Source organism: Pseudophryne corroboree, chromosome 4, assembly GCF_028390025.1.
Source record: "Pseudophryne corroboree isolate aPseCor3 chromosome 4, aPseCor3.hap2, whole genome shotgun sequence".
NCBI lineage: Eukaryota > Metazoa > Chordata > Amphibia > Anura > Myobatrachidae > Pseudophryne > Pseudophryne corroboree.
The window spans coordinates 906,403,469-906,691,826 of NC_086447.1; the positions used below are offsets into that span (position 1 = coordinate 906,403,469).

General features: G+C 46.7%; 1 protein-coding gene across 3 annotated transcripts; it reads right to left on the bottom strand.

The window, feature by feature from the left end:
* Nucleotides 1-43,058: 43,058 nt before the first annotated feature.
* Nucleotides 43,059-200,255, bottom strand: LOC134910652 (calpain-13-like). 3 transcript variants are annotated; one of them, XM_063918941.1, is made up of 26 exons: nucleotides 200,074-200,255; nucleotides 180,699-180,933; nucleotides 166,459-166,528; nucleotides 165,744-165,862; nucleotides 164,634-164,767; nucleotides 162,932-163,112; nucleotides 159,859-159,900; nucleotides 153,927-153,974; nucleotides 152,315-152,356; nucleotides 150,674-150,748; nucleotides 146,915-147,000; nucleotides 120,555-120,629; nucleotides 119,997-120,157; nucleotides 118,342-118,496; nucleotides 115,001-115,012; nucleotides 111,997-112,199; nucleotides 101,449-101,476; nucleotides 99,801-99,851; nucleotides 93,505-93,562; nucleotides 92,734-92,801; nucleotides 91,170-91,238; nucleotides 89,241-89,319; nucleotides 80,293-80,409; nucleotides 79,165-79,220; nucleotides 78,235-78,291; nucleotides 43,059-43,529 (listed from the first exon to the last, which is right to left on the bottom strand). In XM_063918941.1, the coding sequence occupies exons 2-25, from the start codon at nucleotides 180,927-180,929 to the stop codon at nucleotides 78,271-78,273; spliced, it is 2,181 nt and encodes a 726-aa protein (XP_063775011.1). In that variant the 5' UTR covers nucleotides 180,930-180,933; nucleotides 200,074-200,255; the 3' UTR covers nucleotides 43,059-43,529; nucleotides 78,235-78,270. The 3 variants fall into 3 exon arrangements, with proteins under 3 accessions (XP_063775011.1, XP_063775009.1, XP_063775012.1); XM_063918939.1 differs by having other exon boundaries at nucleotides 180,699-180,936; XM_063918942.1 differs by lacking the exon at nucleotides 153,927-153,974 and having other exon boundaries at nucleotides 180,699-180,936.
* Between the last annotated feature and the right edge of the window lie 88,103 nt (nucleotides 200,256-288,358).

The window sequence follows — 288,358 nt, forward strand, 5'->3', positions numbered from 1 at the left end:
AGAGGTCCAGAATCAGCGGCAGAAGACTCCTCAGTCTTCTTAAGGTAGCGCACAGCACTGCAGCTGTGCGCCATTTTCCTCTCAGCACACTTCACACGGCAGTCACTGAGGGTGCAGGGCGCTGGGAGGGGGGCGCCCTGGGAGGCAAATGAAAACCTTTTTTGGCTAAAAATACCTCACATATAGCCTCCGGGGGCTATATGGAGATATTTAACCCCTGCCAGAATCCGTTAAGAGCGGGAGACGAGGCTGCCGAAAAAGGGGCGGGGCCTATCTCCTCAGCACACAGCGCCATTTTCCCTCACAGAAAGGCTGGAGGGAAGGCTCCCAGGCTCTCCCCTGCACTGCACTACAGAAACAGGGTTAAAACAGAGAGGGGGGGCACTAATTTGGCGTTAGAAATATATAAAAAAGATGCTATAAGGGAAAACACTTATATAAGGTTGTCCCTATATAATTATAGCGTTTTTGGTGTGTGCTGGCAAACTCTCCCTCTGTCTCTCCAAAGGGCTAGTGGGTCCTGTCCTCTATCAGAGCATTCCCTGTGTGTGTGCTGTGTGTCGGTACGTGTGTGTCGACATGTATGAGGACGATGTTGGTGAGGAGGCGGAGCAATTGCCTGTAATGGTGATGTCACTCTCTAGGGAGTCGACACCGGAATGGATGGCTTATTTAGGGAATTACGTGATAATGTCAACACGCGCCAAGGTCGGTTGACGACATGAGACGGCCGACAAACAATTAGTACCGGTCCAGACGTCTCAAAAACACCGTCAGGGGTTTTAAAACGCCCGTTTACTTTAGTCGGTCGACACAGACACAGACAGGGACACTGAATCCAGTGTCGACGGTGAATAAACAAACGTATTCCTTATTAGGGCCACACGGTAAGGGCAATGAAGGAGGTGTTACATATTTCTGATACTACAAGTACCACAAAAGAGGGTATTATGTGGGATGTGAAAAAACTACCGTAGTTTTTCCTGAATCAGATAAATTAAATGAAGTGTGTGATGATGCGTGGGTTCCCCCCGATAGAAAATATGGGCGGTATACCCTTTCCCGCCAGAAGTTAGGGCGCGTTGGGAAACACCCCTTAGGGTGGATAAGGCGCTCACACGCTTATCAGAACAAGTGGCGGTACCGTCTATAGATAGGGCCGTCCTCAAGGAGCCAGCTGACAGGAGGCTGGAAAAATATCATAAAAAGTATATACACACATACTGGTGTTATACTGCGACCAGCGATCGCCTCAGCCTGGATGTGCAGAGCTGGGGTGGCTTGGTCGGATTCCCTGACTAAAAATATTGATACCCTTGACAGGGACAGTATTTTATTGACTATAGAGCATTTAAAGGATGTATTTCTATATATGCGAGATGCACAGAGGGATATTTGCACTCTGGCATCAAGAGTAAGTGCGATGTCCATATCTGCCAGAAGATGTTTATGGACACGACAGTGGTCAGGTGATGCAGATTCCAAACGGCACAAAGGTGTATTGCCGTATAAAGGAAGAGGAGTTATTTGGGGTCGGTCCATCGGACCTGGTGGCCACGGCAACTGCTGGAAAATCCACCGTTTTTACCCTAAGTCACATCTCTGCAGAAAAAGACACCGTCTTTTCAGCTTCAGTCCTTTCGTCCCTATAAGAGTCATATCTGCCCAGGGATAGAGGAAAGGGAAGAAGACTGCAGCAGGCAGCCCATTCCCAGGAACAGAAGCGTTCCACCGCTTCTGACAAGCTCTCAGCATGACGCTGAGACCGTACAGGACCCCTGGATCCTACAAGTAGTATCCCAGGGGTACAGTTTGGAATGTCGAGACGTTTCCCCTGCGCAGGCTCCTGAAGTCTGCTTTACCAAGGTCTCCCTCCGACAAGGAGGCAGTATGGGAAAAAATTCACGAGCTGTATTCCCAGCAGGTGATAATTAAATTACCCCTCCTACAACAAGAAAAGGGGTATTATTCCACACTATATTGTGGTACTGAAGCCAGAAGGCTAGGTGAGACCTATTCTAAATCTAAAAAAATTTGAACACTTACAAAGGTTCAAATCAAGATGGAGTCACTCAGAGCAGTGATAACGAACCGGGAAGAAGGGGACTATCTGGTGTCCCGAGACATCAGGGATGCTTACCTCCATGTCCCAAATTTGCCCTTATCACTAAGGGTACCTCAGGTTCGTGGTACAGAACTGTCACTATCAGTTTCAGACGCTGCCGTTTGGATTGTCTACGGCACCCCGGGTCTTTACCAAGGTAATGGCTGAAATGATGGTTCTTCTTCGAAGAAAAGGCGTCTTAATTATCCCTTACTTGGACGATCTCCTGATAAGGGCAAAGTCCAGGGAACAGTTGGAGGTCGGAGTAGCACTATCTCGGATACTGTTACAACAGCAGGGGTGGATTCTAAATATTCCAAAATCGCAGCTGATCCCGACAACAAGTCTCCTGTGCTTAGGGATGATTCTGGACACAGTCCAGAAAAAGGTGTTTCTCCCGGAAGAGAAAGCCAGGGAGTTATCCGAGCTAGTCAGGAACCTCCTAAAATCAGTGCATCATTGCACAAGGGCCATGGTAAAAAAAATGGTGACTTCCTTCGAAGAAATTCCAGTCGGCAGATTTCATGCAAGAACTTTTCAGTGGGATCTGCTGGACAAATGGTCCGGATCGCATCTTCAGATGCATCAGCGGATAACCCTATATCCAAGGACAAGGGTGTCTCTCCTGTGGTGGTTACAGAGTGCTCATCTTCTAGAGGGCCGCAGATTCTGCATTCAGTTTTGGATGTTGGTGACCACGGAGGCCAGCCCGAGAGGCTGGGGAGCAGTCACACAAGGAAAAAATTTCCAGGGAGTGTGATCAAGTCTGGAGATTTTTCTCCACATAAATATAGCTAAGGGTAAATTTATAATGCTCTAAGCTTAGCAAGACCTCTGCTTCAAGGTCAGCCGGTATTGATCCAGTGGGATAAAACATCACGGCAGTCGCCCACGTAAATAGACAGGGCGGCACAAGAAGCAGGAGGGCAGTGGCAAAAACTGCAAGGACTTTTCGCTGGGCGGAAAATCATGTGATAGCACTGTCAGCAGTGTTTCATTCCGGGAATGGAAACTGGGAAGCAGACTTCCTCAGTAGGCACGACCTCCACCCGGCAGAGTGGGAACTTCATGGGGAAGTTTTCCACATAATTGTAAACCGTTGGGAATTACCAAAGGTGGACATGATGGCGTCCCGTCTGAACAAAAAACGGGACAGGTATTGCGCCAGGTTAAGAGACCCTCAGGCAATAGCTGTGGACGTTCTGGTAACACCGTGGGTGTACCAGTCGGTGTATGTGTTCCATCCTCTGCTTTTCATACCTAAGGTACTGAGAATTATAAGACGTAGAGGAGTAAGAACTATACTCATGGCTCCGGATTGGCCAAGAAGGACTTGGTACCCGGAACTTCAAGAGATGCTCACAGAGGACTTATGGCCTCTGCCGCTAAGAAGGGACTTGTTTCAGCAAGTACCATGTCTGTTCCAAGACTTACCGCAGCTGCGTTTGACGGCATGGCGGTGGAACGCCGGATCCTAAGGGAAAAGGCATTCAGGAAGAGGTCATTCCTACCCTGGTCAAAGCCAGAAAGGAGGTGACCGCACAACATTATCACCACATGTGGCGAAAATATGTTGCGTGGTGTGAGGCCAGGAAGGCCCCACGAAGAAATTTCAACTCGGTCGATTCTTGCATTCTTGCAAACAGGAGTGTCTATGGGCCTCAAATTGGGGTCCATTAAGGTTCAAATTTCGGCCCTGTCAATTTTTCTTCCAGAAAGAATTGGCTTCAGTTCCTGAAGTCCAGAAGTTTGTCAAGGGAGTATTGCATATACAACCCCCTTTTGTGCCTCCAGTGGCACTGTGGGATCTCAACGTAGTTCTGGGATTCCTCAAAACACATTGGTTTAAAACCAGTCAAATCTGTGGATTTGAAGCATCTCACATGAAAAGTGAACATGCTCTTGGACCTGGCCTGGACCAGGCGAGTGTCAAATTGGTGGTTTTTTTCTCAAAAAAGCCCATATCTGTTTGTCCATTCGGACAGGGCAGAGCTGCGGACTCGTCCCCAGTTCTCTCCCTAAGGTGGTGTCAGTGTTTCACCTGAACCAGCTTATTGTGGTGTCTTGCGCCTACTAGGGACTTGGAGGACTCCAAGTTGCTAGATGTGGTCAGGGCCCTGAAAATATAGGTTCCAGGACGGCTGGAGTCAGGAAAACTGACTTGCTGTTATCCTGTATGCACCCAACAAACTGGGTGCTCTTGCTTTTAAGCAGACTTTTGCTAGTTGGATGTGTAATACAATTCAGCTTGCACATTCTGTGGCAGGCCTGCCACAGCCAAAATATGTAAATGCCCATTCCACAAGGAAGGTGGGCTCATCTTGGGCGGCTGCCCGAGGGGTCTCGGCTTTACAACTTTGCCGAGCGGCTATTTAGTCAGGGGCAAACACGTTTGTAAAATCCTACAAATTTGATACCCTGGCTAAAGAGGACCTGGAGTTCTCTCATTCGGTGCTGCAGAGTCATCCGCACTCTCCCGCCCGTTTGGGAGCTTTGGTATAATCCCCATGGTCCTTTCAGGAACCCCAGCATCCACTAGGACGATAGAGAAAATAAGAATTTACTTACCGATAATTCTATTTCTCGGAGTCCGTAGTGGATGCTGGGCGCCCATCCCAAGTGCGGATTATCTGCATTACTTGTACATAGTTACAAAAATCGGGTTATTATTGTTGTGAGCCATCCTTTCAGAGGCTCCGCTGTTATCATACTGTTAACTGGGTTCAGATCACAGGTTGTACAGTGTGATTGGTGTGGCTGGTATGAGTCTTACCCGGGATTCATAAATCCTTCCTTATTGTGTACGCTCGTCCGGGCACAGTACCTAACTGAGGCTTGGAGGAGGGTCATAGGGGGAGGAGCCAGTGCACACCACCTGATCCTAAAGCTTTACTTTTTGTGCCCTGTCTCCTGCGGAGCCGCTATTCCCCATGGTCCTTTCAGGAACCCCAGCATCCACTACGGACTCCGAGAAATAGAATTATCGGTAAGTAAATTCTTATTTTTTAGTCCTAAAATTTGCACCTAGGTCGCTGGATGACTAAGCTAAGCGACCCTAGTGGCCGACACAAACACCGGGCCCATCTAGGAGTGTCACTGCAGTGTCACGCAGGATGTCCCTTCCAAAAAACCCTCCCCAAACAGCACATGACGCAAAGAAAAAAAGAGGCGCAATGAGGTAGCTGTGTGAGTTAGATAAGCGACCCTAGTGGCCGACACAAACACCGGGCCCATCTAGGAGTGTCACTGCAGTGTCACGCAGGATGTCCCTTCCAAAAAACCCTCCCCAAACAGCACATGACGCAAAGAAAAAAAGAGGCGCAATGAGGTAGCTGTGTGAGTAAGATAAGCGACCCTAGTGGCCGACACAAACACCGGGCCCATCTAGGAGTGTCACTGCAGTGTCACGCAGGATGTCCCTTCCAAAAAACCCTCCCCAAACAGCACATGACGCAAAGAAAAAAAGAGGCGCAATGAGGTAGCTGTGTGAGTAAGATAAGCGACCCTAGTGGCCGACACAAACACCGGGCCCATCTAGGAGTGTCACTGCAGTGTCACGCAGGATGTCCCTTCCAAAAAACCCTCCCCAAACAGCACATGACGCAAAGAAAAAAAGAGGCGCAATGAGGTAGCTGTGTGAGTAAGATAAGCGACCCTAGTGGCCGACACAAACACCGGGCCCATCTAGGAGTGTCACTGCAGTGTCACGCAGGATGTCCCTTCCAAAAAACCCTCCCCAAACAGCACATGACGCAAAGAAAAAAAGAGGCGCAATGAGGTAGCTGTGTGAGTAAGATAAGCGACCCTAGTGGCCGACACAAACACCGGGCCCATCTAGGAGTGGCACTGCAGTGTCACGCAGGATGTCCCTTCCAAAAAACCCTCCCCAAACAGCACATGACGCAAAGAAAAATTAAAGAAAAAAGAGGTGCAAGATGGAATTGTCCTTGGGCCCTCCCACCCACCCTTATGTTGTATAAACAGGACATGCACACTTTAACCAACCCATCATTTCAGTGACAGGGTCTGCCACACGACTGTGACTGAAATGACGGGTTGGTTTGGAGCCCCACCAAAAAAGAAGCAATTAATCTCTCCTTGCACAAACTGGCTCTACAGAGGCAAGATGTCCACCTCATCATCATCCTCCGATATATCACCGTGTACATCCCCCTCCTCACAGATTATCAATTCGTCCCCACTGGAATCCACCATCTCAGCTCCCTGTGTACTTTGTGGGGGCAATTGCTGCTGGTCAATGTCTCCACGGAGGAATTGATTATAATTCATTTTAATGAACATCATCTTATCCACATTTTCTGGATGTAACCTCGTACGCCGATTGCTGACAAGGTGAGCGGCGGCACTAAACACTCTTTCGGAGTACACACTTGTGGGAGGGCAACTTAGGTAGAATAAAGCCAGTTTGTGCAAGGGCCTCCAAATTGCCTCTTTTTCCTGCCAGTATAAGTACGGACTGTGTGACGTGCCTACTTGGATGCGGTCACTCATATAATCCTCCACCATTCTTTCAATGGTGAGAGAATCATATGCAGTGACAGTAGACGACATGTCCGTAATCGTTGTCAGGTCCTTCAGTCCGGACCAGATGTCAGCATCAGCAGTCGCTCCAGACTGCCCTGCATCACCGCCAGCGGGTGGGCTCGGAATTCTGAGCCTTTTCCTCGCACCCCCAGTTGCGGGAGAATGTGAAGGAGGAGATGTTGACAGGTCGCGTTCCGCTTGACTTGACAATTTTGTCACCAGCAGGTCTTTCAACCCCAGCAGACTTGTGTCTGCCGGAAAGAGAGATCCAAGGTAGGCTTTAAATCTAGGATCGAGCACGGTGGCCAAAATGTAGTGCTCTGATTTCAACAGATTGACCACCCGTGAATCCTTGTTAAGCGAATTAAGGGCTCCATCCACAAGTCCCACATGCCTAGCGGAATCGCTCCGTGTTAGCTCCTCCTTCAATGTCTCCAGCTTCTTCTGCAAAAGCCTGATGAGGGGAATGACCTGACTCAGGCTGGCAGTGTCTGAACTGACTTCACGTGTGGCAAGTTCAAAGGGCATCAGAACCTTGCACAACGTTGAAATCATTCTCCACTGCGCTTGAGACAGGTGCATTCCACCTCCTATATCGTGCTCAATTGTATAGGCTTGAATGGCCTTTTGCTGCTCCTCCAACCTCTGAAGCATATAGAGGGTTGAATTCCACCTCGTTACCACTTCTTGCTTCAGATGATGGCAGGGCAGGTTCAGTAGTTTTTGGTGGTGCTCCAGTCTTCTGTACGTGGTGCCTGTACGCCGAAAGTGTCCCGCAATTCTTCTGGCCACCGACAGCATCTCTTGCACGCCCCTGTCGTTTTTTAAAAAATTCTGCACCACCAAATTCAAGGTATGTGCAAAACATGGGACGTGCTGGAATTTGCCCATATTTAATGCACACACAATATTGCTGGCGTTGTCCGATGCCACAAATCCACAGGAGAGTCCAATTGGGGTAAGCCATTCCGCGATGATCTTCCTCAGTTGCCGTAAGAGGTTTTCAGCTGTGTGCGTATTCTGGAAAGCGGTGATACAAAGCGTAGCCTGCCTAGGAAAGAGTTGGCGTTTGCGAGATGCTGCTACTGGTGCCGCCGCTGCTGTTCTTGCAGCGGGAGTCCATACATCTACCCAGTGGGCTGTCACAGTCACATAGTCCTGACCCTGCCCTGCTCCACTTGTCCACATGTCCGTGGTTAAGTGGACATTGGGTACAACTGCATTTTTTAGGACACTGGTGAGTCTTTTTCTGACGTCCGTGTACATTCTCGGTATCGCCTGCCTAGAGAAGTGGAACCTAGATGGTATTTGGTAACGGGGGCACACTGCCTCAATAAATTGTCTAGTTCCCTGTGAACTAACGGCGGATACCGGACGCACGTCTAACACCAACATAGTTGTCAAGGCCTCAGTTATCCGCTTTGCAGCAGGATGACTGCTGTGATATTTCATCTTCCTCGCAAAGGACTGTTGGACAGTCAATTGCTTACTGGAAGTAGTACAAGTGGTCTTCCGACTTCCCCTCTGGGATGACGATCGACTCCCAGCAGCAACAACAGCAGCGCCAGCAGCAGTAGGCATTACACTCAAGGATGCATCGGAGGAATCCCAGGCAGGAGAGGACTCGTCAGAATTGCCAGTGACATGGCCTGCAGGACTATTGGCATTCCTGGGTAAGGAGGAAATTGACACTGAGGGAGTTGGTGGGGTGGTTTGCGTGAGCTTGGTTACAAGAGGAAGGGATTTACTGGTCAGTGGACTGCTTCCGCTGTCACCCAAAGTTTTTGAACTTGTCACTGACTTATTATGAATGCGCTGCAGGTGACGTATAAGGGAGGATGTTCCGAGGTGGTTAACGTCCTTACCCCTACTTATTACAGCTTGACAAAGGCAACACACGGCTTGACAAATGTTGTCCGCATTTCTGGTGAAATACTTCCACACCGAAGAGCTGATTTTTTTTGTATTTTGACCAGGCATGTCAATGGCCCTATTCCTCCCACGGACAACAGGTGTCTCCCCGGGTGCCTGACTTAAACAAACCACCTCACCATCAGAATCCTCCTGGTCAATTTCCTCCCCAGCGCCAGCAACACCCATATCCTCCTCATCCTGGTGTACTTCAACACTGACATCTTCAATCTGACTATCAGGAACTGGACTGCGGGTGCTCCTTACAGCACTTGCAGGGGGCGTGCAAATGGTGGAAGGCGCATGCTCTTCACGTCCAGTGTTGGGAAGGTCAGGCATCGCAACCGACACAATTGGACTCTCCTTGTGGATTTGGGATTTCAAAGAACGCACAGTTCTTTGCGGTGCTTTTGCCAGCTTGAGTCTTTTCAGTTTTCTAGCGAGAGGCTGAGTGCTTCCATCCTCATGTGAAGCTGAACCACTAGCCATGAACATAGGCCAGGGCCTCAGCCGTTCCTTGCCACTCCGTGTGGTAAATGGCATATTGGCAAGTTTACGCTTCTCCTCCGACAATTTTATTTTAGGTTTTGGAGTCCTTTTTTTACTGATATTTGGTGTTTTGGATTTGACATGCTCTGTACTATGACATTGGGCATCGGCCTTGGCAGACGACGTTGCTGGCATTTCATCATCTCGGCCATGACTAGTGGCAGCAGCTTCAGCACGAGGTGGAAGTGGATCTTGATCTTTCCCTAATTTTGGAACCTCAACATTTTTGTTCTCCATATTTTAATAGGCACAACTAAAAGGCACCTCAGGTAAACAATGGAGATGGATGGATACTAGTATACTTATGGATGGACTGCCGAGTGCCGACACAGAGGTAGCTACAGCCGTGGACTAACGTACTGTGTCTGCTGCTAATATAGACTGGATGATTGATAATGAGATGAAATCAATATATATATGTATGTATATATAATATCACTAGTACTGCAGCCGGACAGGTAGATAATATATTTATTAGGTAATGATGACTGATGACGGACCTGCTGGACACTGTCAGCTCAGCAGCACCGCAGACTGCTACAGTAAGCTACTATACTATAGTAGTATGTACAAAGAAGAAAGAAAAAAAAAACCACGGGTAGGTGGTATACAATTATGGATGGACTGCCGAGTGCCGACACAGAGGTAGCTACAGCCGTGGACTAACGTACTGTGTCTGCTGCTAATATAGACTGGATGATTGATAATGAGATGAAATCAATATATATATGTATGTATATATAATATCACTAGTACTGCAGCCGGACAGGTAGATAATATATTTATTAGGTAATGATGACTGATGGCGGACCTGCTGGACACTGTCAGCTCAGCAGCACAGCAGACTGCTACAGTAAGCTACTATACTATAGTAGTATGTACAAAGAAGAAAGAAAAAAAAAAACCACGGGTAGGTGGTATACAATTATGGATGGACTGCCGAGTGCCGACACAGAGGTAGCTACAGCCGTGGACTAACGTACTGTGTCTGCTGCTAATATAGACTGGATGATTGATAATGAGATGAAATCAATATATATATGTATGTATATATAATATCACTAGTACTGCAGCCGGACAGGTAGATAATATATTTATTAGGTAATGATGACTGATGACGGACCTGCTGGACACTGTCAGCTCAGCAGCACCGCAGACTGCTACAGTAAGCTACTATACTCTATAGTAGTATGTACAAAGAAGAAAGAAAGAAAAAAAAACCACGGGTAGGTGGTATACAATTATGGATGGACTGCCGAGTGCCGACACAGAGGTAGCTACAGCCGTGGACTAACGTACTGTGTCTGCTGCTAATATAGAGTCTAGACTGGATGATAAATTATTGATAATGAGATGAAATCAATATAATATCACTAGTACTGCAGCTGGACAGGTACTATATATATTTATTATGTAATGACTGATGACGGACCTGCTGGACACTGTCAGGTCAGCACAGCACCGCAGACTGCTACAGTAAGCTACTATAGTAGTATGTATAAAGAAGAATGAAAAAAAAAAACCACAGGTAGGTGGTATACAATATTATATATATATATATATATTATATACAATTATTTATATATATATATATATATATATATATTAAACTGGTGGTGATTGATTATTAAACTGGTGGTCACTTCAGGACAGGTCACGTTGCAACTTGCAACTAGTACTCCGAGGCCTAAGCAGACAATCACAAAATATATTATTATACTGGTGGTCAGTGTGGTCACAACAATGGCAGTGTGGCACTGACTCTGGCAGCAAAAGTGTGCACTGTACGTTATATGTACTCCTGAGTCCTGCTCTCAGACTCTAACTGCTCCCCACTGTCAGTGTCTCCCCCACAAGTCAGATAATACACTTACAGTCACACTATCTAATCTATAAATATCACTTCAGCAAGTAGTATAGTAGTATACAGTAGTACTCCTCCTAATAATGCTCCCCGAAAATACTGTGTCTCTCTCTTCTCTAAACGGAGAGGACGCCAGCCACGTCCTCTCCCTATGACTCTCAATGCACGTGTGAAAATGGCGGCGACGCGTGGCTCCTTATATAGAATCCGAGTCTCGCGATAGAATCCGAGCCTCGCGAGAATCCGACAGCGTGATGATGACGTTCGGGCGCGCTCGGGTTAGCCGAGCAAGGCGGGAAGATCCGAGCCTGCTCGGACCCGTGTAAAAACCCTGAAGTTCGGGCGGGTTCGGATTCAGAGGAACCGAACCCGCTCATCTCTAATATAGAATACGAATCTCGTGAGAATACGACTGCGGGATGATGACGTTCGGGCGCGTTCTGGTTAACCGAGCAAGGCGGGAAGATCCGAGGCTGCCTCGGAACCGTGTAAAATGGGTGAAGTTCGGGGGGGTTCGGATCCCGAGGAACCGAACCCGCTCATCTCTACAACATATACAAGGCTTGCACACTGAATAAATATACTTGTGCAACGAGACCATAAGATAACATCAGTGATTCTTCTGAGTGAATGGGATTTTGCTCATTGGCTGTAATGTACGTGGAGAGTTCAATAGTGATGCCAAAACCTCCAAGGAAATTATAAATTGTTTGCACGGCCACAATAAATGATTTTTTTGGAGTAGTCAGCAGCAGTGGTGTAAGTTCGTCCCAGTTGCCCAGAGGCAAGATAAATATTGGTGCCCCCTCCCCTATATATATACAGTGTGTGTGTGTGTGTGTGTGTGTGTGTGTGTGTGTATATATTGTAACACTGTAAGGGTGCAAGGTGCCGTTTCCTGGGGTATATGGCAGCACGCAGCAGCTGAGGAACAACACAAGTCCAGGTTCTGGTACAACTGGCCCCAGCCAGTTTTATTATACAGAAAATAAAACAAACACCAAAAGAAAATACCTTGCCTGTCCGGCACTAACTAAACACAAGATGTTCCTAACTATCACTAAACAAAAGCCCACAGAGTTCTCCAGTACACTGTATAGCTCACTTGTATCAGGAAGCGTGTTTCTCTCACAGAGATCCTGCAGTCTTCCCAGGCAGTCTGCACACCCTAATCAGGCCAGCAGCTCTATAACACTCCTACACAGCTGAAAGCCTGATTAGCCTTCTGTGAGGCCAAAGACCCGAACTGGGCCCAATGTCTGGAACTTGCCCCATCTCTCTTTCAGGGCCCTTACCCAGCTTTTCCAACAAACTGAAAAGGTTCTAACAAAACATATTCCTAGCAGTTTTCATTTTTCTAATACATGTAAGACAAGAACCTGGGACAAACATACCTGCCCTCAAACACTATCCCAGTGTTCTTGTCACATATCCCCCTCCCCTGTTTCGACCTAGGGGCCGGAACACTTGTAGCCCCCAAACAGAAGATGCGGGACAATGCATCTGCGTTGGCCAATTGTGTACCCGGTCTATGTTCGACAGTAAACTTAAAATCCTGCAACGCTAGAAACCATCTAGTTACATGAGCATTCTTGCCTCTATTTACATACATCAATTTTAAAGGGGCATGATCCGTCACTAGTCTGAATTGTCTACCCAAGAGGTAATATCTCAAGGTATCTAGTGCCCACTTAATGGCCAAAGCCTCCTTTTCCACAATGGCATACCTTTTTTCATGCTCATTGAGTTTCCTACTCAAATAAATGATAGGGTGTTCGTCCCCACCTCTGGTTTGGGACAGCACAGCGCCTATCCCTACCTCTGAGGCATTTGTCTGTACCACAAATTATTTTGAAAAATCTGGTGTTATCAATACCGGTTGTGAACACAAAGCCACTTTTAACGCTTGGAACGCTTTTTCTGCATCAGGGTTCCATTTCACCATATTTGACTGCTTCCCTTTGGTAAGGTCTGACAACGGCACCGCTGTGGTCGCAAAATTGGGAATAAACCGTCTATAGTACCCAGTTATTACCAAAAAAGCCCTTACCTGTTTTTTATTCACTGGACGAGGCCAGTTTTGAATAGCATCAATTTTATTCAATTGGGGCCTAATTAGACCTCTGCCTATGGTGAAGCCCAAGTATTTGACCTCCTCTATTGCGAGGCAGCACTTCTTTGGGTTAGCAGTTAACCCTGCCTTTCTGATTGAGTCCAGTACTGCTTGTACTTTAACCAAATGGGACCCCCAGTCTGTACTGTGAATTACCACATCATCCAAATAGGCAGCTGCATATTTTCTATGGGGCCTCAAAATTTTATCCATCGCCCGTTGAAAGGTTGCTGGAGCCCCATGCAACCCAAAGGGTAACATCTTATACTGGTACAGCCCCTCCGGAACCGAAAAGGCTGTTTTTTCTTTTGCGCTATCAGATAAAGGTATTTGCCAGTAACCTTTGGTCAGGTCCAATGTGGTGAGAAACCTGGCTGTTCCCAGCCTTTCTATAAGCTCATCCACACGGGGCATGGGGTACGCGTCAAACTTGGACACCTCATTTAACTTACGAAAGTCATTACAGAAGCGTAAGCTACCGTCGGGCTTTGGGATGGGAACTATGGGACTGGGCCACTCACTGTTAGATTCCTCTATGACTCCCAGTTCTAACATGGTTTTAACTTCTTTAGAAACAGCTTCTCGCTGAGCTTCAGGAATCCTATATGGCTTTAAATGAACCCTGACCCCTGGTTCTGTGACAATGTCATGTTTTATTATGGTCGTTCGGCCAGGGAGCTCTGAAAATATCTCCCTATTTTGGATGAGAAATTCTTTAACCTGATTGTTCTGATCAGCTGATAACGTCTCGGACACCTTTACTGCGGGAAGCAACCGAGGTGAAGACACCGAAGGGCAAGGCTCCGCTGACAGAGACAACCTATCTTTTCAGGGTTTGATTAAGTTAACATGGTAGATTTGTTCGGGTTTTCTCTTTCCTTGCTGGTATACTTTGTAATTAACCTCATTCACTTTTTCCCTAATCTCAAATGGACCCTGCCATTTAGCTAGGAATTTGCTTTCCACAGTGGGTACCAAAACAAGAACTCTATCTCCAGGAGCAAATTCCCGTATCTTGGCACTCCGGTTATATACCCTCTGTTGAGCACTTTGGGCCTGTTCCATGTGCTCTCTGACAATAGGTACCACGGCTGCAATCCTATCCTGCATTTGTGTTACATGTTCAATAACGCTTCTATAAGGAGTGGGCTGTCCTTCCCATGTCTCTTTGGCAATGTCCAACAACCCTCTGGGGTGTCTACCATACAACAAATCAAATGGATAAAACCCCGTAGAGGACTGAGGAACTTCTCTGACGGCAATTAACAAGTAGGGCAACAAACAATCCCAGTGTTTCCCATCTCTCTCAACAACCTTTTTTAACATACTTTTTAATGTTTTATTAAACCTTTCCACCAACCCGTCAGTTTGGGGATGGTAGATGGACGTCCTGAGGTGAGTGACCTTAAATAATTTGCACAATTCTTTCATGATCCTTGACATAAATGGAGTACCTTGGTCAGTCAAAATTTCTTTTGGCATTCCCACTCTACTAAAAACCTGCACCAGCTCCCTAGCTATCGCCTTGGTTGTGATAGTGCGTAAAGGGACAGCCTCAGGATATCGAGTGGCATAGTCCATAATTACCAGGATATACTGATGGCCCCGAGCAGACTTTAACAAGGGCCCCACGAGATCCATGGCTATTCTGTCAAACGGGACCTCTATAATAGGCATGGGAACTAGTGGGCTCCTGAAATGGGGTCTAGGGGCATGATACTGGCATTCAGGACAGGAAGAACAATATTCAGACACTTCTTTATAAACCCCTGGCCAAAAGAACCTTTGTAAAACTCTTTCAGTGGTTTTTTCTGCCCCTAAATGTCCTGCGGTAACGTGACTATGAGCTAAATCTAGTACCGTTCTCCGATAAGGCTGGGGAACTACCAGCTGTTCCACCACATCCTCACCCCTTTTGACAATGTGGTACAAGAGCTCATTACAGATGGCCATGTGGGGATACGTAACCCTGTCACCTGGTACCACAGGTCCTCCATTAACAACCTTAACATTCTCTCTAGCCTTTATTAAGGTAGAATCCTTTAACTGTTCAGACGCAAACAGATCCTTCTTTACCTCCAGGTCAGGCATGCTTTCAGTTCTAACTACTATGTCTCTGTTCCCGGCAAGAGGGTCTTCACTGGATTCCCATCTGTCCCTTCCCCAACCAAACTAGCAAAAGGCAAAGGGTCAGAAAGTTCCGAAGACACACGTACATCCATGAAATCACCGGTATTATCAACTGGCTCTTTACTTCTCACATCTGTTGATAAACGTGATTCCCACAGTTTCCAAAAATGAGGAAAATCCCTCCCTATTATGGCCTCATGCACCAAGGTGGGGACCAGTCCTACTTTAACAATTGCTGACCCACAACAAGTTTCTATATTCACTTCAGCAGTGACATAATGTTGGGTATCCCCATGTATGCAAGTTACCCCAATAGGTATTTGCTGGACCTTTAAGGGGTTCACTAACCCCGCTTTCAGGAGGGTAACTAAACTTCCTGAATCTAGCAAGGCCTCTACCCGGTTACCCTCTAAGAACACATCACACATTTGTTTTTCCAGCTCAGGTGAAGGTACCACAGTACAGGCTAACCTAGCAAAGAAAGACATTCTGCGACATTCAAAGGCAGCATCACATTGCATGGGTTCTTGCGTGACTGGGCAATTGGCAATAACATGACCTGGCATACCACACCTAAAACATTTAACCACACGATTATCAACCCGTTTGGGCAGCATAGACCGTTCTAGCCCCATTGGCCTGTCTTCAGGGCCAGTGTTTACAGTCTCTCCAGCCTTGCGTTCTCTTAACCGCCCAGCAACATTTTCCCACGGAACAGTCTTACCAGTCTTTACTGAAGGGCGCTGTCGAGGATTTATGGGTTTCTGGGTGGTCATCAGTAGTTCCTCTGCTGCCAAATACCTCTCTACCATGTCCACTAATTGGTCAGCAGTACCCGGGTCTCCATGGCTCAGCCACTTGCGCAGGACCATGGGCAAAGATCTCAAGTAGCGGTCCATGACGACTCTTTCAACCATCTGGGGACCAGTTAATGTCTCTGGCTGTAACCATTTTTTTGTTAGCTGAATAAGGTCGTGCATCTGGGAGCGAGGCGGCTTCTCCATGGCGTACACCCAACGGTGCACCCGTTGTGCTCGTACTGACAGCGTGACTTGCCAGGCGGGTCAGGATCTCAGTCTTTAGTTTATCATAGTCCCGAGCCTCAGCAGGGCTTAAATCAAAGTACGCTTTTTGTGGCTCACCTGACAGAAAAGGTGCCAGCAGGCTGGCCCAATGTGCTTTCGGCCAGTTCTCATGCTCGGCAGTCCTTTCAAAGGTAGGCCTCCACATCATCAGCCTCTGTCATTTTCTGCAGGTAGTGACTGGCCCGTATAGAACTAGAGCTGGTCGGAGCACTGACGGCCACATCTCCAATCCGGGCTGCAAGGCTCTGCACCACTTTTGTTAAGGCCTCTCTATCCTGACGCTGTTGCCTGTAAAGTTCGTCAACAGCTGCCTGCTGTTGTCTCCTATTTTCCTCTATTGCCACCTGCTGCTGTCTCCAATTTTCCTCCATTGCCACCTGCTGCTGTCTGTTGGCCTCCTGCTGAGCCGCTGTAGCTTGCAGCAAGGCTTTAAGCAGTTCCTCCATGTCGACAGATTTTTCAGGTGGCTTTGTAGCTGCTTTCACCCAGGACATATATCAAATCCTCAGGGCGAGTCTCAGTAACTTCACACTGGGCTGTATCTGCATAAACCACCGTTTTCTGCAGGCCTCACAAAGCTGCTGCTTTCACTTATGCGCAGAACGGGTTGCTCGCAGTCTCCACCAAGTTGTAACACTGTAAGGGTGCAAGGTGCCGTTTCCTGGGGTATATGGTAGCACGCAGCAGCTGAGGAACAACACAAGTCCAGGTTCTGGTACAACTGGCCCCAGCCAGTTTTATTATACAGAAAATAAAACAAACACCAAAAGAAAATACCTTGCCTGTCCGGCACTAACTAAACACAAGATGTTCCTAACTATCACTAAACAAAAGCACAGAGTTCTCCAGTAAACACTGTATAGCTCACTTGTATCAGGAAGCGTGTTTCTCTCACATATATATATATAGTGTGTGTGTGTGTGTGTGTGTGTGTGTGTGTGTGTGTATATATATATATATATATATATATATATATATACACTGTTCAAAAAAATAAAAGGAACACTAAAATAACACATCTTAGATCTGAATGAATGAAATATTCTTATTAAATACTTTGTTCTTTACATAGTTGAATGTGCTGACAACAAAATCACACAAAAATTATCAATGGAAATCAAATTTATTAACCCATGGAGGTCTGGATTTGGAGTCACACTCAAAATAAAAGTGGAAAAACACACTACAGGCTGATACAACTTTGATGTAATGTCCTTAAAACTAGTCAAAATGAGGCTCAGTAGTGTGTGTGGCCTCCACGTGCCTGTATGACCTCCCTACAACGCCTGGGCATGCTCCTGATGAGGTGGCGGATGGTCTCCTGAGGGATCTCCTCCCAGACCTGGACTAAAGCATCCGCCAACTCCTGGACAGTCTGTGGTGCAACGTGGCGTTGGTGGATGGAGCGAGACATGATGTCCCAGATGTGCTCAATTGGATTCAGGTCTGGGGAACGGGCGGGCCAGTCCATAGCATCAATGCCTTCGTCTTGCAGGAACTGCTGACACACTCCAGCCACATGAGGTCTAGCATAGTCTTGCATTAGGAGGAACCCAGGGCCAACCGCACTAGCTTATGGTCTCACAAGGGGTCTGAGGATCTCATCTCGGTACCTAATGGCAGTCAGGCTACCTCTGGCGAGCACATGGAGGGCTGTGCGGCCCCCCAAAGAAATGCCACCCCACACCATTACTGACCCACTGCCATACCGGTCATGCTGGAGGATGTTGCAGGCAGCAGAACGTTCTCCTTGGCGTCTCCAGACTCTGTCACGTCTGTCATATGTGCTCAGTGAGAACCTGCTTTCATCTGTGAAGAGCACAGGGCACCAGTGGCGAATTTGCCAATCTTGGTGTTCTCTGGCAAATGCCAAACGTCCTGCACGGTGTTGGGCTGTAAGCACAACCCCCACCTGTGAACGTCGGGCCGTCATACCACCCTCAGGGAGTCTGTTTCTGATCATTTGAGTAGACACATGCACATTTGTGGCTTGCTGGAGGTCATTTTGCAGGGCTCTGGCAGTGCTCCTCCTGTTCCTCCTTGCACAAAGGCAGAGGTAGCGGTCCTGCTGCTGGGTCGTTGCCCTCCTACGGCCTCCTCCACGTCTCCTGATGTACTGGCCTGTCTCCTGGTAGCGCCTCCATGCTCTGGACACTACGCTGACAGACACAGCAAACCTTCTTGCCACAGCTCGCATTGATGTGCCATCCTGGATGAGCTGCACTACCTGAGCCACTTGTGTGGGTTGTAGACTCCGTCTCATGCTACCACTAGAGTGAAAGCACCGCCAGGTTTCAAAAGTGACCAAAACATCAGCCAGAAAGCATAGGAGCTGAGAAGTGGTCTGTGGTCACCACCTGCAGAACAACTCCTTTATTGGGGGTGTCTTGCTAATTGCCTATAATTTCCACCTGTTGTCTATTCCATTTGCACAACAGCATGTGAAATTGATTGTCAATCAGTGTTGCTTCCTAAGTGGACAGTTTGATTTCACAGAAGTGTGATTGACTTGGAGTTACATTGTGCTGTTTAAGTGTTCCCTTTATTTTTTTGAGCAGTGTATATAGATGAACAGGACTGCATGTGGTGGGCAGATGGCTGAATATTCAGCCAGATCTGCATTCATCTCCAGCATGTGTGGGGCTACCTCCCGATGCGAACGGATCGGATCTAAGGTTGACCCCTGGCAGCACGGTCAGCTGTAATTTTTTTTCCGGAGTGGCAGCGCGTAACGTCACGCAGCCGCCTCGAAATTGGTCTCGGCCCACCCCCATTTTCATGGCACCGCCCCCGCAATGCCAAACCTTCAACCCTCAATAACACAGAACTACCAGAAAATGCGCTCATTCCTGTGTTTCATAACAGTGATCTCACCCCGCAAAAGGCAGTTTTTTTCCTGCACTGCTGTGATGCACATAATCTGTCTTTTACTAGGAAACCTTCTAGTCATTCCACCAACCTCCTCATCACTTCATCTCTGTTCGCCTGCTTTCTCTCCCATTTCCAAGATTTCTCTCGTGCTGTCCCTCTTCCCTGGAACTCACTCCCTCGCTCCATCAGTCACTCTGCCAGTCTCCACCAGCTGATACGTACAAGTTTATAGAATGCACTTTATAAATGTTACCTCAACACTGATTGGTTGCCTGGGGCAACTTCTCCTCTGGCTCACTTCTCCACTCTTTTCACTGCTTTATGAATAGCCCCCATAATGTCATCATATTCCGTACTTATGAATAAAGGACGCTTTCCCTTTAAGTAACAAAATATAAATGTGTAACTTTAAAGAACTGTCAAAGTCAGAAAAATATCACACTGCACGTTGCCATATATGCACCTCATGCGCGTGCCTGCTGCACGTGCACATTCTCTCCCGTGCGTGCGGATATACGCAGCCGCGTGATGGCGCCTCGGCCATGCGCTCGAGCGCGTGGTATGTGCATTTACGGTAGACTTTGTGTGCGTCTAGCGGGCGACTCAATCGTTTAATGATAGAATCAAATAGCATGTTTTATAGGTAATGTTCCCTTTAGTAATAACTGTAAGTTTGGTTAATGTAACTTGTTCACGGACTTGGGAATCCCTCTTTACGTGGTACAAAGGGTCTGATTGAGGTTGAACAGCTGTGTCTGGTACCTAACCGAAGAGTATTTTAATAGCAATAATCCGGTGATGGTTAGGTAAAGATTAATCGCTCCTGCGTGTAGTTATGACCATTAGTAGTTTCTGGACATATTCTATATTTGCAGTTCATTATCCATGCGGCGGGAATTCGGAGATTCCCACCCACCTGAGCTGGTTAAAATAGTCACAGCCCACCTGTTCAAACTAACCTATGACCTTTTGATATGATGCGAGGAAACATTCCTGTGTCCAATGAACAATGAGATTGTAGGGCCCTTTGAAGTACACTGTATGTTGTGTATATAAGGGTCATTGTCCCCAGACCGGCCAGTACTCTCTCTTCAACAGTTATCGCTGATAATTGGAGGACTGGATTCCGGTTGCGCCTGCGAGTGTTCCCCGTATGGTATGTTTCTCTGTTGCCACTTTGTTACCCGTGTAATGTTAGCCATTCATTCTTAGTCTATGTATTTGTATTTGCGATCGTTTACTATTTGCATATATTTCTGTCTAGATATCCTGTTAGAATTATATGTTAGCCTGTAGTGTATGACTTGTTATCTGTTTCTCTTTTCAATATATCTAAAAGCTTTTTAGTAAAGGTGTTGGATCCTTAGCACGGTATTGTGAGTTCATTACATTGCAGAGAGTAATAGGAGCGTCTCGATCGCTCAAACAGCTTTAGTGTTAACAAGGTTAAGCAGCGTTATATCGCTACAGTGTTTCAGTACAAGGTTTACAGTATAAGAATATCCTTTCTGTGTGTTACATTCAAGGTTTACTGATTGTCATCTTGTGAGCGTCTGCTCCGCTCGTGATCTCCTCGTGGTCTCGAGCGTCCGCTACGCTGATAGCGTAGCATTACGGTAGTCGCTCGCCTATAGTGTGCCCGATACCAACAGCGAATTCTCGCGAGCGTTTGTGTCGCTCGAGCGGCTCGCTCCCGATACAGCGTCCGCTACGCTAAGAGCGTACCCTTACGGTACCTCGTGCGCCAATTGCGTACTGTGTCTCTTAACCTTTTATAGTGTGTAATATAGTATAAATATTTAGCTTTAACAATTGGGGGCTCTTCCGCTCTTCACATATCTGCACTAGGTAACTTTAGCAGACATTATCGGTCAGCAAAGGGCGGGAAGGTGGTATCCCTCGTAGTGCTGACCAGATAAGCGTCCGCTTCGCTTAGTAAGGAGTGCTGAAGGAATCCGGAACCGGAGGTAAGAACAATACGCTATTGTCTTTTAAAACTGTTTATTTCTGTTTTTGCATACGCACACATGCACGCACACATCTACATTGTTGAAGCTCACTTTCTTGTTGCCATTAGAATTGATTATTAGACACGTGCTGAAGAAATCTGGTGCTATTTAGTTGAGATTAAATAGGATAATTTTTAAGGGAATAATTGTAAAGGACACGCACACAGCATAGCAAATACTGTGTGGTGTATGGTAAGCGATCATAGTTGAATATCGTTTACATTGATAGAAGCGTGTTGATTGTGTCGCTGTGGGAATATCTGCACTTTGTGCATACGTGTCTCGGACAACATGCGAGATCACGTACGTGACGCAAAGGCATACGCACGGGGCGTGTTTTACGCAATGGAGCGTACGGATACGCCCACTGAGACTCAAATCACACAATAACCTTGTTTAGGGTGGGCGGTATAGTACAGCCACCTGATAATAGCACACGGTTGTTCAGTTTTTCCAAAAAGTATTAGTTAAAAGAAAACCTTTTTCTACTGCAAAACCCAGGGATTAGACCCCTACCTGTATGAAAGGAATTTCTGTACAGAAAAAGATCAGTGTGTATATGAGTGAGTAGGAGTGAGTGTGGAACTTAAGGTATTATTTTTGTGAACCCACAAATCGGGATCCCGTCGGAGACCACATCAGGTGAGTGGACACTTGGTGGCGTGGGACTAGCTCACCCGCGTTAACATTGTATAAGGTAAAGGAGCAAGTAGTTTCCGCAGACAAAAGGACTGCGAGGTATTTAAGCGCAGCCCCGGGGGTTTGGCGTAGCACCCATATAGTCAAGTTAAAGCTCCGGCTGAAGGTTTCGCAGCCTAAACAATCGATTCCGCTGGTCGTAAGGCGGATAAGTAATAGTTACTTATACGCAGTGCGACTGTACCGCACGTAATTGTGTGCATTAGTTTGTTACCTTGATACCCATTAAAAATTTACTGTGGGATCATAAACGCTATTTGTACATTCTAACGTGATTTGTGTAGGTGTTTGTTATTTTAAGGGAGTTTCGCTGTTCACTCAGGAAATCTCTAACAACCAATACTTACTGGGGAGGGTAGCATACTCCCACGCGCCCCAGTAAATAGAGGTTACAGGACGGAAGTGAGTGAAGGCACTAGTTGAACTTTCACCGTCGCCTTACCGCGGGCAAGTTGGTCTGTTTGTAAGAATTAGCTAAGACAGCAATATCTACAAACGATGGGGGCCAGTTGTTCAAAGAAGGGACGTCCAACAAGGGTTCACGTTGGTAGTTGCTGGCCCAAAGGGTCCGCACGGTATATAATGTGTGAAAAATACGGATCACACACACAGGTATTATGCAAAGAATGGGAACGTATGACAGAGGATGATGGGGAACAGTTTCCCCGGGTAGGCAGTCTGAACCCTGATGTATTGCAGAATCTAAGAAAAAGGATAGGTCTAATAAAATCTGCAAAGCAGAGGATTAGACATTACGATTGTTTACAGATATGGCAACAGGAAAGTGAAATACAACAGGAATTAGCTCAGAAAGCAATTCCAAATCCTGGTAGAAATCTAGTAGCAACGGCACCACCACCATATATAGTAGGGGACAAAGTGGCTACAGAGAATGACATGCGGGTGTACGATAAGAGTGCACTTAATCAATGTAGTAGTGATAAGGTTAAGATAAAAGTAAATGCAAATGTTGATACTAACGCTAACCCATGCAAGTTGTATCCTATGTTTAACTTCCCCCAGGAATACGACCAAGAAGATGAGCCCACTACGATTTCAGCTCTCTCTCTAGTGGCCACCATAAGCGATACTTCAGTGGGCATCGCCCAACCAGTAAGATTGGCATCTAAAGCCCATAGCTCAGGGACAGGTGAGGTTGTGTCTACAGGTAAGTACGGCACTGTACAATATGCTGAAACTATTGCACCATACACTGAAGAATCAAACCAGAGTGAAGTAATTAATATTAACCCTGTTAGAGTATTAGCGGTCCCCAATGGTAAGACTGACACAAATGGAGCCACACCCATTAGGAATATTGCTATGCACTGTCCCTGGTCCCGAGCAGAATTAAGAACAATTTTGTCTGAATTTCCTGATCCCAAAAAAGATTTAGCCGCATGCCAGAGGTTCATTAAGGACCTAGGTAACTCCACTGAACCTAACAACAAAGATTGGTGGACACTACTGCGGGCATGTCTGCCCTCTAGTATTGACCCCATAAAGTTTATAGCCGACTGTAAATTAGATGAGGAGGTACCCCTTACGGATGAATATAATCAAGACAATGTAACCAGAATCAATCTGCAGTTGGGAATATACTTCCCAGCTGTAGTAAAATGGAACAAAATATTCTCCATTAAACAAATGGAAGGGGAAACTGCCCCTGACTATTTCCACAGGGCATTGGAGGAAATGGCTAAATATACTGGGATCATGGACATTGAGGCAAATATACACCATAGAGAGGTAGCGGTGTCCGTCTTGATGGACGGATTAAAGGAGGTATTAAGGAGTAGAATACAAACAACTAAACCTAACTGGAGAGGTATGTCGGTGGCCGCCTTAAGAGAGACTGCTGTTGGGCACGACAGGAACATCACAAGACGCAGGGAGTCACAAAGTGATAGACTGATGGCAATAAGTATCCAGGCCCTCACAACAAGGCCGCCTCAGTCCCGATCACAGACCCCTGGTGGTAAGCCGCATGTGGTAAAATGTTACAATTGTAACAGGGAAGGACATTTTGCACGTAACTGTACAAATAACTCACATAATGCACATAAAAACCCTAGACAACGACATGACATACGAAATTGGGATCAAGGACCGCAGAGACGGAGTTATGAGCCACACGCAGGGGAAACAAGAAGGTATCCCCCAAGAAGAGACTGGCAAGTCTCTGATAATACCCATTTACCCCCTTCACAGGTAATAGCTGCCACTGCAATGCAGGGAGGTCACCACGCACCATAGGGGTGTGGTCACACCTGTAATCTGCAGCCAGTGAAATTGATTGCGAGCCTTGGAAGTGAACCCGAGGTTACAATTGATGTAGCTGGTAAATCTCTAAATTTCCTTGTAGATACGGGGGCGGCCAAGTCAGTGATAAATTCGACCGTGGGCATGAGAACCACTGGTAAAACAATTCCAGCCATGGGAGTAACAGGAGTAGTACGACAATACCCTTTAAGCAAACCAACAGAGGTTACGATAGGGCCTTTGCATACCAAGCATTCTTTTCTGCTGGCTGCATCGGCTCCGACTAATCTCTTAGGGAGAGATTTACTGTGCAAAATGGGATGCGTCATATATTGTACTCCTTCTTGGACATACCCGAAAACCACGCTCAGGAAGCACAAGATATGTTAGACTCCCCAACAAGATTAATGTCACACACTGTTGTTGTAAATAGGTGTCCGTCCAAGGTAGAGGAAATGATTTCCCAGATACCGGAGTCACTTTGGACCAAAGATGGACAAGACACTGGATTGATGGCAAATGTAGCCCCAGTAGTTGTGCAAGTAAAAGATGGTAGGATAGCTCCAAAAATCACACAGTACCCTCTGAAGCCAGAGGTGGAGTTAGGAGTTTACCCTGTAATAGAGCGCTTGCTACAACAGGGCATTCTGGTTTGGACGTCCAGCACTGCCAATAGTCCCATCTTCCCTGTTAAAAAGAGTGGGGGGAGGGGTTACAGATTAGTGCAGGATCTAAGAGGGATCAACAAAATAGTTGAGTCAATTCCCAGTAGTGCCAAATCCAGCTGTCATTCTTATGCAAATCCCTCCCACTGCCAAATTTTTCACTGTAATTGACCTCTGCTCCGCTTTCTTCTCGGTACCTCTGCACACTGACAGTCAATACTTATTTGCATTCACATACAGAGGAGTCCAATATACATGGACTCGCTTACCACAAGGTTTCATAGACAGTCCAAGTATTTTCTCACAAGCCCTGCATGATTGTTTACAGTCTTTCCAACCAGAGAGTGGATCAGTATTGATCCAGTACGTGGACGATTTACTACTGTGTTCAGATTCACTGGAAGCGTCCCTGAGAGATACGAAACAGCTCCTGTTTCATCTTTCAGACACAGGATACAAGGTCTCCAAAGACAAGTTGCAATTATGCCAGACCCGTGTGAAGTATTTGGGACACTGTCTAACACAAGGACTGAGACACCTTACCGCTGATAGAATTCAAGCAATTCGTGACATGACCCTGCCACAAACCCAGCAACAGATTAGAACGTTTTTAGGAATGTGTGGGTATTGCCGTAACTGGATCCCAGGTTTTTCCATACTGGCCTTACCTTTGCAGGAGATGGTCTCATCAAGCAAACCTGATCGGATTTCGCACACAGACGAATCCGAGATGGCATTTGAGAGACTTAAACAGTGCCTAACGCAGGCGCTGGCATTGGGTATGCCAGACTATGGGAAACCCTTTGAGCTGTACGGAACAGAGAGTGCTGGGTGCGCAGCAGGTGTCCTAACCCAGAAGCATGGTGATGCCAGCAGGCCGGTAGCATACTACAGCGCTCAGCTAGACACGGTAGCGCGATCCCTCCCCACATGCTTGCGAAGTGTTGCTGCGATAGCATTGCTAGTAACAAAAAGCGAAGATGTAGTGCTAGGACACAACCTCACAATCCATACACCGCATGCAGTGTCAGCCTTGCTAAATTCGGCTCAAACCAGACATGTCTCATCAGCGCGGTTTACAAGATGGGAATTGGCACTGATGGCCCCCGTAAACATCACCATAAGGAGATGCAGCGCATTAAATCCTGCAACATATCTCCCAGGCAGGCACAAAGGGTGGAGGATGAGAGTAATGGTGAAGGAGGATTTAATACAGAGGATGACACACATGATTGTATGGAATATTTGACCCAAAATTTCACGGCAAGGCCTGACATCAGTGACAACCCACTGGAAGATGTAGATTTTACTTTCTACACTGAAGGTAGTTGTCACAGACAGACGGACTCGGGAGACTTGTGTACTGGATACGCAGTCGTAGATGACCAAGGTACCATAGAAGCAGAACCGCTAGGCCCACCTCACTCAGCCCAGGTTGCTGAACTGGTTGCCCTAACCAGAGCATGTGAATTGGCTAAGGGCAAATCAGCCAATATCTATACAGATTCTAGGTACGCATTCGGAGTAGTCCATGATTTCGGAGCCCTATGGCGCCTCAGAAATTTCATGACGGCAGCTGGTACACCGGTAGCGCATGCAGCTCACATCAAAAGGCTTCTAACAGCGATACAGGAACCCGACAGAGTGGCTGTTATCAAGTGTAAAGCACACACATATAGCCAAGACCCGGTATCACTTGGTAACAGCCGAGCAGACGAAGCTGCTAAGTTAGCAGCTGGTACCCCCAGACAGACAGACACCACACAACTGATGGTATTTAATACCGTCAACACACAGAAATTGTGTGAAATGCAAAATTTGTGTTCCCCACAGGAAAAGGCAGTTTGGAGGGCAAAAGGATGTGGCCAGGAGTCCTCAGGACTCTGGACAGATGGGCAGGGTAAACCAGTGGCACCCAGAGCATACCTTCCAAGTTTAGCGGAAGCAGCACATGGGCTGACTCATCTAGGCAAGGAAGGGATGTGCAAGTTGGTAAGAGCATATTGGTGCGCCCCAGGATTCTCTTCCCATGCGGGAAAAAGGGCAATGACATGCCTCACCTGCTTGAGGAAGAATATCGGAAAGGCAATACCAACAGAACCATCTCATATCCCACCTACAGGCGGCCCTTTTCAGGTAATACAGATTGATTTCATACATTACCCCCTTGTCGAAATTTGAAGTATGTTTTGGTCTGTATTGATGTGTTTTCAAATTGGGTCGAAGCATTTCCTGCGGCCACAAATACCGCTATGTTTACTGCTAAGAAAATTGTACAGGAATTTGTGTGTAGATACGGTATCCCTAGAATAATTGAAAGTGATAGGGGTACCCATTTTACAGGTGATGTCTTTCAAGGAATGTGTAAGTTGATGGGAATTAATAGTAAGCTGCACACTCCGTACCGCCCCCAGGCGAGTGCGAAGGTAGAAAGAGTGAACAGCACTATTAAAAATAAATTGAGCAAAGTTATGGCAGAAACAGGATTGACATGGCCAGAAGCTTTGCCCATTGTATTATACAGCATCAGAACCACTCCCAGGTCCCCTCTTAATCTGTCCCCCTTTGAAATTCTGTTTGGTCGACAACCGCATGTTATGATTAACCCTCAGGATGATTTGAAGTGTAACAATGAAGTGACTGTAAAATACCTGGTTAAGATGAGTAAACAGCTAAGGAATCAGAATGACAATTTGAAGTTGGTGATTCCTGATCTGCCAGATAGTAATTGTCATGACATTGAACCTGGGGATTATGTAATGATACGAAATTTTCTACGCTCAGGTTGCCTTATAGACAGATGGGAAGGACCATACCAAGTCTTATTGATTAGCACGACAGCATTGAAGGTTGCCGAGAGAGAGACTTGGGTTTATTCGTCCCATTGTAAGAAGGTTGCTGATCCAGAGAGGTCTCGTGATAAAGAACAGACGGTAGAGGAAGTTGTATCACTGGAGTGTTTGTTTCATGAAGAGTGAAACGGCACCTGAGCATTGAGAATAATAAGATCGGAGGCAGTTGTCGATCCCCTGTTCCCTTTTATTGTTTTTCTCCACTTCCCATCCCATCTCCCTCAATTATTTCTTTCCCCCTTCTCATTTTTCTCCATTTCCTCCTATAAGATGGACTTGCCCCAAGAGACTGTGATCCGGATTTTCCTGTTGACCATGATGTTGACCAGAGCAGTCTGTTCCGGCGAGAGTACCATGGAGGTCGAGAGAGGTTCTGGAATGGGTTCTGATGACAGAGATGGAGGCGTAGATTTCCAAGAACAACATAATTACCGAGTAAAGGCGAGAATCAGAAAAAGATCTGGTAGCATTGACCATAGAAGGAACTGTGAAGGATTGTTAGCTGAAGAAAATTGCATCTGTAGGCATTGTGATAACTTAGTTGAGGATGGGTGCATCAAGAAATGTCAGTCCAGTTTTAACATTAACATGGACCGGCATCCATTGGGTGACTATCACTCATTAGTGGGTAAGGTGTTAAACCAAACAGACTGCTGGGTATGCTCTCAAGTACCTCAAGGTCACAGCAAGTCAGGACTAGTACCATTTCCTTTAACGATAGGGGAGGTACTTGAGTTAAGTGGTGGGAGGCCGGTGGACAAGAGGTTTAATATAGCCGATAGTGGAAAATATTTCCGGTATAGGTACACCCTAGGAAGTAGAATCATGCGAGTTGGAGAAGTATCACCAGGATACTGTGCACAGATCGTACAAACTGATACGTGTACTAAACAGATGGGAGAATTAGGGTTAGGAGATTTCATATGGAAAATTTGTAATATGGTAATGTCCTACTCCGTCCCATATGTTCTCCCCGATGATGCATATTTCATATGCGGGAGGAAGGCGTATAAGTGGCTTGCCCCAAACTCAGAAGGGTTGTGTTATATTGGAAAAGTACTGCCTGAGGTAATGACTGTACCCCACACTAAAATGAAAGATATTCACCGCAGTGCCCAAGCTCCTTATACTCACACTCATTACGAGCACATCGTTAAACGGCACCTGATAGAAAGAACAGAGCATCCGGCCTCTGACCTGATCCATGAATCCACCGGGATTCAATTCCTAATCGCGTTAGATATCACTCGTACCGCCAGAGGAGTGATAAATTATAAATATATATCTGCGCTTGCAAATTTATTAGACAATATCACTGAAATGTATGATGACACATTCAGGTATACTGGGAGAGAGTTACAAGCCTACAAAACAGAACTGGTTCAGCATAGGATGATTCTCAATTATCTCACAGCTGTGACAGGCGGGTATTGTGTTACCCTAGCGACTCAGTATGGAATAAAGTGCTGCACGTATATTACAAACAGCACAGAGGACCCAGCCGAGGTCATAGACCAAAAGATGGATGACATTTTGCAATTAAAATGGGAGTTCCGAAGGAAACACAATCTCACCCTTGCCGCTGTGGGTAATGAGCTGACCGGTTGGGTGACATGGTTGAACCCACGAAATTGGTTCTCTGGTTTAGGAGAATGGACCCAAGGTATTATCATGGATGTAGGGAAATTTCTTTTGTGTATTCTGGGTGTCATCATATTGGTCGGTCTGATATTTAGATGCGTTCGGGTTTTAACAAAGTGTAAACGTAGCGCCCGAGTGATGAGTTTAAGAAGTGAAGATACTGTAATAACAACGACTGATTTGATTTACGACCCAACCATTGAGACAATGTTGTGATGAAAATGTGATTCCACGGTCCGTTTCTTTCACCCGTTTCTCCTTTGTTTTCCTCCAAGGTACAAAGACATCCGCTTGGAAGAAGAATTTGACAACCTTTTACACAGAAAATTGATGGACAATGCCATAGACCCCCAATATCCCTAGCAATTTTAAAATTTTACGATAGCCCAACACTTTTGTAAGTCTATGGACATTGAGAAAGCTTTTTGCTCGCATTTTGGCAAAAGCTCAAAGAGACTACAGTCAACATGTACATCGAGACAAGACATCAGACAAGACCTCAATCGGCAAATGTACATTAAACTCACATAGTTTACGACTGCATTTACCATAATTGCTTCTTATCTTCATCTCTACAACCTTCAGGTAATGACACACATAGTCGATAGGGAATATAGGCACAGATATCAGCACTCACATATCCCCCCCATTCATGTATCATCAACTAAAATGTGCTCCCCCATTTTGTTGCAACCAAAAGCCGAAAAGAGCTCGGTAAAGTTTGACAGCCCATCCACAGGCCCGTAATACGGGATAAGAAGGAATTCAAATGTATACTTCGCAATACCTCGAAGCTTGATTTAAAACACGTACGGCACGATGATACATGACCCCTCAAACATGGACTCATACATACATGCTTCTACTATCTCACTAGGTCATACCTTTTTCCCACCTTCTTCTCTTCTCCCTTACCCAATCATAGAAATGTATTATACATGACATATATTTTTCTCTTTTTTGAACTGTTTTTGGAAGTGGCAGTTATTGGTGACTGCCAAAGGGTGGACTGTCAAAGTCAGAAAAATATCACACTGCACGTTGCCATATATGCACCTCATGCGCGTGCCTGCTGCACGTGCACATTCTCTCCCGTGCGTGCGGATATACGCAGCCGCGTGATGGCGCCTCGGCCATGCGCTCGAGCGCGTGGTATGTGCATTTACGGTAGACTTTGTGTGCGTCTAGCGGGCGACTCAATTGTTTAATGATAGAATCAAATAGCATGTTTTATAGGTAATGTTCCCTTTAGTAATAACTGTAAGTTTGGTTAATGTAACTTGTTCACGGACTTGGGAATCCCTCTTTACGTGGTACAAAGGGTCTGATTGAGGTTGAACAGCTGTGTCTGGTACCTAACCGAAGAGTATTTTAATAGCAATAATCCGGTGATGGTTAGGTAAAGATTAATCGCTCCTGCGTGTAGTTATGACCATTAGTAGTTTCTGGACATATTCTATATTTGCAGTTCATTATCCATGCGGCGGGAATTCGGAGATTCCCACCCACCTGAGCTGGTTAAAATAGTCACAGCCCACCTGTTCAAACTAACCTATGACCTTTTGATATGATGCGAGGAGACATTCCTGTGTCCAATGAACAATGAGATTGTAGGGCCCTTTGAAGTACACTGTATGTTGTGTATATAAGGGTCATTGTCCCCAGACCGGCCAGTACTCTCTCTTCAACAGTTATCGCTGATAATTGGAGGACTGGATTCCGGTTGCGCCTGCAAGTGTTCCCCGTATGGTATGTTTCTCTGTTGCCACTTTGTTACCCGTGTAATGTTAGCCATTCATTCTTAGTCTATGTATTTGTATTTGCGATCGTTTACTATTTGCGTATATTTCTGTCTAGATATCCTGTTAGAATTATATGTTAGCCTGTAGTGTATGACTTGTTATCTGTTTCTCTTTTCAATATATCTAAAAGCTTTTTAGTAAAGGTGTTGGATCCTTAGCACGGTATTGTGAGTTCATTACATTGCAGAGAGTAATAGGAGCGTCTCGATCGCTCAAACAGCTTTAGTGTTAACAAGGTTAAGCAGCGTTATATCGCTACAGTGTTTCAGTACAAGGTTTACAGTATAAGAATATCCTGTGTGTTACATTCAAGGTTTACTGATTGTCATCTTGTGAGCGTCTGCGCCGCTCGTGATCTCCTCGTGGTCTCGAGCGTCCGCTACGCTGATAGCGTATCATTACGGTAGTCGCTCGCCTATAGTGTGCCCGATACCAACAGCGTATTCTCGCGAGCGTTTGTGTCGCTCGAGCGGCTCGCTCCCGATACAGCGTCCGCTACGCTAAGAGCGTACCCTTACGGTACCTCGTGCGCCAATTGCGTACTGTGTCTCTTAACCTTTTATAGTGTGTAATATAGTATAAATATTTAGCTTTAACAGAACAGAATTGATCCAGTTATGGAATAGAATTAGGCCGGCCCAGTCCTGAGTCCGGACATATCACCATGAAGATGAAGTCTGTATTCTCCTTGTAACTCAGGTTGTGCGTCGCCGCGCAGGATTAGTATTCTGATGCACGCCAAGCAGTCAGTGTTTCCAAAAGTAATGAGAATTGTGAAAACAGCAGGGGTGTAGTTTTAGGCATTTCACAATTATCATCAAGTTGTGAAAGTTAATGTCCCCTTGGATCCCGGAAAATTGCATTTGCATGATTAGAATACGAATGTTATTCATTGCGGTATCGTTGTGGATTTATCATACTCTTCCTGAAATATAATCTCATCGTTTCTGGTTACACAATGTTTTGTGTCTGTCCTGTGCCATGAACGTGAGAATGCACTTGTTTTTTTTGTTTTGTTTTTAATTAAGGTGCTGCATTGCTGCAAGAACCAACAGTCTGCTATATGCAGCATGTCATACAGCAGAAGTAACTGGTAAATGTAAACTCTAAAGGAATGTGAATAATAATTATAATAATAATAATAATAATAATTTTATTTATATAGTACTCTTTCTCCAACAGGACTCAAGGAGCTTTACAGATATCAAAAACAATGCACATGGGGGTAATTCAAAGTTGATCGCAGCAGGATTTTTGTTAGCAAATGGGCAAAACCATGTGCACTGCAGGGGAGGCAGATATAACGTGCAGAAAGAGTTAGATTTGGGAGGGTTATTTTGTTTCTGTGCAGGGTAAATACTGGCTGCTTTATTTTTACAATGCAAATTAAATTGCAGATTGAACACACCCCACCCAAATCTAACTCTCTCTGCACATGTTAAATCTGCCTCCCCTGCAATGCACATGATTTTGCCCATTTGCTAACAAAAATTCTGCTGCGATCAACTTGGAATTACCCTCATGATACAGAGGATTTGAGTAATACAGCAATAGATCAGCAACACCGACATAAAAGAAAACCTTTAGCACACAGAAAACATAATCCATGATTGGTGTAGGCATTTTGAGTAATAACTTCCAATGGTTGTGTATTCCACCCGCACAAGGTACCAGGTGCGGCAGCCATCTTGGGCGCACAGCGTAGGATTACCCAGGGTGGAATAGTCTACCCCTAGAAGAGATGACACAAAATGGGGAGACTGCAGAGTCCTACAGTTCAGAGTAGGGTTCCATCAAAACCATCAGGCCTATGTATTTTTCATCCCATCCACAAGTGTACCATATGGGGCAGCCGATGAGCACCGGAAATTTTTCGGGTTTTGTGTTTTGGTTTTGGGTTCGGTTCCGCGGCCGTGTTTTGGGTTCGAACGCGTTTTGGCAAAACCTCACCGAATTTTTTTTGTCGGATTCGGGTGTGTTTTGGATTCGTTTTTTTTTTTTTTTTTTCAAAAAACCCTAAAAAACAGCTTAAATCATAGAATTTGGGGGTCATTTTGATCCCAAAGTATTATTAACCTCAATAACCATTATTTCCACTCATTTTCAGTCTATTCTGAACACCTCACACCTCACAATATTATTTTTAGTCCTAAAATTTGCACCGAGGTCGCTGGATGACTAAGCTCAGCGACCCAAGTGGCCGACACAAACACCTGGCCCATCTAAGAGTGGCACTGCAGTGTCACGCAGGATGGCCCTTCCAAAAAACACTCCCCAAACAGCACATGACGCAAAGAAAAAAAGAGACGCAATGAGGTAGCTGTGTGAGTAAGATAAGCGACCCAAGTGGCCGACACAAACACCTAGCCCATCTAGGAGTGGCACTGCAGTGTCACGCAGGATGGCCCTTCCAAAAAACACTCCCCAAACAGCACATGATGCAAAGAAAAAAAGAGGCGCAATGAGGTAGCTGTGTGAGTAAGATAAGCGACCCAAGTGGCCGACACAAACACCTGGCCCATCTAGGAGTGGCACTGCAGTGTCACGCAGGATGGCCTTTTCAAAAAAACACTCCCCAAACAGCACATGACGCAAAGAAAAAAAGAGGCGCAATGAGGTAGCTGTGTGAGTAAGATAAGCGACCCAAGTGGCCGACACAAACACCTGGCCCATCTAGGAGTGGCACTGCAGTGTCACGCAGGATGGCCCTTCCAAAAAACACTCCCCAAACAGCACATGACGCAAAGAAAAAAAGAGGCACAATTAGGTAGCTGTGTGAGTAAGATAAGCGACCCAAGTGGCCGACACAAACACCTGGCCCATCTAGGAGTGGCACTGCAGTGTCACGCAGGATGGCCCTTCCAAAAAACACTCCCCAAACAGCACATGATGCAAAGAAAAAAAGAGGCGCAATGAGGTAGCTGTGTGAGTAAGATAAGCGACCCAAGTGGCCGACACAAACACCTGGCCCATCTAGGAGTGGCACTGCAGTGTCACGCAGGATGGCCCTTCAAAAAACTAGTCCCCAAACAGCACATGACGCAAAGAAGAAAAAAAAGAGGCGCAATGAGGTAGCTGTGTGACTAAGCTAAGCGACCCTAGTGGCCGACACAAACACCTGGCCCATCTAGGAGTGGCACTGCAGTGTCACGCAGGATGGCCCTTCCAAAAAACACCCCCCAAACAGCACATGACGCAAAGAAAAATTAAAGAAAAAAGAGGTGCAAGATGGAATTGTCCTTGGGCCCTCCCACCCACCCTTATGTTGTATAAACAGGACATGCACACTTTAACCAACCCATCATTTCAGTGACAGGGTCTGCCACACGACTGTGACTGAAATGACGGGTTGGTTTGGACCCCCACCAAAAAAGAAGCAATTAATCTCTCCTTGCACAAACTGGCTCTACAGAGGCAAGATGTCCACCTCATCATCATCCTCCGATATATCACCGTGTATATCCCCCTCCTCACAGATTATCAATTTGTCCCCACTGGAATCCACCATCTCAGCTCCCTGTGTACTTTGTGGAGGCAATTGCTGCTGGTGAATGTCTCCACGGAGGAATTGATTATAATTCATTTTAATGAACATCATCTTCTCCACATTTTCTGGATGTAACCTCGTACGCCGATTGCTGACAAGGTGAGCGGCGGCACTAAACACTCTTTCGGAGTACACACTTGTGGGAGGGCAACTTAGGTAGAATAAAGCCAATTTGTGCAAGGGCCTCCAAATTGCCTCTTTTTCCTGCCAGTATAAGTACGGACTGTCTGACGTGCCTACTTGGATGCGGTCACTCATATAATCCTCCACCATTCTTTCAATGGGGAGAGAATCATATGCAGTGACAGTAGACGACATGTCCGTAATCGTTGTCAGGTCCTTCAGTCCGGACCAGATGTCAGCATCAGCAGTCGCTCCAGACTGCCCTGCATCACCGCCAGCGGGTGGGCTCGGAATTCTGAGCCTTTTCCTCGCACCCCCAGTTGCGGGAGAATGTGAAGGAGGAGATGTTGACAGGTCGCGTTCCGCTTGACTTGACAATTTTGTCACCAGCAGTTCTTTGAACCCCAGCAGACTTGTGTCTGCCGGAAAGAGATATCCAAGGTAGGTTTTAAATCTAGGATCGAGCACGGTGGCCAAAATGTAGTGCTCTGATTTCAACAGATTGACCACCCGTGAATCCTTGTTAAGCGAATTAAGGGCTCCATCCACAAGTCCCACATGCCTAGCGGAATCGCTCCGTGTTAGCTCCTCCTTCAATGTCTCCAGCTTCTTCTGCAAAAGCCTGATGAGGGGAATGACCTGACTCAGGCTGGCAGTGTCTGAACTGACTTCACGTGTGGCAAGTTCAAAAGGTTGCAGAACCTTGCACAACGTTGAAATCATTCTCCACTTCGCTTGAGACAGGTGCATTCCACCTCCTATATCGTGCTCAGTTGTATAGGCTTGAATGGCCTTTTGCTGCTCCTCCAACCTCTGAAGCATATAGAGGGTTGAATTCCACCTCGTTACCACTTCTTGCTTCAGATGATGGCAGGGCAGGTTCAGGCGTTTTTGGTGGTGCTCCAGTCTTCTGTACGTGGTGCCTGTACGCCGAAAGTGTCCCGCAATTCTTCTGGCCACCGACAGCATCTCTTGCACGCCCCTGTCGTTTTTTAAATAATTCTGCACCACCAAATTCAAGGTATGTGCAAAACATGGGACGTGCTGGAATTTGCCCAGATTTAATGCACACACAATATTGCTGGCGTTGTCCGATGCCACAAATCCACAGGAGAGTCCAATTGGGGTAAGCCATTTTGCGATGATCTTCCTCAGTTGCCGTAAGAGGTTTTTAGCTGTGTGCGTATTCTGGAAAGCGGTGATACAAAGCGTAGCCTGCCTAGGAAAGAGTTGGCGTTTGCGAGATGCTGCTACTGGTGCCGCCGCTGCTGTTCTTGCGGCGGGAGTCCATACATCTACCCAGTGGGCTGTCACAGTCATATAGTCCTGAGCCTGCCCTGCTCCACTTGTCCACATGTCCGTGGTTAAGTGGACATTGGGTACAACTGCATTTTTTAGGACACTGGTGAGTCTTTTTCTGAGGTCTGTGTACATTTTCGGTATCGCCTGCCTAGAGAAATGGAACCTAGATGGTATTTGGTACCGGGGACACAGTACCTCCAACAAGTCTCTAGTTGGCTCTGCAGTAATGATGGATACCGGAACCACGTTTCTCACCGCCCAGGATGCCAAGGCCTCAGTTATCCGCTTTGCAGCAGGATGACTGCTGTGATATTTCATCTTCCTCGCAAAGGACTGTTGGACAGTCAATTGCTTGGTGGAAGTAGTAAAAGTGGTCTTACGAGTACGACTTCCCCTCTGGGATGACCATCGACTCCCAGCAGCAACAACAGCAGCGCCAGCAGCAGTAGGCGTTACACGCAAGGATGCATCGGAGGAATCCCAGGCAGGAGAGGACTCGTCAGAATTGCCAGTGACATGGCCTGCAGGACTATTGGCATTCCTGGGGAAGGAGGAAATTGACACTGAGGGAGTTGGTGGGGTGGTTTGCGTGAGCTTGGTTACAAGAGGAAGGGATTTACTGGTCAGTGGACTGCTTCCGCTGTCGCCCAAAGTTTTTGAACTTGTCACTGACTTATGATGAATGCGCTGCAGGTGACGTATAAGGGAGGATGTTCCGAGGTGGTTAACGTCCTTACCCCTACTTATTACAGCTTGACAAAGGCAACACACGGCTTGACAAATGTTGTCCGCATTTCTGTTGAAATACTTCCACACCGAAGAGCTGATTTTTTTGGTATTTTCACCAGGCATGTCAATGGCCCTATTCCTCCCACGGACAACAGGTGTCTCCCCGGGTGCCTGACTTAAACAAACCACCTCACCATCAGAATCCTCCTGGTCAATTTCCTCCCCAGCGCCAGCAACACCCATATCCTCCTCATCCTGGTGTACTTCAACACTGACATCTTCAATCTGACTATCAGGAACTGGACTGCGGGTGCTCCTTCCAGCACTTGCAGGGGGCGTGCAAATGGTGGAAGGCGCATGCTCTTCACGTCCAGTGTTGGGAAGGTCAGGCATCGCAAACGACACAATTGGACTCTCCTTGTGGATTTGTGATTTCGAAGAACGCACAGTTCTTTGCTGTGCTTTTGCCAGCTTGAGTCTTTTCATTTTTCTAGCGAGAGGCTGAGTGCTTCCATCCTCATGTGAAGCTGAACCACTAGCCATGAACATAGGCCAGGGCCTCAGCCGTTCCTTGCCACTCCGTGTGGTAAATGGCATATTGGCAAGTTTACGCTTCTCCTCCGACAATTTTATTTTAGATTTTTGAGTCCTTTTTTTACTGATATTTTGTCTTTTGGATTTTACATGCTCTGTACTATGACATTGGGCATCGGCCTTGGCAGACGACGTTGCTGGCATTTCATCGTCTCGGCCATGACTAGTGGCAGCAGCTTCAGCACGAGGTGGAAGTCGATCTTGATCTTTCCCTATTTTTGGAACCTCAACATTTTTGTTCTCCATATTTTAATAGGCACAACTAAAAGGCACCTCAGGTAAACAATGGAGATGGATGGATACTAGTATACTTATGGATGGACGAGCGACTGCCGACACAGAGGTAGCTACAGCCGTGGACTACCGTACTGCGTCTGCTGCTAATATAGACTGGATGATAATGATATAAAAAATATATATATATCACTACTGCAGCCTGACAGGTATATATTATATAATGATGGACCTGCTGGACACTGTCAGCACTGCATACTCCTAAAGTAAGCTACTAGTATCAAGAAGATAGAAAAAAAAACACAACAGGTAGGTGGTATACAATTATGGATGGACGAGCGACTGCCGACACAGAGGTAGCTACAGCCGTGGACTACCGTACTGCGTCTGCTGCTAATATAGACTGGATGATAATGATATAAAAAATATATATATATCACTACTGCAGCCGGACAGGTATATATTATATAATGACGGACCTGCTGGACACTGTCAGCAGCACTGCAGACTCCTAAAGTAAGCTACTAGTAGTATCAAGAAGATAGAAAAAAAAAAACACCACAGGTAGGTGGTATACAAATATGGATGGACGAGCGACTGCCGACACAGAGGTAGCTACAGCCGTGGACTACCGTACTGCGTCTGCTGCTAATATAGACTGGATGATAATGATATAAAAAATATATATATATCACTACTGCAGCCGGACAGGTATATATTATATAATGACGGACCTGCTGGACACTGTCAGCACTGCAGACTCCTAAAGTAAGCTACTAGTATCAAGAAGATAGAAAAAAAAAACACAACAGGTAGGTGGTATACAATTATGGATGGACGAGCGACTGCCGACACAGAGGTAGCTACAGCCGTGGACTACCGTACTGCGTCTGCTGCTAATATAGACTGGATGATAATGATATAAAAAATATATATATATCACTACTGCAGCCGGACAGGTATATATTATATAATGACGGACCTGCTGGACACTGTCAGCAGCACTGCAGACTCCTAAAGTAAGCTACTAGTAGTATCAAGAAGATAGAAAGAAAAAAAAAACACCACAGGTAGGTGGTATACAAATATGGATGGACGAGCGACTGCCGACACAGAGGTAGCTACAGCCGTGGACTACCGTACTGCGTCTGCTGCTAATATAGACTGGATGATAATGATATAAAAAATATATATATATCACTACTGCAGCCGGACAGGTATATATTATAATGACGGACCTGCTGGACACTGTCAGCACTGCAGACTCCTAAAGTAAGCTACTAGTATCAAGAAGATAGAAAAAAAAAAAAAAACACCACAGGTAGGTGGTATACAATTATGGATGGACGAGCGACTGCCGACACAGAGGTAGCTACAGCCGTGGACTACCGTACTGCGTCTGCTGCTAATATAGACTGGATGATAATGATATAAAAAATATATATATATCACTACTGCAGCCGGACAGGTATATATTATAATGACGGACCTGCTGGACACTGTCAGCACTGCAGACTCCTAAAGTAAGCTACTAGTATCAAGAAGATAGAAAAAAAAAAAAAACACCACAGGTAGGTGGTATACAATTATGGATGGACGAGCGACTGCCGACACAGAGGTAGCTACAGCCGTGGACTACCGTACTGCGTCTGCTGCTAATATAGACTGGATGATAATGATATAAAAAATATATATATATATCACTACTGCAGCCGGACAGGTATATATTATATAATTAATGACGGACCTGCTGGACACTGTCAGCAGAATGCGTTTATAGAATAAAAACACCACACGACGAGTGTTTAACTTTTTCAGGCAGACAATCACAATATACTGGTGGTCAGACAGTGGTCACTGGTCAGTCACACTGGCAGTGGCACTCTGGCAGCAAAAGTGTGCACTGTTAAATAATATGTACTCCTGCTACTGATCCCCAGTCTCCCCCACAATTAAGCTGTGTGAGCACTGAGCACTCAGCACAGTCAGATATACATAGATGATGCAGCACACTGAGGCTGAGCACAGATATGGTATACTGTTACTGTGTCACTGTGTATCGTTTTTTTTCAGGCAGAGAACGGATTATATTAAATAATAATATAATAAAACTGCACTGGTGGTCACTGGTCAGTCACTAGTAAACTCTGCACTCTCTGAGTACTCCTAAGCTCCAGTAAATCAAGTGTCTCACTCTCACTCTCTCTCTTCTAATCTAAATGGAGAGGACGCCAGCCACGTCCTCTCCCTATGAATCTCAATGCACGTGTGAAAATGGCGGCGACGCGCGGCTCCTTATATAGAATCCGAGTCTCGCGATAGAATCCGAGCCTCGCGAGAATCCGACAGCGGGATGATGACGTTCGGGCGCGCTCGGGTTAGCCGAGCAAGGCGGGAAGATCCGAGTCTGCCTCGGATCCGTGTAAAAAGGCTGAAGTTCGGGGGGGTTCGGATTCCGAGGAACCGAACCCGCTCATCACTAGCAGCAATGTTGGGCGCACTTCGAAGGTTACACTATGGGAGGTGAGCCATACAAGGGCCAAGTTCATACATGGGAAAACTGATGCTTATGTAGAAGTATGATGTACCCTGTATGTAGGGCGCAATGGCAGGGCGGGCAATCAGTGGAGGTAAACATAACAAGAAAAACACACGGTGGGGTGGAAGAGAGGAAGAATAAAAAAAAAGAAAAAGATAAAACGGGGTGGGGGGAATAAACAATAGCAGGAAACTAGTGGCAGAAGTAAAATTGGGATAACATTATTTTGAAGAAGAACTCTATTTTTTTAAAGTTATTATTATTATGCAAATTAACTCCCTTTACCGCTATGTGTGGCTGTAGAGAGCTATGGAATATAGTGATGAATGATATTAATGATGACAACCATAATACAATAATATTAAAATCTTCAGTATCTGCCGGAAGCTGTATGTTCTGTACAACTGGAATCAGATCAGGAGGTGCTGCCGCAAAACTTCACAGTACAACAAAACTCTGTACTAGCACTTGCCAGTGATGAAATATAACAGACGCTGGTTGTTTCCCAATTGCTGACGATTCCAAAGGGGAAGCCATACTGTAGGACACATTACCATGTGCTTGTTTTTACAGTGTGGCAGGAACTTCTAGACTCCCAATCACGTCTTTGTACATTCCTGTAAAGAGATAATGGCTCTGATTTATAAGTGGACGCTCTGCTGATGTTGGACGCAGTGGAGCGATTTTTTGCTAGCACGGATGCGTCTAATTCGCTCCGCGCATGGGTCCGTGTTGCGTTTGTGCAGAGTCGCAGTTGTGATTACAGGTGCACGCGCGGAGAAGTGCATTGAAAATATAGTGGGTGTTCCTGAGTATTGGCTTAGCGGGCGCACGTCTTATGGGCGTGTTATAGCAGTGTCGCTGGTATGTTGGTGATAGCGGTTATGTACACTCAACATAGGAGGCCACTCTCGGATGGAGAAACTGTTCCTGCCATAAGTTTCTGCTGTGTGACCAGTGGTGGCGTCTAAGGACCGAGCAATCGGTATTTCAGTGTCTGCGGACACTGCAAGGGGGAGTCTCAGTCCTTGCACATTTGTATGCACAGATGTACCCCAATGAAGGGCTTTGAGGTGGCTTTTGCATGAAGTCATAGACAGGCGACTGCAAAAAGATGGAGGCATGACAATGCTGCGTCCGTCTCAGAATGAGCCCCAATTATTGGCGCATCTACGATGGGTGCAGGGTGTGCGGAGCACATGGGTCCCTGGGTCCAGAGGCGGCCCACACCACACACCCTGCACTCATATAAATATACTTACCTCTCCGGAGTCCCTCGTTGGCCAGCTCTGCAGAGAGAAATCACTGGGAAAATAGTGTGGCGTTCATTTTCCCGGTGATTAGCACATGTGTGCTAGAGATGTCTCCAGGAACATAGCAAGGGCGCCATGTTCCCTGAGACCTGTGCAGTAGACTCTGGGACAAAGCCAAAGTCTACTACAATGCCAGAGAGGTGAGGGGCCGCGTGGAGCCTGCAGATGGGCCCTCCGGAGTCAATCAGATAGCTCTTAGGCCTGTTTGTAAATCCAATCATATGATAACAGCATTGGCATGTACGGTATCTGTAGTCATTGTGCCTGGGGGTGTCCTGCATTCAACCATTATACAAAGGGGTCTGTGCAATTTGGCACAAGTGAAGTGGCAAAAAGTCTTCCCCGGACCCAGGTGATCACTGATGGAGTTGGCTGCAGTGAACTGTGACACTACCATGCAATGTGCCCATATAATACACAGGGGCATGTATAATAAAGATTATATGTACCCACCACATACAGCCCTGTGCCCATATAACCATCTCATGCCCACCACATACAGCCCTGAGCCCATATTAACATCTCATGCCCCCACATACAGCCCTGTGCCCATATTAATGTCTCATGCCCCACATACAGCCCTGTGCCCATATTAACGTCTCATGCCCACCACATACAGCCCTATGCCCATATTAACGTCTCATGCCCCCACATACAGCCCTGTGCCCTTATTAACGTCTCATGCCCCCACGTGCAGCCCTGTGCCCATATTAACATCTCATGCCCACCACATACAGCCCTGTGCCCATATTAACATCTCATGCCCACCACATACAGCCCTGTGCCCATATTAATGTCTCATGCCCATCACATACAGCTCTGTGCCCATATTAACGTCTCATGCCCACCACATACAGCCCTATGCCCATATTAACGTCTCATGCCCCCACATACAGCCCTGTGCCCTTATTAACGTCTCATGCCCCCACGTGCAGCCCTGTGCCCATATTAACATCTCATGCCCACCACATACAGCCCTGTGCCCATATTAACATCTCATGCCCACCACATACAGCCCTGTGCCCATATTAATGTCTCATGCCCATCACATACAGCTCTGTGCCCATATTAACATCTCATGCCCACCACATACAGCCCTGTGTCCATATTAACGTCTCATGCCCACCACATACAGCCCTGTGCCCATATTAACATCTCATGCCCATCACATACAGCTCTGTGCCCATATTAACGTCTCATGCCCACCACATACAGCCCTGTGCCCATATTAACGTCTCATGCCCACCCATACAGCCCTGTGTGCTCTTATTAACATCTCATGCCCACCACATACAGCCCTGTGCCCTTATTAACATCTCATGCCCGCCACATACAGCCATGTGCCCATATTAATGTCTCATGCCCCCACATACAACCCTGTGCCCATATTAATGTCTCATGCCCACCACATACAGCCCTGTGCCCATATAACCATCTCATGCCCACCACATACAGCCCTGTGCCCATATAACCATCTCATGCCCACCACATACAGTCCTGTGCTAAAGAATATGTACTGTATCTACATTCATCCTGTAAGTAATATTTACATTAGACATATCACAGACATAAAAATATGTGAAAAGTCTGATTTATTTCTGTACACCAGGGGTTAGTTCATTCCTTGGAGAACGTTTGAGAATGTTTCCTGTGATCACTTGGCTTTCCTTCAGGTTATCCGATTTCCTTCTACTGCCCAGAAACAATCCGCTTGGTAAGTGTGACTAGCTGGTTTAGGGGTTACCCTGTGTAAAGGGTGGTACTGTGATGGAGCCTCACTTAGGGGATATATAATATACAGTATGCTATAACGTACAATAAAAAAAATAACATTACGTGTTATACGTCTATTTTGTGATTATTTCAATACACTTGTGTCATGGCTGAATTATTATTAGGCACAGTGGGCCTGTGCCTGAGGGTGGCAGGGGTGAGCAGCAGTCCTTTCCCTGTACAGCGTTCATGTCCAAGTTGTTTTCTTTCATCAGCAGAGATAAATGGACGCAGGGCAGGGAATAGTGCAGAGCAGTGCCGCTGTGTTCTGTTCTGTAACACAAATGGGGGTTACATGTGCAGCTAGTGTGTGCTCCGGAATCCTCAGCCATATATAAATCCAGCCCTATACTTAATATATGATACTTGGGGAGAGGTGACTCAAAGCTTCTAAAGAGATCAGTAGGAGAAGTTGCCCATATTAACCAATCAGCTGCTAGCTATCACTTTATACAATGTACTTGGTAAATTATCATTAGAAGCTGATTGGGCAGCACCCAAATTAGTCCTCTTTAAAAGGTTTAATACTGTATGCCTCTTTTGGGCAATCCTTCCTTACCATTAGCCTAATGATGGCACATACAGTATCAACCTCCAAATTATATATACTCTTCAGTGAAGTAATGGCCATCATTACTATAACTGCTGCCTCTATGTTCTTACTGTGGTGCCCATCATTACCCTGACTGCTGCCTCTATGTTCTTACCGTGGTGCCCATTATTACCCTGACTGCTGCCTCTATGTTCTTACCGTGGTGACCATCATTACCTTGACTGCTGCCTCTATGTTCTTACAGTGGTGTCCATCATTACCCTGACTGCTGCCTCTATGTTCTTACCGTGGTGCCCATCATTACCCTCACTGCTACCTCTATGTTCTTAGTGTAGTGCCCATCATTACCCTGACTGCTGTCTCTATGTTCTTATAATGGTGCACATCATTACCTTGACTGCTGCCTCTATGTTCTTACTGTGGTGCCCATCATTACCCTGACTGCTTTCTCTATGTTCTAACAGCGGTGCCCATTATTACCCTGACCATTTCTTCTATGTTCTTACAGCGGTGCCCAATATTTCCCTGACTGCTGCCTCTATGTTCTTACCGTGGTGCCCTTCATTACCCTGACTGCTGCCTCTATGTTCTTACAGTGGTGTCCATCATTACCCTGACTTCTGCCTCTATGTTCTTACCGTGGTGCCCATCATGACTCAGACTGCTGCCTCTATGTTCTTACCGTGGTGCCCATCATTACTCTGACTGCTGCCTGTATGTTCTTATCGTGGTGCCCATCATTACCCTGACTGCTGCCTCTATGTTCTTACCGTGGTGCCCATCATTACCCTGACTGCTGCCTCTATGTTTTTACAGTGGTGCCCATCATTACCCTGACTGCTGCCTCTATGTTCTTACCGTGGTGCCCCTCATGACTCTGACTGCTGCCTCTATGTTCATACCGTGGTGCCCATTATTACCCTGACTGCTGCCTCTATGTTCTTACCGTGGTGCCCATCATTACCCTGACTGCTGCCTCTATGTTCTTACCGTGGTGCCCCTCATGACTCTGACTGCTGCCTCTATGTTCATACCGTGGTGCCCATTATTACCCTGACTGCTGCCTCTATGTTCTTACCGTGGTGCCCATCATAACCCTGACTGCTGCCTCTATGTACTTACCGTGGTGCCCATCATTACCCTGACTGCTGCATCTATGTTCTTACCGTGATGCCCATCACTACCCTGACTGCTGTCTCTATGTTCTTATAATGGTGCCCATCATTACCTTGACTGCTGCCTCTATGTTCTTACAGTGGTGCCCATCATTACCCTGACTGCTGCCTCTATGTTCTTACCATGGTGCCCATCATTACCCTTACTGCTGCCCCTATGTTCTTACCGTGGTGCCCATCATTACCTTGACTGCTGCCTCTATGTTCTTACAGTGGTTCCCATCATTACCCTGACTGCTTACCGTGGTGCCCTTCATTACACTGACTGCTGTCTCTATGTTCTTATAGTGGTGCACATCATTACCCTGACTGCTGCCTTTATGTTCTTACCGTGGTGCCCATCATAACCCTGACTGCTGCCTCTATGTACTTACCGTGGTGCCCATCATTACCCTGACTGCTGCATCTATGTTCTTACCATGATGCCCATCACTACCCTGACTGCTGTCTCTATGTTCTTATAATGGTGCCCATCATTACCTTGACTGCTGCCTCTATGTTCTTACAGTGGTGCCCATCATTACCCTGACTGCTGCCTCTATGTTCTTACCATGGTGCCCATCATTACCCTTACTGCTGCCTCTATGTTCTTACCGTGGTGCCCATCATTACCTTGACTGCTGCCTCTATGTTCTTAGAGTGGTTCCCATCATTACCCTGACTGCTTACCGTGGTGCCCTTCATTACACTGACTGCTTTCTCTATATTCTTATAGCGGTACACATCATTACCCTGACTGCTGCCTTTATGTTCTTACAGCGGTGTCCATTATTACCCTAACTGCTGTCTCTATGTTCTTATAGTGGTGCCCATTATTACCCTGACTGCTTCTTCTATGTTCTTACAGCAGTGCCCATAATTACCCTGACTGCTGCCTCTATGTTCTTACAGCGGTTCCCATCATTACCCCGACTTCTGACTCTATGTTCTTAGAGTGGTGCCCATCATTACCCTGACTGCTGCCTCTATGTTCTAACAGCGGTGCCCATTATTACCCTGACCATTTCTTCTATGTTCTTATAGCGGTGCCCAATATTTCCCTGACTGCTGCCTCTATGTTCTTACCGTGGTGCCCTTCATTACCCTGACTGCTGCCTCTATGTTCTTACAGTGGTGTCCATCATTACCCTGACAGCTGCCTCTATGTTCTTACCGTGGTGCCCATCATGACTCAGACTGCTGCCTCTATGTTCTTACCGTGGTGCCCATCATTACTCTGACTGCTGCCTGTATGTTCTTATCGCGGTGCCCATCATTACCCTGACTGCTGCCTCTATGTTCTTACCGTGGTGCCCATCATTACCCTGACTGCTGCTTCTATATTCTTACCGTGGTGCCCATCATTACCCTGACTGCTGCCTCTATGTTCTTACCGTGGTGCCCATCATTACCCTGACTGCTGCCCCTATGTTCTTACCGTGGTGCCCATCATTACCCTGATTGCTGCCTCTATGTTCTTACCATGGTGCCCATCATTACCCTGACTGCTGCCTCTCTGTTCTTACCGTGGTGCCCATCATTACCCTAACTGCTGCCTCTATGTTCTTACAGTGGTGCCCATCATTACCCTGACTGCTGCCTCTATGTTCTTACCGTGGTGCCCCTCATGACTCTGACTGCTGCCTCTATGTTCTTACCGTGGTGCCCATTATTACCCTGACTGCTGCCTCTATGTTCTTACCGTGGTGACCATCATTACCTTGACTGCTGCCTCTATGTTCTTACCGTGGTGCCCATCATTACCCTCACTGCTGCCTCTATGTTCTTAGCGTAGTGCCCATCATTACCCTGACTGCTGTCTCTATGTTCTTATAATGGTGCACATCATTACCTTGACTGCTGCCTCTATGTTCTTACAGTGGTGCCCATCATTACCCTGATTGCTGCCTCTATGTTCTTACCATGGTGCCCATCATTACCCTGACTGCTGCCTCTATGTTCTTACCGTGGTGCCCATTATTACCCTGACTGCTGCCTGTATGTTTTTACAGTGGTGCCCATCATTACCATGACTGCTGCCTCTATGTTCTTACCGTGGTGCCCATTATTACCCTGACTGCTGCCTCTATGTTCTTACCGTGGTGCCCATTATTACCCTGACTGCTGCCTCTATGTTCTTACCGTGGTGCCCATTATTACCCTGACTGCTGCCTCTATGTTCTTACCGTGGTGACCATCATTACCTTGACTGCTGCCTCTATGTTCTTACAGTGGTGCCCATCATTACCCTGACTGCTGCCTCTATGTTCTTACCGTGGTGCCCATTATTACCCTGACTGCTGCCTCTATGTTCTTACCGTGGTGCCCATCATTACCCTGACTGCTGCCTCTATGTTCTTACCGTGGTGCCCATTATTACCCTGACTGCTGCCTCTATGTTCTTACCGTGGTAACCATAATTACCTTGACTGCTGCCTCTATGTTCTTACAGTGGTGCCCATCATTACCCTGACTGCTGCCTCTATGTTCTTACCGTGGTGCCCAATATTACCCTGACTGCTGCCTCTATGTTCTTACCGTGGTGCCCATCATTACCCTGACTGCTGCCTCTATGTTCTTACCGTGTTGCCCATTATTACCATGACTGCTGCCTCTATGTTCTTACCGTGGTGACCATCATTACCTTGACTGCTGCCTCTATGTTCTTACAGTGGTGCCCATCATTACCCTGACTGCTGCCTCTATGTTCTTACCGTGGTGCCCATCATAACCCTGACTGCTGCCTCTATGTACTTACCGTGGTGCCCATCATTACCCTGACTGCTGCATCTATGTTCTTACCGTGATGCCCATCACTACCCTGACTGCTGTCTCTATGTTCTTATAATGGTGCCCATCATTACCTTGACTGCTACCTCTATGTTCTTACCGTGGTGCCCATCATTACCCTTACTGCTGCCTCTATGTTCTTACCGTGGTGCCCATCATTACCTTGACTGCTGCCTCTATGTTCTTACAGTGGTTCCCATCATTACCCTGACTGCTTACCGTGGTGCCCTTCATTACACTGACTGCTGTCTCTATGTTCTTATAGTGGTGCACATCATTACCCTGACTGCTGCCTTTATGTTCTTACAGCGGTGTCCATTATTACCCTGACTGCTGTCTCTATGTTCTTATAGTGGTGCCCATTATTACCCTGACTGCTTCTTCTATGTTCTTACCATGGTGCCCATCATTACCCTTACTGCTGCCTCTATGTTCTTACCGTGGTGCCCATCATTACCTTGACTGCTGCCTCTATGTTCTTACAGTGGTTCCCATCATTACCCTGACTGCTTACCGTGGTGCCCTTCATTACACTGACTGCTGTCTCTATGTTCTTATAGTGGTGCACATCATTACCCTGACTGCTGCCTTTATGTTCTTACAGCGGTGTCCATTATTACCCTAACTGCTGTCTCTATGTTCTTATAGTGGTGCCCATTATTACCCTGACTGCTTCTTCTATGTTCTTACAGCAGTGCCCATAATTACCCTGACTGCTGCCTCTATGTTCTTACAGCGGTTCCCATCATTACCCCGACTTCTGACTCTATGTTCTTAGAGTGGTGCCCATCATTACCCTGACTGCTTTCTCTATGTTCTAACAGCGGTGCCCATTATTACCCTGACCATTTCTTCTATGTTCTTACAGCGGTGCCCAATATTTCCCTGACTGCTGCCTCTATGTTCTTACCGTGGTGCCCTTCATTACCCTGACTGCTGCCTCTATGTTCTTACAGTGGTGTCCATCATTACCCTGACAGCTGCCTCTATGTTCTTACCGTGGTGCCCATCATGACTCAGACTGCTGCCTCTATGTTCTTACCGTGGTGCCCATCAATACTCTGACTGCTGCCTGTATGTTCTTATCGTGGTGCCCATCATTACCCTGACTGCTGTCTCTATGTTCTTACCATGGTGCCCATCATTACCCTGACTGCTGCCTCTATGTTCTTACCGTGGTGCCCATCATTACCCTGACTGCTGCTTCTATATTCTTACCGTGGTGCCTATCATTACCCTGACTGCTGCCTCTATGTTCTTACCGTGGTGCCCATCATTACCCTGACTGCTGCCCCTATGTTCTTACCGTGGTGCCCATCATTACCCTGATTGCTGCCTCTATGTTCTTACCGTGGTGCCCATCATTACCCTGACTGCTGCCTCTCTGTTCTTACCGTGGTGCCCATCATTACCCTGACTGCTGCCTCTATGTTCTTACAGTGGTGCCCATCATTACCCTGACTGCTGCCTCTATGTTCTTACCGTGGTGCCCCTCATGACTCTGACTGCTGCCTCTATGTTCTTACCGTGGTGCCCATTATTACCCTGACTGCTGCCTCTATGTTCTTACCGTGGTGACCATCATTACTTTGACTGCTGCCTCTATGTTCTTACAGTGGTGTCCATTATTACCCTGACTGCTGCCTCTATGTTCTTACCGTGGTGCCCATCATTACCCTCACTGCTGCCTCTATGTTCTTAGCGTAGTGCCCATCATTACCCTGACTGCTGTCTCTATGTTCTTATAATGGTGCACATCATTACCTTGACTGCTGCCTCTATGTTCTTACAGTGGTGCCCATCATTACCCTGATTGCTGCCTCTATGTTCTTACCATGGTGCCCATCATTACCCTGACTGCTGCCTCTCTGTTCTTACCGTGGTGCCCATTATTACCCTGACTGCTGCCTGTATGTTTTTACAGTGGTGCCCATCATTACCATGACTGCTGCCTCTATGTTCTTACCGTGGTGCCCATTATTACCCTGACTGCTGCCTCTATGTTCTTACCGTGGTGCCCATTATTACCCTGACTGCTGCCTCTATGTTCTTACCGTGGTGCCCATTATTACCCTGACTGCTGCCTCTATGTTCTTACCGTGGTGACCATCATTACCTTGACTGCTGCCTCTATGTTCTTACAGTGGTGCCCATCATTACCCTGACTGCTGCCTCTATGTTCTTACCGTGGTGCCCATTATTACCCTGACTGCTGCCTCTATGTTCTTACCGTGGTGCCCATTATTACCCTGACTGCTGCCTCTATGTTCTTACCGTGGTGACCATCATTACCTTGACTGCTGCCTCTATGTTCTTACAGTGGTGCCCATCATTACCCTGACTGCTGCCTCTATGTTCTTACCGTGGTGCCCAATATTACCCTGACTGCTGCCTCTATGTTCTTACCGTGGTGCCCATCATTACCCTGACTGCTGCCTCTATGTTCTTACCGTGTTGCCCATTATTACCCTGACTGCTGCCTCTATGTTCTTACCGTGGTGACTATCATTACCTTGACTGCTGCCTCTATGTTCTTACAGTGGTGCCCATCATTACCCTGACTGCTGCCTCTATGTTCTTACCGTGGTGCCCATCATAACCCTGACTGCTGCCTCTATGTACTTACCGTGGTGCCCATCATTACCCTGACTGCTGCATCTATGTTCTTATCGTGATGCCCATCACTACCCTGACTGCTGTCTCTATGTTCTTATAATGGTGCCCATCATTACCTTGACTGCTACCTCTATGTTCTTACCGTGGTGCCCATCATTACCCTTACTGCTGCCTCTATGTTCTTACCGTGGTGCCCATCATTACCTTGACTGCTGCCTCTATGTTCTTACAGTGGTTCCCATCATTACCCTGACTGCTTACCGTGGTGCCCTTCATTACACTGACTGCTGTCTCTATGTTCTTATAGTGGTGCACATCATTACCCTGACTGCTGCCTTTATGTTCTTACAGCGGTGTCCATTATTACCCTGACTGCTGTCTCTATGTTCTTATAGTGGTGCCCATTATTACCCTGACTGCTTCTTCTATGTTCTTACAGCGGTGCCCATAATTACCCTGACTGCTGCCTCTATGTTCTTACAGCGGTTCCCATCATATCCCGACTTCTGACTCTATGTTCTTAGAGTGGTGCCCATCATTACCCTGACTGCTTTCTCTATGTTCTAACAGCGGTGCCCATTATTACCCTGACCATTTCTTCTATGTTCTTACAGCGGTGCCCAATATTTCCCTGACTGCTGCCTCTATGTTCTTACCGTGGTGCCCTTCATTACCCTGACTGCTGCCTCTATGTTCTTACAGTGGTGTCCATCATTACCCTGACTGCTGCCTCTATGTTCTTACCGTGGTGCCCATCATGACTCAGACTGCTGCCTCTATGTTCTTACCGTGGTGCCCATCATTACTCTGACTGCTGCCTGTATGTTCTTATCGTGGTGCCCATCATTACCCTGACTGCTGTCTCTATGTTCTTATAGTGGTGCCCATCATTACCCTGACTGCTGCCTCTATGTTCTTACAGTGGTGCCCATCATTACACTGACTGCTGCCTCTATGTTCTTACAGTGGTGCCCCTCCTTACCCGGACTGCTGCCTGTATGTTCTTACAATGGTGCCCATCATTACCCTGACTTCTACCTCTATGTTATTACAATGGTGCCCATTATTACCCTGACTGCTGTCTCTATGTTCTTACAGCGGTGCCCATCATTACCCTGACTGCTGTCTCTATGTTCTTACCGTGGTGCCCGTCATTACCCTGACTGCTGCCTCTATGTTCTTACCGTGGTGCCCTTCATTACACTGACTGCTATCTCTATGTTCTTATAGTGGTGCCCATCATTACCCTGACTGCTGCCTTTCTGTTCTTACAGCGGTGTCCATTATTAACCTGACTGCTGTCTCTATGTTCTTAAAGTGGTGCCCATTATTACCCTGACTGCTTCTTCTATGTTCTTACAGCGGTACCCATAATTACCCTAACTGATGTCTCTTTGTTCTTACCGTGGTACCCATCATTACCCTGACTGCTGCCTCTATGTTCTTACCGTGGTGCCCATCATTACCCTGACTGCTGCCTCTATGTTCTTACCGTGGTGCCCATCATTACCCTGACTGCTGCATCTATGTTCTTACAGCGGTGCCCATCATTACCCTGACTGCTGCCTCTATGTTCTTACAATGGTGCTCCTCATTACCCTGACTGCTGCCTGTATGTTCTTACAATGGTGCCCATTATTACCCTGACTGCTGTCTCTATGTTCTTACCATGGTGCCCATCATTACCCTGACTGCTGTCTCTATGTTCATATAGTGGTGCCCTTCATTACCTTGACTGCTGTCTCTATGTTCTTATAGTGGTGCCCATGATGACCCTGACTGCTGCCTCTATGTTATCACCGTGGTGCCCAGCATTACCCTGACTGCTGTCTCTATGTTCTTACACTGGTGCCCATCATTACCCTGACTGCTGCCTCTATGTACTTACAGCGGTGCCCATAATTACCCCGACTGCTGCCTCTATGTTCTTACAGCGGTGCCCATAATTACCCTGACTGCTGCCTCTATGTTCTTACAGCGGTTCCCATCATTACCCCGACTTCTGACTCTATGTTCTTAGAGTGGTGCCCATCATTACCCTGACTGCATTCTCTATGTTCTAACAGCGGTGCCCATTATTACCCTGACCATTTCTTCTATGTTCTTACAGCGGTGCCCAATATTTCCCTGACTGCTGCCTCTATGTTCTTACCGTGGTGCCCTTCATTACCCTGACTGCTGTCTCTATGTTCTTACCGTGGTGCCCATCATGACTCAGACTGCTGCCTCTATGTTCTTACCGTGGTGCCCATCAATACGCTGACTGCTGCCTGTATGTTCTTATCGTGGTGCCCATCATTACCCTGACTGCTGTCTCTATGTTCTTATAGTGGTGCCCATCATTACCCTGACTGCTGCCTCTATGTTCTTACAGTGGTGCCCATCATTACACTGACTGCTGCCTCCATGTTCTTACAGTGGTGCCCATCATTACCCTGACTGCTGCCCCTAGGTTCTTACAGCGGTGCCCATCATTACCTTGACTGCTGCCTCTATGTTCTTACAGCGGTGCCCATCATTACCCTGACTGCTGCCTGTATGTTCTTACCGTGGTGCCCATTATTACCCTGACTGCTGCCTCTATGTTTTTGTCGTGGTGCCCATCATTTCCCTGACTGCTGTCTCTACGTTTTCACAGCGGTGCCCATTATTACCCTGACTGCTGCATCTATGTTTTTACAGCGGTGCCCATTATTACCCTGACTGCTGTCTCTATGTTCTTAGAGTGGTGCCCATCATTACCCTGACTGCTGCCTCTATGTTCTTACCGTGGTGCCCATTATTACCCTGACTGCTGCCTCTATGTTCTTACCGTGGTGACCATCATTACCTTGACTGCTGCCTCTATGTTCTTACAGTGGTGTCCATCATTACCCTGACTGCTGCCTATATGTTCTTACCGTGGTGCCCATCATTACCCTCACTGCTACCTCTATGTTCTTAGTGTAGTGCCCATCATTACCCTGACTGCTGTCTCTATGTTCTTATAATGGTGCACATCATTACCTTGACTGCTGCCTCTATGTTCTTACCGTGGTGCCCATCATTACCCTGACTGCTTTCTCTATGTTATAACAGCGGTGCCCATTATTACCCTGACCATTTCTCCTATGTTCTTACAGCGGTGCCCAATATTTCCCTGACTGCTGCCTCTATGTTCTTACCGTGGTGCCCTTCATTACCCTGACTGCTGCCTCTATGTTCTTACAGTGGTGTCCATCATTACCCTGACTGCTGCCTCTATGTTCTTACCGTGGTGCCCATCATGACTCAGACTGCTGCCTCTATGTTCTTACCGTGGTGCCCATCATTACTCTGACTGCTGCCTGTATGTTCTTATCGTGGTGCCCATCATTACCCTGACTGCTGCCTCTATGTTCTTACCGTGGTGCCCATCATTACCCTGACTGCTGCCTCTATGTACTTACCGTGGTGCCCATCATTACCCTGACTGCTGCCTCTATGTTTTTACAGTGGTGCTCATCATTACCCTGACTGCTGCCTCTATGTTCTTACCGTGGTGCCCCTCATGACTCTGACTGCTGCCTCTATGTTCATACCGTGGTGCCCATTATTACCCTGACTGCTGCCTCTATGTTCTTACCGTGGTGCCCATCATTACCCTGACTGCTGCCTCTATGTTCTTACCGTGGTGCCCATCATAACCCTGACTGCTGCCTCTATGTACTTACCGTGGTGCCCATCATTACCCTGACTGCTGCATCTATGTTCTTACCGTGATGCCCATCACTACCCTGACTGCTGTCTCTATGTTCTTATAATGGTGCCCATCATTACCTTGACTGCTGCCTCTATGTTCTTACAGTGGTTCCCATCATTACCCTGACTGCTTACCGTGGTGCCCTTCATTACACTGACTGCTGTCTCTATGTTCTTATAGTGGTGCACATCATTACCCTGACTGCTGCCTTTATGTTCTTACAGCGGTGTCCATTATTACCCTGACTGCTGTCTCTATGTTCTTATAGTGGTGCCCATTATTACCCTGACTGCTGCCTCTATGTTCTTACCATGGTGCCCATCATTACCCTTACTGCTGCCTCTATGTTCTTACCGTGGTGCCCATCATTACCTTGACTGCTGCCTCTATGTTCTTACAGTGGTTCCCATCATTACCCTGACTGCTTACCGTGGTGCCCTTCATTACACTGACTGCTGTCTCTATGTTCTTATAGTGGTGCACATCATTACCCTGACTGCTGCCTTTAAGTTCTTACAGCGGTGTCCATTATTACCCTAACTGCTGTCTCTATGGCCCTCATTCCGAGTTGTTCGCTCGGTAAAAATCTTCGCATCGCAGCGATTTTCCGCTTAATGCGCATGCGCAATGTCCGCACTGCGACTGCGCCAAGTAAATTTGCTATGCACTTAGTAATTTTACTCACGGCTTTTTCATCGTTTTGGCGATCGTAATGTGATTGACAGGAAATGGGTGTTACTGGGCGGAAACAGGCCGTTTTATGGGCGTGTGGGAAAAAACGCTACCGTTTCCGGAAAAAACGCAGGAGTGGCCGGAGAAACGGGGGAGTGTCTGGGCGAACGCTGGGTGTGTTTGTGACGTCAAACCAGGGACGACAAGCACTGAACTGATCGCAGATGCCGAGTAAGTCTGAAGCTACTCAGAAACTGCTACGAGGTGTGTAATCGCAATATTGCGATTACTTCGTTCGCAATTTTAAGATGCTAAGATTCACTCCCAGTAGGCGGCGGCTTAGCGTGAGCAACTCTGCTAAAATCGCCTTGCGAGCGAACAACTCGGAATGAGGGCCTATGTTCTTATAGTGGTGCCCATTATTACCCTGACTGCTTCTTCTATGTTCTTACAGCAGTGCCCATAATTACCCTGACTGCTGCCTCTACGTACTTACAGCGGTTCCCATCATTACCCTGACTGCTGCCCCTAGGTTCTTACAGCGGTGCCCATCATTACCTTGACTGCTGCCTCTATGTTCTTACAGCGGTGCCCATCATTACCCTGACTGCTGCCTGTATGTTCTTACCGTGGTGCCCATTATTACCCTGACTGCTGCCTCTATGTTTTTGTCGTGGTGCCCATCATTTCCCTGACTGCTGTCTCTACGTTTTCACAGCGGTGCCCATTATTACCCTGACTGCTGCATCTATGTTTTTACAGCGGTGCCCATTATTACCCTGACTGCTGTCTCTATGTTCTTAGAGTGGTGCCCATCATTACCCTGACTGCTGCCTCTATGTTCTTACCGTGGTGCCCATCATTACCCTGACTGCTGCCTCTATGTTCTTACCGTGGTGCCCATCATAACCCTGACTGCTGCCTCTATGTACTTACCGTGGTGCCCATCATTACCCTGACTGCTGCATCTATGTTCTTACCGTGATGCCCATCACTACCCTGACTGCTGTCTCTATGTTCTTATAATGGTGCCCATCATTACCTTGACTGCTGCCTCTATGTTCTTACAGTGGTTCCCATCATTACCCTGACTGCTTACCGTGGTGCCCTTCATTACACTGACTGCTGTCTCTATGTTCTTATAGTGGTGCACATCATTACCCTGACTGCTGCCTTTATGTTCTTACAGCGGTGTCCATTATTACCCTAACTGCTGTCTCTATGTTCTTATAGTGGTGCCCATTATTACCCTGACTGCTTCTTCTATGTTCTTACAGCAGTGCCCATAATTACCCTGACTGCTGCCTCTATATTCTTACAGCGGTTCCCATCATTACCCCGACTTCTGACTCTATGGGGTATATTTACTAAGCTCCCGATTTTGACCGAGATGCCGTTTTTTCATCAAAGTGTCATCTCGGTCAATCTCGGTCATTTACTAAACACTAATCACGGCAGTGATGAGGGCATTCGTAATTTTTTGCTAGTTCAGGTAATAAATTACGAATGAATACACCATCGGTCAAATTACGCCTGTTTAGATACGAATCTCGGTCATTTACTAAGCAAAAAAACACAAAACACTGCCGTGAAAAATTACAATTCGCAAAAAAGTCCTAAAAAAAAACAGACCTGCTTTTTTTATTCGTGATTTGAGATGCATGCAGGGATCCATGAGATCCGTGCATGTATATCAATGGGAAGGGGTGGGAAAGTGTTTTTTGTTGTAAAAAAAAATTGCGTGGGGTCCCCCCTCCTAAGCATAACCAGCCTCGGGCTCTTTGAGCCGATCCTGGTTGCAGAAATATGGGGAAAAAAATGACAGGGGTTCCCCCATATTTAAGCAACCAGCATCGGGCTCTGCGCCTGGTCCTGGTCCCAAAAATACGGGGGACAAAAAGAGTAGGGGTCCCCCGTATTTTTAAAACCAGCACCGGGCTCCACTAGCTGGACAGATAATGCCACAGCCGGGGGTCACTTTTATACTGCGCCCTGCGGCCGTGGCATCAAAAATCCAACTAGTCACCCCTGGCCGGGGTACCCTGGGGGAGTGAGGACCCCTTCAATCAAGGGGTCCCCCCCCCCCCAGCCACCCAAGGGCCAGGGGTGAAGCCCGAGGCTGTCCCCCCCCATCCAATGGGCTGCGGATGGGAGGGCTGATAGCCTTTGTTGAAAAATAAAAGATATTGTTTTTAGTAGCAGTACTACAAGTCCCAGCAAGTCTCCCCCGCATGCTGGTACTTGGAGAACCACAAGTACCAGCATGCGGCGGAAAAACTGGCCCGCTGGTACCTGTAGTACTATTACTAAAAAAATACCAAAAAAAACACAAGACACACACACCGTGAAAGTATAATTTTATTACATACACACATACATACATACTTACCTTAAGTTCCCACGCAGGTCGGTCCTCTTGTCCAGTAGAATCCAAGGGGTACCTGTTGAAAAAATTATACTCACGAGATCCAGTGGTCCAGGCTCCTCGGCAAATCCAGGGTTAATCCACGTACTTGAATAAAATAAAAAAACGCTGTCACGACCACGAACTGAAAGGTGACCCATGTTTGCACATGGGTCACCTTGCCCCGAATGCCAGAAACCCACTTTGCCTTCTGGCTAAGTGGGTTTCTTCAGCCAATCAGGGAGTGCCACGTTGTAGCACTCTCCTGATCAGCTGTGTGCTCCTGTCTTCACTGACAGGCAGCACGCGGCAGTGTTACAATGTAGCGCCTATGCGCTACATTGTAACCAATGATGGGAACTTTCTGCTCAGCGGTGACGTCACTTTAGGTCAACCGCAGGGCAGAAAGTTCCCATCATTGGTTACAATGTAGCGCATAGGCGCTACATTGTAACACTGCCGTGTGCTGCCTGTCAGTGAAGACAGGAGCACACAGCTGATCAGGAGAGTGCTACAACGTGGCACTCCCTGATTGGCTGAAGAAACCCACTTAGCCAGAAGGCAAAGTGGGTTTCTGGCATTCGGGGCAAGGTGACCCATGTGCAAACATGGGTCACCTTTCAGTTCGTGGTCGTGACAGCGTTTTTTTATTTTATTCAAGTACGTGGATTAACCCTGGATTTGCCGAGGAGCCTGGACCACTGGATCTCGTGAGTATAATTTTTTCAACAGGTACCCCTTGGATTCTACTGGACAAGAGGACCGACCTGCGTGGGAACTTAAGGTAAGTATGTATGTATGTGTGTATGTATTTAATAAAATTATACTTTCACGGTGTGTGTGTCTTGTGTTTTTTTGGGTATTTTTTTAGTAATAGTACTACAGGTACCAGCGGGCCAGTTTTTCCGCCGCATGCTGGTACTTGTGGTTCTCCAAGTACCAGCATGCGGGGGAGGCTTGCTGGGACTTGTAGTACTGCTACTAAAAACAATATCTTTTATTTTACAACAAAGGCTATCAGCCCTCCCATCCGCAGCCCATTGGATGGGGGGGGACAGCCTCGGGCTTCACCCCTGGCCCTTGGGTGGCTGGGGGGGGGGACCCCTTGATTGAGGGGGTCCCCACTCCCCCAGGGTACCCCGGCCAGGGGTGACTAGTTGGATTTTTGATGCCACGGCCGCAGGGCACTATATAAAAGTGACCCCCGGCTGTGGCATTATCTGTCCAGCTAGTGGAGCCCGGTGCTGGTTTTAAAAATACGGGGGACCCCTACTCTTTTTGTCCCCCGTATTTTTGGGACCAGGACCAGGCGCAGAGCCCGATGCTGGTTGCTTAAATATGGGGGAACCCCTGTCATTTTTTTCCCCATAATTCTGCAACCAGGATCGGCTCAAAGAGCCCGAGGCTGGTTATGCTTAGGAGGGGGGACCCCACGCATTTTTTTTAAAAAAATTACATTGTTTACTTTTAAAAATAAAAAAATAAAAACCCAGCACGGATCACACAAATCCGGCCGAGATTGATTGTAAAAAAAAACGGCAGTGTTTTGCTAATCACTGCCGTTAAATTAGGTAAAAAAACACGAATGACATCGACATCGGAAGCAAAGAAAAACACGAATACGACAGCTTAGTAAATTAGTCGTAATCCATTCAAAAAGTTGCAGTTTTACACTGTCGATGTCATTCGTGATTGAACTTTGACCTTTTTTCGGAAATTACGAATCTTAGTAAATAAACCCCTATGTTCTTAGAGTGGTGCCCATCATTACCCTGACTGCTTTCTCTATGTTCTAACAGCGGTGCCCATTATTACCCTGACCATTTCTTCTATGTTCTTACAGCGGTGCCCAATATTTCCCTGACTGCTGCCTCTATGTTCTTACCGTGGTGCCCTTCATTACCCTGACTGCTGCCTCTATGTTCTTACAGTGGTGTCCATCATTACCCTGACAGCTGCCTCTATGTTCTTACCGTGGTGCCCATCATGACTCAGACTGCTGCCTCTATGTTCTTACCGTGGTGCCCATCATTACTCTGACTGCTGCCTGTATGTTCTTATCGTGGTGCCCATCATTACCCTGACTGCTGTCTCTATGTTCTTACCATGGTGCCCATCATTACCCTGACTGCTGCCTCTATGTTCTTACCGTGGTGCCCATCATTACCCTGACTGCTACTTCTATATTCTTACCGTGGTGCCCATCATTACCCTGACTGCTGCCCCTATGTTCTTACCGTGGTGCCCATCATTACCCTGATTGCTGCCTCTATGTTCTTACCATGGTGCCCATCATTACCCTAACTGCTGCCTCTATGTTCTTACAGTGGTGCCCATCATTACCCTGACTGCTGCCTCTATGTTCTTACCGTGGTGCCCCTCATGACTCTGACTGCTGCCTCTATGTTCTTACCGTGGTGCCCATTATTACCCTGACTGCTGCCTCTATGTTCTTACCGTGGTGACCATCATTACCTTGACTGCTGCCTCTATGTTCTTACAGTGGTGCCCATCATTACCCTGATTGCTGCCTCTATGTTCTTACCATGGTGCCCATCATTACCCTGACTGCTGCCTCTATGTTCTTACCGTGGTGCCCATTATTACCCTGACTGCTGCCTGTATATTTTTACAGTGGTGCCCATCATTACCATGACTGCTGCCTCTATGTTCTTACCGTGGTGCCCATTATTACCCTGACTGCTGCCTCTATGTTCTTACCGTGGTGCCCATTATTACCCTGACTGCTGCCTCTATGTTCTTACCGTGGTGCCGATTATTACCCTGACTGCTGCCTCTATGTTCTTACCGTGGTGACCATCATTACCTTGACTGCTGCCTCTATGTTCTTACAGTGGTGCCCATCATTACCCTGACTGCTGCCTCTATGTTCTTACCGTGGTGCCCATTATTACCCTGACTGCTGCCTCTATGTTCTTACCGTGGTGCCCATCATTACCCTGACTGCTGCCTCTATGTTCTTACCGTGGTGCCCATTATTACCCTGACTGCTGCCTCTATGTTCTTACCGTGGTGACCATCATTACCTTGACTGCTGCCTCTATGTTCTTACAGTGGTGCCCATCATTACCCTGACTGCTGCCTCTATGTTCTTACCGTGGTGCCCAATATTACCCTGACTGCTGCCTCTATGTTCTTACCGTGGTGCCCATCATTACCCTGACTGCTGCCTCTATGTTCTTACCGTGTTGCCCATTATTACCATGACTGCTGCCTCTATGTTCTTACCGTGGTGACCATCATTACCTTGACTGCTGCCTCTATGTTCTTACAGTGGTGCCCATCATTACCCTGATTGCTGCCTCTATGTTCTTACCGTGGTGCCCATCATAACCCTGACTGCTGCCTCTATGTACTTACCGTGGTGCCCATCATTACCCTGACTGCTGCATCTATGTTCTTACCGTGATGCCCATCACTACCCTGACTGCTGTCTCTATGTTCTTATAATGGTGCCCATCATTACCTTGACTACTACCTCTATGTTCTTACCGTGGTGCCCATCATTACCCTTACTGCTGCCTCTATGTTCTTACCGTGGTGCCCATCATAACCCTGACTGCTGCCTCTATGTACTTACCGTGGTGCCCATCATTACCCTGACTGCTGCATCTATGTTCTTACCGTGATGCCCATCACTACCCTGACTGCTGTCTCTATGTTCTTATAATGGTGCCCATCATTACCCTGACTGCTGCATCTATGTTCTTACAGTGGTGCCCATCACTACCCTGACTGCTGTCTCTATGTTCTTATAATGGTGCCCATCATTACCTTGACTGCTGCCTCTATGTTCTTACAGTGGTTCCCATCATTACCCTGACTGCTTACCGTGGTGCCCTTCATTACACTGACTGCTGTCTCTATGTTCTTATAGTGGTGCACATCATTACCCTGACTGCTGCCTTTATGTTCTTACAGCGGTGTCCATTATTACCCTGACTGCTGTCTCTATGTTCTTATAGTGGTGCCCATTATTACCCTGACTGCTGCCTCTATGTTCTTACCATGGTGCCCATCATTACCCTTACTGCTGCCTCTATGTTCTTACCGTGGTGCCCATCATTACCTTGACTGCTGCCTCTATGTTCTTACAGTGGTTCCCATCATTACCCTGACTGCTTACCGTGGTGCCCTTCATTACACTGACTGCTGTCTCTATGTTCTTATAGTGGTGCACATCATTACCCTGACTGCTGCCTTTAAGTTCTTACAGCGGTGTCCATTATTACCCTAACTGCTGTCTCTATGGCCCTCATTCCGAGTTGTTCGCTCGGTAAAAATCTTCGCATCGCAGCGATTTTCCGCTTAATGCGCATGCGCAATGTCCGCACTGCGACTGCGCCAAGTAAATTTGCTATGCACTTAGTAATTTTACTCACGGCTTTTTCATCGTTCTGGCGATCGTAATGTGATTGACAGGAAATGGGTGTTACTGGGCGGAAACAGGCCGTTTTATGGGCGTGTGGGAAAAAACGCTACCGTTTCCGGAAAAAACGCAGGAGTGGCCGGAGAAACGGGGGAGTGTCTGGGCGAACGCTGGGTGTGTTTGTGACGTCAAACCAGGGACGACAAGCACTGAACTGATCGCAGATGCCGAGTAAGTCTGAAGCTACTCAGAAACTGCTACGAGGTGTGTAATCGCAATATTGCGATTACTTCGTTCGCAATTTTAAGATGCTAAGATTCACTCCCAGTAGGCGGCGGCTTAGCGTGAGCAACTCTGCTAAAATCGCCTTGCGAGCGAACAACTCGGAATGAGGGCCTATGTTCTTATAGTGGTGCCCATTATTACCCTGACTGCTTCTTCTATGTTCTTACAGCAGTGCCCATAATTACCCTGACTGCTGCCTCTACGTACTTACAGCGGTTCCCATCATTACCCTGACTGCTGCCTCTATGTTTTTACAGTGGTGCCCATCATTACCCTGACTGCTGCCTCTATGTTCTTACCGTGGTGCCCCTCATGACTCTGACTGCTGCCTCTATGTTCTTACCGTGGTGCCCATTATTACCCTGACTGCTGCCTCTATGTTCTTACCGTGGTGACCATCATTACCTTGACTGCTGCCTCTATGTTCTTACAGTGGTGCCCATCATTACCCTGACTGCTGCCTCTATGTTCTTACCGTGGTGCCCATCATAACCCTGACTGCTGCCTCTATGTACTTACCGTGGTGCCCATCATTACCCTGACTGCTGCATCTATGTTCTTACCGTGATGCCCATCACTACCCTGACTGCTGTCTCTATGTTCTTATAATGGTGCCCATCATTACCTTGACTGCTGCCTCTATGTTCTTACAGTGGTGCCCATCATTACCCTGACTGCTGCCTCTATGTTCTTACCATGGTGCCCATCATTACCCTTACTGCTGCCTCTATGTTCTTACCGTGGTGCCAATCATTTCCTTGACTGCTGCCTCTATGTTCTTAGAGTGGTTCCCATCATTACCCTGACTGCTTACCGTGGTGCCCTTCATTACACTGACTGCTGTCTCTATGTTCTTATAGTGGTGCACATCATTACCCTGACTGCTGCCTTTATGTTCTTACAGCGGTGTCCATTATTACCCTAACTGCTGTCTCTATGTTCTTATAGTGGTGCCCATTATTACCCTGACTGCTTCTTCTATGTTCTTACAGCAGTGCCCATAATTACCCTGACTGCTGCCTCTATATTCTTACAGCGGTTCCCATCATTACTCCGACTTCTGACTCTATGGGGTATATTTACTAAGCTCCCGATTTTGACCGAGATGCCGTTTTTTCATCAAAGTGTCATCTCGGTCAATCTCGGTCATTTACTAAACACTAATCACGGCAGTGATGAGGGCATTCGTAATTTTTTGCTAGTTCAGGTAATAAATTACGAATGAATACACCATCGGTCAAATTACGCCTGTTTAGATACGAATCTCGGTCATTTACTAAGCAAAAAAACACAAAACACTGCCGTGAAAAATTACAATTCGCAAAAAAGTCCTAAAAAAAAACAGACCTGCTTTTTTTATTCGTGATTTGAGATGCATGCAGGGATCCATGAGATCCGTGCATGTATATCAATGGGAAGGGGTGGGAAAGTGTTTTTTGTTGTAAAAAAAAATTGCGTGGGGTCCCCCCTCCTAAGCATAACCAGCCTCGGGCTCTTTGAGCCGATCCTGGTTGCAGAAATATGGGGGGAAAAATGACAGGGGTTCCCCCATATTTAAGCAACCAGCATCGGGCTCTGCGCCTGGTCCTGGTCCCAAAAATACGGGGGACAAAAAGAGTAGGGGTCCCCCGTATTTTTAAAACCAGCACCGGGCTCCACTAGCTGGACAGATAATGCCACAGCCGGGGGTCACTTTTATACTGCGCCCTGCGGCCGTGGCATCAAAAATCCAACTAGTCACCCCTGGCCGGGGTACCCTGGGGGAGTGAGGACCCCTTCAATCAAGGGGTCCCCCCCCCCCAGCCACCCAAGGGCCAGGGGTGAAGCCCGAGGCTGTCCCCCCCCATCCAATGGGCTGCGGATGGGAGGGCTGATAGCCTTTGTTGAAAAATAAAAGATATTGTTTTTAGTAGCAGTACTACAAGTCCCAGCAAGTCTCCCCCGCATGCTGGTACTTGGAGAACCACAAGTACCAGCATGCGGCGGAAAAACTGGCCCGCTGGTACCTGTAGTACTATTACTAAAAAAATACCCAAAAAAACACAAGACACACACACCGTGAAAGTATAATTTTATTACATACACACATACATACATACTTACCTTAAGTTCCCACGCAGGTCGGTCCTCTTGTCCAGTAGAATCCAAGGGGTACCTGTTGAAAAAATTATACTCACGAGATCCAGTGGTCCAGGCTCCTCGGCAAATCCAGGGTTAATCCACGTACTTGAATAAAATAAAAAAACGCTGTCACGACCACGAACTGAAAGGTGACCCATGTTTGCACATGGGTCACCTTGCCCCGAATGCCAGAAACCCACTTTGCCTTCTGGCTAAGTGGGTTTCTTCAGCCAATCAGGGAGTGCCACGTTGTAGCACTCTCCTGATCAGCTGTGTGCTCCTGTCTTCACTGACAGGCAGCACGCGGCAGTGTTACAATGTAGCGCCTATGCGCTACATTGTAACCAATGATGGGAACTTTCTGCTCAGCGGTGACGTCACTTTAGGTCAACCGCAGGGCAGAAAGTTCCCATCATTGGTTACAATGTAGCGCATAGGCGCTACATTGTAACACTGCCGTGTGCTGCCTGTCAGTGAAGACAGGAGCACACAGCTGATCAGGAGAGTGCTACAACGTGGCACTCCCTGATTGGCTGAAGAAACCCACTTAGCCAGAAGGCAAAGTGGGTTTCTGGCATTCGGGGCAAGGTGACCCATGTGCAAACATGGGTCACCTTTCAGTTCGTGGTCGTGACAGCGTTTTTTTATTTTATTCAAGTACGTGGATTAACCCTGGATTTGCCGAGGAGCCTGGACCACTGGATCTCGTGAGTATAATTTTTTCAACAGGTACCCCTTGGATTCTACTGGACAAGAGGACCGACCTGCGTGGGAACTTAAGGTAAGTATGTATGTATGTGTGTATGTATTTAATAAAATTATACTTTCACGGTGTGTGTGTCTTGTGTTTTTTTGGGTATTTTTTTAGTAATAGTACTACAGGTACCAGCGGGCCAGTTTTTCCGCCGCATGCTGGTACTTGTGGTTCTCCAAGTACCAGCATGCGGGGGAGGCTTGCTGGGACTTGTAGTACTGCTACTAAAAACAATATCTTTTATTTTACAACAAAGGCTATCAGCCCTCCCATCCGCAGCCCATTGGATGGGGGGGGACAGCCTCGGGCTTCACCCCTGGCCCTTGGGTGGCTGGGGGGGGGGGACCCCTTGATTGAGGGGGTCCCCACTCCCCCAGGGTACCCCGGCCAGGGGTGACTAGTTGGATTTTTGATGCCACGGCCGCAGGGCACTATATAAAAGTGACCCCCGGCTGTGGCATTATCTGTCCAGCTAGTGGAGCCCGGTGCTGGTTTTAAAAATACGGGGGACCCCTACTCTTTTTGTCCCCCGTATTTTTGGGACCAGGACCAGGCGCAGAGCCCGATGCTGGTTGCTTAAATATGGGGGAACCCCTGTCATTTTTTTCCCCATATTTCTGCAACCAGGATCGGCTCAAAGAGCCCGAGGCTGGTTATGCTTAGGAGGGGGGACCCCACGCATTTTTTTAAAAAAAATTACATTGTTTACTTTAAAAAAAAAAAAAAAAAAAACCCAGCACGGATCACACAAATCCGGCCGAGATTGATTGTAAAAAAAAACGGCAGTGTTTTGCTAATCACTGCCGTTAAATTAGGTAAAAAAACACGAATGACATCGACATCGGAAGCAAAGAAAAACACGAATACGACAGCTTAGTAAATTAGTCGTAATCCATTCAAAAAGTTGCAGTTTTACACTGTCGATGTCATTCGTGATTGAACTTTGACCTTTTTTCGGAAATTACGAATCTTAGTAAATAAACCCCTATGTTCTTAGAGTGGTGCCCATCATTACCCTGACTGCTTTCTCTATGTTCTAACAGCGGTGCCCATTATTACCCTGACCATTTCTTCTATGTTCTTACAGCGGTGCCCAATATTTCCCTGACTGCTGCCTCTATGTTCTTACCGTGGTGCCCTTCATTACCCTGACTGCTGCCTCTATGTTCTTACAGTGGTGTCCATCATTACCCTGACAGCTGCCTCTATGTTCTTACCGTGGTGCCCATCATGACTCAGACTGCTGCCTCTATGTTCTTACCGTGGTGCCCATCATTACTCTGACTGCTGCCTGTATGTTCTTATCGTGGTGCCCATCATTACCCTGACTGCTGTCTCTATGTTCTTACCATGGTGCCCATCATTACCCTGACTGCTGCCTCTATGTTCTTACCGTGGTGCCCATCATTACCCTGACTGCTACTTCTATATTCTTACCGTGGTGCCCATCATTACCCTGACTGCTGCCCCTATGTTCTTACCGTGGTGCCCATCATTACCCTGATTGCTGCCTCTATGTTCTTACCATGGTGCCCATCTTTACCCTAACTGCTGCCTCTATGTTCTTACAGTGGTGCCCATCATTACCCTGACTGCTGCCTCTATGTTCTTACCGTGGTGCCCCTCATGACTCTGACTGCTGCCTCTATGTTCTTACCGTGGTGCCCATTATTACCCTGACTGCTGCCTCTATGTTCTTACCGTGGTGACCATCATTACCTTGACTGCTGCCTCTATGTTCTTACAGTGGTGCCCATCATTACCCTGATTGCTGCCTCTATGTTCTTACCATGGTGCCCATCATTACCCTGACTGCTGCCTCTATGTTCTTATCGTGGTGCCCATTATTACCCTGACTGCTGCCTGTATATTTTTACAGTGGTGCCCATCATTACCATGACTGCTGCCTCTATGTTCTTACCGTGGTGCCCATTATTACCCTGACTGCTGCCTCTATGTTCTTACCGTGGTGCCCATTATTACCCTGACTGCTGCCTCTATGTTCTTACCGTGGTGCCGATTATTACCCTGACTGCTGCCTCTATGTTCTTACCGTGGTGACCATCATTACCTTGACTGCTGCCTCTATGTTCTTACAGTGGTGCCCATCATTACCCTGACTGCTGCCTCTATGTTCTTACCGTGGTGCCCATTATTACCCTGACTGCTGCCTCTATGTTCTTACCGTGGTGCCCATCATTACCCTGACTGCTGCCTCTATGTTCTTACCGTGGTGCCCATTATTACCCTGACTGCTGCCTCTATGTTCTTACCGTGGTGACCATCATTACCTTGACTGCTGCCTCTATGTTCTTACAGTGGTGCCCATCATTACCCTGACTGCTGCCTCTATGTTCTTACCGTGGTGCCCAATATTACCCTGACTGCTGCCTCTATGTTCTTACCGTGGTGCCCATCATTACCCTGACTGCTGCCTCTATGTTCTTACCGTGTTGCCCATTATTACCATGACTGCTGCCTCTATGTTCTTACCGTGGTGACCATCATTACCTTGACTGCTGCCTCTATGTTCTTACAGTGGTGCCCATCATTACCCTGATTGCTGCCTCTATGTTCTTACCGTGGTGCCCATCATAACCCTGACTGCTGCCTCTATGTACTTACCGTGGTGCCCATCATTACCCTGACTGCTGCATCTATGTTCTTACCGTGATGCCCATCACTACCCTGACTGCTGTCTCTATGTTCTTATAATGGTGCCCATCATTACCTTGACTACTACCTCTATGTTCTTACCGTGGTGCCCATCATTACCCTTACTGCTGCCTCTATGTTCTTACCGTGGTGCCCATCATTACCTTGACTGCTGCCTCTATGTTCTTACAGTGGTTCCCATCATTACCCTGACTGCTTACCGTGGTGCCCTTCATTACACTGACTGCTGTCTCTATGTTCTTATAGTGGTGCACATCATTACCCTGACTGCTGCCTTTATGTTCTTACAGCGGTGTCCATTATTACCCTGACTGCTGTCTCTATGTTCTTATAGTGGTGCCCATTATTACCCTGACTGCTGCCTCTATGTTCTTACCATGGTGCCCATCATTACCCTTACTGCTGCCTCTATGTTCTTACCGTGGTGCCCATCATTACCTTGACTGCTGCCTCTATGTTCTTACAGTGGTTCCCATCATTACCCTGACTGCTTACCGTGGTGCCCTTCATTACACTGACTGCTGTCTCTATGTTCTTATAGTGGTGTACATCATTACCCTGACTGCTGCCTTTATGTTCTTACAGCGGTGTCCATTATTACCCTAACTGCTGTCTCTATGTTCTTATAGTGGTGCCCATTATTACCCTGACTGCTTCTTCTATGTTGTTACAGCAGTGCCCATAATTACCCTGACCATTTCTTCTATGTTCTTACAGCGGTGCCCAATATTTCCCTGACTGCTGCCTCTATGTTCTTACCGTGGTGCCCTTCATTACCCTGACTGCTGCCTCTATGTTCTTACAGTGGTGTCCATCATTACCCTGACAGCTGCCTCTATGTTCTTACCGTGGTGCCCATCATGACTCAGACTGCTGCCTCTATGTTCTTACCGTGGTGCCCATCATTACTCTGACTGCTGCCTTTATGTTCTTACAGCGGTGTCCATTATTACCCTAACTGCTGTCTCTATGTTCTTATAGTGGTGCCCATTATTACCCTGACTGCTTCTTCTATGTTCTTACAGCAGTGCCCATAATTACCCTGACTGCTGCCTCTATGTTCTTACAGCGGATCCCATCATTACCCCGTCTTCTGACTCTATGTTCTTAGAGTGGTGCCCATCATTACCCTGACTGTTTTCTCTATGTTCTAACAGCGGTGCCCATTATTACCCTGACCATTTCTTCTATGTTCTTACAGCGGTGCCCAATATTTCCCTGACTGCTGCCTCTATGTTCTTACCGTGGTGCCCTTCATTACCCTGACTGCTGCCTCTATGTTCTTACAGTGGTGTCTATCATTACCCTGACAGCTGCCTCTATGTTCTTACCGTGGTGCCCATCATGACTCAGACTGCTGCCTCTATGTTCTTACCGTGGTGCCCATCATTACTCTGACTGCTGCCTGTATGTTCTTATCGTGGTGCCCATCATTACCCTGACTGCTGTCTCTATGTTCTTACCATGGTGCCCATCATTACCCTGACTGCTGCCTCTATGTTCTTACCGTGGTGCCCTTCATTACCCTGACTGCTGCTTCTATATTCTTACCGTGGTGCCCATCATTACCCTGACTGCTGCCTCTATGTTCTTACCGTGGTGCCCATCATTACCCTGACTGCTGCCCCTATGTTCTTACCGTGGTGCCCATCATTACCCTGATTGCTGCCTCTATGTTCTTACCATGGTGCCCATCATTACCCTCACTGCTGCCTCTCTGTTCTTACCGTGGTGCCCATCATTACCCTGACTGCTGCCTCTATGTTCTTACAGTGGTGCCCATCATTACCCTGACTGCTGCCTCTATGTTCTTACCGTGGTGCCCCTCATGACTCTGACTGCTGCCTCTATGTTCTTACCGTGGTGCCCATTATTACCCTGACTGCTGCCTCTATGTTCTTACCGTGGTGCCCATTATTACCCTGACTGCTGCCTCTATGTTCTTACCGTGGTGGCCATCATTACCTTGACTGCTGCCTCTATGTTCTTACAGTGGTGTCCATTATTACCCTGACTGCTGCCTCTATGTTCTTACCGTGGTGCCCATCATTACCCTCACTGCTGCCTCTATGTTCTTAGCGTAGTGCCCATCATTACCCTGACTGCTGTCTCTATGTTCTTATAATGGTGCACATCATTACCTTGACTGCTGCCTCTATGTTCTTACAGTGGTGCCCATCATTACCCTGATTGCTGCCTCTATGTTCTTACCATGGTGCCCATCATTACCCTGACTGCTGCCTCTATGTTCTTACCGTGGTGCCCATTATTACCCTGACTGCTGCCTGTATGTTTTTACAGTGGTGCCCATCATTACCATGACTGCTGCCTCTATGTTCTTACCGTGGTGCCCATTATTACCCTGACTGCTGCCTCTATGTTCTTACCGTGGTGCCCATTATTACCCTGACTGCTGCCTCTATGTTCTTACCGTGGTGCCCATTATTACCCTGACTGCTGCCTCTATGTTCTTACCGTGGTGACCATCATTACCTTGACTGCTGCCTCTATGTTCTTACAGTGGTGCCCATCATTACCCTGACTGCTGCCTCTATGTTCTTACCGTGGTGCCCATTATTACCCTGACTGCTGCCTCTATGTTCTTACCGTGGTGCCCATCATTACCCTGACTGCTGCCTCTATGTTCTTACCGTGGTGCCCATTATTACCCTGACTGCTGCCTCTATGTTCTTACCGTGGTGACCATCATTACCTTGACTGCTGCCTCTATGTTCTTACAGTGGTGCCCATCATTACCCTGACTGCTGCCTCTATGTTCTTACCGTGGTGCCCAATATTACCCTGACTGCTGCCTCTATGTTCTTACCATGGTGCCCATCATTACCCTGACTGCTGCCTCTATGTTCTTACCGTGTTGCCCATTATTACCCTGACTGCTGCCTCTATGTTCTTACCGTGGTGACCATCATTACCTTGACTGCTGCCTCTATGTTCTTACAGTGGTGCCCATCATTACCCTGACTGCTGCCTCTATGTTCTTACCGTGGTGCCCATCATAACCCTGACTGCTGCCTCTATGTACTTACCGTGGAGCCCATCATTACCCTGACTGCTGCATCTATGTTCTTACCGTGATGCCCATCACTACCCTGACTGCTGTCTCTATGTTCTTATAATGGTGCCCATCATTACCTTGACTGCTACCTCTATGTTCTTACCGTGGTGCCCATCATTACCCTTACAGCTGCCTCTATATTCTTACCGTGGTGCCCATCATTACCTTGACTGCTGCCTCTATGTTCTTACAGTGGTTCCCATCATTACCCTGACTGCTTACCGTGGTGCCCTTCATTACACTGACTGCTGTCTCTATGTTCTTATAGTGGTGCACATCTTTACCCTGACTGCTGCCTTTATGTTCTTACAACGGTGTCCATTATTACCCTGACTGCTGTCTCTATGTTCTTATAGTGGTGCCCATTATTACCCTGACTGCTTCTTCTATGTTCTTACAGCGGTGCCCATAATTACCCTGACTGCTGCCTCTATGTTCTTACAGCGGTTCCCATCATTACCCCGACTTCTGACTCTATGTTCTTAGAGTGGTGCCCATCATTACCCTGACTGCTTTCTCTATGTTCTAACAGCGGTGCCCATTATTACCCTGACCATTTCTTCTATGTTCTTACAGCGGTGCCCAATATTTCCCTGACTGCTGCCTCTATGTTCTTACCGTGGTGCCCTTCATTACCCTGACTGCTGCCTCTATGTTCTTACAGTGGTGTCCATCATTACCCTGACTGCTGCCTCTATGTTCTTACCGTGGTGCCCATCATGACTCAGACTGCTGCCTCTATGTTCTTACCGTGGTGCCCATCATTACTCTGACTGCTGCCTGTATGTTCTTATCGTGGTGCCCATCATTACCCTGACTGCTGTCTCTATGTTCTTATAGTGGTGCCCATCATTACCCTGACTGCTGCCTCTATGTTCTTACAGTGGTGCCCATCATTACACTGACTGCTGCCTCTATGTTCTTACAGTGGTGCCCCTCCTTACCCGGACTGCTGCCTGTATGTTCTTACAATGGTGCCCATCATTACCCTGACTTCTACCTCTATGTTATTACAATGGTGCCCATTATTACCCTGACTGCTGTCTCTATGTTCTTACAGCGGTGCCCATCATTACCCTGACTGCTGTCTCTATGTTCTTACCGTGGTGCCCGTCATTACCCTGACTGCTGCCTCTATGTTCTTACCGTGGTGCCCTTCATTACACTGACTGCTATCTCTATGTTCTTATAGTGGTGCCCATCATTACCCTGACTGCTGCCTTTCTGTTCTTACAGCGGTGTCCATTATTAACCTGACTGCTGTCTCTATGTTCTTATAGTGGTGCCCATTATTACCCTGACTGCTTCTTCTATGTTCTTACAGCGGTACCCATAATTACCCTAACTGATGTCTCTTTGTTCTTACCGTGATCCCAACATTACCCTGACTGCTTCCTCTATGTTCTTACCGTGGTGCCCATCATTACCCTGACTGCTGCATCTATGTTCTTACAGCGGTGCCCATCATTACCCTGACTGCTGCCTCTATGTTCTTACAATGATGCTCCTCATTACCCTGACTGCTGCCTGTATGTTCTATCAATGGTGCCCATTATTACCCTGACTGCTGTCTCTTTGTTCTTACCATGGTGCACATCATTACCCTGACTGCTGTCTCTATGTTCATATAGTGGTGCCCTTCATTACCTTGACTGCTGTCTCTATGTTCTTATAGTGGTGCCCATCATGACCCTGACTGCTGCCTTTATGTTCTTAAAGCGGTGCCCATTATTACCCTGACTGCTGTCTCTATGTTCTTATAGTGGTGCCCATTATTACCCTGACTGCTGCCTCTATGTTATCACCGTGGTGCCCAGCATTACCCTGACTGCTGTCTCTATGTTCTTACACTGGTGCCCATCATTACCCTGACTGCTGCCTCTATGTACTTACAGCGGTGCCCATAATTACCCCGACTGCTGCCTCTATGTTCTTACAGCGGTGCCCATAATTACCCTGACTGCTGCCTCTATGTTCTTACAGCGGTTCCCATCATTACCCCGACTTCTGACTCTATGTTCTTAGAGTGGTGCCCATCATTACCCTGACTGCTTTCTCTATGTTCTAACAGCGGTGCCCATTATTACCCTGACCATTTCTTCTATGTTCTTACAGCGGTGCCCAATATTTCCCTGACTGCTGCCTCTATGTTCTTACCGTGGTGCCCTTCATTACCCTGACTGCTGTCTCTATGTTCTTACCGTGGTGCCCATCATGACTCAGACTGCTGCCTCTATGTTCTTACCGTGGTGCCCATCATTACGCTGCCTGCTGCCTGTGTGTTCTTATCGTGGTGCCCATCATTACCCTGACTGCTGTCTCTATGTTCTTATAGTGGTGCTCATCATTACCCTGACTGCTGCCTCTATGTTCTTACAGTGGTGCCCATCATTACACTGACTGCTGCCTCTATGTTCTTACAGTGGTGCCCATCATTACCCTGACTGCTGCCCCTATGTTCTTACAGCGGTGCCCATCATTACCTTGACTGCTGCCTCTATGTTCTTACAGCGGTGCCCATCATTACCCTGACTGCTGCCTGTATGTTCTTACCGTGGTGCCCATTATTACCCTGACTGCTGCCTCTATGTTTTTGTCGTGGTGCCCATCATTTCCCTGACTGCTGTCTCTACGTTTTCACAGCGGTGCCCATTATTACCCCTGACTGCTGCATTTATGTTTTTACAGCGGTGCCCATTATTACCCTGACTGCTGTCTCTATGTTCTTAGAGTGGTGCCCATCATTACCCTGACTGCTGCCTCTATGTTCTTACCGTGGTGCCCATCATTACTCTGACTGCTGCCTGTATGTTCTTATCGTGGTGCCCATCATTACCCTGACTGCTGCCTCTATGTTCTTACAGTGGTGCCCATCATTACACTGACTGCTGCCTCTATGTTCTTACAGTGGTGCCCATCATTACCCTGACTGCTGCCCCTATGTTCTTACAGCGGTGCCCATCATTACCTTGACTGCTGCCTCTATGTTCTTACAGCGGTGCCCATCATTACCCTGACTGCTGCCTGTATGTTCTTACCGTGGTGCCCATTATTACCCTGATTGCTGCCTCTATGTTTTTGTCGTGGTGCCCTTCATTTCCCTGACTGCTGTCTCTACGTTTTCACAGCGGTGCCCATTATTACCGTGACTGCTGCATCTATGTTTTTACAGCGGTGCCCATTATTACCCTGACTGCTGTCTCTATGTTCTTAGAGTGGTGCCCATCATTACCCTGACTGCTGCTACTATCTTCTTACAGTGGTGCCCATCATTACCCTGACTGCTGCCTCTATGTTCTTATAATGTTGCCCATCATTACCCTGACTGCTGCTTCTATGTTCTCACAGCGGCGCCCATCATTACCCTGACTGCTGTCTCTATGTTCTTATAGTGGTGCCCATTATTACCCTGACTGCTTCTTCTATGTTCTTACAGCGGTGCCCATAATTACCCTAACTGCTGTCTCTATGTTCTTACACTGGTGCATATCATTACCCTGACTGCTGCCTCTATATTCTTACCATGGTGCCCATCATTACCCTGACTGCTGCCTCTATATTCTTACAGCGGTGCCCATCATTACCCTGACTGCTGTCTCTATATTCTTACTGTGGTGCCCATCATTACCCTGACTGCTGCCTTAATGTTCTTACAGTGGTGCCCATCATTACCCTGACTGCTGCATCTATGTTCTTACAGTGGTGCCCATCATTACCCTGACTGCTGCATCTATGTTCTTACAGTGGTGTCCATCATTACCCTGACTGCTGCCCCTATGTTCTTACAGCGGTGCCCATCATTACCTTGACTGCTGCCTCTATGTTCTTACAGCGGTGCCCATCATTACCCTAACTGCTGCCTCTATGTTCTTACCGTGGTGCCCATTATTACCCTGACTGCTGCCTCTATGTTTTTACCGTGGTGCCCATCATAACCCTGACTGCTGCCTCTATGTACTTACCGTGGTGCCCATCATTACCCTGACTGCTGCATCTATGTTCTTACCGTGATGCCCATCACTACCCTGATTGCTGTCTCTATGTTCTTATAATGGTACCCATTCATTACCATGACTGCTGCCTCTATGTTCTTACAGTGGTGCCCATCATTACCCTGACTGCTGCCTCTATGTTCTTACAGTGGTGCCCATCATTACCCTGACTGCTGCATCTATGTTCTTACAGTGGTGTCCATCATTACCCTGACTGCTGTCTCTACGTTTTTACAGCGGTGCCCATTATTACCCTGACTGCTGCATCTATGTTTTTACAGCGGTTCCCATTATTACCCTGACTGCTGCCTCTATGTTCTTACAGTGGTGCCCATCATTACCATGACTGCTGCCTCTATGTTCTTACCGTGGTGCCCATCATAACCCTGACTGCTGCCTCTATGTACTTACCGTGGTGCCCATCATTACCCTGACTGCTGCATCTATGTTCTTACCGTGATGCCCATCACTACCCTGATTGCTGTCTCTATGTTCTTATAATGGTACCCATCATTACCATGACTGCTGCCTCTATGTTCTTACAGTGGTGCCCATCATTACCCTGACTGCTGCCTCTATGTTCTTACCGTGGTGCCCATCATTACCCTGACTGCTGCCTCTATGTTCTTACAGTGGTGTCCATCATTACCCTGACTGCTGCCTCTATGTTCTTACCGTGGTGCCCATCATGACTCAGACTGCTGCCTCTATGTTCTTACCGTGGTGCCCATCATTACCCTGACTGCTGCCTCTATGTTCTTACCGTGGTGCCCATCATTACCCTGACTGCTGCCTCTATGTTCTTACAGTGGTGCCCAGCATTACCCTGACTGCTGTCTCTATGTTCTTACCGTGGTGCCTGTCATTACCCTGACTGCTGCCTCTATGTTCTTACAGTGGTGCCCATCATTACACTGACTGCTGCCTCTATGTTCTTACAGTGGTGCCCCTCCTTACCCGGACTGCTGCCTGTATGTTCTTACAATGGTGCCCATCGTTACCCTGACTCATACCTCTATGTTCTTACAATGGTGCCCATTATTACCCTGACTGCTGTCTCTATGTTCTTACAGCGGTGCCCATCATTACCCTGACTGCTGTCTCTATGTTCTTACCGTGGTGCCCGTCATTACCCTGACTGCTGCCTCTATGTTCTTACCGTGGTGCCCTTCATTACACTGACTGCTGTCTCTATGTTCTTATAGTGGTGCCCATCATTACCCTGACTGCTGCCTTTATGTTCTTATAGTGGTGCCCATTATTACCCTGACTGCTTCTTCTATGTTCTTACAGCGGTGCCCATAATTACCCTAACTGCTGTCTCTATGTTCTTACCGTGGTGCCCATCATTACCCTGACTGCTGCATCTATGTTCTTACAGCGGTGCCCATCATTACCCTGACTGCTGCATCTATGTTCTTACCGTGGTGCCCATCATTCATTACCGTGACTGCTGCCTCTATGTTCTTACAGTGGTGCCCCTCATTACCCTGACTGCTGCCTGTATGTTCTTACAATGGTGCCCATTATTACCCTGACTGCTGTCTCTATGTTCTTACCATGGTGCCCATCATTACCCTGACTGCTGTCTCTATGTTCATATAGTGGTGCCCTTCATTACCTTGACTGCTGTCTCTATGTTCTTATAGTGGTGCCCATCATGACCCTGACTGCTGCCTTTATGTTCTTACAGCGGTGCCCATTATTACCCTGACTGCTGTCTCTATGTTCTTATAGTGGTGCCCAATATTACCCTGACTGCTGCCTCTATGTTATTACCGTAGTGCCCATCATTACCCTGACTGTTGTCTCTATGTTCTTACACTGGTGCCCATCATTACCCTGACTGCTGCATCTATGTACTTACAGCTGTGCCCATAATTACCCCGACTGCTGCCTCTATGTGCTTACAGCGGTGCCCATAATTACCCTGACTGCTGCCTCTATGTTCTTACAGCGGTTCCCATCATTACCCCGACTTCTGACTCTATGTTCTTAGAGTGGTGCCCATCATTACCCTGACTGCTGTCTCTATGTTCTAACAGCGGTGCCCATTATTACCCTGACCATTTCTTCTATGTTCTTACAGCGGTGCCCAATATTTCCCTGACTGCTGCCTCTATGTTCTTACCGTGGTGCCCTTCATTACCCTGACTGCTCTCTCTATGTTCTTATAGTGGTGCCCATCATTACCCTGACTGCTGCCTCTATGTTCTTACAGTGGTGCCCATCATTACCCTGACTGCTGCCTCTATGTTCTTACCGTGGTGCCCATCATTACCCTGACTGCTGCCTCTATTTTCTTATAATGGTGCCCATCATTACCCTGACTGCTGCCTCTATGTTCTTACAGCGGTGCCCATCATTACCCTGACTGCTGCCTCTATATTCTTACAGTGGTGCCCATCATTACCCTGACTGCTGTCTTTATGTTCTTACTATGGTGCCCATCATTACCCTGACTGCTGCCTCTATGTTCTTACAGTGGTGCCCATCATTACCCTGACTGCTGCCTCTATATTCTTATAGCAGTGCCCATCATTACCCTGACTGCTGTCTCTATGTTCTTACTGTGGTGCCCATCATTACCCTGACTGCTGCCTTTATGTTCTTACAGTGCTGCCCATCATTACCCTGACTGCTGCCTCTATGTTCTTACAGTGGTGCCCATCATTACCCTGACTGCTGCCTTTATGTTCTTACAGTGCTGCCCATCATTACCCTGACTGCTGCCTCTATGTTCTTACAGTGGTGCCCATCATTACCTTGACTGCTGCCTCTATGTTCTTACAGCGGTGCCCATTATTACCCTGACTGCTGCCTCTATGTTTTTGCCGTGGTGACCATCATTGCCCTAACTGCTGACTCTACGTTTTTACAGCGGTGCCCATCATTACCCTGACTGCTGCCTCTATGTTCTTAGAGTGGTGCCCATCATTACCCTGACTGCTGCCCCTATGTTCTTACAGCGGTGCCCATCATTACCCTGACTGCTGCCTCTATCTTCTTACAGCGGTGCCCATCATTACCCTGACTGCTGCCTCTATGTTCTTATAATGGTGCCCATCATTACCCTGACTGCTTCTTCTATGTTCTCACAGCGGCGCCCATCATTACCCTGACTGCTGCCTCTATGTTCTAACCGTGGTGCCCATCATTACCCTGACTGCTGCCTCTATGTTCTTACAGCGGTGCCCATCATTACCCTGACTGCTGCCTCTATGTTCTTATAATGGTGCCCATTATTACCCTGACTGCTGCCTCTATGTTCTTACCGTGGTGCCCATCATTACCCTGACTGCTGTCTCTATGTTCTTACAGCGGTGCCCATCATTACCCTGACTGCTGCCTCTATGTTCTTATAATAGTGCCCATCATTACCCTGACTGCTGCTTCTTTGTTCTTACAGTCGCGCCCATCATTACCTGACTGCTGCCTCTATGTTCTTATAATAGTGCCCATCATTAGCCTGACTGCTGCTTCTTTGTTCTTACAGTGGCGCCCATCATTACCCTGACTGCTGCCTCTGTGTTCTTACCGTGGTGCCCATTATTACCCTGACTGCTGCCTCTGTGTGCTTACAGTGGTTCCCATCATTACCCTGACTGCTGTCTCTATGTTCTTACCGTTATGCCCATCATTACCCTGACTGCTGCCTCTATGTTCTTACAATGGACACAAATGTGGGGACAGAATTCGGAAAGGAATTTATTCAAACATCGAAGAGTAAATGATGATTGTCTGACCCAGTAATATTATATATAGAATACTCACCAGCGACTGCAGAATTATCCTTTTTGTCCATTCCTTTTATATCATGAGTTGCATCCACTGTAACAACAGTTTTTGGTTTTGATCATTATTGCATTGAAAGGAAACATTTTATACTGAATGACACATCATAGTAGTAAGTATATACAGTATATCAGATGGTGCCACTGAACAAGTATAGGAAGAAGGGCGCCAAGGACCCATGGGCAGTGGTGTCGAGAGAGGGGGGGAGAAGGTACAAATTACCCGGGCCCAGGTCTGATGGAGGAGCCCAGTGAAGGTCCAGTAGGGGCCCAGGCCCCCTTCCCCTTACCTGGCGGCAGCAGCTGTTGCTCTTCTCCTCAGCCCAGCACACTCTGCTGTGTACTAGGCTGCAGTGTGGCCATGGAGGTGCTTAAAATACTATATTTTCAGTATTTTTTTCTAAGATTACATGAGCACACCTCCTCTGATTAGGCCACACCCATTGAAAAGTACCTGGGCCCAGCCAGGCTCTCGACTGCCCTGCCCATGGGTCCGTATGCACTCCACCCTGCACCCATGACAGATACGTCACTGCCGCTTTAAACCAGACCTTTCATCTTTGAGTTTTTTACTGTGACGCTCATCCCCTCCTAGCACCACTGTAATGACCAGACCCCCATTAGATTCCACGTCCTTGATGAGACATGAATAATGATACTAGCACAATGGTTCGTTACCCATTGTCCACAACATCTCCCAGTCCAGGAATCAAGGATTACTGTAGATTAAAGTTTATACAAGAGTACTACATCTATTACTCTTAAACTCAGAGTGTAAAGTAATCCAGTTATCCAAGGCAATAGCAAAAACAAACAAACAAAAAGAGACTGAAGTAGCTTGGAGTGTAGAGCTTAGCGTGTCTCGTCATGTTTCGTTACACATCATTGACACTCGACAATTAACACTTACCCTTTCTCGATTAATGGAAACACCTTTTCCATCACATGAGAGCATATTAAATGTTTCTGAAAATATTAAAGAAGAAAAAGTTCAATTCTGTACAAAGATATTTAATGCCAACAGAGGTCTACAAGAAATTCTAGCTAAGGTTTGGCCTACTTATACAATGACATACAGAACATGACTAGTGTCTTCCATGACTCCTCCAAGTATTTTTTTTTAAATATGGGAGCCATGGACATTTTACTTTAATATCTCCCCCCTTCCCCCATGTCCTTTTAACACAACCTCCATGGGAGGTCCTTTAGAGGGTCTTTCCGAGCTGATTGCGACCAGAGAAGTTGGACCTGAAACTAGAAGCACATTGCACTTGGATGCTGCTGCTTCTCCTCAAATTGGTGATGGCAGCTGGGGACACCCACTCATACCAGGAGGGGGTCATGTAGCCTGACACTTTATATTCACTGGTGGCAGTGGTTTTGTCACCTCACTGCTCAAGACGACATCAGAGCAGGGTTGCAGAAAACTGATGAGGGTCCAAGGGCTTAGCTATGAGCCACTGACCACCCACAAATGATACAGTTTTCAGATCGTATATGTGCCTCTGTGCGGATCTGTATGTGTTTGCAGTTGTGCAGATAGGCCCTTGCGGCACTTGGCCTACATTATCCCAGGATCATGCAAATGTTCATAAACATTTCTGAGCATGCACAGAACAATTTGCTGTAAGTTGTGCTAGGCATATTAGCATAGGTTTAACTCTGCATCAATCCCTAAGTACAGATATAGCCACGTTCATTGTGGCTGCGACTAGCTGCATGTTTAGTTTGTGCTCTCTTGAACAGAATCCAACAAACTGTTTACAGCTGCTAACATTACATTAACATGGACTGGCATGCACTGGCTTTAGAGCGCCATAGTTTCATCATCAGGAAATTCTATTCTAAGTCTCCCATCTAACGGTCTCTTTACATACACATCAGTGATTTTGCTGTCAACTTAGTGAATTTAATTAAACTATATTGGCCAGAAATGATGACAGATACTTATCTAACATCCGGCAATTGCAGAGGTCAATAAAAAAATCTTTGGCAACTTTCTATTGATTATGATGATATCGCACATTTTGCAACTTACTTGAAACTGATTTCACTCGTACCATACAGATCAGGTAGTCAACAAAGTTTAGTTTTTCTTCAGAGTCTCCGTATCGAGCAATCAGCTGTCTAAGGAGATCGCTGCTAACTTGAAGACCTAGGTAATAAAGGAAAAAACACTAATGCTTCATCATGAGTGCAACTGTCACCTAACAAGTAATGGGTTTAGTCTATATTTATAAGAATGTAGCACATTGCACATCATTGCAGTCACTAGTGTTTATTGAATTAATAGGCCACATTCTCTTATTCATAGTGGATGGACAGTCTGCATTCTCAAATGGGGTTAGCTCATAAAATATCAGTTTCGATAACAAGTATTTAAACAACAAATAAGCCACAGTTCCTTACTACTGGTTCTTACTTAGGTGGTCATTCCAAGTTGATCGCTAGCTGCATTTGTTCGCAGCGCAGCGATCAGGCTAAAAAACGGCAGTTCTGCGCATGCGTATGTGGCGCAATGCGCACGCGCGACGTACGGGCACAACGAATGATGCCGTTTTGCACAGGGTCTAGCGATGCATTTCAGTCGCACTGCTGGCCGCAGAGTGATTGACATGAAGTGGGCATTTCTGGGTGGCAACTGACCGTTTTCAGGGAGTGTTCATAAAAACGCAGGCGTGCCAGGGAAAACGCAGGCGTGGCTGGGCGAACGCTGGGCGGGTGTGTGACGTCAAATCCGGAACTGAACAGTCTGAAGTGATCGCAAGCGCTGAGTAGGATTTGAGCTACTCTGAAACTACACAAAAAATTTTTGCAGCCGCTCTGCGATAAAAACGTTTGCACTTCTGCTAAGCTAAAATACACTCCCAGTGGGCGGTGGCATAGCGTTTGCACGGCTGCTAAAAACTGCTAGCGAGCGATCAACTCGGAATGACCCCCTTAGTTAATAACGAATATGGACCACATTCAGGTTGGATCGCAACTAGCGATCTAACCGTAACAATTTCTAAGATGATGCGGGTGCATGCGGCGGGAGCTAGGGTGGCAACTCTCCGTTTCCTAGGTAGAAACAGAGCGTTGCGGGGGCGGCATCATGGAAATGGGGATGGCGGCAGTCGAACGGGGGGCATGGCATGGACGTGATCCGGGCGGCTACATGGCGTCACATGCAGCCACTCCGATTAGAACGACGGCGGCAGCCCTCCTGCCGTCGCAGCCAGGCTAGACAGGCAGGAGGCTACCCTACTTTCTGCGATCACGCTGAAATTGTGGTGCGACCGCAATTTCAGTGTGGTATCAGGGGGGAGGCGGCGGGTAGCATGCTGAGTGGCCTTGTCCTTCGATGGGCGGCACTGGCATGCGATCAAAAAGCAGAATTTGCAATCCTTACTGAATAGGGTCCAAGCGACCTAACCATCCCTAACCATCCTGTTTTTCCTGGGACAGTGCCAATTATGAAGAACTGCCCACAACTGGGGCATCAATCCAGATTCATACACATGGGGGGGGGGGGGTCATTCCGACCCGATCGCTCGCTGCAGTTTATCGCAGCGCAGCGATCGGGTAGGAATTGCGCATGCACCGGCGCCGCAGTGCCGAAGGCCGTCATGCAGTAGCGATCGCCTCTGCCTGATTGACAGGCAGAGGCGGTCGCAGGGCGGGAGGGGGCTGGACGTTAGGAGGCATGGTCCGGCCAATGCAGGCGTGGCCGGACCGTTGGGGGGGCGGGCCGCGGTGCTGCGTGATGTCTCACGCAGCCGCTGCGGCCAGTGGCAGCCACAGGATGCTGCATTAAAACTTTGAGTATCTTTAAAAAAAAATTCCTGCACCAACAATTCATCACATTCATGTCTCTCTGTGCCACAGTTGAGACTTGAGAATGTAGGGGGTAATTCCAAGTTGATCGCAGCAGGATTTTTGATAGCAACTGGGCAAAACCATGTGCACTACAGGGGAGGCTGATATAACATGTGCAGAGAGAGTTAGATTTGGGTGGGGTGTGTTCAGTCTGCAATCTAATTTGCAGTGTAAAAATAAAGCAGCCAGTATTTACCCTGCACAGAAACAAAATAACCCACCCAAATCTAACTCTTTCTGCACATGTTATATCTGCCTCCCCTGCAGTGCACATGGTTTTGCCCAGTTGCTATCAAAAATCCTGCTGCGATCAACTTGGAATTACCCCCGTAATGAGGTACGTTAAAAGTGGTTCTAAATTCTTTAAATACATTTTAACAAATAGATTTTAAAGTTAAAAATAATTTACATTTGTTTGTTTTTTTAAACTAGAAAGTAGTTAAAAAAAAAATGTTTTGTAGACAAAAGAAGATTCACATCTTTTCTATGCCAAATAAAGAACTTTGCATTTCATTTTTTGAGTTATGTTATTTTTTTTAAATATTTTGAATTGGCTTCTATTTTTGCTCATTTGCAGGCAATTTGGAGGTTTTGTTTGTTACATAACATATAATTAATTAGTTGACATTTAAGCCAAATTGTGTGCTTAGAGTAAACCACTTTTCTAGGTGCCTGTATGATTTAAAAATATAGGTCTATGTCTTATATGTAAACTTAATTGGCCTGTTTTTTTGGTTGTCTGTCCGGTTATGCATTCGGACACCTCTGCACTGATTGGGCTGAAACCAATGCGAGGTGGTCCAGTTGGATACTGGTCAGGTTTTAGGGGGGTTGGGGTCCTGGTCGGACTGCCCGTTGGCGTACACTTGGCAGAACTTTGACCTGGGGATAGTGTTCTGTGCCTTCCACTGGATGGCTTTGGGTTAAAACTTCACAGAGTGGTAACATTGGATCCCATAAGACGTTCTAGGGGGTTGAGGTACTGGTCGGACCTCCCGTTGGTGTATGCTGGGCAGAACTTTGACTCAGATAGCCTGTTCTGCGCCTTCCACTGGATGGATTTGGGTGAAAACTTCACAGAGTGGTAACATTGGATCCCAGAAGACATACTAGGACAGCCGTGGCCAACGCGTGGCTCTTGAGCCGCATGCGGCTCTTTCTTTATTCAAATGTGGCTCCCAACTCTCAAAGTCACCTGACTACAACAGATCCTGGAAACCGGTGCACTCCAGCCAGACACACGGTAGCACTACGGCGACTGAAAACTGAGGGAGCCAGATACTGGGCTGTAGTGACATATGAGGGTGGGCTGGAGTGACACAAGGGGGAGCTGGCTGGAGTGACACAGAAGGATCCTGGCAAGAGAGACATAATGGGGGAGCTGACTGGAGTGATAAAGGAGAATGTTGGCAGGAGTGACACATGGGGGAGCTGGCTGGAGTGACACATGGGGGAGCTGGCTGGAGTGACACATGGGGGAGCTGGATGGAGTGACACATGGGGGAGCTGGCTGAGTGACACATGGGGGAGCTGGCTGGAGTGACACATGGGGAAGCTGGCTGGAGTGACACATGGGGGAGCTGGCTGGAGTGACACAGGGGGGAGCTGGCAGGAGTGACACATGGGGGAGCTGGCTGGAGTGACACACGGGGAAGCTGGCTGGAGTGACACAGGAGGGTACTAGCAGGAGGGACACATTCACACATGGGCTGGCAGGAGTGACACAGGAGGGTGCTGGCAGGAGTGACACATGGGGGAGCTGGCTGGAGTGACACAGGAGGGTACTAGCAGGAGGGACACATTCACACATGGGCTGGCTGGAGTGACACAGGAGGGTGCTGACTGGAGTGACACATGGAGGAGCTGTATTATGTGAATATGGCTGTTTCAATATATATTATGTGGATCTGGATTTTTTAATTAATTTATGTGGAAGTGTCTTTTTCAATGTATTTTATGTTGGATCTGGCTTTAAAATTAATTTTATGTGGATCTGGCATTTTCATTGTATTTTATACCAGGGGTGTGGCCTAGCAGGTACAAGGCCACACCCCATTTTTGCACACGCGCCTTCGGCTTGATGTCGGCTCTTTGTTTGTACCTAACAAGATTTTTTGGCTCTTTGTCTCTGACTGGTTGGCCGCCCCTGTACTAGGGGGTTGAGGTACTGGTCAGACCAGAGCCGGATTAAGGGGGGGTCACAGGGGGTCAGTACCCCGGGCCCTCTAATCCTAGGGGGCCCCCAGCTGGAGCTGTTCTGCTTCTGACACTGCTGCCCCCTGCTTCCTGCACACTGCAGTCACGATGAGTGGCTGCACGAAGGGTTACACAGCTACTGTGTGTACAGCAGTAGCAGACAACGCCTCCTCCCAGCGTCTCTGATCCCGGAGAGACAGACCAAGCGCAGCGGACTAAAGCGGAGCCAGAGAAAGAACAGACGGACCTCTGACTGCAGCTGATAAAAAAGTGGTAAAGGTCAAGGCAGTTTGGACTTGGGAGAGGTGAGCGCCAACCCCACACGTTGACACACCAGTAGCATGTGCTTCAGTGTGCAGCAGTGGGCTGGGGGGGGGGAGAGCATATCATGAAGGCTATCTCCTCTTCTGTGTGATTGTATGTCATGAAGTGTGTATGTCAGTGTGTTTGTGTCAGTGTGTGTACATGTGTCAGTAAGTGTGTTTGTGTTAGTTTGTGTAGGGTGGCCAATCCAGGGATCAGGCTGCCCTTTGTTTTTTTTAAAGGCAGGCAGCGTTGAGCGTCCTCAGGACGCTCAGACGCTGCCCGGCTCTCAGCTCCCCCTGCATGATAGCTCTGCTGCTGGTGCGGACGCTAGAGGGCTGCGAAAAACTGATAAAGCTGTGGCCTATGGAGCCGCTGTCCTGGCTGATGGATAATCCCTGTGTTGTGGGTGTGTTCTGGCGGCGCCTATGGCTGTTGTACATGCAGTGCCGTAACTAGGCATTTTAGCGCTGTGTGCAAGAAACGACAGTGGTGCCCCCCCCATGCAAGACAGGGGCAGTGCGCGCCTTAGGCGCGCAAAAAAATTATAGGGGCGTGGCTTCATGGGGAAGGGGCGTGGCCACAAAATAATAGCAATTCATATTACGGTGCACAGTAGTCTACATTATTCAAATTACGCTGCACAGTAGCGCCACTACACCAGGTAGAGCCCCTTTTATACATTACAGCAGACAGCGTCCCCCTTTTTACACATTGTGGCAGCCAGTCCCCCTCTTTACACATTGCGGCAGCCAGGCCCCCTCTTTACACATTGCGGCAGACAACGTCCCCTTTTTTACACATTACAGCAGACAGTGTCCCCCTTTTTACACATTACAGCAGACAGTCTCCCTTTTAACACATTGCGGCAGCCAGTCACCCTCTTTACACATTGCGGCAGACAACGTCCCCTTTTTTACACATTACAGCAGACAGTGTCCCCTTTTTTAACATTACGGCAGACAGCGTCCCCTTTTTACACCTTACAGCAGACAGCGTCCCCGTTTTTACACATTATGGCAGACGGTGTCCCCCTTTATACACATTGCGGCAGCCAGTCCCCCTTTTTACACATTACGGCAGCCAGTCCCCCTTTTTACACGTTGCGGCAGCCAATCCCCTTTTTACACATTGCGGCAGCCAGTCCCCCTTTTTACACATTGCGGCAGCCAATCCCCTTTTTATACATTGCGGCAGCCAGGACCCCTTTTTACACATTGCGGCAGCCAGCCCCCTTTTTACACATTGCAGCAGCCAGGCCCCCTTTTTACACATTGCGGCAGCCAGGCCCCCTTTTTACACATTGCGGCAGCCAGGCCCCCTTTTTACACATTGCGGCAGCCAGTCCCCCTTTTTACACATTACGGCAGCCAGGCCCCCTTTTTACACATTGCGGCAGCCAGGACCCCTTTTTACACATTACGGCAGCCAGTCCCCCTTTTTACACATTGCGGCAGCCAGTCCCCCTTTTTACACATTGCGGCAGCCAGTCCCCCTTTTTACACATTGCGGCAGCCAGGACCCCTTTTTACACATTGCGGCAGACAGTCCCCCTTTTTACACATTGCGGCAGCCAGTCCCCCTTTTTACACATTGCGGCAGCCAGGACCCCTTTTTACACATTGCGGCAGCCAGGCCCCCTTTTTACACATTGCGGCAGACGGTGTCCCCCTAAGAGAGAGAGAGAGAGAGAGAGAGAGGGATATACTTGCCTTCTCCCCGCTGACAGGCTCCTCGTGCAGCTCCCTCTCTGTGCAGGCAGGTGAGAAGGAGGAGGAGGGAGGGGGAGCAGGGAGCCGCAGCAGCGCTATTTCATTGGTAGTAAGCGCCGCTGCAGCATCCCCCTCTCCTTCCGTATTGGCTGCCTGGCGCTGGGCAGCCAATACGGAAGGAGAGGGGGATGCTGCAGCGGCGCTTACTACCAATGAAATAGCGCTGCTGTGGCTCCCTGCTCCCCCTCCCTCCTCCTCCTTCTCTGCTGCCCGGCGCTGTAGCTGTCCTCACAGCGCGGCGGCCGGCGCACGGCGCAAACAGCAGAGGCATGTAATGAGTCAATTTGACTCATTACATGCCGCTGGCCGTGCGCCCTCAGGGCAACTGCGCTGTGTGCCAAGCCCACTTGGCACACACGTAGTTACGGCCCTGTGTACATGGATAATGCTTTTCCCGCTGCGGGTGTCTGGCTGTGCTCATGCGATGAAGCTTCCTCTCATAGACCACGCAGCAGCCGCTCAGAGAACTCCCAGCTCAGCAGCACTATGTAACTTTTCCTTTAGACAGGCAGGAGGATGACTTTCACCACAGATAGAAAAGCTGGAAAGAGCTCCCTCTGTTCCCCAATTCTGAATAGCTGTTTTATGTACAGATTTGTATTGGGTAGGCTGGCATACATTTGTAAGACTTACTGTATAATGTACACATTTTTTCACAATTGTAATGCTTTTCTTTCAATCATAAGTATTAAAAGAAAACAGATAAATATATGTATGTGTATTATGCAATGCTGCCTATTAAATGTTTGAAACAAACATTACCCAAAGTTCAGCGATTTATGGGTTTCCCCCTGTGCAGCGTGATGTACAGTGACAGGTCATGCTGCGCAGTCACCTGTCCGCCAAGTCAGGAGGATGTTTCCTAGCCTCCCAACCCCGTTGTATGGTGAATTATGTGTGCCGGGCGGGCGAGAGGGGCAGCCACATAGGGAAAAGCCAATCCCGGTTATCCCGGGATTGACCATTTTTCAATCCCGATACCCGGGATTGAAAAAATGGCCCGGGATTGGCTTCCCTAAGTGTGTGTGTGTCAGTAAGTGTGTATGTCAGTAAGGGGTATCGGTCAATAACTGGTGTCTGTGTTAGACTGTCAGTAAGCTGTCTCTGTGTAAATAAGTGTATTTGTGGTGTGTGTGATATTCAGTAAAGTTTATCTGTGTTAGTAAATTTTATCTGTGTCCGTAAGGTTTGTCTGTAAGTATGTATGATAATGTGCCAATAGTGTCAGTAAGTGATATCTGTCAGTAAGTGGAATCTGTGTCAATAAGTGTGTGTTTAGTAAGTGTTTGTGTCAGTAGGGCGTGTCAGTAAATGTTTGTATCAGTAACTTGTGTCTGTATCAGTAAGGGGTGGCTGTCAGTATGCATGTGCCAATAAGTGGTGTATGTGTCAGTAAGGCGTATCTGTCAGTAAGTGTTGTCTGTGTCAGTAAGGGTTTCTGTCAGTAATACCCCTTTTACACTCGCAGTAAAATCCCTGGATATTGCACGTGAACGCGCATCATCCCGGGATTTTTCTCAGTGTGAAAGGGTACAGGGACAATTTCCCGGGACGAGTATCCCGGGATTTCAACCCAGGTCTCGACCTGGGTTGAATCCGGGACCGTCCCGGGAAGCTGGCAGTGTAAACGGGTATACTGGGTCAAGGCGACCCGGCACCTGTTCTCTGCATAGGAGGAGGCGGTGCTCGGAGAAGATTATCTCCAAGCACCGCCTCCGGGAGACTCAGCGGTGACGTCACCGACCCGGCAATATGTCGGGTCGGCCCGCTAATGTGAAAGGGTCATTCCCGGCAATGTGTCGCGGCAAATATACCGGGACACATTCCCGGGAATGACCTTTCCTGCGAGTGTAAAAGAGGTATAAGTGTGTTTGTGTCAGTAAGAGGTGTCTGTGTAGTTAAGTGTGTGTCAGTAAGCGGTATATGTCATTAAGTGTGTGTGTGTCAGTGTTCCTATCTAAGATGTGTCTGTCAGTAAGTGGAATCTGTCAGTAAGAGGTATTCATGCTATTAAGAGGTGTCTGTGTCAGTAAGGCAGTGTGTGTGCAGCTATGGGGGCAGTGAGTGTGTGTGACCATGGGGGCAGTATATGTGTATTGCTATGGGGGCAGTGTGTGTGTGTGTGTGTGTGTGTGTGTGTGTGTGTGTGTGTGTGTGTGTGTGTGTGTGTGTGTGAAACTGCATGCTATTGGGGAAGGAGGGACCCAAACTGATGGTCTAAATCTGGCTCTGGATGTGGGTAAAGGAAATTGCTATTGCAGGGTGAGGAGGCACACACACATCAGACATAACTAGGAGGATGGTCCTGCCAAGAGGGCCCCTCTATCTTAAGTACCCCAGGCCCCCCGAAGGCTTAATCCGGCCCTGGGTCAGACCTCCCGTTGGTGTATGCTGGGCAGAACTTTGACTCAGGGAGCCTGTTCTGTGCCTTCCACTGGATGGATTTGGGGGGAAACTTCACAGAGTGGTAACATTGGATCCCAAAAGATGTTCTAGGGTATGAGGGCCTGGTCGAACCTCCCATTGGTGCATGCTGGGTAGAACTCTGACTCAGGGAGCCTGTTCTGGGGCTTCCACTGGATGTATTTGGATGAAAACTGTAATGAGCTATAACAACTGACAGAAATAACCATAAGTCAATGACCTGAAATCACTGACAGAGGTGAAGGTGGGAAGACAAAAAATGTTGTGTACCCAAAAACCTTGGAATAGCAACACTGATAGCAGAAGGAAAACGTTAAACCTATCTTGCAATGTAAAAGTGATTATAAAACTGAACAGAAAGGAAATCTGGGGATCAGGGCTACTGGTGACAATATAGTAGTATCATTGTTTTAACACCAGCATCCATACTCACCGGTTCGGCTCACCGCTTTGTTAAGATCAGGCAAACTGAAGTATCCACAACGACTGGTATCGATATCAGCAAATACATCCTTAAATATAAATTGTAATAAATGAGCACATTAGTATCACTGCAGTAATAGTCCCTGCTAGAAACCAGCAATCAGCCCATGGCAGGTGAGCTGCCCACTGTACATGTCACACGTAGTAGAAACTTGTATGGGCCTGTCACACACACCTCACTATAGGGGGAGATTTATCAAAGCTTAAAGAGAGATAAACTACAAAATATCAGACTTCTTACTCCCATGTTACAGGCTACATTTGAAAAATGACAGGAACTGATTTGTTGGTACTTTATCTCTCTCCACTCTCTCTCTCTCTCTCTACAAGCTTTGGCGCATATTCCCCATAGTCACCCCCCCCCCCCAATATTACAATTGTTACAAATTACTGCCACCGTTCACATACATGATACAGAGAGAAAGCATATATGTGCATATGTGATATGGGGAAAATGTAGGGGAAATATATGTGAGAAGGGGAGCGAAAGATGGACGTATACAGTATGATCCAAACGTCCCACTGCTTTGCCCTGATCTACATATGTGACAATGAGTCTGAGAAGCCATGTGTGGGTCATGTGTTATAAGGGAAGAATAGAAAGAGAACCTATGGGGCAAGGGAAACATAGAGAGAGGTTTTTTTTTGTCATTTGCCCTCCCAGTTCTATACTTATCACCATTCACCTTGTTACATATGCCTCAAACCTGATTAATAGGTCACTATTGATACATTCTCTGTTCAGCTGCTGGGCCCATGTACCCTATGTCCAGGATGCAGATGTTTTACATTTGAGAAAGTTGTGTGTTCCTGCCACACGCACCTCTCTCCAGGCTTCTGAGTCACAGTATACACCCCACATGCACTTGTTACATAGTATGTACCTGGGGGGGGAGGTAATGGAGCCTTCATCTCTTCCACTGCCCCGCACTAACTAATCTGTGACTCCACCCAGTGACTGATGTGCGATCGCATCGCTACCCGCCATTTGCCCTCTGCTGGTCGGCCCCAGCATGCGATTTAATCATTAGCAGTTTTGTAATCTTACCAAAACTGCTAATAAAGCTGAATGAGGTCCCTAATCCCTTAAGGAGGGGTTGAAGGGTTGCTTGGTTGTGGGGTTGCCCTCCCCCTTCCTCACCAGGCAGGGGTTTCTCCTGTACCCCTATGGGCCAGTCTGACCCTAGCTCCACCATTGACACACTCAGTTGAATTTCTGTTTCTCCTACTCACTATCACTGACCTACTCTCCAAACACCTCTACTCCCTTCTCTCCAGCCATCCATATCTCCTTCTACCATCAATGCTTCACCCTTGCTTTTCTGAACTATGAACCATGAACTGTTTGGTTCTCTACACCCTCCTCACTCTCTGGCTGTATGAGCAGAAACGTCCCTCACACCACAATTATCCCCCCATGTCATCTTACTAGCACTCCTCTTTCTTATTCAGGGCTGTATTAACCTTTAAGCAAAATAAGATCATGCTTAAGGCCTCACAGGGAAAATGGGCACCACAGAAATTTTCCATCTCCGGATTTACCATGGACCACATGGTGCAAAACTGCAAAAGGTGCAGCTGAACCGGTTCCACAAAACATTCCTAAGGGTTGGGTACAAAATCCCGGCAGCCGGGATCCCATTACATTGTCAACCTTGTATGACCCAATTTTATGTAATACAGAACCTGTTTTCTCCATTGTCAGGAACAACAGGAAACTGTGGTGACTCACAAATCAACTACAACAATAAAAGTAGCTCAATTTAAACCTGCCGTTATATTCTGTGTCCCCTTTTTAAAATGTAATATAGTGATGCTTCTGCAAATTATCATGTCTCCATTCATGGTGCCCACCCCTCACTATGGTGCTCACACTTACCTTAAACTTGGTAAGATAGCTCCACAAGAGACCAAAGTTTTGAGGGTCCAATATTCCTCTGCCGGCATACTGTGCTTATATTAAAGTGATAAACAAGACACATGTATAGTGCATTCTCCCCTCTCACACCAAGCACAAAATAGTGCTTAACATCCACCCAGTTCCCCAACCACCACCGTCTCTCTGCTAGCTTCAACTCACTTTGTAACATGAAACCCAACCCATCTTCTCCTCTACTCCCATACCAGTCTTTATTTCTTTCCTATTATTGAGGGTGAGCTCAAACTGTCCTCTTCTCCACATTTCTTCCCAACTCCCTAACTCCCCTCTCTACAAAACTCCCCTGCACCTACACATAAGAATGCACACTTGTACAGCGAAAATACACTCCCCCTGTAGGTAGGACAGCAAAAAATGCAGCCCAGCGATCAGATCTAAATTACCCCCTTTAACTATTAGCTGATTTCTCTCCTCTCCTTTGACTCCAAACTACTTGTGTACAACCCACTTTCTCTAATCTCACTCTCTTCTCAAACCTATACACCATCTTCATCAAGACTGTACTCACTGAAGAGATCAATGATCTGCTCATAGTAAGGGTGAAGTATCACTTCTCCCTATTCATCCCAATTGACTTCTTTGCTTCTTTCCATGCAACCACTTCTCTTGCACACCATTTGTTTTCTTGGTGTTTGTGGAACTTTTCTCTTCCGGGTCACTTCCCATCTTTCTAAATGCTCCTTGAGTCTTCTTTTGCCACCTTCTCCCCTCCACTCACTCTGTTTTTGTTGGTTACTTTCAAAGTTCTGTTCTTTCCCCTCAGTTTTTCTCTGTTTATACATCTTCTCATTGTATACTAATAGTCTCCTTTAGCCTCTATTGACTTGTCTATATAGACTCTCTCTCCTCCGCTAACATCTCTCCTTCTCATTTATTCTATGTATGCAACTGCCTTCTCTTTCATCCTTTTACCCCTTTTGCCTAATTGACTCACCATCATTTACCACTTGGATATATAAACACAACCTAAAATGCAACATAGTCAAATCTGACCTCATCATATTCTGTCCTCCTGGAGTCTCCCTCTTTAGTCTTCATCATTGTTGAGACCTTCACAATCTCCCTGGACTCTCAAACGTCATCCTTGACTTCGTCCACAGCTTTACTACATACCTCATACTGTACTTCAAAATTTCGACAACACCTCATCCTCATACATCTCTGACAGCTGTACTTTGCGTCTGTCTGTGACCTGTGCCTCACCTTCTCTTCATTAATACCCTTCACTCCGCTTACCGACTACACCTGGTCAGATGCTTTCACAACCTTCATCTGTTCCAGCTGTTTCTCAAACCTACATCTGTTTCTAGATTGTGGCAGGATCTTCTTAGAGCAGAAAGTGGATGTGTACTGCACTGTACTCTGAACTTAAGTAGATACATCATCTAGAATCATCAGTGAAAATCCAACGCGTTTTGCTGTATGTTTTATAAACTGCATCTAGATTAGGTCACTTACATAAAGAGTATTATTTATAATAATAAAAATAATAATAAAAGGATACATCCACTGAAGCCAGTAATGCTCTACTACCATCTATGTTAAACTTGACTCCATTTGGAAATGGGGATTCTAGAAAATAATATTTACAGTAATTTATTTAAAAAAAACAAAAAAATAGATAGATAGATAGATAGATAGATAGATAGATAGATAGATAGATAGATAGATAGATAGATAGATAGATAGATACCTGGAGCAAGAGATCTGTCTGAAATGGATATTTGTGTATGCAATTCTGATTACACGTACTTGACTTGACCTCCCTAAACTTAGCCTATGTTGCTGGCCAATTACGCCTAAATAGTCACAAGTGGAGGTACAACAGAGTTGCAAACTTCTCTGAATCGCTTATGCTGTAAATGAGTGCGTATTTCCAACGGAGCATTTTGCAATGCAGTGCTGAGAATTAAAGTATGCATGATGTATGGAGAGAAGCGGTTGCACTGAACTTCCCACCTGGATTGTGCACCCTCCTGGGCATATTTTTTTTCCGCATATTTTTTGTAGCAAGCGTGAAGAGAGGTCTCCAATTCTCCCCCCCCCCCCCCCCCCACCCAAGTAACAGGCCACATAGCTGCTCTCAACAACCCAATCCAGGCACCCTGCAAGCCCCATACACGAGTCTCTGGGCTGGGATGCTGCCGCCCCCAAGGGTCCTGTGTCTTGTGCAACAGCACCAGTCCCACCCCTTAACTATGGTCATGCCACCCATAGAATGGATTTTTCAAACAAGACTGGTACGAGCCCCCATGAATTGTTACAGCGCCTTTACCCTTTATAAACGCATCATTCAGAGATCTGTGCAAATCCCAAGCATTCATTTTGGATCCCTGCAAAAAAAAAAAAAAATTATAATGCACATTTCTTAAAATAATATTTAACTGAACTAGTTCTATGCCTAGATCCAACACAATGGCTGTCCTTTTTACTGTAGTTGTAGTTGCAGATTGCGGGTCGGATTCAGTGGTGATGTTGTAGTGGTGCGATAGAAGGTGTGTCTAAATACGCACAGTGCCACAAACGCACTGACTTAAGACGCTGCAGGTGGGCGTGTCAATAAGACGCATAAAGACGCAGACACGACTGCGGCACAAAACAAAGTCAGGCCCTTTTTACATATTTTTTTTATTAAGGAGGGATCAGGAGCACAGTATAATAATACAGACGTACTGCAGCCATCTATGGTAAGGTACAATGGAACATTTAACAGAATATGTGTCAAAATGAAATAATGGGCATAGTCATTGCAGGTATACAAATGGAAAATACTGTATAACAATCAGTGCCGTAACTACGTGTGTGCCAGGTGTGCCTGGCACACAGCGCAGTCACCCTGAGGGCGCAACGGCCCCCATTCCCTAAAGTCAGAGGCTTGTAATGAGTCAAATTGACTCATTACAAGCCGCCTGTGCCGGAGGAGGAGAGGAGCAGCTCCCGGGGCAGCAGAGCATTCACAGCGGCGGCGGCCAGCCAATGCGGAAGGAGAGGGACAGCTGCAGCGGCGCCGCCGGCAATTACAGTGCGCTGCTGCTGATCCTTCCTCCCCCTCCCTCCTCTTCCTTCTCTGCTGCCCCCGGAGCTGCCAGCACCGAGGAGCCTGACTTCCTGAGCCAGCGGAGAGATGGTAAGTATCATCTATTCTGTCTATCTATCTATCTATCTATCTATCTATCTATCTATCTATCTATCTATCTATCTATCTATCCTGTCTACCTAATGTGTAAAAGGGGGATGGGCTGCCATAATGTGTAAAAAGGGGACGCTGTCTGCCGTAATGTGTAAAAAGGAGATGCTGTCTGCCGTAATGTGTAAAAAGGGGGACTCTGTCTGCCATAATGGGTAAAAGGGGGGGCTCTGTCTGCCGTAATGTGTAAAAAGGGGGATGCTGTATGCCGTAATGTGTAAAAAGGGGGACTCTGTCTGCCATAATGTGTAAAAAGGGGGGCGCTGTCTGCCGTAATGTGTAAAAAGGGGGATGCTGTCTGCCGTAAATGTGTAAAAAGGGGGACGCTGTCTGCCGTAATGTGTAAAAAGGGGACGCTGTCTGCCGTAATGTGTAAAAAGGGGACGCTGTCTGCCGTAAATGTGTAAAAAGGGAGATGCTGTCTGCCGTAATGTGTAAAAAGGGGGACTCTGTCTGCCGTAATGTGTAAAAAGGGGGGCACTGTCTGCCGTAATGTGTAAAAAGGGGGATGCTGTCTGCCGTAAATGTGTAAAAAGGGGGACGCTGTCTGCCGTAATATGTAAAAAGGGGACGCTGTCTGCCATAATGTGTAAAAAGGGAGACGCTGTCTGCCGTAATGTGTAAAAAGGGGACGCTGTCTGCCGTAATGTGTAAACAGGCCACGCTGTCTGACCTAATGTGTAAAAAGGAGGCGCTGTCTGCCGTAATGTGTAAAAAGGGGGACGCTGTCTGCCGTAATCTGTAAAAAAGGGGATGCTGTCTGTCGTAATGTGTAAAAAGGGGACTCAGTCTGCTGTAATGTGTAAAAAGGAGACGCTGTCTGCCGTAATGTGTAAAAGGTGGACTCTGTCTGCTGTAATGTGTAAAAAGGGGAATCTGTCCGCCATAATGTGTAAAAGGGGCTCTACCTGGTGTAGTGGCGCTACTGTGCGGCGTAATTTGAATAATGGAGACTACTATAATATGTAATATGACTTGGTATTATTTTGTGGCCACACCACTTCCCGATGAAAAAAAAAATAAAGAAAAGAAAAAAGACAGCAATGGAGCAACGAAACAAACTACAGGTAGGTAGCTGAGAGCAAGATAATGGGAGCAACACCCAACAGTTGTCTGGTTTCGTACCATTGTGTTGAGTGAAAATATTTATGCCCTCCCAAATCTGGAAATAGTTTTCCGTACTCTGGGGTCTATTCATGTAGCAGTGAAAAGAGTGGAGAAGTGAGCCTGTGGAGAAGTTGCCCATGGCAACCAATCAGCTGCTCTGTATAATTTTAAAGTATGCAAACTATAAATGTTACTTCAATGCTGATTGGTTGCCGTGGGCAACTTCTCCACTGGTTCACTTCTCCACACTTATCACTGCTTCATGAATAAACCCCTCTCTTACTTATGAAGAGCAGCCTCCGTCCAGTCCATAGGGAGAGCATAGAACAACTTGGACTTAAATAGCTAAAGGAAGGGGGTCACTATTAATCTGCGTGTGCAAGACACATTTGTGGGCAACTAATAATGAGCAGTAACTTTTTGCTATCCTGTGACAGTCTGGTGGAGGGAGGGGTAATCCCCAGGATCACCCATTCCGCAGTCAAGGGCAAATAATTAAGAAAGTAGGTCATGGTAAATTAACAAACCTGTCTCCAGAAACGAGTACTTAGGGGTCATTCCCATATAAAATGTAAGAATGTGGCCTCCGAGGCCCCTCATTTTGGACATGAAAAGTATTATTTTTAAAATACAGGTTGAGTATCCCTTATCCAAAATTCTAAATTCCACATTTTTCGGTCCCCTACTGAGATAATGACATATATATATTATATATTATGTGTATATATACAGTGGGGATCGAAAGTTTGGGCACCCCAGGCAAAAAAATAATTTTAATGTGCAAAAAGAAGCCAAGGAAAGATGGAAAAATCTCCAAAAGGCATCAAATTACAGATTAGATATTCTTATAACATGTCAAAAAAAGTTTGATTTTATTTCCATCATTTACACTTTCAAAAGAACAGAAAACAAAAAATGGCGTCTGCAAAAGTTTGGGTACCCTGCAGAGTTAATACCTTGTACTGCCCCCTTTGGCAAGTATCACAGCTTGTAAACGCTTTTTGTAGCCAGCCAAGAGTCATTCACTTCTTGTTTGAGGTATCTTCGCCCATTCTTCCTTACAAAAGTCTTCCAGTTCTTTGAGATTCCTGGGCTGTCTGTGACGCACTGCTCTTTTAAGGTCTATCGACAGATTTTCAACTATGTTGAGGTCAGGAGATTGTGAAGGCCATGGCAAAACCTTCAGTTTACGCCTCTTGATGTAATCCACCGTGGATTTTGAGGTGTGTTTAGGATCATTATCCATTTGTAGAAGCCAGCCTCTCTTTAACTTCAGCTTTTTCACAGATGGCATCAAGTTAGCATCCAAAATTTGCTGGAATCTTATTGAATCCATTTTTCCTTCTACTCGTGAAATGTTCCCTGTGCCACTGGCTGCAATACAACCCCAAAGCATGATTGATCCACCCCCATGCTTAACAGTTGGACAGAGGTTCTTTTCATTAAATTCTGTGCCCTTCCTTCTCCAAACGTACCTTTGCTCATTCTGGCCAAAAAGTTCTATTTTAACCTCACCGGTCCACAGAACTTTATTCCAAAATGCCTCAGGCTTGTCTATGTGTTCATTTGCAAACTTCAAACGCTGATTTTTGTGGTGAGGACGTTGAAGAGGTTTTCTTCTGATGACTCTTCCATGAAGACCATATTTGTACAAGTATCTCTTTATAGTGGAATAGTGTACCACAACTCCAGTGTCTGCCAGATCTTCCTGGAGGGATCGTGCAGTCAAACGTGGATTTTGACTTGCTTTTCTCACAATCCTGCGAGCTGTTCTGTCTGATATTTTTCTTGGTCTTCCAGATCTTGCTTTAACTTCCACTGTTCCTGATGACTGCCATTTCTTAATTACATTCCGAACAGAGGATATGGGCATCTGATAACGCTTTGCTATCTTATAGCCTTCTCCTGCTTTGTGAGCGTCAACTATTCTCAGTTTCAGTGTTCTACACAACTGCTTAGAGGAACCCATGGTGCTGATTGTTGGAGCAAGGTCAGATGAGTCTGGGCTTTTAAAACCTTTGAGATTGACATCATCTGGTCTTTCCAGACGATGATTGAGAACAATCCATGACACTGCCAGGTCTCAGCTGTCCAAAGGGGGCAGTACAAGATATTAACTCTGCAGGGTGCCCAAACTTTTGCAGACGCCATCTTTTGTTTTCTGTTATTTTGATAGTGTAAATGATGGAAATAAAATCAAACTTTTTTTGACATGTTATAAGAATGTCTAATCTGTAATTTGATGCCTTTTGGAGATTTTTCCATCTTTCCTTGGCTTCTTTTTGCACATTAAAATGAATTTTTGCCTGGGGTGCCCAAACTTTCGATCCCCACTGTAGATATATAATATATATATATATATATATATATATATATATATATGTGTGTGTGTGTGTGTCATTATCTTAGTAGGGGAGCCAAAAATGTGTGATTATGAATTTTGGATAAGGGATACTCAACCTGTATATACTTTTTGTAAAGAAATCCAGTAAGATACATTGTACAATAAACTTTAATTCTCTTTGTTTTTAAATATTGTCAAGAACAGATGTTTCCTTATCAGTTAAATGTGTTTTGTTTTTGTCTTAACACATCTGTTATTGGGCCTAATTCAGAGTTAATCGCAGCAGCAAATTTGTTAGCAGTTGGGCAAAACCATGTGCACTGCAGGTGGGGCAGATGTAACATGTGCAGAGAGAGTTAGATTTGGGTGGGGTGTGTTCAAACTGAAATCTAAATTGCACTGTAAAAATAAAGCAGCCAGTATTTACCCTGCACAGAAACAAAATAACCCACCCAAATCTAATGGGCCCTACACATTGGCCGATCCGCCGCCGAGCTGCCCGACGGCGGATACGGCCGATGGGCGACCCGGCAGTGACGGGGGGAGTGAAGTTTCTTCACTCCCCCCGTCACCCGGCTGCATTGAAGTGCAGGCAAATATGGACGAGATCGTCCATATTGGCCTGCATGTACAGCCGACGGGGGACCAGCGATGAACGAGCGCGGGGCCGCGCATTATTCATAGCTGGAGCCTCCACACTCAAAGATATGAACGGTATCTCGTTCATTTATGAACGAGATTGTTCATATCTTTGACTGACGTCGGCCAGTGTGTAGGGCCTATAACTCTCGCTGCACATGTTACATCTACCCCTCCCCTGCAGTGCACATGGTTTTGTCCAACTGCTAACAAATTTGCTGCTGCGATCAACTCGGAATTACCCCCATTATCTGTTACAGTGTTGCAGTTTAGGTCGTACACTTGTCCTGTTTATGACTACTTTCAGGCACAAATCTCAGCGAGGCTTATTTAGAGTTTGATAATTTACGATGTGCAACTGCGCATTTTATGCACCAAATAACCTCTTTTAGAAGCATCTATTGAGGCTGCTGGAAGACTGGTGCGATAACATGCTATAAATGGTGACCAGCAGCGCTATCTAGTCTCTTCCTATGAGCTAATTGTGTAGTATTTAATTAGCGTGGCCGATACTGTATAGTATTCAAACCATCAGCCATCTATTTGCATTACTTAATTGCTGTTTCCATTTGGACTATTACTGGTTAGAATATTCCCATTTGATTTCAATGGGGTACACAACAGGTGGGGGTATGTCTGTGTTTAACACCTTCAAAGGTTTCTCAGTCCTGTCCTGAACCTATTTTTCCATGTTAGCGCCACATTCCAACATCAATATCACTTATATTTTTATGCAAATGATAATGCATTTTTGGGGGGTTTAATGTAGATCATTTAAGCTGTCTTGACTTAAATGCTAACATATTTTGGAATACTATGGCACAGTAGCCTAGCATTTTGACATATATACACCTGTACCTTATTCAGTACTAGTCTTTTAACTCTACATAGGCACATAAATATTTATATGTCTTTCCCGGGTGTAGTATGGTATGCCGGCGGCCGAGCTCCCGGCGACCAGCATACCGGCGCCGGGAGTCCGACCGCCGGCATACCGACAGTGTGGCGAGCGCAAATGAGCCCCTTGCGGGCTCACTGCACTCGCCACGCCGCGGGCACGGTGCTATTTTATTCTCACTCCAGGGGGGTCGTGGACCCCCATGAGGGAGAATATATGTCGGTATGCCGGGTGTCGGGATTCCGGCGCCGGTATACTGTGCGCCGGGAATCCCGACATTCGGCATACTGAAGACCACCCATCTTTCCCTACATATATTTGGCAAGCAAATGCATCCATCTCTGATACTGAGCCCCCTAGCGCGCATGTTGTGATGCAACCGAATTTGACTGTTACCTTTGCAGTGAACTTCCGGAAGATATTCTCATACGGTTGCACTTCACATGTCTAGAAAATAAAACACAACTTATAAAACAAAAAACTTTAAAGAAAAAATAAAAGCCAAATGTACAAAGGACAACAACAAAAATCTATAAGCGATTTTCAATTGCACACAGCTGAAGGAACAAAACACAAAGGTTTCACCGGAAAGCACCTACTACTAAAATTAAACTTTTATCGAATTGGAATTTGCGCCAAAACTGACCCTGTTATAGCCGCGCGGAACTGTGATAGGTCAGTAAGAGGAAGCCTGAGGTAACCTATAGGAAAGATACAGGCCTGACCTATTCATTCAGGGAGCAGAGCTTGGAGTTACAGTATTCAAAGCAGGGGTGTCTTATCGGTGTGGGGGCCCGTATGCAATCTTCAAATGGACACCACCCTGTTTCCTAGTAAATGGCTGAGGAACCATTCTCCCAGATGTTTCTACTGAGGTGGATGCAAGGTAAGTACATTCAATGGGAGCAAGGTGTGCAGAGTGGCCCACCCTGGACAGTATCCGGTCTTTAGGTCAACCGTCATTAGGTCGACCACTATTGGTCGACAGTCATTAGGTCAACATGGTTTCTAGGTCAACGTGGTCACTAGGCCGACAAAAGGTCAACATGAGTTTTCCACAATATTTTTCATTTTTTGACCTTTTTCATACTTAACGATTCACCTGGACTACAATTGGGAACAGTGGGGGTAATTCCAAGTTGATCGCAGCAGGACATTTTTTAGCAGTTGGGCAAAACCATGTTGCACTGCTGGGGAGGCAGATATAACATGTGCAGAGAGAGTTAGATTTGGGTGTGGTGAGTTCAATCTGAAATCTAAATTGCAGTGTAAAAATAAAGCAGCCAGTATTTACCCTGCACAGAAACAAAATAACCCACCCACATCTAACTCTCTCTGCACATGTTATATCTGATCCCCCCTGCAGTGCACATGGTTTTGCCCAACTGCTAAAAAATTTCCTGCTGCGATCAACTTGGAATTACCCCCAGTAACCTTGCCCGAAGCATGGCGAGCAAACAGGGTGCACTAATTGGGGTTCCCGGTCACTTTACGAAGAAAACGACACCAAAAAAAGTTAAAAAAAAACATGTTGACCTACTACACGTCAACCTATGACCATGTTGACCTAGAAACCATGTCGACCTAATGACCTGTCGACCAATAGTGGTCGACTTAATGACTGTCGACCTAAGTGTGTTCAACCCTAAGAACCACACCCTCCTGGACCTAGTCAACTTATAAATTAAGATCTTTGGTCCTTTGAAGTGGCGTCATCATTAAAATCCTGAGTTCACCTCTTGCTGAGCACAATCTGATCCCGACTATGTTGTTTTCTGCCTAAAACCAGCAACGATAACGACCAGATCTGGCCTCAAATGAAACAGTTGTGTAATAAGAGGTTTAGCACACCTGTAATTCACTTGGCACAAGTTACTAAAGAGTTCTCTTTCTTCTGATGATGCTGCTGAAACGTCAGCAGACAAGGAGTTAATTAACGCTTCTGCGCAATTTAAAATAAAACCTAAATTGTAATCTATTGCTGATGGATATAAATGCCGGCGGGAAGCTGCAATCACATGGTAATTGGCACAGTCTTACGCACCTTTCTCTCTTGTGGTACACCAAGCTCCCTAGAATAGAAATAAAATAAAAGACAAAATGAAAATCTCATATGAAAAACAGCACAAAGCAAACTGTAGGAAAAGAGTGGGGTTATAATAGTGAGACAGCCTACAGGTCCATCACCGGGCCTCACAGAAGAACGGACTCATTACACAGCACAGAACACTTTGGTTCTGCAGCAGGCGGCCAGCCCAGCGCACTCTACGGTGCGCACCTACAGTGTGCTCTCAGGTTGTGCCTCTGCATGCACAGGCACACGTCTACTTTGTGCAGGTGTCCAATTCTGGAGATCCGCACTGTGCACAAACAAACATGGAAGGTCATCCTGCTACAGCGTCATCCCTAGCCCTTTCCTTACATGAAACTATTCAGGGTTGCCCAATTCTGCTGCAATAGCGATCGCACTGATAATTGTATATATTCTGCAGCTGCACCCAGCAGCCATTGTCATCTGAACTGTGGTGGTCATTCCAAGTTGATCGCACTTAGCAACTTTTTGCTGCTCGTACGATCAACTAGACGCCGCCTATGGGGGAGTGTATTTCTGCACAGCAGGGCTGCGATTGCTTGTGCATCCCTGCTATGCTAAAAAAGTTTCCTGCAAAACAAGACCAGGGTCAGACTTACTTACCCTGTGCGACGGCTCCAGCGACGAAGGTCCCGGGATTGACGTCAGACATCCGCGCTCCAAACGCCTGGACACGCCTGTGTTCACCTCACCACGCCTGGAAAACGGTGAGTTGACGCCCTGGAACGCCTCCCGCCTGTCAGTCTTCTTGCCATCGCTGCTGCGATCACTTTTTCCGCTGGGCCTCTGCCCGCAATGACGCGCATGTGCAATGCGACCGCCGCGCATGCACATTTCCGACTCGTTTGCACCGCAGCGATGAACCGCTGCGTGCGAACGGATCGGAATGACCCCCTGTGCCTGGTGCAAGAAATCCATCTGAAAACAGACAATTCCCTGCATTTGCCCAGCTCAGCATAGCCCATCATTTCACTTACACTCCCCAACATGCCCTGACCAAACTTAGCCTACATCTGCTCTGCAAAAGTAGCATCCATGAGACTATTACTGAACATGCTGTGGAATAAATGCCCTCACCGCACCCATCTCCTCCCCGTTCAGCATCTGCAAACATGCTCTGTTTGAGGGGTCTATGTACTAACTACTAAGCCTTGTGGAGAAAGAAAAAGTACAAACCAATAAGCTCCCAACTGCCATGTTACAGGGTGTTTGAAAAATGACAATTAGGAGCTGATTGGTTGGTACTTTCTCTCTCTCCACTTTAATCTCTCTCCAATGCTTAGTAAATAATAGTAAATAGACTCATAAAACCTTTATCTTGTTCAGTAAATCCATGGTGGTCATTCCGAGTTGTTCGCTCGTTATATGTTTCTCGCAACGGAGCGATTAGTCGCTAATGCGCATGCGCAATGTCCACAGTGCGACTGCGCCAAGTAAATTTGCTATGCAGTTAGGTATTTTACTCACGGCATTACGAGGTTTTTTCTTCGTTCTGGTGATCGTAATGTGATTGACAGGAAGTGGGTGTTTCTGGGCGGAAACAGGCCGTTTTATGGGAGTGTGTGAAAAAACGCTACAGTTTCTGGGAAAAACGCGGGAGTGGCCGGAGAAATGGAGGAGTGTCTGGGCGAACGCTGGGTGTGTTTGTGACGTCAAACCAGGAACGACAAGCACTGAACTGATCGCACTGGAAGAGTAAGTCTCGAGCTACTCAGAAACTGCACAGAGAAGTCTTTTCGCAATATTGCGAATCTTTCGTTCGCAATTTTGATAAGCTAAGATTCACTCCCAGTAGGCGGCGGCTTATCGTGTGCAATGCTGCTAAAAGCAGCTTGCGAGCGAACAACTCGGAATGAGGGCCCATGTGCCTTGGTGGAAATTTGGGCTTATTTGTGCAAATCCATGTGTGCTGAAGAGCCCAAGCTGATATTCCTATGCAGATATTTTGTAAATAATCTCCATAGGGTTTGGGTAACCATAAAAATTCACAGGGGGGGTGGGGGTGTATTCAAGTCACTTGCGATGTGCCACCTAGACATCACCGTGGTAACCAGCTGCCATCTACAGTGCCTTGCTAAAGTATTCACCCCCCCCCCCCCCCCTTGGCTTTTTACCTATTTTGTTACATTACAACCTGTAATTTAAAAAAAAATAACTGAATTTTATATGATGTATCTGCACAAAATAGTCTAAGTTGGTGAAGTGAAATGAGAAATATTTATATTAAAATAATTTTTATAAATAAAAATTTGAAAATTGGCATGTGCATATGTATTCACCCCCTTTGCTATGAAGCCCCTCAAAAGTTCTGGTGCAACCAATTACCTTCAGAAGTCACATAATTAGTGAAATGAAGTCCACCTGTGTGTCACATGATCTGTCAGTATAAACACACCTTTTCAGAAAGGCCCCAGAGGCTGCAACACCACTAAGCAAGAGGCATCACACCATGAATACCAAGGAGCTCTCCAAACAAGTCAGGGACAAAAAAAATTTAAATGGAAAGAACATGGGGGCAGATGTATTAACCTGGAGAAGGCATAAGGAAGTGATAAACCAGTGATATGTGCAAGGTGATAAAGGCACCAGCCAATCAGCTCCAATATGTAAATTAACAGTTAGGATCTGATTGGCTGGAGCCTTAATCACCTTGCACATATCACTGGTTTATCACTTCCTTATGCCTTCTCCAGGTTAATACATCTGCCCCATGGTACCACAACATACCTGCCAAGAGAGGGCCGGCCACCAAAACTCACAGACCGGGCAAGGAGGGCATTAATCAGAGAGGCAGCACAGAGACCAAAGGTAACCCTGAAGGAGCTGCAGAGTTCCACAGCAGAGACTGGTGTATCTGCGCATGTGACCACAATAAGCCATACACTCCATATTGTTGGGCTTTATGGAAGAGTGGCTCGAAAAAAGCCATTACTTAGTGTTAAAAATAAGAAGGCACGTTTTGAGTTTGCCAAAAGGCATGTGGATGACTCCCCAAATGTATGGAGGAAGCTGGTCAGATGAGACTAAAATTGAACTTTTCATCCACCAAGGAAAACGCTATGTCTGGCGCAAACCTAACACATCCCATCACCCCAAGAACACCATCCCCACAGTGAAACATGGTGGTGGCAGCATCATGCTGTGGGGATGTTTTTCAGCAGCAGGGACTGGGAAACTGTTTTGAGTCAAGGGAAAGATGGATGGTGCTAAATACAGGGATATTCTTGAGCAAAACCTGTTTCAGTCTGCCTGTGATTTGAGACTGGGACGGAGGTTCACCTTCCAGCAGGACAATGACCCGAAGCATACTGCTAAAGCAACACTTGGAACTGGAATGGCCTAGTCAAAGCCCAGATCTCAATCCAATTGAGAATCTGTGGTCAGACTTGAAGATTGCTGTCTACAAGCGGAAACCATCCAACATGAAGGAGCTGGAGCAGTTTTGCCTTGAGGAATGAGCAAAAATCCCAGTGGCAAGAGGTGGCAAGCTCATAGAGACTTATCCAAAGTGACTTGCAGCTGTAATTGCCGCAAAAGGTGGCTCTACAAAGTACTGACTTTAGGGGGGTGAATAGTTATGCACGCCGAAGTTTTCTGTTATTTTGTCCTTTTTGTTGTTTGGTTCACAATTAAAAAAGTTGTAGGCATGTTCTGTGAATGAAATGATGCAAACCTTCAAACAATCCATTTTAATTCCAGGTTGTGAGGCAACAAAACATGAAAAATGCAAAGGGGGTGAATACTTTAGCAAGGCACTGTATTACAGTACTCTCACTAACCTATTACATCGCTCTTTCTATTGACACAATCCATAAAAATCAAGGAGCATCCTCCTTGGGCAGTCCTAATAATACAGATACTGTGATTCTTGCTCAGCAAAGTTTACAATCTATGTTTAGCTAATCACGGTGCAAGTATGCGGGTACGCTCGGGTACGGAGTACCCTTAAGAATTTGGCAGCGGGTACGCAGTACCACCTGCCACACACTTTGCCATTACCACAATTACAATGTGCCACAAAGCCACAAGACCACGGTGCTTGGCAGCATGACGGCTCCTCCCACTTTGTCATGGTTACTGGGAGTACGACAGTGGCTGTATTTTCCTGTTATAATGGAGGCATAACTATATATTGTTATTAAATTGGGGGCATTACTAAATATTTATATTATCCTGGAAGTATCACTATATATTTCTATTATACTGGAGGTATCACTATATATTTCTATTATACTGGAGGTATTACTATATATTTTTAGCCTTGCCTCTAAATTAAAAAAAAAAAGGGCTGTGTCGTGTGGCCACACCGCTGGTGTCATGTAGCCACTCCCACTAGCAGCATGTGGCCATGCCCCCTCAGCACACATGGCCACGCCCATTTTCCAGCACTCAGTACCACTAAGAAAATATTTCTACTTGCACTACTGGCTAATCTATCTCCAATGAAAACTGGTGTTTGAAGGTATGATTCCATGGGTCTCACCGAGGATGAATTGTACGTTAGGATATGGTGCGCTCTGTACCTGTCTCCTTCTGCGTATTAGTCTATGAGTGCATCCCCTAGTGTTAGACCTCTAGTGCCAGGAGTCACTCGGAGGCAAAGTCATATGATGTAAGTTCCTGTTCTTCCATGTGAGAGAGAGTGAGGATAGTGTGGCACACAGAGAGACTGAGAGACAGAGTCCTGGTATACAAGTGTGCAGAGCTGGGACTGGCAGCGGATCTCAGCTACAGAGACTCACAGTGTCCCAGTGCATGCACCCCAGCTTCAGAGCTGACGCTAAGCCGGGAACCGCATCATCCTCTCTACAGAGGGAGTCAGACTGCACGGCTGTGCAGTCCTCCATGCTTTACCACCACAGACATCTCCTGATAAGTACCGCTACCTCATGCTGTTACCTTGTGTGATATATGGGCTCCTGATTACCGCTATCAGTATTCGGGATCCGAACCCGCCCGAACGTCACCTTTTTTTTCACAGTTCTGAGCAACTCGGATCCTCCCGCCTTGCTCGGTTAACCCGAGCGCGCCCGAACGTCATCATCCCGCTGTCGGATTCTCGCGAGATTCGGATTCTATATAAGGAGCCGCGCGTCGCCGCCATTTTTCACTCGTGCATTGGAAATGATAGTGAGAGGACGTGGCTGGCGTCCTCTCACTTTGTTTGAGGGGGCTGCAAATATCTTTATTCTGGGGACCAGCAGTATTATAGGAGAAGTACAGTGCAGAGTTTTGCTAACCAGTGACCACCAGTATACGTTCTCTGCCTGAAAAACGCTCCATATCTGTGCTCAGTGTGCTGCATATATCTGTGCTCACACTGCTTTATTGTGGGTACTGGGGACCAGCAGTATTATATAGGAGGAGTACAGTGCAGAGTTTTGCTGACCAGTGACCACCAGTATTATACGTTCTCTGCCTGAAAAACGCTCCATATCTGTGCTCAGTGTGCTGCATATATCTGTGCTCACACTGCTTTATTGTGGGGACTGGGGACCACCAGTATTATATAGGAGGAGTACAGTGCAGAGTTTTGCTGACCAGTGACCACCAGTATTATACATTCTCTGCCTGAAAAACGCTCCATATCTGTGCTCAGTGTGCTGAATATATCTGTGCTCACACTGCTTTATTGTGGGGACTGGGGACCACCAGTATATTATATAGGAGGAGTACAGTGCAGAGTTTTGCTGACCAGTGACCACCAGTATTATACGTTCTCTGCCTGAGAAATGCTCCGTATCTGTGCTCAGTGTGCTGCATATATCTGTGCTCACACTGCTTTATTGTGGGGACTGGGGACCACCAGTATATTATATAGGAGGAGTACAGTGCAGAGTTTTGCTGACCAGTGACCACCAGTATTATACGTTCTCTACCTGAAAAACGCTCCATATCTGTGCTCAGTGTGCTGCATATATCTGTGCTCACACTGCTTTATTGTGGGGACTGGGGACCACTAGTATATTATATAGGAGGAGTACAGTGCAGAGTTTTGCTGACCAGTGACCACCAGTATTATACGTTCTCTGCCTGAAAAACGCTCCATATCTGTGCTCAGTGTGCTGCATATATCTGTGCTCACACTGCTTTATTGTGGGGACTGGGGACCACCAGTATATTATATAGGAGGAGTACAGTGCCGAGTTTTGCTGACCAGTGACCACCAGTATTATACGTTCTCTGCCTGAAAAAACGCCCATATCTGTGCTCAGTGTGATGCATATATGGTGTTTGTGTCAGCCACTTGGGTCGCTTAGCTTAGTCACACAGCTACCTCATTGCTCCTCTTTTTTTATTTGCATCATGTGCTGTTTGGGGACTATTTTTTTAATCTGTCATCCTGTCTGACACTGCAGTGCCACTCCTAGATGGGCCAGGTGTTTGTGTCGGCCACTTGGGTCACTTAGCTTAGTCACACAGCTACCTCATTGCGCCTCTTTTTTTCTTTGCATCATGTGCTGTTTGGGGACTATTTTTTTAATCTGCCATCCTGTCTGACACTGCAGTGCCACTCCTAGATGGGCCAGGTGTTTGTGTCGGCCACTTGGGTCGCTTAGCTTAGTCACACAGCTACCTCATTGCGCCTCTTTTTTTCTTTGCATCATGTGCTGTTTGGGGACAATTTTTTAAATCTGCCATCTTGTCTGACACTGCAGTGCCACTCCTAGATGGGCCAGGTGTTTGTGTCGGCCACTTGGGTCGCTTAGCTTAGTCACACAGCTACCTCATTGCACCTCTTTTTTTCTTTGAATCATGTGCTGTTTGGGGACTATTTTTTGGAAGTGCCATCCTGTCTGACACTACAGTGCCACTCCTAGATGGGCCAGGTGTTTGTGTCGGCCACTTGGGTCGCTTAGCTTAGTCATCCAGCGACCTTGGTGTAAATTTTAGGACTAAAAATAATAGTGTGAGGTGTGAGGTGTTCAGAATAGACTGGAAATGAGTGGAAATTATGGTTATTGAGGTTAATAATAATGTGGGATCAAAATGACTCCCAAATTCTATGATTTAAGCTGTTTTTGAGGTTTTTTTTGTAAAAAACACCCGAATCCAAAACACACCCAAATCCGACAAAAAATGTTCAGGGAGGTTTTGCCAAAAGGCTTCCAAATCCAAAACACGGCCGCGGAACCGAATCCAAAACCAAAACACAAAACACGAAAAATATCCTGTGCACATCACTACTATAGACCCGGGAGCAGGTCCAGACCCAGATGACGTAGACAGAGCCATCGGGACAATAGGTTTAGCTGTGGAGCAGCATGTCTATTCAATAGTCAGTGAGAGTGTGTCAGCTAAGGACATGTGGACAGCCCTGTAAATTGCATATGAAGACAAAGGTCTAATGAGAAGGATAAGTTTGAGACTACAGTATATGGAATGAAACTGAGTGCCTGCAAAGACATGAGCGATTATATTGATAAGTTATTGTCGATAGCTCAGCAGTTGGCATCTGTAGGGGCACAGGTGGACAAGGAAGAAGTCACAATGGCTATGTTACAGAATCTGATGCCAGATTTTGATTTTTTGGTAGTTGCGTTGGAGTCAAACAACACTAAACTGACAATGGAGATTGTAAGTGCCAAGTTGCTGCAGTTCCAATAACGTATTCCTGTCGAGACCATACCCAACCTGAGGGTTCTGCCTTGATCACAAAGGGCACAAAGTCTAAAAAGCACAAGTTCAAGTGTTTTGTATGTCACAAGACAGGACATAAAGCTTCATATTGTAGGATGAGAAATTCCAGTGGTGCGCAGAAGCAGCGTGACAAGCCAAACGAGTCAGCACTGAATGGTTGCTGGTACATGGACTCGGGGGCCACTAGGCGTTTCAGTTGCAATCAGCATTGGTTCAATTCTTTAACACTGTGTGTTCCCACTACAGATACAGGGACTGGAAATAAGGCCCTTACTGCATTACAAGTTGGGACAATCACAGTACGTTTAAGAATTGGAGGTGAGACAGTTGTTACAGACATCCAAGATGTGTTGTACGTGCCTGATTTAGTAAGAAATCTCATTGCTATCAGCGTCCTAGAGAAAAAAGGCTATAGAGTCCAATTTCAGAATTGCAAGTGTATGGTGCATAAAAAAAGAGGGACTGTTATTGCTTCAGCAACCCGGTGCAACGAACTATATGTCCTGGACACTGAGGAGTGTACTGCAATGATGGCTACTGAGGAAAAACAGTCAATAGAGCTGTGGCACAAACGCTTGGGTCATCTGGGATATGACAACGTGCAGAAACTGCTAGATGGAATGGTAACAGGGATCACCGTGAGCAACGCTGAAAGACCCATGTGTGAGAGTTGCATAAAAGGCAGGCAAACTCGCAACCCATTTCCAAAGTCAGTTATTAGAGCAGAGACATGTGTGGTCCAATAGAGGAAAAATCAGTCAGTGGCTACAGGCATTTCATGACTCTCATTGATGACGCCACAAGAATGATACACGTGTACTTCCTTAAAGAGAAGAGTGAAGTGGTCAACAAAATTGTGGAGTACAAAAACCTGGTTGAGAATCAGACAGGTTTGAAACTAAAGATCCTGAGATCAGACAATGGTGGAGAGTATGATAACAAAATCTTAGCCGCATTCCTTAGGAAATATGGCATAAAGCATCAGCTAACAATTGCCTACACACCAGAACAGAATGGCGTGAGTGAGCGGGCAAGCCGCACAATTTGTTGAGCGAGCACGGACAATGCTAAGTGATGCTGGCCTGTAAAATAATTTTTGGACAGAAACAGTATCTACTGCAGTATACCTAAAGATAAAGAATTGTGCACCTACAATGGCCGTCAAAAGTAAAATGCCACTGGAGTCGTGGTCCAAGAAAAAGCCAAGTATCAGTCATCTTCGTGTCTTGGGGAACAAAGCTTTTGCACATATACCAAAGGAGAAAAGGAGAAAGCTAGATACAAAATCCATAGAATATATAATGCTCAGATACGGCAATGAAAGCAAAGGATACAGACTTTAGGATGTTACAAGTAAACGACTTCTTAAATCCAGAAATGTGGTATTCTACGAGACAGCACCACTAACTGGAGCAGTGGAGCAACAACAAAATGTATTATTGGATATACAGGCAGCAGAAAGCGTGTCTGAATCTGAGAGTGTCAAAGCAGACAACAAGTTAGAGAACAGAAGTTCCACGAGGAGTAACAAAGGTATTCCAGTCAAGTGAGAAGTATGCAAACACAGCTTACTGTGAACCTCAAAGAATACAGGAAGCAAAGTCAAGCAGTGATTGGACAGAGTGGAAGTCTGTAATTGATACAGAACTGTCAACACTAACTGATAACAGTACATGGATAGCAAGTAGGAAACAACCCACAGTTGCTCTTTCTACAACAGAGGCAGAGTACATAGCACTCACAGAAACTTCAAAAGAAGCACTTTGGATAAGAGAGACTTTATGAGAATTATGTCTTCTTTACCACAGTGAGGTCATCAACATAAAGTGTGATAACAGGGGAGAAATTGATCTTTCTTCTAGCACAAAGCATCATGGACGGTCTAAGCACATTGCTATAAGACATCATTTCATTCGTGAGTTGGTGGAAAACAAGTCCGTCAATGTGGAATATGTTGGAAGTGAAGAAAATATTGCCGACATGTTGACAAAAGGACTGTCATCACACTTCCTACTTGCATTCTTGATGGAATGTGGACTAGAATATGGTTAATGTTGATTTATTCTTACTGTTTTTGCTTCACGTTATGTTTTTCGGTTACAGGAGTGACTTTATTGATTTGTTTGATAAAATGTCATGTTCTTTAAACTTGAGACCAGAGACAGTATTGAGCGAGGGGGAGTGTTAGGATATAGTATGCTCTGTACCTGTCTCCTTCTGAGTACCAGTCTATGGGTGCATCCCCTAGTATTAGACCTCTAGTGTCAGGAGTCACTGGGAGGTGGAGTTATATGATGTTGGTCCCTGTTCCTCCATCTCTCAGAGACAGTGAGGAGTGTGACACACAGAGAGACTGAGAGACAGAGTCCTGGTGTACAAGTGTGCAGAGCTGAGACTGCGAGTGGATCTCAGCTACAGAGACTCACAGTGTTCCAGTGCATGCACCCCAGCTCCAGAGCTGATGCTGAGCCGGGCACCGCATCATCCTCTCTACAGAGGGAGTCAGACTGCACGGCTGTGCAGTCCTCCATGCTTTACCACCACAGACATCTCCTGATAAGTACCGCTACCTAATGCTTTTACCTTGCGTGATATATGGGCTCCTGATTACCGCTATCAGTGTTACATCTGAGTCACCTGTGTACACTAAATAAACCTGCATTACTGTTTAAGTCTTTAAGTGTGTGGACTGACGTCACTGCACCAGATAGCCCAGTACACTCTGCCAACAAATTATCCCTGTCATTCTTTTAGTAATGGGAAAGCGATTATGTATATATCATCCCATCAAACAACGAATGATGGGGGCTATACATCCCTTAAGGGTAAAACAATGAAAACACATAATCAGATACATACGCTGTGCAGTATTTGCTCTTCAGGAACACTTGCAGGAGGAATGAAGACTCCTGTTCTCTCGCGGTGCTGTATGGAGCTATGACGTATCTCCCCGGCGACAGCTTGAAACTAACAGTAATATCCCGCCTCCTTTGTGCCAATAGGCCCGAGAGTTTCTCCGGGGTGAAAAATGAACTTGGAAGCTTCTCATGAGACTCCTGGACCTGGGAAATGAATAATGATGACAAGAATGAGGTTCAGGGTGGGGAGGAATCGTTCATTTGAAAACATAAAAATGCAATATTGTTAATAACTGTAACAATAATGTTTGTTACACGCCCACGTCTGGCTAACCACCCCCTTGTCACCTCCTAGGAACACCCACTGAAATTAACTCTCCCTGCAACCACATTTGTTCTGCATCGCCCAGCAGTAACCATCTGGATGGGGTGTGGTATGACTTGCCGGCGGCCGGGTTCCCGGCGGCCAGCATACCACGCTGCGCTCGCCACGCTGCGGGCACAGTGGCGCGCTACGCACAACGCTATTTATTCTCCCTCCCGGGGGGTAGTGGACCCCCAAGAGGGAGAATAGGTGTCGGTATGCCAGGTGTCGGGATTCTGGCGTCGGTATACTGTGCGCCGGTATCCCAACAGCCGACATACTGAATACCACCCATCTGGATGTATGCGCAGTGCCACTCAGATCCATGTGCAGACTAAAAACCTCTTCAGTCCAACATCGCCACTGAGACCACCATCAGGCTCTGAGCCGGCAACTGTATCCGCCTTGTTGTGCTAAAACATATACAGTGTCGGACTGGGGCATGACGGGCACGCAAGAGGAATGCAGTGGTAGGCGCTCATGCTTAAGGGATGTGGCCTGTTACCACAGAAGGTGATCAGCCCCCATAGAGGCTTGGCCAACCACTCGAGACTATGTAACTGACCCTCTGATAAGCTAACAATGTATAATATGACTGCACGGTCTGGAACATGACGTAAGAGGAGGGGGTGGTGCCCTCAGGCAGTTGGGCCCACTGGGGATTTCCCCTGGGGGCCAGTCCAACCCTGAACGTGTACATGTGTTGCACTGTTTTCTATGAAGAGAGCCAATCCTCAGCCAAATACAGCACTTCCCGTAAACTCGTTCCCACAGTGACATGTACAGTACAGTAGGTACCGTACTGTATATCAACTTACAAAAACACTGGAGAGAAAAATGACATTTCATTAAAGTTCTGCATTTCACTAATCATCTATAAATGTCATCGCTGATATATTTCATTTTTCATCACATTACTAAATGTCTCATTTTCATGAAACAACGGGTTTAGATAACAGGAACAGTTGGAGATTTATAGCGGTAATCATTACACACATGCTATCAGAATTGTTTTCTGTTATAATAATGTTAGGCCAGTAGAGTGACAGGACATATACAGGAAGGCTGCAACATGAAACGGATTCACAAGAAAATAGGGATAAATCCTATAAAAAAAAAAAATTTTTATTCCACATAATTAGTGACGCTAAATTTTCATAGGAAAAAAGTGATAAAAAAGAAACCTAAAATCCTAAATGGATAACACAACCAAGCTTTATAGATAGGTCGCAAAAGTGGCGATGCGTAGACGAAACAAAGTGACTTTGATTCGTGTTAGGTCTTGTTAGTACTTGCAAATATAACAAACATGGGTAGATTAAAAGCCTAATTCAGATCCGAACGCTGTGCTGCAAATTACACTGTCCTGCGATCAGATAGTCGCCGCCCAGGGGGAGTGAAAATTTGTCCCGTGCAAGTGTGCGATTGCATGTGTACGCTGTGCGAAAATTCCCATCAGTCAACGGACAGCTGCAAATCCATTCGCACCACACTCACCATCGAATGTTTTTCCTGTTCTGTGCAGTGTGTGCAGTCTGAGTGTAGCTCAATACTTACTCCTCCAGTGCGATGAGAAGGGGCTGATCGGGGCCGGAGCTGACGTCACACACCCTCCCTGGGAACGCCTGCGTTTTTCCTGACACTCCCTGAAAACGGCCATTTACCACCCACAAACGTCCTCTTCCTGTCAATCACCTTGCAAATGCCCGTGCAATTAAAATTATCGCACCATCCTGTCGCTGTTTGGTGACGCGTGTGCGCATTGCGGTGCATACGCATGCGCAGTAGTTCGATAATCGCCCGCTGTACAAAAACGCACAGCAGCGATCAGGTCTGAATCGGGCCCTAAGAGAGGAAGGGGCCCCGTGTACAGCATCTGTGCGGACTATCTCCTCTCTCCAGAGCGCAGGAGCGAGTAGTGTCTGGCACTGAGCCCGAGTCTACTGCACATGCCTGGGTAACTGGGAACATGGCGACATGCGCCATGTCCCCGTGTTTCTATGCTGCACATGCACAAATCTCCAGGAAAATGGCTGTCCGACCCAGAACACCAGAGAGGTCAATATATTAAATGGGTGCAGGGTGTACTATGTGGGTCCCTTGGACCCAAGGGCCACCGTAGACACTGCACCCATTAAAGATACGCCACTGACTGTAACTAGTAAGTAGGCAAATAATGGCAGTGTGCTTCTACACAGCAGAAATTATGAGGTACAATAATTCATAAATGGCCACCTTAAAACTCAAATCAATAAATCAGATACTTCTCACAATTATCGGCAGACCACGCATGAGACGTAGAAAACAAATGCATCTCACACTGTACACGGCCAGTTCTACCCCTACCCCCACCAACCCCCCCCCCCCAACTAGTCACCCCAGGCCGGAGAATAAGGCCCTTTGGGTAAAGCTGCAATGACGGTGTGAAAGCAAGATTACAGCCCTGCTGCCACTGTTTATTGTGCACTAGATGCGGCCGAGGGGTTTTCTGATTGGCGGAATGGGTTACTGTACTGTATGTGCACAGGTAAGTTACCAGCCCCCGGGACAGAAAATGTATTTTAGTATGAAGCCAGTAGTGTTACTGTTGTCTCCATTCTGTCTCGTTTATTTGCCCCTCATTTCTGTTTTCAGCTCGTACCTTGGAATCCACCTATAAGAAACGCAGACGTAACAATGTTACTATGCAGCAGATGAAATACTATACATTGTACAAGAGAATACACATTTTCAGAAAGAAGCTTATAAAGTGCAGTACATAGAATTATCTGGTTTCATAACACAATGAGGTTTACCGTCATTGCACATGTTGGTGTACCAGTGGTCACAGCAGTCACTTTTCTGGCCCATCCCCAGGGCCCCAGGAGATATTATGGGTTCTGGTAGATGGGGTGCATGGCTACATATACCTGGCATCATCTAGCCCCCACTGCACCCAGCCTTATACCCCGAACGGCCAAGCCCTCAACTCCAGGCAAATTAATGGTAGTCTCTAAATTTACATAGGAGCCTCTTCATCATCGGGGTCCATCTAGTATCCAACCCGCACAAGCAGCTGTCCTCGTAATCCAAATCACTGCTACAGAAGTAGCTATGATGGTTACTGGAGATGACCCGGCTGACTATATATGTATGACATGAGGTCACGCAGGTGCGCAGCCTAATATCGTGCAGTGCGGAGGTGGTGGACGGATCCACTTGGGTACAGCTTCGCAACACTGGACCTTCTTCCCATAGGAAGGAACATGGCTCAAGGAACCAGCACCATCTGAAGATGACGTTGGGTCATGCAATCACAATTTTCAGAGTTTGCTGAATACTAAGCTGTTCCATCAGGCCCCTAATAAGATTTTTCAAGCAGGACAAGTGGAGGTTATTGCTCATAGCAATAAGATTCTAGCCATCCTATATGTAATACATTCCATAAAATGATAGCTAGAACCTGATTGGTTGCTATACCTACACTTGTCCACTCTGTACATTCCTAAGGTTCAGTGTGATGCCTTGGGGTGGTTGGGTGTGCTGGCCTCGTGTCCCATGCTCTGGACTTGAACCTTATGAATGTTAGGGACCCACTTGATGAGGTCACCGGGTCACAGCTGGTGGGCACATATTTTTGGGCAAAATCATGCTAAGCACCTCAACTTTACTCCATGTTATTTAGCAGAGTTTACTATAATTATTCTGATTAGCAGTGCTAAGTAGTGTGCAGCTGCATTTTCTCTTTTTTTCTATGTGGAAATACAATTCTCAGCATGGCAGAACCTCTCATTATGTTTAGAATTAGAGCATGCAGTCCAAGCCCCCCATATATGGTACTTTATCTCTCTCCACTTTATCTCTCTCCAAGGCTTAGAAGAATCACATTGTGAAAAGAATGGAGAAATTGAGAAGTTGCCATAGCAACCAATGAGCAGTTATCTAGTGCATTCTATAAAATGATAAGTAGCCGATTGGTTGGTATCGGCAAATGGTTCACTCGTCCACTTGGCCAGTCTTTTCACTGCTTGATACAGCTCACCCTATGTCATGTTAGACTCTATTGTTGAAGACAGTTCTAACACACTTGTGCAAATGATAGAGAAGCCACGTCCTACAGTACTGCTACCCAGCTGCCCACAACCTTCATGCAATGAGACTGACTAGTATGTTGTACCAGTCATCCTGAAATACTGAATATGTTGCAGTAACATGAAGATTATTACGTCACTATACTGTCACCCCAAGGGCACTTTATTTCTGGCCAAGATCATACTGACACACAGGGGCGGATTGGGAACAAGAAGCGGCCTTGGAAAAATTTGTACTAGTGGCCCCACATGGGCAGCACCAGAGGTGTAGGGCCATGGCAGCAGTACCCTCCCCCCAAGACATTCCAGATAGTGGGCATGTCCAGCATCAAGGGGGAAGTTAAAAGGAGATAAAATTAAATATTATGAGCACATTATATGATACACCTTTAGAATTTAGGAACTATATCATTCTTTAGAAAGATATATTTTCTTGCTTATTACACCAACCGTGTATCCTTATCACTATTCACTCAATCTTATATGTCAGCCAAGCAGGCAGACAGAGCATACACTAGATCATCTACAATCACAGGCTAAGTGGCAAATAAATTTTCATATAAGCAAATTATTTTGGATCTTATTCATTATGTCTATAAAAAAGGACCACATGTCCTCAAACAAAACAGGCCCCGTGGGTGCGTCGGACCACCGGGGATCTTCCCTGTAAGCCCTATGGCCAATCCGCCTCTGCTGGCACAGTAAGTAAATAAGGAAGGTGTGTTCCTTCTCATTGCCTTAGGGTTAAGTTCCCCTATCATGAACTGTCCCACAATAGATTTTTTTGAAGGTCTGGAGAGCACTGGGGGACAATCTTGAGGACCACAGGCTAACCCCAGGTCTCCCGATGCGCCATATTGATAATTTTCCCTAGTCAGTCCCACCACACCTGATACCTCTTACTTAAGTATGAGATGGGCAATGGAACTTGTGATTTCAAAATTGTTATATTAAATGTCTAATGTAATAAGGCTCCGATGTGGTCTCAATGTTGAACAAGGAGTCCATAGTACCACCTGGAAGTTTGCTCAACATTACTTATAAACTAGAGCAAACTATTCATAAATGTCCTAATAATTCAAGGGTTTTACAAGACGAGAACTTAATGTCAAAGATTCATTTAAGATTTCAAGTGTAGAAACCAATACAGATGTAAAGAGAAGCAACAAAGAAATGGCTGTGTAAGTGAGAGAATCAAACTCATAGGCAAATGTGTGGGGGTGGGGGGTTTCCAGTTGCCCGAAAACCCCGTTCCCAACAGCCTGGCCAGCGGCCAATACATGCAGTGTAAAGGACGGAATGGAGCTGCTGCACATGCCCACTGGCAGCAGATGTTCCTACCAAGTCTGCTGTGGGAGTATGTGGTTCTGAGTGATCAATCACCTCACATAAGAGAATCTGGTAAGTGGCTTACCATGATCATTGGGCCTGCATACGTCTGATGTACTGTATTACATAGACTGCACTGTGTTTGGGGCTGACTATAGCTTTTTACATGGTAATTACTAATTATGCACCCTTCATGGGCTGGCAACAATCGCTCCAATACCACACATTTGGAAACCCCCCCTCCAGAAATCCTGTGGTAATATATTCTTTGTATATAATCTGATCCTGAACTAGTGTTCAGCTGCTTGCAAACACATTAGCAGAACGTGAAAAACAAATCACAGCTGAATAACTCGCAATAAATGTGGGCACTGAGCGCGATCAATATAATCCATTCAGCATTTAGCTGTACACGGGAATGCATTGTATTTCTCTGTTGATTGCAGCGTCAATTACCATATTGTTTAATCAGCATTATGTGTCTTCTGTCACAGCCAGTCCATTCCTCGCATTAATGCCGAGCAAGTCGTTTATCTTTAACGTCTTGCTATGTGCGGATCAGTTAACCGTAAGAGTCACGTACCGGAAGCAGCAAGAATCCTATCGGCAGCCAGTCGCCATCGAACTTCTGCCGATTCCTGGTGCTCTGCATGAGGGAGATGACGGCATTTAACCCTTTGTTCACCTCGTCAGACGGAGTCACTGTTATAATGTACTGAGGGTTCTTGTAAAAGCAGTCTGAAACGACAATATAATCTGCATGAACAGTGTGAAACATATATTAACCACTTGACGATTTTTCCCTTCAAAACCGTTTATGTACCGTTTATATACTCTCCGTCTCGCAAAATGAACTTTGGTGCGGCTGTACACACATATTTCCATCACCTCGCATGGGCTCACACTGCTGCAGGCAAGTGGGACCCTCTGCAGCCGGCGCCATGTTTCCAGGGATATCTTCAGAAAGATGGCGCCACACAGAGAAAGCAAAGTCTCTGTCACTCTGTAAACCGCTCTGAATTAGTGTGCAAAATTCATGGCTTACGGTGTCTGTCCCCAGGAATTTATTTCCATAACCTCCAGCCGTCATAGCTATGAAAATGATCTGAGCAAAGCTGTCTCTTTATTACGGATGGTGGTCATTAGGTCGACATACATTGGGTCGACCATATTTAGTCGACACGCATTAGGTCAACATGGTCATTAGGTGGACATGTACTAGGATGACATGGGAAAAAGTCGACATGAGTTTTTCACAATTTTTTAATTTTTTTTACCTTTTTCATACTCAGCGATCCACGTAGACTACAATTGGGAACGGTAACCTGTGCCGAGCGCAGCGAGGCACCGTGCCCGAAGAATGGCTCGCTTCGCTCGCCTTGCGAGGGGTCACGGGTGGTCATTCTGAGTTGATCGCTCGCTAGCGGTTTTTATCAGCCGTGCAAACGCTATGCCGCCGCCCACTGGGAGTGTATTATAGCTTAGCAGAAGTGCGAACGAGAGGATCGCAGAGCGGCTACAATTTTTTTTGTGCAGTTTCAGAGCAGCTCAAAACCTATTCAGCGCTTGCGATCACTTCAGACTGTTCAGTTCCTGTTTTGACGTCACAAACACGCCCTGCGTTCGCCCAGCCACGCCTGCGTTTTTCCTGGCACACCTGCGTTTTTTTCAACACTTCCTGAAAACGGTCAGTTGCCACCCAGAAACGCCCACTTCATGTCAATCACTCTGCGGCAATCAGTGCGACTGAAAAGCTTCGCTAGACCTTGTGTGAAACTACATCGTTCGTTGTAAAATTTCTTTGCGCGTGCACATTGCACCGCATACGCATGCGCAGAAGTGCCATTTTTTTTGCCTCATGCAGCTAGCGAACAACTCGGAATGACCACCGAAAGCAGCTAGCGATCACTTTACGTCTTACTCATCGCCAGGATGGGCACTTATTGGGAGCCTCTGTCCTGGAGACTGCATCCTGATACAAGGGGGGGGGGGAGGGGGGGGCATGGGGAGGGGGTGTTAGGTTTAGGCACTAAGGAGGGAGGGTTAGGGTTAGGCTGTGTAGCAGGATAATTATTTTAGCCAGACTTTCATTACTACACGTCACTTCTGTTTCGCTGGAAGCCCTTTGTCACGTTGCGCGCACTGTTCTGCAATACTGACTAGTATCAGCCCATCTATCATTTTGTTAGAGCCGGTCAGCTACATAGTCCGGCTCATCCTCTTATGTGGAGCGTTTACCTTTACTGAAGATGTTCCAGGAACTGTCCTCTCGGCTCCACTTGCTCCAGTACATGTCCTTGTACCATTTCTCAGGCTGATTTCCCCAGTCCAAAAATACTGGCATCCGATTGCAAACAATGAGCCTGGAAAACTCGCATAGAAAGTCGTCCCAAGACATCCTGGCGATGATAAGAGAGATACACATTAAGAGTAACGGAATAAAATCACTAGAGACTCAGTTATATGCAATCCATGTCGCCTGAGAAAAACGTTTTGGCAGACAGATATAGATTACAATTATTATGTTATCTGATTTATGCTCATTTAGAGGGTTTTAGATGACTTCATCCATGTGAATTTGTATGCAGGGCTGTTTGTGGAAATAGCAGGGAAATTGTGGGGTCTGCCACCACCACCACCACCACCACGGGTCTATGGTCCCTGCTCCCTTCAACCTCTTGAAAATGTCCCTCTCAAAATGGTCGCCGCCTCCTCTAGCATTTAAAATACAGTAACTGTCTCCTCTGAGGTGGGGCCCAAATACCCTGCTATAATAATCTACAAGATAAGAGATACCAGAACTCTCCATCGTTTCGGACCCTTTGCAGAGCCTTCCTGTCCTCTTCCTGCAGATCGTTCCATTGGGGACTTCTGAAAAACAAGTGGAGACGTTTATGTCACACATCTTATGTACAAACTGGTGAAATCACTACATGGTTAGGAAATGTCAAAATCTGCATATAGGCATGCACAACACCAACATTTATATCTTCCTTTTGTCATAAATATTACAGTAAATGTATCTTGCTTTCTGCAGCGATGCCAAAAAGGACATTAACCGCTCTGATTTATGTGTATTCCATTTCCAGCATTAATCGCAGAATGGGCCTTGCGGTGTTGTCCATAGTTTCCCGCTGCTGCTGCCTGTCGAAGTCGAAAATATTATAGTCACACGCATCACGTGCAAACACCACACAGATGGCCTCCGTGCGCGTACTTGTTCTGCCGTGCATGCGCATACTCGCACGTTGCGTATATTGGCTCACGAGGTCCTGCGTATAAGCGCGTGGTATGGGTAAATACGGTAGCATACGCATTCGCATGGAAAAGCCACAAAGACATATCTGATATTTAATCCTCATAGTGCACAATTTACACATACTGTAGCCTACACGCATCACACCAGCAAGTTACATTTGCTTCAAAGGTATAACAACAGGGGGATTCAACTTTACAGGATATGAGGGGACAGAATTAGGTTAGGAGGTGGTGTTTGGTATCCAGCTGTACAGTATTTCAAGGGCAATATTCCGATGGCAGTTTGCAGAAAGTAGCACGTTCCAGCACATAGATATGCGTGGTAGTACAATATTAATATTACACTGTATGTACTGTACTCTTGAGATTCGGCGGGAACCCAGTGGAGAACATCTGCAAGTGCACCTGGACCAGGCATCACCCACCTATTCAAACCAACCTATGACCCCTCCTGTACTGTAAAGGATCAGCCCTCTGACCTATAGGTGAAGAGATTACAGTTTCCATTGTTTCATGATTTGGACTACTGTATAAAAGCCAAGCCGCCAGGCCGGTCAGACATATTTTCTGAAGGTCATCTATCCAGATTGACTGAGGACCGGAAACGGGAGGCGCAGGCGAACAAACGTATGTATCCATTGATTGGACGCTTAGCGGTCTCTTATGTGATGGTATTTCTGTTGTACACCCTTTTGAGTAAATATTTGTTGCTGGGTTGGACCTCAACATTACATATACAATTGGTGTCGCATTTCCTTTCCTGTTAGGGGTTATAAAGTGTATTCCGCCGCACGTGTAGCTACTTTGTGCTGACAGCATGTCGGCGTGCTTACGCAACGTGTACGCATTTGAGAGGGGTTTCACACACACACACACGCTTAGCGGTCGCAGCGGCCTGAACATTTGTGTATTTACGGTATTGCTCTTTTCCTGAAAGTTAAACAAATTTAACATGCCTGATTGACAGGGTGTAGGAAGGAAGGGGGGCAGCGGGAGGCCTGCGTTCCTGGAAACGGGTGGGTATCACCCATTAGTAGAGAGAGCACCACTTTCCGTCAAACTCAAGTGACAGGTCGACACGCATACAATTATGCAAATCAAGCCCTAACCACGCCCCTAATTATGCAAATCACATCCTAACCACGCCCCTAATCACTCCTCCGACACTCCCACTTTTCTTCCCCTTCTGATATTGTTTTATAGGAAATAAGCTTACAAAAGGAGTTATAAGCGTAGTTTAATCATTGAAAAGCCTCCTGTTTATTAACTGTTAGTTGCACCAGTAAATGTTATATCCGGATGATTTATAAAATAAGCGTCGAGCTACGAATGCTGTTTATTGGTTTCAGAGTTCTATCTATAAAATTGTATAAACGTATAGCTTTAGTTCACCTTCTGTGACCGACAGTTGAACTCGATCTTTAAGCTTTGTTACAGATAGATGACCTATTAATGGCAGGGCACACAGATGTATGTGTGCATTAAGAGTTCACTATATGTGTATTTTAAGCTATGGTGTTTGTGACAGATTAGTAAACTAATGACCGGTACAAATAGACGTGTCATTTGTTTTAATTAGTAGTTGACATAGATGTCTAGGATGTCCTTACGTTGTTTACGTTGTTACAGACAGATTAGTTAATACAATATTGTACAATACACATAGACGTGTAATTTGTTTTAATTAAGCGTAGACACAGCGGTCTAGGTGGTCCTTATGTTTTTTTATATTTAGAGCTATTTGACTGATGCAAACAGACAAGAAAGTTGCAGGGGTAATTAAGTTCTGTTACTAGGTATATGATAATTTGTAAGACTGGGGAATTTGCTAGTGACCGAAGGTTGAACTTTGATTGCAAGCAGACATGACCAGACTTGTCTGGTCATTAATTAAGGTCTATCAAGAGTGCTATGAGAACACGAGTTTGTAATTGACTGGTTGTCGGATGTAAAATGACATACACGCTATGGATAATGATATATTATCAATTAGCAGCGGTTGGTGGTTAAGAGATATAGAGAGAGAACCATTTTAACTGCGCTGCAGTAACACGACTGGTAATAAGCATAATACTTAATTGACGGTTTATAGATGCTAACCAGTATTGATAGAGCCTAATGGTTAGCAACAAGTAGTACAAATCGGTAAAATCATTCTGCGTCATATAGGAACTAAACTGTTTTTATCATTTGACGAGCAAAATATTTTAAACATTAATGCCGTTTCACATTTGAAATGCTGTGGCTACATTAACAATACTTGACAGACATACGTATTAAACCTAAATGTTGCTAAAATATAGCAGCAAGATGGCGCTAAGCATGTATATATATAGTAATATCGTTTGTAAAAACACAGCGTGTTTATATTCAAAATGTTGGCATTGCTTTATGGAAGATAAAGCCGTATAAATTAATTGTATAACATAATTAGGTGTAAAATTATGTGTTTATTAATAAATAAGCTGTTTTTTGAAACCCTATTTGTACATGACCCCTATAGCTCAACCCGTAGGGTCTGAGTTTTGCATGTGTCAACAACATTTCAGCTTTATAAGGAGAGTCCTGTAACCATTCCATAACAGCGTTGAAATCTATCACACAGAAGATACTGAGTCATTGCAACTCAAAAAAGTGCACTTGTTCTGCATGCTGATGCTAATAATAATAATAATAATAATAATAATAATAATCAGTTTTATACATTGGTAAATGCACCACACTGCATTTGTCAGGAGGTTTTAACAGTTCCATGCCTCAGTTGTGGGTTTTGGTGTTCCCGTCCTCCTCTAGGCTGGAGAATAGGCAGCTGGTAGAACGCGCGCATTATTGATTGTCTTGATGCATAGGAATGGCACGGTATTGGTAGCTTTGGATAACCAGTTTCATCATACAGCGGGCTTAGTTATTATTCATGCATATTAGCATTTCCCTATTTACTTTCAAAACACTTACTAAAAATAATAAACAATTAGGTGTAAAACATATTTGATTCCCCCTTACTCATTCTGCCGGAGACTACCTGAAATAGTAGCAATCTACATGATCCCCTGAATAGTTACTCAATCTCCCTGACAAAAAATAAATAAAAAAATCAGCGATACATACATTCAAAAGGGATCAGCTGCGACATTTCCCTGTATTGGTTATAAGGCACAATGATCCCTATGGTCGGGATTCCGGCGTCGGTATTTCGACCGCTGGGATTCCGGCCGGCGGCATTTAGTACTGATACCCCAATGGCTACATGCATTTTAAATAATGTTTTATCGTGCCCACGTACAGTATATGGAACATAATGTAATAAACAATACACAAAGAAATACGGCAAAATAGCAGTGTCTTTTCTTCAGCAAGTAGATCTTGCTAACTTTGGTTATTATTTACATTTGGATGTAAGTCATTTTCATGACACGCCTCTCAGATGTAACAGTACGCGTCCGCGTTGATATGTGTTAATTTCACAATATCACTGAAATGCTTTTTCAAAAGTAGGAAAGTATGATGTAAAATGAAATATTTGTTGTCTACACATGGCAGTGGTATCTACAGCTCCCATACACTGCTGTGTTTAGCATTCTGGGATATTCCGTGTTGATAGACCCCATTTGAATATGCTAACAGTATTAGCATTGGAAGCCCTGAAAAAAAAAAAAATGTGTATATCGCTGCATACATACCACATATTACTGTGTATTACAACGTGTATAAAAATGCTTACACCAACAATGTTGTCAGGCAGTGCTTAGTCAATTGGTAATACGTTGGCAGTCGTTTACTCTAACTCTATATCCCTAGCGCACTGTTACCAGCCTACCTCCTGTTCCCTGCGCTGTTTGGTCTTTCTCAAACTGGCTAATATTGTTACAGACTGTTACACCTTTACACGCCGGAATAAATGTGAGATTTTCTATGTTACACAGGTTTAATTCGTGGTTTTTTACAGACAATTCAATTTAAAACATGTTTCAAACGTAGCCGATTATGCCTAGTCATGGATCGGTTTTAATTATTTCTGCAAAATGATGTACAGTATGTTGGCTTTAATAAAAGCAGTTGTCTTAACTGACCGATCTATGTATTTTGGTAGGCCTTTCATATACGGCTCAACAACTTCTTTAATAATGTCATATTTACATTTAGCACTGTGGCTCACAACTTTAAGGAGAAAGAATTGACTACATAGGAGAGGAATGGGTTAAACATCCTGTGAGGGGTGGACCTAGCTGTGAGGTAGTACAGCCTTAGGAAAAGGGGGAGGGTTAGGGTATATATAGGCTGCAGTGGCCATTTTGGGCCTCTTTGCTGTTTGAATTTCCTTTGGGTGAGTTCTGCCTGGCAGATTGTTCACCCTTCTATATTTAGTGCACTTGTTTGAGAAACTAATTCTAATATGGCCTCCAGCCGCCCACGGCGATCCGTAGGCGCGCCAGCCCGTTACCAGGCCAGCGAGGCTGAGCCCGGGGCCGGGATGTCCGGCCCCGGGGAGGCCGTTACTGCACATGGGGCTGCTCCGAGGTCGTTGGGTACGGGGCGCAGGACGCGCTCCGCCGGCGACCCTGCGGTCGCGGGTGTAGCTGCTGGCGGCCGCGGTGGGCGGCAAGTGGCGGTCCGGAGGTCTGACCTCCTGGAGAGAGGGGACCAACGGTCCTCACCTCCGGGGGAGGTCGGGGGTGTCGGGACGGTACGAGCCCGCGGGCGCGCGCTGGCGCGCCTCGCTGGACGGCGCTCGGCACCCGCTGATGTGACACCCGGCCGGTCCCGCCTGCCAGGGCCGCTTAGTGGCTCCACGCGGCGGGGGAGAGCTGGGCGGGTGTCGGAAGTGACGGCGGTCCGGCCTGGGCCCGTCGGTGAGCCCAGCGCCGGATCGTCGGATGTAAATGCACGGCAAGAGGCTGCATCGGCAGCGGGGGGCGCCAGGACAGGAGGCGGTGGGGCGCGCGCACGACGTGCGCGCGCGCCAACGCGCGGCTCCGGCGGCGTCGCTCGCACACGGGTGCGCGCAGCGACGCCGCATCTTTCTGTGTCCCCTCAGCCCTCCTCGCTGCGGATTGCTTACGGCGGGGCGAGGAGGGAAAGTAGGCCTGGTGGAGATCAACCAGGTTTTCGGGGTCTTTCGCCCAGCGGTGCTGACAACACGGCACCGCGGGCGTCACGTGATTCACGAAGCATTGCCTCCCGGGCTGGACGTGGCAGCTCATCCGGGCGGCGGGCTAGCCCCGGGGTAGGGACGGGGCGAGAGGCGGGCAACACTTGCAGGGGACCTGGGCGGGCGGGCACAGGAAGTAGGGGGGGTTTATGTCCAGGGTGAGGTGCCCGGGCATTACGGACCTTTCCCCACAGGGCCGACCGATTTGTGGTCCGGATGGGTCATGGCTTCCCGTGCACAGCGGCGGGTCCACGCGGCGCGTTCCGCCCACTCGGCAACCAGCAGTTGACGCTCCTACGCCACGGGGTACAAATCTAACGCAAGACGCGTTCGCTGCGGCCCTCGCCACGGTGGTGGCTGCTTTGGGTCCGCTCTCAGCGGCCCCCGAGCGCGAGGTTGGGTCCGGGGGGTTGCCTAGCGGATCGGGCGCGGGTGCGGGCTCGGCCGCGCAGAGGGTAGCGCGTGCGTGCCGCGAGCTGGGTGCGGCCGCGGCTCAGCTGCAGCAGCAGCCACGGCGAGATGAGAATGTGCGTTCATCTGGCACGCCATCGCCTGGAAGGGCTAGGCGCTCGCCTCTGTGTGTCTCTGGGTCCTCTTCCCCTTTTTTGCCCGCAGTTGATCAGACGGATTCGGAGGAAGCGGAATCGGAAGTTGAGGACGTTTCGTACATCGCGCCTGACGAATCTGGATCCGACCATTCTACGGCTTCAGGTGAGGCTGAGCAGTCTGGGTCGGTTGCGAGTACTCCTTCAAGTTCGCGCAGCTCGTCCCCTTCATCCTCTTCTTCCTCCTCCTCCCTTTCCTCGGCGGTGTCCGACATAAGTAGCACGGCAAAGGCGAGGAAAAGGGCGATTAAATACGCCAAAAAGGCGGCTGGGAGGCAAGAGAGGCATAAGAGGCGAAGGAGGGTTAGCAAAGAATCTCGCAAGGCTAGGAAGCGGCGCGACTTGCCAGGCGTGGTTCGCTGCGAATATACCGCTGTCATGCGGGGGCTTAGGGATAGCTGCAGCAAAAGCATTCGTAGGGGGGACTACGTGGATGTCTTCGTCTTGACGAAAAGCGCGAAGAAAGAGTTCAAGGCAGCTACCGCCAAGAAGGGCATGGGGGCTGAGGCATTTCGCACGTTCGATAACTGGCTGGCGGGGTTTTGGGTTTTCGCGGCTTGTTACCTTGAGGACAGGCCAGACGAGCATATGAATGTCATCCGGTACCTGCACCTCGTGCATGATATGCAACGCACGTCGGCGGGTGACGAATGGCGTAGGTATGATGAGGAGTTCAGAGAGAAACAGGACGGGTTGTACGTTATGGACTTCGGGTTCAAGGACGTGGAGGTCTGGCTTAGGGTCACCAGGGCCTCGCAGCAGGCCAAGGAGCCCCGGGGCACAGGGGCGGACGGACACCGGGTCGGGCCGTCCGCCCATGCGCCCGGCGGGGACGGCGGGTCGGCCAAGCAAGTTAGGTCGGCCGTCCGGACTGGGAAACAGACAGCAACGAAAGGGTTATGCTTCGCGTTTAACAACGCGGCATGTACCTACGGCAAGCAGTGTCGGTTCCGTCACGCTTGCCTCCATTGCGGGGGTTCCCACCCTGCCTCCTCCTGCTTCAAGAATGCTCGGCAGGGTCCCTGCGCTAAACAACCCTACTCTAGAGGGGCATCCGGCGGGAGTGCTCCTCAGGGCGCCAACGCCAGTTAGGTTAAAGGCTATGCGTAAATGGTTAGGTTGGTATCCGAATAAGGAGGATGCCGAGTTTTTATACGAAGGTTTTAGTTTTGGTTTCCGCTTGCCTGTTGCAAGCGAGGTTACAGTTAGGGCGCAGAGGAACCTTCAGTCGGCTCGGGCATTGCCTTTAGTGTTGCGGGAAAAGGTCGATAAGGAGGTCAGGCTGGGCAGGATGGTGGGGCCGTTTGCATCACCCCCCGTGGCTGATCTCGTTATCTCCCCGGTGGGGGTGGTACCCAAAAAGACACCTGGGGCCTTCCGACTGATCCAGCACCTCTCCTACCCACCGGGGGCCTCGGTCAACGACGCTATACCTCCGGGTCATTGCTCGGTGGTATATCAATCGTTTGACGAGGCGCTCAATTTGGTCCGCAGCTACGGAGCTGGGGCCCTCATGGCAAAGATTGACGTCGAATCCGCGTTCAGGTTGTTGCCCCTCCATCCGGACTCATTCCGTTTTATGGGTTTCCGGATTGGATCGGAATATTTCATCGACAAATGTTTGCCGATGGGATGTTCTGTTTCATGCTCGTATTTTGAACGTTTTAGCACCTTCCTGCATTGGTGCGTGGAATCTTCGTCGGGTGGGCACGGCGTTGCCCATTACCTAGATGATTTCCTTTGTACGGGTCCGGCGGGTTCGCCGCGGTGCGGCGACCTGCTTTTCAGTATACGAGCATTGTTTGGTCACTTCGGAGTGCCAGTTGCCGAAGACAAAACGGAGGGGCCGATCTCTTGCCTGTCATTTCTGGGTATCGAGATCGACACAGTGGCAGGCGAGTGTCGCCTGCCTTCGGACAAAGTGGCTAAGCTTCGCGAGGCCATTGGCCAGTTCATGGGTTCGCATAAGGTTAAGTTGCGGCAGGCGCAATCCTTGCTGGGCATGTTTAACTTTGCTTGTCGGGTCATCCCGATGGGCAGGGTTTTCTGCCGGAAGCTGGAAAGAGCAACCGCGGGGTGTGCCAGGCCGCACCACTTTGTACGGTTGCCCGCCGAGATAAAAAGAGATCTGGCAGTGTGGGCCTCGTTCCTGGAAGATTTTAACGGGGTTCGAATATGGCAGGCACCGACGGTAGATAGCGCCAGATTGCAGCTTTTCACCGACGCGGCAGGAGCATCCGGTTTTGGGTGCTATCTTGAGGGATCTTGGTGCGCGGCATCGTGGCCAGCGGAATGGCACCAGGCGGGTCTCACTAGGGACCTTCTGCTCCTGGAACTTTTTCCCATCATGGTTGCGCTGGAGATTTGGGGCGAGCGGCTAGCGCATCGCAGCATCCTGTTCAGATGCGACAATCTGGGCGTGGTGCACGCGATTAACAACCAGAGGGCTAAATCGCTGGTGGTGCTGCGGGTGCTAGGGCAGTTGCTGCTTACTTGTCTGCGCAGGAACGTGTGGTTCCGCACGCAGCATGTGCCGGGTCTGGAGAACGGGGTCGCTGATGCGCTATCGCGAGGACATTGGGATAGGTTTTACTTGTTGGCTCCCGAGGCCAACCAACGGGGTTTTCATTGTCCCGGTTATGTCTGGCAGGTCATCGAGCCGGACTGGAAGGTCTAGCACTGCGATCGGTCGCGCCATCCACGCTTAAGGCTTACGAACAGGCCTGGAGCGAATGGGAAGAATTTGCTAGAGGACGGAAGCAACGAGGTAAGAGCGGGCATCGGATGATGCTTTCTTTTATTTGGCAACTTTATGTTTCGGGTAGGTCTAGAGCGGTGGTGTCCCGGTACTTGGCTGGCATTGCGTTCTTCTGCAGAATCAAGGGTGTTCCCGATCTGACAAAAAGCGGGATTCTGCTTAAGGCTATGAAAGGATGGGCGCGCGTAGCACCTACGCCGCCTGACAGGAGGCGGCCCATTGATGCAGCTTTGCTGCCTGGCATCATTGGGTCGGTTGGAGCCATCGCATCGTCTATGTTTGAATCGCTGCTTTTTAGATTGGCGTTCTCTATGGCCTACCACGGTGCATTTAGGATTTCGGAGTTGGTAGCGCCTTCTAAGCAAACGGATTCGCGCATGCTGGTGGGGGACGTGGTGGTGAGTGGGAGGTCCTTGCTGTGCAGATTGCGACGCTCTAAGACAGACCAGCTGGGGAAGGGCCGATGGGTCACCCTGGTTCCGGCACTTGAGGAGAGCATATGCCCAGTACGGTTGGCAGTACAATATGAGGCAGTAAGGCCCGACTGTCGGGGGTCGTGGTTGCTGCACTATGATGGGCTGCCAGTAACGAAGTTCCAATTTCGGTGGATGATGGGTCGCTGTCTGACGAGCTTGGGCCTTTCCCCCTCCCACTTCGGTACACACTCCTTCCGCATTGGGGCTGCTACGGCGGCAGCGGGTTTTTCGGGAGCCCAGATCCAGGCGGTGGGACGATGGAAGTCGTCCTGTTATAAGCGGTACATTCGCCCCGTCGCCTGAGATACTTTGCGTAAGCGTAGCTTGCATCAATCAGTTAGTGTAAGATAAGGTTTGCTTGGTTTATGCATATGTTATGGTCACTGTATGTTGGTTCGTTTACCCGTGTGTGATCCTACTCAGGGATTAGCCACTTGCCGCTGCGGGCGTGAGCCGGCAGCGGGGGTCTGGAGTTATTTTGCTATTTTTGCCTGACTTGACGGACTGAATTCTAATCATTAATTCGGCTAATCTGTGCTATCAAAGTCCCTCAGCAGGTTTTTTATGCTTTCACCTCCAGCTGAGTTATTTCATGTTTTACCCTCTTTTTCATACCCCCCCCCCCCCAAACCCCCCCCCCCCCCTGTTTAATTTCGTTTTGATTTTTTTTTTTTTACCTTTCCCTTAATGTCTTAATGCTTTTGCTTCAAATTTATTAGAATCTCGGGAGATCGGCTAGGCCGTGACTGCTGCGACTTAGGAAGCTATAAAAATAATTTTTCTTTTTGGCAGATCCTTCAGGTTAACACAATTTCGATTTATGGCATAGAATTTAGTAACACATTTTACCCCTTTTCCTTCCATTCAGGTTGTTTCGCTGACGGCTTGTCCGTTTGGGTGGTTGGCCACTCTTATGTCTTTTGGGCAGCTAGGTTTTTGGCCTCTGATACTGCTCAGAGGTTTCCTGGAGGTCAGGGAATCAGATGGCTTGGTTGGCGAGGAATGATGTGGACAGATCTATTGAGTAGATTAGTCAGTCAAGCTAGGAAGCATGGAGTTCCCAAGGTTTTGGTTGTCCACTTAGGTGGCAACGACCTAGGGAAGAGGACTTCCTTGGAGCTACGGTGGGCCATGATACAAGATCTGGCAAGGGTGGCCGCAGCATGGACCAATTGTGTATTGGTATTTTCCCTGATGGTGCCAAGGTTGAGTTGGCGCGGTGTGGAGGACGGACGCGTAATAGATGAGGCCAGGATAAAGGTGAATGGGGCGGTGGCGAAGTGGGTCTTGGCCCACGGAGGCAAAGTGGTTCGCCACCCTAGGATTCGGTTCCGAGACAAACACCTTTTTCGGCCTGATGGTGTACATCTATCAAATGAAGGGATGATGTTTTTCCTGCAGGATCTGTTCCTAGTGTTGCAGGAGTTAGGGTAGGTCATGGTGGCGGTGCGAGGACTCGGGGAGGGAGTCCTTCGTTTTTGGCGGAAAAGAACGGCAGTTTGTAGTTGTATCGTTTATATAGGTAGTAAGTTTCAGTGTTATTTGGTTTAGGTGCACTCACCTCCATCGACTTAATGGCCGCTCGACCACCCATCCGGGAGGCAGCGGCAGGGCACCCAGGAGCGGTGGGAAGTCACTGTGGGGGTTGTGTTGACACCTATTACCGGTTTTTGATAAGGTGTTGGACGGTTTCGGTCAGTTTACCAATTTAAGTTTACCAATAGTTTAATAGAGCCGTTCTTTTTTCTGCCACCATTATGCCGGCTGATTCGGCAGCTTAACAAATTTTTCCATTTACAGGTTTGCTATGGTTAGGGTCAAATAAATAGCTAGCAATTTTTCTGCCAAAATCATGTCTCCGTGTCTTTATTTACTGGTATAGAAGGTAACTAAGGTTTACTTTAATAAAGGGGGTCCACCAAATATCACTAGGATGTTTAGGAGAAAGAATTGACTACATAGGAGAGGAATGGGTTAAACATCCTGTGAGGGGTGGACCTAGCTGTGAGGTAGTACAGCCTTAGGAAAAGGGGGAAGGTTAGGGTATATATAGGCTGCAGTGGCCATTTTGGGCCTCTTTGCTGTTTGAATTTCCTTCCCGCCCTCCCGCCCTATTGGGTAGAGGTTGTTTTGTTTTACGCGGAGTGCATTGGCGTTTTAATTGCTGGCTGGTTTTCATTCGTTGGCTATTTATAGGCGGAAAAGAACGGCAGTTTGTAGTTGTATCGTTTATATAGGTAGTAAGTTTCAGTGTTATTTGGTTTAGGTGCACTCACCTCCATCGACTTAATGGCCGCTCGACCACCTATCCGGGAGGCAGCGGCAGGGCACCCAGGAGCGGTGGGAAGTCACTGTGGGGGTTGTGTTGACACCTATTACCGGTTTTTGATAAGGTGTTGGACGGTTTCGGTCAGTTTACCAATTTAAGTTTACCAATAGTTTAATAGAGCCGTTCTTTTTTCTGCCACCATTATGCCGGCTGATTCGGCAGCTTAACAAATTTTTCCATTTACAGGTTTGCTATGGTTAGGGTCAAATAAATAGCTAGCAATTTTTCTGCCAAAATCATGTCTCCGTGTCTTTATTTACTGGTATAGAAGGTAACTAAGGTTTACTTTAATAAAGGGGGTCCACCAAATATCACTAGGATGTTTATGGGTTTTAACAAATATCCGGTCTTTTACACCCCAATGTTCTCAACATCTTACCGTATCTTACCCCAATCAACGCATAAAATTGTATTTCAGCGTATTGGTCTACTTGTTCTGTATTTTGAATTCCAACAGCTATGTCGGTCGTCCGTGGTAAAAATATTGGGTGTTGCTGCTACACAATCAACCGCTGTAGTATTACCAGGAATTCCTGCAACAAATATTAACATTTCAACAGAACTATTCTGCTGTTCTTGTGTTATTGTCTCTATTTTGCTGTTACAGCGGACACGTTACTGACGCTTGATACAGTTTGTAACGCAATCCTAATCCGTTGAGGCGCATCATCTTCGGAATACGACAATTTCTTTTAAGATCGATAAATATTGAATTATAATCTTTGTCGTTCATTCTTGGTCGATGCGGTCTGTGTTTGTTCGGGTTGATACAGTCGTGATGTATCCCCATAACCAATGGCCTAGCATTTTTCTTTAGGCTGTTATGTCCGATCGAGGGCGTTGCAAATTGTTCATTCGCCGTTTCAGCGACTATTGTGCGAATTGTTGTTTTGCCCAATTATGCCAGGACAGTGCATTAGCGCATCTGTAGCATTGCAACTTGGTAAGCTAATGTGATTGATATATATGAATGGTATTGAATGTGAATTAAAAAAACAAAAACAAATCAACTCTAGGGAACAGGTTATATAATAGGTAGCATGTATCACCATACCAAGGTTGTTATAATCTCCAGGGCAATTCCACTGGATATTTATCCTATAATTTGGGTATAATTTTTAAACACATAATACTATGTGATCATGTGCAATCTGCCTATTTACACCAGTATTATGTGTTCCGGAATCATAATATATATGATAAATATATAGCGTTTAAATAAGATACAGTATTCTCACACTGACATACATATGAAAACCGATAATAAGCAGTTCCGGCTGCTGTAATCCTTTACATGATGATTTTGGTATGTACACATGTACTACAGGTCACTACAAAGATATGAATCATGATATATAAGATCGCTAAACAAAACAAAAGAGATCTGTAATGATTTTTGACTAACTAGTTAACTCAGTGTACAGTAATCATATAGGTCCCCGTGTCATATAGATATGTGCTTGGCATAAATATTCCCAAACGTTCCTAAATCTAAGATGTTTCATGCATGTTGTACCACTAAATATTGTAAATAGAATAACAACATGACAGATGATATAACTGAATTTATCATGATGAATCTTATATATTCCTATATTTTACTAATGTAATACCATTATGGGGTATAATTTTTAAACAAATATTACTATGTGATCATGAGCAATCTTCCTATCTACACCAGTATTATGTGTTCCAGAGTCATAATATATTTGATAAATATATATCGTTTAAATAAGACACAGATGAGTTAAATTTAATAGTAACAATACTCATATGTTATGTTGGTAATAATGTAACGGGCTATTTTAACATAACAGATCGTATTTAGGAAAATGATGACATGATATGCCTAGTGACCCAATAGTTATTAAAACTTTTTACTGTAAATATAATGTTTGTGCATGCATACCCCATGAGATATATACTACTATTAAGCACAAAAAAGCATATTGGTACTCTACTCTAACATTTAGGGTAAAAGATTAGAATGGATCAAGGTTGCATAGCTTAAGGACTGATATAGGTTCAGCAGCCTCTTTGACAATCCCTGTTATGGATATGAAGTAAACCCACCATTAATAAGCATTAAAACGGATGCCAAGAATATGATTTTGACATATGGTCCCAGATTTTCAAATAAAGGATGTGCAGCGTATCTACTTAATTAATCCTAATGGAGTCATAGTATTCAACAGGCAAATGTATCTAGATTTTTTTTCTTTAGCGACTACTTAGTAATGTTACCACCACTTATCCCTAGCTCAAACTGTTCTAGATCATAAATTTTCACCTTTTTGTGATTACTAGCGTGGAATCGTAGAAAGTGTCTCGCCAAACTTGTAATTTTCTTCATGTTGCTTATATCTCATTGTGTATTTTTAATGATATATACATGATCCAATATTCATTTTTAAAAAGCATCTTAGTCATGCCGTTATATTTATAAACGCATGAGCCTATTAAACAGTAAATTACACCAAATGTGTGGAGCAGTTAATGAAGCTTTTTATTTCTGTTTTATTGTTATTTCTGTCAGAGAACTTCTGAGTGATATGAATATATTGGCATGCTTGACATTGTCCACAGGGATAACAGACAGATAATGATGGATTTTTCCTCTGATGCTTGGAAAAGTGACTTCTAAACAAATTATCCCGTAAATTTGTTGATATCTTCCAGATGATCTGTATGTTCTTATCAAATTCTTTCTTCAGATCATCATCCATGTTGAGTATATATCGGTATTTGTGTAATGACGCATTGATGTGTATCTACTCTTTACAGTATGTAACGCTGTATCTTATTTGGCACAAGGTGGGTTTTCTTGTCTTGGGTATAAGTAAGGATATACTTGAGGTTTTATTGGTGGCATTATAAGCTTTCTGTAGGTTCTGTTCTTCATAGACAATCTTAGTGTATATCTTTAACTCCTCTTGCTCTTTTTCTGTAAATTTCAACATAAGATCAATTTCTTCTGGTTTGGATATATTCTCCTTTTGGAATTGATCTCAGAGTGGCGGGATAATGGGAACTGATGTGATGTAAAATGCTGTTGGCGGACGTGGCCTTACGGAAAACATTGGTGCTGATTTATCCAACAGCTGTTTTGGAAATCTTCAAGTCATGAAAAGTATTACTATTGTGACTTATATCCGATGTAAGTTTAAGTACTAAGTTGCTATTATTAAGAAGTTGAATAATTTTTCTAGAAAGGATGCTATTAATACTCTACGGGAGCGGGCAGAGGAAGGTGAGGAATCCACCTCAGATGTTATAGATTAATCCAGATCAATCCTACAAAAAAAAAAATCAATCTGAAGGAGACATACAGTCAACTAGCTGACACCACTACGTACAAGAGACTCTGATTTAATCCTACGTCCAAATTACTCATATTCTATGAAAAGCTCATTAAGTGAGCTTTTAATGGTGGAACTATAGCCAAGTCTGATTTTGATATCCTCAAAGTAATTGATCCTAAGGTTTCTATGCTGTGCTTATTGCCGAAAGTACATAAGTACTTTCAGGGCCGGTTCTAAGGTTTGTGGCGCCCCGGGCAAAATATGGGGGGCGTGGCTTCAATTGGGGGCGTGGTCAACGTGCTGAAAGAAAAAATAAAAATAAATAAAAAGAATACTTACCATCCCCGTTCCTGATCCAGACCCCCTCCGCCGGCGGCGCCGATCTTCTGCTCTCCTCTCTTCGATCTATGGGAGACACTAGAGGTCAATTATGACCCCCTAGTGTCTGTGCCACTATGCTGTGCGGTGCGCGATGACGTCATCGCGCATCGCACAGCAAAGGTCCTCTAGACGAAGGGAAACTAGACCGTAGCGTCTAGTTTCCCTTCATGGAGAGGACCTTTGCTGTGCGGTGCGCGATGACGTCATCGCGCACCGCACAACCAAGGTCCTTTCAATGAAGGGAAACTAGACGCTACGCGTCTGGTTCCCTTCAAAGCGGGGGGCACAGCAGGGCACTGCGGGGGGCACAGTGGCGGTTCTTGCCCTGGTGCGGCGCCCTCCGGATGGCGCCGGCGCCCTCCGGAAGGCGGCGCCCCGGGCAAAAGTACCGCTTGCCCGTGGCAAGAACCGCCACTGAGTACTTTACATGTCCACTCCGGTAGACCCAATTTTCTTGGGTATTGAAATTATAACGGAAAAAGCCAGCATTTTTGTGGTTAAGCACTTACGAAAATTTGTATTAGATACTCCATCGTATGTGCACGATATCATGGCCATACTGAATAAAATGTATGGGATTACACTATCATCCAATAATTTGCTATGTTACCCTTTGTGCATCTTTTGCACTTTGTGTTGATTAAATAACATATTAATTATTGGTCTGTATCTACATTTTGCTTAATAATACAGTTATGCTATCTGCTACATATTTCATTTGTGTCTCTTTTGCACTCTGTGTAGATTAAATATCATATTAATTAATGCGCTGGTTGGAGAATAGTTCAGTGAATAGTTGTACTTGGGTTCATATTTGAGGGCTAGGGAAAAAGTTAGATTTTTTGTAGGATTGATCTGGATTAATCTATAACATCTGAGGTGGATTCCTCACCTTCCTCTGCCCGCTCCCGTAGAGTGTTAATAGCATCCTTTCTAGAAAAATTATTCAACTTCTTAATAATAGCAACTTAGTACTTAAACTTACATCGGATATAAGTCACAATAGTAATACTTTTCATGACATGAAGATTTCCAAAACAGCTGTTGGATAAATCAGCACCGATGTTTTCCGTAAGGCCACGTCCGCCAACAGCATTTTACATCACATCAGTTCCCATTATCCCGCCACTCTGAGATCAATTCCAAAAGGAGAATATATCCAAACCAGAAGAAATTGATCTTATGTTGAAATTTACAGAAAAAGAGCAAGAGGAGTTAAAGATATACACTAAGATTGTCTATGAAGAACAGAACCTACAGAAAGCTTATAATGCCACCAATAAAACCTCAAGTATATCCTTACTTATACCCAAGACAAGAGAACCCACCTTGTGCCAAATAAGATACAGCGTTACATACTGTAAAGAGTAGATACACATCAATGCGTCATTACACAAATACCGATATATACTCAACATGGATGATGATCTGAAGAAAGAATTTGATAAGAACATACAGATCATCTGGAAGATATCAACAAATTTACGGGATAATTTGTTTAGAAGTCACTTTTCCAAGCATCAGAGGAAAAATCCATCATTATCTGTCTGTTATCCCTGTGGACAATGTCAAGCATGCCAATATATTCATATCACTCAGAAGTTCTCTGACAGAAATAACAATAAAACAGAAATAAAAAGCTTCATTAACTGCTTCACACATTTGGTGTAATTTACTGTTTAATAGGCTCATGCGTTTATAAATATAACGGCATGACTAAGATGCTTTTTAAAAATGAATATTGGATCATGTATATATCATTAAAAATACACAATGAGATAAGCAACATGAAGAAAATTACAAGTTTGGCGAGACACTTTCTACGATTCCACGCTAGTAATCACAAAAAGGTGAAAATTTATGATCTAGAACAGTTTGAGCTAGGGATAAGTGGTGGTAACATTACTAAGTAGTCGCTAAAGAAAAAAAATCTAGATACATTTGCCTGTTGAATACTATGACTCCATTAGGATTAATTAAGTAGATACGCTGCACATCCTTTATTTGAAAATCTGGGACCATATGTCAAAATCATATTCTTGGCATCCGTTTTAATGCTTATTAATGGTGGGTTTATTTCATATCCATAACAGGGATTGTCAAAGAGGCTACTGAACCTATATCAGTCCTTAAGCTATGCAACCTTGATCCATTCTAATCTTTTACCCTAAATGTTAGAGTAGAGTACCAATATGCTTTTTTGCGCTTAATAGTAGTACATATCTCATGGGGTATGCATGCACAAACATTATATTTACAGTAAAAAGTTTTAATAACTATTGGGTCACTAGGAATATCATGTCATCATTTTCCTAAATACGATCTGTTATGTTAAAATAGCCCGTTACATTATTACCAACATAACATATGAGTATTGTTACTATTAAATTTAACTCATCTGTGTCTTATTTAAACGATATATATTTATCAAATATATTATGACTCTGGAACACATAATACTGGTGTAGATAGGAAGATTGCTCATGATCACATAGTAATATTTGTTTAAAAATTATACCCCATAATGGTATTACATTAGTAAAATATAGGAATATATAAGATTCATCATGATAAATTCAGTTATATCATCTGTCATGTTGTTATTCTATTTACAATATTTAGTGGTACAACATGCATGAAACATCTTAGATTTAGGAACGTTTGGGAATATTTATGCCAAGCACATATCTATATGACACGGGGACCTATATGATTACTGTACACTGAGTTAACTAGTTAGTCAAAAATCATTACAGATCTCTTTTGTTTTGTTTAGCGATCTTATATATCATGATTCATATCTTTGTAGTGACCTGTAGTACATGTGTACATACCAAAATCATCATGTAAAGGATTACAGCAGCTGGAACTGCTTATTATCGGTTTTCATATGTATGTCAGTGTGAGAATACTGTATCTTATTTAAGCGCTATATATTTATCATATATATTATGATTCTGGAACACATAATACTGGTGTAGATAGGCAGATTGCACATGATCACATAGTATTATGTGTTTAAAAATTATACCCAAATTATAGGATAAATATCCAGTGGAATTGCCCTGGAGATTATAACAACCTTGGTATGGTGATACATGCTACCTATTATATAACCTGTTCCCTAGAGTTGATTTGTTTTTGTTTTTTTAATTCACATTCAATACCATTCATATATATCAATCCCATTAGCTTACCAAGTTGCAATGCTACAGATGCGCTAATGCACTGTCCTGGCATAATTGGGCAAAACAACAATTCGCACAATAGTCGCTGAAACGGCGAATGAACAATTTGCAACGCCCTCGATCGGACATAACAGCCTAAAGAAAAATGCTAGGCCGTTGGTTATGGGGATACATCACGACTGTATCAACCCGAACAAACACAGACCGCATCGACCAAGAATGAACGACAAAGATTATAATTCAATATTTTACCGATCTTAAAAGAAATTGTCGTATTCCGAAGATGATGCGCCTCAACGGATTAGGATTGCGTTACAAACTGTATCAAGCGTCAGTAACGTGTCCGCTGTAACAGCAAAATAGAGACAATGACACAAGAACAGCAGAATAGTTCTGTTGAAATGTTAATATTTGTTGCAGGAATTCCTGGTAATACTACAGCGGTTGATTGTGTAGCAGCAACACCCAATATTTTTACCACGGACGACCGACATAGCTGTTGGAATTCAAAATACAGAACAAGTAGACCAATACGCTGAAATACAATTTTATGCATTGATTGGGGTAAGATACGGTAAGATGTTGAGAACATTGGGGTGTAAAAGACCGGATATTTGTTAAAACCCATTAAAGTTGTGAGCCACAGTGCTAAATGTAAACATGACATTATTAAAGAAGTTGTTGAGCCGTATATGAAAGGCCTACCAAAATACATAGATCGGTCAGTTAAGACAACTGCTTTTATTAAAGCCAACATACTGTACATCATTTTGCAGAAATAATTAAAACCGATCCATGACTAGGCATAATCGGCTACGTTTGAAACATGTTTTAAATTGAATTGTCTGTAAAAAACCACGAATTAAACCTGTGTAACATACAAAATCTCACATTTATTCCGGCGTGTAAAGGTGTAACAGTCTGTAACAATATTAGCCAGTTTGAGAAAGATCAAACAGCGCAGGGAACAGGAGGTAGGCTGGTAACAGTGCGCTAGGGATATAGAGTTAGAGTAAACGACTGCCAACGTATTACCAATTGACTAAGCACTGCCTGACAACATTGTTGGTGTAAGCATTTTTATACACGTTGTAATACACAGTAATATGTGGTATGTATGCAGCGATATACACATTTTTTTTTTTTTCAGGGCTTCCAATGCTAATACTGTTAGCATATTCAAATGGGGTCTATCAACACGGAATATCCCAGAATGCTAAACACAGCAGTGTATGGGAGCTGTAGATACCACTGCCATGTGTAGACAACAAATATTTCATTTTACATCATACTTTCCTACTTTTGAAAAAGCATTTCAGTGATATTGTGAAATTAACACATATCAACGCGGACGCGTACTGTTACATCTGAGAGGCGTGTCATGAAAATGACTTACATCCAAATGTAAATAATAACCAAAGTTAGCAAGATCTACTTGCTGAAGAAAAGACACTGCTATTTTGCCGTATTTCTTTGTGTATTGTTCATTACATTATGTTCCATATACTGTACGTGGGCACGATAAAACATTATTTAAAATGCATGTAGCCATTGGGGTATCAGTACTAAATGCCGCCGGCCGGAATCCCAGCGGTCAAAATACCGACGCCGGAATCCCGACCATAGGGATCATTGTGCCTTATAACCAATACAGGGAAATGTCGCAGCTGATCTCTTTTGAATGTATGTATCGCTGATTTTTTTATTTATTTTTTGTCAGGGAGATTGAGTAACTATTCAGGGGATCATGTAGATTGCTACTATTTCAGGTAGTCTCCGGCAGAATGAGTAAGGGGGAATCAAATATGTTTTACACCTAATTGTTTATTATTTTTAGTAAGTGTTTTGAAAGTAAATAGGGAAATGCTAATATGCATGAATAATAACTAAGCCCGCTGTATGATGAAACTGGTTATCCAAAGCTACCAATACCGTGCCATTCCTACGCATCGAGACAATCAATAATGCGCGCGTTCTACCAACTGCCTATTCTCCAGCCTAGAGGAGGACGGGGACACCAAAACCCACAACTGAGGCATGGAACTGTTAAAACCTCCTGACAAATGCAGTGTGGTGCATTTACCAATGTATAATACTGATTATTATTATTATTATTATTATTATTATTATTATTATTAGCATCAGCATGCAGAACAAGTGCACTTTTTTGAGTTGCAATGACTCAGTATCTTCTGTGTGATAGATTTCAACGCTGTTATGGAATGGTTACAGGACTCTCCTTATAAAGCTGAAATGTTGTTGACACATGCAAAACTCAGACCCTACGGGTGGAGCTATAGGGGTCATGTACAAATAGGGTTTCAAAAAACAGCTTATTTATTAATAAACACATAATTTTACACCTAATTATGTTATACAATTAATTTATACGGCTTTATCTTCCATAAAGCAATGCCAACATTTTGAATATAAACACGCTGTGTTTTTACAAACGATATTAGTATATATATATATATATATATATATATACATATATATATATATATACATGCTTAGCGCCATCTTGCTGCTATATTTTAGCAACATTTAGGTTTAATACGTATGACTGTCAAGTATTGTTAATGTAGCCACAGCATTTCAAATGTGAAACGGCATTAATGTTTAAAATATTTTGCTCGTCAAATGATAAAAACAGTTTAGTTCCTATATGACGCAGAATGATTTTACCGATTTGTACTACTTGTTGCTAACCATTAGGCTCTATCAATACTGGTTAGCATCTATAAACCGTCAATTAAGTATTATGCTTATTACCAGTCGTGTTACTGCAGCGCAGTTAAAATGGTTCTCTCTCTATATCTCTTAACCACCAACCGCTGCTAATTAATAATATATCATTATCCATAGCGTGTATGTCATTTTACATCCGACAACCAGTCAATTACAAACTCGTGTTCTCATAGCACTCTTGATAGACCTTAATTAATGACCAGACAAGTCTGGTCATGTCTGCTTGCAATCAAAGTTCAACCTTCGGTCACTAGCAAATTCCCCAGTCTTACAAATTATCATATACCTAGTAACAGAACTTAATTACCCCTGCAACTTTCTTGTCTGTTTGCATCAGTCAAATAGCTCTAAATATAAAAAAACATAAGGACCACCTAGACCGCTGTGTCTACGCTTAATTAAAAAAATTACACGTCTATGTGTATTGTACAATATTGTATTAACTAATCTGTCTGTAACAACGTAAACAACGTAAGGACATCCTAGACATCTATGTCAACTACTAATTAAAACAAATGACACATCTATTTGTACCGGTCATTAGTTTACTAATCTGTCACAAACACCATAGCTTAAAATACACATATAGTGAACTCTTAATGCACACATACATCTGTGTGCCCTGCCATTAATAGGTCATCTATCTGTAACAAAGCTTAAAGATCGAGTTCAACTGTCGGTCACAGAAGGTGAACTAAAGCTATACGTTTATACAATTTTATAGATAGAACTCTGAAACCAATAAACAGCATTCGTAGCTCGTACGCTTATTTTATAAATCATCCGGATATAACATTTACTGGTGCAACTAACAGTTAATAAACAGGAGGCTTTTCAATGATTAAACTACGCTTATAACTCCTTTTGTAAGCTTATTTCCTATAAAACAATATCAGAAGGGGAGGAAAAGTGGGAGTGTCGGAGGAGTGATTAGGGGCGTGATTTGCATAATTAGGGGCGTGGTTAGGACTTGATTTGCATAATTGTAGGCGTGTCGACCTGTCACTTGAGTTTGACGGAAAGTGGTGCTCTCTCTACTACTCCCATTATCCCCCATTTCTGTGAGGGGAGAGCCAAGGGGAGAGCAGACCTCCTGGCCGTGCAGGCCAGCCTTCTGTGGGTCAGCTGCGCAAACTGACACTTACTCAGCTGGCCGTCTGCATGAATATCGCAAATGATGGTTGCGATATTTGATTCCAGCTCATACTTGCCTACTTTTGAAAACTAAAATCAGGGAGATTACAGTAGCATGTGCCTTGCAAAGCGCTGCGTGCCGCCATGGGGGCGTGTCAAACTCTACCCAAAGGGCGTGTCTAGTTCCACAAATAGGCGTGCCTATGCTTAAATGCTTGTTGTTGCAAGATATTTCTATATAACATTAGTAACAATATATTTTGGGAAGTTTTGCAAGTATTAATACTAACATTACTGCCTGAAATACAGGGTTTATTATTTGCAATATGTTTTCGCTGTGATATTTCTTTTCTTCTCACTCAGCACAATATGCATGGTAAATGTGATGCCTACTGTATGCAATAAATTCCAAATGCAAGTTGACCGTGTGTGAATTCATCCCTAAACATATAAGTAAATTATTATTTTGATGTTGTAGATGTTATTTTTATTGGGAACACTGGATGGTCTGCATCTTGTAGGCACGACCTATATTTATTGGATGTGCTATTTTCCATTCCATTGCAGCATTAACCAAATCATTACAGATACCAGCTGCTCTAATTAAACAAATGTGTTTAACTACAGAAAGATTGTACTAACAACAATTCTTACACCAGCAGCAGCAGAGGCATGCTATGGGTCAGTGCACATCAGCACAGATAAGAGGAGTGTGTGATCAGGTACTGCTCTCTCTCTCTCTCTCTCCCTCTCTCAGGGGATACACAAGGGGGGTAATGAGAGCCGTCCGCAGTGATTCCTGAGCAACTACAGCAACTCACTGTTCTTGCAAAGAAACTCCTTAGTGTCACCCCTGACAGAATCTGAAGAATCCAGGAGAATTGACCTATAAAGCAGGGGATCAGGAGATTTATGGCTGAAACGGGAGGCTCCCGCAGGATGCGGGAGGGTAGGCAACTATGTTCCACCTTGCAATGTCGGGTCGCAGTGCTGGGATCGCAGCGGCATGCACGAGGCGTCTCTTCTACTGAAACGTCGCCTGCATGTCCGTCCTTCAAATCGCACGAAAATTCAAAGCCGCTTACAAGCAGCGCTGAATCTCCATCCACTTCTGAATCAGTCCCGGACCCAGCGGTAATAGAGAGAAAGCAGAGCGCACTCCCCTCTAGACACTAATATCTAATAATACACAATCTGATTTATTTAAAAGACAATGGAGGGAGTCACTTCTATGAAACATGAGACGCATTTTTAAATTTGATACCGCCGTGTCTAAGCATTGGCGCAGGATTGCTACAAGAGATGATAACACCAACGTTCATTATTTATGAAAATCAATACAAAATGAGTTTGTACAGGTCCTGGCATCTGAGATCTAAAAAAACAACCGAAATGAATGTACTCCGGATATTTCTCGCATAGCAAATGACGGCAGTCGTTCGGTACACAAAGATCAAAGATGCAAAATATATTCTCTAGAAAGGAAGCAATCATGGGATTCTTACCTGGTAATGTCACAACGGAAACCATCATTGAAAAGCAAAAAAAATTAAAAAATCCTTTCAAAAATTTCAGAGGTCAAGGGTTTAACAATGGCTCCAACATGAAAGGTAAAAATGTTGGTGTCCAAAGAAGAATTCTAGAAATGAACCCCAGGGCATGTTATGTAGCCTGCAACTGCCACTCTCTTACTGTCACTTGGTCTTGCATGATGCAGCTTAATCTTGTACTGAAGCAGTCTCATGTTTCAGTGTCACGCCACACACACTGTAGATGGGGTATTCTGAATTAAGTGTAAATCGTTGGGAGAGCAGAATTGATGCTGTTAAAGCCACCAGATTCTAAATTGGTGAAATCCACAATGCTCTAGTAGAAGATTCTGAAGATGGAAAAATGCACCGTTTTTGAAATGCTGCCTACAGTGGTGCTAAGGAGGAGGGGGGGTACTAATTACCCAGGCCCACGCAGCTGGGTGTGTGTGGGGGGAAGGGGGGCGGTGATAATCCTTTCACCCTTGGCCGGCACCTTCTTTCCAGGGATATCTTCCAGGAACATGGGTGGTGATTCCGAGTTGTTCGCTCACTAGCTGCTTTTAGCAGCATTGCACACGCTAAGCCGCCGCCTACTGGGAGTGAATCTTAGCATAGCAGAATTGCGAACGAAAGATTCGCTAATTTTCTCGTAACGATTACCCCGCAGTTTCTGAGTAGCTCCAGACTTACTCTGCCATTGCGACCAGCTCAGTCCTTTTCGTTCCTGGTTTGACGTCACAAACACACCCAGCGTTCCCCCAGCCACTCCCCCGTTTCTCCAGACACTCCTGCGTTTTCAACTGGCACGCCTGCGTTTTTCCGCACACTCCCATAAAACGGCCAGTTTCCGCCCAGAAACACCCACTTCCTGTCAATCACACTACGATCAGCAGAGCGATGGAAAAGCTTCATTCTGCCGTGAGTAAATCTACTAAGTTTTGAGCTAAAATACTTAGCGCATGCGCACTGCGTACCATGCGCATGCGAATTTTCGCATGAATCGCTCCGTTGCGAAAATCGGCAACGAGCGAACAACTCGGAATCACCCCCATGGTGCCACACATTGACAGCAAAGACTATTTGCTGTGTAGTGTCCACCACCATCGTCCCCATAGGCGTGCGCAGCACATTTTATTAGGGGGTGCACTGTTGGAGGGGTGTGTCTAGCACCGCCTTTTGGGCGTGTCTAGCACCATCTATTGACGGTCAGCGTAATATAAAATATCCACCCTTGTACCAATCCTAATAATGCAGATGCATTGTCAGATGTTGTGGTGTGCACCAAATAAACACCCCTGATGGCACTCACTGCAATTAAACTGCTCCTCCTCAGCTTGGTCTGGCTACCCCTCTCTTTCCCCTGCAAGCTGCAGTCACTCACTGACAGTCGTAGACTAGTTACTGCTGCTGCTGGAAAAATGCGTTACGTGTCAATGCTGCTGCCGACCGCCTGCCAGTATTGAATTTGTCTTCCTAAGAGGAACGCTTGCTGCATGCTGCTCTTCATCGTTGTCTGGTGTTGGCATGGAATAGAAGGAGAGAAGTGGGCGTGTGATGGGTGGGCGTGCGAGCAGCATGATGTCATCATGTCACATCACGCTGTTTTTGTACATTGAGGTGGAGCCGGGAGTTTGAAAGCCGGTGGCAGTGGCACCCTTGATTAATCCAGGCGTCCAGTCAGTAATGCATTCCTGACAGGGTGCAACGCAGAAGGGACAGTAATCAGCCTGCTCGGCGATCGCTGCATCAGGCATGTAAGATCGGATTGTCGGACATTAGGGGGTGCCTGTGCGCACCAGGCACCCCCCCTGCGCACGCCTATGATCGTCCCTGGGAAGATGGCGCTGTCTGGGGAGGAGGGACCCGCTTCCTGATCAAGTAAAGTAGGAAGCAGAATCTACTATAACCCAAGAACGTCTGGATGGCTTGGAGTTGGCACTTCTGGCAATTGAGGGACCTGTGCTGGATGACTGCTACACAAACAATCTTCTGGATACTGTTGTGAAAATGAAAACTTGTAATACACGTTTTTGCAAGTTCGTTTAGTCAGATGACTTGTGTAATTTCATGTTGTGTTTTTGGGTTTCTTTAAAAATCATGCCTGTGTTTTGTATTTCAGAGTGTGAGAAGATACCCTGCATTATGAGAGTATAGCGTGCATACAAAATGGACCACCTAAGACTTTGCAGTGGCCAAGGGGTCACTGTCAGTATTCGAGACTTCCTTAAGGTCCAAGGACACTGATTCCTTAGCATGAAATAGCGACTGCTCAGAACTCATACCTAAGACTTACTTATCATTCCAACTGCCCTGCCATTCTCCAAAACCCCACGGATTCCATAGCCGAATTAACTTCACCATTCCTTTCCTAGATTTGACCTGTAAACAGGAAATATGTAGTTGATACATATGAGTCCAGTATCCATACAAGGGACAAGATAACGGATAATCTATTCACGTTTATTTTTGTAATTATTATTTATATTGTCACAAATAAATCTGTCCTCAGTTTGCTTGATTCTCCTTTCCAACAAGAGACAGAATGGGGACTTTCTAGCCCAATACTCTATAGCAGGCATTCCCAACCACGGTCCTCAAGGCACACCAACAGTGCAGGTTTTAGTGATATCCAGGCTGCAGCACAGATGGTTACATCAAAATAACTAAGGTACTAATTAAGTCACCTGTGCTGCAGCCTGGATATCACTAAAACCTGCACTGTTGGTGTGCCTTAGGACCGCGGTTGGGAATGCCTGCTCTATAGTGTATGGAAGAAACCAGATTAATATCTAAGGGAGGAGAAGAGCCCTAATTTTTTTAACTAAGAAGTATGGAATAAAAAGAGATAGGGCCTGATTCATATTTGTAAATAGAGCAAAAAAGCAAGCAACTGGGCAAAACCATGTGCATTGCAGGTGGGGTAGATGTAACATGTGCAGAGAGAGTTAGATTTGGTGGGGTGTGTTCAAACTGAAATCTAAATTGCAGAGTAAAAATAAAGCAGCCAGTATTTACCCTGCATAGAAACAAAATAACCCACCCAAATCTAACTCTCCCTGCACATGTTATATCTGCCCCCCCCCCCCCATCCCCTGCAGTGCACATGGTTTTGCCCAACTGCTAACAAATTTGCTGCTGTGATCAACTCTGAATTACCCCCTGGGTCTTAAAGGGAAGCCATGGATGGGTTTCACTGTCTTTGGGATGACAGTTACATGGGCTTCAAGAGTCTGGTCTGAGATAAAATCAGGGCATTAAAGGTTTGCAGTAAGAGAGGGATGGGGTTTTCTTTTAAAGTCTTAGAAGGACAATTGATGAAGTTGTCTATAGCAACCAATAAGTCTACCATGTATTTAATAGATTGTACTAGAATCAGTGATGGCTAACCTTGACACTCCAGCTGTTGTTCAACTACACATCCCAGAATGCCCTGCTACAGTTTTGCAATTTGGCCATGCTGAAACTGATGCAGGGCATGCTGGGATATGTAGTTCAACAACAGCTGGAGTGTCAAGGTTAGCCATCGCTGTACTAGATAGATGATAGATAAAAGATGATCAGATTCTATGGGCAACATCTACACATGACCTCTTTAGAAGCTTTGATCGACCCCTTATAATGGACAATATGAAATTCATCTGGGCCGGGGAGAGGATTTGAAGACATCTTCTAAGTCTGAATAATACATATGGAGGGCAATCAGCTGCAGCAGCATATCCCATCAATACAATTAGTGAGCTATGGGAGTGAGAAGCTAGTGTGCAACCACCAATCCACCACTGGTCGCTCATCCATTCAAGTGATGACCATGCCCGCAACACTGAAAGCCAAGATAGGGATGGCCATCAGAATCTGATGGTAGTCAACCATTAATGTTCCCTTCCGATGGAGAAGCTTTTTCTATTCAATGTCGGGATTTTCACCTTTGTATGCTTCTTTTCGGTGCCATTGTATCATGATTCTTTTGCAAAGATAGAGACACTGTTCCAATTGCACTATTGATTGTTGAACTATTGATTGGTTTTGAAACAACGGTTGCACGTGTCTAGTGTCCATGCTCATATGGTCGCAGTACCGATTGGACTCACGATCTCAGATACTGTATGTCTTGAAAATGTATTGGCCATTCCTGAGCGGTGACTGGGTGGTAACAGGAAGGTGGCTAAGCGGACACACGGAAGGCTTGGTTATGTGAGTACCGTGGGTGTGTTACTCTGATGCATAATCTGCACCTACAGTAGAATACGACTGGTGCAAGTTTCAATGGTGCAAGTTTCAATGGTGCAAAGTTTCAAAGTGGGTGTCTCAGTCCCTGAACAGTCATACACACGTATGTACACTAGGGAGGAGCTTATAGTGGTATTTGCATATATTCTCCAACGCAAGACTATATTAAACAAGTGGAGGTACCCCAGTGGAAGGAAACTTACTAAAGTGCTGTTATATACTATTATAAGGGATAGGCTTTACAAAAATTACGATTAAAGTGGGAAAACCCTTCTAAGTGCAAACTTTAAAACACCAGCGCTGTATATACCTTTCTGCTTGTGATCACCTGGCCAGAGTTCTTTATGCCTCGTATCGTTTTCTCTATAAACAGCAGTGTGTAAAGAATTAAAGTAAGGTGTGACTGTCTGCTAACTGGAAATACCGGTTTGAGCTTCAAATTGAAAGATTGAGTTATATTTGTGTTTGCGCAGAATAAAAATAATTTAAAATTGTTTTTATTTTCAGGGAAATATTTTTACAACTTAAGTAATATGAGAAGAAGTATTAACGCAGCGTCAGATTTCAGCCATGACTCTGAACAAAACATTCAAATTCTATACTTCGTGTTCTAGGCCCTACACTCTGGCCGATATTCCTCAAAGATATGAACGATCTCGTTCATTATTGAACGAGATAACGTTCATATCGTGCAGTGTGATGTCACCAGCGATGAACGATGCGCGGCCCCGCGCTCGTTCATCGCTGGTGCCCCGTCGGCTGTGCATGCAGGCCAATATGGACGATCTCGTCCATATTTGCCTGCACTTCAATGGGGCCGGGTGACAGGGGGAGTGAAGAAACTTCACTTCCACCGTCACTACCCCCCTGCCGCCGGGTCGCCCGTATCCGCCGTCGGGCAGCTCGGCGGCGGACCTTTATATGTGTAGGGCCCTTTCCTCTATAAACTCTACTGTCAGACAGGGCTGGATGAAGTCTTCAGAGGTTAGTTCACATGGCAGATGATGTAACCAGGTAATTAGTTTATTATGAACAAGGTAGAAACGGGTAGCGGAATAACACAGGATCAACATTAATGCAGCAGACACAGGATATATCCCAGTTGCAGGTAGGAGCATACAGGGCATGCTGGGAATTGTAGTGCGCCAGTATAATGCAGTTATGGTCTACTACAGTGTATGCAGCTTAGGTGCAATGGGATATATAATATATATATTTAATTGTTTAGCATGCTGTGGTGGCACAGAGGATATTGAGAGGAGACGTAGGCATTTCTATAATGAGTGCAGTGTATACCCATAGTATACTTACCCCTCTGGAGTCCCGCTGCGGGCAAAATTACTTGAAAAATGCCACCGCGGCTAGCAGGGGGGTGGGGTTAAGGAGTTGCAGGCAGCAGGGGGGTGGGGTTAAGGATAGGGATGCGGGCAGCGGGAGGCTGGAGAGGGGGATGCGGCAGCGGGAGTCGGCCAGGGTGGACGATGAACAGCGCAATTTTGGGTTCGGTCAGCAGGTGGGTGCTGATGGCTCTGGCAGGGTGACTGCCTGCCCTGCTAGCCCCGCCACACTTAAAACCACCATGAGGAGAGGCAAGGGCTGCTGTGCTCCTCTGGTTTGGGGGGGGGGGGGGGGGGCGAACACTGCTGTGCCGCCCCAGCAGGTGCCCTAGGCATGTGCCTCACGTGGCTAGTGGGAAATCCGGAACTGCCAGAAATCCGAAACATACAGTATTTGTTGCAGTAAATATTTATTAATAATCCTATTTCTGGCATTAGCTCCCCAAGTGTCTGCAATATATATTCCCACAAAAAAGATAAACGTTTACCTGTACAACGTCCGTAACGCAATAGGCGTGTCTGTCCACCAGGCCACTACTTAGATACACATTTTCTGGCAGTTTCTGAGAGGATGAGATGGACACTGAAATTATCAAAAGGTCTTAATTTTTTATGTATTTATTATTACGTACATAATGGGGGTAATTCCAAGTTGATCGCAGCAGGAATTTTGTTAGCAGTTGGGCAAAACCATGTGCACTGCAGGGGAGGCAGATATAACATGTGCAGAGAGAGTTAGATTTGGGTGGGTTATTTTATTTCTGTGCAGGGTAAATACTGGCTGCTTCATTTTTACACTGCAAATTAGATTGCAGATTGAACACACCCCACCCAAATCTAACTCTCTCCGCACATGTTAAATCTGCCTCCCCTGCAGTGCACATGGTTTTGCCCAACTGCTAACAAAATTCCTGCTGCGATCAATTTGGAATTTCCCCCAATATGCACACAAGTGTGTGAAGATATTGGTAGTACCGACACTGCTAGATAAATTATAAAACAATATAAACATTGTTGGAGCCGACACAAAGTATTGTAGATAATGAATACAATGTTTTAACTATAATACAAGTGAAAAAAAAATATTTTTGTACAAAATGATTTACAAGACATAAATCAAGAATGAGACTTCCAGGATAAATGCAATTCTATACTAACGAACCGCTTTCTCCCAACAAGCATGTATTATCAAATGCTCCGACTCACCAACACCTATGTATTCATTGTTATTTATATTAGAGATGAGCGGGTTCGTTTATACTTGGATTTACCCGAATCTCCTTATTGGCTATCGGACGTTACGTGTTTTGGATAGCCAATAAGAAAAAAACAGAAATTAAGTAATGGCGATAATTCTGGCGTAAAGAATCGAGTAAATCCGAACCCGCTCATCTCTAATTTATATTGAAGGTTGTTAGCAAATCAAAAAAGTTTGCAATTGGGCAAAACCATGTGCACTGCAGGTGGGGCAGATGTACTGTAACATGTGCAGAGAAAGGTTTGGGTGGGATGTGTTCAAAATGAAATCTAAATTGCAGTGTAAAAATAAAGCAGCCAGTATTTACCCTGCACAGAAACAAAATAACCCACCCAAATCGAACTCTCTCTGCACATGTTTCATCTGCCCCTCCTGCAGTACACATGGTTTTGCCCAATTGCTGACTTTTTTAATTTGCAAACATCTCTGAATAACCCCCATAGTGCTCACATTTCCCGCAGCTATCATATTCTCGGATTGTGGGAGGAAAACCACGCAAGCGCGGGGAGAAAATACATGCATGACACACAGGGCCATAATGGGAATTGAACCCATGACCTTAGTCTAAATTTAAATTTAATATGCAGCAGCTTTGAGTTAGGAATTTAAACAGTCAGATATTTGTGGTGTAAAAGCCCCCATACATTAACAATCATGAAAAAGCAATTCACAGATTCTGAGATTTTTCCCCCCCAGATTTAAAGATTTTCTAATCCACCAATCTGCTCTCATACATTAGAGATAGAGTATGTCTCAGTGATTTGCAGATCATCTTCAGCCTCTTGAAAGGCTCATCTTGAAAGGTTTAGTAGAAACGGTCTGCAGATAAATAGAGTGTAATAATAATAATTAAAGAACATTTGATACTTACATTGCTCAGTAGACTGTTCTTCTGGATGTCGATATTTTCTTTCTGGAACAAATCCAATAATGATTTCATTTATTTGTGTGCCTACTGGATGTAATATAAAGATCCCACATTTTCCCATAGGACAGAACTTCACACCTCGCGTGACCAGGATTGTGCCACATAACAATGTGACTTGTATAAAATACTGTTGCCCTGTGCTTATGCTCAGCCTACATGTATTTACAGTTGCGTGGATCTTATATTATCACCCACTTGGGTGTTCATGTACAAATTCAGTACAGTGGGGGCATCGCAACGCAAGTCACCTTAGAGATGTATACAATATTGAGTCACTCCTATTTTTAAGCTATGTCCTATAGGAGGCGTATTCTTGGACATCCAATAGGCCTGGTGCAAGTTTCCAAGTTAAAGGGAGATGTTAGTCAAATTTTTACAACAGATTTCAAATTGCAAAATCCGAGGTTTCACAGCAAATCTTACTATCAATATGCAAAGTTTGCCACAGCTGCATACAGCATCACCCAGGCAAATGCTAATTGGGTGACATACTGTAAATCAGTGAAACGTTTGCACCTTAATTCAGTGCTAGTAAGGGACCTTAATGTTTCCTTTGTCCAGGAACTAGGAAGCCATAAGCACACTGATGCAGCTGTAACGTGATCCCGGCTGTCCAAATACTGATACAGGAATCACAGCTGACAATGCCGGCGCCATAATCCTGAATGGGATCCCAATCCAGGCGCCAGGATACCGACAACCGGGATCCCGAACGTCACACTGCCGGGCCGCTGGAGAGGTAAGATGCGTGGGGAGGTTAGGTTTAGGCTGTGGGGAGGGGGGAGTCAGGGTTAGGCACCGACAGGGAGGGTTAGGCTGCAGGTGGGGGAGGGTTAGGTTTAGTACAGTATGTGGGAAGGATTAGGGTTAGGCTGCGGTGAGGGGGGATTAGGTTTAGGCTGTGGGAAGGGGGGGTCAGGGTTAGGCCCCACCAGGGAGGGTTAGGGTTAGGCCGCAGGTGGGGGAGGGTTAGATTTAGGCTGCGAGGGGGGGGGGGGGGGATTAGGATTAGGCTGTTGGAAGGGGGATCAGGGTTAGGCACCACCAGGGAGTCTTAGGGTTAGGCTGCTGGTGGGGGAGGGTTAGGCATAGGCTGCAGGGAGGAGGGGTTAGGTTTAGGCTGCAGGAAGGAGGGGTTAGGTATAGGCACACCCGGGGAGGGTTAGGGTTAAGCTGCGGGGGAGGGAGGGTTAGGTTTAGGCACCCCCGGGGAGGGTTAGGGTTAAGCTGCAGGGGAGGGAGGGTTAGGTTTAGGCACCCCCGGGGAGGGTTAGGGTTAAACTGCGGGGGAGGAAGGGAGGGTTAGGTTTAGGCACACCCGGGGAGGGTTAGGGTTAAGCTGCGGGGGAGGGTTAGGTTTAGACTGCGGGAAGGGAAGGTTAGGGGGCTATTGGGGGAAGGTAATTCTCACTATTGGAATGCCGCGGTTGGTATATGGACCGCCGGCATTACAAACCCAACCCGCTATAACGGTTTTAGCTATTCTGAATGAAAATAGACAGAAAAAAAAAAATCAAAACAAAACCCAAGTATCATACTGATGGTTTTTACTTACGTTGGTTGGTAGACTGATCTTCCGGGTGTCATTGTTTGCTTTCTGAAACTGATAAAACAATGACCTCAATTACCTTTTACCTTTCCATTCTTCACAGAGAACAGAAACACGCCAGGGTCCTGGTTCTGAGTCACAGGTATATTTCATTGCGCCCGTTCCTAGCGATTGTTACCAAACTGCGCATACATTGCCAGGCTGAAAAAACGCTTCCTTCAGCATTTGCGAGTGATCCAAAGTCATACGCATCTCTGTCATTACCACTGGGTGGTATGGGGCGTACACATGTAAAAGAAATGTTCCAGGTTGCTTTGTTGGCATGTAGCCAGACTTATTATTTATTCTAAGTTATGCATATGCAAAGAGGATGAAACACTCAGACAGGTCTCCTGCATGGGCTAGCCCTGAAGATAGTGATGATGCAGATGCAGAAGTTTGGGAGAGCGGGTGGTGCAATCACTTAGATGTCTACAACACAGAATATGGACGCATGGGCACGTTAAAACTCATCTTGCATTCCGCTCGCTGCATCCGCCCAGAATTGCATTCACATTACGTACGATTTTGAATTCCTGCCCGCTGTAATCAGGATTCGGTAAAATCATGTCTACAATTGTCATTTAATGATGGCCACCACGATTGCAATGATCTCACGCCTTATCAGACATAAAAAAGGGACGCTTATGGAAGTAGACCATTTTTGGCACTTATGTACCCAATTATAGTCCACAAGAATGGATTTTAATTTCTAAAGCAGAGATGTGAAGAGGGGCTCAGAGCTGACCCTAGGCATAGGCAATATAGACAAATACCTAGGGTCATCTGGAAAAGCCTAGGGGCATCTGAGAGAGATTTGATGGCTGGAGGTACACAAGAGGCAAAGACTTGATGGCTGGAGACACACAAGTTGGAGAGACGTGATGGCTGGAGACACACAAGTTGGAGAGACTTGATGGCTGGAGACACACAAGTTGGAGAGACTTGATGGCTGGAGACACACAAGTTGGAGAGACTTGATGGCTGGAGACACACAAGTTGGAGAGACTTGATGGCTGGAGACACAAGTTGGAGAGACTTGATGGCTGGAGACACGCAAGTGGGAGAGACCTGACTAATGGAGACACAGACACCCTCTGCCTCCCCAGTCACCCACTGTTACAAGACAGCGCTCTGCCTCCCCAGTCACCCACTGTCACAAGACCCCTTATCCGGTGCAAAAGGTCCTACACGGGGAGAGGGGAGCACCAGCCAGAATCTTGACTAGGACATCAAATTGGTAAGGTCCAGCCCGGGAGGGGCTGTATGAAGTTTGACCATGTAGGATCTTATGGCACGGATTGCTTCATTGCACACCAATCACTGTAGCAGGACAATCAAAATCATGCAATCATGCTGCAGTGCCGCAGAGCCTAATGACATTGAACACAGCGGCATGGCGTTTGATGATAAGACTCACGTTACCATGCTTGGTTCCAGCTACTCCTGCTAGCGATGGCGACCGGAGAGGGCTGAAGAGTTTCCTCTGCAGATACTGCATTTCAATCATATGTGACCATCTTTTCTAAACCATTAATGGTACAGCTGTGTGCATGTGGAAAGTAGCACTGCCGCTGGGTCAGCGTTTCTGCAATGTATTATATCACCACATGGTGGGAACACACATCTCAGTAAGAAGAATGCAATAGAGGCAACCATCACAATCTCAGAATCGAATGGCAAATCCATCACCGTTAAATCGGAAACACTGATGCTTTGTGACCATTGATTTCTGATAGCCATCCCTACTGTGGTGTGAGGCATATGCAGGGACATTTACTGTGTCTTTTAAAGCCACAGAGCATTTTGCTTCCAGCAAGATTACTCTTTCTACACATTTATGATAAAGTGGTGATAAACCATGCCTTGACTTTCTGTAGGAGACCTCATAGTACACTTTGTAATGACTACTCAAAATACTGTATTGCCTCAACAAGGGCGCTATTCAGGTCAACATATACACAATATGGATAGCAACACCACCAAGAGTGATATTTAAGCAATAGTCTGAGTATTGTGAACACCTTTAAGGGAAAAAAATCTTACTCTATTGAGTGGCGCTCAAAACATTCTCCATAAGTTGGATAGCTTCAATTGTAATGTCCAGTTATCCAGTGTAAGACCAATCAGAATTTTTGGGTTTGATTTTGATACTACACTCCTGCGCCAAATGAATAAGCAGCCTGGATCTAGTGGTAAATAGTGCCACCCACACTAAAAAGTATATAGAAAAGAATAGGTTACCACACCAATACACGGGCGCTTCACAGAGTTTTTGATCTGATACTCTCACACAGAATCTAGTGTCGTGTCTACCTAGACAAAAAATACATGCATAGTGTATTATTGTTATAAATATACAATCGAGATTTTCTGGCGTGAACTCGTACCGAATGGATTGGTCTACATATAGTAGACAAAATCACTGTGTCAAAGTCCAGACGTCAGATCATAACCAGAGATCCTCCCTCTCCAATCAACATCAGATAAGGTCTCCCTCCACATGGACTCAGGATAATTTCATATGAAAATAAAAGAGGATCCAATGGTGCAATACCATAAAAACAATTTAATACAGAAGAATAAAAATGGTACAGGTGGACTCTCACCAATTTTGTTGGTCTAACAAGTAGACAAATGAGCATTCAAAACATACAGGCGTCCCCAGAAAGTCAAGATGCCAGCAAGGGAGTCCTCCACGTGTACCCAGGATACCGTTCACCAACGCGTTTCGATAACAGCTTGTTATCTTCCTCAAGGTGTAATGGTATCCATAATTTCCGGGTTTTTATACCCCTCCCATAAAACATTAAAAAATCCTATTTCCAGACATGGATCATCCTGATAGCTAAACTCTCCCATCACATCATACTGATAAGCCATTCCAGATAGTCCGTTCCATAACATCATTGCGCCGCTCTTTCCCGCTCTTCGGAATCAATCACTGACTGGCGGAAGTGCATCTCAGCGTGTCTCTCTGTCCGGGCGGAAATGCGTCATCCCGCAGCCGTCACTATAGCAACGCGGTGTTTCTCTGGAGCGGACCTGTTACTGTCGTGACCTGCTTGACTGAAGTATGGTGTCCGGTTCAGGTCATACGTAAACAATCGTGTCCTTGTGCTTTGTAGGATAGGCGCCATTTTTATGAAGCCCGTTAGATGGAAAAATAAAACAACAATGTGTCAGATACCGATAACGGGATTAAATCATTATTACCTGACAATAATAATTGAATCATAATTTTTGATAGATCACAACAAGTCCCAAATAGAAATAACCAAATTTAACGTGCAATCGATACAAAAATAAAACTTTACATGGTGTAGGCTAAAATACCTTGAAAGCTAAATTAAATGAACCATTTTGTCTCAAAATCTTTATTGAGCCCTACCGGTTCTAACGTTTTATACTTAAAAATGGCCTGCATCTCTGCCTTGGCCAGTTTTCTAGGTAAATCACCTCCTCTTTTGTCAGGCATTACTTTTTCCAGAGCATAAAAATTGATGATATATTTGGGATCAGATTCATGGACATTTTTAAAGTGCATTGACAAAGCGTGAGTCTCTACTCCTTTTTTAATATTGCGGAGGTGCTCTCCAACTCTAATTTTTAATGCCCTCCCTGTTCTTCCAATATAAAAGCGTTTACAACTACATTCAATGCCATAAATAATATTGGTGGAGTGACATGTAATGAATTCTTTGATCACGTGTTTTTTATCGTTGATCAAAATCTCTTCCTTCTTATTACCAAAAGTATTTGGAATATTCCTACAAGCAACACAGGACCCACATCTATAGAATCCCTTAGATGTTATCCTGGATTGACCCGAAGGTGTATCCAGATGGCTTCGTACTAACTTTGTTTTTAGGTTGGGAGCCCTTCTATAGATGCAGATTGGTCTATCGGGCAGGTCCATCCCAATCACAGGGTCCTTTTTTAATAATGGCCAGTGTTTTTTAAGGATGTTTTTAACTTTGTTGTGTTGAGAGGAATAACTCGTGATGAAGGCCCACTTAAATGGATCATTCTCCTTGTTGGTGTCCTTCATTCTTGGTTCAATAAGAGTTGTTCTCTCTAATTTGGAGACTGTGTCTAACACACTTTCTAATGTGGATTTATCATAGCCTGATTCTTCAAAACATCCTATCATACTTGATGCTTGGGTAAGAAAGGTTTGTTGGTCAGAGCAGTTCCTCTTCAATCTTTTGAATTGGCCCGTTGGAATGCTATCTAGCCAATTGTGATGATGACAGCTTGCCCTGTTGATATATGACCGGGAATCAGTGGGTTTGATATAGTTCCTCGTCTTAAGGGTGCCTTCTTCTACATAGATGCTAAGGTCTAAAAAATTGACCTGTGCCTGGCTAACGTCAAATGTTAATTTGACGTGCTGGTCATTTGTATTAAGGTATAGACAAAACTGCTCCAAGGTCCCTAAGTCACCCTCCCAAATGAAAAAGATATCATCTATGTATCTATGCCATGTCACCAGGTTCGCCCCGTGGGTGCCTTCGGTCCAGACATATTTGTCCTCCCAGGCACCCATAAAGATGTTGGCGTAACTAGGGGCGAACCTGGTGCCCATGGCAGTCCCGCACTTCTGCAGGAAAAAATCCTCCTTAAAGATGAAATAATTATTATATAAAATGAAACTAATCCCCTCTATGATAAATTCCTGCATGTTTCCTGACAACTCTGACCTCAAAAGTGTTTCTTTAACTGCTTTTATCCCTAACGTATGATCTATATTTGTATAAAGGGAATTTACATCGGCAGTTACTAAGAAATAGGTCTCTTTCCAAACAATACCATTTAAGATGCGTATGGCATCTCCTGTGTCTTTCAAATGTGACCGATTAAGTACCACAAAGGGCTGCAGGTGGTGATCTATCATATGTGATAGATTCGCGGTCAAAGACTCTACCCCTGAGACGATAGGCCTCCCAGGGGGTTTCACCATACTTTTGTGCATTTTGGGCAGCACATAAATAGTAGGTATTACCGGATACTCCACAAATAGAAATTTACTCTCGGCATCTGTGATAACTCCTTTTTTGCTGTATTTCTCTATCAAGTCTTTTAATGAATTTTGAATCTTCTTAGTGGGGTCCCCACGCATCTGTTTATATGTGGATTTATCCCCCAACTGTCGATAGATTTCCTCCTCATAATCTATCCTATTCATGAGAACAATGCCTCCCCCCTTGTCGGCGGGCTTAATGATGAGTTCCTTATTTGACGTTAAGGTCTTAATGGCCCCCCTTTCTTGATGACTAAGGTTATATTGGATTCGTTCTTTCTCGAGTTTCTCACAGTCTTCTTTGACTGAGTGCATGAAGGTTTCTATAAAGCACCCCTTGAGGTAGGCAGGGTAGAAAGTGGACTTGGGTTTGAAAGAACTGGTTTGGTTCATTTCGGTGACCACAGCTTCTCCCTCTTTAATTTTGAAAAATTTCTTTAAAGTCAGTTTCCTGGTAAATTTCTCGATATCTATAAAGAGATCGAATTGGTTGGCCCTTACAGCAGGGGCATACGTAGACACGACACTAGATTCTGTGTGAGAGTATCAGATCAAAAACTCTGTGAAGCGCCCGTGTATTGGTGTGGTAACCTATTCTTTTCTATAAGACCAATCAGACTTTACAGAGCAAGCAGCAGTGGATTTCAATACAATAAACTTCTACTTATTGGTACAAGACCAAGGCCTGACTTTATAGAACATCCTACTTGCATCTGCTACAGGCCATCAGAAATCTAAACTCTGCAAGTCTTAGAGTTACATCTGAACATCATTGAACATGGGTTAAATATTGCTATTATTACATTTACCATTTTATGACTTTCAGATATTGGTAATTTGCTGGGGGGGAAAAAAGATAGGAGCAATTAGTCTCACCACTGCTGGGACACTTGAGCTTCGTTTCTTGGTTGTGTCATCCTAATAATTGGAAGAATGTAATCATTAGTATCAGGAATCGGCCTCTTAGGACATTAAATTTTTCCTGGAAAAACATGGTGGTTATTCTAGGGCTTTTACTGCATAGAACCGTACACAGGTGCAGTACACATTCGGAAAGACGCTATCGGCTGCTTTAAAACTGGTATTACATTGTGTAGCCACTTAATACATCATGCTGTGTCATGGTGTGTCTTCTGCGGGAGCAAAGAGATGCGGCTGAGCCCGTAGGGGGCAGGACTGGGCTGCACACGTCATTAGACCCCCGCACCCATTGAGACAAAGTGGAGCAAATCGTGGGTCCATGGGGAAAGGACAATCTGCATAATTTTAACCCTGTCCCCTCCACACGGTCCCGCAATACCAAGTATTATATCCACACATGGCCCATTACTCTAGGAAGTGGGTGTAAATTGAGAGTCCACCCATTTTTGCCGGGTCCTGGGGATTACCCAAAAAATCGTGAGTCTCCCGCACCTTCTGGGAGAGTAGGTAAATTATGTTGCGGAAAAACAATAGGTAAATGAGGACACAACCAGGGCCGTATTATCCATAAGGCTGACTAGGCTGACGCCTAGGTGCTCCGCAGGGACTAAGGGCCCATAAATTTTTGGGGTCAACCCATATTAGATTGACAGGGTAGTTAGGTTGACCTGTAAAAGGCCGACAGGGTTTATGGTCGACAGATACAAAAGGTTAACAGGACAAAAAGTTTGACATGAAAATAAAAATGGTCGACACCATGCTTTGGGCATGGTGTCTCGTTCCACTACCTCTGAACAGGTAGTGAAAAAAATGTTGTGTTGTCCGTATGTGTGCTGACCATTTGCACCTGTAGACCTATTGTATCTGTCAACTTTAGACACAGTCGACCTTTTACCTGTCGACCCAATGACCAGGTAGATCTTTTGTACCTGTCGACCTAATGTGTGTCAACCATATGGGGTCGAACTGTAGACTTTTTACCTAATTAGGGTCGAACTTTCATCTATACCCTCACCTGCACCCTAGGGCTCCAATGGTTAAAGGCACTTTGCACTCTGCGCTCTAGCAAGGCACACTCGTAGTCAGCTGAACTTTGTTTTGAGACAATGATGGGAGAAAGGGACAGTGGACCAATAGCGCACCAGCGTTATTTCAATAGAGAAAAGAAAAGGAAGAATGACTGCGCTGTGAGAGAAGAGGTCAGCAGACTTGATTTCAACTGGGTATTGGTGTTCGTGTGACTACTGAAAGTGTGAATGATGGCGGAAGATCAGCTTACCAACGTCACCTGTAGCAGGGTGAGAGTGACATGCCAGAGGGGGCGAGAAATACCTGAAAGCCTAGGGGCCTGTCCACGGGTTAATACAGCCCTGGACACATCTGTAGTGCTCTTCACTGATTTCTCATCCTTCTGTTGGTCTTGACTGATTAGTGTAGCTCATTGCGCTGCTATATTCAGCCACTTTCTCCAACAGGACATTTTTGAATGTTTTTGTACCAGTCTTAACCGTGGCCTATATGTAAATTAACATATAGCAACTACCACCCTCCATACCCACCCATTTACCTGAATCAGTGAGACAGCTCAAGTCATTAATATTGATTCACTGGGGCTCTCTGGACAAGCTCAAATGGAGCTTCTGAGTGTTGGCTCTGTGATCTATGTAATGGAGTGGGATATGGTCCTTATGTTGACATCACTTAGGTTGACAGTCATTAGGTCGACCACTATTGATCGACATACATTAGGTTGACACCTGGAAAAGTTTGACATGGGCATTAGGTCCACATGGCAAAGGTCAACACATGAAAAATTTGATATGAGTTTTTCACAATTTTTTTTTTCTTAATTTTTTGAACTTTTTCATACTTTACGATCCATGTGGATTATGATTGGGAATAGTAACCTGGCCCGAAGCATGCCGAGCGAAGCGAGCTATGCGAGGGGACACGTTCGCTAATTGGGGTTCCCGGTCACTTTACAAAGAAAACAACATTAAAAAAACTAATGTCGACTGTTTTCCATGTCAACCCGTCGACCATGTCGACATTTTCAAGGTGTGGTCGAACTAATGAGTGTCGACCTAAATATGGTCGTCCCAACAAACCCATTCCAATGGATGAAGACACCACCTCACATCGCTGCAATATTCCATGTCCACCATTATTCATTCACATAGTTGGCAAATATTATCAATAGAGGGACAATACCGTGCATATGGAGACTGCCAATAGCTCTGGAAGATTGCCTCAGATGTATGGGAAATAAGGTGGGCAGCACTTACCCATGGATTCTATTGACAGTACATATCCAATATAAGATTTGCCCACTTACAGCTAGAAACTATGGGCCATTCTGCCTTGTGAGCTTCCTCTAAGTGATCTGGTTTCCCCCCAAATGACAAAAACAAACTGAGAGATACATCACCCCCCTGGTGCACTGGTTCCCAAGCTACACCCTACTGTAACATATATTTTTTTTCACGACACCCCTAGGCCGAAAGTTTCTTATTGATAAATTCAAAATAAAATATTAAATTAGGACAACTGTGCTGACCTGTCACCCTTAGGGTCAGTTAAGTGGCGGTGCACAGAGTTACACTTTTGTTTGTCCACATATTTCATGATTGGCAGCTGCCAGCACAGGTTTTGCCTATCACAAAGACCATAAATACTTTGATTCAATCCCGGACCATGTGATAGGCACGACATCCAATTTGAGAATCACAGCCCCAGTGTGTTGGTGTGTGTCAATTAAATAATGGGTATAGATTGCAAGCTCCACTGGTCAGGGACTGATTGAAATACTTTCTGAAAAGTGTTGTGGGATATGTGTGCGTTATAAAAATAACGGTTAAGAATAGTAATAAAATATGCGTCAAACAAGAAATTACAATTCTAGATATATTGTGCATTATTGTTAGCGCTACTTTAGAGAACTGGGTGATATTTCCACTGACATTCTGTTCTCCTATACAGTGTATGTGCTGTGTATTGGAAGCGTGCAAGGACTAACCCACCGCCGTACCTGAACGTCATTTATACAGGCCATCAAGGTGTCACGCGTGGCGGTGCTGATCATATACCACAGATCATCCTGGTGCACTTTGCTGCTCTGCAGCTTGAACGTCACAGTCACCCCTCCTGTGAAGTTCACAAAGGCTTCTGCGGGGTCCCCCCAGTGCAGGTTTTGGTATGAACCCAGGAGTCTAAAACAGAACACAAAGACTTATGGACCTCATTCAGTAAGGATTGCAAATTCTGCTTATTAGCGTGTAACATCACGCAGCTGCCACGATCACGCCTATGCTATGCCCCCAGTTCACGCCCCCAGGCCCTGTGCATGTGCCCGCATAATGTTAGTAATTTTTTACGCTTGGATTGCGTTTTGCGATCCAACCCAAATAGGGCCCAATATTTGGCTTTTTTTTTTTTATTTCAAATTATTATTTATTTATTTTTGTTACCTATTTGTAGATGTGCTAAAAATCTGTGTTTAAAAAAGTAAATGGTGTGAAAATTGATGACCGTAAAGATCAAGGTTCATATGTGGTCTCATTGCTTACAATAAACTCCCATACTGCAAGTGGAAATAATAGTAATTACACATTTACTTATATTGTGATTGAAAATCATGCTGGAGAAAAAAATAGCTGAATGACCTTTTAAAAAACTCTAATCCCCTCTTAGCTCCTCAAACGGAACTTTCCAGCTGCGGCGCTAACTGCGAGCCAATCACCAAATTGCTTTAGCCGGTCCCCCCTTCTGGCCCTTTGTTTAGTTACCTACTCTACAGATGCCTCTACAAGGGCAGTTCCCAATTGCTGGAGTGTGAAACTATGAACGGACATGTTTCAGGAAAGGTGTAATGGATTATGGGAGTCATTCCGAGTTGATCGCTCGCTAGCTACTTTTAGCAGCCATGCAAATGCATAGTCGCCGCCCACGGGGGAGTGTATTTTAGCTTTGCAAGTGTGCAAACGCGTGTGCAGCCGAGCAGGAAGAAAAAGTTTTTGTGCAGTTTCTGAGTAGCTCTGGACTTACTCAGCCTTTGCGATCACTTCAGTGTTTTTGGTCCCGGAATTGACGTCAGACACCCGCCCAGCAAACGCCTGGACACGCCTGCGTTTTCCCAAACACTCCCAGAAAACGGTCAGTTGACACCCATAAACGCCCTCTTCCTGTCGGTCTCCTTGCGATCAGCTGTGCGAATGAATTCTTCATTAAATCCATCGCATAGCAACGATTCGCTTTGTACCCGTACAACGTGCCTGCGCATTGCAGTGCATATGCATGCGCAGTAGTAACCTGTTCACTGCGCTGTGAAAAACACCAGCGAGCGATCAACTCGGAATGACCCCTTATGATAGGAAAGGATCTGATAGGAAAGGATCTAGAAAGCTTTTACTAGCAGTACTATGGTTGCTCAGAATGTCCGTCGGAACATGGCTGACAGTGCCGGGGCAACCACGTATTTAGATGCAGTATCTGGCTGCGACAAGCCCTCATCTGACTAGCAAACCCCCCCTTCCCCGCTACCACCCATAAATGCCCATCGAAACTGTCGCTATTTGTGCTCCATCCGGAGCAGCCGCAGACTTAAAACATCATCCTCTTGCGTCCAAAATCTACACCGCGTCCACTCTTTATGTTAGGTAAAAATTTGTTGCTACAGGATATTCATTTTTTTTCCTTTTAATCTACATGTCAATGAGAAGACAAATAATTACTTTGCATAGGCTTTTTCCAGAAGGCAAGGCCAGAATTCATTTGCGCAAGACGGATGCACGGACAAGTACTGCCCATTGAGAAATGGCAACATGTCATCTACAACGATATCCACCCACTCTCCGAGATGCCACAGCTGAAAAGAAAGCCATTTGGGGAATATTACAAGTAGAAAATCATATCTAAGTTAAGATAAAGACAAAAAATTGATTATTATAATTGATTAGTCGTTGCAAATCATTCTATAACGATATTTACATATATTTATCAGAAGAAAAATAAAATATTTGTAAGATCGCAAATACTGTGATTTATACCTTAGACAACTGTAGCCACACTGGGGAATTAGGGGGAGATTTATCAAAGCTTGGAGAAATATAAAGTAGAGAGAGATAAAAGACCAACCAATCAGCTCCTGACTGTCATTTTTCAAACACAGTCTGTAACATGGCAGTTAGGAGCTGATTGGCTGGTACTCTATCTCCGTCCATAAATCTCTTTCCAATGCTTGAGGCCCATACACACTAGGCAATATAGTAAACGATATTGCTAATTTTTACCCTCCTGAGTGATATCGCTTACCTTATCGCCCAGTGTGTACGCTACTGACGACAGCCAATGCGCGGCCCCGCGGGTTGCCCGTGCAGACAGCTCAATTTGGACTCATCAAACAAAGCTGCATGCCCGGCCCGGCCAGGCTCCGGCATGATGTCATTGTGCGATATTGCTATGCCCACGTCGGGCAGCTCAGGCCGGGCCGGGGACACACTAGGCAATGTCGCTCATGGAGCACATCACCTAGTAGTGTGTATCCACCTTAAGTACTGTACATAGGGGCCCAATCCTCAAAGAGTTTTAGCTATTTAAAAATCGTTGCGTATGATAAATAGTGGCCCAGCCAATCAGCTCCCAACTGTCATTTTTCAAACACATGACAGTTACGAGCTGATTGGCTGGAGCACCATTTATCATAAGCAAAAAGTTTTAAATAGCTGAAACTCATTGATAAATGGGCCCCACAGACTCCAAAGTACCAACCAGGTATTTTTATCGCCCTTACAAAGCACACAGCTAAAATAATGAGTAAAAGTAATAATTACTGTGTCACTTACCCTGAAATGGAAGATTCCGGCATAGTTCTTACTGAATCTCTGGTTTGTCGGTACAACGTTCTTCAATAGTGTGGAGTTGAGTGTGAGAGCGCCCATTGCAGATAACACCCAGCAGTCACCTGCAGAGCACATCAGGTATGTCCAGGTTTTCCATGTTGCATTATACAGTAACCTGTGCTAGGTATCTACAGTCTCCTGGTCACACAGATGAGCCCCTTTCATCCAATACAAACTAACGTGAGCTAATGGCCGATGGGATTTGCCACAGAGACTGTCAATTCGTCCTACTCCCATGTTCTTCATGGAACACTCATGACCAAATGCAGACTGGAAATCAGCTTTCCTCAGAACCAGTGTAATTCTTCATATGTGTCCCTGATCAAAGGGACAGAATTGCAAGCTACATGGGTGGTCTTGACCTAATCCAGGGATCTAGCAAACATACTGGGAGTTGTGTAAAGTAGCCCCCTAGGTCCCTAACCTATGAATTTTCTCACATCTGCTAATGACCAGAAACTATTAAGATGCACCAATCATATGTATGTGAGTATTGGTGGCAGCCATTTTGTTGGAGCTCATTTATTCTAAATTCCAACTCACAAATAGTTGTTTTCTACTCTTGAGAATCTAGACCTGCAGAATTTACAAATAGAAAAATAAGAGAATAAAGTTGTTTGAAGGTATTGTCTACAGCATACAGTACAATGTTCCTTACCAAGTTGACTTTGCAGAATGTCAAATAGATTCATGTCATCCACAATGAAATGTGGATTTTTGCACAGGTCCTGTAGTGTTAAAAAAAAATAAAAGTGAAAAAAGGAAAAACGGAAAGAAAAAAAAAATGTAATTATTGTACAAATCAAACAGTTATTTAAAGTTTACAAAAATCTCTAAATTGTTGGCTTGATTACAGTGCCTTGCTAAAGTATTTACCCCCCTTGGCTTTTTAAATATTTTGTTACATTACAACGTGTAATTTAATTTTTTTAATCTGAATTTAATTTTTATAAATAAAAATCTGAAAATTGGCATGTGCATATGTATTCACTCCCTTTGCTATGAAGCCCCTCAAAAGTTCTGGTGCAACCAATTACCATCAGAAGACACATAATTAGTGAAATAAAGTCCACCTGTGTGTCACATGATCTGTCAGTATAAAAACACCTTTTCTGAAAGGCCCCAGAGGCTGCAACACCACTAAGCAAGATGCATCACACCATGAATACCAAGGAGCTCTCCAAACAAGTCAGGGACAAAGTTGTTGAGATGTACAAGTCAGGGTTGGGTTATAAAAAAATATCCAAATCTTTGATGATCCTCTGGAGTACCATTAAATCCATCATCTTCAAATGGAAAGAACATGGTACCACAACAACCTGCGAAAAGACTGCCCGCTGCCAAAACTCACAGACCGGGCAAGGAGGTCATTAATCAGAGAGGCAGCACAGAGACCAAAGGTAATCCTGAAGGAGCTACAGAGTTCCACAGCAGAATATCGTGTATCCGCGCATGTGACCACAATAAGCCGTACACTCCATAGAGCTGGGCTTTATGGAAGAGTGGCCCGAAAAAAGCCATTACTTAAAAATAAGAAGGCACATTTTGAGTTTGCCAAAAGCCATGTGGATGACTCCCCAAATGTATAGAGGAAGGTGCTCTGGTCAGATGAAAATAAGATTTTAAATCTACCGGTAAATCTTTTTCTCCTAGTCCGTAGAGGATGCTGGGGACTCCGTAAGGACCATGGGGGGTATAGACGGGCTCCGCAGGAGACATGGGCACTCTAAAGACTTTAGGATAGAATGGGTGTGCACTGGCTCCTTCCTCTATGCCCCTCCTCCAGACCTCAGTTAGAGAAACTGTGCCCAGAGGAGACGGACAGTACGAGGAAAGGATTTTTGTTAATCTAAGGGCAAGATTCATACCAGCCCACACCATCCACACTGTATAACCTGGAATATACGTAACCAGTTAACAGTATGAACAAAACAGTATCAGCCAACAACTGATCTTAACTGTAACATAACCCTTATGTAAGCAACAACTATATACAAGTCTTGCAGAATTTTGTCCACACTAGGACGGGCGCCCAGCATCCTCTACGGACTAGGAGAAAACGATTTACCGGTAGGTTTAAAATCTTATTTTCTCTTACGTCCTAGAGGATGCTGGGGACTCCGTAAGGACCATGGGGATTATACCAAAGCTCCAAACCAGGCGGGAGAGTGCGAATGACTCTGCAGCACCGATTGAGCAAACATGAGGTCCTCATCAGCCAGGGTATCAAACTTGTAGAATTTTGCAAAAGTGTTTGAACCCGACCAAGTAGCCGCTCAGCAAAGCTGTAAAGCCGAGACGCCTCGGGCAGCCGCCCAAGAAGAGCCCACCTTCCTAGTGGAATGGGCCTTTACAGAATTTGGTACCAGCAATCCAGCCGTAGAATGAGCCTGCTGAATCGTGTTACAGATCAAGCGAGCAATAGTCTGCTTAGAAGCAGGAGCGCCAACCTTGTTGGCCGCATATAGGACAAACAGAGCTTCTGTTTTCCTAATCCGAGCCGTCCTGGCTACGTAAATTTTTAAGGCCCTGACTACATCAAGGGATTTGGAATCCTCCAAGTCTCCCGTAGCCACAGGCACCACAATAGGTTGGTTCATATGAAACAATGACACCACCTTAGGTAAAAATTGAGGACGAGTCCTCAACTCTGCTCTATCCACATGGAAAATTAGATAGAGGCTCTTATTGAGACAAGGCCGCCAATTCGGACACCCGCCTTGCAGATGCCAAGGCCAACAACATGACCACCCTCCAAGTGAGAAACTTTAATTCAACCGTTTGAAGAGGCTCAAACCAGTGAGATTTTAGGAACTGTAACACCACGTTAAGGTCCCATGGTGCCACTGGGCGCACAAAATGGGGCTGGATGTGTAGCACTCCCTTTACAAAAGTCAGGACTTCAGGGAGAGAAGCCAATTCTTTCTGGAAGAATATAGATAGGGCCGAAATCTGTACCTTAATGGAGCCTAACTTTAGGCCCATATCCACTCCTGTCTGTAGAAAGTGGAGAAAACGGCCCAAATGGAAATCTTCTGTAGGAGCATTCTTGGCTTCACACCATGAAACATACTTCCTCCAGATACGGTGATAATGTTTCGCAGTCACCTCCATCCTAGCCTTTATCAGAGTAGGGATGACTTCTTCCGGAATACCCTTCCCAGCTAGGATTCGGTGTTCAACCGCCATGCCGTCAAACGTAACCGCGGTAAGTCTTGGAACACGCAGGGCCTCTGCTGCAACAGGTCCTCCCTGAGAGGAAGAGGCCATGGATCTTCTGTGAGCAGTTCCTGAAGATCTGAATACCAGGCCCTTCGAGGACAATCTGGAACAATGAGTATTGTCTGCACTCTTTTTCGTCTTATGATTCTCAATATTTTTGAGATGAGAGGAAGAGGAGGGAACATATAGACCGACTGAAACACCCATGGTGTCACCAGGGCGTCCACAACTACTGCCTGAGGGTCCCTTGACCTTGCACAATACCTCCGAAGCTTCTTGTTGAGGTGTGACGCCATCATGTCTATTTGAGGAAGTCCCCAAAGACTTGTTATTTCTGCAAAAACTTCTTGATGAAGTCCCCACCTCCTGGATGGAGAGTGTGTCTGCTGAGGAAGTCTGCTTCCCAGTTGTCCACTCCCGGAATGAATACTGCTGACAGAGCGCTTACGTGATTTTCTGCCCAGCGCAAAATCCTGGTGGCTTCCGCCATTGCCACTCTGCTCCTTGTCCCGCCTTGGCGGTTTACATGAGCCGCGGCTGTGACGTTGTCTGATTGAATCAGAACTGGTAGGTCTCGAAGAATATTCTCCACTTGTCGTAGGCCGTTGTATATGGCCCTCAATTCCAGTATGTTGATGTGTAGACAAGCCTCCTGGCTTGACCACAGTCCCTGAAAATTCCTTCCTTGTGTGACTGCTCCCTATCCTCGGAGGCTCGCGTCCGTGGTCACCAGAACCCAGTCCTGAATGCCGAACCTGCGACCCTCTAGAAGGTGAGCACTTTGCAGCCACCACAGGAAAAACACCCTGGCCCTGGGGGACAGGGTTATTTTCTGATGAATTTGAAGGTGGGACCCGGACCACTTGTCCAGAAGGTCCCACTGAAAAGTCCTTGCATGAAACCTGCCGAAGGGGATGACCTCGTAGGTCGCCACCATTTTCCCCAGTACTCGAGTGCATTGATGGACTGACACTCTTTTCGGTTTTAACAGGTCTCTGACCATGTTCTGGAGTTCCTGGGCTTTTTCCATTGGGAGAAAAACCCTCTTTTGTTCTGTGTCCAGAATCATGCCTAAGAAAGACAGCCGAGTCGTTGGAACCAACTGTGACTTTGGTAGATTTAGAATCCAGCCATGTTGCTGTAGTACTCCCAGGGAGAGCGACACGCTTTTCTGCAACTGTTCCTTTGATCTCGCTTTTATCAGGAAATCGTCCAAGTACGGGATAATTGTGACTGCTTGCCTGCACAGGAGCACCATCATTTCTGCCATTACTTTGGTGAACATCTGAAACTGGTAATGACAGTCCTGTACAGCGAATCTCAGGTATACCCGATGAGGAGGATATATGGGTACGTGACACCATAAAATCCCCCCCTTCCAGGCTGGAGATAACTGGCCTGAGCGATTCCATCTTGAACTTGAACCTTTTTAAGTACAGGTTCAGGGATTTTAAATTTAGAATGGGTCTGACCGAGCCATCCGGTTTCGGGACCACAAATAGGGTTGAATAGTACCTTTTCCCTGATGTATTATGGGAACCTTGATAATCACTTGCTGTTGACACAGCTTTTGAATTGCAGCTAAAACTATCTCCCTCTCTGGGGGAGAAGCTAGCAAAGCCGATTTGAAGAATCGGCGAAGAGGCACGTCTTCAAATTCCAGCTTGTAGCTTTGGGATACTATTTCCATCGCCCAAGGATCCACGTCCGACTGACCCCAGACGTGGCTGAAGAGTCGAAGACGGGCCCCCACTGGTGCGGACTCCCTCAGTGGAGCCCCAGCGTCATGCAGTGGATTTAGTAGAAGCCGGGGAGGACTTCTGTTCCTGGGAACTGGCCGTAGCAGGCGTTCTTTTCCCTCTACCCTTACCTCTGGCAAGGAAGGAAGAGCCCCGACCTCTTCTGGACTTATGCGACCGAAAAGACTGCATCTGATACTGTGGTGTTAACTTTTGCTGTGGGGGAACATAAGGCAAAAAAGCAGATTTACCCGCGGTAGCTGTGGAAACCAGGTCCGCGAGACCTTCCCCAAATAAAACCTCACCCTTGTTGTAAGGTAAAACTTCCATATGCCTCTTTGAGTTGGCATCACCCGTCAATTGGCGGGTCCACAGTGCTCGCCTAGCCGAGATCGCCATGGCTTTGGCCCTTGAACCTAGTAGCCCGACGTCTCTCATATACAAGACTGCGTCTTTGATGTGACCTAAGGTCAACAAAATGGTATCCCTCTCTAGGGTATCAATATCAGCTGACAAGGTATCTGTCCAAGCTGCTACCGCGCTACAAACCCAAGCCGATGCTATTGCCGGTCTGAGCAAAGCACCCGTATGTGTATTGGTGACTGTAGCGCCACCTTCTTGGATAAGCGCGTTAAAGCCTTGTCCACCCTGGGCGAGGATTCCCACTGTACCCTGTCCTGTGCCGGGAAAGGATACGCCATAAGAATTCTTTTGGGAATCTGCAGTTTTTTGTCTGGAGTTTCCCAAGCTTTTTCAAATAATGCGTTCAGCTCATGAGATGGGGGAAAGGTTACCTCAGGTTTCTTTTCCTTAAACATGTGCACCCTCGTGTCAGGGACAGAGGGGTCATCTGTGATATGCAAAACCACTTTTATTGCAATAATCATATAATGAATACTTTTGGCCACCCTTGGGTGTAACCTTGCATCATCGTAGTCGACACTGGAGTTAGAATCCGTGTCGGTATCAGTGTCTGATATTTGGGATAGGGGACGTTTTTGAGACCCTGAAGGGCCCTGTGACACAGTTAAAGCCATGGATTGACTCCCTGCTTTTTCCCTGGACTCTGCTTTGTCCAATCTTTTATGTAATAAAGTCCCATTTGCATTTAAAACATTTCACATGTCCAACCAATCAGGTGTCGGCGTTGCCGACGGAGACACCACAATCATCTGCTCCACTTCCTCCTTAGATGAGCCTTCCGCTTCAGACATGCCGACACACGCGTACTGACACCCCCACACACTCAGGGATATATCTATATGGAGACAGTTCCCCCAATAAGGCCCTTTGGAGAGACAGAGAGAGAGTATGCCAGCACACACCCAGCGCCACCGAACTGGAATAAAATCCCAGTAGTACAGCGCTTTTTAATATATATATATATATATATATATATATATATAAATACACTTCACTGCGCCAATTACATGTGCCCCCCCCCCCCCTCTTTTATGCCCTCTGTAACTGTGTTCAGCAGGGGAGAGTCCGGGGAGCCAGCTTCTGCAGTGTGCTGTGGAGAAAATGACGCTGGTTAGTGCTGGAAGGATCAAGCCCCGCCCCCTCACCGGCGGGCTTCGGTCCTGCTCAAATTATTTATACTGGCGGGGGTTTATTAATATACTGCCTCTGCAGTATCTATTGTATATGCCAGTGTCCCTTGAGGTTAATAATGCTGCCCAGGGCGCCCCCCCCTGCGCCCTGCACCCGTACAGTGCCTGTTGTGTGTGATCTGTGTGGGAGCAATGGCGCGCAGCGTAACCGCTGCGCATTACCTCAGTGAAGATCATGAAGTCTTCTGCCGCCTTTGAAGTCTTCTTTCTTCTCATACTCACCCGGCTTCTGTCTTCCGGCTCTGAGGAGGGCGGCGCGGCTCCAAGACAAACGGCGAGGGTGAGACCTGCATTCCGACTCCCTCTGGAGCTAATGGTGTCCAGTAGCCTAAGAAGCAGAGCCTATCATTTAAGTAGGTCTGCTTCTCTCCCCTCAGTCCCACGATGCAGGGAGCCTGTTGCCAGCAGTGCTCCCTGAAAATAAAAAACCTAACAAAAGTATTTTTCAGAGAAACTCAGGAGAGCTCCCTGTAATGCACCCAGTCGCCTCTGGGCACAGGATCTAACTGAAGTCTGGAGGAGGGGCATAGAGGGAGGAGCCAGTGCACACCCTTTCTATGCTAAAGTCTTTAGAGTGCCCATGTCTCCTGCGGAGCCCGTCTATACCCCCCATGGTCCTTACGGAGTCCCCAGCATCCTCTAGGACGTAAGAGAAACTAAAATGTAACTTTTCAGTCACCAAGGAAAACGCTATGTCTGGCGCAAATCCAACACATCCCATCACCCCAAGAACACCATCCCCACAGTGAAACATGGTGGTGGTGGCAGCATCATGCTGTGGGGATGTTTTTCAGCAGCGGGGACTGTGAAACTGTTTCGATTTGAGGCAAAGATGGATGGTGCTAAATACAGGGATGTTCTTAAGCAAAACCTGTTTCAGTCTGCCTGTGATTTGAGACTGGGATGGACCTTCACCTTCTAGTACGACAATGACCCGAAGCATACTGCTAAAGCAACACTCGAGTGGTTTAAGGGGAAACATTTAAATGTGTTGAAATGACCTAGTGAAAGCCCAGATCTCAATCCAATTGAGAATCTGTGGTCAGACTTGAAGATTGCTGTTCACAAGCGGAAACCAACCAACATGAAGGAGCTGGAGCAGTTTTGCCTTGAAAATGGGCAAAAATCCCAGTGGCAAGATGTGGCAAGCTCATAGAGACTTATCCAAAGCAACTTGCAGCTGTAATTGCCGGAAGAGGTGGCTCTACAAAGTACTGACTCCAGGGGGGTGAATAGTTATGCACGCTGGAGTTTTCTGTTATTTTGTCCTATTTGTTGTTTGGTTCACAATAATTAAATACATCTTCAAAGTTGTAGCCATGTTCTGTGAATGAAATGATGCAAACCTTCAAACAATCCATTTTAATTCCAGGTTAGTGAGGCAACAAAACATGAAAAATGCAAAGGGGGGTGAATACTTTAGCAAGGCACTGTTAATACTGGGCATTGTAACATTTGTGAATGCAATACATTGATGTGAGCCTTATTGGTATGGTTTCCAAATTTGTGGGACAGTCCGGGTGATTGGCACTGAAAGTCTGTAATTTGGCATACTTATGTTCCTAAAAGACAAATGTGCCACATGTGGATAGAGAGGTTCCAAAGCAGCTGCACCTACTCTCTCATAGAGGCTGACTCTGAGCCGAACGCAGCAGCGTTGTCGGATGCACTGGCGCAATATTTTCCATCTATGCATGCGTCTGAGTTGTACCGCGCATGCTTTCCTGATTTTATACATATGTAGCAGCCCTGATCATTGCCACAATGCGTACGCAAGTGAACAGGTATCGTAGCAATGACTTAGGGGGTTATTCCGAGTTGATCGCTCGCTAGCAGTTTTTAGCAGCCGTGCAAACACATTGTCGCTGCCCACTGGGGAGTGTATTTTCACTTTGCAGAAGTGCGAACGCCTGTGCAGCAGAGCGCCTGCAAAAACATTTTGTGCAAAACAAGACCAGCCCTGAACTTACTCTTCGTGTGCGTTGATTCTAACATTGGAGGGTTGGCTTTTGACGTCACACACCCGCCCAGCGTTCGCCAAGCCACGCCTGCGTTTTCCCTGGCACGCCTGCGTTTTTCTAAGCACTCCCTGAAAACGGTCAGTTACCACCCAGAAACGCCCCTTTCCTGTCAATCTTCTTGCGGCCGCTAGTGCGAATGAAAACATCGCTGGAACCTGTGCAAAACCACAATGGCCTTTGTACCCGTACGTTGCGTGTGCGCAATGCAGTGCTTTTGCATGCACAGAAATGCCTATTTTTAGCCTGATCACTACGCTACGAACAACGGCAGCTAGCGATCAACTCGGAATGACCCCCTTAGTGCGCCTGGGTGCAAACAGTCGCACCCGTGATCACACAATGTAATTCCAATGGATCTCTGCTGCAACTACATGCAAGTGCCTGCCGGCAGCACATGTTTTGTGGCAATGTGGTTACACCTGCAAACAGTTGAGAGTGCAATGAGGGCTGCTACATCTGTATACACAGTTGCACACACAGTAGCACAAATGTTGGGGGCCTTTCTGGATGGTGAATGGGAGGTAAGAGGGAGAAGTCTACAAAGATGCAGGGAGATGTTCCGTATAATAGGAGTATGAGGGGGAAATTTACTAAGCTCCCGATTTTGACCGAGATGCCGTTTTTTCATCAAAGTGTCATCTCGGTAATTTACTAAACACTAATCACGGCAGAGATGAGGGCATTCGTAATTTTTTGCAAGTCCAAGTAAAAAATTACGAATGAATACACCATCGGTCAAAACGCGGCTGTTTAAGTATGAATCTCGGTCATTTACTAAGAAGTGCAAAGCAAAAAACAAACAAACACTGCCGTGAAAAATTACAACTCGTAAAAAAGTGCTAAAAAAAAACAGACCTACTTTTTTTTTCCGTGATTGGATAGGCATGCAGGGATCCATGAGATCCGTGCATGTATATCAGTGGGAAGGGGTGGGAAAGTTGTTATTTTATTAAAAAAAATTGCGTGGGGTCCCCCCTCCTAAGCATAACCAGCCTCGGGCTCTTTGAGCCGATCCTGGTTGCAGAAATATGGGGGGAAAAATGACAGGGGTTCCCCCATATTTAAGCAACCAGCATCGGGCTCTGCGCCTGGTCCTGGTCCCAAAAATACGGGGGACAAAAAGAGTAGGGGTCCCCCGTATTTTTAAAACCAGCACCGGGCTCCACTAGCTGGACAGATAATGCCACAGCCGGGGGTCACTTTTATATAGTGCCCTGCGGCCGTGGCATCAAAAATCCAACTAGTCACTCCTGGCCGGGGTACCCTGGGGGAGTGGGGACCCCTTCAATCAAGGGGTCCCCCCCCCCCAGCCACCCAAGGGCCAGGGGTGAAGCCCGAGGCTGTCCCCCCCCATCCAATGGGCTGCGGATGGGGAGGCTGATAGCCTTTGTTGTAAAAGAAAAGATATTGTTTTTAGTAGCAGTACTACAAGGCCCAGCAAGCCTCCCCCGCATGCTGGTACTTGGAGAACCACAAGTACCAGCATGCGACGGAAAAACGGGCCCGCTGGTACCTGTAGTACTACTACTAAAAAAATACCCAAAAAAAGACAAGACACACACACCGTGAAAGTATAATTTTATTACATACATACACACATACATACATACTTACCTTAAGTTCCCACGCAGGTCGGTCCTCTTCTCCAGTAGAATCCAAGGGGTACCTGTTGAAGAAATTATACTCACGAGATCCAGGGGTCCAGGCTCCTCGGGAAATCCAGGGGTAATCCACGTACTTGCATAAAATAAGAAAACGGAAAGCCGAGCCACGAACCGAAAGGGGCCCCATGTTTTCACATGGGACTCCTTTCCACGAATGCCAGAAACCCACTCTGACTGATGTCTAAGTGGGTTTCTTCAGCCAATCAGGGAGTGCCACGTTGTAGCACTCTCCTGATCGGCTGTGTGCTCCTGTACTGAGTGACAGGCGGCACACGGCAGTGTTACAATGTAGCGCCTATGCGCTACATTGTAACCAATGCTGGGAACTTTCTGCTCAGCGGTGACGTCACTTTAGGTCAACCGCAGGGCAGAAAGTTCCCATCATTGGTTACAATGTAGCGCATAGGCGCTACATTGTAACACTGCCGTGTGCTGCCTGTCAGTGAGGACAGGAGCACACAGCCGATCAGGAGAGTGCTACAACGTGGCACTCCCTGATTGGCTGAAGAAACCCACTTAGACATCAGTCAGAGTGGGTTTCTGGCATTCGTGGAAAGGAGTCCCATGTGAAAACATTGGGCCCCTTTCAGTTCGTGGCTCGGCTTTCCGTTTTCTTATTTTATGCAAGTACGTGGATTACCCCTGGATTTCCCGAGGAGCCTGGACCCCTGGATCTCGTGAGTATAATTTCTTCAACAGGTACCCCTTGGATTCTACTGGAGAAGAGGACCGACCTGCGTGGGAACTTAAGGTAAGTATGTATGTATGTGTGTATGTATGTAATAAAATTATACTTTCACGGTGTGTGTGTCTTGTCTTTTTTTGGGTATTTTTTTAGTAGTAGTACTACAGGTACCAGCGGGCCCGTTTTTCCGTCGCATGCTGGTACTTGTGGTTCTCCAAGTACCAGCATGCGGGGAGGCTTGCTGGGCCTTGTAGTACTGCTACTAAAAACAATATCTTTTCTTTTACAACAAAGGCTATCAGCCTCCCCATCCGCAGCCCATTGGATGGGGGGGGGACAGCCTCGGGCTTCACCCCTGGCCCTTGGGTGGCTGGGGGGGGGGACCCCTTGATTGAAGGGGTCCCCACTCCCCCAGGGTACCCCGGCCAGGAGTGACTAGTTGGATTTTTGATGCCACGGCCGCAGGGCACTATATAAAAGTGACCCCCGGCTGTGGCATTATCTGTCCAGCTAGTGGAGCCCGGTGCTGGTTTTAAAAATACGGGGGACCCCTACTCTTTTTGTCCCCCGTATTTTTGGGACCAGGACCAGGCGCAGAGCCCGATGCTGGTTGCTTAAATATGGGGGAACCCCTGTCATTTTTTTCCCCATATTTTTGCAACCAGGATCGGCTCAAAGAGCCCGAGGCTGGTTATGCTTAGGAGGGGGGACCCCACGCATTTTTTTTTATTATTTTACAGTGTTTAATTAAAAAAAAAATAAACCCCAGCACGGATAACACAGATCCGGCCGAGATTGATTGTAAAAAAAGTCGGCAGTGTTTTGCTAATCACTGCCGTAAAAATAGAAAAAAAACCACGAATGACATCGACATCGGAACAAAAGAAAAACCCGAATACGACAGCTTAGTAAATTAGTCGTAATCAATTCAAAAAGTTGCAGTTTTACACTTTCGATGTCATTCGTGATTGAACTTTGACCTGAATCTGGAAAATACGAATCTTAGTAAATTTACCCCTGAGAGTCATGTAGCGGGTGTGTTGTGGAAAGCGCTGTGTACAAAGATGCTGAATCAGTCACATAGGAGGCCATACTCAGATGGGAAATCTGTGATGGCTATAGGACTGGTGTATGTTTTCATTATACTGGAAGTCTAAAAATGCACTAGGTGGGATTACAGATTATAAAGACGCTGACAATTGGTGCCTCAGTCTGTGTTCGAAGGGAGGAGCAAACGGTGCCGGCGTACAGGAAAATGGTGCTCAGAAGCTGCACTGAGACGGCAAGTCTGAGAAACCTGAAGCCTGCCATCGCAGATGAACATCGTGACTGATGTTCATCTCAGATGCCATCGCATCACAAATGCAGGGAGGAGGTGGTATTCTCCTACAATTGCATTGCTAAGGATTGCAATTGCAAAGCTGCTGCAAACAGCCCTTAGTCAGCAGAGACATGTGACTGGCAAAAGATGCAGACTTGGACACAGGCCCAAAGTGACTTATAATAAAGGCAATTCTAATTGCAACCTCCATCCACATAATGGGAGTTATGGGAAAGAGGCAGAGTACATATACTGTATTATTGGTATACCATATCACCAGGGGGAGAATGTAACCTCCATCCACATAATGGTAGTTATGGGAAAGAAGCAGAGTACATATACTGTATTATTGGTATACCATATCACCAGGGGGAGAATGTAACCTCCATCCACATAATGGTAGTTATGGGAAAGAGGCAGAGTACATATACTGTATTATTGGTACGCCAGATCACCAGGGGGAGAATGTAACCTCCATCCACATAATGGGAGTTATGGGAAAGAGGCAGAGTACAGATACAGTATGTACTGTATAATTTAACTGTACTGTTTCTATTATTAAAATATGAATATTAAATGTATTATAGTGCATATATACATAGGACTTTTCTAGAAACCCGCTATGCTATTAGAAATAACTGGCAGGAGCATAAGCAGAGGGCAGTAGCCTGCAACAGGCAGCAGTTGAGGAGATTGTAGAAGTACCTGAGAAGAGTGGTACCTCAGGAGCGCAGGATAGGATTTTACCTCATGTGAGCGATGGAGCACAGCCTGCAAGTAATATAGCCCTCCATTGGCTGAGTAAAAGTGCTTCTAGCCACCTGTATCACAGGACAGAAGGCTCTGCAAATGTAGGCGTAGACAAAGCTGCACCTTTCAGTAATATGATACAGATGGGGAAACAGCTGATCTAGTCATCACCTGAAGTGAAGCAAAGAACCTATAAAGAGCTAAATTACTTTCTACAATATAACAGCACGGCAACTTCATTAGAAACATTTTATTTCCAAAGACAAACCCTTGGGAATACACATCAGGAGCCATACGAACACAGTCCATCTAATGCGGAACCTACTCCAGTCAGGAAAGGGAGTGGAGTGCTCATATAATAATATATGCATATATATATATATATATATATATATATGATCTACTAACTTTATATCTGAGAACCAAATACGTTCTGTATGATAATTACAAATCCAAACATAAGTAACTGACAAAGTAAAAATTAGCTTGACACATGGTAATGAATGTAACCACTTACGTATCCAGGACTGAAAGAAATTTAGGATAATTCCTCCTACAAGGGATGCAGGGGCATTTGGACAGAAGAGGGGACCCACTCGCCGCCTCCATTGCAGGCCCCCTCCTCTCCGGCAGCTAATAGAAGCCATAGTCCACTGCACATGCACAGGTCTCTGGGAACATGGCATCCACTCCTTGTTCCTGTAGACATCTCCAGTGCGCATGCGCAAATCACTTAGTGGCCATTTTCCAAGTGATTTGTGGCCACACTGCCGGGCCACCACGGGACTCCAGTGGGGTAAGTATACTATATGGGTGCAGTGTGTGCCCCCCCCCCCGGACCTAGGGGCCCGTATGCACTGCACACACTGCACCCAGTATAGAAACGCCTATGAAGGGATGTGATATGTATTAACTGAAGATGTGTTGTGTTAATGTTCTAAACTTGTAAGGGAAAAATGGTATATGTTGTTAAGTAGACCTAGCAGTAAATTCATGTTATAGTTATATGTACTGTAGATATATACTTACCTGATGCTTTAAAATGGTTTAACCACATTGGAAAGACCTGAGTTACTGAGGTCACCTCTGGATATATAAATGTAGGCCGCTGTTGGGTATTATAATGCTATGGCCTTACTGCCTCAGTGCTACCCACTGTAGCACCACATCGTGTTGACGGCTTTTATATATATATATATATATATATATATATATAGCTGTATCTACCTTTCACTTACTGATTGTTTCCTGTGGGCATACCTCCCAACTTTGAGGGGGGAGGAAGAGGGACCCCGGTGCGGTGAAGCCGCGCGTGCCCTGAAAAGGGGGCATTTCTTGCCGCAGAAGGGGCGTGGTATCTGCTGATTGGGCGTGGCCAAGCGCCACGGACCCATTTTCGGTATTTTGGGGGGGTGCCCAGCGCTCCCCGAGCTCCCCTCCCAGCATTGAATAGATGCAGTGCGAGTGATCGGCTGCTTTGCAGAGCAGAGCAGCGCGTGATCAAAGCCTCCCCCAACTGCCCCCCCGCCCACGGGACAGTGCGACCCGCGGGAGGGACAGCGGGACAGTGTCTGAATAGCGGGACTGTCTTGCTGAAATCGGGACAGTTGGGAGGTTTGCTGTGGGTACAGTGAAACAGAGTTCTGCTGCACCAATTGAAAAATACAATGGAGATTTTCTTTAATGCTAATAATGATCTGAAATAAAGATATTATTGATGACTACTATCATTATCAAAACAATTAACAGGGATTTCGGACATTTGCATATATTAACTACTTATTGTTTATTTTCTAAAGGAGGGAGACTATAAAAAAAAGACAGAATATCCCTGTATGTAGAATGTGCAATTTGTCCGCTGACAGAGAAGAAAGAACACTAACCATTGGTCGCATCCATTTAATGTTTTGCGTATTGAACTCCACATTCAATTTGGAACCGATAATGTTCATATTCGCTGGGAAGGTTTCATCGGTAAATAGGACGCCCTTCACCAGGTGGATATCTCTCAGCGCCTCAAAATCCTGATTGTAAAACTTCCGAGGACTCTCCAGAGTCCCGTTCCTAGCATAAGCCTGAGGTCCTGGCTGCACCTCGCGCCTCGTATCATTCATGTTGCTGCTGAAAGAAGAATTACAGTATAGTATATAGTAAAGTCAGTATGTATATATTTCTGGGTATAACTAAGCAGGGTCGTCTTAACAGCAGTGTAGGCCCCATTTTCCAGTGGTAGGGGTGGGTGGTGCTATCAGTGGCAGCTTTGATGTCCCGCAGGCGGTAGGGAGTGTTCTATCTTCCGCTCAGCATGTAGGACCTGGAGCAGTCATTTCTGCTATTTACTCCTTTACTGGACAGATGGTGGGTTATTGGGAGGGTGGGAGAACACTGAACTGCAAAAGGAGGAATTTTACTGATTGAAGGGGCCCCCGGTTCATGACCTCAAGGGTGGTAGAGTGTGTTTAATATGTAGAGGAGGGGTGGATAGTGGAGAGGGCTTAATATTTATCATTTTCCAGTGGAAGGGCAGCTTGTTTGATGGCAGATATCGACAGTTCCTGAAAATAGATGTCTTAGCGTTCAATGGATTACAAATCTAGAGAGCCCCACCTTTCAGGAGGTACTGGGGACACCTTCCAGGAGGTACTGGGGACTTGGGAAAAAAGAGTTCAGGAACCAGAGCAATCCACCAATGAAAATATAAAACCAGGCATGTGGAGCTGGAGCAGGGACCAGCTGCTGGAAGACTGATATCTCTGGTTCTGGGTATAGTAGAGAAAATGACTGCACCCCACACCATACACTGCCTCTGTGTACACTGCACACGCATCCTCTACCATATACTGTCCCTATATACACACTGCACCCCCATACCCATCCATATAGTAACCCCTATATACAGGACAGCCCCTCCTCCATATACTGCATACCCTGCACTCCCTCCTCCATATACTATGCTGCAGCCCCAGGTTACTTACCAGCCCGGAACTCAGCAACAAGTAGCAGCAGTAACCGGGAAACGGGTACAGGAACCACCAGACAGTCCCGCAGCGCTCAGAGCCGAGGCATCAGGGGCACATGTGGCCACTTACCGACGGAGGGGGAAAGGTGAATCAGTCTGGCAGGAAGAGGTGAGACTCAGGGCTGCCAAGAGAAATCCTGGACCCCGGTACAGTAACTTCACCCCCCCCCCCTGCAGGGGGTGTGGCCACAACCTGTTAGTTGCATGGCTGCACCACTTTGGGGGCATGTCTAGCACACGAGAAGTATCGGGAGCATTACTTACCTCCCAGCAGTTGGGACAAAAGTGTTCACTATTAGGATGGTGGGACAGTCACATAAAAGCTGCACTGGTTGTAAAGCGCATTCCCTGGAACACCATAATTTTGTGACAGTGGATCCTCCATTGTAATTTTGGGACAAAGGATGCACTGCAGCGTGTAAGTGAAATCACTGTATACACACACATACACACACACACACACACCATACTTACCGACATTCTGGCTGCTCTCTGCGGGAGAGAGCAGCCAGGTCGGCTCAGCAGGCGGGCAGGGGAGGCTGTGATGTAAAGGAGGGGGTGGCCGGAGGCGGGATGGGGCGGAGCAAGGGTGCGGTCACAGTGACACCTTCTTTAAGCCACGCCCCCCGCTCTGTAATGCCGCGATCACCGGCATTACACTGCAGGGGGCCTGGCTATGATGACGCGATTCAGCAAGAATTGCGTCATTGACTGCCCGGACCGCCCACTTTACACACTAAGTGGGCGGACGGGCAGGGGGGACCCCGCAAATCGGGAGACTTGCCTGCTCTTCCGGGGGGCCGGGAGGGTCACCCGATTTTCGGGAGCCTCCCGGCCATTCCGGGAGAGTAGGCAAGTATGACACATACATATAAACCCGCACACATATAGTATATGCAGATACTAGGTGCTTCATCGCGCCCTACGGGCGCTCTTCACACCGTCGCAAGGGGCTACGCCCCCTTAACCCTTGCATGCCTTTCTGGGGTTCAATATTTGTGTTATATGGAGTATCACCTGCATTCCTTTGTTAGTGGTTAAATATTGCACAATGAAAGGGTGTGCGATGGTGAAGGAGGCGCAGCCCCTTGCGACGGCGTGAACAGCACCTGCAGGCCACAATGTACAGAATGTAGCGGGTGCGGGGGGTACTGCGGATGGTGTCTGTAGATGCTGCGGATGGAGGGGGGGGCGGAAGTGGGGGTGGGGCCCGGATGGGGAAGGGTTGGGAGGTGCTGCGGGTGGGGGAGGGGCAGAGGAGTGGGGGATGCAGATGGGGGAGGGGTCCGGAGGCACTGCAGGTGGGGGAGGGGCAGGGGTGCCATGGGTGGGGGAGGGGCAGGTGTGGGGATTTTGCAGATGGGTGAAGGGTTCCGGAGGTGCTGTGGGATGGGAAGGGGCGGGAGTGCCACTGGTGGGGTAGGGGTCCGTAGGCGCCATGGGTAGGGGAGGGGCAGGTACAAGTGTTGCGGCAGATGGGGAAGGAGGTCTGGAGGTGCTGCAGGTGGTGGTGGGGCATGTGCGGGGGTGCCATTGGTGGGGGAGGGGTGGGTGAGGGGGGGACCGCGGATGGAGGAGGGTGTCTGCAGATGCTGCGGGTGGAGGGGGGCAGGTGTGGGGGAGACATATAAGGGGGGTGAATGGTGGAGGGGGCCTGGAGATTGCTGGGGGTGGTGAAGGGGCGGAGGAGTGGGAGCCGCGGGTGGTGTAGGGGGTCTGGAGGCACAGCATGTGGGGGAGGGGTGGAGTGCCGCATGTGGTGGAGGGGAAGGTGCGGAGGTGTGGTGCATTGGGGAGAGGTCTGGAGGTGCTGCGGGTACTGTACCTGCCAAAAAGGTAGTTGGAGGGTATGCAGTAACAGGGCCAGGACAGGGGTGACAGGGTCAGAACAGGGTTGACTGGGCCAGGACAGGGGTGACAGGGTCAGAACAGGGGTGACAGGGTCAGAACAGGGGTGACGGGGTCAGAACAGGGGTGACGGGGCCAGGACAGGGGTGACGGGGCCAGGACATGGGCGACGGGGCCAGGACAGAAATGACAGGGACAGGATAGGGGTGACAGGGTCAGTGTAGGGGCGGCAGGACCAGGACAGGGGTGTCAGGGCCAGTATAGGGTTGACAGGGCAAGCACAGGGGTGACAGGGCCAGGATAGGGGTAGCAGGGCCAGCATAAGGGTGACAGGGCCAGGATAAGGGTGAAAGGGCCAGGATAAGGGTGGCAGGTCAAGGCCAGGGGTTACAGGGACATGACAGAACACAGGGCACGGGAGAGATTGGTATTAGGGACAGAACAGTGGTGACAGACAGATGTGTCTTACCGGAGTCACTGCTGCTGGCTGCTGCTGTTCCACTCCAACCTGTTGGCATCTGCTGCTGGTGGAGACTTGGCATGGCTGACTCTCTTAGGCTGTATTCCTGCTTCCTCTGCCCGTCCGCATCACTCCCCCCCTCCTCAGTCACACACCGCAGACCTCGCGCAGCTGCCGGGCACTGTGGTAAGGTGAGACTGGGAGTGACTGGTTAGCCCCCAGGAGATGCTGCGGCTGGAGGGAGGAGGGGGTCATAGCATGCACGTGGCGCGGACCTCACGGCTGCTGGGCACTATGGTAAGGGGAGACTGGGAGTGACTGGTTAGCTCCCAGGAGACGCTGATGCTGGAGGGAGGAGGGGGTCAGAACCTGCAAGCAGCGCGGACTTCTGCAGCGCTACCCGCCGGCTAAAGTGTGTGAAGGAGCTGGGCGCAACTCACTGCGGGTGGCAGCGCTGCAGCTAGCGGTGGGGTCGCAGGGGCTGGAGATAACAGAGGCAGTACGGAAAGTGCACAGCGGCTGGTGACCCACAAAACTACAGCTAAGAAGCGTGGAGTGTGCCAGAATGTGACGCTCCTCCCCACCAGAGAGACCCTGCTGAGTATGCTGATGTGGGGGTCAAGTATGGCATACCCCCTCACACACCCCCATACCTCCCAAATGTCCCAATTTTCGCGGGACAGTCCCATTTTTTGGGGTCTGTCCCGCTGTCCCACCCGCGGGTCGCAGTGTCCTGCGGTGGGGGGGGGGGGGGAGCAGTTGGAAAGCTCCTGTACTCGCTGTTCTGCTTAGCAGAGCAGCGGTGAATAGTGGAGACAGAGGGAGAGGGGGCATCAGGGGGTACGGATTAAGGGGGGGTTCCAGCAGCAGAGCCGGATTAAGGGGGGGGGGGGGGGGGCAGGCGGTACGTACCGTTGGCCCCACAGTTTTAGGGGGCCCCCTGGCTGGAGTAGCTCTGTCCCAGCTCAGAAGCTCCCCCCCCCGTCCTGCCAGCAACAGCGGCAGCATTGTGCTACAGTCAGCGCATGCTGCTGCGTATTGGCAGGTCTGTGGTGTTACAGGGAGGCAGCAGTCTCCCTGCTTTCTTCTGCCTGTGCGGGTGTGTAGGGGACAGCGACCACCTCCTCTGGATTTACCTCTAGCTGAGGGGCCAAAATACAAAAAAAAATAAAAAAAATCCCGGAATTTGCATAATGGGGCGTGGCCTCGCGTCCGCGATTAGGCCACGCCCCCAACCCACAGCAGGCACAGCAATGAGATAGGGCTCCCCTGTCTCAAGTACCCTGTGCCCCCCGGACTCATAATCAGCCCCTGGGGGCATGCCAGCAGCTCACAGAGCGCTGGGCATGCCCCCTCACTGACGAAAACGGGGCCCTCCCGCGAAGCCACGCCCCCTTTTCGCCGTGTGTGTGTGTGTGTGTGTGTGTGTGTGTGTGTGAAAGCTGGGAGGTATGCACCCCTGCCTGTGCCATGTCCATACTATCTGCTTCTGCAGCTGCTCCTAGTGTCCTATAGATTTGGCCAGATCTGTGACTCATTTGACTAACTCCGCCCACTGTTGTGACTCCGCCCAGCGTTAGCAAATGAATCACAAGATCACAGATCTGGGCTATTATATAGGAGATAGCAGAGAACTTTCAGTTTACCATGATTAAAGATGAATAAACTGAAATGTTGACTTGCACATTAGTGGTTATCACCAGAATATATTGTTACATTAGTCCCGAGAGTGCCGCAGTATTACTGCTTATACTACCTGTCAGCCCACTAAGGGCACCAGGGCAATTGTGCAGTATTATGGACAGAGTGCCAGCCATGACTTATATAGAGATAGATAGATAGATAGATAGATAGATAGATAGATAGATAGATAGATAGATAGATAGATAACTAGGGGTGTGGTATAGAAAATAGATAGTAAGTAGGTCGACAGTGTCTAGGTCAACCACTATTGGTCAACAGTAACTAGGTCAACAGGTCAAAAGGTCGACGTGAGATTTTTATGTTTTTTTGGTGTTGTTTTCTTCGCAGAGTGACCGGGAACCCCAATTAGTGCACCGTGTCCCCTCGCTTGGGCAGATTACCATTCCAATCGTAGTCCACGTGGATCGTTAAGTATGAAAAGGTTGACAAAAAGAAAAAAATCGCGAAAAACTCATGTCGACATTTTGACCTGTCGACCTAGAACTTGTCAACCTAGAGACCCTGTCGACCTAGTTACTGTCGACCAATAGTGGTCGACCTAGACATTGTCGACCTAGTTACTGTCGACTTAGAGACCGGATCCTGATAGATAGATAGATAGATAGATAGATAGATAGATAGATAGATAGATAGATAGACACATACACACACGTATATACTGTATAAAGGCCCTCATTCCGAGTTGTTCGCTCGCTAGCTGCTTTTAGCAGCATTGCACACGCTAAGCCGCCGCCCTCTGGGAGTGTATCTTAGCTTAGCAGAATAGCAACGAAAGATTAGCAGAATTGCTACTACATAATTCTTAGCAGTGTCTGATGTAGCTCTAGACCTACTCCTAGATTGCGATCACCTCAGTCCGTTTAGTTCCTGGTTTGACGTCACACACACGCCCTGCGTTCGGCCAGCCACTCCCCCATTTCTCCAGCCACTCCCGCATTTTATCCTGGCACGCCTGCGTTTTTTAGCACACTCCTGGAAAACGCTCAGTTACCACCCAAAAACGCCCCTTTCCTGTCAATCACTCAACGATCAGCAGTGCGACTGAAAAGCACCGCAGGATCCACAGCAAATCTACTAAGTTTTGTGTAAAATAACTTAGCGCATGCGCGCTGCGTACCATGCGCATGCGCATTTAGCAACAAATCGCAGCATAGCGAAAATCGTCAACAAGCGAACAACTCGGAATGACCACCATAGATAGATATTACGCACACACATACAGGACAGTGGAGAGTCTGGCTGGGCCCAGGTACTTTTCAGGGGCAATTGCCTATTCACAGGAATATTTAAAAAGAAATACAGAAAAAATTGTATTTTAAGCGCCACCATGGCCGCACTCCAGCCCCGCAGTCAGCAGCGTGTGCTGGGCTGAGGAGAAGAGCTGTAGCTGCTGCTGCCAGTTAAGGGGGAGGAAGCCCAGTAGGTCGACATGGTTTCTAAGTAGACAGGGACTCTAGGTCGACATGTACTAGGTCGACATGACAAACGGTGGACATGAGTTTTTCACATATTTTTTTTTCTAATTTTTTGAACTTTTTCATACTTTACAATCCACGTGGACTACAATTGGGAACGGTAACCTGTGCCGAGCACACTGATGCACCTTGCCCGAAGTCATAAGCCATGCGATGAGACACGGTGCACTAATTGGGGATTCCCAGTCCAGTTACGCACGCGGGGGGGGGGGTTCTGAGCACCCAGAAACCCCCCCTCCACCACTTTTTTTTTTTTTTTTTTTTGCTGCATTTTGTGAGCCGAGTATTATTAATGGATGTCTAGTGTCCTCTGCAGCCTGCTGTCTTCCTGGTGGCACTTGTAAGTGCTTAATAAAAGTTTACTTTATTTTAATTATAGTCCATATATATCCATGTGCATACATATATACACATGTATATACATACATATAAACACACACACACACATATATACATGTGTATATATGTGTACTGTATGTGTGTGTGTGTGTGTGTGTGTGTGTGTGTATATATATATATATATATATATATATATGTATGCATGTTTAATATGCTATGTGTATATATGTGTGTGTGTGTGTGTGTGTGTGTGTGTGTGTATATATATATATATATATATATATATAGGTGTATATACGGTATATATATATATGTGTGTGTATATGTGTATATATATATATATATATATACTGTATATGTATATATATATAAATATATATATATATATACATACACACACTAGTTTTACGGACCCAGCATATACTGGGTCACCTCAGTCCCCACCCCCGTGCTTGGCTCCACCAAGTTCTGGAAACCCCCTCCCCATGCAAATCCTGCGTTTGCCACTGCAGTCACTCTACGAAGAAAATGACACCAAAAAAATAAAAAAGCTCATGTCGACCTTTTTCATGTCGACCTACAGTAGTACATGTCATCCTAGAGTCCCTGTCGACCTAAAACGACCTACTTACTGTCGGCCAATAGTGGTCGACCTAGACACTTTCGACCTAAGTCTAGTCTATCTAACATACCACACCCGTTTAACACATTGCTCCTGCTTCTTTCCTATTAACAAATATTAACACTTTAGTATTTTTATGGTGTGCTGCCCTGGGGTGGTTGGGACTGAGCCAGCTTTGTGGGGTCCACACCCTGGAGTTATACTTAGTATTAGTGACCTCCAGTAAGAGAGACGCCTTGAAGTGGCCTGGAGGCTTATCGCGTTTTTTACAAAATATATGTAACCAAGATCTCCAATTTTTCTATTGCCATATAGTGTACAGGTCTAGTTACTAAGGGCGGGATGTACTAAGTTACATCACCGCCCATCACAGCTGATTGTCATAATGCTGTACTTACATATGCGATTAGCATTGCGAAGGACAGCTCTTCCGATAAGAGCTGTCCTTCACGATCTCCGGCGGTTCCATGATTTCCGGGTTTTCGCACCGGAGAATCAGTCTGTGCATGCGCAGAGTGACGGAGACAGGTGCGATGCATGCTGGGAGGGATCCGATTAGATCCCTCACACCAGCACTGCAGAGAGAAGCCCATAGGCTTCTATGGGGGATCGCCAGCAAATCCCCTACGCTGCGCTGTCCTGGTGGCCGGGGGTTAGTACATTCCTAAGATTCATTAAAACGGGGGTTTAGTGCATTTTCTGTTTAGTACATCCTGCCCTAATACCCTTGGGGTGCGTGGGATTACCCCTTTTGCTTGTTTCTTGTCTAGAACCCCCTCCTGCAGTACCCGAGGAATGTTACCAGTTTGATTTGAGCAGTTTACCATTATATATTGGAGTTCAGTGAGGCATAGATGGGGTCGGCATTAGGAGGGCATGCTGGGCCCTGTAGTGCCAATTGGAGGATACAGGGGTGATGCCACGTTAACTAGCACTCAATCTGCATGTATATTTGTGTGTGTCATTATCATGTGACCTTTCATTAAGCAATTATATGACCCATAGTGGATACAATTATAATAGCTGTGTGTGAGTTTGGGGTGCTGTGCCCCCTGGATTTGGTGTGGCTGGGCTGCCTTGAAATAGCACACCATAATATTTATTTAGCACTTTTGTAACACCACTATTTACTTTTTCACTAACACTACTTTTTGGAGTATTTTAATAACATCCTTATTTTTGTATCACTGTTGAACACATAGCTCCTGCTTCTTTCTTATTAACAAATATTAACACTTTAGTATTTCAGTGGTGTGCTGCCCTGGGGTGGATGGGTCTGAGCCAGCTTTGTGGGGTCCACACCCTGGACTTATACTTAGTATTAGGGACCTAAAGTAACAGAGACACCTTAAAGTGGCCTTAAGGCTTATCATGTTTTTTGCTAAAAATATGTAACCAAGATCTCTAAATTTTCTATTATAGGGGATGAGGTCATGTGACAGCCGCTCGTGATCCCGGTGCTCGCGATCCCGGCAGTCACCATGCTGACGCTGGGATACCAAATGATCAAAATGCCGGCATACAGAATGCCGACCCACAGGGACTATTCCCATGTGCGGGAGTCCATGACACCCATAGAGTAGGAATAGAAATTGTAGCTAGTGCAGCGAGCCACCGAGCCCGCAAGGGGCTTTGCTGCACTCGCCCCCCACCAGGCATTCTACTGCCAAGATTCTGCAGTCAGTATACCTACCGCCGGGATCCCCAGCACCAGTTTACCTGCCCCAACCCCCATATAGTGTACTGGTCTTGTTACTAATACCCTTGGGGTGCATAGGAAAACCCCACTTTTTTTGGGTGGGGAGGAGGCAGATAACTGGCTCAGTTGCTTTATATATACTGTGCTCTGATGGAGGTGTTCGCCTCTCCCACACCCCGCACAGGCCATGCCCAGACCCCTCCGGCTAGCTGCTGGTGGCTACTGGTGTTCTCTCCCCCTGAGACTAGCCGGGAGCTGTGCGGGGACTGGTGAGCTTATACGTGCCAGTACTGGTGTATATTGGGGGTCATTCCGAGTTGTTCGCTCTGTAAATTTCTTTGCATCGCAGTGATTTTCCGCTTAGTGCGCATGCGCAATGTTCGCACTGCGACTGCGTCAAGTAAATTTGCTATACAGTTAGGTATTTTACTCACGGCTTTTTCTTCGTTGAGGCGATCGGAGTGTGATTGACAGGAAGTGGGTGTTTCTGGCCGGAAACAGGCCGTTTTATGGGCGTGAGGGAAAAAACGCTACCGTTTATGGAAAAAACGCGGGAGTGGCTGGAGAAACGGAGGAGTGTCTGAGCGAACGCTGGGTGTGTTCGTGACGTCAAACCAGGAACGACAAGCACTGAACTGATCGCAGATGCCGAGTAAGGTTGAAGCTACTCAGAAACTGCTAAGAGGTGTGTAATCGCAATTTTGAGAATTCTTTCGTTCGCATTTTTACTATGCTAAGATTCACTCCCAGTAGGCGGCGGCTTAGCGTGTGCAATGCTGCTAAAAGCAGCTTGCGAGCGAACAACTCGGAATGACCCCCATAGTGCAGCATCATTATAGCCTGCCCATTACAGATATACAGCATCTATATTTATAAAGGTTAACGCTACACACACCAATGCCGTGAGGTGAGGCTAAGGGCAGAAATCAGCACTGCAACAGCACTGGAAGAGTGCGAGAAGAAATCCTCTTGTCGGATGTCACAGCATGCTGAATTGAATAGCACCAGGAGCTAATTCCCGGCGCTGTTTAATCCATACAGAATTGAATTGAGCGCAAAGATTGGAAGGACTGGGCTGACCGATCCTTAAGGGCCCTACACACTGGGCGATAATAGTCAAAGATATAAACTATCTCGTTCATTAATGAACGAGATACCGTTCATATCTTTGAGTGTGGAGGCACCAGCGATGAACGATGCTCGGCCCCGCGCTCGTTCATCGCTGGTGCCCCGTAGCTTGTGCATGCAGGCCAATATGGACGATCTCGGTTGCCTGCGCTGCTATGGAGCCGGGTGATGGGGGGAGTGAATAAACTTCACTCCCACCGTCACCTTTCCCCCGCGGCCGGGTCGCCCGTCGGCCGTATCCGCTGTCGGTAGCTCGGCTGCGGATAGCTAAATGTGTAGAGCCCTTTAGACCCCAAATAGATTGTTTCCTCTCAGAAACTGACTGCGGGTTTGTGGGAATGTGACTGATATAATCAGGGCTGAACTAAGAGCACAGGTAAAATATCTTATCTCCTTGTATAAATATTTGATCACTTGGTCTATGTGACTAGGTGAAAAATATTCTCATTATATTTTCCTTATCCACTTGTTTTAAATTGCAAAACAGCCTGAGCTAAGATGACATAATTACGTCTGTAGCAGCTCTGCGGGGCGGGATTGTGACTACGGTCGGGAAGGAACGCCCATAAACAAATGTTATTAAGCTGTCCAATTTTACTGCTGTCTTTGTTCAACCTCAAAGCTCTACCCTGAGGGCATCTTACTTAGTGTCACACATTTCATTTACCAGTGCCACACACCAAACCGGAAAAGCAGTGAGCGTCCTCTGCCTCAGGGCAGACTAGCAGCAATCTGCTCACACATACTATAGGTAGGTACTGTACAAACATAACATATCAATAAGGCCACGGACAGACGTTTTTACAACTTATACAGGTGTACGGCACTGCGCACTCTGGGGCGGAGTCTGACAAATCTGTGGCCGCAATTCCATAATGCCACGGCAGACTACATTTACATTTACGGCTTATGTGAGAATCCAGCCACCATATGCCAAACATCCATGCGTTTGCCTGTGGAACGTCATCACGTCCGCCTGCAGCCGCAGCAATCGTCATTAGTCTCTGGACATGTGTCCACTTCATGCTGGCTGCAAAAGACTCGTCTGACGTAGTCGTCCCATCTGCGACCGCATTGAAGTTGACTTATATACGCAAACGACACGCCCATGACACACCCACATGGTCACCACCCAGTTGCCGCCCAGACACGCACATTTCACAGAAAGAGAGGTCCAATCAATCCATCCGTACTTGCAGTCTCCATCCGTGTGCACATTCCTGGTTTCGGCGCGTGCTCACTCGTTTGCTTTCCACAGCGCACGTGCAATATGCTTAAACCCACGGGATGCGGCCACAAACCCACCTGGGTTCAACTCAAGAGCCAGGCCCTCAGTGCACATATCTCTTGCATGAAATGATCATTTTATCGCAGGACATGATCCAAATCTCATTGGATTCTATATTTAAAATGCTAATACGTAATAAACTCCACAGCTTGCTTTATATACATAGATTTCCATGCAACCTTAAGGACATGAGAAGTGGAACTGTGCAGTCATCCATACACAGAGGTTACCAAACAGTGCTGGATTACCAAATAGGCAGAGTAGGCACCGGCCTATGGGCCCCAAACCTTTTAGGGGCTCCGTGACAATGGGTCAAAATAATACTAATTTGATCTTGAAAGAAAATTACAACCAAGCGTTCTTACATTGGGCCTAATTCAGACCTGATCGTAGCAGCAAATTTGTTAGCAGTTGGGCAAAACCATGTGCACTGTAGGGGGATGTAACATGTGCAGAGAGAGTTAGATTTGGGTGGGGTGTGTTCAATTTGAAATCTAAATTGCAGTGTAAAAATAGAGCAGCCAGTATTTACCCTGCACAGAGACAATGGGTGTGGATCATTAAATCGAGGTCTAGGTCGAAAATGTTTAGGTCGACCACTATAGGTCGACAGTCACTAGGTCGACAGGGTTTGAAGGTCGATAGGGTTTCTAGGTCGACATGTACTAGGTCGACAGGTCAAAAGGTCGACATGAGTTTTTCATGTTTTTTTGGTGTCGTTTTCTCCGTACAGTGACCGGGAAGCCCAATTAGTATACCGTGTCCCCTCGCATGGCTCGCTTTGCTCGCCATGCTTCGGGCAAGGTGCCTCGTTCCGCTACCGCTGCGCTCGGCACAGGTTACTATTCCCAATCGTTGTCCGCGTGGATCGTTAAGTATGAAAAAGTTCAAAAAAAGAAAAAAAAGTGAAAAACTCACGTCGACCCTTTGACCTGTCGACCTAGAACATACCCCACCCAAATCTAACTCTCTCTGCACATGTTACATCTGTCCCCCCTGCAGTGCACATGGTTTTGCCCAACTGCTAACAAATTTACTGCTGCAATCAACTCTGAATTACCCCCATTGTTTCCAAAAGAGAGAAAAAAATGAATCAACTCAATGAAACGAAAACTGTACATTAAAGACTCTGTAGAGAAAATACTGTAATAATGTAATGGTCCTATTAACAACTTAAAGTATATAAACCACAGACATTAGATTCACATTACAGGTTCCAGATCGTAGACCGTTGGTTTGTAAAATTAAAAATGTATTAGGAGATAATTTGTGAGTGGGGACTCCGAGATTTCAACAGCCTAGGGCACTGTTACCGATAGAGATGAGCAGGCTTGGATCTCAGAGATCCAAGTCCACCCAAAGTAACCCAACTGGGGCGGAATCCGGACCTGCTGTTTAAATTTCCATGCTAATGCCAGACTTCAGATTGAGGCAAAACGCCATCAAGCAGTATTGGATCTCTCGTGAGTTTTGGATTCTATATAAGACCCCTGCAGCGGTGATTCCTGTGCCAGTTCCACCCGTCCACACTGCTGTGCGCTCCGCTCAACTGTGCTGCGACTGTGTCTATCAACTCCAATGGCTGCTCCTGTGTCAATCTAATCTAGTGACTGCTCCTCTGCTGCTGTGCTGTGCTTCGTCCATTCCCTCCAGAGGCTGCTCCTGTGCTCTCAGTTATGTGCCGTGTCCATCCGCTCCAGTGCTCAGTTATGTGCTGTGTCCATCCACTCCTGTGCTCAGTTCTGTGCTGTGTCCATCCACTCCAGTGCTCAGTTATGTGCCGTGTCCATCCGCTCCTGTGCTCAGTTATGTGCTGTGTCCATCCGCTCCAGTGCTCAGTTATGTGCCGTGTCCATCCACTCCTGTGCTCAGTTATGTCCAGTGTCCATCCACTCCTGTGCTCAGTTATGTCCAGTGTCCATCCACTCCTGTGCTCAGTTCTGTGCTGTGTCCATCCACTCCAGTGCTCAGTTATGTGCCGTGTCCATCCGCTCCTGTGCTCAGTTATGTGCTGTGTCCATCCGCTCCAGTGCTCAGTTATGTGCCGTGTCCATCCACTCCTGTGCTCAGTTATGTCCAGTGTCCATCCACTCCTGTGCTCAGTTATGTCCAGTATCCATCCACTCCTGTGCTCAGTTATGTGCTGTGTCCATCCACTCCTGTGCTCAGTTATGTCCAGTGTCCATCCACTCCTGTGCTCAGTTATGTCCAGTGTCCATCCACTCCTGTGCTCAGTTATGTGCTGTGTCCATCCGCTCCTGTGCTCAGTTCTGTGCTGTGTCCATCCACTCCTGTGCTCAGTTATGTGCTGTGTCCATCCGCTCCTGTGCTCAGTTATGTGCCGTGTCCATCCGCTCCTGTGCTCAGTTATGTGCTGTGTCCATCCACTCCTGTGCTCAGTTATGTCCAGTGTCCATCTGCTACTGTGCTCAGTTATGTGCTGTGTCCATCCGCTCCAGTGCTCAGTTATGTGCTGTGTCCATCCACTCCTGTGCTCAGTTATGTCCAGTGTCCATCCACTCATGTGCACAGTTATGTGCTGTGTCCATCCGCTCCTGTGCTCAGTTATGTGCTGCGTCCATCCGCTCCTGTGCTCAGTTATGTGCTGTGTCGATCCGCTCCTGTGCTCGGTTATGTCCAGTGTCCATCCACTCCTGTGCTCAGTTATGTGCTGTGTCCATCCGCTCCTGTGCTCAGTTATGTGCTGTGTCCATCCGCTTCTGTGCTCAGTTATGTGCTGTGTCCATCCGCTCCTGTGCTCAGTCATGTGCTGTGTCGATCCGCTCCTGTGCTCAGTTATGTCCAGTGTCCATCCACTCCTGTGCTCAGTTATGTGCTGTGTCCATCCGCTCCTGTGCTCAGTTCTGTGCTGTGTCCATCCACTCCTGTGCTCAGTTATGTGCTGTGTCCATCCGCTCCTGTGCTCAGTTATGTGCCGTGTCCATCCGCTCCTGTGCTCAGTTATGTGCTGTGTCCATCCACTCCTGTGCTCAGTTATGTCCAGTGTCCATCTGCTACTGTGCTCAGTTATGTGCTGTGTCCATCCGCTCCAGTGCTCAGTTATGTGCTGTGTCCATCCACTCCTGTGCTCAGTTATGTCCAGTGTCCATCCACTCATGTGCACAGTTATGTGCTGTGTCCATCCGCTCCTGTGCTCAGTTATGTGCTGCGTCCATCCGCTCCTGTGCTCAGTTATGAGCCATGACCATCCGCTCCTGTGCTCAGTTATGTGCTGTGTCCATCCGCTTCTGTGCTCAGTTATGTGCTGTGTCCATCTGCTCCTGTGCTCAGTTATGTGCTGTGTCGATCCGCTCCTGTGCTCGGTTATGTCCAGTGTCCATCCACTCCTGTGCTCAGTTATGTGCTGTGTCCATCCGCTCCTGTGCTCAGTTATGTGCTGTGTCCATCCGCTTCTGTGCTCAGTTATGTGCTGTGTCCATCCGCTCCTGTGCTCAGTCATGTGCTGTGTCGATCCGCTCCTGTGCTCAGTTATGTCCAGTGTCCATCCACTCCTGTGCTCAGTTATGTGCTTTGTCCATCCGCTCCTGTGCTCAGTTATGTGCTGCGTCTATCCGCTCCTGTGCTGGCGATGCATTTGTCCAACCGAGCGCGCCGAGCGCTTCGCTGCTGAGTGAAGAGAATGCATGTTAGTGGGGTCGCATATCAGCGCGGGGGGGGGGAGAGGGCCCGTCATGCGGGACGGAATTGCCCTGTGCTGGGTGTCCCCCCGCTGGCTAGTGTTAAGGGCTGTTGTGCAATTTTTCGCACAACTACAGCCCATGCTGAATTAGGTCCTTAGGAGCAATTGGCGTTCCGACCGTAAAAATGACATTGAAGATGCTGGCCCATGCACAGGGCCAGTCCATTTCAATCAGACAGAGGTGTTCGTGGGGTGGCAACGCTCCGTTGCCCAGGAGGAGACAGAGCGTTGCGGAGGCAGTGTCAGGAAAATGGAAATGTGGCGGGGGAAATGGGGGGCGTGGCGTGGCCGTGATCGAAGCAGCCGCTTCTATCAAAAAGATGGCGGTGCGACCGCAATTTCAGCATGGTTGCAGAGGGGGGCAGTTAGCATGCTGGGCGACCTTGCCCTGCGATGGGAGGCCCCCAGCATGCTAGGAAAAGGATAGCAAATTCTGCTGATTACTGAATTAGCCCCAGAGTCCTTAATCCTGAATATTGAATGACTGAAGTAGTACTATGTAGCTTTCTATACTGTATATAAGATTGTGAGTAATAGCCAACAAAATACAAAATGAGTTACAGGGTACGGGGCAGCTTGATAGCACAGTGGTGGGTATTGTTGCATTGGGTCCTTGTGTTCCAGGACTGCTAATTCATTGATTTCACATTGCAGGGTTTGTTGGATCTGGGGTTCTGCTTCAGTTTAAGTAGAATGAATGTAGAAATAGTTAATCTTTCAATTTATAGTAAGGACATTTTGCCAATGATCTGTGTGACTAGGTGGAATTTATACTGTTTATTCACATATTTCTTATTGCAAAACAAGGAAATGGGAAAGATATCAGCTCTGATGACAGTTCCAGAGAAGATCTGAAGGAAACGTCTGCAAATAAATGTTATTACACTGAACAATTTTGCTGCTGTTTTCTTTGTTCAACCACAAAGCTCTATCCTGAGGGCTTCTTACTTATTGCCACGCCACTAACCCTTCACTTACTATACACCTAACAAAGCAGTGAGCGTCCTCTACCTAAGGGTTATCTGAAATCTGCTTACACGTACTATCGGGGTCATTCCGAGTTGATCGCTAGCTGCTTTCGTTCGCAGCGCAGCGATCAGGCAAAAAACTGGCAGTTCTGCGCATGGGTATGCGGCGCAATGCGCATGCGCGTCGTACTCTTACAACAAACTATGTAGTTTCACACAAGGTTTAGCGAAGCTTTTCAGTCGCACTGCTGACCGCAGAGTGATTGACAGGAAGTGGGTGTTTCTGGGTGTCAACTGGCCGTTTTCAGGGAGTGAGAGAAAAAAACGCAAGCGTGCCAGATAAAAAAGTAGGCGTGGCTGGTGAAACGTAGGCGTGGCTGGCCGAATGCAGGGCGTGTTCGTGACGTCAAAACAGGAACTAAATAGTCTGCAGTGATCGCAAGCTAGGAGTAGGTCTGGAGCTACTCTGAAACTGCACAAAATGATTTTGTAGCCGCTCTGCGATTCTTTCGTTCGCACTTCTGCTAAGCTAAGATACACTCCCAGAGGGCGGCGGCATAGCGTTTGCACGGCTGCTAAAAGCAGCTAGTGAGCGAACAACTCGGAATGACCCCCTATAGGCCAAGTGCATACACAGTACAGTACATCAGTAAGGTCTCGGACAGGTGAAAGACACTGGACACTATGGGGATCAAGCTGGATTGAGCGTAACGTGCGTCTAAATTGCAAACGTACTGTATAATATATCCCACAAAATAAGCACATTGTACTTAGCGTGTGTATTACCCAGCATTCAATTGAAAGCATGGCAGGGTTTGTCACATGTTATTGCTCCATAATATACTACCTGTATACAGTATATGATACTCCTAGCTAGGCTACATTGTTTATTATGGTGCATGATACCCCAATATTTCACCCCACCTCAATCACAGCCCCTTGCAAGTGCCAGCCTGGTCATCCGGTAGTTACAGCCCATTACTATATATCTCCTCTGCGTTACAAGTTGCTGGTGTATAAATACCAGTTTTTAATATTATTGTCGTTTTCCATATAGAAAATTAAACAATAATAAGATTTGACTATTGAACAGAAGCTGCTGTGTCCAGTCAATGGCCCTGATTCAGAGTTGTACCCTGCAAATGTATACACAGCAAATGTGCAAAAATATGCAAATGTCGCAGACAGCGGGAATTGTACCGAGACGACCACTGAACACTTTGCCTACTGATGCCCACTGAACACTCCGGAAAAGCCCGGAGAGAGGACGCTGGAGGGAACTTCGGGGGGTGGGGCTGAGCTCTGACATCATTAAGCACCATCCCCACCTCAGTAAAAACGACGCGATTTGCGGGTCTGCGGGAAGAGGGTGAATTTCTTCATTTTAGCCCCTCACCCTCCCCATGGACACCCAAAAGCCGGAGATTATCTCTCCTTCCTGCCCGCTTCTCTAGGGTGCGGGCAGGATGCGGGAGATCTGCCAGCTCTTCTGGGGGTGCGGGGGGCTACCACAAAAATCGTGAACATCCCGCAAAACGAATCCCTGATCTGCACGCACCGCCAACCGGATCCTCCAGCTAGTGATGACTGTCGATCCGTCAGGGAATCGTAGAAATTATTTATTATTCCCAATTCTCCGGCCATCAGGGGATCAGGACATTTCCCCAATACATCTCAGATGTATGGGGGCCGTTACACAAATATATCAGTGTAGGTATCTGGATAATAAAGAATAAAAGATCCAAATAGTGTACTCTACACACAGCGATGGCGGAATAATGTACCATCCGCACTGTTTCCTTATATTTATGTATCAACGTTCACTTACATACTGTAGCGCCAGCATAGTCCATTGTGCTTTACAATCGGGAATATATGCAGATGAATATATTTTAAATCGTTGCAGATTATCAGATACTCGAGGAGATCAAGTGATGTTACACTCGTTGTCTAGTGCAGATTGTAAAATAAACAGGATACAGGGGGTCATTCCGAGTTGTTCGCTCGTTGCCGATTTTCGCTACGGAGCTATTAAGGCAAAAATGCGCATGCGCATGGTACGCAGTGCGCATGCGCTAAGTAATTTAGCACAAAATTTAGTAGATTTACTCACGTCCGAACGAAGAATTTCCATCGTTGAAGTGATCGTAGTGTGTTTGACAGCAAGTGGATGTTTCTGTGCGGAAACTGGCCGTTTTCTGGGAGTGTGCGGAAAAACGCAGGCGTGTCAGGGAAAAACAAGGGAGTGTCTGGAGAAACGGGGGACTGGCTGGTCGAACGCAGGGCGTGTTTGTGACGTCAAACCAGGAACGAAACTGACTGAGCTGATCGCAGTGTAGGAGTAAGTCTCGAGCTACTCAGAAACTGCTAAGAATTATTTATTCGCAATTCTGCTAATCTTTCGTTCGCAATTCTGCTAAGCGAAGATACACTCCCAGAGGGCGGCGGCCTAGCGTGTGCAATGCTGCTAAAATCTGCTAGCGAGCGAACAACTCGGAATGACCACCACAATACTGTGTAACATAATACACAATACAAATACATAATGTATATAAAAACTATACAAAATAAATAACAATACACAACTATAAATATTGTGGGTTCTTTTATTATTAATTTTACACTATACCAGATATATATCGAATAAATAAATGTAACCTCTGGTGTCATACATTCCGCCTTCACAGGACACCAGCGTTCCCAATAATCTGCAGGAAATTGTCCTGTAAACTAATCTTGACCAGTCTATTAAACAAATGAAATAGAAATAGCTCTAAATCATCATTGATGTGACGGCTGACTACCTACAGTAGGTGTTTGCATTTGTTGTAGCCCCCTCCCGCCACACATACACACACACACACACACACACACACACACACACACACACACACACTCCTACAGTACCTCATACCACTGGCCACTGGTAATCATCTTTCCAAAGAGCATTAAACTTTGACTTGTGCCTTCACCCTTCCGCTCGTCCAAACTTTCTACATTCTACTTACTTTTACTGTGTTGGTTCAGGCTCCTGGGACAGGGGACACCCAAAGCTTCCTATACAGTGAGTTATGAACCTCTGCAATCCGTCTGCTCTCAGGAGATTCTCTGAGAAACACCTTGAGCTGCCGGCAGACTATGTGAAGATGGGATTACACACATCTACAGCAAAAGAGGTGACCGGTGGCTCTTCCCACTAGAACGAATGCTATATACACAGCTAATGCGTCACAACATGTCTCTGGTGCCCTGAGGCACCTGGTTTCCAGTAACACAGAGACTGAACTATATGCATTAAGTCTTCCTCAAAAGTATATTTTGAAAGAGAAAAGCTTTTCTACTGTATACTGTATGTTGGAAACTTCTTCCTCTCTCGTGATCAATGGGTTTCATTACCAGTCAGATCTTATCAGATAAACTATAATCTTTTTTATTAAATGTATGCATATTATTTGTTGTTGTGTGAATATATTTGTATTGAATATAATACCCTCTGGTCTATTATCTTCTTCCTGTACATTGGAGCCATGGAAGCTGTAGGAGAGAGGATTGTTTCTTATCACCGATGAGCTAAAATCCAAGATTTATTCTGTACAGTATCTCCTGGGAGTTGTTCTATCCCTTAAGGATCATCACTTAGGGGCCTATTCATCATCGGATGTGGATTTCATACTAGGCACATGGGGCACGTGCCTAGGGGTGACACTTATTTTTATTTTATTTTGTAGCTAGTGAGAGAGGAGGTGGCAAAAGTCATTAAATTGTGGTGGTGGAGTTGGGGGGGTGAGGTTGGTGCTGCTTTGGCAGTCGGGAGGCATCGACATGAAGGGGGCAGAGACAAGATAGGGTGCAACTGATAATGTTAAATGTATCCCTAGCCGGACAGCCACCTATAATTAAGTATCCAACTTACCGTGAGTTGCGGCGGCAGATGCTAGAGTACTGGAACTAGTCCCTATTGCTCCGGTGCAGGGACAGCTGCTCTGATAATCAGATGACTCTGCGATCAGTAACACTAGCAGAGTTGCTTAGCCCCCCCTCCCGCAACAGGTTGCACATATGTAACTTGCAGTGGCACCTGCAAAATTATTTTACCACTTTTTTTTAAGGGTGTGGCCATGCCTTCCCAGATTTGGCCACACCCCCTTCAATACCCTTGCTTCTGAGGTCACGCATGCGCCGTTCTTGCAGTGAGGAGGCTGAGGAAGTCTCCACTCAGATCCCTCTTTTCACTCCAGACCCGGAATGGAGCAGTGAGAACAACTGCCATCTGAAGATGGCATTGATTCCCGCCGGTGCCGGCTCCAGGCATCTTCCAATAGAGCGGCCGAACAGGACGCCACACGTAATGGGTGCCGCTGTCTCTTGCCACCATATTGGAGCCAGATCCCTACAGCAGCAGCGTCCGTCCCGCGGGCCGCCTCCTAGCAGTTTAGCTTTGGCCCGCCTACAGCACTCCCCCTCGCCGTCACAACCACTGCTAGGAGGTGGGCGCAGGACGGATGCTGCTGCTGTCCCTTCCCGTGTACACTGTCACCAGAGCAGACCAGTTCTTCCTCTGCTGGCTGCTGTGAGGGTGCGGTGCATCTTGAAGCAATTGGTTACTCCTGAGTACCCACTCAAAGTAAGCCCTGCCGTAAGGGTATTTTTTTTTCTCGTATGGTGCACTGTTCTACTGGATAATGTGTATCTGGCACTGTGGAGGCATATAATGTGTATCTGGCACTGCTGGTGGCATATAATGTGTATCTGGCACTGTGAGGGCATATAATGTGTATCTGGCACTGTGGGGGCATATAATGTGTATCTGGCACTGCTGGGGCTCTGGCACTGCTGGGGGCATATAATGTGTATCTGGCACTATGGGGCATATAATGTGTATCTGACACTGTGGGGCATATAATGTGTATCTGACACTGTGGGGGCATATAATGTGTATCTGGCACTATGGGGCATATAATGTGTATCTGACACTGTGGGGCATATAATGTGTATCTGACACTGTGGGGGCATATAATGTGTATCTGGCACTATGGGGCATATAATGTGTATCTGACACTGTGGGGCATATAATGTGTATCTGACACTGTGGGGGCATATCATGTGTATCTGGCACTGCTGAGGGCATATAATGTGTATCTGGCACTGTGGGGCATATAATGTGTATCTGACACTGTGGGGGCATATAATGTACAAGGCCGCCCAGCATGCTGACCGCTTCTCCCCTACTTTATGAAGCAGAAATTGCGCTAACCTTGCAATTTCTGCTTTATAACAGAAATTAGTGATGGCTCCTGCCAACGCAGCTTATCTGCGCCCGCAGGAGCCCCGCTGCTGTGTTCACGATCACGGCAGCTGCGTGTGACATCACGCAGCCGCCGTGATCACGCCCCCATATGGCCACCTCCACCCCCCGTTCGCACCGCCCCCGCAATGCTCCATCTTCTCCCTGGAAACGGAGCATTGCCTGCCCCACTACCGCCTCTGCCTGATTGACAGGCAGAGGCGATCGCATATTCTGTCGCTCCCCCCGCAGAAAGTGTGGGTGCATGCGCCCGTGGAGCGATCATAAAAGTTCAGGTTGGAACGCGATTTGCGATCCAACCTGAATTAGCCCCTTTATGTGTCTGACACTATACTGGAGACATGTGTAAGGAATACTACTGTGGGCATTATGTGTATCTGACACTATACTGGAGACATATGTAAGGAACACTACTGTGGGCATTATGTGTATCTGACACTATACTGGAGACATGTGTAAGGAATAATACTGTGGGCATTATGTGTATCTGACACTATACTGGAGACATATGTAAGGAACACTACTGTGGGCATTATGTGTATCTGACACTATACTGGAGACATGTGTAAGGAACACTACTGTGGGTGTAACACTCCGATCGGGACTGTTTCAACTACTAGTAAATAAGTATATATTTTTGTATCGCTTCTATGTCCTTTATTATATCCAAGGAAGTTCTGTCTTCCGTTCTTCGCAGAGAGGCAAGTAAGAATTGCACGAGACTAGCAAAGAAACGTTGTGACGTAGTGTATTTATTACTTCTTCTGTTTATCGTATTGCAGGAATTTCAATATACCTGCAGACATTTCACCATATAATAATATAGAAACAACTGCCTATTGTTACAACGAATAAATAATCAATGAAGTAACGTTTTATTACACCGGAACCTAACTTCCGTCCTGGTTGTTATACCCGATGTCACCGGGACACCTAAAAGTAAAGGGGTTATTGCAACCTAAATCACATTACATGTACAGCATATTTACTATCAATAAATATGAATAATACATTCACTAATGCATTTACTTAATCCGTCAACAACATTAACCAATATTCTCTTCCTATAGTATAATGTCTTTGTTGGTCTATCTGAGTACTCTGTTCTTCTCGTTGGTGCACATTAACTTACGGGGCTGGCCAGTAAAGGGTTGTATATCCCACTTATAAAGTTATGGTATTCTCCTCCTCCTATAGGATGGCTAACCCGTGACCCTGAAATGTAATCCCCAACCCCGGTCCCTCAATCTGTCCAAGTTCTTGCGGAGCAGTTATCTCCTACAAAGAGATTAATGTAGCATATTTGTAACCCTGCTCTATTTCTATTAATCTTCTGATAGAGCAAGAGGAAAAGGTACAGTTAGTAGAGCAGAAGTTGAGAGCGAAGCAATTAGTCTTAGCTGCTGGTAGTGCGATTAGTAGGGTTTTAGTTGACGAGGTTGCAATAGCATTATAGTATGAGCGCAACGTGGATTATTACTTCTAAGGCAAATATGCAAAGAGTTTAGTAGTGTTGCCCTTAACTATAGTGCTGTTTAGTGCTGGATATAATTCATTACCGTCTGCGGACACCGAGTTTCATTAACTTAACTCTCTCTTTGGTACTCCTTTACACTCCGTCTGGCACTCTCACATAGAATTGAAATAAAAGTTCCAAGTTAAGGATATATAATGTTATTGATCTACAGATAGCAAAGGTAATGATAAATTCACTGCAGCTCTGCAGTGTTAGCAGTAACTATTTTTCTGTTCAAGTCGAATTACACTGTTTTCCTGCTCTGGGCTAGACTGCAACAATGTGTCTGTTCAAGCTGAATTACATAGATTTCTTCTCTTGGCTAGACTGCAACAAAGTGTCGATGTGTAATACCTAAAACAAGGCACCAGTCCTGCCTTCTGGCTGTCAGTCTAAGCTGGTAACACCTTTTCTAGGCCAGTTTAGTGCAATGGGTGCCGCCCGCTATCTGTAATGGAGCCTCCGATTTGCCCGCCTCCCGCTGTCACTCACCGCTCCAGAGATGTCGGGGAATTCCGCCCCGCCTCTGATTCAGTCACCACTCAATTGCGCTGGGCCAACATGAAGACGCCTCCTCCCTTCCGCCCAGCAAGGGCGGTACGAATCACGATAGCCGCTGCCCCAGCCTGATCACGGAGGTCTTCGTACGGCACACTGCTCCAGGGTCCCGGCCGGGTCTCAGCTACTCGTATCGCGGAAGGTACCGGAGTATAGGGTCACACCTCCATTCAGGGCCGGGTGTCGGATCTCAGCGTGACGCAGGTCTTTTAGGGCTCCAGGCTCCTCTACGGGTCCTTCCTCTGGCCGTAAGTCTCAGCGGTTTCTCCCCAACGGTTCCCCCTCAGCTCTCCTTTTTAACATCTCCTCTGTGTGACCCGGATTGATCCCCCAGCCGTTATCCGCACGAGCTGATTAAGTTTGTTTCCAATCACATAAACAAAAAACCCCCTTCCTGGGCATGGGTCCGTCTCAGCCGCATCCACAGTTATTACAACCCCGTTATCTGGGGCAGTCCACCTCCCCTCAGTGAGGGGGACATCCATGAGCCAAACTGCACCTTATGGGGGCAATTATAAACTTATTTTAAAATCCCTCTGTGAGGGCATTGTTATATAAATTAAGTTTTGATTTTACTTATTTATATGTATACACAATACAAGAACAAAACTAAGCATAACTGTACTTGTACAGGGACTATACTTCTACAGTACACAGTGGGTTTAACTGGGTATTACATACTGTCCTGCTGGAAATATGCGTGCATTCCTTTACCTCTTCCCTACTGAATTCTAATTCATGTTTAACTATTACAATAATACTTTAGTATCGGCATCTAAGAGGTATACTCCTTTTGTACTCCTCTCTGATCTCCTCAATTTCGGCTGAGAATCGGTTATATTATGATCCTCTATCCCTACTACGCCAGGTACCATTGTTGGAGAATCAGGAACCTCATAACTTTGATTCTCTATCGCATTAGGTTGGGACATTACGAACTCATTGGTGGTGCTTTCACTAATGGAACTTCCAGCACCTGTCACTACTGGCCAGAACAATCCCATTATACCCATGGGATCACTTACATCAAAAACTGTAGTTGCACTCGACCTCTCTGCCTTTTCTTCGCTGTCAATGCTATCCAGTGCAGTGGGATTTCGACATTTTCTCAATTGGTTATGATGGACTACTAGGGACGATTCACCCTGATCCTTGGAAATTCTATACACTGCAACCTCGGGACGTGGAATTTCAATTATGATGTAAGGCGTTAGTTCCCAGTAACTGTCCAGTTTACTTCGACGCTGATTATTCTTCTTCCAGACATCATCACCCACTCTTAACAACTCAGCCAAAGCAGTCTCATTGTAGTAATCAGCTTGACGACGGCATACGTCATTCATTCTTTGATCAACTATGGACTGTGCTGTTTTCAACCTCCGGTGATGTTCCTTTACCCAATCATTGTGCGAAACTTCTCCCTGAGCTTTTTCTGGGGATATATCCAATTTCAGATCCATATGTAGTTTTCCTTCCCGTCCAAACAGCAAATAAAATGGGGTATATCCTGTGGAACTATGTTTTGTATTGTTGTACACAAAAGTAATCTCTGGAAGTAGAGTAGGCCATTCATAGCGCTCCAGTAGGGGAATTGTTCTTAACATGTTAATTAAGGTTCGATTCATTCTTTCGCATCATCCATTGCATTAGGGGTGGTAAGCAGTCGTTCTTAATTTCTTGCATCCATATAAATCACACAGTTCTTGAAACAGTCAGTATTAAATATGAATAATACATTCACTAATGCATTTACTTAATCCGTCAACAACATTAACCAATATTCTCTTCCTATAGTATAATGTCTTTGTTGGTCTATCTGAGTACTCTGTTCTTCTCGTTGGTGCACATTAATTTACGGGGCTGGCCAGTAAAGGGTTGTATATCCCACTTATAAAGTTATGGTATTCTCCTCCTCCTAGAGGATGGCTAACCCGTGACCCTGAAATGTAATCCCCAACCCCGGTCCCTCAATCTGTCCAAGTTCTTGCGGAGCAGTAATCTCCTACAAAGAGATTAATGTAGCATATTTGTAACCCTGCTCTATTTCTATTAATCTTCTGATAGAGCAAGAGGAAAAGGTACAGTTAGTAGAGCAGAAGTTGAGAGCAAAGCAATTAGTCTTAGCTGCTGGTAGTGCGATTAGTAGGGTTTTAGTTGACGAGGTTGCAATAGCATTATAGTATGAGCGCAACGTGGATTATTACTTCTAAGGCAAATATGCAAAGAGTTTAGTAGTGTTGCCCTTAACGATAGTGCTGTTTAGTGCTGGATATAATTCATTACCGTCTGCGGACACCGAGTTTCATTAACTTAACTCTCTCTTTGGTACTCCTTTACACTCCATCTGGCGCTCTCACAAGTTAAGGATATATAATGTTATTGATCTACAGATAGCAAAGGTAATGATAAATTCACTGCAGCTCTGCAGTGTTAGCAGTAACTATTTTTCTGTTCAAGTCGAATTACACTGTTTTCCTGCTCTGGGCTAGACTGCAACAATGTGTCTGTTCAAGCTTTCAAGCTGAATTACATAGATTTCTTCTCTTGGCTAGACTGCAACAAAGTGTCGATGTGTAATACCTAAAACAAGGCACCAGTCCTGCCTTCTGGCTGTCAGTCTAAGCTGGTAACACCTTTTCTAGGCCAGTTTAGTGCAATGGGTGCCGCCCGCTATCTGTAATGGAGCCTCCGATTTGCCCGCCTCCCGCTGTCACTCACCGCTCCAGAGATGTCGGGGAATTCCGCCACGCCTCTGATTCAGTCACCATTCAATTGCGCAGGGCCAACATGAAGATGCCTCCTCCCTTCCGCCCAGCAAGGGTGGTATGAATCACGATAGCCGCTGCCCCAGCCTGATCACGGAGGTCTCCGCACGGCACACTGCTCCAGGGTCCCGGCCGGGTCTCGGCTACTCGTATCGCGGAAGGCACCGGAGTATAGGGTCACTGTTAGGGTCTCCTGCCCTGTGCTGCCACGTCGTCATGGCAACCGGGAGACAAGTGCTAGCGGAGTAACCTGAGCGCAGCTGATACTCCGGTTCGGGTCTTTTGCTGTGCAGTGGTTGCAGGCATGGGATCCGGTGCTGGTTTTTGTGCTCACAGTCTGTGAGGTCTGAGGGGGGCGTGGACAGCACCTGCTTTATAAGGCCTCTTCTCAGGTTAAGCAGATGCTGCTGAATCTTTGTTGGTTAGTCAGTTCATGAAAGTTAGCCAGTACTGTGTAGCTTTGTATTTTGTTGTTGCTTACTGCAAATAGGCCTGGGCATTTGGTACTACACTCTGCCAATCCAGACCTAGCAGTAAGACTGGAGTCAGTCGTTTAGCCTGCTGAGGTTCTTTTGCTATTCTGTGAACCCAGCAGGTTTGTGGCTGTACTTTCAGACCTGCCTGCATAATCCTCTCTCACTGTGCAGGGCGTCCATGTGTCAGTTTAGTGGCAGTAAGCTGAACCTGGGCCCTGCAAGTGAGAATTAGGATTGTGGAGACTCTCCTTGTGTCTATTATTCCATCTCTGACCAAGGAGTTTACTGCCACACCCGTTGGTAACCCTTTAGGGTTTTGCTGTTGCCCTTAGCAACAGCATTTCGGGTTCTCTACGTATTAAAACACAACATCTTGCTTTTTCCATCTGAGCATTTCTAATACTAGGGAGACACCCAGTTTCTTAGCCTCTGGGCTTCTCTGTTCACTCTGTGTTGGTTTTGTTACCCTATCACCTTCTGTGTACGTTATGTCATATTTCCCAGTCTGTCTGTGAGTTCATTTGTTTTGCATCCCTCTCTGTTCAGACACCAGTACATTCCTGCAGGCACTGGTGTGTATAACAGTTCAAACACCAGTACATTCCTGCAGGCACTGGTGTGCATAACATATTCAGCAGCCAAATACTCCTGTTGAAATTTTGTGGGAATATGGAGCATACCCCTCAAAATACGTTGCAACAGGTGGTCGATCAGGTGCAGGTCCTGACTCGTCAATTTAATGATTTGTCCATTAAAATGCACACCTCCCAGGCCGCTGGCGGAGCTCCCGCAGCAGCAGCACCTTCAGGGGTTAAGGAGCCGAAAGTAAATCTTCCGGATCGTTTTTCTGGAGATCGCTCGCAGTTCTTTTGTTTCAAGGAGAGCTGCAAGTTATATTTCCAGCTTAGGCCTCAGTCTTCTGGGTCAGAGATTCAGCGGGTGGGCATAGTGATTTCCTTGCTACAAGGAGACCCACAGGTCTGGGCATATGGGTTGCAGCCTGACTGTCCGTCGCTTAAAAGTGTTGATGCTTTTTTTACGGCACTGGGCATGTTGTATGATGACCCTGACAAGACGGCCTCAGCCGAGGCTCAGATTTCGATCCTTAAGCAAGGGCGAAGGCCAGTTGAGGTTTACTGTACGGAGTTTCGGAGGTTGGCCCATGATACCCAGTGGAATGACCCAGCCCTGAGACACCAGTACCGAAGAGGTCTTTCTAACCAGATAAAAGACCAACTGGTACAATATCCCTTGCCTGATAGCTTGGATCAGCTCATGCAGTTATCCATCCGGGTGGATAGACGGCTGAGAGAGCGTAGGCTTGAAAGGGAGACCAAGGTTTCCTTCTTTCCCAAGGGAACCTCAGACTCTGAGGAATTTTCCGAGGAGCCTATGCAGATTGGGGCTACCCGCCTCTCCTCGCGTGAGAAGACGCGGAGGAGACAGCAGGGGTTGTGTTTGTACTGTGGGAATAAGGGTCATGTGGTAGTATCATGCCCAGAAAAGCCGGAAAACTTCAGGGCCTGAGGGTGATGGGAAATATCCTGTCAGGCCAGAAGTCAGAATTTCCCAAGAAGACTTTTATCATTCCGGTGACCTTGAAGATCCTCGGTCAAACTGTCAAGACTGAGGCCTTTGTGGACAGTGGGGCCGACGGGGTTTTTATGTACCGCCAATTCGCCCTGAAACACTCTGTTTCCTTAGTACCCTTGGCGTCGGAAATTGAGATTTGTGGGTTAAACGGGGAACCATTATCCCAGGGTAAAATTACCTCTTGCACTAGCCAGATTTCTTTGTTTATTGGAGCCACACACTCTGAAAAATTGTCCTTTTATGTGACTGTCTGTACTTTTGCCCCATTGGTGTTGGGGTTACCCTGGTTAAGGGCCCACAATCCTCAATTTGACTGGGTCTCTGGGGAGATTCTTAGTTGGGGTACTGATTGTTTCAGGAGTTGCTTGAGCCTTCCAGTCAGGCTCTCGCAGCTAAGTTTGCCAGGATTGCCAGATTTTGCGGACGTGTTCTCCAAAAAAGTTGCAGAGGTACTACCTCCCCATCGCCCCTATGACTGTGCCATTGATTTGTTGCCGAATGCTAAGCTTCCCAAGAGCAGGTTGTACTCCCTGTCACGTCCTGAGACTCAGGCTATGGCAGAGTACATTCAGGAGAACTTGGCTAAAGGATTTATCAGACCTTCACAGTCTCCAGTTGGGTCGGGGTTCTTCTTCGTGGGTAAAAAGGACGGTTCATTGCGACCCTGCATCGACTTCAGGGAATTGAACCGTATCACGATTAAAAACTCATACCCACTGCCTCTCATTTCGGTCTTGTTTGACCAGCTTCGTACTGCCACCATTTTTTCTAAGATTGACCTACGCGGTGCGTACAATCTAATCCGAATAAGAGAGGGGGATGAATGGAAGACTGCCTTTAATACCCACTCAGGGCATTATGAATATTTGGTGATGCCTTTTGGGCTCTGTAATGCCCCGGCAGTCTTCCAGGATTTCATGAACGATGTGCTCAGGGAATATTTGGATAGATTCTTAGTTGTATACTTAGATGACATCCTAATCTTCTCCCATTCCCTGGAGGAACATCGGAAGCATGTACGCTTAGTCCTCCAGAAACTCAGAGACCACCGGCTTGGGGCGAAGCTGGAGAAGTGCGAATTTGAAGTTCAGCAAATCGCATTTCTAGGATATATTATCTCCCCAGAAGGTTTCCAAATGGAGGGTTCCAAGGTACAGGCAGTCCTGAATTGGGTGCAGCCCACTAGTTTGAAGGCGCTTCAGCGTTTCCTGGGCTTTGCAAATTTTTATAGACGATTTATCGCTGGATTTTCGTCTATAGTGGCGCCCTTGGTGGCACTCACTAAGAAAGGGGCGGATGTTGCTCACTGGTCTCGTGAGGCCAAAGCGGCTTTTGCCCGTCTCAAAAGGGCATTTGTCTCGGCCAAGGTGCTGCGACACCCAGATCCAGAGCGTCCTTTTGTGGTGGAGGTGGATGCCTCTGAGATGGGTATTGGGGCAGTGCTCTCTCAGATGGGAGTGTCTGATAATCGCCTTCATCCCTGTGCTTACTTTTCCCGTAAATTTTCGCCTGCCGAGATGAATTATGACGTGGGTAACCGGGAATTGTTGGCTATTAAGGATGCACTCGAGGAGTGGAGACACTGGCTTGAGGGGGCTAAGTTTGTGGTCTCAATTCTCACCGACCATAAGAATTTGGCATATTTAGAGTCAGCGAAGCGTCTCAATGCCAGGCAGGCATGATGGGCTTTGTTTTTTGCTCGCTTTAATTTTTTGATAACATATCGCCCTGGGTCAAAAAACATCAAGGCTGATGCGCTCTCGCAGAGTTTTGCTCCAATCCAGGAGACCACCGAGGAGCCGTTGCCCATTGTGTCCCCATCATGTATTAAAGTGGGCATTACCCAGGACCTCTTGTCATTAGTCCTTAGAGCACAGGAGCAGGCTCCTCCAGATCTTCCGGTAGGTCTTTTGTTTGTGCCTCCTAGGTTAAGACAGCGAGTGTTCCTGGAATTCCATGCCAAGAAGTCGGCAGGTCACCCGGGTATTGCCAGAACTCGGGAGTTGCTATCTAGGGCGGTGTGGTGGCCCTCGGTGGCTAAGGATGTGGATCAGTGGGTTCGGGCATGTGACATCTGTGCCCGAAATAAGACTCCTAGAGGGGTTCCTGTTGGCCCATTACATCCACTCTCTATTCCATCTAAGCCATGGACCCACATTTCAATGGATTTTGTTGTGGACTTGCCCAAATCCTCTGGGATGACAGCCATCTGGGTTGTCGTTGACAGGTTTTCGAAGATGGCGCACTTCGTTCCACTGGTTGGGCTGCCATCGGCCAGACGCCTGTCTGAATTATTTATGCTGCATGTTGTGTGCCTCCACGGGTTGCCACTTGATGTGGTCTCTGACCGCGGATCCCAGTTTGTGGCCAAATTCTGGAGGGCATTTTGTTCCGATCTCCAGATTTCTGTCAGCTTGTCGTCAGGCTACCATCCGCAGTCTAATGGGCAGACTGAAAGGGTGAACCAGACCTTGGAGCAGTTCCTCAGGTGTTATGTCTCCAAGTGTCAGACTGACTGGGTTGCTCATCTGTCAATGGCGGAGTTTGCCTATAACAACGCGGCTCACTCTGCTACAGGGATCTCTCCCTTCCTTTGTGTGTATGGGCATCATCCTAAGGCCAATTCTTTTGACCCCCTGGACTCCACGCCTGGTGGTTCCTCTGTCGTTTCGGTCCTTAGAGGTATTTGGAGGAAAGTGAAGAAAGCCCTTGTGTCTGTGTCATTAGTGACCAAAAGGGTTTTTGATAAGCGGAAAAGACCCTGCAGCTTCAAATTAGGAGACTTCGTCTGGTTGTCTACCAAGAATTTGAAGTTGAAACAGCCATCTCATAAGTTAGGCCCCCGGTTCATCGGCCCTTATAAGATCACCAGGGTTATCAATCCGGTGGCATTTCAGTTAGATCTGCCCCGTTCTTTGGGTATCAATAAAACATTTCATTGTTCCCTTTTAAAACGGTCGATTAGTAATCCTTCTTCCAGAGGAAGACCTTCCCCTCTTCTGATACGTGGCCAGAGGGAGTTTGTTGTTGAAAGGATTCTTGACTCCAAGATGGTTCGGGGTCGGCTGTCATTTTTGGTGCACTGGAAGGGGTATGGCCCGGAGGAGCGGTCGTGGGTGCGCAGTTGTGATCTTCATGCCCCCAGACTGATACGCTCTTTCTTCTCGCAGTTCCCCGATAAACCCGGTGGTAGGGGTTCTTTGACCCCTCGTCAGAGGGGGGGGGTACTGTTAGGGTCTCCTGCCCTGTGCTGCCACGTCGTCATGGCAACCGGGAGACAAGTGCTAGCGGAGTAACCTGAGCGCAGCTGATACTCCGGTTCGGGTCTTTTGCTGTGCAGTGGTTACAGGCATGGGATCCGGTGCTGGTTTTTGTGCTCACAGTCTGTGAGGTCTGAGGGGGGCGTGGACAGCACCTGCTTTATAAGGCCTCTTCTCAGGTTAAGCAGATGCTGCTGAATCTTTGTTGGTTAGTCAGTTCCTGAAAGTTAGCCAGTACTGTGTAGCTTTGTATTTTGTTGTTGCTTACTGCAAATAGGCCTGGGCATTTGGTACTACACTCTGCCAATCCAGACCTAGCAGTAAGACTGGAGTCAGTCGTTTAGCCTGCTGAGGTTCTTTTGCTATTCTGTGAACCCAGCAGGTTTGTGGCTGTACTTTCAGACCTGCCTGCATAATCCTCTCTCACTGTGCAGGGCGTCCATGTGTCAGTTTAGTGGCAGTAAGCTGAACCTGGGCCCTGCAAGTGAGAATTAGGATTGTGGAGACTCTCCTTGTGTCTATTATTCCATCTCTGACCAAGGAGTTTACTGCCACACCCGTTGGTAACCCTTTAGGGTTTTGCTGTTGCCCTTAGCAACAGCATTTCGGGTTCTCTACGTATTAAAACACAACATCTTGCTTTTTCCATCTGAGCATTTCTAATACTAGGGAGACACCCAGTTTCTTAGCCTCTGGGCTTCTCTGTTCACTCTGTGTTGGTTTTGTTACCCTATCACCTTCTGTGTACGTTATGTCATATTTCCCAGTCTGTCTGTGAGTTCATTTGTTTTGCATCCCTCTCTGTTCAGACACCAGTACATTCCTGCAGGCACTGGTGTGTATAACAGTTCAAACACCAGTACATTCCTGCAGGCATTGGTGTGCATAACAGTCACACCTCCGTTCAGGGCCGGGTGTCGGATCTCAGCGTGACGCAGTTCTTTTAGGGCTCCAGGCTCCTCTACGGGTCCGTCCTCTGGCCGTAAGTCTCAGCGGTTTCTCCCCAACAGTTCCCCCTCAGCTCTCCTTTTTAACATCTCCCCTGTGTGACCCAGATTGATCCCCCAGCCGTTATCCGCACGAGCTGATTAAGTTTGTTTCCAATCACATAAACAAACCCCCCCCTTCCTGGGCATGGGTCCGTCTCAGCCGCATCCACAGTTATTACAACCCCGTTATTTGGGGCAGTCCACCTCCCCTCTGTGAGGGGGACATCCATGAGCCAAACTGCACCTTATGGGGGCAATTATAAACTTATTTTAAAATCCCTCTGTGAGGACATTGTTATATAAATTAAGTTTTGATTTTACTTATTTATATGTATACACAATGCAAGAACAAAACTAAGCATAACTATACTTGTACAGGGACTATACTTCTACAGTACATAGTGGGTTTAACTGCGTATTACATACTACCCTGCTGGAAATATGGGTGTCCTCACGCATTCCTTTACCTCTTCCCTACTGAATTCTAATTCATGTTTAACTGTTACAATAATACTTTAGTATCGGTATCTAAGAGGTATACACCTTTTGTACTCCTCTCTGATCTCCTCAATTTCGGCTGAGAATCGGTTATATTATGATCCTCTATCCCTACTACGCCAGGTACCATTGTTGGAGAATCAGGAACCTCGTAACTTTGATTCTCTATCGCATTAGGTTGGGACATTACGAACTCATTGGTGGTGCTTTCACTAATGGAACTTCCAGCACCTGTCACTACTGGCCAGAACAATCCCATTATACCCATGGGATCACTTACATCAAAAACTGTAGTTGCACTCGACCTCTCTGCCTTTTCTTCGCTGTCAATGCTATCCAGTGCAGTGGGATTTCGACATTTTCTCAATTGGTTATGATGGACTACTAGGGACGATTCACCCTGAGTCTTGGAAATTCTATACACTGCAACCTCGGGACGTGGAATTTCAATTATGATGTAAGGCGTTAGTTCCCAGTAACTGTCCAGTTTACTTCGACGCTGATTATTCTTCTTCCAGACATCATCACCCACTCTTAACAACTCAGCCAAAGCAGTCTCATTGTAGTAATCAGATTGACGACGGCGTACGTCATTCATTCTTTGATCAACTTTGGACTGTGCTGTTTTCAACCTCCGTTGATGTTCCTTTACCCAATCATTGTGCGAAACTTCTCCCTGAGCTTTTTCTGGGGATATATCCAATTTCAGATCCATATGTAGTTTTCTTTCCCGTCCAAACAGCAAATAAAATGGGGTATATCCTGTGGAACTATGTTTTGTATTGTTGTACACAAAAGTAATCTCTGGAAGTAGAGTACATAGCGCTCCAGTAGGGAAATTGTTCTTAACATGTTAATTAAGGTTCGATTCATTCTTTCGCATCCCCCATTGCATTGGGGGTGGTAAGCAGTCGTTCTTAAGTTCTTGCATCCATATAAATCACACAGTTCTTGAAACAGTCTGGACTCAAACGCAGGCCCCTGATCAGTCAATATGTTCTCCGGATAGCCATAAGGCCGAACGAATGCCCTCCATAATATTTCAGCCGTTGTCTTTGCTGATAAATCTCGGACAGGAAGATCCACAGCGAACTTAGTGTAATGATCAATTATAGTTACAGCATATTGATACCCAGTACGACTCATTTCTAACTTTAGATGGTCAATTGACACTAGTTCCAGTGGACGATGACTGACAATGGGATGTAGAAGGGCTCTCTGGTCATAGGAAGGTTTTCTTCCCACGATGCAATTTGGATAGTTGGTGCACCAAGCCTCAATGTCTTGCCGCATGTTAATCCAGAAGAATCGACTACAAAGCTGTGCTTCCAATTTTTTAGTGCCAAAATGGCCTGATTGATTATGATACGCCTGGAGCAGGTACTCACTCTGTTGCCGAGGCATAACTATTTGAGTAATGGGACAATGCGTATTGGGGTTGATTCCGCAGCAGATGATGAGTCCCTTACGTATTCTCAAACGGTTCCTCTGTCTCCACAACTTCAGCAATTCGGGGTCAACTGTTTGCCTTTCTTCCCAAGTTAGTACCTTGTTAGACAGCAGTAGGCTTTTCAATAGAGAACTCTCTTCCTGCACTTGTTTCCATCGGCCCTCAGGCTCGGTTTCTATCAAGGTTGAAGAGTCGTAATAGAGGGTTGAGGATTCAGCAGTCGAAATCTCTCGCTGTCGGATTAGTAGAGCATGAAATGCAGGCATTTCCACTGCCTCCCATTCGTCTTCTTCAGTTCCGATTCGAATCCCAGATGGAAGTCAGGACAGTGCATCAGCATTAATGTTACCTCGACCACTTCTGTACTTAATAGTAAATTGGTAATTGGCCAAGCGAGAGGACCAACGCTGTTCAAGCGCCCCAAGATGTGCTGTTGGTAGATGTGAGAGAGGGTTGTTGTCGGTGAAAGCAACAAAGGGAGTAGCAGTTAAGTAATGTTTGAATTTTTCCGTAACTGCCCATACTAAGGCCAAAAATTCCAACTTAAAGGCACTATAGTTGGCATCATTTCGTTCCGTCTTCTTTAAACTTCTACTTGCATAAGCGAGAACCCTCTCTTTCCCCTGCTGTTGCTGAGACAAACTGCTCCTAATCCTTGATAACTGGCATCGGTGTACAGATGAAAAGGTTGACTGTAATCGGGATAGGCTAATATGGGTGTCTTGGTTAACATAAGTTTTAATTTGTCAAACGCCGCTTGCTGAATATCTATCCACACCACCCGAGTATTGCCATTATGGTGGGTTCTGGGTATACCTCGGAGTAACTCTTGTAAAGGGGCCGCCACCTGTGCAAACTTCTCAACAAATCTCCGATAACCCACAAATCCGAGGAATCGCCGCACTTCTTTCATGGTAGTTGGAACTGGCCAATCTTGGACGACTGCGATCTTTTCTGGGTCTGGTGTGACTCCCTCAGCGCTTACGATATGTCCCAGATACTGAACACTGGTTTGTAATAATCGGCACTTGGACGGTTTCACCTTGAGTCCATACTGTGCGAGCCGCTGGAAGACATCATGAAGGTGCTGGAGATGTTCTTGATAAGACTTGGAATATACAATAATGTCATCCAGGTACAATAGCACCATATCAAAGTTCTTGTGCCCTAAACAGTGTTCCATTACACGTTGGAAGGTTCCAGGGGCATTACAGAGCCCGAAGGGCATTCTGTCAAACTCATATAAGCCCATGGAGGTGGTGAAAGCCGTTTTTTCTCTATCCTCTGGGGCCATCTGAATCTGCCAATAACCGCTGGTCAGATCAAGGGTAGAAAAGTATGTGGCGGATTTAAGGGCTGCCAAAGATTCCTCGATTCGGGGTAGGGGATAAGCGTCTTTATGCGTGACTTGATTGAGTTTTCTATAATCAACACAAAAGCGAAGACTTCCGTCCTTTATCCTGACTAGCACGATAGGGGCTGCCCAAGGACTATGGCTTTCTCGAATGACTCCTGAAGCCTCCATTTCTCCCAACATGTCCCGAACGGGCTGGTACAAAGCGGGTGCTAATGGTCTGTACCGTTCTTTAATAGGCGGTGCGTTTCCGGTTGGAATATGATGCCGAACCTGCACAACTCTTCAGAAATCAGATGAATGTTTGCTAAAAGTATCACTATTTTCTCTGACTACATGCAGCACACCCAATTTATATTCTTCTGGGATATTACTATTTCCAATTTGAATGTCTTTCCACCGTGGAGATTAATTTTCAGTTTTTTCAGACTTATCAAGGGCTATACTCTGGGTTGGGAATGAATAAGCATCAATCACATCTTGAAATGTAGCCCATACCAGTGTCGCTAGGGTATGATTCCTAAGCAGACGAACACAGTGATTATGAAGGTTTAGTATTCCTACGGGCACTCATCCACCTTCCACTGTGACGAAGGCTCGAGCTACTATTATATCATTTCTGTGGAGGATAGCACATGGTTCCACAACAGCATTATAACTCTCTCCTTGAGGCCCACAACGAGTTTTTCCCCAGACAATGGTTTCTTTATTGGGTTGCAATATGATAGGTTTTCGGTCCGCGATCTTTACTTTTCCTACTTCTCCAATCGCATTAACAAATTGTTGTTGCCTTTGAAGGGTCCGGATGGTTTTATTTATGGCTTGTTGACCGGCGGATGATGCATGAATCAACTCCGTTTGGAGAGCTGCGATCAACTCGTTAGGACATTGCTGTAGTATATTTATTCCCACGATAATGGGAGGTACTGTGGGATCTTCTATATTAGTGATGATACAGCCCTGTTTGTCTAGTCGGGCTTGACCGATCTGGAAATCCAACTCACAGTATCCCAGACAAGAGATACTCAGTCCGTTACTAGCGACGAGACGGAGCCAAGCTGGTGGTGGCGGTAATATTCCTGACTTTGCTAGATATTGGTGGAAAACATGCTGTTGGACAGTGGTAACCTGTGAGCCAGTATCTAGGGTAGCTGGTACCTGTATCCCTTCAATCCAGATGTTAATGACGGGACACTGCCCTATATATCTGGGACACCATTCTTCAGGTGTAGGACCTATTCTGCTTGATCTCCCCGAGGGTTGGTCTCTGGCCTCGGGGCCTTGGCATTTAAAGGCTCCTCTTGACGACATACTCTCTCCACATGTCCACTCCGGTTACATCTTCGACAGATGGGACGTCCCTGAGTATCAAATCGATCAGTAGGTCTACGACCTCCTCCCGGTGATGGTTCCCACCAATCATTTCTGGTCCCTCGTCTGTCTCTACGCCAATTTGACTCATTTCGGTCGGAAGATGTATGTTTAGCGAGCTTTTGTAGTTCTCGATTCATGGCAGCCATCCCTACCGTTAGCTCTTCTATTTGGCCTTTTAAAATTAAAACAGAATCAGGATTAGGAGTTTGCGTACTCTGCAGGGTAGCTTTCTTGGAACTCATCACTTCGGTGGATCAGAATCAGAATCAGCTTTATTGGCCAGGTACACTTGCGTATACTAGGAATTTGTTTTCGGTTTGCTATACAACAGCCAAGTAGGTAACAGGTAAGCAGGTGTGTGTGTGTGTGGGGGGGGGGGCACATAAAGTCACACAGATAGGTATACCGTAGGGACACAAGTGAGTTACATTACGTCTAGTCAGTCAATGTTCAGGAGTTCAGCAGGCGGACCGCTTGGGGAAAGAAACTAGACTAGAAGCGACAGTTTCGCTCGGCGGCTCTTGATAGCCGGGCAATTCAGGGAACGAAACTTCCTTACGTTGTATGGGGTCGATAACTTTAATGGCTGTTTCCTTATAGTCCAGAAAAGAGGCTGCCTCTTTTTGCATTCGCAAAAGTTTTAATTTAGCTCTGACACTTTCACAGTTCATGCCATCAATAAATTGGTTCACTAGAGTCTCATCCACTTCTCTTATTTCCACATTATCTACCTCCTAAATGTCACGTAGTGCTTCTTGCAAACTCAATGCAAAGTCTCTCAGCGACTCTCCAGACTGTTGTTTGCGTGAATAAAAACGAGACTTTAATTCTGATATTGGCCCTCATTCCTAGTTGTTCGCTCGTTCTTTTTCATTGCATCGCAGCGATTTTCCGCAAACTGCGCATGCGCAATGTTCGCACTGCGACTGCGCCAAGTAAATTTGCTAAGAAGTTTGGTATTTTACTCACGGCATTACAAGGTTTTTTCTTCGTTCTGGTGATCGTTGTGTGATTGACAGGAAGTGGGTGTTTCTGGGCGGAAACTGGCCGTTTTATGGGAGTGTGTGAAAAAACGCTGCCGTTTCTGGGAAAAACGCGGGAGTGGCTGGAGAAACGGGGGAGTGTCTGGGCGAACGCTGGGTGTGTTTGTGACGTCAAACCAGGAACGAAACTGACTGAAATGATCGCAGTGGCAGAGTAAGTGTCGAGCTACTCAGAAACGGCTTAGAAATTTCTATTCGTAATTTTGAGAATCTTTCGTTCGCAATTTTGCTAAGCTAAGATTCACTCCCAGTAGGCGGCGGCTTAGCGTGTGCAATGCTGCTAAAAGCAGCTTGCGAGCGAACAACTCGGAATGAGGGCCCTTGTCCCTATACCGAAAATGGTGGCTAGGCGTTGAAATACCTGATCCACAGTTTTACGTTCTTCCAAAGGTCAAGACAGGACTTCACGTAAGGCTGACTCTTTTAATTGCCCTATTACAATTTCCACTTGCTGCGGGTTAGCCAATGGGTAAAGTCTAAACATTGCTTGTAATTTTCTTTTAAATTCAATGGGGTAAATTTACTAAGATTCGTATTTTCCCGTTTCAGGTCAAAGTTCAATCACGAATGACATCGAAAGTGTAAAACTGCAACTTTTTGAATTTGTTACGATGGATTTACTAAGCTGTCGTATTCGGGTTTTTCTTTTCTTCCGATGTCGATGTCATTCGTGTTTTTTTTGTGTTTTTTACGGCAGTGATTAGCAAAACACTGCCGACTTTTTTACAATTAATCTCGGCCGGATCTGTGTGATCCGTGCTGGGGTTCTATTTTTTTTTTTTTTTTTAATTAAACACTGTAAAATTTAAAAAAAAAATTGCGTGGGGTCCCCCCTCCTAAGCATAACCAGCCTCGGGCTCTTTGAGCCGATCCTGGTTGCAGAAATATGGGGGGAAAAATGACAGGGGTTCCCCCATATTTAAGCAACCAGCATCGGGCTCTGCGCCTGGTCCTGGTCCCAAAAATACGGGGGACAAAAAGAGTAGGGGTCCCCCGTATTTTTAAAACCAGCACCGGGCTCCACTAGCTGGACAGATAATGCCACAGCCGGGGGTCACTTTTATATAGTGCCCTGCGGCCGTGGCATCAAAAATCCAACTAGTCACTCCTGGCCGGGGTACCCTGGGGGAGTGGGGACCCCTTCAATCAAGGGGTCCCCCCCCCCAGCCACCCAAGGGCCAGGGGTGAAGCCCGAGGCTGTCCCCCCCCATCCAATGGGCTGCGGATGGGGAGGCTGATAGCCTTTGTTGTAAAAGAAAAGATATTGTTTTTAGTAGCAGTACTACAAGGCCCAGCAAGCCTCCCCCGCATGCTGGTACTTGGAGAACCACAAGTACCAGCATGCGACGGAAAAACGGGCCCGCTGGTACCTGTAGTACTACTACTAAAAAAATACCCAAAAAAAGACAAGACACACACACCGTGAAAGTATAATTTTATTACATACATACACACATACATACATACTTACCTTATGTTCCCACGCAGGTCGGTCCTCTTCTCCAGTAGAATCCAAGGGGTACCTGTTGAAGAAATTATACTCACGAGATCCAGGGGTCCAGGCTCCTCGGGAAATCCAGGGGTAATCCACGTACTTGAAAAAAATAACAAAACGGACACTCGAGCCACGCACTAAAAGGGGACCCATGTTTGCACATGGATCCCCTTTTCCCGACTGCCAGAAAACCCACTCTGACTTCTGTCTAAGTGGGTTTCTTCAGCCAATCAGGGAGTGCCACGTTGTAGCACTCTCCTGATCGGCTGTGTGCTCCTGTACTGAGTGACAGGCGGCACACGGCAGTGTTACAATGTAGCGCCTATGCGCTCCATTGTAACCAATGCTGGGAACTTTCTTGCTCAGCGGTGACGTCACTTTAGGTCAACCGCAGGGCAGAAAGTTCCCATCATTGGTTACAATGTAGCGCATAGGCGCTACATTGTAACACTGCCGTGTGCTGCCTGTCAGTGAGGACAGGAGCACACAGCTGATCAGGAGAGTGCTACAACGTGGCGCTCCCTGATTGGCTGAAGAAACCCACTTAGACAGAAGTCAAAGTGGGTTTCTGGCATTCGTCGAAAGGTGACCCATGTGCAAACATGGGTCCCCTTTCAGTTCGTGGTCGGGACACCGTTTTTTTTTTTTTTTTCAAGTACGTGGATTACCCCTGGATTTCCCGAGGAGCCTGGACCCCTGGATCTCGTGAGTATAATTTCTTCAACAGGTACCCCTTGGATTCTACTGGAGAAGAGGACCGACCTGCGTGGGAACATAAGGTAAGTATGTATGTATGTGTGTATGTATGTAATAAAATTATACTTTCACGGTGTGTGTGTCTTGTCTTTTTTTGGGTATTTTTTTAGTAGTAGTACTACAGGTACCAGCGGGCCCGTTTTTCCGTCGCATGCTGGTACTTGTGGTTCTCCAAGTACCAGCATGCGGGGGAGGCTTGCTGGGCCTTGTAGTACTGCTACTAAAAACAATATCTTTTCTTTTACAACAAAGGCTATCAGCCTCCCCATCCGCAGCCCATTGGATGGGGGGGGACAGCCTCGGGCTTCACCCCTGGCCCTTGGGTGGCTGGGGGGGGGACCCCTTGATTGAAGGGGTCCCCACTCCCCCAGGGTACCCCGGCCAGGAGTGACTAGTTGGATTTTTGATGCCACGGCCGCAGGGCACTATATAAAAGTGACCCCCGGCTGTGGCATTATCTGTCCAGCTAGTGGAGCCCGGTGCTGGTTTTAAAAATACAGGGGGACCCCTACTCTTTTTGTCCCCCGTATTTTTGGGACCAGGACCAGGCGCAGAGCCCGATGCTGGTTGCTTAAATATGGGGGAACCCCTGTCATTTTTTTCCCCATATTTCTGCAACCAGGATCGGCTCAAAGAGCCCGAGGCTGGTTATGCTTAGGAGGGGGGACCCCACGCAATTTTTTTTGAAAAAATAAGCACTTTCCCACCCCTTCCCACTGATATACATGCACGGATCTCATGGATCCGTGCATGCCTATCCAATCACGAATAAAAAAAAAAGGTCTGTTTTTTTTTAGCACTTTTTTACGAGTTGTAATTTTTCACGGCAGTGTTTGTTTGTTTTTTGCTTTGCACTTCTTAGTAAATGACCGAGATTCATACTTAAACAGCCGCGTTTTGACCGATGGTGTATTCATTCGTAATTTTTTACTTGGACTTGCAAAAAATTACGAATGCCCTCATCTCTGCCGTGATTAGTGTTTAGTAAATTACCGAGATGACACTTTGATGAAAAAACGGCATCTCGGTCAAAATCGGGAGCTTAGTAAATTTCCCCCAATGAACGTACTCGAGCTTCCCTTAACATCTTCTCCCGCATATGTGGGCAGCCACGGGGCCCCGAAATAATAGGGAAGGGTAATAGGGTTCACATTCATGGTCGCTGGTGTGCCTGCCGCGCTTGTTGTACTTGTGGCGTTTGCTGTATTTGTTGTGCTTGTCGTGCTTGTCGTTGCTTGTTCGTTCTCCGACATTTTCTTGTTCGCGATCCTGTTCGAGGACGCCAAATCAGATGTAACACTCCGATCGGGACTGTTTCAACTACTAGTAAATAAGTATATATTTTTGTATCGCTTCTATGTCCTTTATTATATCCAAGGAAGTTCTGTCTTCCGTTCTTCGCAGAGAGGCGAGTAAGAATTGCACGAGACTAGCAAAGAAACGTTGTGATGTAGTGTATTTATTACTTCTTCTGTTTATCTTATTGCAGGAATTTCAATATACCCGCAGACATTTCACCATATAATAATATAGAAACAACTGCCTATTGTTACAACGAATAAATAACCAATGAAGTAACGTTTTATTACACCGGAACCTAACTTCCGTCCTGGTTGTTATACCCGATGTCACCGGGACACCTAAAAGTAAAGGGGTTATTGCAACCTAAATCACATTACATGTACAGCATATTTACTATCAATAAATATGAATAATACATTCACTAATGCATTTACTTAATCCGTCAACAACATTAACCAATATTCTCTTCCTATAGTATAATGTCTTTGTTGGTCTATCTGAGTAATCTGTTCTTCTCGTTGGTGCACATTAACTTACGGGGCTGGCCAGTAAAGGGTTGTATATCCCACTTATAAAGTTATGGTATTCTCCTCCTCCTATAGGATGGCTAACCCGTGACCCTGAAATGTAATCCCCAACCCCGGTACCTCAATCTGTCCAAATTCTTGCGGAGCAGTTATCTCCTACAAAGAGATTAATGTAGCATATTTGTAACCCTGCTCTATTTCTATTAATCTTCTGATAGAGCAAGAGGAAAAGGTACAGTTAGTAGAGCAGAAGTTGAGAGCGAAGCAATTAGTCTTAGCTGCTGGTAGTGCGATTAGTAGGGTTTTAGTTGACGAGGTTGCAATAGCATTATAGTATGAGCGCAACGTGGATTATTACTTCTAAGGCAAATATGCAAAGAGTTTAGTAGTGTTGCCCTTAACGATAGTGCTGTTTAGTGCTGGAACTTTGCGGTCAGCGCTGAGGTTACTTTCGGTCAACCGCTGACCAGAAAGTTCCCACCATTGGCTACAATGGAGCGCATAGGCGCTACATTGTATCACTGCCATGTGCTGCCTGACAGACACTACAGGAGCGCACAGCCAATCAGGAGTGTGCCACGACGTGGCGCTCCCTGATTGGCTGAAGGGACCCTCTTTGACAGGAGTCAGGGGGGGGACCTGTCAGTCAGGGAAAGGGGGCTCCCTGATTGGCTGAAGGGACCCTCTTTGACAGGAGTCAGGGGGGGGACCCGGCAGTCGGGGAAAGGGGTATCATGTGTAAACATGGTACCCCTTTCAGTGCGTGGTCGGGTTTGCGTTTTATTTTTTTGCCAAGTACGTGGATTATTCAAAGACCGGATTATTCACTGGATTATGTGAGTATAATTTTTTACACAGGTACCCCGAGGATTCTACATGGAGAAGAGGACCGAGCCTCGTGGGAACATAGGTAAGTATGTGTGTATGTTGGTGTGCATGTATGTAATAAAGTTGTACTGTCACGGTGTGTGAGTCCTGGTTTTTTGGGGGTATTTTTTTTAGTAGTAGTACTACAGGTACCAGCGGGCCCGGTTTTCCTCCGCATGCTGGTACTTGTGGTTCTCCAAGCACCAGCTTGCGGGGGAGGCTTGCTGGGACTTGTAGTACTGCTACTAAAAACAATATTCACACTTTAACACTTGGCTATCAGCCCCCCCATCCACCGCCCTTGGATGGGGGGGACAGCCTCGGGCTTCACCCCTGGCCCTTGGGTGGCTGGAGGGGGGGGACCCCTTGTTTGAAGGGGTCCCCACTCCTCCAGGGTACCCCGGCCAGGGGTGACTAGTTGGGGTTTTAATGACATGGCCACAAGGACCGATATCAAAGTGTCCCCCGGCTGTGGCATTATCACCCCAGCTAGTGGAGCCCGGTGCTGGTTTCAGAAATAACGGGGACCCCTACGCTTTTTGTCCCCCGTATTTTTGGAACCAGGACCAGGCGCAGAGCCCGGTGCTGGTTGATTAAATATGGGGGAACCCCTGTCATTTTCCCGCCCATATTTTGTCAACCAGGACTGCTTCAAAGAGCCCGAGGCTGGTTGTGCTTAGGAGGGGGGACCCCACGCAATTTTTTTCTGAATTTTAAAAACTTTAAAGAACTTTTTAAGGTACACAATGAAGCCCTGCACGGATCTCACAGATCCGGCCGTGTTTCCTTGTGTTTTTTCATGCAGTGTTTTACTCATCACTACCGTAAAACACTGCCTGATATTACGAATCACATCGACATAGGAAAAAACGATTGTGCAAAACTCGGCAGCTTAGTGAATGACCGTATCAGGATTCAAAAAGTTGCAGTAAAATGCACCGATACCATTCGAGTTCAAACACCCTCAAAACGGACAAAACACGAATATTAGTAAATATACCCCATTGTGTCTGTTCAAGCTGAATTACATAGATTTCTTCTCTTGGCTAGACTGCAACAAAGTGTCGATGTGTAATACCTAACACAAGGCACCAGTCCCACCTTCTGGCTGTCAGTCTAAGCTGGTAACACCTTTTCTAGGCCAGTTTAGTGCAATGGGTGCCGCCCGCTATCTGTAATGGAGCCTCCGATTTGCCCGCCTCCCGCTGTCACTCACCGCTCCAGAGATGTCGGGGAATTCCGCCCCGCCTCTGATTCAGTCACCACTCAATTGCGCTGGGCCAACATGAAGATGCCTCCTCCCTTCCGCCCAGCAAGGGCGGTACGAATCACGATAGCCGCTGCCCTAGCCTGATCACGGAGGTCTCCGCACGGCACACTGCTCCAGGGTCCCGGCCGGGGCTCGGCTACTCGTATTGCGGAAGGCACCGGAGTATAGGGTCACACCTCCATTCAGGGCCGGGTGTCGGATCTCAGCGTGACGCAGTTCTTTTAGGGCTCCAGGCTCCTCTACGGGTCCTTCCTCTGGCCGTAAGTCTCAGCGGTTTCTCCCCAACGGTTCCCCCTCAGCTCTCCTTTTTAACATCTCCTCTGTGTGACCCGGATTGATCCCCCAGCCGTTATCCGCACGAGCTGATTAAGTTTGTTTCCAATCACATAAACAAAAAAAACCCTTCCTGGGCATGGGTCCGTCTCAGCCGCATCCACAGTTATTACAACCCCGTTATTCGGGGCAGTCCACCTCCCCTCTGTGAGGGGGACATCCATGAGCCAAACTGCACCTTATGGGGGCAATTATAAACTTATTTTAAAATCCCTCTGTGAGGGCATTGTTATATAAATTAAGTTTTGATTTTACTTATTTATATGTATACACAATACAAGAACAAAACTAAGCATAACTGTACTTGTACAGGGACTATACTTCTACAGTACACAGTGGGTTTAAGTGGGTATTACATGGGCATTATGTGTATCTGGCACTATACTGGAGACGTGTAAGGAACACTACTGTGGGTATTATGTGTATCTGGCACTATACTGGAGACGTGTAAGGAACACTACTGTGGGCATTATGTGTATCTGGCACTATACTGGAGACGTGTAAGGAACACTACTGTGGGCATTATGTGTATCTGGCACTATACTGGAGACGTGTAAGGAACACTACTGTGGGCATTATTTGTATCTGGCACTATACTGGAGACGTGTGTAAGGAACAGTACTGTGGGCATTATGTGTATCTGGCACTATACTGGAGACGTGTAAGGAACAGTACTGTGGGCATTATGTGTATCTGGCACTATACTGGAGACGTGTAAGGAACACTACTGTGGGCATTATGTGTATCTGGCACTATACTGAAGACGTGTGTAAGGAACAGTACTGTGGGCATTATGTGTATCTGGCACTATACTGGAGACGTGTAAGGAACACTACTGTGGGCATTATGTGTATCTGGCACTATACTGGAGACATGTAAGGAACACTACTGTGGGCATTATGTATATCTGACACTATACTGGAGACGTGTAAGGAACACTACTGTGGGCATTATGTGTATCTGGCACTATACTGGAGACGTGTAAGGAACACTACTGTGGGCATTATGTGTATCTGGCACTATACTGGAGACGTGTGTAAGGAACAGTACTGTGGGCATTATGTGTATCTGGCACTATACTGGAGACGTGTAAGGAACAGTACTGTGGGCATTATGTGTATCTGGCACTATACTGGAGACGTGTAAGGAACACTACTGTGGGCATTATGTTTATCTGGCACTATACTGGAGACGTGTGTAAGGAACAGTACTGTGGGCATTATGTGTATCTGGCACTATACTGGAGACGTGTAAGGAACACTACTGTGGGCATTATGTGTATCTGGCACTATACTGGAGACGTGTAAGGAACACTACTGTGGGCATTATGTGTATCTGACACTATACTGGAGACGTGTAAGGAACACTACTGTGGGCATTATGTGTATCTGGCACTATACTGGAGACGTGTAAGGAACAGTACTGTGGGCATTATGTGTGTAAGACTGCTAATCGTGTGTGTGTAGAGGGGGAGTGAAAATATATTTATTTATAGTTTTATTATATAAAGTTGCTAGGCCACGCCCACTTTTCAAGGAGCGCGTATGCCAATGTTGGGGGGGCTGGGGGACACATAAAAATGTTCTCGCTCAGGGAGCCAGTAGGCCTGGAGCTGGCCCTGATTCCCACAAGCAAACTCTAAAAACTCTCAGTTTTCAGAGTTGCTGAATGTTAGGCGGCCATATTGGCCACCTAATAATGAATGGGCCCGATATATAAAACATGTGGAAACTAGCGGTATATACTGTATATTAGCAGCATTCTAGTAACACCAGAAATGAACCCGCAACACCACCATCTTGCAAAAACTCAAAAAGTGCCGTCAGTCAGAGCAGTAATTGTGCAAGAAAACGGCTTAATGTTCATCAATCATCAATAGCTGCAGTCACTTGGTTTTCGCGAAAAACTACTCCAAACCCTGTACAGTAATTGTAATTTTTTTCAGTAACAAACATTGCATTCCTCATATTTATAATTAAAGATGATCGGGATCGGTTTTACTCGGATCTCAAAATGGCATCTTATTGGCTCACGGATGTCACCTGTTTAGAATAGCCAATAAGAAAAATCCGAACTGGTGTTAATTCTGGCGTTACATCAGAACCAGCTCATCTATACTTATAATGGGTAATGTGATGTGGGCGAATTTACTAAAAAAAAAAAAAAAAAAAGTGAAAAAACACCGTAGTGAGCCCTGCGATAATAACACCTGCTCCAGCTGGTGTAATCACAGGGCAGCACTGCGATAAGCAGCCTTTTGCACAGCTTTCTCTGCCCTCCTGGCAGAGAAAGCTGTGCAGGGACCGGCTCCGGTGATCAGCTCTGTGTGTCCTATGGACACACAAGCTGATCACCTTTAAAAAAAAATTAGTATTTTTTTAAAAATATTCATACTTACTAGTTCCAGGAGCCAGGGATCGGTGCTCCGGTGAGCTCTGCAGGACGCCGAGTCCTCCATGTGCTGTGCTGTGACCCCTGTGCAGTAAAGTGACTCTGCAAAGCGGCAGCTCACTTTACAACACCGGGGGTCACAGTACAGAAGCAGGATCCGGCGCCCAGCAGCCTCCTGGTAGCAGCGGACACCGGCTCCTGGGTCTGGTAAGTATAAATTCCCGGGGAGAGGGCTGTTTGCGGCACAAGAGTAGCCATGACCAGGGGGGATCCCAGCGGTAGCAGCGAGGGTGGCACAGGCGCAGCAGGACATCGGAGTATTTGTTATGAAAAATACCCCAATGATGCTGCGGAGAGGCATCGCAGGGACAGAGCTTTCTTGCAACTTCTGTCCCTGCATACGATAATTGATACATCCATGCAATGTACTCAATTATCACATTGCGAGTTTGCCCGTACCGGCGCAAAGACGCGCGCCGATACGGATGGATGGGTCGGAGGGGCACCAGTCAATGTTGTGGACTGCAGTGCGCTGAGGGAGCTAAAAGCGTTTGGTCGCCTCCTGCATGTCCCTGTCTGCAGTGCTGGTGACCTGGCAGGGTGGCGGCCATCTTGCAGCTTCCAGGGGTCCTGATAGGAGGGCTAGTGACCCAAGGAGAAGCTTCATAGAGGGGGCAACTTAGAGAACCCATGAGGAATCCTACATCTAGTGCCCAATGAGACATGCCTGAGTCAAGGGTAAAAACACAGGCCATACACTATAGCCTAGATTTATTAAAGTCAACTGTCTTAGCTACACTAGATGACTCACAAATGATGCAATGTCATCAGCGACGGGACCTGGTGTGGGTATCAGCAGAGGCAAGTAAATACACACTTGTTTATTCCGCCAGGGGGGGGGCATTGGAGCAGGGGCCATGCTTCTTTCGGCAGTATGGCTCTCACTGGCGATGCCATCCATCCTCCATCCCTCGGAGGATAACGCTGATGACGGACAAGAGCGCACATCATCAGCGACATCCTGCATACACACTGGACAATATAGCGAACAATGGGTCCGAATCGTCTAGTCCTGACGCACCTTTACACCTGCTGTACTTCACAGCGCTACAATGTTATATTTACATGGAAAAAATTCCGGCTTTTTGCGTAAAATGATGTAAAGAGCCCCAACAGCCACCTGCACAGTCACCTGAGTTGCCCACGTTAAAACCACCTTCTTTAAAGTAACTGTGACATTATTCTACTGACTAAGGGACATTGAGGGTCAAACACATTGTGCTCGTATTCCCGATGGATGGGACCGCAATGTGATTTGATAGCGGTGGGCATTTTCGGAGCGGCGATGCGGCTTTGGGGGGGCAGAGCAGGGCAAAGCGGGGCAGGCCGGGACAGTTTTTTGGGGCGGCTGTGCTACACTAAAAAAACATGGCCGCTGACCGTCTGGCTGCCAGGGGTCAACCCTAGGTCCGATGCATTTGCAATTGGAATGGGAACGCATCGAGAGGCGGGCTCCACACATGCCCGGCGGCCCCCAGCATGTGCAGAGATGAACGCAGATCCGGCTCTGTATGCAGCGATATGCATTCATCTGTGAATAACCCCCATTATCCATAAATGTAATTTAGCTTTTAGAAGTAATTTAATTGAGCAGTGTAATGACTGAAGTATTTTGAGTGTTTTAATATTGATTAACCTGAATATTCTATTCAACTCTGTAACTGAAGAGTAAGCTCGTCTATCTCTGTATATTCATTTTGTGAGAAACTAAGTACAGGTTGAGTATCCCTTATCCAAAATGTTTGGGACCAGAGGTATTTTGGATATGGGATTTTTCCGTATTTTGGAATAATTGCATACCATAACGAGATATCATGGTGATGGGACCTAAATCTAAGCACAGAATGCATTTATGTTACATATACACCTTATACACACAGCCTGAAGGTCATTTAATACAATATTATTAATAACTTTGTGTATTAAACAAAGTTTGTGTACATTAAGCCATCAAAAAACAAAGGTTTCACCATCTCACTCTCACTCAAAAAAGTCCGTATTTCGGAATATTCCGTATTTCGGAATATTTGGATATGGGATACTCAACCTGTATATCTTAAAAAAAACACTTTGGGGGAAATTCAATTGAGGGCGACAGGTGCGAATCGCGGTTGCCGCAGTGTTTAAATGCCGGCAGCGGCAGCCAGACTCGCACCCTTCACCTGGCCCGTTCACACCCCAATTTGTTGAAAAGTGCTCATAGGCCCTCATTCCGAGTTGTTTGCTCGCTAGCTGCTTTTAGCAGCTTTGCACACGCTAGGCCGCCGCCCTCTGGGAGTGTATCTTAGCTTATCAGAATAGCGAACGAAAAATTAGCAAAACTGCTACTAAATAATTCTTAGCAGTTTCTGAGTAGCTCCAGACCTACTCCTAGATTGTGATCACCTCAGTCCGTTTAGTTCCTGGTTTGACGTCACAAACACGCCCTGCGTTCGGCCAGCCACTCCCCCGTTTCTCCAGACACTCCCGCGTTTTTCCCTGACATGCCTGCGTTTTTTTGCAAACGCCGGGAAAACGCTGAGTTGCCGCCCAGAAACGCCCCTTTCCTGTCAATCATTTACCGAACAGCAGTGCGACTGAAAAGCGCCGCAGAAGCCACAGCAAAACTGCTAAGTTTTGTGTTAAATAACTAAGCGCATGCACCCTGCGTGCCTTGCGCATGCGCAATTTGCAACAAGTCGCAGCATAGCGAAAATCGGCAACGAGCGAACAACTCGGAATGACCCCCACTATCCTATGGGGTAGCAAACACTTTTGAGCGAGATCCCGCTGCTGCAAAGCTTGGTGGCTGCCGTACATATTCAGGCGAGTGAATCCGCTTGCCCTCAGTTGAATTCCCTTATTGGAACAATGAATTGTATGCAATATGCAGAATATTTCTTGCACATCATGTAAAGCACCTTCTTGGTTCCGGTAGCATAGTCCATCCTTTCTGGGTTGCTATTAATAAGTCACGCTACTTGTCTGTGTCTGGTTGGGGAACCCTTGCCTCTGGCCACAGGTGACTTAGGGGGACATTTACTAAGTGATAAGAGCGGAGAAGTGAGCCAGTGGAGAAGTTGCCCATGGCAACCTATCTGCACTGAAGTAACATCTATAATTTGCATACTATAAAATGATACAGTGCTGCTGATTGGTTGATGGGGCAATTTCTCCACTGGCTCACTTCTCCACTCTTATCACTGCTAAGTAAATGTCCCCCATAATTAGTACCTCAGTTAATTTGATTTAAGCATCTGTGCTCAAGTATGGGTATCCTTAAAATAGGGTTTCCCACACTCGGCTCTCAAGGTACCATAACGGTCCAAGTTTTAAGGAAGTGTGTATTCATTATCCCTTAAGGCAGAGGTTCTCAAACTCGGTCCTCGGGAGCCCACACAGTGCATGTTTTGCAGGTAACCCAGCAGGTGCACAGGTGTATTAATTACTCACTGACACATTTTAAAAGGTCCACAGGTGGAGCTAATTATTTCACTTGCGATTCTGTGAGGAGACCTGCAAAACATGCACTGTGTGGGCCCCCGAGGACCGAGTTTGAGAACCTCTGCCTTAAGGGGTCTATTCATGAAGCAGTGAAAAGTGTGGAGAAGTGAGCCAGTGGAGAAGTTGCCCATGGCAACCAATGAGTGTTGAGGTAACATTTATAAAGTGCATTCTATAAAATTATACGGAGCAGCTGATTGGTTGCCATGGGCAACTTATCCACTGGCTCACTTTTCCACACCTTCCACTGCTTCATGAATAGACCCTTAATTTCTACAAAAGTAGGTGAAATCACCAAATGTTTATGCTGTCCAAATTCCAGGGAGCCCCCCAGACCTTAGAAGAGCAGGTGGACCTCCTACCTCCCACCCACTTTCTAGTTGAAGTGGGAAGGCTGGGGACATTATTCCTTGAATAACAGGTCCACGTGAAGTGAGTGGGTCCGATTCCATGATAATGTTAGCCCCTCCCTCTCTAATGGCGCTCAGCACCCTTCCTGCCCCATAACTATGATGTCATTATGAGTCACTGAACAGAAGTCACTCTGACAGTAGTGGCATGATGAAAATCTGCTGGAACAGGTGCAGCTCATAGCCGTGAGGTTCGTGTGGGTGTTTGTGTCGGGGTGCAAACATAAATCGTTGTTTTTTTGTTTTTTACAAAAAAAAATTCAAAATATGCTGTTGATCTTATTATCAGGTATAATCTCTAGCAAATGCATGGTAACTACAGTACTGTATATGTACTGTGTATAGGAATTAGCTAATTATTGGATATGCTCATTAGCAATTCTACATCCGTAGGTTGATGCACTTCTATTTTGTACCGTTCACAGCAATATTAATATTTACAGTAATTTTTCGGATTCAAGAGGATCTGCAATTATCTGTCGGGAGACATCAAGAATGTGCTGCATCCCGTCACTCACTGCAAGCATAGCAGCGTTTAGTAATACCGTATGCTTGAAAAGGGGGCAGCACGGTGACGTTTGCCCGCTGTTTTCGGGGCGCGGTCCGGCCAACGCAGGCATGGCCGGATCGCGCGGGGGGTGGGCCGCAGCGGCTGCGTGACGTCACACGCAGCCACCGCAACCTGGGCAGCGACAAGTAACTCCTGGCCAGCCGCAGGAGCTGCACTGGCTGGGCGTTACTCAACAAGTACAAAAGCATCGCCGCTGGGCGATGCTTTTGTACTTGTGCGGGAGGGAGGGGGGCGGCCTGACATGCGGGGTGGACTAGCCCTGTGCTGGGCGTCCCCCCGCATGTCAGGGAAGATGATCGGAGCTGTGCTAAATTTAGCACAGCTACGATCAACTCAGAAGGAGGCTCTATGGGTGTCGTGGATAGCCCTAGTGCGCCGGGATTCCAGCTGTCGGTTTTGTCGGCTTCGGATTTCGGCATCGGTATCATGAACGCCGGCATCCCAACAGCCGTCATTTTAACTGCAACCCGATAACATAGACCATGTACAGAACTGTTACATATGGCGATACCTGTCCCCCAGGGATGAGGGGTGTGCAATGCAGAAGGGCGTATGCGCCTGAATCAGATGTGGTTAAAGGTGCGCCCATCGGCGCAAAGTACTGATTTTCGGTACTTTGCTTATATGTAGGACCCGTTCTGTGTGTGTCCGAATCAGTCACTAGACTTCCAGTGATTGACAGTCTTCTGCCGTCTGTGGGGCGGGGAGGGATGGTAACAGCCTCCGTTGGTGAAAACAGAAGCGTGTCACCCCCATTTAGTGGGTGGGAAGAGGTTGGGCATCGCTGTCGTAGGACGGAGATTTCCTGGCCTTTGCAATGGGTGGCTCTCGCGGCATCATGGCTGCTGCAAGCCGCCCAATGGTGACTGAGGGATCTGATACTGTGACCTAGAACACAGCTCGGATCACTACTGCAGCGGGAGGTGTCTGCTAGTAACAGACTCCTCCTGCTGCGTCACCATACAGCGCTATCACTGCTGCTTCCAAGCAGCAGTGATAACAACTCCAGCCACATCTGAATTTGACCCTATGAGTCAAGAGTTTTCCATTGACCACCCATTGTCTAATGGGTCTTCCATGCACCTACAGTTATGCAGACATGGAGGATAAAGGTCCTTGGTCTGACTTACCAGGGATGACCCTGCATTATAAATGTACTACTGTTTACAGCGGAGACTAGCCCTTGTCTGATTGGTTGAGATCCCCCTCTGGCAGGAAGTTTAGGTTGACAGATAGGGTGCACTGCCAATCAGGGAACAGGACTGATCTGCTCCTCCTCCCTTATTACTCAGAGCTTGGAATCAGGACAATGAGGCTTTGACCTCTCATTTTGTGACTCTTCACAGTGTAATTTTTTTATCATTTCCTTTGAAATAGCCTCTTCTCTAGTCTTGGATATTTTTTCTTCAGGGACTAAGGGCGCTGACGTTGGTGGCTAAACTATCCTTCCTGGCTTTCACCAGATTCATATTATTATGCATTTGTTCCGGTTTTCTTTTCCCTGGTTGGTGCATTTTGTAGTGGCCTCATCTACTTTTCCTTTGATCCCAAATTGTCACTACCATTTAGACAAGAAACGTAGTTTCCACAGTAGGAAGTAAAATTAGCACTGCATCCCAAAGGGTAAAAGTATGCTTTTGGGCCTGATCCTTGTGCTCTCTCACCATGGCACTACAGCTTTCCTCTCCAGCATCTGTGTACAAGGGGGAAAAAACTAAAGGCATTTAGCATAATCCTGGCCAGGGCTATGAGTTTACCCATAGCTCTGGCCAGGATTATGCTAAATGCCTTTGGTTATTACAGGTTGAGCTGGTGTGAGATAGTGCACCTGCAACTTTTTTCCGCTTGTATACTGTATCAAGTCTCAAGCAGAGTAGCACCTCATTACTTAATTATGGTGTGTAAACTAGGGCCCCCCTCCTCTCCAGCATCTGTAAAGACTACCTTTGTAAGGACAATTTGAACCACCCATGTTTTCAGTTGCTATGCATGGCAGACCTTTGGTACAAGACAAACTATGAGAGCAAAATATTGATTGTGGAGATTCCCTACGAGCACAATTTTTTAGCATAAACTGATGGTTTTGTTACATATTTCCATTAAAAGGATTATGGTGGTAAGAACTTTGACTGACCTTAAATATCCTGCAAAATCTTTGCAAATTTGGGTACTCTGGTCTGTAAGGATTTCTTTTGGTATTTCCTCTAAAGACATGGACTTATTCTCTACCTAATGACTTAGTTGAAGTATTGTGATACGGTATAGTTTCTGTGTACTGGGAAGCCTAGTCCATAACTGGTATATACTGGAGAACTTTATAAGCAGTTAAGAGATCCAACTAGATTCATGGCTATTTGGACAAAGGGGATCTCTATAATAGATAATGAGGCCAAAGGACTGGTCTAAGACACTCATCACAATGTACAATACTGAGATACATCTTTATGGACCCTTGGCCAGATAAAGCATTGTAAAATTATCTCAATCCTAAATATCCTGGCATTAGGTGCAATGAAGTTTAACACTGTTCTACTATTTGACTTAGGTACCACCAGGGCCGGATTAAGGGCCACATGGGCCTGGAGCTGAAAATTTCCAAGGGCCTATACTGAGAAGGGGAGGAGCTGTGACTAGTGCTGTGTGGGTGTGGCCAGAGCCATATGGGTGTGTACACCCTGTACACTATGAACCCTAAGTACTTCCTAAATACATAAACATAGAAAATATGCATCATTTTGTGAGGAAAAAACAAAACAAAACTATTTTAATACTTATGATTTATGATTGTTTGGCCAGCTGTGTGCCTGGTCACCATCCTGCTGCTAGCATGATAGGCCTATTTTTATGTGGAGGCCTGGAGCTGGAGCTCCATCCGCCCCATTGTTAATCTGGCCCTGGGTACCACTAGTTGTTCCACAATTTCTTCTTCCGTCTAGTCACCTGATACAAAAAGTCAATATGTCTCGCCTTGTATGTAAGCCTACCAGCAGGTTCTACTGAGTTCCCATTAACCACTTTTACATTTTCTTGGGCCATTACTAGATTGGGGTCTTCCACTTGTTCTGAGGCAAAAGGTATTTCCTCAATTCAAGATTAGTCACATGATTAACGCTGTCATCAACATCCCCATCCTCAGGAGTTGTGTCACTTTGAGCCTCACGACAACAAGAATCCATGCCACTTGGGAGTATGAGTGCCTTTGTAAATCCCAGATAAGTTTGTTCCACCATTGTACCAGCCCTGCACATCTACTAACTAATTGTCCTCTTCTGGCCAAGAGTTGTAGCCTCCCAGGAAACAGCCATAATCAGTTAATGGGGAGGATCTGGGTAAGACTGATGTTTTGCCCATTTGGCTATATCATGTTAGCCCAGCTGGGGGGCATCCTGCAATGCTTGATTATGACCAGTATATAAGAAGGCTCAGGTAGGTGAATACTGTGTACCAATTCTTGGAGGTATCCTTGGCTTGTTGGATTATGCTGATGATTTGTGATCAACTTGTGAAAGGTGTGGTTGTACTGATCCTTTGATGGTGATTTGGACTGTGCAAGCTGAATAAGTAATCAATATATTAAAGTCTGGGGAGTGCCCTCGCTATTGTTTCTTATGCATTATGGGTTATATTGTAGGACCAGTGTGGAGCACCCAAGCCAATGTTCTGTTATAAGACGTGAGTGCAGATATACTTCTACCTCTACCTGCATATATCCGATCTAGGGCACCATACAAACCGGCTGGTGGGTATTAATGCATGTGTGGGGAAGGATATTAATATGTGTATCATCCACAGAGGATCTCTGCATTAATTAAACACCTGTGCTGAGTGCTCTCTAAAAGCAGGAATTGCATGTATCTGCTACTAAGGAGTCATCAGACCTGTAACTAGGGGTGTGCGGGCAGTGCTCCCCCCGAGGGCACAGGGCCCTGGGGACAGCACTGTCACTGCCACACAGAGCCTGAAATTGGCTTGCAAGGTGCCTGATACTAATTGCACCCTTCAGGCAGCCTGTAGAGCCACCCTGAGCATCCAGACAGTGCTCTTCTTCTTGTGCCAATGATTCATCCTGGTGTGGAGCTGGGATTCATGGAACATATGTAGAGCAAAGGTTAATGTAGAGCAGTGCAGAAGTGAGAGCGTTAAAAGTTTAAGCAAATGATAACTCCAACCTCGAGGTTTCATTGATAATCTGCTGTTCAGTGAAACCCTACAAAATGCTAAAAAAATAAGAATTTACTCACCGGTAATTCTATTTCTCGTAGTCCGTAGTGGATGCTGGGTACTCCGTAAGCAAACTAGGGCCCCCCTCCTCTCCAGCATCTGTAAAGACTACCTTTGTAAGGACAATTTGAACCACCCATGTTTTCAGTTGCTATGCATGGCAGACCTTTGGTACAAGACAAACTATGAGAGCAAAATATTGATTGTGGAGATTCCCTACGAGCACAATTTTTTAGCATAAACTGATGGTTTTGTTACATATTTCCATTAAAAGGATTATGGTGGTAAGAACTTTGACTGACCTTAAATATCCTGCAAAATCTTTGCAAATTTGGGTACTCTGGTCTGTAAGGATTTCTTTTGGTATTTCCTTTAAAGACATGGACTTATTCTCTACCTAATGACTTAGTTGAAGTATTGTGATACGGTATAATTTCTGTGTACTGGGAAGCCTAGTCCATAACTGGTATATACTGGAGAACTTTATAAGCAGTTAAGAGATCCAACTAGATTCATGGCTATTTGGACAAAGGGGATCTCTATAATAGATAATGAGGCCAAAGGACTGGTCTAAGACACTCATCACAATGTACAATACTGAGATACATCTTTATGGACCCTTGGCCAGATAAAGCATTGTAAAATGATCTCAATCCTAAATATCCTGGCATTAGGTGCAATGAAATTTAACACTGTTCTACTATTTGACTTAGGTACCACTAGTTGTTCCACAATTTCTTCTTCCTTCTAGTCACCTGATACAAAAAGTCAATATGTCTCGCCTTGTATGTAAGCCTACCAGCAGGTTCTACTGAGTTCCCATTAACCACTTTTACATTTTCTTGGGCCATTACTAGATTGGGGTCTTCCACTTGTTCTGAGGCAACAGGTATTTCCTCAATTCAAGATTAGTCACATGATTAACGCTGTCATCAACATCCCCATCCTCAGGAGTTGTGTCACTTTGAGCCTCACGACAACAAGAATCCATGCCACTTGGGAGTATGAGTTCCTTTGTTAATCCCAGATAAGAGAACATAATTTGTTCCACCATTGTACCAGCCCTGCACATCTACTAACTAAACGTCCTCTTCTGGCCAAGAGTTGTAGCCTCCCAGGAAACAGCCATAATCAGTTAATGGGGAGGATCTGGGTAAGACTGATGTTTTGCCCATTTGGCTATATCATGTTAGCCCAGCTGGGGGGCATCCTGCAATGCTTGATTATGACCAGTATATAAGAAGGCTCAGGTAGGTGAATACTGTGTACCAATTCTTGGAGGTATCCTTGGCTTGTTGGATGATGCTGATGATTTGTGATCAACTTGTGAAAGGTGCGTTTGTACTGATCCTTTGATGGTGACTTGGACTGTGCAAGCTGAATAAGTAATCAATTTATTAAAGTCTGGGGAGTGCCCTCGCTATTGTTTCTTATGCATTATGGGTTATATTGTAGGACCAGTGTGGAGCACCCAAGCCAATGTTCTGTTATAAGACCTGAGTGTAGATATACTTCTACCTCTACCTGTATATATCCTATCTAGGGCACCATACAAACCGGCTGGTGGGTATTCATGTAATGCATGTGTATGGAAGGATATTAATATGTGTATCATCCACAGAGGATCTCTGCATTCATTAAACACCTGTGCTCTCTAAAAGCAGGAATTGCATGTATCTGCTACTTAGGAGTCATCAGACCTGTAACTAGGGGTGTGCGGTTAGTGCTCCCCCCGCAGGGCACAGGGCCCTGGGGACAGCACTGTCACTGCCACACAGAGCCTGAATTTGGCTTGCGAGGTGCCTGATACTAACTGCACCCTTCAGGCAGCCTGTAGAGCCACCCTGAGCATCCAGACAGTGCTCTTCTTCTTTTGCCAATGATTCATCCAGGTATGGAGCTGGGATTCATGGAACGTATGTAGAGCAAAGGTTAATGTAGAGCAGTGCAGAAGTGAGAGCGTTAGAAGCTTAAGCTAATGATAACTCCAACCTCAAGGTTTCATTGATAATCTGCTGTTCAGTGAAACCCTACAAAATGCTAAAAATGTATTTCTGGCTACTGATATTATCGAATCTACCCATGTGGAGCATCTTTCAAAATGCTGCTGTATGTTTTATAAATGTTATGCAGTGTCGGACTGGGGCATGAAGGGCCCACCAGGGGGGTTGCACTGGTAGGAGCCCATGTTTAGGGGTGTGGCCACTCTTCAGAGGGGGTGTGGCCAGCCACCACAGAGGCTTGGCTAACTATTAGAGAGTGTATGGTCTGGGCCCCTTGATAAATACATATAGTAAATACTGCTAGTGCATGCATGATAATGTACCAGATTAATAACAGGAATGCACTGTAGAACATACACCATAGTTCTGTGCAGTACAGGGTAACATACTGTATGAATAATGTATAATTCACGTGCACAGTCTGAAACCTGATCCCTAGAGGAAGGGGTGGGCCTCTGGGCAGTGGGGACCACCGGCGGGTTTCCCCAGAACCAGTGACGTGCGGTGAGGTCAATGACTGGGGAGGCACTGGCCAGCATCAAAGCCAGATTTACACACACATACTGTATATGAACCTGATAGAGGAGCATGTCGGGGAGGGCTGTACTATGATGTACACTGTGCACACTATTGGAATATGCCACAGGGGTAAACGCACTACTACTGGTAGGTGCAGTACATACTGGCCAATGGGGTGGCGCTATCTGGACAACGCAGGTGTATCCGGACTGTTGCTGGGGCGGGTGACCCAGAACATGGCGGGTAGCCGCCTGCCAGCGCAGGTAGGCTGCGCAGGCAGGGAGCTACTTGGCAGGTGCGAAAGCGGATGCTTTCACCCCTCTGCGGAGAGGGGGACAGGGCGGACTAGCCCTGTGCTGGGCGTCCCCCCACATGTCAGAGAAACTGATCGTAATTGTGCTAAATTTAGCACATCTACGATCAGCTCTGAATCACCCACTGAGTTTGGGGAACAGTATAGGTTAGACCATAACTGAGGATGCCACTAAAGCCATGTACTTGCCCACACGAACAAACCAATACACACCATGCTTTTCACAAACATGCTTTGCCATCCATAATTTTAATAAGTAATAAAACAAATTAGTCACCACCACTGGTTAGTTTGCACAGCAACTACACTTTAGGATACATGCACAAACAAACCAGAATTCTGCATTTAACCAGACCTAAGTCCCAGGGGCGCATCTAGAGAGGAGGAGACCTGTGTGCAGTCCCCGTGTGTGGGCCCCCTCCTCTCCCGTAGCCGGCAATGCCGCTGTTAGCGCTCTGTCTGAGCACTGAGACTCTGGCACAGTGCCAGAGTCTACAGCGCATGTGCAGGACTCCGGAAAAATGTCCGCCGCGGGATAACACCTACAAGTGTCAGCAGTGGGTGTCCAAGGCAAAAATAAGACCAATTTAGATTATTTGAGGGGGCTGGACAATGCTATCAATCTCCAACCCATTTTAGCTATACCTGTAACTGTCCAGTATAGTCTATAAAAGTCAATGTCAAATATGGTCCCCACACCTCCATCACCTCATACTTTCAGGATTTCTGAGTCACCTTTACTGTACATGATTAAGATCAAGAGCTGTTAGCAAAAACAACTCAGGTACTGGACCCCCAGTTTCTGGGGCAGATAAGAGAGAGATAGATGTTGTGAGAGCCCCCCTCCCCTTCCTCCCCCCCCCCCCTTCCCCCTTCAATCGATCAGTGGGTAGCCCAAGCCAGTGGGAAAGAATGCTGGTGAGTGGTCAGGGGAGGTAGCTATTACTCTGCATCATGGGGGAAAGGGGCGTGCCTTGAGCCCTCACCAAGGCACGCATGTCAGAGCTGCCTCTTCTGGCAGAGTTACTGCATGAGGTGTGGCTCCGCCCCCAGCCCCACCCCCAGCTCTAAGCAGTTTCTGGTTACAAGAGAGAGGCAGAGCTATTGTTGCCTCTCCTCTGTCCCTATGTAGCAGCAGCAGGGTCAGACTGGCCCACAGGTGTACGGGGGAACCCCCCGGTAGGCCCTGCTGCCTGCCCCACCCCACCCCCTTAAATTATACATTATACATATGTTACATTATACTGCACAGGACTGTGGTGTATTTTCTGCACTGCTGTTATTACTCTGGTACATTATCATGCATGCCCTAGCAGTAATTACTATAAACTAGGTGCTTCATCGCACCCTACGGGCGCTCTTCACACCGTCGCAAGGGGCTACGCCTCCTTAACCCTTGCACGCCTTTCTGGGGTTCAATATTTGTATTATATGGAGTATTACCTGCATTCCTTTGTTAGTGGTTAAATATTGCACGATGAAAGGGCGTGCGATGGTGAAGGAGGCGCAGCCCCTTGCGACGGCGTGAACAGCGCCTGCAGGGCACGATGTACAAAATAAAGAGGGTGCGGGGGGGACTTCGGATGGGGGAGGGCGTCTGTAGATGCTGCGGGTGGAGGGGGGGTGGACGCGGGGGGCGGCTCGGATGGGGAAGGGTCAGGAGGTGCTGCGGGTGGGGGAGGGGCAGAGGAGTGGGGGCTGCAGATGGGGGAGGGGTCCGGAGGCACTGCAGGTGGTGGAAGTGCAGGGGTGCCACGGGTGGGGGAGGGGCAGGTGCGGGGATGTTGTGGATGGGTGAAGGGTTCCGGAGGTGCTGTGGGATGGGAAGGGGCGGGGGTGCCGGGGTTGGGGTAGGGGGTCCGGAGGCGCCGTGGGTGGGGAGGGGCAGGTGCGGGTGGTGCAGCGGATGGGGAAGGGGGTCCGGAGGCGCTGCAGGTGGTGGAGGGGCGGGGTGCCATGGGTGGGGGAGGGGCGGGTGTGGGGGGAGGACTGCGGATGGGGGAGGGTGTCTGCAGATGCTGCGGGTGGAGGGAGGGCAGGTGCGGGGGAGACATATATGGGGGGGTGGATGGTAAAGGGGGTCTGGAGGTGCTGTGGGTGATGGAGGGGCGTGGGGAGTGGGAGCCGCGGGTGGTGGAGGGGGTCTGGAGGCACAGCGTGTGGGGGAGGGGTGGGGTGCCGCATGTGGTGGAGGGGAAGGTGCGGAGGTGTGGTGCATTGGGGAGGGGTCTGGAGGCGCTGCAGGTACTATACCTGCCAAAAAGGTAGTTGGAGGGTATGCAGTAACAGGGCCAGGACAGGGGTGACGGGGCCAGGTCACGGATGACGGGGCTAGGACAGGGGTGACAGGGCTAGGAGAGGGGTGACGGGGCAAGGACAGGTGTGACGGGGCAAGGACAGGGGTGACGGGGCAAGGACAGGGGCGACGGGGCAAGGACAGAAATGACAGGGACAGGATAGGGGTGACAGGGCCAGGGTAGGGGCGGCAGGACAGGACAGGGGTGACAGGGCCAGGATAGGGTTGACAGGGCAAGCACAGGGGTGACAGGGCCAGGATAGGGGTGATAGGGCCAGGATAAGGGTGACAGGGCCAAGATAAGGGTGACAGGGCCAGTATAAGGGTGACAGGGCCAGGATAAGGGTGACAGGACAAGGCCAGGGGTGACAGGGCAAGACCAGGGGTGACAGGGACATGGCAGAACACAGGGCACGGGAGAGATTGGTATTAGGGGAAAAACAGTGGTGACAGACAGATGTGTCTTACCGGAGTCACTGCTGCTGGCTGCTGCTGTCCCACTCCAACCTGTTGGGATCTGCTGCTGCTGGAGACTTGGCATGGCTGACTCTCTCAGGCTGGAGTCCTGCTTCCTCCGCCCGCCTGCATCCGTCCCCCCACTCCTCAGTCACACAGCGCGGACCCAGAGCCGGCCCTAACCAATATGATGCCCTAGGGAAGATTTTGGCTGATGCCCCCTAGCACCACCGCACCTCTTTCCCAGCACCATCACCCCTCACCCATAGCAGTCCTTATTTTGGTGTTTGTACCCCCTATATTTTAAATAGGAGCAGTTCGCATATTTGGCGCTCAGGCCAAAAAGGGGTGTGTTTTTGCTGGCAAGGGGCATGGCCACACAATAGTAACCACAATTCCAATTACGCCACACAGTACTGCAACTTTATTCACATTTGATCATGTGATAGTGTCCATAATTCATATCACATCCCACAGTAGTATCACTTTACCTTATAAATGTTATCCTCACAGTAGAGCCCCTTATTCACATTACGTCACACTGTATTGCTCCTTATTCACATTACACCACACCCTATTGCTCTTTATTCACATTAGACGACACAGTAGTGCCCTTACTATACGCAACGCCACATAGTAGAGCACCTTATACACATAATGCCACAGAGTAATGCCCCTTACACATATGAGACACATTATTAATGTCCTTATAAACATAATGCGCCTTACACATTATGACAACCTTTATTAATGCCCTTTTACACATACTGTAATGTTCCTTACACATATGCCGCACATTATTAATGCCCTTATACACATAATGACACACATAGTGCCCCCTACACATTTTCTGCCCATTATTAGTGCCCCTATACACATAATGACAGACATACAGTAGTATCCTGTTACACATATGCCGCACATTATTAATGCCCTTATACACATAATGACACACATAGTGGCCCTTTACACATATGTTGCACATTATTAATGCATTTTTACATGACACACATAATGCTCCTTACACATATTCTGAACACTACTGCACAACCAACCCACTCACATGCACACAGCACTCACACTGCCACTAACACTGTGACCTCTGCCTCTGCTTGGATACAGATATGTCCTCATAAATCTTGCCTCAGTGCTAACGTTGGGCACCTTTTTTTTATGAAAATGCATCTTATTTGCATTGCTATGTGGTTAGGATGCACAAGCAGCTTCTGCTGATTAAAATGATATGTAGCATGCCTATATACTGTGTGAGACTGTGGCTGTATCTGCATATGAAATGCTACATACAGAATATAGGCATGCCGCATATCATTTTAATCAGCAGAAGCTGCTGATGCCCCAAGGCATATCAAATGCCCTAGGCAATTGCCTAGTTTGCCTATGCCTATGGCCGGCACTGCGCGGACCTCGCGCGGCTACCGGGCACTGTGGTAAGGGGAGACTGGGAGTGACTGGTTAGCCCCCAGGAGACGCTGCGGCTGGAGGGAGGAGGGGGTCATAGCATGCACGCGGCGCAGGCCTTGCGGCTGCCGGGCACTGTGGTAAGGGGAGACTGGGAGTGACTGGTTAGCCCCCAGAAGACGCTGCGGCCAGAGGGAGGAGGGGGTCGGAGCCTGCAAGCGGCGCGGACTTCTGCAACGCTGCCTGCTGGTTAAAGTGTGAGAAGGAGCTGGGCGCACCTCACTGCGGGCGGCAGCGCTGCAGCTAGCGGTGGTGTTGCCGGGGCTGGAGATAACAGAGGCAGTAGGGAACCTGCACAGCGGCAGGTGCCCGCGCCAGAGAGCCCCTGCTGAGCGTGCTGATGTGGGGGGACAAGCACACAGTGAGCCGGTGTCTGTCTGTATGGCATACCCCCTCACACACCCCTGCCCAGAGCCAGATTAAGGGGGGAGCCCAGGGGGTACGTACCCCGGGCCCCACAGCTTTAGGGGGCACCCCCGGCTGGAGTAGCTCTGTCCCAGCTCTGAAGCTCCCCCGTCCTGCCAGCAACAGCAGCAGCATTGTGCTACAGTCAGCACACGCTTCTGCGTGTTGGCAGGTCTGTGGTGTTGCAGGGAGGCTGCTGCTTTCTTCTGCCTGTGCGGGTGTGTAGGGGGGAGCGATCAGACTGATCGCCCCCCCCCCCCCCCCCCCCTCTGGATTTACGCCTAGCTGAGGGGCCAAAATCCCATGTAAAAAAAAATACTAATTCCTGGAATTTGCATAAGGGGCGTGGCCATGTGAGCTGCAATTAGGCCACGCCCCCGTACCCACAGCAGGCACAGCAAGCAATGAGATAGGGCCCCCCTGTCTCAAGTGCCCTGGGCCCCCCGGACTCATAATTAGCCCCTGCCTGTGCCATGCCCATACCATCTGCTTCTGCTCCTAGTCTCCTATAGATTTGCCCAGATCTGTGACTCATTTGACTAACTCCGCCCAGCATTGTGACTCCACCCAGCGTTAGCAAATGAGGCACAAAATCACAGATCTGGGCTAATATATAGGAGATATTTATCAAGGGGCCTAGACCATGCACTAGTGGTTAGCCAAGACTCTAAGCATGGGCCCCTACTACTGTATTTCCCCGGTGGACCCTTCTTGCCCCAGTCCGACACTGAGTAGCAGTGAGCGCAGCAACTTCATACTGCAATGGAAACAGCTGTTTATTACACTGATCTGTATTATAACACAGATCAGTGGAAAATCAGCTATTTTCATTGGTGTATGACCGGCGAAGCTCCGCCTCCCCTGAGTCCGACACTGATGTTATGTATATGTGTTCTATATATATTTTGCAGCTAAACTATTGGGGGTCATTTCCGAGTTGATCGCTAGCTGACGTTGTTCGCAGCTAGCGAACAGGCTAAAAAACAGCTTTTCTGCGCATGCATATGGGACGCAGTGCGCACGCGCGACGTACTTTCACACAAGCCGAAGCAGTTTCACACAAGGTCTAGCGACGCTTTTCAGGCGCACTGCTGGCCGCAGAGTGATTGACATGAAGTTGGTGTTTCTGGGTGGTAACTGACCGTTTTCGGGGAGTGTGTGTAAAAACGCAGGCGTGTCGGATAAAAACGCAGGAATGGCTGGGGAAACGTAGGCATGGCTGGCTGAACGCAGGGCGTGTTTGTGACGTCAAAACAGGAACTAAACAGTCTGAAGTGATCGTTAGCTAGGAGTAAGTCTCGAGCTACTCAGAAACTGCACAATCTTTTTTTGTAGCAGCGCTTCGATCCTTTCGTTCGCACTTCTGCTAAGCTAAGATACACTCCCAGAGGGCGGCGGCTTTAACGTTTGCACGGCTGCTGAAAGCAGCTAGCGAGCGAACAACTCGGAATGAGGGCCATTGTTGTTTAACGTGAATAACAAATTAAATAACTTTGTAAAAAGCCAACATTAAATCTAATAAAACCAATTAAAACAATCAGTTGCCCTATCTGCAAATATCTGCAAATAACAGCACCCACCACTCACAGTCAAAACAACATAAAACCAGATAACATGAATGCATGATACACATACCAAACATAACAGCAGCCGTACAATAATACTACACAGCCAATGGCAAGTGTCAGCTTCTGAGAGTACCTCCGCTTCGTCAGCTGAAATTATTTATGTCAATGATTTTTTTCTTTTCAGTCAAATTAAAAACAAACTTTGATTGAATACTGTAATTTATCATGAATTATGAATTACCTGGATTAAATTCAGAAGAAAAAACAATTACCATAATGAGTTTTAAATTGTTAGTAAGATGTTTAAGATCGTTGTTTCATCAGTCACACAGTCGCCCCGGGATTTACATTTGTGATATAATCTGGCCGATGTACTGTAACCCGTACACAGCAGCGTGGGAGAGGAGCGAGGTGAGAGGAATGACATTATTTGAAATTTTTGCATATATACAGTACTGTGCAAAAGTTTTAGGCAGGTGTGGAAAAATGCTGCAAAGTAAGAATGCTTTCAATAATAGAAGATCTGTTGTTAGTTCTGTTGTTACAGTAGTTCTCCAAGATGTTTGGAACAACCTCCCTGCCGAGTTCATATTCAAAACTGTGTGCAAGTGTACCTAGAAGAATTGATGATGTTTTAAAGGCAATGGGTGGTCACTTCAAACATTGATTTGATTTAGATTTCTCTTCTGTTCATTCATTTTGCATTTAGTTAATTGACAGAAATTACTAACACTTCTTTTTTTGCCAGCATTCTTACTTTGCAGAATTTTTTCCACACCTTCCTAAAATGTTTGCACAGTAATATTATTTATTTATTACCAGTTATTTATATAGCGCACACATATTCCACAGCACTTTACAGAGACTATTTGCTCATTCACATCAGTCCCTGCCCCAGTAGAGTTTACAATCTATACTCACTATCACATATTTACACTAGGGTTAATTTTGTTGGTAGCCAATTAACCTACCTGTATATTTTTGGATTGTGGGAGGAAACCGGAGTACCTGGAGGAAACCCACACAAGTACGGGGAGAATATACAAACTCCACACAGTTAGGGCCATGGTGGGAATCGAACCCATGACCTCAGTGCTGTGAGGCAGTAATGCTAACCATTACACCATCCGTACTACTATATATATATATATATATATATACACATGTATATATATATATATATATATATATTTATTTTATTGAGGTTTCTTCACTAGCGTTGCTCTGAATTGTTGCCACAAGTTCCTGTCTGTTTGTTCTTTGTAGACATTAGGTGACATTGAGCCGATCAAAAAGAGATTCTGATCAAATGACATTTCTTCTACGTGATATTTTGTCACATCGTACATCAGTTTCTGTGCATGTCCTTTGTTTATATGCGTGCACATAGGTCATTGTATCAAAATAATGCTGACGGTTGGTGGAAAAAAGTTTTCCAGCTAATATTCTTTACTAGGTGCTTCATCGCGCCCTACGGGCGCTCTTCACACCGTCGCAAGGGGCTACGCCCCTTTAACCCTTGCATGCCTATATGGGGTTCAATATTTGTATTATATAGAGTATTACCTGCATTCCTTTGTTAGTGGTTAAATATTGCAGAATGAAAGGGCGTGCGATGGTGAAGGAGGCGCAGCCCCTTGCAATGGCGTGAACAGCACCTTCAGGGCATGATGTACAGAATGAGCGGGTGCGGGGGGGACTGCGGATAGGGGAGGGTGTCTGTAGATGCTGCAGGTGGAGGGGGGGCAGATGCGGGGGGACTCGGATGGGGAAGGGTTGGGAGGTGTTGCAGGTGGGGGAGAGACAGAAGAGTAGGGGCTGTAGATGGGGGAGGGGTCCGGAGGCACTGCAGGTTGGGGAGGGGCAGGGGTACCACGGGGGAGGGGCAGGTGCAGGGATGTTGCGGATGGGTGAAGGGTTCCCGAGTGCTGTGGGATGGGAAGGAGCGGGGGTGCCGGGGGTGGGGTAGTGGGTCCGGAGGCATCGCGGTGGGGGAGAGGCAGGTGCGGGTGGTGCGGCAGACGGGGAAGGGGGTCCGGAGGCGCTGCAGGTGGTGGAGGGGCAGGTGCGGAGGTGCCGTGGGTGGGTGAGGGGGGGGGACCGCGAATGGAGGAGGGTGACTGCAGATGCTGTGGGTGGAGGGGGGCAGGTGTGGGGGGAGACATATATGGGGGGTGGATGGTGGAGGGGGTCTGGAGGTGCTGTGGGTGGTGGAGGGGCGGGGGAGTGGGAGCCGCTGGTGGTGTATGGGGTCTGGAGGCACAGCATGTGGGGGAGGGGTGGAGTGTCGCATGTGGTGGAAGGGAAGGTGCGGAGGTGTGGTGCATTGGGAAGGGGTCTGGAGGCGCTGCGGGTACTGTACCTGCCAAAAAGGTATTTCGAGGGTATGCAGTAAAAGGGTCAGGACAGGGGTGACGGGGCCAGGACAGGGGTGACGGGGCCAGGACAGGGGTGACGGGGTCAGGACAGGGGTGACGGGGCCAGGGTAGGGGTGGCAGGACCAGGATAAGGGTGACAGGGCCAGGATTAGTGTGAAAGGGCCAGGATAAGGGTGAAAGGGCCAGGATAAGGGTGACAGGGCAAGGCCAGGAGTGACAGGGTAAGGCCAGGGGTGACAGGGCAAGGCCAGGGGTGACAGGGCAAGGCCAGGGGTGACAGGGACATGACAGAACACAGGGCATGGGAGAGATTGGTATTAGGGACAGGACAGTGGTGACAGACAGATGTGTCTTACCGGAGTCACTGCTGCTGGCTGCTGCTGTTCCACTCCAACCTGTTGGGATCTGCTGCTGGTGGAGACTTGGCATGGTTGACTCTCTCAGGCTGGAGTCCTGCTTCCTCTGCCCGCCCGTATCCCTCCCCCCCCCCCCACACTCTTCAGTCACACTCCGCGGACCTCGCGCGGCTGCCGGGCACTGTGGTAAGGGGAGACTGGGAGTGACTGGTTAGCCCCCAGGAGACGCTGCGGCTGGAGGGAGGAGGGGGTCATAGCATGCACGCGGTGCGGACCTTGCGGCTGCCGGGCACTGTGGTAAGGGGAGACTGGGAGTGACTGGTTAGCCCCCAGGAGACGCTGCGGCAGGAGGGGGTCGGGGCCTGCAAGCGGCGCGGACTTCTGCAGTGCTGCCCGCCGGCTAAAGTGTGTGAAGGGGCTGGGCGCACCTCACTGCGGGTGGCAGCGCTGCAGCTAGCGGTGGGGTTGCTGGGGCTGGAGATAACAGAGGCAGTACGGAACCTGCACAGCGGCAGGTGCCCCACAAAACTGCAGCTAAGAAGTGTGGGGTGTGCCAGAAAGTGACGCTCCTCCGCGCCAGAGAGACCCTGCTGAGTATGCTGATGTACGGGGTCAAGTACACAGTGAGCCGGTGCCCGTCTGTCTGTACCCCCTCACACACCCCCATACCTCCCAACTGTCCAGACTTGCCTACTCTCCTGGAATGGCCGGGAGGCTCCCGAAAATCGGGTGACCCTCCCGCCCCCCTCGGAAGAGCAAGCAAGTCTCCCGATTACAGGGGTCCCCCCCTGCCCGGCCACCCACTTAGCGAGTAAAGTGGGCGGTCCGGGCAGACGATGATGCGATTCTTGTTGAATCGCGTCATCATAGCCACGCCCCCTGCTGTATAATGCCGGTAATAGCGGCATTACACACGGGACGATCCTGTAGTCAAGCCCCCGGCCCGCCTCCGACACGCCCCCGGCCCACCTACTCCATGCCTCCGGTCCGCCCCCCTCTGCACTCACATCGCAGCCCGCCCCCCTGCCGAACCGACCTGCCATTTTTTTGGGTTTGTCCCACCCGCGGGTCACAGTGTCCCGCGGTGGGGGGGGGGGGGGGGCAGTTGGGAAGCTCCTGTACTCGCTGTTCTGCTTAGCATGCGCACAGCGTCTAGTTAGTGGAGACAGAGGGAGAGGGGGCATTAGGGGGTACGGATTAAGGGGGTCCGGCAGCAAAGTCGGATTAAGGGGGGGCCCAGGGGGTAAGTGCCACGGGCGCCACAGTTTTAGGGGCCACCCCGGCTGGAGTAGCTCTGTCCCAGCTCTGAAGCTCCGCCGTCCTGCCAGCAGCAGCATTGTGCTACAGTCAGCACACGCTGCTGCGTGTTGGCAGGTCTGTGGTGTTGCAGGGAGGCAGCAGCCTCCCTGCTTTCTTCTGCTTGTGCGGGTGTTTAGGGGGGAGCGACCACCCCCTCTGGATTTACCCCTAGCTGAGGGGCCAAAATCCCCCCTCCAAAAAAATAATCCGGAATTTGCATAAGGGGGCATGGCCACGAAGGCCGCAATTAGGTCACGCCCCCAAACCCACAGCAGGCACAGCAATGAGATAGGGTTCCTGTCTCAAGTGCCCTGGGCCCCCCGGACTCATAATCCGCTGCTGGGGGCATGCCAGCAGCTCACAGAGCGGTGGGGATGCCCCCTCACTGACGAAAACAGCATACCTCCCAGCTATCCCGATTTTCGCTGGACAGTCCCGTTTTTTGGGGACTGTCGCGCTGTCCCACCCGCGGGCCGCAGTGTCCCACGGTGGGGGGGCAGTTGGGAGTCTCTGTGTCTCGCTGCCCTGCTTAGCAGAGCAGCGGTGAATAGACGCTGTGCGCATGCGCACAGCGTCTATTCACTGGAGTCAGAGGGAGAGGGGGCATGCCAGTGGCTCACAGAGCGCTGGGCATGCCCCCTCAGTGATGAAAACGGGGGCGTGGCTCACGATCGCGGGTCCTCCGCGAAGCCATGCCCCCCTTTTCTTAGACCACGCCCCTTTTCCGGGAGCGCTTCGCCGCGCGTGTGTCCCTCTTTAGGGAACTGTAAAGTAGGGAGGTATGAAATCAGGGGCGTGGCTTGCGATCGTGGGTGCACCCGTGAAGCCACACACCCCCGTTGCCCATGCCCCCTTTTTGCTGTGCGTGTCCCTCCTGCCCGAAGAAAGCTGGGAGATATGCACCCCTGCTTGTGCCATGCCCATACCATCTGCTCCTGCTCCTGCTCCAAGTAGATTTGCCCAGATCTGTGACTCATTTGACTAATTCCGCCCAGTGTTGTGACTCCGCCCAGCGTTAGCAAATGAAGCACAAAGTCACAGATCTGGGCTATTATATAGGAGATACTGCAAGCCTATAGTGACCTGCCGATGAGCTGGTGAATACAGTGTGTTTGGTGTATGGTCAATAGTGATTTTATTGCCAGTAAAAAGGCGATGTACATAATCTCCCACACTTACCCTTACTGACAAGCAGCTTTCTATTACACACCACACTATAACTTATCCTATTCACAGCTGCTAGAATTCCGCTCATATTCCCATTGCCTATTTGCCACCAAGACTCATTTTACCCCAGAAACATTGTTGAGCTCCTACAGTATGTTTCACATTAAGTTTAGAAACCCAGGGCCGAAAACTAGGATGTTCGTTACCTGGGACAAGGCAGTAATCCGCCCCCCCTCAATCCCACTTTAAAAAAAACTCTGTTAGACTAATATAATCAGATTATCAAAAATATAGAAAAAAGGGGATACTGTTGGACAATATTTCCCTATGTGCCCCAAATTCCCTAAGTGTCTCATGCACCTCCAGCAGCGTGTTCCACTACATGCCCCCTTGTATCCCCATACATTGCACTATATCATATCACTACATTACTGCACTACATTCCTCTATCCACTGCACTACATCACTATTCTACATCCCCTACACGCTGAACTACATCACTGCACGCCCTTATACACTGCACTACATACCCTATATGCTACACTACATCATTACATTACATCTCCTTATATGCTACACCACATCAGTGCACTACATGCCCCTATACATTGCACCACATCACCTTATATGCTATACCACATCAGTGCACTACATGCCCCTATATACTGCACTACATACCCTATACGCTACACTACATCACTACACTACATCAGTGCACTACATGCCCTTATACACTGCACTACATACCCTATATGCTACACTACATCATTACATTACATTACATCTCCTTATATGCTACACCACATCAGTGCACTACATGCCCCTATACACTGCACTACATACCCTATATGCTACACTACATCACTATACTACATGCCCCTATACACTGCACTACATCACTATTCTACATCCCCTACATGTGAACTACATCACTGCACTACATGCCCTTATACACTGCACTACATACCCTATATGCTACACTACATCCCTACACTACATCCCCTTATGTGCTACACCACATCAGTACACTACATGCCCCTATACACTGCACTATATACCCTATACGCTATACTACATCACTACACTACATGCCACTATACACTGCACTACATATCCTATACACTGCACTACATCACTATACTATATCTCCTACACGCTGAACTACATCACTGCACTACATGCCCTTATACACTGCACTACGTACCCTATATGCTACACTACATCACTACACTACATCCCCTTATATGCTACACCACATCAATGCACTACATGCCGCTTCTGTATATACTGCAATATATTACTATACTACATACCCTATATGGTACACTACATCACTACACTACATCCCCTTATATGCTACACCACATCAGTGTTCTACATGCCCCTATATACTGCAATACATTACTACACTACATCACTACACTACATCCCCTTATATGCTACACCACATCAGTGCACTACATGCCCCTATATACTACAATTCACTACTACACTACATACCCTACACGCTGAACTACATCACTACACTACATGCCCCAATACACTCAAGTACATCACTATACTACATCCCCTACATGCTGTACTACATCTGTACACTACATGCCCCTGTAAACTGCACTACATACCCTATACGCTACACTACATCACTACACTACATCCCCTTATATGCTACACCACATCAGTGCACTACATGACCCTATACACTGCACTACATACCCTATACGCTACACTACATCACTACACTACATCCCCTTATATGCTACACCACATCAGTGCACTACATGCACCTATAGTATATACTGCAATACATTACTACTCTACATGCCCTACACGCTGAACTACATCACTACACTACATGCCCCTATACACTGCACTACATCACTATAGTACATCCCCTACATGCTGAACTACATGGACGACAGCAGAACGGCTGGGCTGGCAGTGGGCAGGCAGCTGCAGGAGCATCCTAGGCCCTCTAGGCTGTCGTCCCCGCTGTTCTGCCGCTGTCCTCCGACCCTCCAGCAGCTCTGTATTGAAAACATTCCTCCCAAAATGCCCGCCGCCACAGAGAAGACAGTTATTCAAGATACTAGAGGAGCCCTGGCGGTGGTCATTTTGGGAGTGACATTTTCAATACAGAGCTGCAGGAGGACAAAGGACAGCAGCAGAACAGCGGGGACGGAGGCGGGCAGGCAGGGGCATGAGCATCCTGGACCCTCCCGACAGCGGCAGCAATGGGGGAAAGAAGGGATCCTCTGACAATGAGCAGAACCCCTGCCAACTACATGTAACAGGTGCTTGCATAATTATTGTGTGGCCAAAATATGGTGTCAGTGGCATTACTAGGTAGGGCATAATATGGTGACGGGCATTACTGTGGGAACTTAATATGGCGCAAGTGGCATAAAATGGTGTTGCTTCGTGTCTGCATTCTTTTTTATTTTTTAAAATATATATTTAATTTTATTTAACTTTTTTTTTCTTCCCAGGTGGTGGAGGGGGGGGGGGGGCTGCCTATTTTGTCAGTCCCGGGCCCCACAATTTCTGAGTGGGTCTGAGACACTGCCCTGGGAGCCGTCTGCTGTTTTACTGGAGCAGCACAGCACTACCGGTTAAAAAAAACAAACCTCTGCTCCTCTGTAACTCCTCGGCACCCCCTCAAAACCTGCACCCGGGGAGCGTGCCCCCTTAGGCCCCCCTAGTTGCGGCCCAGCTGACAGCCGGGATGCCGCTGTTGGGATTCTGACCGTCAGCTTCCTGTCCATCAGGATATCATACTGAATCCCACAGAAATATTCATCCTCCCTGTTGGCTTGAGCTGTTGGATGGGGGATATACAGTACAGTACTGTAAGGGGTCTATTCATGAAGCAGTGAAAAGAGTGGAGAAGTGATCCAGCGGAGAAGTTCCCATGGCAACCAATCAGCATTGAGATAACATTTATCAAGTGCATACTAGAAACATATAGGTAGCAGCAGTGGTTCTCCACTGGCTCACTTCTCCGCTCTTTTCACTGCTTCATGAATAGACCCCGTAAACAGTAAACACATGTAATGTACAAGGGGCCTCATCTGCTAGAGTCCGAGGCTGCGGCCAGTAGGGAAAGAAACTACCCACATTACGATCTGTTGTTCAGTACAAATAACTCATTGACACAATCGCCGCAGTCCATTATTAGAGAATAGAACAAAGCATCGCTCATGGCTAGATTAGAATAAACACAGCAATAACACTGCCGCAGCTGTAGTTTAGTAAAATGAGCTTTCATTGTTATCAATGAGCAGAATGACAGAACCCATCATTATCACATTAGCATCACATGAGATGGTGCTGTACAAGTGTGAAATAACAAAACAGCATCATTAACGCGCAGTTTGTTTATCTGCGTTCTTATGTCGCCACTTTATTTAATGTCCACAAGTCCTGACTGCTATTACCGGCGAGTGGGGGCTGAGTCTGGCGCAGGATAATTCCTATGGATGATGTTCCTGACGCTCTCATCACGGCGGGCTATGATTTAATGTGTCACTCTCCTAAGTGACTAATGAGGGTGTCTGTGCAATTTCAGAAACAGAGTCTCCGCCGCCTGCAAATGTCAAGGCACCGGCAATAATTGGGTTTCGCTCTAAATGAGTTCATTTGGAATAATGCATGTTGGAAGAACACACTCTTAATGAGAATATCAAAGGGGCATTAGTAAGTGAGGCGATGTAACGAGATTGCTCCAGCTGTATCATTGGCTGCCCAGGGAAAACTTTTCTTAACAACTGTTTATCGAGAACTTTGATGAACAAAACATCAGATGGTCTTATAACAGCGCAGCAAGTTCTCCGCAATGCCAGATAATGAGACATCGTAAAGTCGATATCGGAATGGCGCAGGGAGGGAAGAAGGTAGAAGAAGAAGGGAAGGTTATTGCTGGTGAGCAAGGCGCCTGGATAAGCATACCTTCTCATGGGGTCAGACTGGGCCTTTTTTGTGTAGCCTGTTTTTTAAGTTCACTTTGAGGGAAATCTTAAAAAATTTGAAGTTCTATCAGAACCAGTGTCTCTGCCAGTCTAGTTCAGGGCCGGTAAGAGCTGACAAGGGCACGGGTACTGGAGGGCGTGGCCAAATCTGGATGTTGTGACCACGCCCCCTAAAAAAAAGAGGAAAAATACTATGCCACCGCATGCTGCAAAGGGGCCAAGGCGCCACTGGGAAATCAGTACCCGCTCCCCCTCCCCCCGGCACCCCTGATCTACTTTGATACCTTGCCCGAATAAATGATTTATTTTTGCTGTGGTATACAAAATAGGATTTTAATACCTACCGGTAAATCCTTTTCTCCTAGTCCGTAGAGGATGCTGGGGACTCCAAAAGGACCATAGGGTATAGACGGGATCCGCAGGAGCTTGGGCACACTAAAAAGACTTTGACTGGGTGTGAACTGGCTCCTCCCTCTATGCCCCTCCCCCAGACCTCAGTTATAGGAACTGTGCCCAGGAGAGACGGACATTTAGAGGAAAGGATTTTTGTTTAAACTAAGGGCGAGAAACATACCAGTAGAGATGAGCGGGTTCGGTTTCTCTGAATCCGAACCCGCCCGAACTTCATGTTTTTTTACACGGGTCCGAGCGACTCGGATCTTCCCGCCTTGCTCGGTTAACCCGAGCGCGCCCGAACGTCATCATCACGCTGTCGGATTCTCGCGAGGCTCGGATTCTATCGCGAGACTCGGATTCTATATAAGGAGCCGCGCGTCGCGGCCATTTTCACACGTGCATTGAGATTGATAGGGAGAGGACGTGGCTGGCGTCCTCTCCGTTTAGAAGTTAAAATAGATAGGAGAGTGAGAGTGAGACACTTCATTTACTTACTGGAGCTTAGGAGGAGTTATACTAGTGACTGATGACCAGTGACCTGACCACCAGTGCAGTTTTATAATTTATTATTATTTAATAATCCGTTCTGTTCTTGTTCTCTGCCTGAAAAAAACGATACACAGTGACTCAGTCACACTCACATTAGAGATGAGCGCCTGAAATTTTTCGGGTTTTGTGTTTTGGTTTTGGGTTCGGTTCCGCGGCCGTGTTTTGGGTTCGAACGCGTTTTGGCAAAACCTCACCGAATTTTTTTTGTCGGATTCGGGTGTGTTTTGGATTCGGGTGTTTTTTTCAAAAAACACTAAAAAACAGCTTAAATCATAGAATTTGGGGGTCATTTTGATCCCAAAGTATTATTAACCTCAAAAACCATAATTTACACTCATTTTCAGTCTATTCTGAATACCTCACACCTCACAATATTATTTTTAGTCCTAAAATTTGCACCGAGGTCGCTGTGTGAGTAAGATAAGCGACCCTAGTGGCCGACACAAACACCGGGCCCATCTAGGAGTGGCACTGCAGTGTCACGCAGGATGTCCCTTCCAAAAAACCCTCCCCAAACAGCACATGACGCAAAGAAAAAAAGAGGCGCAATGAGGTAGCTGTGTGAGTAAGATTAGCGACCCTAGTGGCCGACACAAACACCGGGCCCATCTAGGAGTGGCACTGCAGTGTCACGCAGGATGGCCCTTCCAAAAAACCCTCCCCAAACAGCACATGACGCAAAGAAAAAAAGAGGCGCAATGAGGTAGCTGTGTGAGTAAGATTAGCGACCCTAGTGGCCGACACAAACACCGGGCCCATCTAGGAGTGGCACTGCAGTGTCACGCAGGATGGCCCTTCCAAAAAACCCTCCCCAAACAGCACATGACGCAAAGAAAAAAAGAGGCGCAATGAGGTAGCTGTGTGAGTAAGATTAGCGACCCTAGTGGCCGACACAAACACCGGGCCCATCTAGGAGTGGCACTGCAGTGTCACGCAGGATGTCCCTTCCAAAAAACCCTCCCCAAACAGCACATGACGCAAAGAAAAAAAGAGGCGCAATGAGGTAGCTGTGTGAGTAAGATTAGCGACCCTAGTGGCCGACACAAACACCGGGCCCATCTAGGAGTGGCACTGCAGTGTCACGCAGGATGTCCCTTCCAAAAAACCCTCCCCAAACAGCACATGACGCAAAGAAAAAAAGAGGCGCAATGAGGTAGCTGACTGTGTGAGTAAGATTAGCGACCCTAGTGGCCGACACAAACACCGGGCCCATCTAGGAGTGGCACTGCAGTGTCACGCAGGATGTCCCTTCCAAAAAACCCTCCCCAAACAGCACATGACGCAAAGAAAAAAAGAGGCGCAATGAGGTAGCTGACTGTGTGAGTAAGATTAGCGACCCTAGTGGCCGACACAAACACCGGGCCCATCTAGGAGTGGCACTGCAGTGTCACGCAGGATGTCCCTTCCAAAAAACCCTCCCCAATCAGCACATGATGCAAAGAAAAAGAAAAGAAAAAAGAGGTGCAAGATGGAATTGTCCTTGGGCCCTCCCACCCACCCTTATGTTGTATAAACAAAACAGGACATGCACACTTTAACCAACCCATCATTTCAGTGACAGGGTCTGCCACACGACTGTGACTGATATGACGGGTTGGTTTGGACCCCCCCCAAAAAAGAAGCAATTAATCTCTCCTTGCACAAACTGGCTCTACAGAGGCAAGATGTCCACCTCATCTTCACCCTCCGATATATCACCGTGTACATCCCCCTCCTCACAGATTATCAATTCGTCCCCACTGGAATCCACCATCTCAGCTCCCTGTGTACTTTGTGGAGGCAATTGCTGCTGGTCAATGTCTCCGCGGAGTAATTGATTATAATTCATTTTAATGAACATCATCTTCTCCACATTTTCTGGATGTAACCTCGTACGCCGATTGCTGACAAGGTGAGCGGCGGCACTAAACACTCTTTCGGAGTACACACTTGTGGGAGGGCAACTTAGGTAGAATAAAGCCAGTTTGTGCAAGGGCCTCCAAATTGCCTCTTTTTCCTGCCAGTATAAGTACGGACTGTGTGACGTGCCTACTTGGATGCGGTCACTCATATAATCCTCCACCATTCTATCAATGTTGAGAGAATCATATGCAGTGACAGTAGACGACATGTCCGTAATCGTTGTCAGGTCCTTCAATCCGGACCAGATGTCAGCATCAGCAGTCGCTCCAGACTGCCCTGCATCACCGCCAGCGGGTGGGCTCGGAATTCTGAGCCTTTTCCTCGCACCCCCAGTTGCGGGAGAATGTGAAGGAGGAGATGTTGACAGGTCGCGTTCCGCTTGACTTGACAATTTTGTCACCAGCAGGTCTTTCAACCCCAGCAGACCTGTGTCTGCCGGAAAGAGAGATCCAAGGTAGGCTTTAAATCTAGGATCGAGCACGGTGGCCAAAATGTAGTGCTCTGATTTCAACAGATTGACCACCCGTGAATCCTTGTTAAGCGAATTAAGGGCTGCATCCACAAGTCCCACATGCCTAGCGGAATCGCTCCCTTTTAGCTCCTTCTTCAATGCCTCCAGCTTCTTCTGCAAAAGCCTGATGAGGGGAATGACCTTACTCAGGCTGGCAGTGTCTGAACTGACTTCACGTGTGGCAAGTTCAAAGGGCATCAGAACCTTGCACAACGTTGAAATCATTCTCCACTGCACTTGAGACAGGTGCATTCCACCTACTATATCGTGCTCAATTGTATAGGCTTGAATGGCCTTTTGCTGCTCCTCCAACCTCTGAAGCATATAGAGGGTTGAATTCCACCTCGTTACCACTTCTTGCTTCAGATGATGGCAGGGCAGGTTCAGTAGTTTTTGGTGGTGCTCCAGTCTTCTGTACGTGGTGCCTGTACGCCGAAAGTGTCCCGCAATTTTTCTGGCCACCGACAGCATCTCTTGCACGCCCCTGTCGTTTTTTAAAAAATTCTGCACCACCAAATTCAAGGTATGTGCAAAACATGGGACGTGCTGGAATTTGCCCATATTTAATGCACACACAATATTGCTGGCGTTGTCCGATGCCACAAATCCACAGGAGAGTCCAATTGGGGTAAGCCATTCCGCGATGATCTTCCTCAGTTGCCGTAAGAGGTTTTCAGCTGTGTGCGTATTCTGGAAAGCGGTGATACAAAGCGTAGCCTGCCTAGGAAAGAGTTGGCGTTTGCGAGATGCTGCTACTGGTGCCGCCGCTGCTGTTCTTGCGGCGGGAGTCCATACATCTACCCAGTGGGCTGTCACAGTCATATAGTCCTGACCCTGCCCTGCTCCACTTGTCCACATGTCCGTGGTTAAGTGGACATTGGGTACAACTGCATTTTTTAGGACACTGGTGAGTCTTTTTCTGACGTCCGTGTACATTCTCGGTATCGCCTGCCTAGAGAAGTGGAACCTAGATGGTATTTGGTAACGGGGGCACACTGCCTCAATAAATTGTCTAGTTCCCTGTGAACTAACGGCGGATACCGGACGCACGTCTAACACCAACATAGTTGTCAAGGACTCAGTTATCCGCTTTGCAGTAGGATGACTGCTGTGATATTTCATCTTCCTCGCAAAGGACTGTTGAACAGTCAATTGCTTACTGGAAGTAGTACAAGTGGGCTTACGACTTCCCCTCTGGGATGACCATCGACTCCCAGCGGCAACAACAGCAGCGCCAGCAGCAGTAGGCGTTACACGCAAGGATGCATCGGAGGAATCCCAGGCAGGAGAGGACTCGTCAGAATTGCCAGTGACATGGCCTGCAGGACTATTGGCATTCCTGGGGAAGGAGGAAATTGACACTGAGGGAGTTGGTGGGGTGGTTTGCGTGAGCTTGGTTACAAGAGGAAGGGATTTACTGGTCAGTGGACTGCTTCCGCTGTCACCCAAAGTTTTTGAACTTGTCACTGACTTATTATGAATGCGCTGCAGGTGACGTATAAGGGAGGATGTTCCGAGGTGGTTAACGTCCTTACCCCTACTTATTACAGCTTGACAAAGGGAACACACGGCTTGACACCTGTTGTCCGCATTTCTGGTGAAATACCTCCACACCGAAGAGCTGATTTTTTTGGTATTTTCACCTGGCATGTCAACGGCCATATTCCTCCCACGGACAACAGGTGTCTCCCCGGGTGCCTGACTTAAACAAACCACCTCACCATCAGAATCCTCCTGGTCAATTTCCTCCCCAGCGCCAGCAATACCCATATCCTCCTCATCCTGGTGTACTTCAACACTGACATCTTCAATCTGACTATCAGGAACTGGACTGCGGGTGCTCCTTCCAGCACTTGCAGGGGGCGTGCAAATGGTGGAAGGCGCATGCTCTTCACGTCCAGTGTTGGGAAGGTCAGGCATCGCAACCGACACAATTGGACTCTCCTTGTGGATTTGGGATTTCAAAGAACGCACAGTTCTTTGCGGTGCTTTTGCCAGCTTGAGTCTTTTCAGTTTTCTAGCGAGAGGCTGAGTGCTTCCATCCTCATGTGAAGCTGAACCACTAGCCATGAACATAGGCCAGGGCCTCAGCCGTTCCTTGCCACTCCGTGTGGTAAATGGCATATTGGCAAGTTTACGCTTCTCCTCCGACAATTTTATTTTAGGTTTTGGAGTCCTTTTTTTACTGATATTTGGTGTTTTGGTTTTGACATGCTCTGTACTATGCCATTGGGCATCGGCCTTGGCAGACGACGTTGCTGGCATTTCATCGTCTCGGCCATGACTAGTGGCAGCAGCTTCAGCACGAGGCGGAAGTGGATCTTGATCTTTCCCTAATTTTGGAACCTCAACATTTTTGTTCTCCATATTTTAATAGGCACAACTAAAAGGCACCTCAGGTAAACAATGGAGATGGATGGATTGGATACTAGTATACAATTATGGACGGGCTGCCGAGTGCCGACACAGAGGTAGCCACAGCCGTGAACTACCGCACTGTACTGTGTCTGCTGCTAATATATAGACTGGTTGATAAAGAGATAGTATACTCGTAACTAGTATGTATGTATAAAGAAAGAAAAAAAAACCACGGTTAGGTGGTATATACAATTATGGACGGGCTGCCGAGTGCCGACACAGAGGTAGCCACAGCCGTGAACTACCGCACTGTACTGTGTCTGCTGCTAATATATAGACTGGTTGATAAAGAGATAGTATACTCGTAACTAGTATGTATGTATAAAGAAAGAAAAAAAAACCACGGTTAGGTGGTATATACAATTATGGACGGGCTGCCGAGTGCCGACACAGAGGTAGCCACAGCCGTGAACTACCGCACTGTACTGTGTCTGCTGCTAATATATAGACTGGTTGATAAAGAGATAGTATACTCGTAACTAGTATGTATGTATAAAGAAAGAAAAAAAAACCACGGTTAGGTGGTATATACAATTATGGACGGGCTGCCGAGTGCCGACACAGAGGTAGCCACAGCCGTGAACTACCGCACTGTACTGTGTCTGCTGCTAATATATAGACTGGTTGATAAAGAGATAGTATACTCGTAACTAGTATGTATGTATAAAGAAAGAAAAAAAAACCACGGTTAGGTGGTATATACAATTATGGACGGGCTGCCGAGTGCCGACACAGAGGTAGCCACAGCCGTGAACTACCGCACTGTACTGTGTCTGCTGCTAATATATAGACTGGTTGATAAAGAGATAGTATACTCGTAACTAGTATGTATGTATAAAGAAAGAAAAAAAAACCACGGTTAGGTGGTATATACAATTATGGACGGGCTGCCGAGTGCCGACACAGAGGTAGCCACAGCCGTGAACTACCGCACTGTACTGTGTCTGCTGCTAATATATAGACTGGTTGATAAAGAGATAGTATACTCGTAACTAGTATGTATGTATAAAGAAAGAAAAAAAAACCACGGTTAGGTGGTATATACAATTATGGACGGGCTGCCGAGTGCCGACACAGAGGTAGCCACAGCCGTGAACTACCGCACTGTACTGTGTCTGCTGCTAATATAGACTGGTTGATAAAGAGATAGTATACTACTAATATATATTATATATACTGGTGGTCAGGTCACTGGTCACTAGTCACACTGGCAGTGGCACTCCTGCAGCAAAAGTGTGCACTGTTTAATTTTAATATAATATTATGTACTCCTGGCTCCTGCTATAACCTATAACTGGCACTGCAGTAGTGCCCCCCAGTCTCCCCCACAATTATAAGCTGTGTGAGCTGAGCAGTCAGACAGATATATAATATATATAGATGATGCAGCACACTGGCCTGAGCCTGAGCAGTGCACACAGATATGGTATGTGACTGACTGAGTCACTGTGTGTATCGCTTTTTTCAGGCAGAGAACGGATATATTAAATAAACTGCACTGTGTGTCTGGTGGTCACTCACTATATAATATATTATGTACTCCTGGCTCCTGCTATAACCTATAACTGGCACTGCAGTAGTGCTCCCCAGTCTCCCCCACAATTATAAGCTGTGTGAGCTGAGCAGTCAGACAGATATATATAATATTATATATAGATAATAGATGATGCAGCACACTGGCCTGAGCCTGAGCAGTGCACACAGATATGGTATGTGACTGAGTCACTGTGTGCTGTGTATCGCTTTTTTCAGGCAGAGAACGGATTATAAATAAAACTGGTGGTCACTGGTCAGCAAAACTCTGCACTGTACTGAGTAGTGAGTACTCCTAATGCTCCCCAAAATTAGTAAATCAAGTGTCTCTCTAATCTATTCTAAACGGAGAGGACGCCAGCCACGTCCTCTCCCTATCAATCTCAATGCACGTGTGAAAATGGCGGCGACGCGCGGCTCCTTATATAGAATCCGAGTCTCGCGATAGAATCCGAGCCTCGCGAGAATCCGACAGCGTCATGATGACGTTCGGGCGCGCTCGGGTTAACCGAGCAAGGCGGGAAGATCCGAGTCGCTCGGACCCGTGAAAAAAAACCTGAAGTTCTGGCGGGTTCGGATTCAGAGAAACCGAACCCGCTCATCTCTAACTCACATACCATATCTGTGCTCAGCCCAGTGTGCTGCATCATCTATGTATAATATCTGACTGTGCTCACACAGCTTAATTGTGGGGGAGACTGGGGAGCAGTTATAGGTTATAGCAGGAGCCAGGAGTACATATTAAACAGTGCATACTTTTGCTGCCAGAGTGCCACTGCCAGTGTGACTGACCACTGACCAATGTGACCAGTGACCTGACCACACTGACCACCAGTATAGTATATTGTGATTGAATGTCTGCCTGAAAAAGTACACTCATCGTGTGACTTGTGTGGTGTTTTTTTATTCTATAAAAATTAAAAAACTCATTCTGCTGACAGACAGTGTCCACTCCAGCAGGTCCGTCATTATATAATATATACCTGTCCGGCTGCAGTAGTGATATATATATATTTTTTATATCATTATTTATCATCCAGTCTACTAGCAGCAGACACAGTACGGTAGTTCACGGCTGTAGCTACCTCTGTGTCGGCACTCGGCAGTCCATCCATAATTGTATACCACCTACCCGTGGTTTTTTTTTTCTTTCTTCTTTATACATACTACATCTCATTATCATCCAGTCTATATTAGCAGCAGACACAGTACAGTACGGTAGTCCACGGCTGTAGCTACCTCTGTGTCGGCACTCGGCAGTCCATCCATAATTGTATACCACCTACCCGTGGTTTTTTTTTTCTTTCTTCTTTATACATACTACATCTCATTATCAACCAGTCTATATTAGCAGCAGACACAGTACAGTACGGTAGTCCACGGCTGTAGCTACCTCTGTGTCGGCACTCGGCAGTCCATCCATAATTGTATACCACCTACCCGTGTTTTTTTTTTTCTTTCTTCTTTATACATACTACATCTCATTATCATCCAGTCTATATTAGCAGCAGACACAGTACAGTACGGTAGTCCACGGCTGTAGCTACCTCTGTGTCGGCACTCGGCACTCGGCAGTCCATCCATAATTGTATACCACCTACCCGTGGTTTTTTTTTTTTCTTCTTTATACATACTACATCTCATTATCAACCAGTCTATATTAGCAGCAGACACAGTACAGTACGGTAGTCCACGGCTGTAGCTACCTCTGTGTCGGCACTCGGCAGTCCATCCATAATTGTATACCACCTACCCGTGGTTTTTTTTTTCTTTCTTCTTTATACATACTACATCTCATTATCATCCAGTCTATATTAGCAGCAGACACAGTACAGTACGGTAGTCCACGGCTGTAGCTACCTCTGTGTCGGCACTCGGCAGTCCATCCATAATTGTATACCACCTACCCGTGGTTTTTTTTTTCTTTCTTCTTTATACATACTACATCTCATTATCAACCAGTCTATATTAGCAGCAGACACAGTACAGTACGGTAGTCCACGGCTGTAGCTACCTCTGTGTCGGCACTCGGCAGTCCATCCATAATTGTATACCACCTACCCGTGGTTTTTTTTTTCTTTCTTCTTTATACATACTACATCTCATTATCATCCAGTCTATATTAGCAGCAGACACAGTACAGTACGGTAGTCCACGGCTGTAGCTACCTCTGTGTCGGCACTCGGCAGTCCATCCATAATTGTATACCACCTACCCGTGGTTTTTTTTTTCTTTCTTCTTTATACATACTACATCTCATTAGCATCCAGTCTATATTAGCAGCAGACACAGTACAGTACGGTAGTCCACGGCTGTAGCTACCTCTGTGTCGGCACTCGGCAGTCCATCCATAATTGTATACCACCTACCCGTGGTTTTTTTTTTCTTTCTTCTTTATACATACTACATCTCATTATCAACCAGTCTATATTAGCAGCAGACACAGTACAGTACGGTAGTCCACGGCTGTAGCTACCTCTGTGTCGGCACTCGGCAGTCCATCCATAATTGTATACCACCTACCCGTGGTTTTTTTTTTCTTTCTTCTTTATACATACTACATCTCATTATCATCCAGTCTATATTAGCAGCAGACACAGTACAGTACGGTAGTCCACGGCTGTAGCTACCTCTGTGTCGGCACTCGGCAGTCCATCCATAATTGTATACCACCTACCCGTGGTTTTTTTTTTTCTTTCTTCTTTATACATACTACATCTCATTATCAACCAGTCTATATTAGCAGCAGACACAGTACAGTACGGTAGTCCACGGCTGTAGCTACCTCTGTGTCGGCACTCGGCAGTCCATCCATAATTGTATACCACCTACCCGTGGTTTTTTTTTTCTTTCTTCTTTATACATACTACATCTCATTATCAACCAGTCTATATTAGCAGCAGACACAGTACAGTACGGTAGTCCACGGCTGTAGCTACCTCTGTGTCGGCACTCGGCAGTCCATCCATAAGTATACTAGTATCCATCCATCTCCATTGTTTACCTGAGGTGCCTTTTAGTTGTGCCTATTAAAATATGGAGAACAAAAATGTTGAGGTTCCAAAATTAGGGAAAGATCAAGATCCACTTCCACCTCGTGCTGAAGCTGCTGCCACTAGTCATGGCCGAGACGATGAAATGCCAGCAACGTCGTCTGCCAAGGCCGATGCCCAATGTCATAGTACATAGTACACAGTGTCGGCCACTAGGGTCGCTTATCTTACTCACACAGCTACCTAATTGCGCCTCTTTTTTTCTTTGCGTCATGTGCTGTTTGGGGAGGGTTTTTTGGAAGGGACATCCTGCGTGACACTGCAGTGACACTCCTAGATGGGCCCGGTGTTTGTGTCGGCCACTAGGGTCGCTTATCTTACTCACACAGCTACCTCATTGCGCCTCTTTTTTTCTTTGCGTCATGTGCTGTTTGGGGAGGGTTTTTTGGAAGGGACATCCTGCGTGACACTGCAGTGACACTCCTAGATGGGCCCGGTGTTTGTGTCGGCCACTAGGGTCGCTTATCTTACTCACACAGCTACCTCATTGCGCCTCTTTTTTTCTTTGCGTCATGTGCTGTTTGGGGAGGGTTTTTTGGAAGGGACATCCTGCGTGACACTGCAGTGACACTCCTAGATGGGCCCGGTGTTTGTGTCGGCCACTAGGGTCGCTTATCTTACTCACACAGCTACCTCATTGCGCCTCTTTTTTTCTTTGCGTCATGTGCTGTTTGGGGAGGGTTTTTTGGAAGGGACATCCTGCGTGACACTGCAGTGACACTCCTAGATGGGCCCGGTGTTTGTGTCGGCCACTAGGGTCGCTTATCTTACTCACACAGCTACCTCATTGCGCCTCTTTTTTTCTTTGCGTCATGTGCTGTTTGGGGAGGGTTTTTAGGAAGGGACATCCTGCGTGACACTGCAGTGACACTCCTAGATGGGCCCAATGTTTGTGTCGGCCACTAGGGTCGCTTATCTTACTCACACAGCTACCTCATTGCGCCTCTTTTTTTCTTTGCGTCATGTGCTGTTTGGGGAGGGTTTTTTGGAAGGGACATCCTGCGTGACACTGCAGTGACACTCCTAGATGGGCCCGGTGTTTGTGTCGGCCACTAGGGTCGCTTATCTTACTCACACAGCTACCTCATTGCGCCTCTTTTTTTCTTTGCGTCATGTGCTGTTTGGGGAGGGTTTTTTGGAAGGGACATCCTGCGTGACACTGCAGTGACACTCCTAGATGGGCCCGGTGTTTGTGTCGGCCACTAGGGTCGCTTAGCTTAGTCATCCAGCGACCTAGGTGCAAATTTTAGGACTAAAAATAATATTGTGAGGTGTGAGGTATTCAGAATAGACTGAAAATGAGTGTAAATTATGGTTTTTGAGGTTAATAATACTTTGGGATCAAAATGACCCCCAAATTCTATGATTTAAGCTGTTTTTTAGTGTTTTTTGAAAAAAACACCCGAATCCAAAACACACCCGAATCCGACAAAAAAAATTCGGTGAGGTTTTGCCAAAACGCGGTCGAACCCAAAACACGGCCGCGGAACCGAACCCAAAACCAAAACACAAAACCCGAAAAATTTCCGGCGCTCATCTCTACATACCAGCCCACACCACAAACATACCGTACAACCGGAGTAGCAACAAACCAGATAACAGTATGAATTAACAACAGCAACAAGCTGAATATAACTAATACACAACCCACGTGTAAACAAATATAACCAGTAATAAACCAACTGCAAGTAACAGTCCGCACTGGGATGGGCGCCCAGCATCCTCTACGGACTAGGAGAAAAGGATTTACCGGTAGGTATTAAAATCCTATTTTCTCTTACGTCCTCCTGCAGCCAGGATGCTGGGGACTCCAAAAGGACCATGGGGTCTATACCAAAGCTCCAGAACGAGCGGGAGAGTGCGGACGACTCTGCAGCACCGATTTAGCAAACATGAGGTCCTCATCAGCCAGGGTATTAAACTTGTAAAACTTAGCAAAGGTGTTTGAACCCGACCACGTAGCTGCTCGGCAAAGCTGAAGTGCCGAGACCCCTCGGGCAACCGCCCAAGATGAGCCCACCTTTCTGGTAGAATGGGCCTTTACTGACTTCGGCAACGGTAGCCCAGCCGAAGAATGAGCTTGCTAAATCGTATTACAAATCCAGCGTGCAATAGTCTGCTTAGAAGCAGGATTTCCAATCTTGTTGGAAGCATACAGGACAAACAAAGCCTCTGTTTTCCTGGTAATAGCCGTTCTATCGACGTAAATTTTCAAAGCTCTGACAACATCAAGAGACTTTGGAACCGCCACAGCAGCCGTAGCCATAGGCACCACGATAGGTTGATTAATGTGAAACGAAGAAACCACCTTCGGCAGAAATTGTTGACGAGTCCTCAATTCCGCTCTATCCGAATGGAAGATCAAATAAGGGCTCTTGTGAGACAAGGCCGCCAACTCTGACACTCGCCTGGCAGACGCCAGAGCTAAAAGCATGACCACTTTCCAAGTGAGAAACTTTAACTCAACCTTACGCAAAAGGTTCAAACCAGTGAGACATAAGGAACTGCAACACCACTTCAAGATCCCACGGCGCCACAAATGGAGGCTGGATATGCAGCACTTCCTTCACGAAAGTCTGAACCTCTGGAAGGACGGCCAATTCTTTCTGAAAGAAAATAGATAAAGCCGAAATCTGCACTTTGATGGAACCCAATGTCAGGCCTGCATCGACGCCTGCCTGCAAAAAATGGAGAAACAGACCCAAGTGAAACTCCTCCGCAGGAGCTGCTTTGGTTTCACACCACGAAAGATACTTCCTCCAAATACGGTGATAATGTTTCGCCGTAACCTCCTTCCTAGCTTTAAGGAGAGTGGGGATGACCTCCCCGGGAATACCTTTCCGAGCTAAGATTTGGCGCTCAACTTCCACGCCGTCAAACGCAGCCGCGGTAAGTCCGGAAACATGCAGGGCCCCTGCAGTAACAGGTCCTCTCTTAGAGGAAGCGGCCAGGGATCTTCCACTAGTAATTCCTGAAGATCCGGATACCAGGCCCTCCGTGGCCAATCTGGAACGACGAGTACTGCCGGAACCCTTGTTCGTCGTACGATCCTCAGCACCTTTGGAATGACAGGAAGCGGAGGGAACACATACACCGACTGAAACACTCACGGAGTCACCAGGGCGTCCACTGCACTGGCCTGGGGGTCCCTGGACCTGGAACAATACCTCGGAAGTTTCTTGTTGAGGCGAAACGCCATCATGTCTATCAGAGGAATTCCCCAACGCCTTGTCACTTCTGCAAATACCTCTTGATGAAGAGCCCACTCTCCCGGATGGAGATCGTGTCTGCTGAGGAAGTCTGCTTCCCAGTTGTCCACGCCCGGGAGGAAGACTGCTGACAGAGCGCTCACGTGCTGTTCCGCCCAGCGTAGGATTCTTGTGGCCTCCGCCATAGCCGCCCTGCTCCTTGTTCCGCCTTGGTGGTTTACGTACGCCAACGTTGTTATGTTGTCCGACTGGATCAGGACAGGGAGACCCTGAAGAAGGTTCTTTGCTTGTAGCAGGCCGTTGTAAATGGCTCTCAACTCGAGAACATTTATGTGGAGACAAGATTCCTGGCTTGACCAATTTCCCTGGAAATTTCTTCCTTGCGTGACTGCTCCCCAGCCTCGGAGACTTGCATCTGTTGTCAGCAGGACCCAGTCCTGGATTCCGAATCGGCGTCCCTCTAGAAGGTGAGAGCCTTGCAGCCACCACAGGAGAGAAATCCTGGCCCTGGAAGACAGACTTATTTTCCGGTGCATGTGCAGGTGAGACCCGGACCATTTTTTCAGCAGATCCCACTGAAACACCCGGGCATGAAACCTGCCAAACGGAATGGCTTCGTAAGCCGCAACCATCTTCCCTAGTACCCGAGTGCATTGATGAATCGACACACTTGTCGGCCTCAGAAGCTCCCTGACCATGGTCTGGATTTCCAGAGATTTGTCCTCCGGCAGAAACACTCTCTGTATCTCCGTGTCTAGGATCATGCCCGGGAAGGGCAGCCGAGTGGCCGGGATCAACTGAGACTTTGGCAAATTTAGAATCCAACCGTGATGACGCAGAACCGACAGGGAGAGATCCACATTTCTTAACAACTGTTCCTTGGACCTTGCCTTTATCAGGAGATCGTCCAAGTACGGGATAATTGTGACCCCTTGTTTGCGAAGGAGGACCATCATTTCCGCCATTACCTTGGTGAAAACCCTCGGGGGCCGTGGAAAGCCCAAACGGCAACGCCTTAAATTGGTAATGACAATCCTGCACCGCGAACCTCAGGAAAGCCTGATGAGGAGGGTATATCGGGATGTGTAAGTAAGCATCCTTTATGTCGACTGACGCCATAAAATCCCCCCCCCCCTTTGAGGCTGGAGATCACTGCTCGAAGAGACTCCATCTTGAACTTGAAAATTTTCAAGTATGGATTGAGGGATTTCAGGTTCAGAATCAGTCTGACCGAGCTGTCCGGCTTCGGTACGACAATGAGGCTCGAATAGAAGCCTTTTCCCCATTGGGACGGGGGAACCAGCACAACAACCCTCTGTTGACACAGCTTTTGTATTGCCGCAGTTACCACTTCTCTTTCCGGAAGAGAAGCTGGCAAGGCCGACACGAAAAACCGGTTGGGGGGCATTTCCTGAAACTCCAGTCTGTACCCTTGGGACACTATGTCTAAGACCCAAGGATCCAGAGCCGAACGAACCCAGACCTGACTGAAGAATCGGAGACGACCCCCCACCGGTAGGGACTCCCCCAGGGGAGCCCCAGCGTCATGCGGTGGACTTGGTAGAGGCGGGGGAGGACTTTTGTTCCTGGGTGCCTGACACTGCAGGCGACTTCCTTCCCCTTCCTCTACCTTTTGAAGCGAGGAAGGACGAGCCCTTACCTCTCTTGTATTTATTAGGCCGAAAGGACTGCATCTGCTGACGGGGTGCCTTTTTCTGTTGTGTGGGAACATAGGGAAGAAAAGATGACTTACCCGCAGTAGCTGTCGACACCAGGTCAGCCAGGCCATCACCGAACAAGACACTACCTTTAAAAGGAAGAGCTTCCATATTCTTCTTGGAGTCGGCATCCGCATTCCATTGATGAACCCACAGCGCCCTCCTGGCCGAAATCGCCATGGCATTGGCTTTTGATCCCAAGAGGCCAACATCCCTCGCCACATCCTTTAGGTAATCTGCAGCATCCTTGATATAACCAAGAGTCAAAAGAATATTACTGTATCTTTATCAAGAGCATCCATATCAGAGGCCAAATTATCAGCCCACTTAGCAATAGCACTACTCACCCATATCGACGCCACAGCAGGTCTGCACCAGTATTGACGAAAGTGGACTTCAATGTCGTCTCCAGCTTGCGATTCGCCGGATCCTTGAGAGCAGCCGTGTCAGGAGACGGAAGAGCCACCTTCTTGGACAATCGCGAGAGAACCTTGTCCACATTTGGAGACGACTCCCATTTTTCCCTATCGTCAGAGGGGAAAGGATATGCCATCAAAATTCTCTTGGGAATCTGCCACCGTTTTTCAGGCGACTCCCAAGCCTTTTCATAAAGCTCATTCATTCACGAGAGGGGGGAAATTTTACCTCAGGTCTTTTCCCTTTAAATAAACAAACTCTTGTGTCCGGAATGGCAGGTTCCTCAGATATACGTAAAACATCTTTAATGGCAAAAATCATATACTGAATACTCTTAACAACCCGGATGCAAAGAAGCCTCACTTAAATCGACATCGGAGTCTAAATCCGTGTCGGTACGGTACCTGTATCTGCCATCTGGTTAAAAGCACGCTTCTGTGACCCTGAGACTGTCTGTACCTGAGACAAAGCGTCCTCCACGGACTGTCTCCATGTTTGTGTCTGAGAATCAGATTTATCCAGTCTCTTAGATAATAAAGCCACATTCGCATTCAGTGTACTCAGCATAGTCATCCAATCAGTAGTCGGCTGTGCCGACAGAGCCATACTTAGATCCTTTTCTGCACCCCCCATAAATTCCTCCGGGGAGGAACACCCAGGTTCAGACATGTCGACACCTAGTGGCAACACACCCACACTCACACAGGCCACAAACACGGGGACAGACCCACAGAGAAGCCCGTAGGGAGAAACACAGAGGGAGTATGCCAGCTCACACCCCAGCGCCCATATACTAACAGAATAGTATATATGATCAGCACTGTTCAAACCAAAAGAAAGCACCAAATTTTATGTGACACCCCCCCCCCCCCTCCCCCCGTTTTTCCTCCCTGTTACTTGCGGGAGCTTGGAGGACCGGGCCAGCGTCTCTGCAGCACTGTAGAGATAGGAGAAAATGGCGCTGGTGAGCAATGTGCGGCTAATCCCCGCCCCTTCCCGGCGCGCTGTAGCCCGCTAAAATTCAAATCTGTACACTGGCGGGGGTAATCTATACAGTGTCTGTACCCCGTATAAAGTGTTTTTGCCAGCCACTGACCCCAGTAACTGCTGCCCAGGGCACTCCCCCCTAGCGCCCTGCACCCTGCAAGTGCCGTTGGTGACATGTGTGGGAGCATGGAGCGCTCGTTACTGAAGTCTTCTGCCGTCACTGAAGTCTTCGGTTCTTCTAATACTCACCCGGCTTCTTTCTTCCAGCTTCTGTGAGGGGGGTGACGGCGCGGCTCTGGGAACAAGCAGCTAGGCGAACCAAGTGATCGAACCCTCTGGAGCTAATGGTGTCCAATAGCCTAAGAAGCAGAGCCCTTAACTAAGAAGAAGTGGGTCTGACTTCTCTCCCCTCAGTCCCACGATGCAGGGAGCCTGTAGGCAGCAGGTCTCCCTGAAAATAAAAAACCTAACAAAAGTCTTTTCAGAGAAACTCTGTAGAGCTCCCCTAGTGTGTGTCCAGTCACTCCTGGGCACAAAGTCTAACTGAGGCAGAGAGGTCTGGGGGAGGGGCATAGAGGGAGGAGCCAGTTCACACCCAGTCAAAGTCTTTTTAGTGTGCCCAAGCTCCTGCGGATCCCGTCTATACCCCAAGGTCCTTTTGGAGTCCCCAGCATCCTCTAGGACGTAAGAGAAATGATGGTTGTCATGGCTGAAAGGTGGGCAATGATCAGTCGGCTTCTGTGAGAGAGGCAGGGAGACCATATGCTGGATAATTTATCAGGGCATTCATGAAGAGAGCGAGAGATGTACTGTAAGGGGGAGGTGTATCAAGCCTCCTAAATTATCCCCATTAATGATACTACGTGTGCCAGTTAGAGCTGCGCAGGGTGATAGACAAAGCTGGTCTTCTTTCTTAGGTGCGCTTAGTACGTCTCTGATCAATGACTGGGCGTGTCTGTCAGATTTGGGCTAGGCCTTGGTATGAGGGAGGTTTCAGACTTAACTGAAAGTGGATGGAAATTGGATCTTCCATAATAAAAATAAACGACTTTACGTGTGCAGAAGTTTTGCACAGCAGAATGTATTTAATGTAAAGGTGAGTTCATTAGGGAGCTACAATCTGCACACCAGGCATTGAGGGATTTGGGGAGGGGGGGTGATAGTTGGGACAGGGATCCAAAAGTAACGCTGGGAATATCTGCTGCATTTTATGGCAATTAGTCCTTTAATGGCACCAAGCCCAATAACAATCCCACTGAAATCAATGGGATCAGTTACGGATATGCTAGTAAAAGCTGCATGAAGGTGTTGGTTGGTAAGTTCTATGGTCTGCAGTTATGGTGAGATCCCAGTAACAGACCCCTGGAGCAGTGGCGGATCTAGACTTAACTTTAAGGGGGGCGGTTTAAGAATTATGACTCCTCCCCCTAATCATAGCCCCTCCCACTTAGTAATGCCCTTCCCGTTCGCTTCTAAATTTCCTATTGTTGCCATTACTAATAAAATGTTGCCAGTTAGTGGAGAGAACCCTGCGCACTGGTGATACAGACTGGCGAATCGCCATTCCTTCCATCAGGGGTGGTAGAGGCTAAGACAGTAGGGCAATTTAAACATGCATGGGATAGACATAAGGATATTCTTACAAAGAAATAAGGATCAGATAAGGTTAGAGATAAAAAATAATGTAAAAAAAAAAAAAAAAGGGGGCAGACTAGATGGGCCAAGTGGTTCTTATCTGCCGACAAATTCTGTTTCTACAGCACACAGAATGAGCCGAAATTCACATTATAGCACACTGTATGAGCTGAAATTCACATTGTAGCACACAGTATGATCCAAAATTCACATTATAGCACACTGAATGAGCCGAAATTCACATTGTAGCACACAGTATGATCCAAAATTCACATTATAGCACACTGTATGAGCCGAAAATTCACATTATAGCACGCAGAATGAGCCAAAATTCACGTTATAGCACGCAGAATGAGCCAAAATTCACATTATAGCACGCAGAATGAGCCAAAATTCACGTTATAGCATGCAGAATGAGCCGAAATTCACATCATAGCACACTGAATGAGCCGAAATGCACATCATAGCACACTGAATGAGCCAAAATGCACATCATAGCACGCAGAATGAGCCGAAATGCACATCATAGCACGCAGAATGAGCCGAAATGCACATTATAGCACACTGAATGAGCCAAAATTCACGTTATAGCACGCAGAATGAGCCAAAATTCACGTTATAGCACAATGAATGAGCCGAAATTCACATTATAGCACGCAGAATGAGCCAAAATTCACGTTATAGCACGCAGAATGAGCCAAAATTCACGTTATAGCACACTGAATGAGCCGAAATTCACATTATAGCACACTGAATGAGCCGAAATGCACATCATAGCACACTGAATGAGCCGAAATGCACATCATAGCACACTGAATGAGCCGAAATGCACATTATAGCACGCAGAATGAGCCGAAATGCACATCATAGCACGCAGAATGAGCCGAAATGCACATTATAGCACACTGAATGAGCCAAAATTCACGTTATAGCACGCAGAATGAGCCAAAATTCACGTTATAGCACACTGAATGAGCCGAAATTCACATTATAGCACGCAGAATGAGCCAAAATTCACGTTATAGCACACTGAATGAGCCAAAATTCACATTATAGCACGCAGAATGAGCCAAAATTCACGTTATAGCACACTGAATGAGCCAAAATTCACATTATAGCACGCAGAATGAGCCAAAATTCACGTTATAGCACACTGAATGAGCCGAAATTCACATTATAGCACGCAGAATGAGCCGAAATGCACATCATAGCACACTGAATGAGCCGAAATGCACATCATAGCACGCAGAATGAGCCGAAATGCACATCATAGCACGCAGAATGAGCCGAAATGCACATTATAGCACACTGAATGAGCCAAAATTCACGTTGTAGCACGCAGAATGAGACAAAATTCACGTTATAGCACACTGAATGAGCCGAAATTCACATTATAGCACGCAGAATGAGCCAAAATTCACATTATAGCACAATGTATGACCCGAAATTCACATTACAGTACACTGAATGAGCCAAAATAATCAGGGACACATACACTTTAGTTAGGAGAAGAGGGGGGAGACATGGAACACAGGCACTTTAGCTAGGAGCGGAGGGGGGAGACATGGAACACAGAGGGGGCACACACACACACTTGCTTAAAGTTTGGAGGGTAGGAGACATGGCTGGCAGACAGTGACACCTGCTGCAGCCAGCAGCATGAGGAGTCGGATGGAGGCCGGGTGCCGCCGCGGCATTGGGAACTAGGTGGAGAGCGGGCAGCGCGGCGGGGGACGGGGAGAGAGAGAGAGCGTCCTGACGCGCGTACAGGAAGGAGGGGGCGTGGTCAGAACAGAGGCCGCTCAGCCGCTGTATGCGCGTGAGGACGCTCTCTCTCTCTCCCCTTCCCCCGCCGCGCTGCACCGCTCTCCACCTCGTTCCCAACACCGCGGTGGGACCCGGCCTCCATCCCGGTGCCGGTATGTGTAGGGGGGGCGTTCGCTCTAATCGCCTCCCTCTAAATCCGCCACTGCCCTGGAGACATGGAAAAAAAAAATTTCCCCATGCAATAGAATAACTTACATCTATGGCTAAATCAGACGCATATCATGTGCTCTCCTGCATTCCGTAGCACCTTTTCTCTTTTCAGATACCACGTTATATTTTATATCTGTGCATAATCAATAACGTAGAGCACATTATATGCTATAATTAGTGATGAGCGGGTTCGGTTCCTCGGAATCCGAACCCCCCCGAACTTCACCCATTTTACACGGTTCCGAGGCGGACTCGAATCTTCCCGTCTTGCTCGGTTAACCCGAGCGCGCCCGAACGTCATCATCCCGCTGTCGGATTCTCGCGAGATTCGTATTCTATATAAGAAGCCGCGCGTCGCCGCCATTTTCACTCGTGCATTGGAGATGATAGGGAGAGGACGTGTGCAGCGTTCTCTCAGTTGTGTTCAGTGTGCTGCAAATATCTGTGCTCAGTGTGCTGCAAATATCTGTGCTCAGTGTGCTTGCAAATATCTGTGCTCAGTGTGCTGAAAATATCTACGTTCTCTGCCTGAAAAACGCTCCAAATCTGTGCTCAGTGTGCTGCAAATATCTGTGCTCAGTGTGCTGCAAATATCTGTGCTCAGTGTGCTGCAAATATCTGTGCTCAGTGTGCTTTATTGTAGGGACTGGGGACAACCAGTATTATATAGTAGGAGGACAGTGCAGAGTTTTGCTGACCAGTGACCACCAGTATTATACGTTCTCTGCCTGAAAAACGCTCCATATCTGTGCTGCATTGTAGTATATAGTAGGAGGACAGTGCAGAATTTTGCTGACCAGTGACCACCAGTATTATATCAGTACGGTACAGTAGTCCACTGCTCTACCTACCTCTGTGTCGTCAAGTATACTTTCCATCCATACCTGTGGTGCATTTTAGTTGTTGTGCGCAGTATCTATAGTAGGAGGACAGTGCATAATTTTGCTGACCACCAGTATATAATATATAGCAGTACGGTACAGTAGTCCACTGCTCTACCTACCTCTGTGTCATCAAGTATACTATCCATCCATACCTGTGGTGCATTTAAGTTTTGCGCAGTATCTATAGTAGGAGGACAGTGCATAATTTTGCTGACCACCAGTATATAATATATAGCAGTACGGTACAGTAGTCCACTGCTCTACCTACCTCTGTGTCGTCAAGTATACTATCCATCCATACCTGTGGTGAATTTTAGTTGTTGTGCGCAGTATATATAGTAGGAGGACAGTGCAGAATTTTGCTGACCACCAGTATATAATATATAGCAGTACGGTACAGTAGGCCACTGCTCTACCTACCTCTGTGTCGTCAAGTATACTATCCATCCATACCTGTGGTGCATTTAAGTTGTTGTGCGCAGTATATATAGTAGGAGGACAGTGCATAATTTTGCTGACCACCAGTATATAATATATAGCAGTACGGTACAGTAGTCCACTGCTCTACCTCTGTGTCGTCAAGTATACTACAAAAGTTCAGTAAAATGAACCAAAAATCAAAATTAAAAGCGTCTGAGGAGAAGCGTAAACTTGCCAATATGCCATTTACGACACGGAGTGGCAAGGAACGGCTGAGGCCCTGGCCTATGTTCATGGCTAGTGGTTCAGATTCACATGAGGATGGAAGCACTCATACTCTTGCTAGAAAACTGCAGTGCCACTCCTAGATGGGCCAGGTGTTTGTGTCGGCCACTTGGGTCGCTTAGCTTAGTCACACAGCTACCTCATTGCACCTCTTTTTTTCTTTGCATCATGTGCTGTTTGGGGACTATTTTTTGAAGTGCCATCCTGTCTGACACTGCAGTGCCACTCCTAGATGGGTCAGGTGTTTGTGTTGGCCACTTGGGTCGCTTAGCTTAGTCACATAGCGACCTTGGTGCACCTCTTTTTTTCTTTGCATCATGTGCTGTTTGGGGACTATTTTTTGAAGTGCCATCCTGTCTGACACTGCAGTGCCACTCCTAGATGGCCCAGGTGTTTGTGCCGGCCACTTGGGTCGCTTAGCTTAGCCATCCAGTGACCTTGGTGCACCTCTTTTTTTCTTTGCATCATGTGCTGTTTGGGGACTATTTTTTTAAGTGCCATCCTGTCTGACACTGCAGTGCCACTCCTAGATGGGCCAGGTGTTTGTGCCAGCCACTTGGGTCGCTTAGCTTAGTTACACAGCGACCTTGGTGCACCTCTTTTTTTCTTTGCATCATGTGCTGTTTGGGGACTATTTTTTGAAGTGCCATCCTGTCTGACACTGCAGTGCCACTCCTAGATGGGCCAGGTGTTTGTGTCGGCCACTTGGGTCGCTTAGCTTAGCCATCCAGCGACCTTGGTGCACCTCTTTTTTTCTTTGCATCATGTGCTGTTTGGGGACTATTTTTTGAAGTGCCATCCTGTCTGACACTGCAGTGCCACTCCTAGATGGGTCAGGTGTTTGTGTTGGCCACTTGGGTCGCTTAGCTTAGTCACATAGCGACCTTGGTGCACCTCTTTTTTTCTTTGCATCATGTGCTGTTTGGGGACTATTTTTTGAAGTGCCATCCTGTCTGACACTGCAGTGCCACTCCTAGATGGCCCAGGTGTTTGTGCCGGCCACTTGGGTCGCTTAGCTTAGCCATCCTGTCTGACCTTGGTGCACCTCTTTTTTTCTTTGCATCATGTGCTGTTTGGGGACTATTTTTTTAAGTGCCATCCTGTCTGACACTGCAGTGCCACTCCTAGATGGGCCAGGTGTTTGTGCCAGCCACTTGGGTCGCTTAGCTTAGTTACACAGCGACCTTGGTGCACCTCTTTTTTTCTTTGCATCATGTGCTGTTTGGGGACTATTTTTTGAAGTGCCATCCTGTCTGACACTGCAGTGCCACTCCTAGATGGGCCAGGTGTTTGTGTCGGCCACTTGGGTCGCTTAGCTTAGCCATCCAGCGACCTTGGTGCACCTCTTTTTTTCTTTGCATCATGTGCTGTTTGGGGACTATTTTTTGAAGTGCCATCCTGTCTGACACTGCAGTGCCACTCCTAGATGGGTCAGGTGTTTGTGTTGGCCACTTGGGTCGCTTAGCTTAGTCACATAGCGACCTTGGTGCACCTCTTTTTTTCTTTGCATCATGTGCTGTTTGGGGACTATTTTTTGAAGTGCCATCCTGTCTGACACTGCAGTGCCACTCCTAGATGGGCCAGGTGTTTGTGCCAGCCACTTGGGTCGCTTAGCTTAGTTACACAGCGACCTTGGTGCACCTCTTTTTTTCTTTGCATCATGTGCTGTTTGGGGACTATTTTTTGAAGTGCCATCCTGTCTGACACTGCAGTGCCACTCCTAGATGGGCCAGGTGTTTGTGTCGGCCACTTGGGTCGCTTAGCTTAGCCATCCAGCGACCTTGGTGCACCTCTTTTTTTCTTTGCATCATGTGCTGTTTGGGGACTATTTTTTGAAGTGCCATCCTGTCTGACACTGCAGTGCCACTCCTAGATGGGTCAGGTGTTTGTGTTGGCCACTTGGGTCGCTTAGCTTAGTCACATAGCGACCTTGGTGCACCTCTTTTTTTCTTTGCATCATGTGCTGTTTGGGGACTATTTTTTGAAGTGCCATCCTGTCTGACACTGCAGTGCCACTCCTAGATGGCCCAGGTGTTTGTGCCGGCCACTTGGGTCGCTTAGCTTAGCCATCCAGTGACCTTGGTGCACCTCTTTTTTTCTTTGCATCATGTGCTGTTTGGGGACTATTTTTTTAAGTGCCATCCTGTCTGACACTGCAGTGCCACTCCTAGATGGGCCAGGTGTTTGTGCCAGCCACTTGGGTCGCTTAGCTTAGTTACACAGCGACCTTGGTGCACCTCTTTTTTTCTTTGCATCATGTGCTGTTTGGGGACTATTTTTTGAAGTGCCATCCTGTCTGACACTGCAGTGCCACTCCTAGATGGGTCAGGTGTTTGTGTTGGCCACTTGGGTCGCTTAGCTTAGTCACATAGCGACCTTGGTGCACCTCTTTTTTTCTTTGCATCATGTGCTGTTTGGGGACTATTTTTTGAAGTGCCATCCTGTCTGACACTGCAGTGCCACTCCAAGATGGCCCAGGTGTTTGTGCCGGCCACTTGGGTCGCTTAGCTTAGCCATCCAGTGACCTTGGTGCACCTCTTTTTTTCTTTGCATCATGTGCTGTTTGGGGACTATTTTTTTAAGTGCCATCCTGTCTGACACTGCAGTGCCACTCCTAGATGGGCCAGGTGTTTGTGCCAGCCACTTGGGTCGCTTAGCTTAGTTACACAGCGACCTTGGTGCACCTCTTTTTTTCTTTGCATCATGTGCTGTTTGGGGACTATTTTTTGAAGTGCCATCCTGTCTGACACTGCAGTGCCACTCCTAGATGGGCCAGGTGTTTGTGTCGGCCACTTGGGTCGCTTAGCTTAGCCATCCAGCGACCTTGGTGCACCTCTTTTTTTCTTTGCATCATGTGCTGTTTGGGGACTATTTTTTTAAGTGCCCTCCTGTCTGACACTGCAGTGCCACTCCTAGATGGGCCAGGTGTTTGTGCCAGCCACTTGGGTCGCTTAGCTTAGTCATCCAGCGACCTCGGTGCAAATTTTAGGACTAAAAATAATATTGTGAGGTGTGAGGTGTTCAGAATAGACTGGAAATGAGTGGAAATTATGGTTATTGAGGTTAATAATACTATGGGATCAAAATGACCCCCAAATTCTATGATTTAAGCTGTTTTTGAGGGGGTTTTGTAAAAAAAACACCCGAATCCAAAACACACCCGAATCCGACAAAAAAATTTCAGGGAGGTTTTGCCAAAACGCATCCGAATCCAAAACACGGCCGCGGAACCGAATCCAAAACCAAAATACAAAACCCGAAAAATGACCGGTGCACATCACTAGTTATAATGTATATTATACTTCCACTCTGGCTTAGTATATTACAAAGCTGGATTGTAATAGTACTGGAAGAATTAAAGCTCCACTTTGCCACCTGGTGGCCATAGGGAGTATAACGCACATACATGGCTGACTATTTATAGGATTGATTATATATTAGTTGAGCTTATATGAAGAGATGTATATGTGACATATGCCTGGTTTAAAACTTTTTAAATGTTTACAGCTCAGCATATGGAGAGAAATTGATTATTCTTTTTTTGAGGGGGGTACATAAATTAAGCCCATTTTGCAACCAAATCTGCATAAGCGCAAGAGAGTACGGAGTTGTCTAAGGGGGTTATTCAGGTTTGTTAGCAAACCAAAAAACATTAGCAGTTGGGCAAAACCATGCTGCTGCACTGCAGGTGGGGCAGATGTAACATGTGCAGAGAGATTTCGATTTGGAATTTCTCTCTGAAAGGCTTAGTACATCTGCCCCTTAGTGTGCTGCATATTTCTGTTACAAACTTGAGTGTTGTGTGATTCCAAATAAGCAAATTCAGTGTATTTATATAGCACCTTTTTCTTTCATTTTTATAACTAGTTCCAGGGGCGGGAAGAAATCAGTAAAATAAAACAAATCAGAAATGAATAATATAAGCGTCATTTATCCAGAGTGTGGCAGGTACTATAAAATCGTGCACCCGCTTATAACTAAAAGGTTTACATGGCTCCTCTGCCAATCAGGCAGTTCTGATCAGACTGAGACTTATTTCTCTATACCTGAAGACTATGGGGCTTAGGGCGGGATGTATTGTACATACATATGCGATTAACATTGTGGAGGACAGTTTTTCTAATAAGAGCTGTCCTCCGCGATCCCCAGCGGCAGCCTGCCTTTTGGGATTCGGCCCCGGGAGTCAGTCTGCGCATGTGCAGGGTGATGGGGGTGATGCTGACCCGGCGACTGGGGTATAGTACAGTCCAAAAATGCGGTAAATGGGCGTTTACCGCATTTTCCTTTTAGTACATGAAAGGGTTAAAGCTCGTCTCTGCTTCAATGTCATAGAATTGCTTGTGTTATAGAACTTAATGTTCCAGCACATTCCTTGCTACTGTCCTTGTCTCTTATCTTTTTCTTATACCGTGTGAACAACCTCCCTATTTGAAATACAAACTTGCCCATATATGCATATCCTTCCACTGCGGCAGTTCCTAGCCAATCATGTTATGTTAGCCCCTTTTTGTGTTCTGTCCAATTAGTTATTGACTTGGGATATACACGCCCTAAATCCTTTCTTTTATATACTTTTGTTAAACGAACAATAAACAGTGTGAATCTTTACTGCTTGTGTTGTGCATGTAACTTGTGGCTAAAGGTTTACACTCACGGACGTCTGAGAGGCCATCACATCGAGGGTTAAAGAATATAGGGACATATCCTTTCAAATGGGGGCTACGTCCGCGATTCAGTGATCGTCCCCGAATGGTAAAGATAGAGAATTTATTGTCTGTCTTTGCCATACGGGATTGCGGTCATACACTGAAGCTGAATCCGTGTCAGTGTTCTGGGAACACGTGACCAAACATCTTTAATGTCTGGGACTTAAAGATACGTCTGAGAAGGGACCAGGGGTCCAAGCGCAATTCTCCAAAGACGTTAGTATCTGGGATACTTAAAATAGACCTGGGAGTCTATACATAACGTGACGTTAGTATCTGGGATACTTAAAATAGACCTGGGGTCTATACGTAACGTAGAGAATACCTCGATTTGATCGTCTATATATTTTTGTATGTTTGTAGTGAGATAAGTTCTTATATTTGGTCCAGACGGCTGGTAAGTTTTCGTCTGCCAGATATCTTTACTCAAACACTTTTCCTGCTTCCTGTTTAAAACGCTGTATTTTTCTGACATCTTGTACGAATGGTAAGTATCGTACACGTCAAAAGATTTCATGTTCTCACTGTGCAGATAATATTGTGATATTGTCAATGACTAATTAACTGGTTAGCTGATGCATGTATAGTAGAGTGTTGTACATTTTAGATATTTTCTTTTAAAGTTGTACTGTTGATTTATATTACTGTCTGACAATGGGCTCTAGTCAGAGTAAAAAAAAACTACATATCCCCCGCCCCTCCCTGGTGAGACATGCAAGATGTATGTCGACCGCAACTCTACCTCAGAGTATTACTTAGTTAACCCATGGGTGGATAATTTAGCGGGATGGACAGAGAAAGCAGGACAGGACCCATTCCTACGGGAAGGCAGTAATTACCCTTTCTATATGGAGGATTAAAAAAAATGTCAGTTCCCAACAGCACAGAAGCGAAGCAGTAAAAAACTGTAAATCTTTGAAAACCCTCTGCCTCCCCCTTGCATTCCAATGTATCCTGCGCTCGGAGACACAGATCTCTTGGCAGCAGTAACCCTTTCACACCAAATGGGATTGCCTCCAGCTCCACTGCTAGAAAATGCGTCCACTAGCTATATCCCTAACGCACCAATAACCCAGAGTTTAGATAATAGTAAAACACTGTCCCAAGCCCACTATTACCCTCGATGGCTGTATATCTTATTTGCGCAAAGCTTGCAAAGGACGCAGCTATACACATATGAAGGAAGTCTTTAAAACCCGTGCTCCTTTGCCTGTGCTTTTTTGCCTGTCGCTGTAGCTTGTAAACAGAAACCTGCACCCACTCATAACTATCAGAACTCCAGACGCTTTGACAGACAGAACCAACCCCGCAGTCAGGAAAGATTCCAAAGACCCCGCGCACTGACGGGGCCCGGAGGAGGGTATCCCAGCCTTTATTCAACTCACCCGTCATAGTAAAGATTCACCTCTGCTGCCACTTATTATAAATGGAAGTAAAATTCCCTTTTTAGTGGACAGCGGTGCAACAACCAGTGTTTTGTGTTCTGACCTATGCAGTATCCCCTCTCACCAGAAAAGATAGAAGGTCTCCGCCCCATGATACAGCAATTCTTACAACAGGGTATTCTCAGACATATTGTATCACCATACTGTACTCCTGTGAACCCTGTTGCCAAAGCTGATGGCAGTATAAGATTTGTACAGGATCTCAGAGCGATCAATCAGCTAATTGTCCCAATTGCACCAATTGTTCCAGATGTAAACTCACTCATTTCTGCAATCCCTGCAGATGCTGCGTTCTTCTCTGTAATTGATTTGAAGAATGCCTTTTTTCAGCATACCTGTAGATTCACAGACACAATTACTTGTTGCCTTTTCTTTTGAGGGTAAACAACTTACCTGGTGCAGATTATTGACGCACCTGTTGTCTCCAGGCCACATTGGGGCCCTGGCAACCTCACCATGGTTCAGTCCTGCTACAGTATGCAGATGATCTGCTGCTCTGTAGTAAAACTGAGGAGGCCTGCCGAGAGGATGGTGTTTCATTACTAAACTGGCTTTGTGAATGTGGACACAAGGTGTCCAAAACAAAAATGCAATGATGTAAAAAGCATGTTGATTACTTAGGTTTTGTGCTCACTCAGGGAGAGAGGAAAATCAGTCCACAACGCATACAGTCTGTATTGGGCCTGGTCACCCCAACTACCCAGAAGGAACTACTGTCCTTCCTGGGTATGGTAAATTACTGCAGACAGTGGATTTCTGATTGCTCTTATTATGATAACATTTTGAGACAAGCCACACTGAAGGACAAACCTAAAACTGTACAATGGTCACAAGAAATGTTAACTGCATATGAAAGTTTAAAATGTATGTTGATGAAAAGTCCGGCACTTGGCCTCCCCAATTATGTACTACCTTTCCATCTATATGCAAGGGACAATTGTAAAACCATGGCGGGGGTGCTCATACAGTTTCATGGAGGGAAGTTGCGCCCCGTGGCATTTTTTTTCCAAAGTCATGCCAGTGTCTGTGCAAGGTATGCCTGCCTGCCTCAGGGCTTTGGCAGCCTGTGCAATGGTTGCAGAAATGGCCACTACCCTCACTTTAGGCCACATCACAGTACTCCACACCACACATGATGTCCTGGCAATACTTAAAGGCTTGCACACACAGCACATGTCAGCACAACGCCTTAGTGGATATGAAGTACTCCTTTTGAGTAACCCTACCCTTACCATTAAGTACACTGCTAGTTCTTCTGGCCCTGCACCCATTCTCAATGCCCTTTTAGGCTTGAAAGGTCCCGAGGATGAACCACCCGACCTACATGGCTGTGCTGCTTCCATTGAAGCTGAAACTTCTCCCAGACTTGACATGTCTCCCGTTCCCATACCAGGCGCAGACATAGTTTTTGTTGACGGCTCCTGTAGTAGGCCCAATGACAATACATACCAGGCTGGCTATGCCATTGTCACCCTCCCTGACACTGTGTTGGAAACCCTGCCAACACCTTATCAGTCCGCGCAAGCTGCAGAACTCATTGCACTCACTAGAGCATGTCCCTCCCTTGACAACGTCCATCTGCTCACTCAACTTCAAGCTGCTGCGACTAATACTGATCTCTCCGACTGGACTTACCCAATTCTGCAGAAAAAATCCTAAATCAGGATTAATCTGCAAAGAGGGGAAACCCTGTATACCCCAGTCCAGTGCCCCTTTGCTCGTTGCCCAGTGCCGTGGTGTTGGTCACCGTGGTGAAGCCACAACACTCCTCCTACTAACCAATGATTTTTATGTTACTAATGCCAAATCACTTGTGGACCAGTATGTTAGCAGATGCATCACTTGCCTCAGGAACAACCCTAACAACCCTAATAAAGCTAAACACCAGCATCTTGAATACCCCACCACCCCTTTTACACACTTACAAATTGATTTTACCCATATCCCTGGTACAGGTAAACAAGAATATGCCCTGGTCATTGTAGATATGTTATCTCGCTGGCCAGAAGTATTCCTAACTAAGTCAGAGGATGCCAAGATAGTAGCAAGAATCCTAACACAGAAAATCATCCCTAGATGGGGGTGCCCCCTGCAAATAAATAGTGATAAAGGCTCAGCCTTTACAGCCAAAATCACACAGGCCTTAGTAAAAGCTCTGCAGGTGGAGTGGAAGTTTCACATCCCGTACCACCTGCAGAGTTCAGGGGTCGTAGGAAGAATGAATAGGACCCTCAAAGACAAACTAAGGAAGGCCACAGGAGGTACCTTCCACAAGTGGAAGCAGGTCCTTCCCATTATCCTAGCAGAAATCAGAATGACCCCACAGAAAACTCTAGGATACTCACCCTTTGAAATACTAATGGGTAGACCCTTTTCCTACACCCTGGGCTAAGAAACCACTAGTAATACAGGAAGGAGATCTAGAACTCATCAGAGAAGAGTATGTCAGGTCCCTGATAACAAAACTGAATGAAATTGAACATGAGGTTGTTTGTAAAAACCCTTTGAATCCACAGGAACCTACACACCCCTTTAAAGTCGGAGACAGAGTCGTGGTGAAGGTGCTCCCCAGGAACAAGAGCCCAGGAGACTTCACCTATGGTCCAGAGACAGAGGTCGTAGCAGTTACCCGAACAGCAGTCCTGACAGAGGAAAGTCCTACCTGGATCCATGCATCCCGAGTAAAAAAGGTTCCTAGACCAGACCTAGAGAGGGAAGCAAGTGATTCCAGTGAGGTACGAACCGGGGCGGACAGCCCTGACCTCCCACCTAGCGAAGACAGAAGACCAGAGGAGGATGAAGAAAATGCCCCCTATCTTTACCCTGGGGACTATCTTGATAGCCCTACTGGCCCATTTTCCCCTCTCAATGACTGAGGTTGATATAACTCAGAATAAGGGAAACTGACACTATGGTATAACTCTTCCACCACATACACCGCAACCTACATACTAGATTATTTCCAATTCCCCCAACTAGCTGCTGTCCAAAAGTCTGTTGACTACCAGATCCGCGCTGACACCACAGACAACCTAAGCCCCGAGGTACCCTATATTTGCGTTACAGGCCATAACTGGGGAAATGATTGCAGCTCATGGTCCGCGGCTGCCTGGAACACAGGTACCCCATGGGGCTATAAGCCCGCTGAAGCCTTAGATGAAAAGGATAAACACGGAACATCATTAACCCAACGATTAACCCTTCTTAAAATGCCCAACAATTACTGCAACTCCCGCTCAGGCTAAAAATTGCGCCATTGGTGTGCAGAAAGACGTAAGCTTTGCAAGAATCATATAGTATAACAATAATGATTCTAAGAGGGGATTGAAAGGGTTAAAGCTCGTCTCTGCTTCAATGTCATAGAATTGCTTGTGTTATAGAACTTAATGTTCCAGCACATTCCTTGCTACTGTCCTTGTCTCTTATCTTTTTCTTATACCGTGTGAACAACCTCCCTATTTGAAATACAAACTTGCCCATATATGCATATCCTTCCACTGCGGCAGTTCCTAGCCAATCATGTTATGTTAGCCCCTTTTTGTGTTCTGTCCAATTAGTTATTGACTTGGGATATACACGCCCTAAATCCTTTCTTTTATATACTTTTGTTAAACGAACAATAAACAGTGTGAATCTTTACTGCTTGTGTTGTGCATGTAACTTGTGGCTAAAGGTTTACACTCACGGACGTCTGAGAGGCCATCACATCGAGGGTTAAAGAATATAGGGACATATCCTTTCAGTACATCCCGCCCTTATTACCTATGTTTTTTCCCAGAAAATTTACAGTAGCAATACTATCAAGTATAACACCAGGCGTGGTTTGCACTCAGTATTTATTTGTGTGTTATTTTATTTACATTAATGGCCTTGTGTGTGAGCAAAATTATTTTATATTGAATACGGTAGAATACAGGTAACCAATGGAGGGACTGACAGAGCAGATCTGCAGACGATGAACGTCTAGCGAGGAATATCAGCCTCGCCGCTGCATTCAGAATGGGTTGTAGTGGTGAGAGCCTAAGGCCCTCATTCCGAGTTGTTCGCTCGTTATTTTTTTTTTTCGTTACGGAGCGATTTTGTCGCAAACTGCGCATGCGCAATGTTCGCAGTGCGCCTGCGCCAAGTATATTTGCTCAAAAGTTTGGTATTTTACTCACGGCTTTACGAGGTTTTTTCATCGTTCTGCTGATCGTAGTGTGATTGACAGGAAGTGGGTGTTTCTGGGCGGAAACTGGCCGTTTTATGGGAGTGTGCGGAAAAACACAGGCGTTTCAGGGAAAAACGCGGGAGTGGCTGGAGAAACGGGGGAGTGTCTGGGCGAACGCAGGGCGTGTTTGTGACGTCAAACCAGGAACGAAAAGGACTGAACTTATCGCAGTGTAGGAGTAAAGGGGGGTACACACGGAGAGATCCGTGCTTAAAATCTAAGCAATCTTGCTAGATTGCTTAGATATTAAGCATGGATCTGCCGTGTGTATGCCCTCCAGCGATAGCGATGCGCGGCCCCGCGCATCGCTATCGCCGATGCTAGATTGAGCTGCATGCAGGCTCAATCTAGCGGGTCGCTCACTTCACCGTTGTGTGAAGTGAGCGGCCCCCCGTTGGCTTTCCCCCTCGCTCAGCACATCGCGCTGTGCTGAGCGGGGTGAGAGATGTGTGCTGAGCGGTCTGTGTTAAGATCGCTCAGCACACATCTCTCCCGTGAGTACCCCCCTTAAGTCTCGAGCTACTCAGAAACTGCTAAGAAATTTCTATTTGCAATTCTGCTAATCTTTCGTTCGCAATTCTGCAAAGCTAAGATTCACTCCCAGTAGGCGGCGGCCTAGCGTGTGCAATGCTGCTAAAAGCAGCTAACGAGAGAACAACTCGGAATGAGAGCCTATGTTTGGTAAGACCAGTAAGGAGACTATTGCAATAATCAATGCGGGAGATAATGAGATCATGGATTAGAGTATTTGCTGTGTCTTGTGTAAGATATGGTCGTATTTTGGATATGTTTTTTAGATGCATGTAGCAAGATTTAGAGACAGATTGAATGTGGGGAACGAAGGACAGATCAGAGTCAAGGATGACACCTAGGCAGCGAGCTTGTGGGGTAGGGTAGATTGTCGAGTTCTCAACAGTGATAAAGATATCAGGTTGGTAACTACTTTTGGCAAAAGAAAATATAT

Coding starts and splice junctions, on each gene's coding strand:
- LOC134910652 (XM_063918941.1), bottom strand. CDS start 180,929: ATGAATGATACGAGGCGCGAGGTGCAGCCAGGACCTCAGGCTTATGCT. Junction 166,529..180,698: donor TTAAATGGATGCGACCAATG/GTTAGTGTTCTT, acceptor TTAACACTACAG/GACCTGTGCAAAAATCCACA. Junction 101,477..111,996: donor AAGAGCAAATACTGCACAGC/GTATGTATCTGA, acceptor TTTCTATTCTAG/GGAGCTTGGTGTACCACAAG.